We start from the raw sequence: 288,358 nt of genomic DNA, 5'->3' as shown, positions 1-288,358 counted from the left end.
ATCCTTATAATTAATCCGCACTTGTGAAGAATGGCAAACAATTTTGCTTTCACACTCTTACAAATTACCCTTCTCTGGTGGTACTGCCGATGACATCTCACGCATAGCACCTTCAAAACAGCAGACAAACGTACTTGGCATGTGCCACACTGAGACTACCCTTAGATGTATATCCCAGGATTTTAGGCCACTTCGGACCTGATACAACTTCAATTGAACAACAACTTAATCAGCATTAAGTACTAAAACATTACTCTACATTCTCATTAGTAGCACATTTAAACAGAAATATTACACAACCCTATTAATACTTACACCTCTTGTCTCCTCACCTCATCGTCTTCTCTTCAGAACTGGCACTAGGTCAAATGTCACTGAACTTGGGTTTTGGGTAAATCTATAGTGACCTCAATAAGCATCCCCCTTATATCCTAGTCTTGTCAGACAGCTAACCATCCGACATGCTACCAGTAAAACCGTTGTAGCGCTAGCGTGTTGGGCCCATTTAAGTTGAAATTACAATCTGTCTAATTTTCTCCTTTCTCAAATCAACCTTAAATACCACACCACATCTCTGCGGTCCTCCGTTGGCTCTTGTTCTGTGCTGGAAGGGACTGAAATGTGTAGTAGATGAGCAATTATCAAACTAGGACCGGGAATGAGATAATTGCTACCATAAAATATTATGCATATCACTCGGGGTCCCACACTTTGTTTCAAATCAAAATTACTTTAGACACAAACAAATAGTCAGAATCAGCAGCATAATTACTCTTGGTTTTTGTATTTCTATTTAAGTTTCAAATGAATAGCATTCAAATTAGATCAGATTTATTAAAGCATTAGCAAACTTTTCGAGATCCAAATATAAAGAACTTGATCTTCCTCAGCCGAAGGAGATTATTATCTTTGGAAAGTTTGATCAACAGGGGGAATTGTTTGCATTTCATACCAACCCTTTAGCAATGTTCAGTAAGTTCCAAATGATCAGTTCTAGTTAGTTTATGACAGAATATCTGCCTATCTCCAACACTGCAGCGTCAATGTCACAGCTCTTCTGAAGCAAACCCTCAGCCAAAAAGGTTCCACTAGGCTTGCATGCCAGCTATCAGCAGAATGCAGTATTTAGTCACAGTTTGCTTGTTGCTGGGAGTCCAAATTGACAGTCACTATGCCGCAAGATGGTTAACGGTGCCGCCCACATCAGTTCCAAAATATGAGCAATTATACTCCATCTATTCCATGTTTACACTCCTTGACATAACCAAATTTGTCAGACCACTTTGTCCCATTGGTCGCTCTCGATAGGATGAGATGATGTTGTAAGTAAAAAGTATACAGATCCGGAAGAATTAAATAATCCATTACTCGATATTTTCTTAAAACCATTGTAGTTTAGTCATACGATCATCGTAGCATTCATAAAGTAGACAACTTTATGCTCTCATCCTCTGTCTGTCAGTTCTCAAGCCTTTGCTCTAGTATGTAGCACTTTTGTTGCAAGTCTAATCAAGTGTACTACAAATGTCAAAGAAGGCAATAGGAAGTTAGAACACAAGTGTTAACTTTATGAAAAGTTCCCATAGGCTTCAGACTATTCAGTTCATTAAGTTTATATTAGGAAAGAAAGCAGAGTTGAGGGCTTCATGAAAAACAGCTCGTACACAATGAAATTGTGCTAAATTATGAATCTTGCATTACATAAAATAATGTATTAATTGTTCAATTAAACGTATTAATATCACTTCAATAGGATCGCAATTAACTCGTAAGTATAGGGTACTCATAAAACCTTAAATACATCGCTATCACTCACATATACTTCTTTAACAGTATATGTTATTGAAGCATACATGTTTAAAAGCTCATCAAAATAAGATTTACGAAATGCAATTTTAACATAACCTAGTATAGCACTTACTTTTCTTTTGTAATTTTCAGTGCCCCGTTACACATTCTAATATGCTATTCATCCTTAACATGTGAAGCATTAAATTCTCATATAGGAAATTTCAGTGTTGCCGTTATTATTACATTATCTAATCACAAGATCACATGTCATTTAATTTGTTTATTTTCACATCTACTTATTGAATGTTAAGTGTAACACAAAACTACTTCTAACATTCTGCATGCTTTTACGAAGTAGTATCTACATCAGAACCACATTTTGTAGTTGTCTTGAAATGTGGAAGCTAACACATGTTTTAGCATTTCCATGTAAACTAGTGTCCCAAATCATTTCTGTGTAAATTGTTGTCAATTATTGAGAGGTAATACATCTACTCCGTCACCTTCTTGAGGGACAATAAAATAGTTTCCCTTGAGGTTAGGTTAATTTCTTCAGATTTCACGATCACATTACATAAACATGGGGTTCTTTTGCTCTGATTTTCAGACGATGCAGAGCATACAGTCTATATATATTCTTGCCTGTACTAGTTCAATGCTATATCACTTTAGATGGGAGTCTTTCATACAGCATGTTTTCAGCGGTACGTCTTCTTAAGCACACTGGAGAACACACTATTGGTGGTGGAGTTTTGTTCTTTTGAGATTTCGTATTGATGCCAGTCATCCAGAGTCTGATTACACCTTCTAAACTCACTAATTGCTTCAAACCCCGCAGTGCATTACCCCATGTATAGTGACTGGAAGTAAGTAGTTCTTAATTGTATACTTGTCATGAATGAGAGGATGATTATGTGTTAGGCATCACACAGAGAGAATGGTTGTAGATAGTGGAAAATTAAAAAATGTCTCAAAGGTTAATCAGATAGCCACCTAGTGGTTCATGTTTCAACACCTTAGTAAGAGCTTCCGATCTTTTTGGCTCCAGCTTCCAGGTCATCAATGGTCCTGCAAAGAAACAAGAACTTCTCCTGAACACTGTGTATACTAAATGCCGTACGTCTACAATATGCAAAAAGCCATGAATCAGACCAGTATTATTTGTAATTTATTCATCTAATACAAAAATATATTTTAAATTTATGATACAAAGAGATTCCTTTTTTATATGTATATCATTTTTGTATAGAAACAAGGACAATAGTTTATACAATGATGTAGTTGTGAGCCCCCACAAGTACGAACAGTCAGTCCATATTTGAAATGTAATACTGCACAAGCAAGAGGAAAACACACATAATTAATCACAATACAATAATAACAAGGACAACAATTATCAAAAGAAACTATATGAAGCACTGGACCAAACAATCATAACATTACAAACAATGAACAAGTCACAATAAAAAGAGGCTATTGAAGACAAAGATATTGTGTGGACAGAATATCATGTCAAAAATATCAAGGATCGAAATATCGATAAGGTAAGTGCAAATTAGGTAGGTATAGATTTACTATGCTTAACTCCACATCTATGTACCATGAAGATAATTATTGTCAATTTACATATATGTGGAGTTAAATATGGTAAAAGTTTGCTTTACCATTGAAACTTACCAAAACAATATTCTTTTCCTGGATATTCTTTGACTTTTGTCTGCATGATACTTTGGACTTGATATTTTGTCCAAACACCAGAGAATCACTGGATCTGCAAATTTCTACCATCATTTCATACGAAACGTTTTTGATATTATCAGACCCATTGTGAGCCTCAGTCAGAAAGGAACTCTGTTTATATAGGGTAGAGATCAAGAGGTCCTTTTCCTAAACTTAAGGCTAGTTTTACAACAGCTTCTGTATTATGATGTCCAGATACAAATCTACAGTTCATAGTTGAAAGTGATGCATCTGCAGTTGCAGTTCAATCAATACTTTCCCAAATGTATCTGGAAATGGCAGCTTTACACACAGAAGCTTTCTATTCCAGGAACCTCACATATCCAGAGAAGAATGATACTATTTATGATTAGGATCTTCTCACCATTGAGGTATCCTTTGCACATTGGAGGCATTACTTTGAAGGAGAAATGCATACAGTACTTGTTTGGACGTATAATAAGAATCATCACTACCTTAAGTCGATAAAGTGTGACAATCCTCACCATAATCATTATTCATACATTTTTCTTGCTTTCAGTTTATTATTTCCTACCATCCAGGAAATTGACTTGGTAAAGCAGATACACGGTCTTGGCAAGCAAATGAGTTTGCAGAGAAACAACAAGCCCATTCAAACTTGGCTGCATCATCCTCAGGTTCACAGGAAGGGGAGCAAATCCTAAACACAGTTACAAGTTGTAGACATGCAACACATGACTGGCAGTTCATCAAAACATCAGAAAGCATCTGGGTGGCTTTGTTAAACATCTGTTGTCCATTGAAAAGTTGCCTCCAAGGGAAGGGGGATATGAGAAAGGAGGAAGAAATACACTGGATTCATCTCAGCGGGAGGTCAGAAGTCTGTATTGCACGCCTTCTCACACTTGGCTTATGAGCAGAAATCCCTGATTGCTCTTACATTGCCTTTCTTTTGTGGAGAATGAACAAAAAATGGTGCCTATGTTGATAGGTTAGAGGTCTTGTGTTTCAACCCCGTAGTAGGAGTTTCCTATCTCTGTGGTTCCTGCTTCTGAGTCAGTGCTGGCTCAACTGCAGAAGAAGACACGTAATTCATGTGCTCACTGCTTGACAGCGATGTCCTATGCATTGCTCTGGCCATGCACAACCTCCTATATTTGTCACCCAGCCTTTCAGTCCTCCACATTGTTTTATTTACCCTTTATTGGGCTTTCTCTTCCTTGTTTCTTCTCCATAGTTAAGGACTTTTTGTTGTACTGTGCTGTCTCCATTTTTTCCCTCTGTAGGAACTGGCTCTCACAACAATCGTTTTTGCCTGGTTGTTCAAAATATCATCAGGCCCTCATTGGTGTAAGTATTGGTGGAAATTAGGCTTCTACAGCTATGTACTCATATTGCTGTGCATTCATATGAGCTTATTATCTTGATTTGAAGTTATGGTCTTCCATCCAGTATACACGTAAGTAATGGACGTCATCCATCACGAGGAAGATCTGGCTATGCAATCACTCATTATTTGAGATGCTGGAAACTCTATATTTTCTCTCTTTCTCTTCCTCTCTCTCTCTCTCTCTCACTTGACCCTTGCTGCCACCGTCTTTAGCTGTATATTGGCATTACAACAGTGGCACTGGAGCTTCACAGTTTGGACCCTGACAGCTAAAGGAGCTCTAATGTGTATATATATATATATAAATATATATATATATATATATATATATATATTCACTGAAAAAACCATAAGTTTTACACACGTGATAGTTAGGAAATAGCATTTACAAAACCTATGAAATTCACTGAAAAAACCATAGGTTTGACACATGTTATAGTTAGCTGGATATTTTACTCATATAAAACCAATGAAATTCCCCCGTTATAGTAACTTCAGCTAACTATAACTCGCGCGCCCGCAATGCACTGCTGATGACTTCACATATTACATCACTCATGACATGGTCCGTGACATCACTCATGACATCACTGATGACATCATCCAGTGAATGGGTTAGTTCCGAAAATTAAATATATTTTATATATGTATATCTGAAGGTTGATGGAAGAAGAATTGAGTATATAAGTGTATAAATGGCTGCTTTTTAGGTGAAAAAAAGATTGTGTAACTGACTGATTAAGTATATCTTAATGAGTACATGAGTTAGTGAGTAATGTTTAAATATATACATATTTGTATCAGTCTCTCAGTTTCTGTGTAAGTGGCTGCATGTGTTGGTGAGTAGCTATAAGAGTGATACATAATGTCTATATAGGATACTGTTTGTTTGATTATTAGTTGGAGTGTCTGAGTGTCTAAGTGTCAATATGCTTCGTTGGGAGATCTTACGTAGTGCATAGATGCATGAATGAGTGACTTACTGTTTGTATGTGTTGTAGGCAGCATATATGCTGGACTGTATGGGTGAGTGAGTGTGTGTGGTGAGTAGGTATATAGGTTATTATTTTTTTTTTTCTGTATGAGTGTATATATGACTGTCTAAGTGAATGAATAACTGTTTTAATAGTGTATTTCTGAGTAAGTACATATGTTTTAAACTAGTACATATAAGTTATGTGTGAGTAACTCTATGGTTGAGTGTCGGTGTGTAACAGGATGATCAGGATGTATCAGTGTATAAGAACATATGATGACTGAATACATATATGAGTGACTGTATATAACATATGAGTGACTGTATATGTCTGTTGATGAATAAGTGGTTGTGTATATAGATCTTCAAATTACTAAGTAGGTGTGTTCTAAGTGGCATTGATATGGCTATTGTATTGAAAATGTTATTTTCTATTTTTGAGTGTGTGTAATAAAGGTTATATTAGGGTGAGTGAAGGTCTGCCACTCTTCCACAAGGATGATGTCATCAGTGATGTCATTTGAGATGTCATCAGTGATGTCATGAGTGATGTCACTGACCATGTCATGAGTGATGTAATATGTGAAGTCATCAGCAGTGCATTGCGGGCGCGCGAGTTATAGTTAGCTGAAGTAACTATAACGGGGGAATTTCATTGGTTTTATATGAGTAAAATATCCAGCTAACTATAACATGTGTCAAACCTATGGTTTTTTCAGTGAATTTCATAGGTTTTGTAAATGCTACTTCCTAACTATAACGTGTGTAAAACTTATGGTTTTTTCAGTGAATTTCATAGGTTTTTGAAATGCAACTTCCTAACTATAACGTGTTTAAAACCTATGGTTTTTTCAGTGAATTTCATAGGTTTTTTGAATGCTACTTCCTAACTATAACGGGTTTAAAACCTATGGTTTTTTCAGTGAATTTCAAAGGTTTTGTAAATTCTAATTCCTAACTATACCGTGTGTTGTACAATTGTGGTCGAATGTGTGCATGGTTTCATCTCTCTTGATATACAATGGATGTCAGCTGTTTGATGTACAACAATACTTTAACCCCTCCCACGCTTATGACGGAACCGCTCCGTCATAGCCCTCGGGTGGGCTGCGCTGGTGACGGAGTGGTTCCGTAATGGCTCACCCGGCACGCCTGCGCGGCGCTGATTTCGCGCCTATGCTGACGATCAGAAGAACGGGCGGGCCATGACAGAACCAGATGCGTCACGTTGTAAATAGCCTGCACCATGGCGCATCTTTTGCACCACCGCTGGGTCACAAAAGTGACGCAACGGCGGCGCAAAACAGGTGTAAGGGGCTTGTAAATCTGCCCCAAGGTGGCTAAAGGTAGGGTAGTGAGTTAAGGGTAATTAAACATTATGGGAAGAGCAGTATGGAAAAGAAAGTAAAGGAGGAGGAGTGACAGAAGGGGAGTGAGGATGGACATAAGGAAGGAGAGTAAGGGACAAAGAGATTCGCGCCTGCGCTGACGATCTGAAGAACGGGCGGGGCCATGACGGAACCAGATGCGTCACGTTGTAAATAGCCCGCACCATGGCGCATCTTTTGCACCAACGCTGCGTCACAAAAGTGACGCAACGGCGGCGCAAAACAGGTGTAAGGGGCTTGTAAATCTGCCCCAAGGTGTCTAAAGGTAGGGTAGTGAGTTAAGGGAAATTAAAAATTATGGGAAGAGCAGTATGGAAAAGAAAGTAAAGGAGAAGGAGTGACAGAAGGTGAGTGAGGATGGACATGAGGAAGGAGAGTAAGGGACAAAGATTCGCGCCTGCGCTGACGATCTGAAGAACGGGCGTGGCCATGACGGAACCAGATGCGCCACATTGTAAATAGCCTGCACCATGGCGCATCTTAAGTGACGCAACAGCGGCACAAAACAGGTGTAAGGGGCTTGTAAATCTGCCCCAAGGTGTCTAAAGGTAGGGTAGTGAGTTAAGGGAAATTAAAAATATGGGAAGAGCAGTATGGAAAAGAAAGTAAAGGAGGAGGAGTGACAGAAGGGGAGTGAGGATGGACATATGTAAGGAGAGTAAGGGACAAAGAGAGATACATAGAGTAGGGTAAGGGGAATGAAGGTAAAAGAAATGGAAAGATGGTGAGGAAAGGGGATTTGAGGATGATAAAAGGGAGGTACCCCGCAATTTTTCAAAAATTTTTTTTTTTTTTTGTTTGCCTTGGGGGTCCCTGTGGGACCCCCTGAGCAGGCCTAGGGGGTCAGGGTGCTTCTACCCTGCCCCCTTTTCGAGTTCTACACCTTGGTTTTTCTGCTTTCCTGTGCCTCAGTCTACCGAGGCACAAGATGGCTGCCAACAATTTCTGTTTTGGAGTGTTGACAGACAGTGGCAGCCAATCACCATGAAGCTCGTGCACGGCAAGGTGCGCGCACGGTGCGCGCACCCGTGCGCGCTTATAGATATATAATTGATTTCAACTTTAATTTTCTCAGCAACTACTGGAGGGATTTACACCATTTAAACAAAAGCGTGATCTGCATACCAGACTCTACCATTTTCCCAAATTTGGTGTAATTCCGTTCAGCGGTTCGGGCTGTAGCCGTGTCTAAAGGTCCTATGGAAATTAACATGGGGAAAACACGTTTTGGGAGTCCCCTTTTTTCTCGGCCCCTGCTTGACGAATCTTCCCGAGATTTTCAGGGAAGGAGCGTAGCGTAGCGAGCCATCTTCTTTGAGAAATTCGCGGAGATTCATCAACCGGCGCCAAAGTTATTCCCAATAGAATGTTGCAGATTTCCTATGCAAACTAGGTCCTAACTATAACTACCTACTGGCTACCGCCAGTAGGTAATATATATATATATATAGATATATTATCCACCAAAGTTATCCCGTTACAGAAGGCACAGCTTTTCACAGCTGGTGCGAATTGCAGGGACGGGCTTTCCCTGTTCAAAAAACGATCACCAACATAGTGGGTCAAACAAGTCTAACCTGTACAAAAGACTACAGAACATGGACACTTAGTCCTAAATGTAGAATGCATATCGAATCTTTATGAAAATGATGACTTGATAATATATAAAGATGGCGCATGTGATCAGGCATTTAAACTCACTAAGAGATAACTTGTTGATTATAATTACAATATATACATATAATGTATGGCGAAATATGTGCGGCCAAAATGCCAAAGTCAGTAATAATAGTATTCAATATGTTTCAACTCACTTAGAGAATTATAAATACTGTTAATAAGCTTACAAATGGTAAAATTTAGAGAGAGGTATACTGACCAGTACCAGTAAACTAATGCAATGTTTCAACACTGTGAAAATGAAAAGTAATGACATTATTAAAGTCTAAGTAACTACCAGTACCATAATGCATCATTATAATGTGATTATGACTTCCTGGTATATAATGATGAAACTAAGGAGGGACAAATGTTTGTAACCGTGATCAAGATCTAAGGATTGAAACGCGTTGGTTAGAGACAGCGTGTTGTAATGACATGCTGTTGAAAATAAACCTGCTAGAAACATAACCCTGGTGGAGTGCGAGTTTACTTATGTTGGTGATCATATATATATATATATTCACAGAAAAAACCATAGGTTATAGACCATATATAGTTAGGAATTTGCATTTACAAAACCTTGAAAATTCACTGAAAAAACCATAGGTTATAGACCATATATAGTTAGGGATTAGCATTTAAAAAACCTTATTTTATTTGCACAAAACCATTGAAATTCCATATATAGTTAGTTGCACTAACTATATATCGCGGACCCGCAATCCACTGCTAATGATGTCACATATTACATCATTCATGACATGGTCAGTGACATCACTGATGACATCACTGATGACATCTCAAATGACATCACTGATGACATCACTGATGACATCTCAAATGACATCACTGATGACATCACTGATGACAACACCCAGTGACTGTATGTTTCTGTAAAGTTAAAATATGTCTTACATATTGAAGAATGAGTGGATGTATAAGTGTCTGGATGAAGGATTTAGTAGGTGCATGACTGACTGTATGAGAGAATGATTAAATGTGTCTCACTGAGTGCATGGGTTAGTGATTAAAGTGTCTTAATTTGGCAATCATTATTTATGTTCTTCTGTAAACTGCTGCATGTTTAAATCAGTAGCTATATCAGTAACTATATGGGTTATTGAATGGTTGCCCAAGTATTTGTATGGGAGACTGAGTATGTGTGTGGGTGGCTGGGAGGTGTATAACTCTGTGCATAGATGTGTGAGCAGTTGATTCCCTAGGTGTATGGCTTCAAAAGTGCATGTAGAAACAGCTGTATGGACAGTTGACTGTGTGCATGAGTATATTGGTGAGTGAATGGATATCTCAGTTCTACATGTCAAAGTAAGTACATATGTAAAACACACTCCATGTGAGAGTTGACATATATAAATAACTGAACATAAGAGCCAGTGAATGTGAGAGTGGCTGTATGAATCATTGTGAACTTGTATCAGGGATTGTATAAGAGAGTAAATATGTGTTAGTATATGTTTGAATAAGTAAGGTGTGTATAACTGTATAGTTGAGGAAATGGAGGTGTGATTGATTCTTTGCATGACTGACTAGGTGTGTGAGTAACTCCGTGGGTGTGTGACAGTCTGTGAGTGCCTGTTTACACTGAGTGTATCTAAGGTTATATTAGAGTCTGAAGATGTATTATCACATAAATGATATCATCAGTGATGTAATCAGTAATGTCAAATGAGATGTCAGTGATGTCATCAGTGATGTCATTTGAGATGTCATCAGTGATGTCATCAGTGATGTCATTTGAGATGTCATCAGTGATGTCATCAGTGATGTCACTGACCATGTCATGAATGATGTAATATGTGACATCATTAGCAGTGGATTGCGGGTCCGCGATATATAGTTAGTGCAACTAACTATATATGGAATTTCAATGGTTTTGTGCAAATAAAATAAGGTTTTTTAAATGCTAATCCCTAACTATATATGGTCTATAACCTATGGTTTTTTCAGTGAATTTTCAAGGTTTTGTAAATGCAAATTCCTAACTATATATGGTCTATAACCTATGGTTTTTTCTGTGAATTTCATTGGTTTTTTAAAAGCTAATATCTATAGCTGTAAAATATATTCTTTATTAAGTGACGTATCACGTAGCCCGTGAGACGCCTCATGATGCATCGCATAACCGTGACGTATCGTCTCTGCAGCGCAAACCAACCCCAAAACGTAAGCGCGCCAAAACACGCTTAAAGATATATATATATTTTTTAACCTTAATTAGACAAAATCCACACGTGCACATATCACAAACGTTCAAAAAACACAATATGTCGGACTCCCGTTACGCTGCCGGTTAGCTGCCCGGTTAACGTACCAGGAAGCACCTTTACCGCGAAAAATCGCAATTTTTTTTTCACCCCCCAGGGAACTTTAATAGCCCCCTCATCAATCCTAGGGGTTCAGGAGGGGTCTGCCTTACCCCTTTCATTCATTTACACCTTTTTTCCACCTCTTGTCTCTCGATCCCACAGAGAGACAAGATGGCGGCCGCTCCAGACTGTTTACAATGATAACAGCCAATCAGCTTCTCCTCAGACTCCTGTTACACTGCCGGTTAGCTGCCCGGTTCGCGTACCAAGACGCGTCTCTACGGCGAAAAAATCGGAATTTTTTTTCTTGGGCCCAGCGTGGCTCTATAATATCCCCTCATCAATCCTAGGGGGTCAGAAGGGGTCTACCTTGCCCCTTTCCTTCATTTCCCCCTTTGTTTTGGCCTCCTCTTGTCTCTCGATCCTACCGAGAGACAAGATGGCGGCCGCTCCGAACTGTTTACAATGTTGACAGCCAATCAGCTACTCGTCAGACTCCCGTTACACTGCCGGTTAGCTTCCCGGTTAGCTGCCCGGTTCGCGTACCAAGACGCGTCTCTACGGCGAAAAAAACTGAATTTTTTTTTTTTTTTTTTTTGGGCCCAGTGTGGCTCTATAATATCCCCTCATCAATCCTAGGGGGTCAGAAGGGGTCTACCTTGCCCCCTTCCCTTCATTTCCTCCTTTGTTTTGGCCTCCTCTTGTCTCTCGATCCTACCGAGAGACAAGATGGCGGCCGCACCGGACTGTTTAGAATGTTGACAGACACCGGAGAGCCAATCAGCTTCGCTTCGCAAAGTTCCGATAAGCGAAAAGTACGCGAACCGGAGCGCTGCCCGGAGCGCTGTTACAGATATATATCTTGATTTAAACGTTAATTTCTCAAAATCCACTGAAGCACATATATTGAGACCTAGCAAAGGCACATCGGGCTAACAGTCCCTACAATTTTGCCAAGTTTCGTGCAAATCCATTCAGCCGTTCGAGCTAAAAGTGAGTCCAACCGCCCTATGGAAAACTCAATGTTAAAAACGCGTTTTGGGACCCCCCTTTTTTCTCAGCCCCCCCTTGACGAAACCCCCCGAAATTTCCAGGAGCTGCTCAGAAACAAAATGTGCCATTTTCCTGAAAATTTCAGCCGATTCCGTCCACAAACGCCAAAGTTATTAGACATAGAATTTTCAGAAATCCCATAGGGAAAAAATCCTAACTATATATACCTACTGGCGACCGCCAGTAGGTAATATTCACTGAAAAAACCATAGGTTTTAGCCCATATATAGTTAGGGATTAGCATTTACAAAACCGTAATTTACTCGCACAAAACCATAGAAATTCGCATATATAGTTAGATGCAATAACTATATATCGCGCACCCGCAACCCACTGCTGATGATGTCATATATTACATCATTCATGACATGGTCAGTGACATCACTGATGACATCACTGATGACATCTCAAATGACATCACTGATGACATCTCAAATGACATCACTGATGACATCTCAAATGACAACGTCCAGTGACTGTATGTTTCTGTAAAGTTAAAATATGTCTTACATATTGAAGAATGAGTGGATGTATAAGTGTTTGGATGAAGGATTTAGTAGGTGCATGACTGACTGTATGAGAGAATGATTAAATGTGTCTCACTGAGTGCATGGGTTAGTGACTAAACTGTCTTAATTTGTGCATCATTATTACTGTCGTTCTGTAAACTGCTGCATGTGTTGATCAGTAGCTATATGAGTAACTATATGGGTTATTGATTGGTTGCCCAAATATTTGTATGGGAGAGTGAGTGTGTGTGTGGGGGTGGCTGGGAGGTGTGTGACTCTGTGCATAGATGTGTGAGCAGTTGATTCAGTAGATGTATGGGTTCAAAAGTGCATGTGGAAACAGCTGTATGGGCGGTTGACTATCTGCATGAGTACATTGGTGAGTAATTGGATTTCTCAGTGCTACATGTCAAAGTAAGTACATATGTAAAACACAGTACATGTAAGAGTTGACATATATAAATACCTGTGCATAAGAGCCAGTGAATGTGTGAGTGGCTGTATGGATCATTGTGAACTTGTATCAGGGATTGTATAAGAGAGTAAATATGTGTTAGTATATGTTTGATTAAGTAAGGTGTGTATAACTGTATAGTTGAGGAAATGGAGGTGTGATTGATTCTTTGCATGAGTGACTAGGTGTGTGAGTAACTCCATGGATGAGTGACAGTCTGTGAGAGTCTGTTTACACTGATTGTATCTAAGGTTATATTAGAGTCTGAAGAGGTTGATCGTACTATCACATGAATGATATCATCAGTGATGTGATCAGTAATGACAAATTAGATGTTATCAGTGATTTTATCAGTGATGTCATTTGAGATGTCATCAGTGATGTCATTTGAGATGTCATCAGTGATGTCATCAGTGATGTCACTGACCATGTCATGAATGATGTAATATGTGACATCATCAGCAGTGGGTTGCGGGTGCGCGATATATAGTTATTGCATCTAACTATATATGCGAATTTCTATGGTTTTGTGCGAGTAAATTAAGGTTTTGTAAATGCTAATCCCTAACTATATATGGGCTAAAACCTATGTTTTTTTCAGTGAATTTCAATGGTTTTTTAATAGCAAATATCAAAAGCTGTCAAATGTCAAGTACGTGATAGGTAAAAACATTTTCGTGTTTATGCACGCTGATGTGCTTTGAACGCTGCCCCCCCCTCTTTTCTCTTAGTAGTACTCTCTCTTTGCAGATAGTGAAGGGTAGTTAACGCAGGCCTTTGCCCCCGTTGTAATCCGTCGTGCCTGCTTGTCTCTCCATTTGATTGATTGTTATCCAAGCATTTACTGTTTTAGAATTGATTCTCTTTGGTTCATTCTCTATTTACAAACAAGCACAAAGTCGCAATACTCTGTTTAGTCTTTCCAGATAGTGAAAAATCGTGTAAAAAAACAAAAGTAATCGAGCAAAATCAGTAGGCCACTAATGGGATCTCTTTTTGACCTCGCTAAAATAGAAACATTAGGAATAACCCTTCATGAGAAATACGAAACTAGTGAGATGAACTGAGCTCCACACCATGATGGCTGCAAGACAGCTCGGCTCCGCCACCCACCCCGCCCAAAATAACGATAAACTCTATGCAAATATTATAAATATATACAACACACCAGCAAAGTAACAGGGTAAAACATTTTATTAAATAACTATTTACATAACTATTTTATACTTTTTGTTGCCTCATCCGGCTAGCTCAATCGATCGAGCATGAAACTCATGCACTCTGATAGCAAGCGTTGCTGCTGATGCTATGCAGACAAAAACTGGTTTTCAGTTTGTACATCCTTCAAGATTTTTCCATCCAAGGCTGGTTGAGAGTTTGTAGAACGATGGCTTCAGATTTTCAACATACGGTGTGGTGACGCGGACTGGGAGGGGGCGCTTGGCTCCTGCCCCCTCCCCAAGTCGTGTTGCCCTGGTGTGGCCTAAGATCGCCCCCGACATAGGCGGCCGACTCCCGGGGTCCGGCGGAACTTTTTGCCTTTTGATGACTCTTCCATTCTGGACCTTGTCCCACAATCCGTTTGACCTGAAGACACGCTGTAGTAGGGCGCCCCTTTACCGTTTTAGTTGCCATTCCGCCCGCTTTTGCTACACTGTGCCTCTTCCGCCATTCAGCTGTTTACCGCCCGCTCTTGCGACTACAGCGTCTCGCTCACCATGTAGTTGAGTTGCTCCCGCTCTTGCGATGCAGCGATAGGCGGCTGCCACAGGACTCTCAAAATGGCGGCCGGCTCTTCAGATTTGGGCGTGGTCCACTAAAATGGCCGTGGGACACCTTTGAACTCGGACGCTTGTCTGCTAGGGCTTGGGCCCCATTCTCGAAAGCGTCCACTGAGCCTTGAAGATTCTACAAAAGTCTTGGGGGCCCCCGACTCCCGCAGGCTTCTGGTGGGGAGCGGCTGCCATGATTGCTCGTGGAATGGCCACGACTGAGCTACGAGATGGTGGTGCTCTCATGCTGTTTATAATAGCAATTATAACAGTTACAACATGATGACGCCAGCTTCAGTCTGAAACATCCAGAAACACTGTAGACTACCAATTCGATCAGTTCCGGTAGCGCCCCAACGTGACCCGGTAGGGAAGAACTTGCCCTCCCCTCTTTGACTGATGGTTCTTGTTGCCTGTCCCTTCTGTTCTCATTTAACAGAACTTTTTAGACTGCTGAAAGGGGTTGTGTTCCGACCGCTGGTTGGTGGAGACATTTTGACTATATTCTGGACCTACGTTGTCGCGTAATGCGTTATATGACACGCCGCGTTAGCGCACCCGGAAGTGCTCCAAGGCGCGAAGCGCAGCTTCCCGGAAGCGATCCGGGGCGCGGCGCGCAGCGCGTAACGTAAGCATAACAGGTCATGTGACTTGTTAATAAAACTTTTCATTGGTTCATTTTACTTTTGTTATTCTAATGATGAAAGGCTTGGTCATATGACCTAAAAATTACGCTTTTTATTGCTTTCGAACATTATTTTTTCTTAAACATATATGTTATAATGTTCCAGGCTAATGTACTTTCCCGGAAAATTTACAACTGTCCTGCAAGTAAAATATATATTCCTTTTTCTAGCAAAAGGGCGTTTCTTCGTCCCATGACGGAGCCGTTGGGCAAAAGATGCTCGGCCTGCTGTCTTAGTCGCCGATACGCCTGAATATCAGATTCTTATCGATCACTTTATGTAGCAGGAGTAGAAAACACAACAGCCCTTGACCATTTATCTTTACTGCGTTCCTGCGTATTATACCTTTTATCCGTCATGTAATTGGACTGCTTTATTTCACTTGCCTTTTACTGATTCGAAAACAGTGACTAAAATTAAAAACTTTACCAATGTAAATACTACTACCATGTTTTGTTTTAAAAACCTTTATTGTGAAAATGTCAGTATACAAATACGGGCCTATAACCACGTGGGCCGGCCACGGAGCAAACTGGAATCATATATGATGAGGAGACATTTACACTGTAGAGGAACGTAACGAGCGGGCCATTAGGTTGCAAGAACTAAGGTGTCTAACAGTTGCGGAATCGGTGGACGTATATTTTGTAATTAAAATACGACAGGGCCACTTACAATAAAATTTTCTAGATATACATTTGCGGGCAAGTACCATGGGTGACGTTAATTCGAACTTTCAATAGTACAGTAATCAATAACACATCAGAACTTAATATCAATAGGGATGTCGAAATATTCAATTAATTCTCGTCCCCGCCCGCCATGTGCTTCAAAACTGCATACGTATCTCGTGATATCAAGGTTGAGCAACCAGTACACAACAAGGAGTTACGAGTCCCATTTATACCGGCGCCATTTTGGGCGAGGCCGGGCAGGTCCAGGATATAGTCAAAATGTCTCCACCAACCAGCGGTCGGACCAGAACCCCTTTCGGCAGTCAAAAAAGGTTCAGTTAAATGACAACAGAAGAGATAGGCAACAAGAACCATCAGTCAAAAGAGGGTAGGGCAAGATCTGAAGCAATTGTTCTACAAACTCTCAAACAGCCTTGAATGGAAAAATCCTGAAGAATGTACAAACTGAAAACCAGTTTTTGTCTGTATAGCATCAGCAGCAACGCTTGAGTCAGCTTTGTGTGAAGCCGCCATTTTGATTCAATCAATAGCGTCCCCCTGCACACATTCAGGGACCTGGTCGTGTCTTCAGGTCAAACGGATTGTGGGACAAGATGCAGAAAGGAAAAGGAAAAAAGTTACGCCGGACCCCGGGAGCCGGCCGCCTATGTCATGGGCGATCTTTGGCCACACCAGGGCAATAGTGAAGCTGCAGCAGGTGCAAATAATCTTTAGACAGTGTTACAAGCGCTGCTCAGAACTCTCAACTATGACACCACCTCCGTGCCATCCGGATCTTGGCGCCTTGTGCTGGTTCCGGCCTATTCACACATCGGTCCGCTACTGACACCACCTCATAGGCCAACGGGGCACCCCACGCCGACTTTCGGCGCAGCATTGTAGGATGGCCACACCAGTGCGGCAACTTGCTAGACACCACCTTGGTGCCATCCAGATCTCGGCGCGTTGTGCTGCCTTCGGCCTACTGTAGCCGCAAGTGCGGACGCAACTCAGCTGGATAGCGAGTGAAACACCAAGGGGCGCCCCACTGCAGCCGAGGAGCCTCCATCTTGGGGGCGACGCACAGCATCACATTGCTTTCCAATGCAGTCAGATCCTCAAACAGCCGCCACTGACTGACGCGACCTCACAGGCCAACGGGGCGCCCCACGCCGACTTTCGGCGCAGCATTGTAGGATGGCCACACCAGTGCGGCAACTTGCTGAACACCACCTCGGTGCCATCCGGATCTTGGCGCGTTGTGCTGCCTTCGGCCTATTCGCACATCGGTCCGCTACTGACGCCGCCTCACGTGCCAACGGATTTTCTACGCTTTTTATAGCAGCGTGTAACGTAAGCAAACAGGTCATGTGACTTGTTTATAAAACTTTTCATTGGTTCATTTTACTTTTGGTTTCCTAATGATGGAAGGCTTGATCATATGACCTAAAAATAACACTTTTCATTGGATTAAAACATTTTTTTTTTCCCAAACGATGAAAGCCCCACCTTGTTTCGGGATGTTTCAGACTGAAGCTGGCTTCAGCATGAGAGCACCACCATCTCGTGGCCCTGTCGTGGTCATTCCGCGAGCAATCATGGCAGCCGCTTCCCACCGGAAGCCTGCAGGAGTCGGGGGCCCCCAAGACTTTTGTAAAATCTTCAAGGCTCAGGGGACATCCGAGTTCCAAGGTGTCCCAGGGCCATTTTAGTGGACCAGGCCCAAATCCGAAGAGCCGTCTGCCATTTTAAGAGTCCTGTGGCAGCCGCCTATCGCTGCACCGCAAGAGTGGGCGCAACTCAACTACATGGTGAGCGAGACGCTGTAGCCGCAAGAGCGGGCGATAAACAGCTGAATGGAGGATGAGGCACAGTTTAGCAAAAGCGGGCGGAATGGCAACTGAAACGGTAAAGGGGCGCCCCAGTACAGCAGACGAGCCTCCACCTGGGGAGGCCCGTTCACGCCGCCTCCCCCCCCCCCGGGCGCCCCACGCCGTTTTTCGGAGCAGCATTGTAGGATGCCAAAACCAGTGCGGCAACTTACTGGACATCACCTGGGTGCCATCCACATCTCAGCGCGTTCTGCTGCCTTGGGACTATTCGCACAACAGACCGCTACTGACGAGGCCTCCCCCCGCACCACCCGGGACGCCCCACGCCATTTTTCGGAACTGCATTGTAGGATACCAAAAACCAGTGCGGCACCCAGGTAACATCACCAGGGTGCCGTCCAGAACTCAGCACGTTGTGCTGCCTTGGGACTATTCGCACAAAACACAGCTACTGACCATTGTTGCTTCTTTTTTAAAAAAATGTTTAAATGTATTTACTGTTTTCATTGCGTTGTATATATTTATAAGTTATTAAAATGTTATAATCCTACTACTTTGTTGGAGTGCTATATATTTTTAATGTGACACATAATTGTAAAAACTTTGATGTACAAAGAGGCATCCCTGGAATCTTCCGCTTCAGGCTCGGACCCAAACACCCTCACAGTGAGAATCCCCTCCCCAAGCACAATACAGGATGGTTATCAGATAGTAGGAACGCGTGTGGTGTGACGGATGTCATCGGGTAGGGGCCTTGATCTACTGTAACTCCTTTGAAGAGGGGTGATTCTCTACAGCTGGGGCCATAAACTACATCTGCAGGGCTAGGTGATAGCCTGGGACCGGCCTCGACAATCGGACACAGAGGAAGAGGAGTGTCAGAGGGTGCGGTAGTGAATAGGGTGAAAGGGAGGTGTCGGGCGTGCACAGGGTGTGATTCTCAGAGAAGAACAGCGCAGATGGGAGGAGGTTTCTGGCCCATGCATGAGAGAGAGAGCGGGGGTGACCAGTGCTTGGGGGAGATGCTTGCGAGGGTGGGGAGCCATGCTGAGGATCGGCGGCGTGCAGAGAGTGGGTCTGGTCAAGGCATCTAAAATGGCTGCCGTGCTCAACAAAAGTATGGCATTGCAAAAAAGGCAAGATGGCGCAGACAATGTTTATCAATAAGGATTAATTTATAACAATTATTTTTAACAAAATATTTAATCGCAGTGACAAAATGGCGGTCAACAGTTCCTGATTTCCATCGAATCGAACGTTGACAGACGTCACGCAGCAAAAAAAAAAAAAACGCTCACGAGCAGCGCAGATGGGAGGAGGTTTCTGGCCCATGCATGAGAGAGAGAGCGGGGGTGACCAGTGCGTGGGGGAGATGCTTGCGAGGGTGGGGAGCCATGCTGAGGATCGGCGGCGTGCAGAGAGTGGGTCTGGTCAAGGCATCTAAAATGGCTGCCGTGCTCAACAAAAGTGTGGCATTGCAAAAAAGGCAAGATGGCGCAGACAATGTTTATCAATAAGGATTAATTTATAACAATTATTTTTAACAAAATATTTACTCGCAGTGACAAAATGGCGGTCAACAGTTTCTAATTTCCATCGAATCGAACGTTAACAGACGTCACGCAGCAAAAATAAAAAACCGCTCACGCACAGCCGCTGGAAGACATGTATCAACATATATGAGCCTCCTCAGCCACCCTCAGAAAACATAAGTGGTCAGGATACGTCTCCCGTACCCCCTTATACCTAGTCATTTAATTAAATCGAAACACAAAATGGCGAATTCACGTTTTGCTACCAGTTTGCGACCCGGTTCGCGAACCGAGAAGCGCTTCTACCGCGAAAAATCAAATTTTTATTATTTGCCCCACGGGACCCTTTAATAACCCCAAGATCATTCCTAGGGGGTCAAGAGGGGTCTACCTTGCCCCCTTTCATTAAATTCCCCCTTCGTTTTTCTCCTCCTCTTGTCTCTCGATCCTACCGAGAGACAAGATGGCGGCCGCACCGGACTGTTTAGAATGTTGACAGACACCGGAGAGCCAATCAGCTTCGCTACGCAAAGCTCCGTTACGCGAAAAGTACGCGATCTGGAGCGCTATTTAGGACTCTGTCACAGATATATCTGTTTTTTTAAACGTTAATTTCTCAAAATCCACTGGAGCACATATATTGAGACCCAGCAAAGGCACATCGGGCTAACAGTCCCTATAATTTTGCCAAGTTTCGTGTAAATCCATTCAGCCGTTCGAGCTAAAAGTGAGGCCAAAGGCCCTATGGAAAAATGAATGGGAAAAACGCGTTTTGGTACCCCCCTTTTTTCTCGGCCCCCCCTTGGCGGAACCCCCCCAAATTTTCGGGGGCTGCTCAAAAACAAAATGTGCCATTTTCCTGAAAATTTCAGCCGATTCCGTCCACAAACGCCAAAGTTATTAGACATAGAATTTTCAAAAGTTCCATAGAGAAAAAATCCTAACTATATATACCTACTGGCGACCGCCAGTAGGTAATATATATATATACATATATATCATGTGACGTTAAACCATGCATTTTTAATAGTGGAGAAATGCTAATGCTGTGTTGTGTGAGCAAGGCAGGAAGTGCCGAAACAATTGTCTGATCCAGCTCCTGTGTCGGTGTCCCGTTCTTTAATAAAGGAATTGGAGGGGGAGTGGATATGTGATCTGCGCCGTGCTGGTAAGGCGGTATATCTGACACGCCCTCGATTTGGAGCTTTCTTGAAACCAGCGGGAGTGGAGCACATATGGAATGCATAACGAGAAAGCCCCCCGGAGTATTGACTAAGAATACAAAAAATAACTGCTGGGTGACGAGTGACCTGGTGCAGTGGGTTGGAGAAGGCCTGCAAGCTGGGAGCGGCATCACTGGTTAGTGTGTGTTAAAGCAACGTCTACAGGGGGAGAGGAGCCGGGGAGGTTACCCGGCGGAGCTGGACAGTGTTTCTGTGGCTTATTAGCGTGTATACGTTGTGTGATAACACACGTTCCTGGAAGGGAGAGTGCTGGTATGGATACCTGGATTAGGGAAGGAGAAGTAGCAATTGACAATGTGTTCAGTGAAGAGGGTGCAGATTCAACGGCCCGCCCGTGAGGGCCCATTGTTGTGACATATGAGGGCAATATACAGTCTATCATGCGTAAGCTGGAAAAGCTTAAACGCACGGAGGTATCCAAATGGTGGGAGGTGAAGTCCCTAGAAAAGTACCTGGAGGTTGGAAGAGTCCCTTGGGGACTGAGGGTTCTCATAGCACCAACTTTTGAGAACCCAGATCTGGATATGTTGTGTGAATGGGCTACTAACAGTGCAACTTCATCGGAAAATATGATAAAAATATTGAGGAAGTATGCCAAAAGAGATCGAGACAAAATCTTGGAAGAAGTTAAAGAGCTGGAGTCTGAACTGAAAAAGTGTCAAGGAAGATGTCATTCAAAAGTTTGACTCTGACATGTTAATCAGACTTAAGAAACATGAAAAACCCGTAAGAGAACATAAAACCACAACATTCTTGAGAGATAGGGACGACTACAAGCAGGGGCAAATATATACATTTGCACTGCGGTTTTACAACATCCGCAGGCAGAGGCTATCAAACACCACAAACAAAGCTAAAAACAAAATGGAGATGCACTCCAAGGGGGCAGAAGATAGCACAGAAGCGAGTTCAGTGATGTGCTCTGATGTGGATACCGGGTCAGAGGATGGAGGAAGGAATGACAACTGCGGTGGAAACCAGTCCGAGCCCCCCTCTGTAATTGATTAATTTCATTTTTACGGTTAGACAGGACACAAAATGGGGGACTGAACCAACAACGAAAAAAAAAGGAACAGCAAGGATCTGCAAGAGCAGACGAAGCAGGCATGGAACTCCGATCAGGAGCCAGGGTGAAGGAACCGTCCCATCGGAGATAATGGAAGACCCTGCTACGATTATTAATCTGACAGATCTACAACTAACCACTGTAGAGGCACAAATACTATCAGTGGGCTTATCATACTGCACGAAAACCACTTTACACCCAGACCCGCATTGACTTCTTCAAGTTTATACAAAAACTAAAAGTCAAGAAATTCTTTGCTAACAGAAGAGTACAGCTGGGAGAACACAGACAGCAATAGATGTGACGCAAAATCTTGAGGTTGGAGATTTGGAGGTTCTTCATGAACTATATAAGTTGGAAAAGGGAATGAGGGACAATCAATGATTGGACATTAAGTGACACTGCAGGTATGTTTGGCTTTGATATTTTTGGGAGTCTAAATACTGTATTTAAACCGAAATCAACCTTTACCCCCAATACCCCGAAGGACGCTATAGATATCTTTTCAGATTTAGTCATCAAAGATCTTAAAGCACTATCAGTATCATCTAGTAAGAATTTTATTAAGAGTGGTAATCAGCATTACAAAGTGTACTTGGCACTGATGGATAAAATCAAAAATAGAAAAGATATCGTAGTGCGTCAAGCAGACAAAGGGGGCAATGTGGTCCTTTGGCCATTAGACCTCTATAATGAAGAAGCTAGAAAGCAACTGAGAGACCACAAGTGTTATTTAAAAGTACCTCAGAGCAATATCACAGAGGTTAAGAATACATTTCTGAAAGAGCTGGTAAGACGGCGCGTTTGGGCATATTATACCAGGCAGAATACCCATTTTTAAAGGTAGAGGACCCAATAACAACAATCCTCTACATTATCCCAAAGGTCCACAAAAACAAAGAAGTTCCTCCAGCCAACCTCGCGGTATTTAGATAATTTTCGACAAGAATTTGTAAAAGAACTCCCTGCATACATTCAGAACACCAGGAATTTTCTGAATAAAATCAATCATTTGAGATGGAGAGATTCATACCTTCTAATTACACTCGATGTAATGAGCCTTTATACAAGTATAGCTCATGAAGGTCAACTACGGGCGAAATGCCATTTCCTTCACTAACGACCCATATCATTCTATCAGCACTCAGGGATGCTGTTGGAAATGTGCAGACTGTGTCTGACTAATAATTATTTCATGTTTGGAGGAGACACATTCAAACAGCTTCAGGGTACGGCAATGGGCACCTGCTTAGCCCCCAGCTATACTCATTTGCATATGGGCTGGTGGGAGGAGCAGGTGCTCGGAGACAAACATCCAAATGAATGCAAGGGAAACATAGTGTTAGGGCTAAGGTTTATTGATGACCTGTTTATAGTGTGGAACGGTCCATTGGAATCAGCCCAGCACTATATTCAGGAAATCAATGTGAGCTCGTTGAACCTTAGATTCACAGATACCACGAGTGAATCAAAAGTATCTTTTTTGTATTTGGATGTGTATGTGAAGGATAAAGCAGTTCATACTCGCATGCACAGGAAACCTACTGCAGGAAATTCAATCCTGCATGCCAGGAGCTTTCATCCCTGTAGGTTAAAAATTAGCATACCTTATGCAGCGGATCTGAGAATGAAGCGCAACTGTAGTGAGGCCCAAGCATTGATAGAAGCGCAATCAGGTTTGCCGCATACGTTTATCCAAACGGGCTATAGGCCAAGGTATTGGACCAAGCTCTCCACAAAGTAAACAGTATAGAAAGGGAGACCTTAGTAGAACTTAACAAGTCTCATACCACCATAAAGAAAAAAGACACAGGGGAACAAACTAAGATGATTACTGGATACAATGCTTACCATTCTAAAGTGAGAGATAGTCTGTGTAAGCATTGGTATCTAGTTAAAAGGGATCCAATCCTCAATGACATGCTACCCCATTGACTGTTAATAACTTTCAAAAAAAGCAAAATCAATGAGAACAGAATTGGTCAATAGTAGAAGTCCAGGTTTTCACAAGTGCTTCAAATGTAAAGCCTGTAAGATTGCAAGCAATGAGAAACAAGTCTCATCACCATTAATGAGAAGACCCTGGAAGATAAGAACTTCACTAAACTGTAGAAGTGAATATGTAGTTTATGTATTGAAGTGCACATGCCCAAAACTATACGTAGGTAGCACCATTCACATGGTGCACATTTGTATATTATTTATTATTATTATTATTAATGACATTTGTTAAGCGCATGGTTGCACAAGGAACAGTGCGTCCCCGCGCTGAAAATCCCACTAATCATCGTATCAGCTTAGCTCAGGGAGGAGGAGCACTAGGGCCGGGAGGGAAACTAAACTAATTATGCCTTGGGGAAGAGATGGGTTTTCAACCTCTGTCTGAACCTTGCTTCAGACGGTTCCATCCTCCATTCGATGGGCAGGTCATTCCAATCTTTACTGGCCAGGAGTCTAAAGGACCGTCCTCCCATCCTTGCTCTGTGGATCCGAGGAACCACTAATAGCATGCTGCCCATCGACCTGAGAAGGCGCGAAGGACGATAGATTGGAAGCAAATCCTGGAGATATGAAGGTGCCTTTTTGTGAGCTATGCGGTGGGTAATGCACATAGTTTTAAATTTAATGCGTTCCTTAATTGGAAGCCAATGCAGGGAACGCAATGCATGTTTCCCAGAGGCCCTCCTAGGGAAGTTCAGGACAAGCCTGGCAGCTGCGTTCTGGACGCGTTGCAACTGCATTAGGCCTTTTTTACTGAGTCCACATAGGAGGGAGTTCCCATAATCCAAATGGGAGGTGACCAAGGCATGTACCATTGTTTTTCTGGTGCTGGGAGGCAGTAGGTCAAGGATTTTCCTCAGGACCTTCAAAATGCCATAGCATTTGCCGGCAACATTACCAACATGATTAGTGTAGGCTAGGTTAGAATCAAGAAGTATGCCAAGGTTTTTGACAGTGTCCACCGGGGCAGGGACAGAGCCCAGTTCTACGGGCCACCAAGCGGATGTCCAGATGGAAGGACAGGGACCAACGATAAGAACTTCCGTCTTATTACCATTCATGCAGAGATAGTTATGCTTCATCCACCCATCAAGTGCCACCAAGCAGGCCGAGAATTTCTCAGCATCCACAACTGGATCACGGGACAGGTTGATCACCAGTTGTGTATCGTCTGCATAAGAGACAATGGCAACACCATATGACTCCACCAGTTTGGCAAGGGGTTCCATGTACAGATTGAATAACGTGGGCCTCAGAATCGAGCCCTGTGGAACCCCTTGTCTAAGACATCTTATACTGGATTTGCATGGTGGGCAATACACTTGAAATCTCCTGTTCTTGAGGAAGGAGACCAACCACTCATGAGCAGGACCGGTTATTCCCTTCTCACTCAGACGGTCCAGTAATACGGAGTGCGATACGGTGTCGAACGCCGCACTTAAGTCCAATAGGACCAGTGCGGCCGTGTGACCCTCATCAGCCCTACTCCGCAACAGTTCCGTGGATAGAAGAAGGGCGGTCTCAGTCGAATGTTTGGCCCTGAATCCCGACTGAGACGAGTGGAGGAGCTTATTTTCCTCCACAAAGCTCACCAGCTGTCGGTTAACCAATTTCTCTACTACCTTCGCACAATAGGGAAGGAGGGAGATTGGTCTAAGGTTGTCCAGTTGTGTCATGCTAATGTGGGCTTTCTTTTTTATCGGGACAACTTGGGCCAATTTCCAGTTGTCCGGAACTAGACATTCATGGAAGGAAAGTGAGGCCATGTTACCTATGTGCTCCGCTACCTGGGGAAGATGACTGCGAAGAATCCTCGCTGGGACCGCATCCAAGGGGGAGCCAGAGTGAATGTCTAATAAAATGTTAATTAGCTCCTCTGCTCGGGGGACCACAAACTCCCTAACTTTTTTCGTAGCCTGTTTCTCACAGCTAGGATCTGGCGAATTTGTGGGTTCCGAATTTATCTGAAAAGATGCGTAGATCTTTTCTACCTTCCCTACAAAGAAGTCTGCAATCTCATTGCATGACTCTGTCGAGGAGGGGACTTCCCCTGAACTCGCTAGAGGGGCGGAGAGTTCCTTCAAAATCATAAAGAGCTCTTTAGATGTGTTATCTGAACAGTCAATCCTCTTGTTAAAGTAATCTCTTTTAGATTTCCTAATCTGACTGTGATAGGACCTTAATCCACTCTTATAGACTTCACGTAGTGAGGGGGCCTATTCCGCTCTCCATCTACGCTCCAAAGTCTTACATTTAGTTTTGGCGGCGCGCAGCTCGGCGGTAAACCACGGAGCAGATTTCGTGCTCCGTGCCATAGCTTTATGAGTCCAGGGGGCAACTTTATCCAGTGCACCCCCAACCCAATCATCATACATCCTGCATGCCTCAACCAAATTGTCGCTTAGCTTTGGGGGTTCCTGTCCTAGGGCTTGACTGAAGACATCGTGACTGAATTTCCTCCAGTCCCTGTGCCTGATGGCGGGGGGTTTCTGTAAAGGCACCCTTTTGGGCAGTCAACACATGAAGGCTATTAAGAACTGTGACAAGAATTACCCGGTTGCACGACACATAAATGAGGACCATCAGGGAGATGTGAGTAATTTGTCTTATTTTGCAGTAGGTCAGATACCCAGATTGAGGAGAGGTGGTAATCGTGAGACAAAGCTACGCCAGTTGAAGTCCAGATATATATTACTGTTAAATAGTATAATTCCAGCAGGAGATGAAGATTTGCATGTTCATTTAAGCTAATACAGGTATTTGTAATCAGTGATTTTTAATTGATTTTTAATGTCTTGCAGGGTGCTGGCAGTAACAGGAAGCAAAGAGAGTAGATATGGTCAAGAAAGATGAAAGAAACTAAGAGGACTTCGGTCTTAAGGGGAAATTTGTCCTTTGAAAATTGTTTACATAAAGTAATGATCAGTATAGCCTTTTACTATTTTGCCTAATGGGCTCTAGTTCCAAGAACAATCAGGTGATAATGAAGATAGAATTGTCGATATTTCTCCCCATTATAAACATTGAATGAAAACACTAGCACTTTATGTACATTATCATGGATTTATGTAACATTTTTGCACTTTAGTTCTATAAAGCGCTTACACCTTAGAACCGAAATTTGCACATCTGCATCTGCACTTTATTCAGAAATGGATGTTCAGTGTTTTATAATAAACACACTTTTTAGTGCTTGTAACTCTCTGATTTTAAAACAATTGATGGTTTTAGAAGCTATATAGAGTATGTAAGAACGTTTTTAGCACTGAGAGAAATTTGAGTGTATTAGTTATGATGTGCTGGAGCAGCAAATGAAACAATGGGTTTTAAATTTGACCACAATTTTAATACCTGCCGACATCATGGTCTAAATCCACAAATTACATGTTAATCTATATGAAGTATAGACTATCGCTGTAATTGGATCTTGCCATTTGCTGGCAAATATAGGAAATGGAGTGGGCAAATTTGAGCACATAAGGATTTGAACTCTTTGCATGAAATTGAGTGAATTACCTGCTGAGTAGAGAGAATGAATAAGCACATCGCAAAATTCTCGCCCCGTTTATACAAGTATTAACAGGAGGAGAAATTATAAGAGACAGTCCTTTTTGTTTATTTTTCTTAAAAATCGTCTCCGTACTTTTGTGATACATTAGGATTTTAGTGTAAATGGTTAAATTTGTCATTTTTATGCCCCGATGAATTGTATGTATTCAATGGATTGTAATGTCTCAAAGGTCAGGCATCTTTGACATTGTTAAGTCTGTTTACCATATCTATTTCAACTGTGCATCATGTGATGTTAAACCCTGCATTTGTAATGGTAGAGAAATGTTAACTCTGTGTTGTGTGAGCAAGGCAGGAGGTGCTGAAATGGGTAACAGCCAAAAATATAATAAACACGAAACTGATCGTCTGATCCACCTCCCGTGTTGGTGTTCCATTCTTAAATAAAGGTATTGGAGTTGGAGACGCCCATCTGCTATTCTAGCAGATCCTGCGCTTGGCAAACTCCGAGCGAGATGGAGTGAGGAGGTCCGTGTGGGGTGACATAAAATTGGACAGCTTTGGCAGGATGCTTGCCCCTTTCAAGCCCACTTGGGAAACATTTGGATTTTAATTTTGAACTGCACAGCAGCACTCACTTGAGTAAGAACGAAAGGAACTACGAGCACCATCATGCTTTGGCATACGCCCATTGGAGGCGGGGCTTGGGACAGTTATCAGAAGTTCCCCGGGTTGTTGCTGTTTGCACTTCTTCATGCCCGTGAACAAGGACACATCGGTGTCTGAAACGCGTAGGGCGGCTTTATCAATTTGGAGTAATACCGTATGCTGCCTCACTGCAAGTCCTCCATTAAAGGATGTAAACTTCCTCATGAGTTGGCGTCTTCATTCATCCAATCCTTCGGCTTTGAAATTATTTCCTATGCTGACGATACGCAGCTGCTGTTTCCAATTGGTAACAACTTCCTGGATGAGAAACAGCGCTTCACGGACGGTATACTAGCGGTCGCAGATTGGATGAGGGAACAGTGCCTACAATTTAACTCGGGAAAAACAGAGCTAATGCTCTTAGGGAAATCTGCACACCTTAGGACTGCCGATTGGTGGCCTTCCAAACTGGGTGAAGCACCAATACCACCCACCTCTGTAAAAAGCTTGGGAATCCAATTAGATGCCAAGCTAGATATGAGGGACTGTGTTAAGAGTAACAAGGGACCCCAAGTAAGTCAGCATAGGACCTCGGGGAGCATACTTTATAAAACAACAACGGTCCCATGCATTACAAGAATATGCGAAGCAAATGAATATAGACAAAATCAATTCTATATTTGGAGCAACATGTCCAGCCGGACAGAGGTCTTCAATTTTTTACTCAATTGAAAATTTACACAGAAGAATAACCTTCAGCAAATCACCAGTGAGGGGCACAAGCCTGTACCCAAACACAATCCGATCAGAACAGAAGGTAGGAGGACAGAAGACAGAACAGGGCTTTTTAAGGCAAAAGCAGCGATTTCTGTAAAAATGCTAAAGCAAGTGTACAGAAAAATCAGGCAAGCACCATTACATATACATTACATATAGATAAAGTTTTTGTATAAGGTGCACAACAGGTTGACAGCGTTTCGGTCCCACTAATTAATCATGGGGACCATCATCAGGACATTTAATAAATGCCTTAAAGTTGTAAGCCTCTAATGCCGGGGTATGGTAATCCTGATCTAACCGAGCAGCAAGCTGAGCGGAAGGGTGCCAGATAAGGCGGAACAACCCAGGATCTGGTGCTTAAACAAGATACCCGCGTTAGGATAGATTGATTTCTGCGGTGCCAGGAATACCGGGTTAGTCGGTGCTGGGATCTGCTTCCTATCCTAACGCGGGTATCTTGTTTAATGCTGCCAACCAATACACTGCATGTTACATTGTTTTCTTTACCCTTATATTGGCCACCTGGCTAGAGACAGGTATATAAATCCTCCGTTGCATTTAACCCATTGGGCTGCTTGCTATCTAATTCTAAAATGTACCGGGTTTCGAGTAGTCGAAGCCTCGCTTCTCGATCCCCTCCTCTTTTTAAAGGCCACACAGAATCGATAACATAGTAAGACAAGTAAGAAGGATTCGAACCATGCTCCGTTTCAAAATGCCTGGCTACAGGGTAGGCTTGATCTTTAGTGCTAATTGCCCTAATGTGCTGGAGCACATGTTTGTGGGCCGGTAAACGGGTACTACCCACATACCTAAGCCCACACGTGCACTCCAGCACATAAACCGCATAGTCCGTCTTACAAGTAAGTCGCTTAGTGATTTCATGCGATTCTTGTGCAAAGGGGTTAACATACTTGGTCCTATTACTGCCATGCCTGCATGCCTTACATTGAGCGCATTTTTTGAAACCTTTGCCTAGAGCTTGCCAGGTACTGGACATCTGGGGTTCAAAAGTATTCTTGACCAATGATTGGCCATAGAAGTGGGTTTCCTGAATGTGAGTAAAGGTTTGTCTGACACCCTGTGACCAATCGTTGGATCTCCTTGTATGAGATTCCAATTATGGTAGAATATTTTTCTGATGACAGAGTGTTGTCTACTATATGACATAATCATGCGTGGTTTGATCCCATCCCCCGAGGGGGTAGTGGGGACATCCTGTCCTTTGGGTGTTAATGCTGCCTCCCGGGACATTAGCTGCTTCCTTCTTAAAGCAGCCTTAATGATGTTATTGGAGTACCCCCTTGCTAGGAATCTGAGATTACTGGCCTCCTGAGCAATCCTGCATTACTCATCACTGCTGCATATCCGCCTGATGCGCAGCATCTCCCCATAAGGGATGCTGCGAATCAGGTGACGTGAATGGTGACTTGCAGCGTGAAGGATGGTATTGCCCGCTGTCGGCTTTCTGTATAGTTTAGTCTCAATACTGTTGTTATTGATATATATTTCCATATCTAGAAAGCTAACAGAATTAGCATGTATGTACAAAGTAAACTTTAAATTCAAATCGTTGTTATTGAGATTATTGACAAAGTCTGTAGCAGCATTCTCTGTTCCCCTCCACACAAAAAACAAATCATCAATGTAACGGAGGTAGGTGACCACATGTAGCTCCATGACTTCCCGGCGTTCCCCCGCCAGGACCTGTTCCTCCCACAGCCCCATGTGCAAACATGCGTAACTGGGGGAGAAACAGGCCCCCATGGCGACACCCCTCACTTGTTGGTATATTTGGTTATTGAACAAAAAGACATTTTGTTCTAAGCACATTTTTGTCATGGCAAGCAACATCTTATTGTGCACCCCACAATTTATTGGACGTTTATCCAGGAAATACTCAATTGCCTTTAGTCCATCCGGATGTCCGAAAGAAGTATAAAGGGAGGACACATCTAGGGTCATAAGTAATAGATCAGGACCCCACTGTAAGTTATCAATTTTTTGAATGAAGTCTGCGGAGTCTTGCACGTAAGAACTCAGTCCTGTCACACAGTCTTGCAAAAAGTAGTCAATGTATTTGGAAACATTTTCCAAGGAGCTGTCAATGACTGAGATTATGGGGCGACCTGGTGGATTATCACAGCTTTTATGGATCTTCGGGATCAGATAGAAGGAGGTTACTACCGGGTGCTCTTTTTTTAGGAACCAAAATTCTTCCTCAGTAATAATCCCCCCACTCCTCCAAGCCTAGAGTTTTGCATTTTTATCCCCCCACGCTGTTTTCAAAGTGGGCAAGTTGCTCTTTCTATAACAAGAAGTATCCCCAAGCTGTGCTTCAGCCTCCGCCAAATATAGATCACGGGGCCATAGTACCACATTGCCGCCCTTATCTGCTTGCCGCACCAAGATCTTATTGTCCGAGTCCAACTTTTTCATCAGTTGAGCATAGCTCCAATTTTGTTTACTCATGTTTTAACGTTTGTTGTTGGTGGCTACATATAACTTTTTAAGATCTTTGACCACTAAATCATGATAGACGTCAATGTTATCATGTAGCATTGTGAGCTGAAAAGTGGACTTTGGTTTGAATGGAGTTAGGCATGCATTTCTCATTCCCCAACCTGCATTTGCCGCAGGTCCTTGACTTCCATCAGTTTCTTTTTGTAGGGACCAAATTTCATCCAGAGCTCCCTGGTCCCCCACCGTCAATTGCAGGCAGCACGCTTACATCACTGCTGCCTGCAGCGCCGTGTGCTGTAACCCCGAAGTGTGCGGCATCCTCTTGAAGGCAACCTTGGGTTTTGATGTATTTGCCGCCGTGCCCGACCGCGAGGATGCCCTGACGTGAGCGGATCCTGGGAACTTCGTATTCCAGGTTCTGTTGGGACTTCGGAGGCCTGAGCCGCAGGAACATATATTGGCAGCTGGGAGCGGCGCTGCTCAAACCTTTTACCTGACCGGGATTTTTATTTTTTGAGGAGCAGGAGCGGCATCCACTTGGTTAAAAGGAATGCAAGTCCAGAGGCAGCACTTTGAACTACCTTAATCAGCATACCTCAGGCACACATGGGCAGGACTCTAATTGCCAAAAAAGCATTTTCCTACAGTCCGTTGCCTGTTTCCTTCCTGACAGTGATCAAGGGCTCATGGGAGCAAGAAACGCGGATGGCGACAGAAAGGGGGAGACAGCATGCTTACATCACTTCTGCCTGCGGCGCCGTGTGCTGTAACCCCGAAGTGTGTGGCATCCTCTTGAGGGCAACCTTGGGTTTTGAAGTATTTGTGGCCGTGCCCGGCGCGAGGATGCCCTGACGCGAGTGAGCAGGTCCTGGGCACTTGGTATTCCAGGTGCTGTTGGGACTTTGGGGGCCTGAGCCGCTGGAACATATATTGGCAGCTGGGAGCGGTGCTGCTCAAACCTTTTACCTGACCGGGATTTTCATTTTTTAAGGCACAGGAGCAGCATCCACTTGGTTAAAAGGAATGCAAGTGCTGAGGCAGCACTTTGAACTACCTTAACCAGCATACCTCAGGCCCACATGGGCGGGACTCTAATTGCCAATAAAGCATTTTCCTACAGTCTGTTGCCTGTTTCCTTCCTGCCAGTGATCAAGGGCTCATGGGAGCCTGAAACGCGTATGGCGACAGAAAGGGGGAGGCAGCACGCTTACATCACTGCTGCCTGGGGCGCCATGTGCTGTAACCCCGAAGTGTGTGGCATCCTCTTGAGGGTAACCTTGGGGTTTGATATATATATATATATATATATATATAAATTCCAATCCTGAATTCTTGCGTAGACAATAGATATATTGTCGTAGAGATATATATATATATATATATATAGTTTTTGCTGCTCAGTTTGCCTTGAATAAAACTACATCTTGCCTTATTGAGGATTCGTTTGGTCATCTGTTCTGGTTCTTTGGGCCAGGTTGCAGTTCTGGCTGTCTGTGTGTATATATATATATATATATATATATATATATATGTATATATATATATATATATATATATATATATATATATATATATATATATATATATATATATATATATTACCTACTGACGGTCGCCAGTAGGTATATATAGTGAGGATTTTTTCTCTATGGGACTTTTGAAAATTCTATGTCTAATAACTTTGGCGTTTGTGGACGGAATCGGCTGAAATTTTCAGGAAAATGGCACATTTTGTTTCTGAGCAGCCCCTGAAAATTTGGGGGGTTTCGTCAAGGGGGGGCCGAGAAAAAAGGGGGGTCTCAAAACACGTTTTTAACATTGAGTTTTCCATAGGGCCTTTGGCCTCACTTTTAGCTCGAACGGCTGAATGGATTTGCACGAAACTTGGCAAAATTGTAGGGACTGTTAGCCCGATGTGCCTTTGCTGGGTCTCAATATATGTGCTCCAGTGGATTTTGAGAAATTAACGTTTTAAAAAACAGATATATCTGTGACAGCGTCCCGGATAGCGCTCCGGTTCGCGTACTTTTCGCGTAACGGAACTTTGCGTAGCGAAGCTGATTGGCTCTCCGGTGTCTGTCAACATTCTAAACAGTCCGGAGCGGCCGCCATCTTGTCACTCGGTAGGATCGAGAGACAAGAGGAGGAGAAAAACGAAGGGGGAATTTAATGAAAGGGGGCAAGGTAGACCCTTCTTGACCCCTAGGAATGATGTTGGGGTTATTAAAGGGTCCCGTGGGGCAAATAAAAAAATATAGATTTTTTGTGGTAAAAGCGCTTTCCGGTTCGCGAACCGGGTAGAGAACCGGGACGCGAAACGGGAATCCGCCATTTTGTGTTTCGATTTAATTAAATTACAAGATGGAGGAAAAACCATGTGAGAAATGGGTATAAGGGGGTACGGGAGACGTATCCTGACCCCCATTGTTTTCTGAGGGTGGCTGAGGATGCTCATATATGTTGATACTTGTCTTCCAGCGGCTGTGCGTGAGCGTTTTTTTTTTGTTGCTGCGTGACGTCTGTTAACGTTCGATTCAAAGGAAATCAGGAAGTGTTGACCGCCATTTTGACACTGCGAGTAAATATATTGTTAAAAGTAATTGTTATAAATTAATCCGTATTGATAAACATTGTCTGCGCCATCTTGCTTTTTTTCCAATGCCACACTTTTGTCGTGCACAGCAGCCATTTTAGATGCCTTGACCAGACCCACTCTCTGCACGCCGCCGATCGTGACGTCTGTTAACGTTCGATTCGAAGGAAATCAGGAAGTGTTGACCGCCATTTTGACACTTCGAGTAAATATATTGTTAAAAATAATTGTTATAAATTAATTCGTATTGATAAACATTGTCTGCGCCATCTTGCTTTTTTTCCAATGCCACACTTTTGTCGTGCACGGCAGCCATTTTAGATGCCTTGACGAGACCCACTCTCTACACGCCGCCGATCCTCAGCATGGCTCCCCACCCTCGCAAGCATCTCCCCCACGCACTGGTCACCCCCGCTCTCTGTCTTATGCATGGGCCATAAACCTCCCCCCATCTGCGCTGCTCTTCCCGGAGAATCACACCCTGTGCCCGCCCGACACCACCCTTTCCCCCTATTCACTACCGCACCCTCTGACATTCCTCTTCCTTTGTGTCTGATTGTCCAGGCCGGTCCCAGGCTATCACCTAGCCCTGCGGATGTAGTTTATGGCCTCAACTGTAAAGAATCACCCCTCTTCAAAGGAGTTACAGTAGATCAACGCCCCCACCCCGATGAGATCCATCACACCACACGCGTTCCTACTATCTGAAAACGATCCTGTATTGTGATTGGGGAGGGGATTCTCACTGTGAGGGTGTGTGGGACCGAGCCTGAAGCGGAAGATTCCAGGGATGCCTTTTTGTACATCAAAGTCTTCACAATTATGTGTCACATTAAAAATATATAGCACTCCAACAAAGTAGTAGGATTATAACACTTTAATAACTTATAAATATATACAACGCAACAAAAACAGTAAACACGTAAAAAAAATTTTTTTAAACAGAAGCAACAATGGTCAGTAGCGGTCTGTTGTGCGAATAGTCCGAAGGCAGCACAACGTGCTGAGTTCTGGACGGCACCCAGGTGATGTCACCTGGGTGCCGCACTGGTTTTGGCATCCTACAATGCTGCTCCGAAAAACGACGTGGGGCGCCCCGGGGGGGGGGGGGGGGAGGGGGAGGCGGCGTGAACGGGCCTCCCCAGTTGGAGGCTCGTCTGCTGTAGTGGGGCGCCCCTTTAGCGTTTCACTTGCCATTCAGCGGTTTTCTGCCCGCTTTTGCTGCACTGTGCCTCGTCAGTAGCGGTCTGTTGTGCGAATAGTCCGAAGGCAGCACAACGCGCTGAGATCTGGACGGCACCCAGGTGATGTTCTTTACTTGCCGCACTGGTTTTGGCATCCTACAATGCTGCTCCGAAAAACGGCGGAAGTGCTCCGGTGCGCAAGGCGCAGCTTCCCGGAAACGATCCAGAGCGCGGCGCGCAGCGCGTAACGTAAGCATAACAGGTCATGTGACTTGTTAATAAAACTTTTCATTGGTTCATTTTACTTTTATTATTCTAATGATGAAAGGCTTGGTCATATGACCTAAAAATAACGCTTTTCATTGCTTTCGAACATTTTTTTTTCCCAAATGATGAAAGCCCCACCTTTTTTTTTCTCACTCTGACTTGTAAAGCAAAGGACCCAGATGCATTTACAGTTTATCACTAACAATGTTCCAGGCTAATGTATTTTCCCGGGAAATTTACAACTGTCCTGCAAGTAAAATATTCCTTTTTCGAGAAAAAGGGCGTTTCTTCGTCCCATGAGGGAGCCGTTGAGCAAAAGAGGCTCGGCCTGCTGTCTTAGTCGCTGATAGGCATGAATATCAGATTCTTATCGATCACTTTATGTTGCAGGAGTAGAAAACACAACAGCCCTTGACCATTTATCTTTACTGCGTTCCTGCGTATTATACCTTTTAACAGTCATGTAATTGGACTGCTTTATTTCACTTGCCTTTTACTGATTCGAAAACAGTGGCTATTATTCAAAACTTTACCAATGTAGGTACTACTACCATGTTTTTTTTAAAAAACCTTTATTGTGAAAATGTCAGTATACAAATGCGGGCCTATAACCACGTGGGCCGGCCACGGAGCAAATTGGAATTGTATATGATGAGGGCACATTTACACTGTAGAAGAACGTAACGGGCGACCCATTAGATTGCAAGAACTAAGGTGTCTTACATTTGCTTAATCGGTGGACGTACATTTTATAATGAAAGTACGACAGGGCCAGTTACAATAAAATTATCTAGATATACATTTGCGGGCAAGTACCATGGGTGACGTTAATTCGAACTTTCAATAGTACAGTAATCAATAACACATCAGAACTTAATATCAATAGGGATGTCAAAATGTTCAATCAATTCTCGTCCCCGCCCACCATGTGCTTCAAAACTGCATACGTATCTCGTGATATCAAGGTTGGGCAACCAGTACACAACAAGGAGTTACGAGTCCCATTTATACCGGCGCCATTTTGGGCGAGGCCGGGCAGGTCCAGGATATAGTCAAAATGTCTCCACCAACCAGCGGTCGGACCAGAACCATTTTCGGCAGTCCAAAAATGTTCCGTTAAATGACAACAGAAGAAATAGGCAACAAGAACAATCAGTCAAAAGAGGGGACGCTTTCGTGAATGGGGCCCATGCCCTAGCAGGCAAGCGTCCGAGTTCCAAGGTGTCCCAGAGCCATTTTAGTGTACCAGGCACAAATCCAAAGAGCTGGTCGCCATTTTGAGAGTCTTGTTGCAGCCGGCTATTGCTGCACCACAAGAATAGCCGCAATTCAGCTAGATGGCGGGTGAGTCACTGTACCGCAAAAGCGGGCGGAACTCAGCTGAAAGGCGAGTGAAACGCTAGGAGACACCCCACTGCAGATGAGGTGCCTCCACCTGGGGAGGAGGGAGAGACCCGTTTGCGCTGCCTCCCCCCCCCCGGGCACCCCACACCGTCTTTCGGCGCAGCATTGTAGGATGGCCACACCAGTGAAACTTGCTGGACACCACCACGGTGCCATCCGGATCTCGGCGCGTTCGAGTCACTGTACCGCAAGAGCGGGAGAAACTCAGCTGGAAGGCAAGTGAAATGCTAAGAGGCGCCCCACTGCAGATGAGGTGCCTTCACCTGGGGAGGCGGAAGAGGTCCGTTTACGCCGCCTCTCCCCCCCCCCGGACACCCCACGCCGTCTTTCGGCGCAGCATTGTAGGATGGCCACACCAGTGAAACTTGCTGGACACCACCTCGGTGCCATCCGGATCTCGGCGCGTTCGAGTCACTGTACCGCAAGAGCGGGAGAAACTCAGCTGGACACGCCGTCTTTCGGCGCAGCATTGTAGGATGGCCACACCAGTGAAACTTGCTGGACACCACCTCGGTGCCATCCGGATCTCGGCGCGTTGTGCTGCCTTCGGCGTACTGTAGCAGCAAGAGTGTCCGCAACTCAGCTGGACACGCCGTCTTTCGGCGCAGCATTGTAGGATGGCCACACCAGTGTGGCAACTTGCTGGGCACCACCTCGGTGCCATCCGGATCTCGGCGCGTTGTGCTGCCTTCGGCCTATTCGCACATCGGTCCGCTACTGACGCCGCCTCACAGGCCAACGGGTTTTGTAGGCTTTTTATAGCCCAATGCCGCATAACAGGTCATGTGACTTGTTTATAAAACTTTTCATTGGTTCATTTTACTTTTGGTTTCCTAATGATGAAATGCTTGATCATATGACCTAAAAATAACACTTTTCATTGGATTAAAACATTTTTTTTCCCAAACGATGAAAGCCCCACCTTTTTTTTTCTCACTCGGCAATCCAAAAAGGTTCCGTTAGATGACAACAGAGGGGACAGGCAACAAGAACCATTACTCAAAAAAGGGGAGGGCAAGTTCTTCCCTACCGGGTCACGTTGGGGCTCCACCGGAACTCATCAAATTGATAGTCTACAGTGTTTCTGGATGTTTCAGACTGAAGCTGGCGTCAGCATGAGAGCACCACCATCTCGTAGCTCCGTCGTGGCCATTCCGCAAGCAATCATGGCAGCCGTTCCCCACTGGAACCCTGCGGGAGTCGGGGGCCCCGGTGACTTTTGTAAAATCTTCAAGGCTGAGGGGACGCTTTTGGGAATGGGGTCCATGCCCTAGCAGTCAAGCGTCCGAGTTCCAAGGTGTCCCAGGGCCATTTTAGTGGACCAGGCCTAAATCCGAAGAGCCGGCCGCCATTTTGAGAGTCCTGTTGCAGCCGCCTATCGCTGCACCGCAAGAGTGGGCACAATTCAAGTGGATGGTGGGCGAGACGCTGTAGCCGCAAGAGCGGGCGCAACTCAGCTGGTTGCGTGAAGCGCTGGGTGTACCTGAGAAACCTCCACCTGGGGAGGTGGGGGAGGCTCGTTCGCTCCGCCTCTCCCTTCTAGTGCATCCCACGCCGTCTCCTGGCGCAGGAATATGTGATGGCCGGACTAGGGCACCGCAGGACGTGTCTTCAGGTCAAACGGATTGTGGGACAATGTTCAGAATGGAAGAGTCACCAAAAGGCAAAAAGTTCCGCTTGACCCCGGGAGCCGGCCGCCTATGTCGGGGCGATCTCAGGCCACACCAGGGCAACAAGACTTGGGGAGGGGGTCGGCGCCATCACACTGCCCCTCGGGGGCCTCCGTCAAGCGGTTCAGGGAGGCACCGCATCACATTGATTTCCAATGCAGTCAGGTCCACAAACAGCCCCCACTTACTTTGAGAATAGTGAAGCTGCAGCAGGTGCAAATAAACTTCAGACAGTGTTACAAGCGCTGCTTGGAACCCTCAACTATGGCACCCAACATCCAGGACTTATGCCATTTGTGCAAGGCAGTGACAGCGAAGCAACTCAGGGACCAAGGAACATACCATATCCAGAGTCCTTCCCACAGCGTCTGCCTTCCTTCTTACCTAGTTATGGTTCTTTCACTCCCACTCCAGGCTTTTAGTCTGTGGATGGAAAACCATAAACCTACACTCACGTATGAAAATCTTACTATTGATGCTTGACTGAGGCCAAGGAGATCAGAGTGCATGAGTCTCATGCTCGACCGATTGAGCTAGCCGGATCAGGCAACAAAAAGGTGGTGGTGGGGGTGGCGGCATCAGCAAGGCATCCTCACACACAACTTGTCGGACATCAGCTCTGCATGTACTGGGGACGAGTCTTGGCGCATGGTGTCGTCCCCGGGCAATTTGCACAACGGTCCTCCACTCCTAGGCCGCCAGCTATACTACCTCGACAGGAACAGTGATGGATGTTGCAGCAGGCTGCCATGTAAATAGTTATTTAATAAAACGTTTTACCCTGTTACTTTGCTGGTGTGTTGTATATATTTATAATATTTGCATAGGGTTTGTCGTTATTTTGGGCGGGGTGGGCGGCGGAGCCGAGCTGTCTTGCAGCCATCATGGTGTCGAGCTCAGTTCATCTCACTAGTTTCGTATTTCTCATGAGGGGTTGTTCCTAATGTTTCTATTTTAGCGAGGTCAAAAAGAGATCCCATTAGTGGCCTACTGATTTTGCTCGATTCCTTTTGTTTTTTTAAACAATTTTTCACTATCTGCAAAGACTAAACAGAGTATTGCGACTCTGTGCTTGTTTGTAAATAGAGAATGAACCAAAGAGAACCAATTCTAAAACAGTGAATGCTTGGATAACAATCAATCAAATGGAGAGGGAAGCAGGCACGACGGGTTACAACGGTGGCAAAGGCTTACGTTACCTACCCTTCACTATCTGCAAAGAGAGAATACTCCTAAAAGAAAAGAGGAGGGGGGTGGGGAAGGGGGGGGCAGCGTTCAAAGCACATCAGCGTGCATAAATACGAAAATGTTTTTACCTACCACGTACTTGACATTTTACAGCTTTTGATATTTGCTATTAAAAAAACATTGAAATTCACTGAAAAAACCATAGGTTATAGACCATATATAGTTAGGAATTAGCATTTACAAAACCTTGAAAATTCACTGAAAAAACCATAGGTTATAGACCATATATAGTTAGGGATTAGCATTTACAAAACCTTAATTTACTCGCACAAAACCATTGAAATTCGCATATATAGTTAGTTGCAATAACTATATATCGCGCACCCGCAATCCACTGCTGATGATGTCACATATTACATCATTCATGACATGGTCAGTGACATCACTGATGACATCACTGATGACATCTCAAATGACATCACTGATGACATCTCATTTGACATTACTGATCACATCACTGATAATATCATTCATGTGATAATACGATGAACCTCTTCAGACTCTAATATAACCTTAGATACAATCAGTGTAAACAGACACTCACAGATTGTCACTCATCCATGGAGTTACTCATACATCTAGTCAGTCATGAAAAGAATCAATCACTCCTCCATTTCCTCAACTATACAGTTATACACACCTTACTAATTCAAACATTTTCTAACACATATTTACTCTCTTATACAATCCCTGATACAAGTTCACAATGATCCATACAGCCACTCACACATTCACTGGCTCTTATGCACAGTTATTTATATATTCAACTCTCCGTGTACTGTGTTTTACATATGTACTTACTTTGACATGTAGCACTGAGATATCCATTCACTCACCAATACACTCATGCACACAGTCAACTGCCCATGCAGCTGTTTCCACATGCACTTTTGAACCCATACATCTAGTGAATCAACTGCTCACACATCTATGCACAGAGTCATACACCTCCCAGCCACCCACACACATACTCAGTCTCCCATACAAATACTTGGGCAACCAATCAATAACCCATATAGTTACTCATATAGCTACTGATTAACACATGCAGCAGTTTACAGAACAACAGACATAATAATGCACAAATTAAGACAGTTTAGTCACTAACCCATGCACTCAGTGAGACACATTTAATCACTCACTCATACAGTCAGTCATGCACCTACTAAATCCTTCATCCAGACACTTATACATCCACTCATTCTTCAATATGTAAGACATATTTTAACTTTACAGAAACATACAGTCGCTGGGTGTTGTCATCAGTGATGTCATTTGAGATGTCATCAGTGATGTCATCAGTGATGTCACTGACCATGTCATGAATGATGTAATATGTGACATCATCAGCAGTGGATTGCGGGTGCGCGATATATAGTTATTGCAACTAACTATATATGCGAATTTCAATGGTTTTGTGCGAGTAAATTAAGGTTTTGTAAATGCTAATCCCTAACTATATATGGTCTATAACCTATGGTTTTTTCAGTGAATTTTCAAGGTTTTGTAAATGCTAATTCCTAACTATATATGGTCTATAAGAGAAAATGTATTCAATGCGATAGACTTGACGCGTTTCGGCGGCAACACTGCCTTGTTCACAACATCTGTCCACAAAAAGTGAAGTGCATTATATACATGTGATTGGCTTCGCAGCAGCCTACGTGGGTTGTCATGGATACTTTCCTCTCATGAAAGGCATGGAAGAGGTGCACTCCGTGACAGGTGATTAGTCATGGTACGACTTGTAGTATTTCTTTCAACATCATTAAAGTTGAACATTGTACAATGCGTTTTTTACAGTTGCAAGTTTTAAATACATAGTTAAGCAAGTGGTAAAATCATTTACAGATTTGTTGAGTATATTGTCTATATTTGCCATTGAAAAGGATATATATATTAATAGTTACATTTCATGACCATGGTGAAAAGTTTGTGTAATATGTACATTGTGCTTTGCAAATTATATCTTATTGAGTTTAAACCGTGCGTTCTTCCCGTGGTTTGCTGTGACCCAGAAGTTCAGTATTGGTGCAAATACTGCGTTAGTCATGTTCTTGTGGATGTTTGTATTGAGTAAAATACCTCAGATGATCATGGCTTCTGACTACAGTGTTGTATTACCTGTGTCTATACCGTTGTTGTTGTCCCTGTCCCGTTTTTAATGGTACCTAAACTCATGACATGATTTTCTCCCTGTTGTGCATCCTGTGTGTATTTGTATGTTTAGGCCTGTAGCCTGCTGGTTGTACTGTGTGCTAACTTGGCATTATTATCTTGCTAGAGCAATGTCTTCTAGGTACCTGAAGTATGTAGGATTGTCTCGTGGTGCCCAAGTGGGCAGGCGGGACATGAAAGTGCCACGGGGTGGAAACCTTTTTGTTACGAATGCCTTCTGGGTTGATGTGGGGTCGAATGTACTTGTCATGGATGGACACTGCACTGTAAAAGGTCAAGAGACAAGTGGTGTTAGTGGTTCACTTTTTTTTTAATAAAGGTGAAAGAGGAAATAAAAATGTGGTGTCTTTACCTTTGCTGCCAAGCAGAAAAATTAAGAGTGTTAGAAGCACAGGGCTAAATGCTAAGAGGAGTGGATCTAGGAATAGGGGGAGTCAGCTAATGTCTGAGTATTAGTACTTGGTTGTGTTGGGTGCTTGGAGTTTTTAGAGGTGCACACTCATTGCTTCATCTGCATTAAGGCCGTTGGGAGTCTGGGAGTCCAGTAAGATGAAGAATCTAGACTCCAGTCTTCTGAGAGCTAGCTGTCTGTTACCGCCCCAGGCATTCTTCTTCACACTATCTATAACAAAGTACTTCAGGTCCTCCGCCCTCCCGCCATGATGTGTATTTATGTGGCGTGCCACAGGATATGCGGAATTGTCATTACTGATCGCTCATAGGTGTTGCAATATCCTCACATGGACAGGATGTATGGTGCTCCCTACATACTTCTTGTTGCGTGTGCACTGCAAGACATAAATTGCAAATTCTATCTTGCAGGTAAAGTTCTCTCTTATCTCTAGGGGAGTTTTCTTGAGTGGAAGCTGCACTTTGCTTGTATTGATGCCATGCCTACAGGCTTTGCACTTAGTGCATTTGTTAAAGCCTTTTGTGCTCTTGAGCCAAAGGGGGTTCTTCTCTTTGCGGGGTGTATTGAACACCAACTCTTGCTTCATAGATTTTGCCCGTCTAAACGTTAGTTGGGGCAGTTTAGCACAAGAGGTTCCTATGGTGGGGTCGCTACGTACCACTGGCCAGTGTCTGTACATGATTTTGCGTAGCTGTGCGTGGTATGCATTGTAGCCTGTAATCAATCTACGTGTTTCAACTGATTTTCTTGACATGGGTTGCACAGGTTGTTTAAAGATAAGCTCTACTCTACATTTGGTAGAACATTTGTGCTCAGCTTTGCTCAGGGTTTTGTTTTTGTTGCATATGACTCGTAGCCTGTCAAAAAGTTCTTGTTTTGATCTTTCAAAACTTTCTTTAGTGCTGCAATTTCGTTTCATCGTGAGGCATTCTGCATAGGGGATGCTGGAAATAAGGCTAGTGGGCTGAAAACTGTTGGCGTGTAAAATTGTATTGCCAGACGTTGGTTTCCGATAAGTTTTTGATTGTACCATGTTATTGCTAACAAACAGTTCTAGGTCTAGGAAGACAATGGATTCCTTACTGGTCGTGCATGTGAACTGGAGGTTAAGTGTGTTCTGCTTAAGCTCAGCAGAAAACTTTTGTGCACTTTCCTCACTGCCTTTCCATAGCACAAAAATATCATCAATGTAGCGACAATATAGTGCCACATTATCTGACATTTGTGTGTGGTGTGTCTTCATGAGTTCTTGCTCCTCCCACCAGCCCATATGCAAATTAGCATCGGTGGGGGCAAAGCAAGTACCCATGGCTGTCCCCTGTGTTTGTTTGTATAAAATTTTACCAAACATAAATGTGTTGTTTTCTAGACACCACTCAGTCATTTGCAGCAGCATCAATGTGTGTTGGTAGAGCCCAATATCTCTGGTTTCTAGGTAATGTTTGATAGCATTCAATCCATCCCTGTGCCTAATGCTCGTATACAGGCTCTGTACATCAAGAGTAACAAATACATAATCACTGTGCCATCTTAGACATAGATTTTAGCCAGGAAATCCCCACTGTCTTTGGCGTATGCTGGGAGACTTTGCACATGTGGCTGGAGAAAGAAGTCTATGAACTTGTTCATATTTTCGAAAAGTCCGCCAATTGACGATATTATCGGTCTTTCGGGTGGGCATTGTTCATTCTTGTGTATCTTCGGGATTAAGTAGAGTTGTGGTGTCACTGGATAATCGTTTTTCAGAAAATCTATTTCTTGTTTCCCAATGAGACCTGCTATTTTCCAATCATAAAGGCTTTCATGATAGCGTTTGTGGATGTTGGTAATGTTTGTGGTACTGATTCTTACATAGCAGTTCCTGTCTGCTAGCTGGGGCAATGCCTCCTTATTGTACATCTCCAGGGGCCAGTGGACTCCATTTCCCCCTTTATCTGACCAGTGTATCATGATATTGTTCCGGTTTTTGATTTTTGTCATCACAGTTTCATATTCTGTTCTTTGGTTGTGTCGCATTTTGGTGAAGTTATTGCTACTTTCCACAGCTAAATTCTTCAAGTCCTTGATTACTTTATCCGAGAAAATATCAATATTGTCTTTTGGCATGAGTGGGCAAATAACTGATCTTGGCTTGAATGGGGTTTGAGATGTCATTTGAATGTTAATGCCAGAATGGGTAGCCGCTTGTCCAGTGCTCATGATATCTGTTCCCTCACAATTGTCTACTTCAGCCATTTCTCTAATGAATTGCATGTCAGCCACATTCCAAGTACTTGGAAGATAGCCTGTTGTTTCACCATCGTTCGAGTTGCTGGCTTTGTCACGTGTGTTAAAAAAGTACTTACGTAATTTTAGTTTCCGTATAAATTGGTGTAGATCTGTTCGTGTCTGGGTGTTATCAAAGTTAGTCATTTTACAGAAGGATAAGCCTAGTGTAAGTGTTTTTTCTTCACTGGTTGTGACTGCCATATCTGAGAGGTTAATTACTGTGTTTTTCCTTTATGTTGTGTCTTTCATCGTCGTCTGTTGTTTCTGTATGTTTGTTTTCCAGTCTTTTGGTTTGTGTTTGCCCCATCTCCTGTCTTTCTGCCTTCTGCTCTTTGATTTGTAGGCTTGTCTGCATTCCGTTCCTGACGTGGTTGCCTGGGCCTGAGACTCATCAGGCGGTCCTCCCGTAAAAAAGCAAATTCTTCTACGGGTGTCGGCACTTTCCGCACTTGGCCCATGCTTCCCGCATTGCCAGCGTCGGATTCAGCTCCGGAGCTAACATAAGATTCATTCAGCTCTGTTTCTTCCTGTAGTCTGTTACCCGCTGTTGGCAGTTGCTGTCGCCGGATACTGTCAAATTTACGTGCAAACTTATAAATTCTGCCATTAAGATATTCATTTCTATCCCGTTGGAATTTGTGTGCCTTTCGTTCTTTTATGGTTTGCTTGTATTTGAAAATTCTATTTTTTATGTCAGTCATGCCCTTATTGATCTCATCTTTGTTCTCGGATTTGTCTAGTTCTTTGCGGATTTCTTCCAGCGTGGCTAATATTTTCTCACGGTCAGATGTGGCGTATTTAATCAGGATTTGCAACATATTTCTTGACGACTGAGCACTATTGTCGGACCAATCTTGCAGCATTGCTGGATATATATATATATATATATATACCGCACAAACTCCACCTCACTGTGAAGCACTCTTGGGCGGGTGCCTGTATGCGGCCGTGGACTCCGCAATTTTATTCACGCTCTATTTCCTTCATTTACAAAGAAAATCAGCACTCACGGGGGTGCTTGAAAAAACTTTATTCAGCAGCAAGCAACAAACGCGTTTCGGCGAACTGCCTTCCTCGGTCTTACTGACACACCGGAAGAGGCCATATTTAAAAAAAAATTCCATTGGTGCTATATGAAGTTTGAAGTCTGTGGTGATTAAGTATCTAACTTAAAATGAAATGAGCATCATGGTATTAACTGTAAATATTGATGATACTACAAAATGGCGCTCATGTTTGCACTCATGCGCTCATGTCATATTCCGTATGACACTACTCAAACATTGAGGCAGCTCACATCAGTGTTTGCAAGCCTTTCATTTCTCTTGGGCGGCAGGGAAACGGCTTCTAATTGCAGCAATATTTGAATGTCCATACCGGTTTCGGGCTCCCCGAGTCCTTCTCACTGGATTCTGCTGGAGGAATGCTGCATATTTTTCGCGCCATGATAGTTGCGCTTTTGTAGTCAACTTCGCCACAGTGGGTGTGGCCATGTTGCATCCTGGTAATCGTAGTTGGCGCCTCCATGTTTGGGTAGTGTCATATGGAATATATTTATGTAGGCTTGCAAACCACCACTTTACATCCATACGAAATAAGGCAAGTGTAGACCCATATTCGTTGCAGTGATTTTAATCAGCAATCACCATGTCACCATGACGCGTTTTGGCAGAAAAAGAAGGCCATGATCACATGTCAGTGCCTGGGGCGGGATTACCTCCTTTAAAGTGCAAGTACTTAATAATAGCTGCAAGACATAGTAAACATACTGTATAGATCATACAATTTACAGCATAATGTGTAAAATAAATTATATACAATATGTAAAGAAATTCATCCAGAATAATATCTAATCTCAGTAAAAAGCATTATTCATAAGATCAATATTAACAGAAGTAAGGGATAAATACTGGTATAAATTCATCAAATACCCCCTAATTAATGCCTCTATTCTTATCCTTGCTGTAGATCTAGGCCCATCTTACTGCTATATGTGGTTAAAAGTGGCTACGTGCTTTATATGTATCCCCCATCATCCTAATGTGAGAGTCCCTTAAAAGATTCCTAATATGTGCAAAACAGTGCTTTGTATGTGCAAAACGGATCCTATGTGCAAAAGGTTGCTAGCAGCCGAAAATAAAGGCAAATGCCAGTTTTCTAATGTCATGCAAAAAAATGTAAATGGATAACAGACTTCATGCTTACAGCAGAGGAGATGAGGTCAAAATGCTAATAACTGAGAAAATAATAAGGTTGAGTCCCACAAATGAAAATACAATATGTAAAACTTGTAAAATCATTTCAACCTAAAATCCCAATAAATTAGCTAAAACCCTCGATATTGATGATTTGTAAAATGCTTTTTATTTTCAAAAAATCATTGTACTCTTTCACAAGATAGATCACTGATAGATAAGAATTATAAGAATTTTTCCACGCTCCTAGAAATCATCTCACCTCATCAAAAGAATATACGAATTGGCGAAGGACGTATAAAATAGTTAATCAATCAAAATAAAATCTCCTAATAAATAGATACATAAATAGTTAAATATTTAAATAAATATCAATTCTTCATATAAATATTTAGTAAGAGTTATCACAGATAGCTATACATGTCCTCGCTGGTATTTAATCCCCCCGGCTGCTTGGTATACAGTTCAAGAATGTATCTGGTTTCCAAGCGCCAGAGTCTGGCTTCCCTATTTCTACCTCTTTTGTCAACAGGCACTGTATCCAACACATAATGCTTAAGGTGTTCAAGGCTACTTTGATGGTATTCTTTAAAGTGCCTTGCCACAGGGTAGCTAGGGTTATTAATCCCAATAGCCCGTGTATGATGCAAAATTCTTCTGTGCACTGCAAGTTTAGTGCTGCCTATATAAAGTAAATTGCAGCTGCATACTAATACATACACGGTGAACGTCCTCTGGGTTCTTTTTCACTAAAGAATTACCCATACTTGCGGTTTTTCTGAAGGTGATAGCCGTTTTTTTAGGCATAGTTCTACCTATGATGGGTTCCCCCAGTATTATTTGCCAGTTGCGGCGTATGATTACCCTTATCTGCCCTTCCTGAATGGAATACCCTAGTATCAACCTGGTAGATTCAATGGAAGTTGTACCAATTGCATCCTTGGGCGTAGGTTTGTATTGGAGCAAATTCTGCCTGGCCTTACACTTGGATTTAGATATAGCTGACCCAATGGTTTTAGTATTTTACCCTCTCACGAGGAATCTATTTTTACATTCATGTTGTTTGACTTGAGTGTCATGATCCTCACTACATATTCTCCTTATTCTCAGCATCTCCCCATAGGGGATGCTGTGTATAAGGTGAGACGGTGTGCGCTTGTTGCATGCATTATCGAGTTTCCAGTTGTCGGTTTTCTGTAGAGTGAAGTTGCCAGTCCATTGTGGGAAATGTATACCTCTGTGTCTAAAAATGTTATAGTTTCACAACTGATATTGTATGTAAACTTTACATTTAGGTTGTGTACATTGATATCTGCAATAACATCTTGTGCACTTTGTACTGACCCATTCCAGACCACAAATAAATCATCAATGAATCGTTACCAAACAATTATGTTATCAGAGAAAATGTGGGCATATTGTTTCATGTCAGTTACATAGTTTTTGTTAGGTACAGTAGCACACCAGTACAGGAAAATCAAAATCACTTATTTAAAAAATCTAAAATGTACAGAAGACTGACCAACAGGTAAAACCAGCAATTGTGGTATAATTAAAGTTTAGAAGTCAGCTGCAGTTTCTAGCATATTAATGGGTACTCAAATTTCCCTATTATCCAATAGAAGAGAGGTTCACACTCTAGGCTTAATTCTCAATTGGGCCAATTTCATTAAACATTGGGTAACTAATGCGATGCGATATGAGCCGGTATATTCGAAAGGATAAAAGCTAATAAGGATCAACATGGCAATGTGCCAAATAATTCAACTAAATCCTGCAAAGCGGATTAATATAATCATATATCTTCCCTATTCAATCTTAAATATTGGCACACATTCTCGATAATGGAGCAAAATGCCAGTCTAGAAACAGGGCTATGGTGGGCAAACTGGGTGGCAGCTGCTTGAGTTGGTCCAGGAGTTTTCAGACCAGGAATATACATTCTTGGGCAAACAATTAATGAAAAAAATGTCAGTCGCCGCACAACAAAAATGTTAAATGTCCATAATGTATGGGAATAAACTTGGTTTGATATCTTCTTATTTTTGTTCTTAATACCCATAGGATCTGGCAATGTTGATATTTTATACCAGTATAATATTCGTCTGTACACTCAATCCAACATTCAAAAATTGGCTCAAAACAGGCCATTATGGACCTTCAGCCAACACGTTTCGTCTCTAGCACTGGATTTGATAGAGTCTGAAATATATATATATATATATATGTTGCCAGTAGGTAGTTATAGTTAGGTCCTATATATATATATATATATATCTATATCTCTATATATATATATATATCCAATTCAAGCTCCTGCTACGTCTCAATAGAGGAAAAGCATTCCATGAAAAGGGAAAGCCACAGGTACAGACCACTCCACAGCGCTGCCAATGAAATATAAAGATTGTTTATTGACTCCTTGTTGCCAGCATGACGCGTTTCGGCTACGTCACGGTAGCCTTGATCACATGCCCGGCAGAACCAGTAACAGTGTTTAAATAAGGTGCACAATTAACACGCAGGGGGCGTACCCATCCATAAATATCGAAGACACACAATGCTTACAAAATATCCTGTTAGAAAACAGATCCAGATTTAACAAAAACGATAAAAATGACCATTTTCACAAATGCTATATTCAATAAAGCTGACAGCATAACATCTTTAAATAAGATTAATAATCTATGGTTACACGGGATCATAAAAAAGCAAAAACTATTCACATAATAATCTTCATGATCATACCGGTGCCATAATCTGCGTAAAAAGTCTTAAAGGATAAAAACATATTCTGTTGTGCCGGATGGGATTGTCATTGACCTACTGCCCCTAGGTATTATTAAAGAGCAAGTGCTAGAATACATAAACAATTCGTGCAAACACACGTGCAAAGTGCAAAGTGCAATGTCAGCCATGACATAGAGGCAGATCCCTGCCTCAATTATAACTCATTGGTCACTGGCTGATTAATCAAAAGGGGAAGGCAAAAGTGATTTTAAAACATGTTAAGCCTATTAAGAGGTTTACATGTAATAATCAAATAATTAAATCAATCATCTACCAACACAAAACTATAAAGTTAGGAATGTTTAACTCATTGAAATGACAGCTCTAAATCAGAAACAAAAGGGAAAGAAAGACTTGTGGCATAGTGCCCATTTCATCCCAAAATTTCAGTTCTATAATACTGTATATCACTCTTTACTGCTCAAAACTTCAATATCTTCATTGTGCACGATCTTACAGACACACATGTAAAGAAGCAATTCTGTCCATATGATCTAACTTCAGGAGGGGTCAAATGGAACACATTAGATGGAAAAAATTCATACGGTGAATTCCAATTAGTTACACATTTCCATTTGCTTAGAGAGTAGGCTATACTAAGTACTAACAAGAAAACCCAACAAATTTGTTACAGGGAATGCAGGGGGTTCCAACCTGAATAATTAACCGAAGACTGCCACTCTTCTTTTTAACATAAAATCACAAAAAACAGTGCAGATCCTCCCCTGTATTCATTCCATTAGGAATTCTAGTGTCTAAAAGCAGAATGTATTTGCTTTCCAGCTGCCTTAGCAATTTCTCTCTATTCCGCCCCTGATGTTCTTAGGAATTGTGTCAATAATGAAGTATTTTTGATCGTTCACATTTTTCTTGTGGACCAAACGAAAATGGTGTGCAACTGGATAGTTATCATCAGAATTAACAATTGCACTTAGGTGCTGAAGGATGCGATTAAATGCCTGTAGTTTGGTGCTCCCAACATACTTGAGCCCACAAGTACATTGGAGCACAAAGACCACAAAATCAGTGCGGCATGTAAAATGCCCTTTGATTTGAATGGGTATCGGATCAAATGCAGAACAGTACTCCTTGGTGTTAACACTAAATTTGCATACTCTGCATGAGATGCATTTGTAAAATCCCGATTTGTCAGATAACCAATTTTTCTTGATGTTCACCTCAGGACTAGATCTAACTAGGGCATCCCTCATTGAAGGAGCCCTTCTAAAGATTATGGTTGGTTCCTCTGGTAGCAAAGGTGCCACACTGATGTCTGTTTTTAACAAAGGCCAATGTTTTTTTAATATCCCCCTCACCTTCCTTTCCTCACTGTTGAAAGTCGTGATTAGGCTGATCCTGTCAGGGATTTCTATTGTGTACTCTTGCCTAATTCTGATAGCACTCGTGGATTTAAGGTATTCCTCCCGGTTCATGTTATTTGCTCTTTTTAAAGCCTCCTTTAATAAGTATGTCTGGTAGCCTCTAGCACAAAATCTAAGGAACGCCTCATTCTGACATTTCTCCAAATCTTCCTTGGAGCTGCATATTCTACGTTTACGTAGAAATTCCCCATAAGGAATACTTTTCACTAGATAACCAGGATGTGCGCTGTTGGCGTGCAAGATGGAATTGCCCGCCGCGGGCTTTCTGTGGAGTCGGGTATGCAATTTATCATCTTGGACATATAACTCAACGTCCAAAAATTGAATCATGGTCGTGCTAATTTGAGATGTATATATATATATATATATATATATATATATATATATATATATATATATATATATATATATATATATATATATATTTATTTGAGATGTCATCAGTGATGTCATCAGTGATGTCACTGACCATGTCATGAATGATGTAATATGTGACATCATCAGCAGTGGATTGCGGGTGCGTGAAATATAGTTAGTACAACTAACTATATAGGAGCAATTTCAATGGTTTTTTAAATGCTAATTCATAACTATATATGACCTCAAACCTATGTTTTTTTTCAGTGAATTTGCACGTTTTTTTAAATGCTAATACCTAACTATATATGACCTGAAACCTATGTTTTTTTAAGTGAATTTGCAAGGTTTTTTAAATCCTAATTCCTAACTATATATGACCTAAAACCTATGGTTTTTTAAGTGAATTTGCAAGGTTTTTTAAATGCTAATTCTATTAGCGGATAACGTTTAAATATGTGAATATCCTTGTGGGACCACCTGAGCAGCCCTTGGGGGTCAGGGTGTTTCTACCCTGCCCCCTTTTTGCATTCTACACGTTTGTTTTTCTGCTTCTTTTGTGCCTCGGTCTACCTAGCACAAGATGAATGCCAACACTTCCTGGTTAGAAGTGTTGACAGCCAATGAGCATGCTGCTTTCCTGTGAAAGGCATGCTGATTGGCTGCCACTGTCTGTCAACACTCCAAACCAGGAAGTGTCGGCAGCCATCTTGTGCCTCGGTAGAACCAAGGCACAAGAAAGCAGTGAAACAAAGGTGCACAACACGCAAAGGGGGCAGGGTAGAAGCATCCTGGCCCCCTAGGCCTGCTCAGGGGAGCCCACAAGGCCCCCCCAGGCCCCCAAAAAACAAACGTGTAGAACTCAAAAAGGGGGCAGGGTAGAAGCACCCTAACCCCCTAGGCCTGATCAGGGGGTCCTACAAGGCCCCCCAGGCCCAAAAACATAATTATTTTTTGGGAAAATCGCGGGGGTACGCGCACCGTACAAGCACCGTGCACGCACATACGTGTACGGTGTGCGTTCGGTGCGCGTACCCCCGCAATTTTCCGGAAGTTTTTTGAGGGGCCTGGGGGGGCCTTGTGGGACCCCCTGATCAGGCCTAGGGGGTTAGGGTGCTTCTACCCTGCCCCCTTTTTGAGTTCTACACGTTTGTTTTTCTGCTTTCCTGTGCCTCAGTCTACCGAGGCACAAGATGGCTGCCAATAATTTCTGTTTTAGAGTGTTGATAGACAGTGACAACAACAACACACATTTAAAGAGGGTCAAAGGGGATTTTAAAGACCACACTCTGATACGGCCCCAACAATACTAAAAGACAAGAAGTGTCAGAGGGTCTGGGATAACAAGAACAAGAACGCCAGATGAGCGCCTACAGAGGACTCCAATACCATGCTGTGTGTAAACTATAAAGACAGGGGTCACCCTTACACTAAACCCAACAAGTGATCAAATAAGGATGCCCATCAGTCACCTCACGGAACCGCCCTTCATCATTTGGGTTCCTTTTAAGACCACTGATGGTCTTATCTATTGTCTTTCACATGGAGGGCTAAGATTGTTAAAACCCTCACATGGTCAGATAGATTAATGTGGTCTTACTTCTCAACTACGAGGATGTTAAAGAAGGGGACTGATGTCGTAGTGCACAAAATAGTGAAGAAAACAAGAGAAAAATGTGTGTGAGATAAAATTGGATGAGAGGGTGCTGAGCGTAACTTTATTCTGTTGCTACCCACTCTACCAATATTAAAAAGTAGACAGAGACAACCCAATTATTCTTGGATCGTCTAGATGAGTTCTAGGGTCAACATGTTTCAGCAATTCTTGACACGGATTGTCATTGCTTTCATCAGGACCACAATAATCTATTTGCTACTACGAACTAGTGCTCTTAAAGCAAAAAAGGAGTGCTCAAAACTATAAATAAATTTCAAACCCGATACTCAAATCACCTGTATTCACTAGATGTCTGTATCAGTAGCTTCACCTTTCCAAGTTGCAGATTGCCCACTTCGAAGATGTATGGACCTCACCCCACCTGGCCACGGCTCAGGGTAAAGGGGAAGCACCGCTCTCTCCGTCGGTACTTCTTATCGGCGTCTAAAATAACTTTGGCGGCGGTTGAGGAATCTGCCTGAAAATTTCCTCAAATTTGCCTTGCGGCGCTCCGGTCCTTCCCTGAAAGGTTGGCGGGGATTCGTCAAGCGGGGGCCGAGATAAAAGGGGGGTCCCAAAATGTGTTTTCCCCATGTTAATTTCCATAGGGCGGTCGACCTCACTTTTAGCCCGAACGGCTGAATGGATTTCCACCAAACTTGGCAAAATTGTAGGGACTGGTAGCCCGATGTGCCTTTGCTATGTCTCAAGATATGTGCTCCAGTGGATTTTAAGTAATTTAGGTTAAAAAAAATATATATATATATATAAGCGCTCCCCGGTACGCGCACTAGGCGCTAACCAGCGCGCTACGCGAGTTAGCTCGCGGAAAGCTGATTGGCTCTCGGTTGTCTGTCAACATTCCAAACAGTCTGGAGCGGCCGCCATCTTGTGTCTCGGTAGGATCGAGACACAAGAGGTGGCATGAACAAAGGGGAAAATGACCATAAGAGGGCAGAGTAGACCCCCTACCCCCTAGGTTTGATGTGGGGGCTATAAAATTGCCAGTACGCGCACCGCGGAGCGTACCGAGAAGCGTTCCATGGGGAAAAAAGAATGATAGAGTTTTTAAAAAATGTAGCCTTTTTTTATAAATTGGAGGTAGTTCTAAAAAGAAATGTTTTTTTTCTTCTTTTTGTTGTTTTATATCTTTTTAATGTTTTTTGAACATTTTGTACTTTTTTTGGCTTTTATGAATTATTTTGTATTTTTTTTGTTATTTTTATGGGGAGAAACAAAAAACAGGGAATTGAAAATGGCTCAACTGGAGCAAAAAAAAATCAGGAAAAAAATAGGGTTTTTTGGGGCAATTGTGGTTGTCACCAGCAAGGAGGATGAGCTTTATGCTCTGCTCACCATAGGAGATGGTCTTTCCACAAAAAATACATGTGATCCTGAATTCACCAAACCGTGGTTGTATGCAAGGGATCGTCTCCCTTGTCTCTGGTCCCGATGGAGTGGGTTGTTTTCATTTGGAGGTGCTGGGTGTAGATTGGGGATGGTTGCTGGCCAGTTCTCTCACCTCTGCGGCAGCATAGTTGTTCGGATGCTTGCGCTGCATGTATCTAATCATGGTATTATTACCAAAAGAATATTTTTTGCAGGTCACCTTCGGCGCATTGACTTTCTTCTTGCCCTCTGGGATAGAAAAAAACTCCCATACAATGTGCTGCCTTTCTTGTATGGGGTATTGTCTTCTTGCAGCCACCTCCTCCCCTCCTCCTCCTCCTCCTCCTCCTCCTCTTCTTCTTGACCACCAATGTGATGTTGTGGTGGTCCTCTTGGTGGTGGTGGTGGTGGTGCAGATGCTCCAGCTGCTGCCTCTACTGTAGCCATTTTAAAGTACACATTTTTTTTACAAAGATCTCCAAACAGGTCTTCCTCAGTCAAAGGACAAAGTCAGAATAAGGAAAAAAGGTGGGGTCTTTCATCATTTGGAAAATACAACTGTCCTGAACCAATGAAAAGTGTTATTTTCAGGTCACATGACCCAGGCTTTCATCATTTGGAAAACAAAACTGTTCTGCACCAATAAAAAGTGTTATTTTCAGGTCACATGACCCGACGCGCTTACGAGACGCGCCACGGGGCGCGCCACGGGGCGCATCGCGTAAGCGCGTCAGATGCTTACGTTGCGCGATCGTATTCGCTCGAGTACTTCCGGGTGCGCTTACGCCGTGCGTATCACACGGATGCGAATACGCGATACGTCACAATGTTTTCGTTTGCGGCAATAGCGCTAACGGGACGCTCACCGGTGCGCGACCTGGGGCGCTCCCAAAAAAATGCGCTTTCCAATAAAAATTAAAATAAAATAAACACTCTCAATAACCCTTATTTTTTCTCTCCAATGTATTCCACCCACTCGAGTTAAACTATGCTCATTTACCTTGTGAATACCACGTCCAAAATTAAATCCTGCTCGTACTTCCCTTCGTGTTCCAAAAAGACCTCCAACCACTCCTTCCCGTTCAGTCCTTCCTTAAAAACAATGGGCAAGCGCGAGGCCGTTGATGGTATAGGTTTTGTTTGAATCTAGCAATCACGTTACCACATTGGGCACATGTGCTTGAGTTGTTTTTAAGAAAGGACTGAACGGGAGGGAGTGGTTGGAGGTCTTTTCAGAACACGAAGAGAAGTACGAGCAGGATTTAATTTTGGACGTGGTATTCACAAGGTAAATGAGCATAGTTTAACTCGAGTGGGTGGAATACATTGGAGAGAACCAATAAGGGTTATTGAGAGTGTTTATTTTATTTTACTTTTTATTGAATAGCACATGTATTCAGGTGGGTTGAGTGGATACATTTGGGTAGATTCAAGGGGTGTTAGCAGTATTTGGGATATTGCGGGAGTGTTTTTAGAGTGGTTGGCTAAGCCGATGTTTCAATTTTTTTACAGAAGCCCCTGATGAAGAACCAGTTGGTTTGAAATGCATTGGGTTATATAGAGAATCCTGTTGTCAGACATGGTTTACTGCACGTGCTCATGTAAAAGCTTGGATAGGCTACTGAAGGCATTTGAAAATGCGTGAATAAAGAATTCTGCTCAACCGTGCTGTCTCCAGATTGATTCAACAAATATGGAAAGACATGGTTAATATAGTTTCTCTAATTGTTTGGAGTACTATGGATTAATTTGGTTAATACTGTAAGATTGGTTTCAATTTGGAGTATTTCTCTCACTTTCGCAGTGCATCAGCTGGGTTCGCTAATCGTAGCACCCTTTGGCATAATCTTATGATACATTGTGATGGGGCGATTCACAGAGCTGTTTTGAACGCATTAACTTGGCAGTTCAAGCTAAAACTTAAATGCACAAGGGAAGGAGTGCACTCGCTATCTCATGTAAATTTGCAATGATGAAGCTTGACACCTAAAAAGGTGTGTGACGGCACTATTTCCTAATAAGAAAGATCCTCCCCCCAATACCAACTGTCCACCTGTATTACGTCATTCTCTTAGGAATAGCTTCCCCCTTGTGTGCTGTATATTTATACGAGGCTTATGCATTTGGCATAAAACTTAAATCAATTTAATGAAATGTAAGCTACTATTAAATTGCTTTAACAGTTCCCACTGTGTTCTCTAAGAAACCCTATCAAATGCTTTCTCAGCATGTGATAGGATGATATTTAATGGTTCTTGTAAAGTTTCAGCTCCATCTAGTAATGAAATGATGAGATTTGTATATGAGGTAGTATACTGACCAGGAATTAACCCATGGTGGTTAGAATATGTTAGCCAAGAAATAATCCTGTTGATCGGTTAGCTAAAAGCTTAGTAAATATCTTATAATCAGTGATAAGGAGTGATATGGACCGATAGGACCTTCACTCTGCCGGATCTTTATCTTTTTTCAATAATATTGTTATCGTGGATTCATTCCAGGAAGGAGGAGTGCACCCCATGTTAGAAATTTCTCTTAGCACCTCCAGCAGCAGTGGAATAAATATGGATGCCAAAATCCTGTTTATTTGGGATGGAATATAGTCGGGACCAGGGGCTTTTCCTCGCGGTAACTCTTTCGCCAAAAACTCAACACTAAGCATATCATTATCATCAGTATTTAATTTAGAGAGGTCTCAAAAAATCCTGACTGTCTGCAAGACTGCCCCCTATCTCCTCCTGATATAATTTTGAATAATATCTGGATCTGGTAAAGATTGAAAAAATCTCAGAATGCCAAGTGCAGACCTCCCCTGTTGTATTCTTTATCTGGATTATTATGGTTTTGGTGTATCTAAAAAACTGAGGCATTCAAGCGATTTTCCTGACTTTTAACATATTTTACAGACCTGAGCTTGTATTTGAAAGGCTTTTCTGTTACATAGAGCGGTTGATAATGCCGAGATACGGCCCCATAAGCTCATACATTGTAAATGTGGTTCTGCGTCACCTCAGAGCGTGAGATGATTTGTGTGATATGACGTTGCTATAATCTGTCTACTGTTTTCTAGCAGAAGTGTCTTCTTTACTATCTGCTGTGGAGATCTGAGAAATAAAAGATTGTGATGCAAAACTAAGGAAAGGTTTCATAATATCCTAACCACAAATGGATGAACTGACCATTGATTAACTGATATAAATTCCTGAATCTGTGTGCATAGATATTGAACATAACATGATCGGTTCAATACGTACTTAGGAAAAAAGCAGCAATGCAGGTTCATATTAAAGAAACAATTACCTTCCTCTTTCAGCATAAGAGCTGGGTGTTCAGAGTATAAGAGATGTAGACTTTCGGTTTTACAGGAAGATGCAATTAGAATGCTAATCAAACATAGGTTTTACCCAGGATTATTTTCCTTGACGTCTAGAGAAAAAAGTGTATCCCGGAGTTCCCGGATTTTTGTCCCTCCATACATCCACTAAGTTCAAATATTGCATCATATTAATTATGCTTGCCCTAGTTCTATTCATCCATGCTTTTTGAGAAGCGTCTGTAGTATTCAGGGCAGGATTCAAGATGCAATGTTAGTGATACTTTTCAGTGAAGTGCTTCACTTCTGACTCAGCTCCGCTGAAGTAGCTGCTCCACTGATCCTTGCTGGTCAGAGTTCGAGGCCCCCCTCCACCCGCAGGCACCGGCCTGAGCATCATAATTGGTGGCCCGGTGGGGAGCTTCTCTGCTCTGCTGCTGCTCTGACCTCTGTTTCTTTGCCTTCTCATCTCTTTTTTCATTTTTCCATCCCTGTTTCACTTTTTACTTTTTTCACTTTTTCTGCCCTTTTTCTGCTTCTGCTCTGGTGCCTCTATTTCACCTTTTTTTTTACACCCCCCTGCAGCTGCTCGCCCGCCCACCTCCTGGGCCCCTTCCGGCTTTCCACTTTCCCACCTCCCAGCTGTGCATCCCTCCCCCTCACACTGCTTATTGAGGCTGCTGCGCGGGTAAAAGACCGATCTCATTGAACTTGTCAGTGGAGTCCACTTCCTATGCAGCTTAACTGAAGTAGCTGCTGCCCCTGACCCTTGCTGGTTAGTGTTCGAGGTCCTCCTCCACTCATAGGCACTGGCCTGTGCCTCATTCCTGGTGGTCCAGTGGGGGGCTACTCTGTCTGCCTCTTCTCTGCCCTCTGTCTCTCGGCCTTCTAATGTCTTTTTTTCCTTTTCTAATCTCTGTTTCAATTTGTACTTTTTCAGCTTCTGCTCTCTTGCCTCTTTTTCACCTTTTTATCCCCATGCCCATGCTAGCCTCTCATGGCCCCTCCAGCGCTGATTCCCGCTTGTCCTCCTCCCAGCTGTCCAGCCCTCCCCCTCCCACTACTTGTGGTGGCCACTGGTGCGCCAAAGGCGCACCAAAGGCAAGCCCATCAGCATCTGTCCGTGTCCTGGACCGGGCACAGCGGTACGGACGGTGGTTCTCAGACCATCCACTGCTACAACACAAGGACCCTTCACTCTCTCAACACTGGATGCCACACCACCTGCCGCGGGGCATCGACAATGGACAACCAAGGCCCTTTTTCCTGCCGGAACTGCAGCCTCACCTTCACCTGCCACTGCACACCAGCCTCCTCGCCCATTGACCGAGAAAAAACAAACCCGGCCGGCTCAATTACATCCTGCTCAACACATGCTTCCTCCACTAACACAGCGTGGAGATCTGGGACCTGCTCTACTCTGTCATCCCCAACATTGCCTTCATCACAGAAACCTGGAAGAACCCCACATCCACCCGATCATCGCCACCGCAATCCCGGCAGGCTACAAGATCATTCACAAGGACTGCGTGTACAAACTGGGGGAAGGCATCTCCATCGTACTCAAAAGCACCCTCTGCCTCACCACCCACATGGATGACCTCTCAGCCAACTGGGAGCACCTCCACTTCCAGGTCCAGACCAACCCGAATCCCACTCTCTGCGGCACCGTCATCTACAGACCCCTAAAACCCCACCCATCCTTTAGCAATTACATCATCGACTTCGTCACACCCCACGCTCTTACCTCCACTGACTACATCCTCCTCGGTGACCTCAACTTTCCCCTGGACAACTCCAACAACAAAAACCTCTCGTCCCTCACCACCATTAGACTCAAACAACTGGTCACCTCCCCAACCCGCTCAGCTGGACACTCTCTCGACCCCATCTTCTCCGCCAGAGACAGTTTGAACTCACCAACACCACTGAGCTCCAGTGGACCGACCACTGCTGCATCTACTTCGCCTTCACCAAACCCACCGAACACCACCATGCCCTGCGCTGCCCTAGTAGAACCTGGAACAAAGTCACCGAAGAACAGCTCACCCCACCCTCAGATAAACCCCACCACTGACATCCACAGACACCAACACTTCAGCAAGTAACCTCCACAGATGGATCTCCACCTGCACTGACATTATTGTCCCCCTGAAGAAAGGCCCAAGCAAGTGACACTCCCAGAAAGCCAGTTGGTTCTCTCCTGCCCTTCATGAGTCCAGACACACCTGTAGATGGCTCAAGAAAAGATGGAGGAGCAGCAAGACCACAGAAGACCACTCAGCCTTCAAGACTGTTGTCTAAAACATGCTGACTTTTTCCCCAGAATTTAGATGTTTGTTTACTTTCTTCTTAGCTTTGTCCCAATTGGCCCTTGCCCCCACTCTCCTCCCTTAACTCCTCTTCCTCACTCACCTCTGACCTCCTCCCTCCCCTAGACAGCACTGCTAGGGTATGGACATTACCATACTGTTTTGCTGTCACTGCTGACATCCAGTCAATATTGGAGTAGCACCTCCTACTCTAGAAAAGCACCTAAATTGGTGCACCCTCTCCCCTCTCATCTCCCCCCTAATTTCATTAGATCACTCTCTGTTATGCAGCAGTGTCAATGTAATCAATGTTGTGAACATTCGTCCACCCAAAATTGTTTGGCTTTTTCTGGCTCAGAGAAAATAACAGAGGACCCTTTTCCAAGTAATTTCTAGAGAAGAGCCACTTATGAGGTAGATTGGGATTAAAAGAACCTTAAACCTTGGAATGAGGGCCCTCATTTCCCGCATCCTAGAGGCAGTCTCCCAGGCCAAATCCTGAAAAAGAAACAATTGGTAACCTCTTTTTGGAGTAAATCTCCTACTCTCCCTGGCAATGGAGAGTCTTCTTTTAAATGAAAGTCTTGAAAATAGGCAATAATGGTACGCGGTCTGCTTCCTGCTTTGAATGGGCCTGTTTGAACCCTCTATGCTTGTGCAATGGAGAGTAAATCAAGGGCTCCATGATCATTGTCTCTAGCGTTGCCCAGGACGAATAGTGATGAGTTTGGCAAGCAATTTAACCATAGTTGTATCTGCACCATGTGCCCCACCTGCAGTTTCTGCACCTTCTGGTACTCCCATAATACACAAATTGGACCTGCAGGATCGATTCTCCAAGTCCTCACATTTGTGTTTGAGAAATCTGATTTGATCCCCCATAGCTTCTGTTTCCTTTGCACCTGAGATAAGTTTGGATCTTGTTTTCAGTTGTTTCATTGATGTCCACAAATCTGAGGATTTGTTTTGCCTATAGATAGTACTTCTAGTGTCAAGTTTTCAAGCTTACCAGCATCAGAAAATTGATTACTTTTTACCTCGCAAACTTCTATAAGTATGGTCTTGAGCATGGATTTGGTAGATGTCGAAGTTGAGAAGTGAGTAGGGTTCTCCTCAGATTCCTCAGCTTCAGATGTATATGAGGTATGCACATAGTGCCCCAAATCTGAACCCAAGGCAGCCCTTGCTCCCTCTTCAGAAGTTGTGCCATAGGAGTCAGAAATCGAGCAGCTATTTGACTACCCTTTCTCGGGAAGTGCCGAATTTATTACAAGTAGTGTAGCTCACCAAGAGATTGGAGTTCATGCATCCCCCATTATAGTGGTGCCACAGAGCATTCATTTCCTGAGCTCCGGCCTTGTTAGCTCCAGAACCCAGCAGGCTTTGCCCATCTGGACTACCCTGACCTCTAATGACACTCTCAGAATCATGAAGAGCATCCACTCTGGAGCCCCCTCGGATCCCTGCCCTCACCACATCTTCAACAGACCATGCACCTTCATCGCACCCAAACTCTACTGCACCATCAACTGCTCCATTGAGTCCACCACCTTCCCTGAAGGCTGGAAACACACAGAGATCAACCCCCTGCTGAAGAAACCCTCTGCTGACCCGACAGACCCTAAAAAGTACAGGCCCATCACTCTGCTCCCCTTTCCAGCCAAAGTCATTGAGAAAGCCATCAATGCCCAACTTTCTGAGTTCATCCAAATGAACCAAATCCTGGACCTCTCCCAATCGGGCTTCAGGAGCAACCATAGCACTGAGACCACTCTCCACTGCTGCTATAGATGACATCCGCACCCTCCTCAACTGAGGCGAGACTGCTGCCCTAATCTTCCCGGACCGCTCAGCCGCCTTTAACACTGTCTCCCACCACACACTCTGTGCAAGACTCCATGACTCTGGCATCCACGACATAGCCCTTGAAGGGATCCGCTCCTTCCTCACCTGCTTATCACAGAGAGTCAGGCTCCTACCCTCAACTCAGAACCCACAGAGATCAGATGCAGAGTACCTCAGGGATCCTCCATGAGCCCCACTCTCTTCAAAATCTACATGACCCCACTTACAGCCATCGCCAGAAACCACAGACTCAATATTGTCTTCTATTCCGATGACATCTCGCTGATTCTCTCCCTAACAGACGAGCCCAGAGCCACCAAGAGCAACATCCACAACAGGATAAAAGCAGTCATCATATGAATGAAGGATAGCTGTCTCAAGCTCAACTCAGACAAGGCCGAAGTCCTCATCTTGGCTTCCACCCCCTCCACCCGGGATGACTCCGGGTGGCCCACAGTGCTCGCAATCCCAACCATTCCCATGCACCATGCACAAAACCTCAGCATCATTCTGGACTTCTTGCTTTCATTAAAGCACCAAATAAATGCCGCCTTGTACTCCTGCTTCAACATGCTCTGCCTGCTTCGTAAGATGGGTAACCACCGAGTTCAGGAAAATGGTCATCCATACGCTAGTCAGCATCAGACTCGACAACCTCTACACATTCTATGCTGGAACCACCCAGAAACTCCTAAAGAAACTGCAGAACATTATGAAGGCCTCCCCCAGACTCATCCTGAAAATCACACACCGCAGACACATCACCGGCCACCTGAGAGACCTTCACTGGCTTCCTATCAACAAAAGAATTACCTTCAAGCTCCTCATGCATGCCTACAAAGCCCTTCACAACACCAAACACCTCAACCACCGCCTCTCCTTCTACACTTCTACCAGACATCTCCGCTCCACCCAACTGGCCCTGGCCACTATCCCAAAGATCCGCAAGACCACTGCTGGAGGAAGATCCTTCTCTTACCTCGCTGCAAAGACCTGGAACTCCTTGCCTCTGCACCTCAGGCAACCACTATTGCTGCCACAATTCAGAAGGACCTCAAGACCTAACTCTTTGACTGAACCGCAGACCCCCCACTCAGTGCCTTGAGACCCCACCGGGTGAGTAGTAAGTAACGCTTTACAAGAAACTTGCTAGATTGATTGATTTGTAGTGCTCTTTGAGACTTGGATTGCCACTTCTGTCTCCTCAAGAGAGTGGCACATAATATTTGGCAAGCTGTGCCTTGTCAGTAAGGGCTGAGCACGTCTGTTACATCTAGACAGCTGGGAGACCATTGAATTTAACTGAGCTAACCCAGATGGAGAAGATATTTGCCTCTTTTCCATCCCACTCCCAAGTGAGATTGGAAAGTTGAAGCGGCGGCTTCTTCTATGTTGTTGGTGTACCATCTGATTTAGATGTAGATTTTCTGCTGGTTGATGACTCTGATTCAGGACGTTTTGCAGACGGTTCCGACACTTTTATCATATTAGCCATATCAGAGTACTTGAGAGCAGCAGAAACGATTAGGGCTACTTGCTGTCCGTGTTACATAGCTGTGCACCTGCTGCTCCAGCTGGGTTGTTCTTTTGACTATATGGTGGAGATAGTGTCATGGGGGAATTGGCATCCTTAGTTATAAGGATAGTTGAAGTATTTGAAACTGGAATGGGGGCTTGCAGGCTTCGATCATGTTTACTCATCATGGGTATCAACGGTATTAGAACAGGATTTAACAGCTTCAGGAGAGTTAGCCGGAGATAAGGCATTCACGTCAATATCTCCATACAATCTTAAACTTGAGTTATCGCCTCTATCTAAGGGAGTCTGCTCTCCACATCTTATGACTCTTCTCAGAGTTACTGTGACAGCCCTCAAAAGACATGCCAGATCCGACAAGACTGACAGCTATCGTCCAATGTAAGGTTACTGATGCTGCCACTAATCTCCCTGAGCTGACCTTGTTTTTTGTTACGCCCTCTGCCTCTGATATTGTTCAGTTTAAAGAGTTTGGGTGTCTCTCTTTTAAACATCAGGATTTCTTTGGTTATTACCCCTAGATTTAATTCCAGCCATTAAGTTGACCTATTTAGGTGATTCACCAGTGGCAATAGGTTTTTTAAATTACTCACTTCTTGGGGTGGAAGCTAGTAGGCAGTTCAGCAAAGAAATAAAGCAAATAGCGGTGGCAGGAGGTACAGATATATCATATTCTTGTCAAGTATCTCTCAGATGCAGATAAGGCAGATGCAGTCAACGTTCAGGTCGCTGAAAATTGCTGGGCTCAACTGGCCTGAGTCCCACCATGGCAGCAGCTGAAGGAATCAGCAGGGTCTCAGAAGGCTCCTCCTGCCCCTGTGCGCCTTCCAATAGACACGAGAAGCACTCACATTACAATCCGGACAGAGGTCAAGTGCAAAGGTGGCCCTGTAGCTCCCCTCTGAAGCAGTTCCACAAGTGCACACTGGCAGGGTGAAAACCGCTGTCGGCCTCTCACCACGGACAGAAGCCTTCAGTAGGCAGGGAGATCCTCCTTTTCTCTTTGTGTGCTCCCGATCCACCTTTGGCCTATAGCCCTCCACATGCCCACCCATCTCCAAAGAACAGCCTCAACCATGCGGACTCCAAAGAAACAGACCTCTCCAGGCCACACAAATTGAGTCTGCCTGGCAGCTCCACACCACAGATCCTGAGCTGTAGAGAGCCACACAGAAGATACAGGCATCAAAGGCAGCAGCAGGTGTAGAAAAAGGTAGGGCTAAGACCTTTCTCAAGATTTGCCCGGCGCTAACCGCCCTTGTACCATTCAAGTTTACCAAGCAATGAGGCAGGCGCCGGAGACCAGAAGGCAGGAAACAGAAGTTTATTCCGACGGAGCAGAACACATCAGATCAGACAACAAGGTATCGTCTCGAGGTGCTCTAACAAGTGAGCTGAGACTCTGTCTTTTATACTTTGCAGAACACTTGGCACTACAATCATGATATTGTGTAACAAGGAAAATACATCCCCATGATCCTTGTGTCAATCCTACCCCACATGTGTTCACAATAGGGACCCTTGACCTGCTGATAAGAGGGGAGGGTAATCACGCAGCTAAGTGTTCCGTCAACAGTTTAGGATGTGTGCGCCTGATCATAGCCCAGGGGGTGGGGTGGCCAGGATCAATAGTGGATCCTTTGAAGAGGAGTGACTTCATACAATAAGGGCAGTAAATGTTATCTCCCGGCTCAGGCGATGGCCTCGGACATGTGTGGTCAGCCGGACTCGGGGGAAGAGGTCATCAAAGGAGTGGTATTCATGCCGCGTGGACAATCGAGCGCGGAGGGAAGGCTTGTCAACAGAGGGGCATTCATGGAAGGAAAGGAGGTGTTTGGTCAGGCGCGGCCGTGACTCCCAAGGACAGGGTCTTGCAGAGGAGGAAGGTTTATGACTTGTCCATGTGAGGGAGAAGGAGGGGGTCAGGGTGCGCGCAGGGTCAGAGTCGCACAGAGAGAGAGAGAGAGGTCTTATGACCCGTACATGAGAGAACAGGGGCAGTCAGATACAGCTGGGGGGCTATGTCAGCTGAGGCGAAGGATGCTTCTTCAAGAGGGAAATGGGGGGGGGTGCCTGGGTCAAGCAGGAGGGTTGCCTTTCATAGCAGGGTCGCGCAGAGTGCTGAGTTTCATGGTCTATGCATGGGAGAGTGGGAGGGGGGTGCTCAAATGCACGCAGGAGGGAAGCCGGGGATTTTATAAAAACGGACAGAGAGGCCATGGCCTAAAATGGCTGTCATGTACATATGGGCACGGGCTTTCATTGGCAGAATGATGCGGTCAACATTTCAGGGTATACGTGGTGCCTACAGGGAGGGGGACGGGAGAGGGCAAATGAACGCCGCTTAGGTACATTAATTTTGCTAATTTCCACAGTCGCCGCTTTTAACATAAGCGAGTTCATTTTCCTATTCTTCCTAGTTGATGGGCGTACATATAAACAACAACAGTTCATTTTCCTATCCTTCCTAGTTAAGGGGCGTACATATAAACATGTGGTTGATGAAATAGCATTTGTCAATACTAACATATTGCATAAAAATCATGAACAGTTGATGTGATGGGCAGAATGCAGCACATAGGAAATTGCGTTTGTCGAGTTCCTATCATTTCAAAAGCACTACATAGCATAAATGTTTCTGACTTAAAAATGTGACCAATGAACATTTTGACCAAGCAGTTGAGGGCGGAATTCAGTTCAATACACAAGATCTCTTCGTCACAGTGTCTTTTAGCAGTGAGCCATCACTGGTAGGCTCTAGTCCGTGTCCTTTCGTTGGCGCTGTTGAGCACCGGCGGTGGAGCTATAGGTCCAGCTCGGGTCTTATCCTTACGCGTTGCAGGGTGCAGTCAGTCCTCTGCTGTTAGACCACAGTCCTGTTCCCTAACCAATCCGTTTAGTGGTGCCTTATGCTCGGCACCTATATTTCCGTGGCAACACCCTATTCCCACCCGAAGGCTGTTCTTCCTTTTTGGCAAGAAGTCACATGGAAAAGAGGGTGTGTCGTTCAAATAGTCGATGGGAGTGAGAGGGCGGAGTGGGAGCAGATTTCCTGGGACACACCAAAGGGACCAAGGGAGCAATGGATAACAAGCAAGCAGGCCCATCAATCGGGCTTGAAAAGGGGGACGGAGGCTCCAGGCACACGTGGGTTGGCGGACGGCGAGCTTCAGGACAGCCCTTCATCCTTTCTTTTACCGCCTTTGAAAGTGCTGCCTCGTCCCGTTTCTTGTTGTGCTGCGGCTCCATCTTTGGTCGATGTCGCATGTGTCCCATGATCTGCGGCCAGGCTGTGCGTCACGTCCGGCCCTTCTCCTCCGGTGATTGAGTATCTTCAAATGGGTAAAAACAAGTTTTAGAGAACTGGCAGGAGAAGAGATTTTTACATTTGAATTCCACTCGCAATCCTAGCACCTGGCGTTATGCTCATTGGTCATAGTCAGAAGTCTATTACCATGAAGTAAGTAGGTGGGTATTTCTACTGCGTTCGCACCAAGTCTAATCGGCGTTTGTTCATGACATATATGGACAGAGGTCAGACTCTTATCACCTGCGTATTTCAACAAAAACCCCAAGATTGACAACATTCAGGGGAGACTCGTCCTTCTAACCCGAGCCTTAACAGTCTTACATTTCCCTTTAGAGCTGGCTAACTCTTTCAAACAGAGCGGGGGTGCAGTCATTGAAAGACAGGGTCAAACAGGTTTTTCTCGAGGGGCGGCAGTTACTCATGGTCATCAGATATATATATCGGGGACAGTAGCTGGGGTCAATCAAGTGGGGCGGGGACGCTTCGGGCATTCGCGCTTGGGTGCAAAGGGGGTGGGGCAATCTGGGCATTGGGGGGTCAATCTGGACCTTGGCGCTTGTCTCTAACAATAAAAATTAGGATGCCATTGACATATAGTCCCCTTTTTAAGAGGGCCAGATTAGGGGACCTTAGTCGTCTCACCTGTCCTTTCCTTCTCAGCCAATTCGAGTTCATTCATTTTGTAGAAAGGAGAGGTAGTAATATGGCGAGATACAATCATTTTAGTTTCGGTCAATTTCGCTGAACACCTTCGCGTTCAATAAGTATCCAATCAGACTGGTGCCGACGGGGCACAATATTACCATACAAAAAGGATGGGACAGGGGGACTCTCGTAGGGAGTGAGAGTCGTCCGCAACCTAAACGAGCTATTCGGTACACGTATGACATGTAGAGAGAGGGAGAGAGAGAGAGAGAGAGAGAGAGAGAGAGAGAGAGAGAGACGTGTACGAAAATAGGTCATTTAGTGTGCTCACAACACAGAACGACAGAGGTCAGGTAACACGCAAACGCAGACAGAGGGAAGACATAAACCCGTACATTACATACACACAAACTCAGACAAGGGAAGACAGTACATGTGTTACATACAAAAGAGTTCACGACAAAACATAAAACAGTTATTGGCCAAACAGAACTTCTGCATGCTGCGCATCTTTAGTATCCTATTTATCTACGTGCTGAGCTCTTTTTACCTTTTTCCTCCTTTTCCTCTCATTTCCCTTTTCGTTTGTTATTTCTTCGAGCCTTCTCATTTGCCAATACTTACACCTCGATTAGTTGATCAGAAATTAATCTGGTCGCGCTATTTACCCATGGTTGGATCTTAAATCATTTTTCAGTTTCTTCCTTTGGTGGGAAGTTCTCCAGGCTGAGGCAACGGCAAGTATTGATCGGGAGAACAGTCGGACAGCTTGGCTAGATCTATAATGTGAGAAGGGGGGGGGGGGCAGTATTTTTGAACATCAGCAACATTTCTAACTTCCCAGACGGCAGCAGCCTTGGTAACCCTAACTCTTGCATTTTTCTTCTGTCCTTTCCCTACCTAGTCAAACGTCTAGTTACATTCTTTAACGTGTTATCTCAAGTCAATTTTCGTCATACAGTACCCGTCAAGTCTCTATGTCAGTCCATCCTCCCAGCCGTTCTAACGTGCTAATTTCCAGTCAATTTCTGTCATACAGTACCCGTCGAGTTTCTATGTCAGTCCATTTTCTCAGTCGCTATGCTCTAATGGAGGAACAGTCATATTTAAGTCTATGTCTCTAAAAACTTATCGTCATAAGGACTATGCTCATATTCCCTCCTTCCCTTTTTCGTCGGTTGTTCGATCATCGTTCTCCCATACTTCAGCCGATGTTCCAACGCGACCTGCAGAAGGGAGGAGAAAGAAGGGGTGGGGGGCAGCATTCAAACCACATCAGCATGCAGTAATCTGGAAATGTTTTTACCTACCACATACTCGACCTATCTCCACGTAGTGCATTTCTTTACCATCTCGGCGTTTAAGCCCAGAAGGACCAGTAATGTCAGGTATATGATATCTACATAGGTTACTTGGTCGCAACCCCTTTTGTTGGGTGCAAGGGTGGCGGTCAGGTGGCATTGTGGTGTCGTTTTAAGTGTGTCTAAAACATTTTTCCAGCTGCCTGTGACACATAATGTAGCTGCTAAATATCTGGTTCTTTTTAACCTTCAGCTTTCATCATACTTATTATTTTGCTCATAGTAGCAAAACATTCGAAACTCATTAACGCAACCACTACAACTATGCTTTCTTTTTCAAAAATACTTTTAATAAAAAAGTGTTGATGTATAAATACAGGCCTACAACCCAGTGGACCGGCCATGGAGCAGATTGGAACTGTACACAAGAAGAACGAAGTTGGTGGCAGTTCATTGCATAAAGTGCAGCAGTGCAATAAAATCGTATCAAACTTCCCTACAGAGCAAGCATGATGCATGTCAAGAATTCTGTTTTTCAATTAATTCATTAATTCAGTATCCAAATGCTCATTCACTGTCTAAATTACACCAGTTCATTTTCCCAAATCATAATTAGTACCCACCCTAAATCAGTTCATTGTCCAAACACATGATCAATATCTGTCTTACATTGCTTTCTTCTCTAAACACATACTCATTATCCATCCTATCGACTTCCATTGTCCAAAAATGCACACGTATCTCAGAGCATCAAGATTCGAGCAATCCGGGTGAACAGGGCAAAAAGTTTTGTTTCGTGTATCGGCGCCATTTTGGGCAAGGTCAGGCAGGTTCCGGTATAGTCAGAACGTCTTCAATGACTCATGGTTGGACCAGAACCTTCCGTTGGCAGTTCAAAAAGTTTTTTCGCAATGTGGTAACAGTCTAACAATATGGACCATCAGTTTAAAGAGTGGGGAGGGCGGCAACAATTTTCCTACCGGGTCATTCTGGTGTTCCACCGGAACTGAACAAGTCTGTACCTTGGCTGTGCTTTAGCCATTTCCAAACTGAGGCTGGCACCGGCAAGAGTGCGTCGATGTCGCGGTCCCCAGTGAGGGGGACGGGGGCGCCCATGCGGAGGGGTCGGGTAGCCCCCCCGGCTCTCATAGAATCTTCAAAGTTGAGGAGAGAAGGCATGGGACGTGTGCCCGTCCCGGGCAAAGGACCGCTTTTCGATGTGGACCCTCTTTAAGTAAGAGCGTTGGGGCGTCGCTGGAAGCCTCCACCTGGAGGGAGGTGGGGGAGGCTCGTTCGCGCCACCTCCCCCTTCCAGCGACCCCGCGCCGATCCTCGGCTCCGCCGCTTTGATACTGGCCGTGCCGGCTATTGAAGATGGGGGGGGGGGTCGGTGGCTGAGGCAAGACAGCCCCCCCCCTCTTTTGACATGTGGCGGGACTACCTCCAACTCTCCAGGGGTAGACATGTGGCGGGGCTACTTGCGCTTGTCCAGGCGTCGGCATGTGGCGGGACTACCTGTAACTATGCAGGAATTTGACATGTGGCGGGACTACCTGTAAGTGCCGCCGTTCTTGCTTTTGGCTTCGGCCTTCTTTGCGGGTCGGACCAGGTGAGAGACAGAGGGGGGGGGTGGTCGGTGGCTGAGGCAAGACAGCCCCCCCCCCCCGTGGCCTGCAGGGCAGCAGAAGAGGAGAGAAGGAGAGGCCATCACGGTTTTCTGAGCCGTCCGCCCCACAGCCTCCCCTTCCGACTGCGTCCAGGCGAGCCCCGCATGCCTCGAGGCCTCGCCTACCGGATGGGCGTAACCGCGGACCTGTGGCACTTCGGGAGTTTCCGGAATAGGGGTAGGTACCTATTGATTTGTATCTATTTCATGTGGCCGTTATTTGGGCGTGGTGGGCAATGAGGCAGACATGTTTAGGGCAGGAATAGGCAACGGAACCTAGCTACCTCGTGGCTGCCTTGGTGTCAAGCTTGTCTTCCTTCGCCATTTTTATGTTTCTTATTGCGGGCTGTTTCTTAACGTTTCTTATTTTATTTTTAGCGAAGTTGATAACTCCTCAGTGGCCTACTGATTTCGCTCAACTCCTTTTTCTTGTATTTTTCCTTTTTTTATGCCATAACCTATTATAAGCTATAGCGACTAGTCCACACTTAATGAACATGTCCTTATTAGGTGTGCCCTCCAGTGGAGCTGGATGGTTCATCTCTAATAAGCGGTCCGGGCTAAACAGGCTACCAACCAGTGGGGAGAAGACAGGCATGACGGATTACAACGGGGACAAAAGTCTGCACTACCTATCTTATCACGGCGGGCAAAGACTAGACAGAATATTTCTATTCTCCGTTGTTTGCCGGCGGTGAATACCTCAAACGAACCAATACCGAATAATCGGCCAATCAAACAATTCAGTGGGGAGAATAAGTGGGCACGAAAAGTTATCGCTACCCACTCTTTCTCTACCTGCAAAGAGAGACCTTGTTCTTTCCCTGTTTGCAGACAAAGAATCTCCAGACAATAATCCACGAACGACAGTTCGGGAAACAGTGGGGGAGGAAGATAGGCACGACGGATTACAATAGGGACAAAAGTCCGCGTTACCTATCCTTCACTGTTTGCAAAGAGAGAGCCTGTTTGTTTTTCCCCGTTTGCAGACAGCGAATCTCCAGAGGTTTCAACAAAGCGTAATACTAGTATTATCCAAACAAACAATTTTCCTCAATTCGTCGTGTTTACACGACCTTACCCGGACCGCATGGACGGTTTCCTGTCCTCTGGATCCAGCGCCCGATCGTCCTCTCTCCTTCGTGATGTTCGCGGCACTCCTGATGGTTCCCAGTCAGGACCGTAGATCACTCGAGAGAGGTCTGTTCAGAACTAGTGAAGGTCGGATGATCGGCTGTCAGACGAGGGTCTATCGGACATGAGCTCTTCCCGATCGTTGCAGTCGTTCACTCTGTCATCGGGACCTCTCCCACTGGATCCACGTGTCGCTGATGGGCCCCACGCTTTGGGACGCCAATTGTAGAAAAAGGTAGGGCTAAGACCTTTCTCAAGATTTGCCCGGCGCTAACCGCCCTTGTACCATTCAAGTTTACCAAGCAATGAGGCAGGCGCCGGAGACCAGAAGGCAGGAAACAGAAGTTTATTCCGACGGAGCAGAACACATCAGATCAGACAACAAGGTATCGTCTCGAGGTGCTCTAACAAGTGAGCTGAGACTCTGTCTTTTATACTTTGCAGAACACTTGGCACTACAATCATGATATTGTGTAACAAGGAAAATACATCCCCATGATCCTTGTGTCAATCCTACCCCACATGTGTTCACAATAGGGACCCTTGACCTGCTGATAAGAGGGGAGGGTAATCACGCAGCTAAGTGTTCCGTCAACAGTTTAGGATGTGTGCGCCTGATCATAGCCCAGGGGGTGGGGTGGCCAGGATCAATAGTGGATCCTTTGAAGAGGAGTGACTTCATACAATAAGGGCAGTAAATGTTATCTCCCGGCTCAGGCGATGGCCTCGGACATGTGTGGTCAGCCGGACTCGGGGGAAGAGGTCATCAAAGGAGTGGTATTCATGCCGCGTGGACAATCGAGCGCGGAGGGAAGGCTTGTCAACAGAGGGGCATTCATGGAAGGAAAGGAGGTGTTTGGTCAGGCGCGGCCGTGACTCCCAAGGACAGGGTCTTGCAGAGGAGGAAGGTTTATGACTTGTCCATGTGAGGGAGAAGGAGGGGGTCAGGGTGCGCGCAGGGTCAGAGTCGCACAGAGAGAGAGAGAGAGGTCTTATGACCCGTACATGAGAGAACAGGGGCAGTCAGATACAGCTGGGGGGCTATGTCAGCTGAGGCGAAGGATGCTTCTTCAAGAGGGAAATGGGGGGGGTGCCTGGGTCAAGCAGGAGGGTTGCCTTTCATAGCAGGGTCGCGCAGAGTGCTGAGTTTCATGGTCTATGCATGGGAGAGTGGGAGGGGGGTGCTCAAATGCACGCAGGAGGGAAGCCGGGGATTTTATAAAAACGGACAGAGAGGCCATGGCCTAAAATGGCTGTCATGTACATATGGGCACGGGCTTTCATTGGCAGAATGATGCGGTCAACATTTCAGGGTATACGTGGTGCCTACAGGGAGGGGGACGGGAGAGGGCAAATGAACGCCGCTTAGGTACATTAATTTTGCTAATTTCCACACAGGTCCAATGTCGTGGAGAAGGTAAGCCCACTGTGATTGCCTCACATCATTGTGATGGGAAGAGCTTAGTTCTCCCCCCCCCCTCAGAGTGGGAGGTGTAACTCACGTTCTCACAGCCTGCTGCCATATTGCCCTGGCTCAGTGTACTTTTATTCATTTAAGACATTACCTTGAAGGGGAAAACTATTAAGTGATTGTATCACCCAAGCATAAGAATCTCAGATGTCCTGAAATCAAGGCGATGTTTTACGTCTCAGACATGCTAGGTGGTTGCTGTTCCTCTCACGTTTTCATTTTGTGGTAACTCACTGACTTGGAAACAAGTAAGTAATTGATCCTGAGTTTTTAGGATCTCGGGATCAATCTCCAATTACTCCTTATATCCTTGGCACTCATAGCTACAAATCATCTTTTCTTGAAGCGTTACTAAAAGCTACCTAGTAGATAGACTGTGCAGATTGGCTTGCATTATAACCTAATATCTGGCATAAGGTAAATTGTCTTCTCTAAAAAAAAAGCCACTTTTGGACCTACTAATTCATCACAAAAATCAATATTACAGTGGTGCCATGCTGGTCCTCTGGCAGTTCATACAGGGTATACATGAACATTAAATCTCATTACACAGCATTTGTGATGGATTAAGTGTCAAAAAGATGGGAAGATTTGTGTTCATTCTTGTGTCATCTGCTATGAAGCTAATTCGAGAGATACAAAACCAGACGGGTTACTCATGCCATTACTCGCAACATCCTGTCCATTTTCCAGAATTTCAATGCACTTTATTGTTGATTTACCCATCTCTGATTCTTGTATGTTCATCCTGAGAGACATGGATTATTACACAAAAATGGCTCGTGCTATACCCATGGAAATATTACCTTCAGTCCCTGTATTAGCTATTGCATTCTTGAAAAAAGAGTAGTGGGTTTACAGGGACCTCCTAATGTTAGAATTATGAACATTGGTTCTCAATTCATCTCTCAATTTTGAACTCCTCTGAAGGCTCGCTATGCATTTACGACTGTAAAACCAGTAGCTCCCATCCTCAATCAGAAAGCCAAACAGAAAGAGTAAATCAAGCACTTGAGCAATGCTTATGCTGTGACTTGTTCAATACTGAACTGATTGGGTTTGATGGATTCTGGTGGCAACATTAGTTCACAATAATTTGCTCCACAGTTCTCTTCACAGCTTGTCTTTTTTCGGCACCTATTGATCACATCCAAGAATGTTGCCCTTTTGTTCATCAACTTCAGTTCCTGCAGCGACTTATCATCTGATGAAATTATGATCTGTCCATCAAAATGTTATTTTACATCTTGGTGCTGCACACGCTGCCTACAAATGTATGCAGGTAATCGGTGTCATCTTGAGTATAACATTGGGGACATGGTTTGGTTCCTACATGTTACTTACAGCTACCAGACTGTACTCCAAAGTTTGCTCCACATTCTGCAGATGCCTCTTCCATCTCACAAGTTGTTAATCCTGTGGCTGTTTAACTGATTCTTCATCAACGCTGGCGTAGTCATCCTGTTTTCCACATTTCCACATTTCTCTTCTGAAACCAGTTCCTGTGACTCTGTAGGTCAGCTTCCACCTCCTCCTGTGGTAGAGAATGATGAAATTGGATATGAAGTTGATGCCTTCCTGGACTCATGCATCCATTAGAACCAGTTGCAAAATTACTCTTTCTGCAGAAAAATTGTGCGTATGTGGCTTTTCTGACATGTTGTAATGTTTGCACTTGGTCTCACTCCTGTATGCACCTTTACTATTTTTGCCATTTCCCCGGTCCCCTTCACTAGTGGGATAGCTGTTGCTTTGCTTGCTCTCTTTCTTCTCCCCACTTATGTTTTATGCAGCATCCAGTTTAATCTTTGCAGTCCTCTGAGCTCCTCTCAAACTGTGTTTTGAGGGTGAGTTTATTTTTGGTTTCATTTGTGGTTTATTCCTAACCACGAATGTTCAAAATTAGTTACGTGGTCTTTATTTCAATCTTCCCAGTGCTTAGAGTCATCAATGTTGCATCCTATAGACCCAGCTGACCCTCTCATCCTTTGTTTTGTTTTGTCCCCCTGTTTCCCCAAGTGCCCTATGAATTAGCAGAGTATCCAATGGTTTGTTGTCCACTCAGGGCTTGGGGGGACTGTGCAACGAGTAATGGTTCTCGTTTGTAGATACTCCATGCTGTCGTCTTGACAATGCCCTGACCTTGATGGACAGCCCAACCATGTAATGGTAAACCATGAACAACATAGGTGAGCCGGCCATTGAAAGGAGCTGGCCCAGACCCTCTCTCTCTCCCTCTACTACTTGTAGTATCTTTTTGAAGAATTGAAAACATGAGGTGTTCAGGCAACTTACGCAATAAATAGCCGGACCTAAAAATGGCAAGAACTCGAGCAGCAATGTAATAAAACTGGAATGACGATTAGCATTATGTTGACCTTATTACTTGGATTCTCTGGCTTTTATATCCGGAATTGACATGGTTGAGGCTAATGTTGCACCACAACATGATTGCCACAGCTAATTTATTTTCATATCATCTTTAATCGGAAGCAATGGATTTAGACCTAATACTTTTATCCCCCTGAACGTACTCAATACCACTAAGGTGAAAGGCCTGTATTTATCCAGACACTTCTTGACTCCACTGCTTCTCACCCTATATTAGAACATTGGAATGTTGGGAGCTCCATTGAAAACAATGGAGTGCTCTGGGCTTATAATGGATGGTATAAGCCTGGAGCTCCAACATTCCAATGTTTCTTTGTTCACTGCTCAGGCTGTGAACAAAGGCTTCAGGGAGCCTGAGGGGATTCCAATCCCCTCACGCTCCCAAAAGGCTTTGTTTTTTTTGTTAGAACATTCTGTCCTCTAGTGACAGAATGTTCTAATAGCCTTATAGCCCTTCGTAGAGGGCTATACCGCTATTAAAGTCCCTCTCCCTTGTTAAAGGCCCCCGCCTTCGGCTCGGGGCCTTTAATGCTGGAGAGGGCCTTTAATAGCTGGTATAGCCCGGGCTATAAGGCTATAATATCCCACAACCAACGTTCCAAATACCAAGAGGGTACACTGTGTGGAGGCATAACAATTACATGTCTAATGGGGCTTGTTTTCCAAGCAGTTGATTTGCTGCACGAATCCACTCACTCAAAATATGAACTTCTAGAAATCATAATTTTCATGAAGTTCTACAGTGGGGAAAACTACACAACTTTCAATATTACACCTGTCCTTTCTTTATTATTCATTTTTATATATTCCATAGGGTATGTTGAATTTACATCTTACATTTTAATTATTTAAAATTTTAAGTAGCACCAAAAGGAATTGATCAGAAAGAACGAATAGTACTTTTGGACTCGAGATATTTGTATTTCATTTACATTCTTCTTTCACCAGTTTTCTTGTAGGTGTAAATGAATAATTGATTTATCTCTTCCCTGGAGAAAAGCAGTTGTTCTTTGAGTTCAGTGACAAGAGTAATGACATTCAATTTAGGGCTTAAAGAAAAGATTCAGATTACGGTATCAAGAGTCCATAAGTATGTAAAGAAAATCAGGAGGTGTGAAGGCTTTGACAAAAAACAAGTTTATGGATGTCGCTGTCACCCACACCCACTCACTATTTTAAATATAACTTAAAAGTTATGTTACACGGAAAAAGAAATAATCGCAAGTGACAGCCTTTAGCAATAATGCATTTAATGTCGATCTACACGGAGCACACCATAGAGGTTTGTGAACAAAAACAGCTGCTGTTGAAAACTATTCTGCTGACATGACTATTAACTTCATAATTTAGTGTCTTTTTTATGAGAGTAAATAGTGGTTTATTTGTACATTTTATTTAGGCGTGTATTTGTTTGCCAAATAACGATGGGCTTGGAGATCATGCCCCAAAATACATAGAGCAGTAAAATAAATAACATTAGGACAACAATTGCAATATTTATATCGGAAAATTATTGGTACTACTCACATAACTGGATATTTATGGACTTCGGAGGGGCAAGTGTCAACACTTCAACGGCCTTCACTTTGACATATTTTCATATCTACACCCTGATATCGTCCCACCTCTGCCTCAACTACTGAAACTCTTCATTGCAATGCCCTAAAATTGGCATCATTAGCTCAACCATGTCTTTGTCCTTGACATTCTCCTGTGCTGTTCTTATTTTAATTGCCCCCCAACTTCCTCCTCCTCTTTTTTTCAACTTTTTTCTCTTTTCCTCTTTTTTCACCCTTGCTTCTCTCCGTTTAACTTTTTTCTTTTGTTTGTTTTAGCTTAGGAACAAAGTATTTCATCCCTTTTTTTCCTCCCTTCCTTGTGCTGCTGTTCTTCACTACTTGTAGTATTGCGGGAAGCCATGAGTTCCCTTTCAATTTCCCCCTTCCCCTTTTAAATTACAATATGGAACTGCCATGCCTCCTCTACATCACGGGGGTAAAGCAGGCCCCTGAAGCCCCTGGGGTGCAGGGCACCCCATACTTTCAGGGGGCCTCCCAATACTTCAGAAGGGCCCTTTTCAGCCCAAGGTTACTATAAAATATGGGAGACTCAGGTGCCCCACATCACCTTCTGCTAGCTGTCCCCATCATTTTGTTATCTCACTGCTCTACATACCACAGTCTCTCCACCTTTCTACTTTAGCCTTTCTACTTTAGCCTTTACTCTAGTGCCTTGTATTCTCTGTGCTAACTTCTGACCTTCAAGGTCTACCATCAGGGAAAATAGATGTTTGTGTAATGGCAGAAACAATGCACAGTATCGTGTAGCGCCCTGATATTTAAGAGTGTCATGGGGTCCCCTTTAAGCAAGGAATGTGCTCCCGGACTCTTTTAGGTAGTAAAGGACAGTAATCATTGGGTCGCAGTCGACTTCTCAAGCTCCCCGGCTCTGATGCCACTGCACCTGCTGCACTAATGAGAGCAATGACACTTTATTAACATGATTTCTTCAATGTGAGGATGGGCAATTGAAGAATCTGTAGAATGCTGGAAGTAGGACTAAGCCTAGAAATGATTACCCAAAGCGGTAATTGGCAAATCTCCTTTGGAATATGTGTAAGGAGTCTTCTAAGCAAAAGGAGGTTTGGCAGGGACATCCAGTTATGCAGTTATTCTATGGAAAATATGCACCTTCCATATGGGATCTCTTCATTCCTACATATGCCCTGAATTCTAGTTCTAGATCAAGGATCAACTTTACCTTCCAATTTAAAGTGACCAAGACTGTAGATAGTCCTGAAGAATATGTTTAATGGCTTGAACTTTATTTTTATCTGCATAGGGCCAGTAAGGACCAACGAGGAAGGAATGACTATGGTGTAGCTTCATTCACATGTGCTCACTCAAAGGAGACCAAGGTATAATCTATACTTTTTTCTAGCTAGGGATGAAAATGGGGCGGGAGGGAATGGGCAAAGCACTAAACATATTTTGAATGCATGTAGAGTCCAAAAAAGCTATGTTGGTGTTTGAACTGTTGAAAGACACTTCACAATTCATCAACCAGCTCTCTGCCCTCTGTCTGCAGTTTCTACTAGATGTCATGGAGGTTAGTTCCACAGGCGCAGTGCTACCTAACATTCAGCTCCATCAAAGGACTTACTTTCTGCATATTAAGCAGAAAATAGAATTGTTTTCAACTCTATAAACGGTACTCTTTCATCACAATTCTATCACAGCGTCACTAAATAGACTTAAATTCCTCAAGTTTTATATCGTTGCCGCCCGCCCCTTGTGCTCTTCCACTGGAAAGTCCTAGCTTTTGGCGGGGGACAGGGAGTTACCATCAATAATTACAACATTTTAAATATCTGGTAAACAACACTTTCTTGAACTTGTAAAGTCCCTATATCTTCAACCACTCATTTGCATTGCCTGTAGTACACTGTACATCAGGGGCACTACCTGGATGCTGAAGTATCACTTATACTTTAACTTATGTCAATGTCCTTCAGTATTTGATTTGGCACTCTGTGTTCCTAACATGACTTTTTTTTCCATTTAATATTATCCTATTTGGCACCATTTGAAGTAATCTCCGTAAATCGTCTCTGTAAAAGATGACATTTTGAATTAAAAACAAATTGACAAGTCTGAAAATTGCCTTAGACATTAACGTGAAAATATACTGTAAAATGACACATAGTAAAAATGTACAACATGCATCAGGTAGCCATATTCACTGGTAGGCCAATGTTAGATACCCTTTAGCAAATAGGAGCTTCTGAACCATGTACAAGTGAATTTTGAAAGCTTGACCTTAATGTGACTTGCTTGGAAGTTTCGTCATAACTGCAGTATGTTCTGATTTTATAAATAATTATCTTTCTTAAGCAATATGTTCTCATTTGCACTAGGCTTGAACTTCCTATCTATCTTTTGTTCATATAATCCTGAATAGAAAGTCACATAATTTAACAATAACTTTCTCTTATATGACATACGAAAAGCACTACCTAACAATAAATAGACTCTGTATTAAGTTTCCCAAGGAACCAAGATTAACGCTTCCAAAAACACAACAGTTTAGTGATGTCTGCTACATATTTGATTATAGGCTTTCAACTTCATTTGTTTCCATGGGAAAGTAAGAATAAAGCGTGCTCACCATCGAAGCGTTTGTAGGCTGGAAGTGTTCTCACCTTCAACAATGTTATTTACATGTGTTATTGCCTTTTATGTTAGTGCATGTTTCTAGTTCGACTTGAGGGCTCTTCACTGCTTGCCACAGAGATTCTACTGCTACTACTGCGGACGGCTACTCCTGAAGGCTGCTACTGATACTTGCCACTTTGCAGGTAATGTTCCCAGACTGTAAACCTTCCTATTCCTATCCTTGATGGTTGTAGATGTTGCTGCATCTTTTGACCCATATTTCCCTGATTATGCTTTACTTGTACAAATTGCTACTACAACTTTATGCTAATGCTCTCCAAGTATTGAGACTCAGCTGAGTTTCATGAACTGCTCTTTATGAGGAGTTCAACCTCTTAATTTTATTTTGAACCTAATGCTCCTTTGATCACACTTATTTTCCTCTAACTCATTATGGGTTCTATTACCATTTGATTCTGGACATTTATTTAGAACAGGGATTATTCCTTTATGGAACACACTTGCAAATTTTGCATTATTATTTGATTCTAACCATATTTTTCTTGAGATTTTTCTATAAACTGATTTCTCTGACTTACTAATTGAATAGAGACTTGTACTGATCTCTTTATGAGAATAAAGGTTTTTGAAACTATCCAAATCTCTCATTATTGTCTGAACGTAAAGATTGATATTCGTAAAAGTTGATTGATTTGATTTAGCATCCATTGAAAAATGGTGGCAAAAATGTGCCGCCTAGAAAAAGAATTAGGTGCAGAGTTGGAGCCGATTCTTGTAAGTTACAGGTTGAACTGGTACTGGAAATGTAATTTAGGACTCTTTCTGCACTATTCGTTTTCTGGTAGCAGAGAATGGTTCAGACCTTGAATGAAGCTATGAAATCATTTGCCCAGTTAGAATAAATTACCTGAATCCCGAAATCCAAGGCCCAGAACCTGAAGATCTGACAAGGTGGTATTCGGAGGCAGTTTCTGTTTAGAGGTGTGAGTATTAATAGGGTGATGCATCATCTATTGCAATTGTGTTTATGGTCATTTGCGTGGTAATAAGTTGTGATCTGGAATTGAATGAATAGGTTGGATGGAGATGGTATTTGCTTTTATGTAAAGAAGTTGAAGAGCCTCAGTCTCGCTGTAGTCTATCATCATGCGATAGATTGATAAGAATTAAGAGCCATCACCATACGGTATTTCTTGTTCACAGGTTTGAGGTGTAGAGCAAAAGATACCATCACTTATACCATTAAAATAGAGATAATAAAACATTGTTGTAAATGATTAACATTGATCTGAGCTAGCAGAACGTTATCTTGTGAAAGGGTGATGAGGCTAGTCGAGATTTCATTTGCGATTGTATGTGATTGTGGGTTTTCTTGGATGACTGTAATATTGGTGTTTCTTTTAGTGAAGCAAATAAGAACTGTTATATGTTTTTCTGTGTCATTTAAAGTTTTTTTTGCTGAAGTTAGTGCAAGTACGAGGAAATTGTAAAGAAGGTTAAACTGCTGCAAGAAGTGAGGTCATACGTTACAGTGTCCGCACTGGGTTTGGTTGGTTGGGATGCTTTCACGCTGGGATTGGTTGGTGACATCAAGGTGCTTCACTGGGATTCGTCAATGGTTGGGTGAATCTGGAAAATAATAGCTGTGTCAGGATTGGTTTATATAGATTTGACGTATCTGGAACAGAATCAAAATGTTGAATTGAAATTCCTTTTCTCTTTCAATTTATTGCAATCATGAAAAGGTTTAAGGAAATTAAGAATTTGGTGAAGGGAGATGTTACTATTTCTGTACTCAAAGGTGAAGAGGTACTGCCTGAGGGTTCACCTGCATACATTAAGACAATAGAATATGGAATATATACATGTTTTTGGCTTTGTCAATGGTGCAAAATCACAGAAAAAGAGGGTCCATTGAGTTTCCTAAAAAATTGAACTTTTAAAACTCGAATTTTTGAAAATGTAAAAGGAAAATTATGTAAAATGAGACCAGACCCTAGACCTGATCAATATAATGCTGCAATGGCAGCTTTGTAATTGGCTGGGCCCTGACCCCCCAGGAGTTTATGGGGAGGCCATTTTCTCTATGTAAGCTGCATGCCGCTGACATACAGAAAATGCAGAGTGCGTATGACTGGTTTGGTCGGCCATGGGGCCGCCCAAACAGTCAGAGCCCACAACAGTGGGCAAGACACTCCTCCCCTGCCCTCAAACAGGACCGCTCACCCACCCATTCCCAACCAAACCCTGCCTTCTGCTTTGTCACAGATACATAAAATGGCATTTAAAATACCATTTTATGTTTCTGCTTCTCACACTGCGAGAAAGTAGATGGACGACGATCCTCCGCCCACATGGAGGAGCCGCCCCTGAAGTAAATACCTCAAATTATACCACCAGCTGTGACTCGATCACCAGTTACAGTTCCTGCTGAGACTAGCACACCCATTGTGCATAGTACAGCACAAACACCACTAGTAAATGTACAGACATTTTCTAGGCCAGTTACAAATGCCCCACAAAATGTCAACTTTATGCCAAAAGTTCAGAAAGGGTTTATCCCAACTTCACATTTTCACAGATTTTGGTGTGGAGAACACCCCAGACAGTACAAGCACTCATAGATGGAGGAACGCTGGTCTTTACAACACCTGTGAACCCAGGAAAAATTAATTCAACTGAGAATATATGAGGAAACTGCAGGGATGGAAAGCACAGATTTGCAAGTTAATTTGAATTCTGAAAAAGAAAGACCTTTAAATGTTACTATACTGAAAGTGGGTTTGAGGAAAAAGTAAGAGGATATCTAGAAGTAGAACATTTAGAACAATATTAAAAGAAAGAATTAATTTACCTGTATAAAGAAATGACTAAAAGAGCAGCTGCCATACATAATAAATTGACAGTGTTAGCTCTGAAATATAACATTGATCTTTCTAAAAAATGTAATTTGCAGAAACGTTATAGGGTTCAATTGAAATTATGCAGCAGGAATGGGTTTACACATTATGGAATTGGTAAAATGCATTTGCAATGGGGTGAACCTGCAAAATTGGAAATTAAGTGGGCAAAAAAATGTGAAAAGAAGGAAGCTGAAAAGAAAGATAGATGAGGAAAATGAGGGGGAAACCACAGAATATCCCTTAAGAGAAAGCAGGAGGAATGTATGCACATGTACCTTGGAACAGAGGCAGTCCTACAGCTTTTATGAAGAATTTTCTAAAATTGAGGGACAAACTTGTGCAGTGGTACTCACAAGTATAAAGATTTCAAAGGTGATGTGGGCAGATTTTGATACATACTTTAATATTGTGGTGCCTACTGATTTGTGGGCTGAATGTAAGCCTGCTGTGCAATAGCCATGGGAGGAACCAGTGAGGAATGCAAGTACTAATGAACCATCCCCTGTAGTTATGAAGAAATATTAAGCAGTGATTACTTTCCTGAAGGGCCGAGTGCCACCAAAAGATTTGGATTGGGTTAAAATTAATCGAAAGACCCAGGAACCAAAGGAATCAGTTCATGAGTTTTATGAAAGACTTTTACAGGTTTTTTAACTGCATAGTGGATGAGAATATACTGAAGAAAAGGATATGGACAGTTTTGTGTCAGTTTGTCTTAGGTTCGCACATAAAGAAGTGTGATCTGCTAGCAGAACAAATTGATTTGCTCAGCACTACAGATTAAGCAAAGGTTAAATTGCAGTTATAGACCGGAAGCATCTGGAATAGATGAACAGCTCGAGTGAACCATTAAATGTCGATTAGCGAACGTTTGAGCTTCAACATCACTGAAATGGGCAGATGCATTGCCTATGGTACTGAAGAGCATTCAAAGCATCACAGATAGAAAGACTGGTTTATCGTCAAAATGAGATTCTGATGGGCAGAGCAAAGGGGCTGCCTGCTGAAAATTCACTTTTGAACATCACAGATGATATGATACTCAATTACTGCAGAGGATTGGCTGATGTGGTGCCTGCTGTACTTTACAACCCCTCTCCAAAGAAGTTATCCATTTGTGGATGTCATCTCCAATCTGATAGGGAGGGGCAATCTTGTTCAGGTTTCTATGGTCATGAGACCTTTCCCTATCTCCAGGAATTATGCTGCCACCAGTGGGCTCTAGCCCACTCAATTTCTTCTCTCTCTCAAGAGATAGGGTCTCTTTTGCAAGGGCAACTTCTTGCCTCTTGATCCTAAACTTGGCTTCTCTCATCCTAGCTTTATGCTCTTTTTTCTGAGGGGAAGACATCCTCATCAGAGCAGAGGCATTGGACCCTATTGAGGATTCAGAATGATCAGAACCTCTGGATAGTGATCTGTTTATTTATTTATTTATTTTTTGCATTTGTACGGCGCTACAGCTACCCAAAAAGGGTTTCCCGGCGCCTTTGACATTCGATTGGATAGAAGGAAGATAGCTAATTGTGATAAATTACTGCAATTGCTTCTGAAACAGCCAGGTTTTTACGCATTTTCGGAATTTAATATAGCTTTCTTCTTTCCGAATCTGCGGGGGGAGTGAGTTCCATAGAGTGGGCCCTCTCACAGCAAAAGAGCGCCCTCCCGTTTTTTGCAGTTTGAATCTTGGAACAGTGAAATTTGCTGCAGTTTGAGATCGGAGATCCCTTGTTGGGAGATAGGGGGAGGCCAAGGCTTGTAGGTAGCCGGGTGCAGTTTTGGTTTTAATTCTGAACATATATGTCAAGGTTTTGAAACTAATCCGATGTTCTATCCTGAGCCAGTGTAAATCATTTATGTGTTTTGAAATTCTGTCAAACTTTGGGATCTTGCATAGGAGTCGTGCAGCAGAGTTTTGGATCAGTTGCAGTCGTTTAATCACTGCTAGATTTGAGCTCAGGTATAGAATGTTACCGTAGTCAATGCGGGATGTTATTAGTGCATTGACTACGGTTTTTTGGGTATTTTGGGGCAACATCCAGATAATTTTCTTTAACCATTTTATTATGGTGAAACAGAGGCCAGCCACTTTATTTGCATGCTGTTTCATCGACAGAGTATTGTCGATAATGACTCCTAAATTTCTCACTTGTGTGGCTGTAATGGGAAGGTTACCCATCTCTGTTGGCCAATGTGAGGGGCACCAAAGTTATTTTTTTCTTCCCAGAAGGAGGACCTCAGTTTTATCCCCGTTTAACTTCAACTGGTTGATGGTCATCCAGTTGAAGATTTCCTGAAGACCATTTTTCAGAGCAGATGGGGTTGAAGGATTTGACTCAGATAGAGAAAAAATGATCTGAGAGTCATCAGCGTATGACATTAGGGTAAGGCCAACGCAGTCGGCTAGATCGGCCAGTGGTCTCAGGTACAAATTACAAAGCAGCGGGCTCAAGATAGAGCCCTGTGGGACTCCATATGGAGTGGGGAACGTATCTGAGCATGCAATGCTAGATTTGATCTGAAAGGATCTGTCGGTTAGAAAAGACTTTATCCACTGAAGGGCCTCGTTGCGGATGCCGAATCTCTCTAGTGTGGTCAGGAGAATTTTGTGTGATATGGTGTCAAACGCCGCACTCAAATCTAAAAGAATGAGTGTGACAGTCTGACCCTCATCCAGGAGCTTTCGGATTTTTTCTGTTACACCCAAAAGAGCGGTCTCCGTTGAGTGACCTGCACGGAAACCTGACTGCGATGGGTGAAGGAGGTTGTTGTTCAGCGTAAAGGAGGTGAGGGTGGCATGTATGTGTCTTTCCATCAATTTAGAAAAGGCGGGGAGTAAGGATATAGGCCGATAATTCGACAGGACCGCGGGGTCAGCTGAAGGTTTTTTCAATAATGGGGTCACGATAGCGTGCTTCCAGCTTGACGGGACAGTGGAAGTTAGAAGAGAAGTATTTAGCACGTTTGCTATAGTAGTTAAAGGGGAAGTGTCTAATTGTTTTAAAAATCGAACTGGGAGAGGATCACAGGGAGAGCCTGAGGAGATGGACTTCAAAGACGTTTTTAGGGAGTCCAAAGTTATGGGGGGCCATTTCTCAAGAGATTTTCCTTTCTCCAAGGTTTTTTGGATGTACTGCTTTGAAACTCTGTCCTGAGGACTAGTTGGGAAATTTGTGACAATGATTTCAATTTTGTCGTTAAAGAAGGTCGCCAGGTCTTGACATTGTTTTTTTGTTAACGGGTGGGCTGTAGCCGTTGTTTGCGCACCCGCTAGATCCTTTACTATATTAAATAGGGTCTTTGTTTTGTTTGTGGCATTGTTGACGGTGTTTGCTACATAAAGGGCTCGGGCTTTCCTACAAGAGGTATGATACGCATTTCTTGCATTATTGTAAATTATTTTATTTTCATGGATGTAGTTTTTGCGCCATTTCCTTTCTAAAACTTTGCATTTGGATTTTTCATTTTTGAGGGATTCATTGAACCAAGGGGCAGGGGGGCGGTGGAGATTTTTTTTTGCCCCCGTTAACGGAAGGCATTGTGTCCTCTGTTTCCAAGGTTAGGCCTATGTGGAAGGTTAGAGGGGACCTACCATGGCCCTCTCCACCTCCAGATAGTCCTGTGTTGCCCAGGTCAGGTTCATCAACCTCATCCTGGTCAGCATCCACCTCCTCATCAGAGACCACTTGATCTTCCCCAGTATTCTTCTTCTGTGGATAGATGTCCCCCCTCTACTACCTTGGTTACCTGGGTCTGATGCATTCTCTACATCATGAGCCACTAAGATATCTACCAGGTGGTTAAAGGGTGGACTCTGATCTTGTCTCAGTCTTCTTACTGAACACAGACTTCTCAGTTCTTGAAAAGTGAATGTGTCATATTTAGAAGGCAACCTTGAATTGTCTTCTGGCAGAGGCCCGCTAGGCCCTGATTCCAAGGACATTTCTAGTGAGGTGTGGTGTGTGCACCTACCTACACTATTTGGTTTCCTACTAGAACCTCTCTAGGAGTTGTAGTCAGGGTGTGCTAAGCCCTTACCATCTACAACTACTAAGTTCAGTAGAACTTATGTATATAAGACTTGATTTATATGTACCTACAGGTACCTTGATATGATCTTTCACATGATATCTCAAGATTATTTGATAAAACAAATTGCAAGCTCTTATCCCAACCACTGCACACCAATGTGAGAAGTTAGCCTGACATATGATGTCCACTAGTTCTAGTGGGCACCTTGCACCAGTCTAATCAACCTTTATTGATGGTGGTTGTAAAGTCAACCTTATAGAAAGCTATCCTACCAGCAGTCTTCAGGCTAAGACTTCAGTAGGCGAGTTAAGCAAGATGTTTTACCATATATAATCCCTTGAACACCAAATGAAAGGATACCACACAAGGTATGTATCAAATATATATGTATTTAATTTAAACATAACCCCTCTGCACTCTTTATGAGGTCAGAGGTCAAAATACAATACAAGTCAAACAGTTAATATATGATAAGTTGCACAGTATACGTTATGCCCTAGGGGCCTCACAAACCATATACTAAGAAAGTGGTATAAGTAACATGTGAGAGTTAGAAAGCAGGCCTGAGGCCTGTGGAATCACTGGGGCTACACTAAACAACCAAAGGTTAGGAAGTAGGAGGCCCACGGGAGACGCATGCAGTTGCGAGTTACCATTGACTTTCTATGGGAAACGAGAAAGTTACAAATACGCAATTTAAGGACACTTCCGGATGGACTAGGATGCAACCCTTTTAAACTAGGACACTTCGAGAGTCAAGACCCACGGGAGCACCGGAGTACTCCTGTTACTTCACCCAGGGAAGCCAGGTGCATAGGTGACTTTTCGTGTCGGGTCTCGTCGTCGTTTTTTATGGAGAGCTGCAAAGAAGAGCAGCAGGCGACCAGAGGAAAAGGGTCCGGGTGGATACAAGGGTGGATTGGTGATGTGAAGAACCTGAAAGCAGAGGGGACAGAGCCTGGGTCACTAGCCAGTGACCAGGAAGCTACCAGGAAGGAACCAGCGATATCACTTCGATCTCAGGTAAAGAGGTGAAGCTTGTCTCTGCAGCCACGAGGTCCAGGAGGTGTTGACGATGACCAGGAAAGGGATTCGAGCTGCCCCACAAAGGATCTAGTTGACTGCAGTATTGGTATCCGGATTTGACCCAACAAGCCTTGGCAAATGAAATCCACGCAGGAGATGAATATTGGCTTTGGTGCAGACCAGCAAGGTCTGTGGTGCTTCTCCTTCATAGGGAAGCCGGGGCAAGCCTGGAGCAACCAGGAAAGCAAGTTAAATTCAAGATGGTGTCTTCAGGGGGCTCAATAGCCAACAGGCAATGGACTGGGAAGACGCATCGATCTCAAATGCAAAGGCGTGGAGTGTGGGGGCCTGGGCTTCGGTGCAAATAGTGCTCGGGCTGGAGCTTCTTGTACCCCAATGCACAAAATACTGAGGCTTCAGGAAAAGAGTACAGGTAGCAAAATGCAGGATGTCCAAGATGTCCAGTCCCATGTCTCTCGTGTCCACCACGGGTCCCAGCTTTGCTGTGGATGTGGATCGGGGTCAGAGAAGTCTGTCCAGTTTTTGAGTTGCAGAGTCTTCAGGTTCCGACGGGAGCCTTGAAACTGCAGACCGGCAAAGTTGCTATTGGTGCATGTTCGCACAGGGTGGTCACTCCTTGACCACAAGTGAGATGTCTTCCATCTTCCAGTCAGAATGGAATGTCGGAGGTCCAGGATATGTCTTTCAAAGATTCGTCCAGAATAATCTAAAGTCCCAGGGACACAGCTCCTATACTTATACTAAGGATGGGGGCTGGATTACCTGACTAGGTCCCTCCTATGGGTGGACCTGAGAAGGGGGTGGTTATACCCCTTTCCCTTTGTCCAGTTTCACGCCAGAGTAGGGCTGGAGTGCCCCAGCAACTGGTTTGAACCGGGCTATGCATGGAACACCTTGTGTGCCCCAGGCAGTATCTAGATGCATTCACTGAATGCAGCCCTCTCTGCCCCAGTACACAAAACCCTTGTCTGGGGGAAACCTATTGTCCAGGCCTCCCCTGCCGGAGTTTCGTCCAGCAACAGGAGGTCAGACTCATGTCTATAGCAGCACGATCCAATTTGTGATGCTGAGGCTCTGTTTAGCTTTAACCGGGTAAAGCAGTAAGCTACATGTCTTTTCCCTCTAGAAGGGAGGAATGCTACCACCACCACCAGAATTGGCAGGGGGATAGTATTCCAAAGTGTTTGACACCTTACAGGACATGTTTTAATAAAGCCAAACCAAAGTTAGAATTAACAGCGAGGATTATAATGCACTTAAGAGAATATGGTATGGCTATATCATAGAACAGCTATAAAGAGATGGTTCCGAAAGCTGCAGAGGGGCTCAGCTCATGCTAGGGCACCCTCTCACATAAAATCAAGGACTCTGCCTCCTTGATTGTTGAGGCCTACCATAGGAGTGGCTTATAGGTGTATATGTGTCTATATATAAAGGTAGATATAGGTATACTGGGCCTCATTTATGAGGCTGTGCATCACTTTTACGCCGCCGGTGCGTCACTTTTTGTGACGCACCAGTGGCGTAAAAATGCACCTTGTTGCACCATATTTCCAAATTCTAGGTAGATGCGTCACTTTGTAAACCCTTGCGCCACATTATACCTGAGCCAGGTATAATGTATGCAAGGGGGTCGTATTGACGCAAGAAAGGGTCGTAGACACCATTGTGTCAAAATCTTGCGCCTGCCTCACAGCAGGCGTAAGGCTGACGCAGACCCTTACACATGGGGCTTGCCCCATATGAAAGGACACATTGCTGGAGTTGCGTCACTTTTGTGACACACTCCAGCAATGCATCACTTTTGCGCTTACAGATACGTCAGAAATACTGACGTATCTGTAACTCCTTGCGCAATGATATGTCATACTGTAAATATGACACATCATTGGTGTCGCAAGGAGGGCGCAATGAAAAGTGACTCGTCGCTGTTTTCACACAGCGATGCGTCACTTTTCATAAATGAGGCCCATTATATCTAAGTAAGGGGTGATTACACCACCTTACCCAGGCTGTGTGAACAGACCTGTGGTGTCAGTTTGGAAGGCAAACCAGGGTGGCACAATACATGCTGCAGCCCCTGGTAGGCCTAAGGTGCAGCTATGCCCTAGGTACCTATGGTACACTATACAGGGGCTCACAAGAGTGACCCAGTAACCAATCTGGAATGTACCTAAAGTATATGGTATCAATTTAGAGAGAGAACAGCTGGGCTGTGGGTCTGATTAGCAGGCCCACAGCCACACTAAAGTCGAAAAACCACAGAATCACAGCAAAAAGTGGGGGTGACCATAGGAAGCAGACCCTACTCTCCTGTATGTGGTCCGTTCTGTCTCTTACCAGGTTACAGCTGCCACATGGGATCTAAACCAAGAACAGTGCCACAACCTCAATTTTGGTGATTGGGTTTTGATCAAGAAGCACATTCAGAAGACCTGTTTAGAACTGAGATGGAAAGGCCCCTTCCAAATTATGCTGGTGACCAATAGTGCTGTTAAGTGTGCTGGAGTTTCGAACTGAGTTCATGCCTCACACCAAGAAAGTGAGAAACTCAGAAGATGCAACTGTGGCCTTTGATCCTGAACAACAAGCCTTTGTGTCTGCACTCAAATCTGAGAGACCACCAAGTCCACTTGTACCATTTGCACAACAGCAGCCAAAGAAAGAATGGGGTGAAGATTTGCATGTTGCAGAACAATTTCAAGTGCCTAATGTTACACAAAGTGATATTGAAGTCTCTAATGAAAGAGAAGTAGAGACTGACCCTCAAGACAAGAACACTACTTATATTTCATCAGTACAGGTAGATGATTCGGGTAAAGGAGCAAGCACTGGATTAAGGAGGGTCACCCACAGAGCTGAAGGGCCATAGAATTATCAACAGGAAATCTTAATAAAAAGTACATCTGTTGATCTAATACCCGCAGCTATACCTGAAGAGACTGAATTAGGTCATGAAAGTGGTATTGAACAAAACTGTCATGTTCTCCATTTGCAGTACTTGTGGAATGGAGATAAGAATCTTGTAATAGAATGTTCCAGCGGTGGGCTTCTGAGGTTCAGCAGTTGCGCTGAGATCTCCGGAGCTGACAGCTGGTCCCGACCTGTGCTGTGTGCGGAAAGGAGTAAAGAAGAAGACTTCCCACTTCCATTTGACTCCTTTATTATTTCGGAGACACTACACTTGGCGACGACTGGGATTCTCTTTTCAGCACCCTTACTGCACCTCTCGTGATATGAATGGATTTTGAAGTTGATTGCTCCTTATCGGAAAGAGGGGGAAAACTCAGTAATATCATCTCTTCAAGTGGTACTGGTAGCATTGCTTATGGTAGTGCAGCCATTGTCCCTAGAGAGAGCACTAGAACTATTCGTGCTCCTCGCTATTTTATGGATTATTTTTTGCAGTGAATTTATTCCTCTCTCTTCTTGTTTTCTTCTTTCTTTTTTTGGATGCTTTGTTGCATTCTCATCTCTCCTCCTGTTTTAGTATTTTCCTTTTCTGTTTAAAGAGGGAAGATGTGTCATATTCTCCATCTCCATTACTTGTGGAATGGAGATAAGAATCTTGTAATAGAATGTATTGAGGGTTCCAGCGGTGGGCTTCTGAGGTTCGGCAGTTGCGCTGAGACCTCCGGAGCTGACAGCTGGTCCCGTCCTGTGCTGTGTACTGAAAGGAATGAGGAAGAAGACTCCGTTATTATTTCGGAGGCACCACAAAAAAAACAACCATCTCTAGGAATATCTAAGAGAGCAAGAGTTCCTTGTCGAAGGTATTCAGCACCTGAGTAGTCGTATTACTTGGACAGACTGCACAATGTCAAATTAGATGATTTGTGTGATGTGAGATCTGAACTGTATGAACCCTCTATAAAAAGCCTTAGGAAAAAAACTTAAGAAAGTCAAAATTGAAAAACGAAGAACTATTGAAACTTGAAAAACAATAACTGATTGATGAAAAAACAAATTCTCGTTAGATAGTTATTTTTATTTTACTGATAAAGAGTGTGCTATAGAAGAGTAGTGATGGCAAAATGGCAGAGAACGGGGTAAAGATAAGGATTGTCTAGATCTAATACTGCTAAAGCTAATTGTCTTAAAAGCAACTTACAGAAATTATATGTTTGACTGTTGAATATAGTTATACCTAGGCTGATTTGAGAGAAATGTGTTGCTTTAGAAATAAGTTTAAATATATTATGTGCTAAATCTTTTTAAGAACAATTATAATGATTACCATAGTAAAAGTAGGTTTTCATTTATGTAGTGATTGAGCTATTTTATGGATACATGGCTCGATTATGGCCATTGACCACTACAATCTCAGTATATTTTGGCCTAATATAGTGATGTGTAGGCCTGTTTCTGACTTTGTCTTGCTTAACAGGAATGCTGACTATTGCCTTTGACATGCTCTTATGTCATCTTGCTTTGCAATTTATATTGTCACATCACATGGTGATGTGTAGGCCTGCCACACTACAAAGTAAGGTTTGATTATGTACCTTTCTGTTTCTGACTTTATCTTGCTCAATGCTTAAGGCAGGGCTTGCCTATTGGCTTTGGCATAATCTTATGCCATCTTGCATACTAATTTTGGCTCTTTGCAGGAGTAGTGGCCTGTGCTTAAGCGACTCCATTTTCTGAGCTATCTCCGTCTCCTGAGCCTTTCTGGGTGAGAAGTTATGTTTTGCTTTCACTTGTTTTCTGCACTCTTCATGCTAGTAGAAACCGGTTCTTATCGGAGGAATGTACAGGCTCCTTCTCGAAGGCATAGCAAAGGCCTGATCAACCGATGCTGTGTCCTTGGCACGTAGTGGTACGGAATCTGATGAGATAGAGAGGGGGGGCGAGGCTTGCTGCTAACTTCGTCCTATGTTTCCACTTCTACTAAAGGATCTGTCTGAGACCTAATCTCTCTACGCCGGAACCACAGCCAAACTTCAAAAAAGACTCCAACGCATCCATAACGCCTCCGCACGACTCATCCTGAACATCTCCCGACTCAGCCATATCTCTGGCCACCTGAGAGACCTGCACTGGCTCCCCGTCAGCAAGAGAATCACGTTCAGGCTCCTCACCCACGCACACAAAGCTCTCCACGACCTGGGCCCCAAGTACCTCAATGACCGCCTGACCTTCTACATGCCCACCCGCCAGCTACGATCGACGAGCCACGCCCTCACCGCCGTACCACGCATCCGCAGAACCACCGCCGGAGAAAGATCCTTCTCCTACCTGGCAGCCAAGACTTGGAACTCCCTCCCCATCCCCCTTCGGCTGACCCAAGACCATCTCTCCATCAGGAAGCAGCTCAAGACCTGGCTGTTCGAGCAGTGACGTACCCCTCTTCCCCAGCGCCTTGAGATCCTTCCGGGTGAGTAGCGCGCTATACAAATGCTTTGATTGATTGATTGATTGGTTACCCTGTGGCTTTTGGTATTGTGTTGTGTTTTCGTACCCTTGGGTACGTTGTTACCTTGTGGCCCTTGGTTTCTTGCGTTGTTCTACCGAGTGCCACTGTTTTTCCCGGGTTGTTATTGTTTTATCATCACTGGTATTGTTTTTGCGCTGTTGTGGCCAATGGGAGTTGTGTTATTCGCAAGCTCCACAGCAATAGCCATATATCTTTAGTTAGTTGTTAGTATTGTGTCCGGTTGGGTCCCAAGAAGGGATAAGGCTGTATGCCCTGGTGATTAGCAGAATTATCAGGTCATTACAATTTAACACCAGAAGTAGAGCCAAGATCAAAGAATATAACTAAACCACATAGAAACACTAACAACGAAGGCAAACATAAAGCTTCTTTTGTTAGTTACAAGACAGATGATTATCCCACTAATGTTTACTCTAGATTAGTACAAGAACACATTCAAGCTATAGATGCAAAGGACTGATATGTATGCTTTTACTTACCCACATCTGCATCAGATGTCACTTATTATCACACCCCCCTGTCATACGCTATATCTTGTAGTATTCTGCTTTCACTTGTTAATAGACGAAAATAATTGATATTTTTTTTATTAATAATATTAATCTATATTTGTAAAGCATGAACATATCACCACTTAAGGCTTCAAGGTGCGTGGGCCTGTCGGGAAGATTAAGTGAGCTATTGCCCATATTCACATGATGCTGAGCTGAGCTGGTGCCGGTGATTGAACCTTGAACCCTGCATTCTGGAGTCACCTACTCTGGTCGCTGTGCCACACCTCTCCCAGCTTATTCTAGCTCTGATCTTATACTTTCCAAAGTACCTTTAATAGACAGCATGAATTTACACCTACAATCAAATGAAATGGACTCAACTTGGTATTACTTATTTCCCCATAGACCTATAGATAGTGTTAGCGTATACAAATTTTATTTTACCTGCTTGATGAAACCTATAGAGAGGATTTACATAATGGCTTTAATAGAAACATACATAAACGTAACAAGTACTAAAGATAAAGTGTTATTTTGAAGAATGTTTGGAAGAAATAAGAGGATGAGTAACTCACACCTGTCATTTAAGGCTGTAGAGATTTACATTTTTGTTGTGTGTAATCTAAATATTCAGTAGGATATGATTCATCCAATTACACTAACCCCAATCAGCTGCCCCCAGGAATAACATGGGGAACGTGGAATAACCTGGGGACCACAAATATTGAACATGGTTTGGAATTCAGGAAAGAGATAAAGACATAGCTATTACCAAACAGATTATGCAAAATTACACAGAGCGAGAACATTTGGCACATCATATGACTGGGAACTTTATCAATGCATGAACCAGAATCTACACCCCCCTCTACCGCCACCTACACAAGAATGGTAGTGGTTAGCACAACCGCGTGCAACTATCTCTCATCTGCTGCTTTTCTCTCCAGGCATAGAGACATCTACATGTTTGCAGTGACACAGGAAGTGAAATATACTACTCACACATGACACTAAACCAAATCCTGCGTAGGTCACACTCACATCCCAGGCCCTTTTCCACCAGACAGAGCAATAATATGAAGCTCACCATTTCACTGCTCTGCACAACATACTCAGGCTCAGTGAGAGAGGAGAGCCACCTTCAAACTAGCATCCTTTCAGACAAACATGCACCACTGAGTGGCATGGTGCTACCCTTCCACTGATGTGCTACACCTTCTAGTCAGGAGTAAGAAGCACTTTAGAAATTCAACTATAATACCATTTATATGGGGCTGAGAGAATGGTTCTCAAAAACTGCCATTTTCTCCTGGGTACTCAGGAACATTAAATTCTGCCTCCCTGCCCACCTCCATGCCGCTTTTGCTTCCGGTGCTATTTGATTTCACAGCTTCCGGTTTGCATTCATCATATCAATGGGAGACTTCAACCTGCAGCTGGGAGCAGGCGGTTGTCTTTCCTTCATGTGCCGATGGTACCCTATGCCAGGGAAGCCCGCTCTTTTGATTTGTGATGTTATCAGAGCACCTTGATGGGACCGAGCGCTCCCCACGCCCCCAACCATCAGCGCGGCTATTATCCAAGCCACATTTGATATCTTGTCCTTGCATTAGCATTCTTTATGCTCGGCCCAGAGGAGGCTGGATGACTGCCAATTAAAACATCAAGCTCAAAAATGCTTTAATGCGCCTCGATTCAGGCCCTCCGAGCCGGCGGAGTCATGAGTGCTGCCTGTGCGCGCGGAGGCTTGTCACGCGCGCCTGACTCCGAGAAGAATGCAGCGCTGTCTACCTGCTCCCCTCGTCATCCCCTGGCTCTTCCCGCCCCTCCCCCCTCGAGAGACAAGGTGACACTTGCAAGTGCCTGTCCTTCAGCAGCCTCTTCGGGAGCAGCAGAGCAGAAAACCCCAATATCTATTCACTCAGCGTCTGTCATTCTCAAAGTATTAAGGACAATTGACTTCACATGTCTCAGGCAATTAGAAGGCCATCCTTTGCGCCCGCGTTTTCTTTAAGAACCCGGGCCACATTCCCAATCAAGGGATTTATCGATGTCTATCCACGCGCCTCAGCATCTCGGCATCTGTTTGACAGGGAACTAATACTTAGGCATTTGAGTTTTTCCACTGGATTTTTTTGGGGTTAAATGTATGCACTCATGCATTCCAATTAGAACGGCTCTTGTACTCCCTGCTTCGCAGTGTATGGTGCATTGTGAAAAAGGGACATTACTTAATTTATATCTTATTAATGCAATCAATGTTCTGAGAATATTTCTAATAAAGCGATTTTAGCTTACTATACGTGTTATGCTATTTTATGTTATGTCATACATATTAATGTTTGCGTTTTGAGATTACACTGGCCCTGCAACGCTTGCATTGATATTTTTTTTATATGTTATCAAATGTGGTGAGCTAACTCGGTGAGTAAACCTACCCATTGCAGAGATCCTCCCTGTATGGGGAACTTATCCTTGCATCCTTCTGAAGGTCTATATTGACAACCTTTGTGTCGAAGGATGGTTCCAGCCATGCTTTCAGTGCTATTACACAAGATATGGTGTACAGCAAAAAACAATATATCGCAGTTTTTGCTTTTATTTTTGAGCACGTGCTTAATCATTTGCACACCTACCCCAGTTTTTGAGACAACGTGTGGCGCCTTCGTTCCAAATAAGTCTTTGTTTTGTATTAAACATTGCTTTACCAGCCATGTCTTGGCTCACAGACATTTCTGGAGACATAACTCTGTAAACATTTAATTCAATATATTTTATATTTTTTTCTCAGCTATTGATACGTTCTGGTCTTTTTGTGGCCTTATGATTGCTGGGATATTTGGTCTTTGCATTCCTTTGGTTTTCAGTTTCTTTGCCGGCTACATCTCAGTCAGCAATGGCCAGACCCTATTCACCAACAGGCTCTCTCTCATAGACCTGATATCTTGATATTACCACCAGGAAGACAGCTTGAACCTTCCTATTCATCCAGGCTCCTTGACTGACCGTAATTTCGGACAGAAACCACCACATAGGCTCTGATATGGCTGCAAAGAGACCTATTTTAAGGCTGCACAAAACTCTGTAAACAAGTAAGTGACACACATGGGGCTTCTTCACTGCATATTTTTTTAAAAATATTTTATAAAGCGCTTCCTTGTTTCCCGAAGGTAGAGATGGTAAAGAGCAAACATTTTAAACCAAAACCTATGTTTATGATTCGATGACCATGTATAAGGATGTTAACTGACCACATATCTTAGGGTGATTTTTAGCAAGTTTTAATTTTTCAGCCAAAAGCATTCGGCATGTGGTGTATTGTGGGCCTATACTTAAAATGGCAAATGTGTGCTATTAAATGTAAATGTGTATGTATTTATATAGCGCACTTCTACCCTGAGGTCTCGTAGCGCTTTATTCATACCGCTGTGGAACCCTTCCTGGCTTTCCTGTGAGATGCCCACTCCTGGGCACCCCCAAGGTGAAGCCAGGCATCCAAGCGCTGCTCGGGCCGTTGTGGAGATAAAGCAAGCTATTGCCCAGAGTCACAGAGAGGGACCCATGATTAGACTAGGCACCGAGGCGAGAATTATCAGGTCTGGGGAGATTGAGTCCAAGAGCCGCTGAGGCGGGAATTGAACCCTGGTCCTGGGCCAGACCTCTGCATCAGGGTCTGCCGCTCTAACCATTGAGCCTCTCTTATCCACTTAATTAAGGTTATATGTATACCCCCAGCATGATTACTGAAGTTGGTTATAATACACGCCCTCGGCAGCTACCTATTGATAACACGGAGAGAAGAGTGTGCCCATACACTCTACAACGCCATTGCACTCTGCAGCAGGGCAGGCAGAGCTGGAAGAAGAATGCTGAGGGACTAATGGACCAGTTTTTTTTAAGAACAAATTTTTTTTATTGAGAGATTGCAAGAAGGACGCAGCACTCCGAACACCGGAGGAGCTGCGAGCATATAAGCAACATTCGCTGAAAGGCAATCTATACAATAGTTTAAAGGAACACAATTACCTCAGCCCTCCCACTAACTTCCGGCTTCCCGGATCCCACCCTAACCACAGTGCACCACATAACCATACCGTATGCATAAAAGTGCCCACTTCCCGACCACACCTCAGGCATTCAGGGGACGCAATCAGGCCAGCTCGCCATAGCCTCTCCCTAGTATAGTAAGCTCTGTGTAAATATTTGAATTGGATAAATGTAGTAAGTAACCAGAGACCACAGGAGCAGCAATAGAGGTTTATTGCAGGAAAGCAGAGTGAAGTAACCTCAACACAAGCTGGCCAGGCACAAACTGTCACCAGCTAGAACACTAGAAGGAGACAGAGCCATATACATTCTGGAATGGGTGACACAGGTAAGAACTATGGTGGAGTAAAGGAAATAGAAGAAAGATAAATATACAACACATCTCCTCTCGTAGAATAAAACAAAAAGAAGTGAAAGGAAACTTAGCGCAAAAAGGTATGCATGTCATGGAAAGGAAACTTAACACAAGACTAAAGAAGAATTTCTGAAGTAAAGGCAAAATGGAAGACATCATAGAATAATAAGCATTCAAAACATCAAATAATTAATAAGCATTGAAGACATCATATAGTTAATAAGCATTGAAAGGGACACACGTCACCCCTCTAAAAAGACTAATCGCAACAAAAATCATTCAAATAAGCAGGAGGTCTGTGACACCTTTGAGGTCTGGTGGCAGGCAAAGGAGAACTTGAAGTGGCAATGGGGTTGGAATTAGGATCAGTAAAGGAATTGGGAACGAGATCAGCAATGGAATTGGGAACAGACACAACGGGATCAGGAGCATCCCCTCCGCCATCACCCCTAGCCAAGACATTAACAGGAGCAGGAACCACAAGACCCGGATCCTGAGAAGGAACAAGCATGAACCCTGAGGAGGGAAGATCTTGGACAGGAGCAGGAACGGGAGCAGGACCAGGACCAACAACGGGACTAACACTACCTTTCTGATAGAGGGCAACCCTCCTTAAGTTCCATTTCTCCCCATTGGAGAGGACGACATAGTGAGGATAGACCATCTTAACGAGAAATGGGCCACGGAACTTGGACAAGCCGCCAGAAACACGACCAGACTTTACCTTGACAAGGTCACCTTTCGCAATTTTACCAGCAACAACTTTGGCAGAGGACCCATCACCTTCAAGAGATTTGCTAGAGGAGGCTTTAGGAAGCAGACCTACAGAACTACAACGAGAAGCACCCTTACCAGGAGAACACACAGGGCCCTTACGAGAAGGCTTGGGGGCCACTCTAGAAACATCACCCAAAAGGGACTGACAGAACAAGTCCTTGAGCCAAGAGGGAATGAGTTTGGTGCTGGGAACTCTACCCCTCATCATCTCAAAAGGGGATCTGGAGTGGGAACCATGAAGGGTGGTACAATACGCATAAACCATTTCACTAACAAGGGAAGAGACAGAAGAACCACTGGAGAGGGCCATTTGAACGGTGCCTTTCACCAACCTATTAAGGCGTTCACAGAGGCCATTACCCTGAGGGTTGTAGAGGGAGGTCCTATGGTGGGAAATACCGCAATCAGACAAAAAGGCTTGCATCTCATGCGAAACCAACTGTGTGCCATTGTCAGTTATAAGAACATTAGGGAAACCTTCCCTAAAAAACAGAGACTTAAGATGATTAATGGTAGTAGCCATAGTAATGTCCTTGAGAAACTCCACAGACAACCACTTAGAATGGCAGTCGACAATGACAACAGCAAACCTCTGGGAAAGAGGCAGTTCGGCAATGGGACCTATAAAATCTAAGCAGATGGTGTGCCACGGAATTTCGGGGAACTGCAACGCACCCATCTCAGACCCCACTGAAACCTTAAGTCTCTTCTCACCCACCTTGCAGGTGAAACAGTCCTCAACCCATGAGGAGACCATGGAGTCCATACCGGGCCACCAGAAGTTGAGCTTGAGACGCTGTTGCGTCAGGGTCTGGCCAAGGTGACCCTCATGTGCTAAGGAGATGAGCTTTGGTCTCAAGTCAGCAGGAGGTACAAATTTGTCACCACGCATTATGACGTTGTCATTGCAAACAGACAAATCATCAATGACTTTTAGAAAAGGACGGACAGAGACATGGAGACAGCTCTCCCTGTGGGAACCCAACTTGATGAGCTGGATGACTTCCTGTAACACACTATCTCTAGACATGGCATCGACCCACTCAGAACGAGAAAAAGAGCTCTCAGAAAGTAGAAGCACATCGTCGATCCAAGCAACATTCTCATCACATCCCTCCAGACTGAAGCCAACATCAGAACCAGACGGAACAGCCAACCTAGACAGACAGTCGGCCTGGAAGTTCCTCCACCCAGAGATGTGAGAAATGTCAAAGTGGTATTCCTGGAGTTTAGAGGCCAACCTGGCCAACCTTGGAGAACCAAATGCCCCACCCCCAGGAGAAAGAATGCGGATGAGGGGTTTATGGTCAGTCTTAAGGTTGAAGCGGGTGCCCCATAGGTATGGTCGAAAGTGATGAGCACCCCACGCAGAAGCCAAAGCCTCTTTCTCGATAACAGAATAGTTCTGTTCACATCTTGAAAGGGTACGTGAGGCAAAGGCAACTGGTCTGTCACCATCCTTATGGGACTGAAGTAAAACTGCACCGAGGCCACAGGCACTGGCATCCACCAACAAAGTGGAGGGCTTGGCAGTATCAAAGGGTGCCAGAACCTTAGCACTGCAGATGGCCTCCTTAATCTCATTGAAGCAAGCTTCCATTTCAGGACCCCATGAAAACTTGCAACCCTTCTTCAGCAAGGTTCTCAGAGGCAAGGTCTTCTCTGAGAATTTCTCCACAAATTTGGAGTAGTATTCGATCAAACCCATGAATGACTGCAACTGGTCCTTGTCAGACGGGCAAGGGGCTAAGCGTATTGCATCAAGAAGATTCTTCTTGGGTCTGACGCCATTGACTGAAATTTCATGTCCCAAGTACTCAATGTTCTCCACAAGAAAAGAACACTTCTCCCTACGTAGTGTAAGACCAGTGTCCCAGATTCTGTGTAGAACGTTCCTGAGAACAAGGTTGTGATCAGTCACGGACTCTCCAAAGACCAAGATGTCATCTTGAAAGAATACCACATTTTTGAGTCCCTTAAAGATTTCGCTGACCAATCTTTGGAAGACACTCGCCGCCGAAATCAACCCAAAGGGAAGACGAGTAAATTGAAAAATACCCTCTGGAGTGATGAAGGCGGTAAGATGCTTCGAGGACTCATGGAGTTTAACCTGATGGTAGGCGCTCTTCAGGTCGAGTTTTGAGAAATATCTCGCCCCCTGAAGAGTGGAAACCATCTCCGTGATGTTAGGTAAAGGGAAGGTGTCCGCAACGACACACTTGTTTAGGGACCTGAGGTCCACACAGAATCTCAATTTTCCGTCTGATTTTTTAGAAATCACGACAGGCGAAACCCATGCCGATGCTTCTGTAGGCTCAATTACACCAGACTGGAGCATCTCTTCAATTAAGAGTTTTACCTCATTACGGATTGAGATGGGAATCCTCCTTACACGATGTTGCACTGGCAGACTTCCCTTCTTTAACTTAATGAGGTGGGCATACCCCCGAAGTTCACCCAACTCCTCCCTGAACACAGACCCAAATTCAGACAAAATGAACTCAATAGAGTCATCGTCAACAACCATTACTTGGTTCTTTGCCCTAGGATTGATGACGATGTAGAGGTCATATTGATGTACCCACCCTAGGATAGGCGGACCATCAATGGAAACATAAATTTTCCCAAAAATAGACCTTTTCTCAAACGCAATCTCAGATTCAAAGAAACCAAGGATTTCAATTTTCTGGCCATTGAAACCCTTAGGGGAAATATCACTACGTTGTAAATTCACCCCTTCCCAAAAGGCATCGAAAGTAGACTTGGGTATAATGGTATGTCGAGAACCAGTGTCAACCATCAACAACACCTCGTGGGAGTCAATCTTGAAGATGGCTTTGGGTCTGGTCTGTCTCGGATCATCACAGATGACATCAACATCGTCAATGACCAGAAGCCTATCGGGTTCAACTCCAGCATCATCAGCGTAGTAGTCATCAACAATATTCACTCTCTGTCTAGCTTTGGCCTTGCACATCTTGGAGAAATGTCCAACTTTCCCACACTTCAAACACTCTTTGTTTGAGGCAAAGCAAAACCTGGCGTCGGAAGAGTGACTGCTACTGCCACACCTGTTGCAAACTTTGCTTACTGAGGTTTTCTTGACAGTGGGTCTGGGTCTGTTTTTTACTACAGCAACATTGTCTCCAGAACAGTGCTCACACCCCACAACGCCACCTTTGTCAGTAACCACAGAAACTTCTTGATGTGGTGTAGATTTGTGCGAATCAAGGACCTTCATGCACTTACGAGACTCCTCAATTACTTTGGCCAGATCAATTGCGTCTTTCAAGGTAGGATTTTTGGCTGCCCATAGCCTCTCTTGGATTTTCTTACTTGAGCACTGGACGACTAATTGATCTCTTATGAGCTCGTCGTTCATAGAACCGAACTTGCACTTTATAGAAAGCTCTCTGAGTCTGGCCACGAAATCATCTATGGTTTCTGACTCTTTTTGGCGTTGTGTATAGAATTTATAGCGGTTCATAATCAGATTCTCCTCCTTTGCAAATCTGATCTCCAAGCGATCAACCGCTTCCTTAAACTCATCAATGTCATGTCCACTAGCTCCAAGTGTGATAGGTAGAAATCTAAAAACCCTCTGCCCTTCCTTGCCCAGAGTGCTCAAAAGGATAGCTTTTTTCCTTTTGGGTGAGAATTCCTGTCCATCAAGTGCTTCCAGGTAATTGTCAAACATGATATACCAGTCTTCCCAAGGTATTTCAGGGACACCAGGTTCAGGCAAGAACTGAGGAGGCAAAGTTACCACAAATTGTTGTGCCATGTTCACTGATTGTAGAGTGAAAACAAAATACCACAGGTTTTGCACAACAAAGGAAGTTAGAGATTATAGTAACATACCTCTTACCATTTATAAAGTGACCAAAACGATACTATAGCACTGCAACAGGGCCAGGCAGAAGTTTGAGGGCAAAACGAGGAAATTCCGGTTTAAAACCACCAAAAACGGCTGCCAGACGAAGTCGAGACTTGGGATGTAAACACTTGAAGGCAAAGATGGCCGCCGCTGAAAACGAGGCTTGGATTGCGGCTGAAATGAGGCTTGGAGGGCAAACACCTGAAGATAAGATGGCCGCCGCCGAAAACGAGGCTTGGAAGTGTCCTAGAACGAGGCTTGGAATGCACAAGGAGCGTCTCTCCACTGACACCAGGCAAACGCGCTGCGCTCGCCTCCGCTGACTCACGCGCTGACTCTCTGACGTCAGAGCTGGTGCGTCTCCAGGGCAACAGAAAACGGTGTCTCGAGCATGGCTCACACACGCGCTGCGCTCGCTCAGCTGTGACTCACCAGTCAGATACGCGCTGCGCTCGCTCCGCTGCTTGGATGACGTCAGCGCTGATAGAGCTCGAGCTCCGCTCCGCTTTCAATCCAAAAGTCAAATAGTAAAATTACCACAGATGTGCGCCTTCACTGGAAACCAAAGAGGAGGACCAAAAGTACATTGACAAGATCTGCACGCCGTAGATTCGTTTCTTGTTGAGGAAACTCCGCCAAAAACTGCTTTCTGCTGAAAATCTTGAAAACAAGCATCAAGATGAGGTCTTCAGTGATACTGGCCAGCAGGTAACGTCGACAAAATTGTAGTAAGTAACCAGAGACCACAGGAGCAGCAATAGAGGTTTATTGCAGGAAAGCAGAGTGAAGTAACCTCAACACAAGCTGGCCAGGCACAAACTGTCACCAGCTAGAACACTAGAAGGAGACAGAGCCATGTACATTCTGGAATGGGTGACACAGGTAAGAACTATGGTGGAGTAAAGGAAATAGAAGAAAGATAAATATACAACAATAAATCGTAGGCATACAACAATGGCCACTCCCCTATGGTCTGCAAGGGCTTTTCTACAATCCTCCTCTTCCAGCTCACCCACGTCCCCCTCCCACGCGGTCCGCAGCTTATCTAGCGAAGGGGAGCAATGTGTAACTAACGTCTGGTAGATGCGGGATATCTTCTTATTTTCCAATTCTCCCATGAATACCTTAGCCTCCAGGCGACTGAATTCGGGCAAGGAGTTTAGGCCCTCTAGGGCGGGGGAGATGGTATGACGGAACTGTAAATATTTAAAGAACTGGGTTCGTGGCATGTCATAGTCGTCCCTCAGCTCTTGGAACAATTTAAGGGTCGTGCCTTTCATAACATGGCCCAACGCCGATATTCCTATCGCGTCCCAGCCGCGGAACCCCTGCAGGGATGCCAGAGCCAGCAACCGACCATTCTGCCACAATGGGGTTTCCTCCGTCAGTCTGTTCCACCAACCCATGCGGCGTAGCGCCTGTCGCCAAATCTGGAAGACCACCTGAGTAACAACTGGGAGCCTCTTCCTCTTCCCAGCCGAGTACAATATAGTGTGTAGGGTGTCTGGTTCCATTAGATACCTCTCAAGGGCGTACGCTGGGTCTCCCCGGTCCCGAAACCACCACTCGTTCAATATCAATAGGTGAGACGCCTGATAATAGGACAAAACATCTGACAATGCCAATCCACCGCAATATGTGGAGAGGAAACAGGTACGGAGCGCCACTCTCACCGCACCCCCAGCCCAGAGGAATTGGCCTAACGCCGAGTTGACCTGTCGAAACCACTGTGGCGAGATAGGGTAGGGGTGGTTCTGCAGTTGATACAGTAGACGCGGGAGGGCCACCATCTTGAAAATGGCCGAGCGGCCATAAATATTTAGGGGCATACAGGACCATGTTTTCATCTCTGACCGGACCCGGTCCCAGACAGGAACGACATTACGTTACCAAGAGACCCCAGGTAAGTCCGTCAGGAATACTCCAAGATACTTAAGGCCCCCCGCCGCCTCCTGCAATGCCGACGCCCAGGACCCCAGTGCCGTGCGATCTCCTAGTGTCCACAGCGGGGATTTCTGCAAATTTAGATGGAGCACCAACACTTCCCCGAACACCCGCATTATTTCCAGAACCCTCGGCCCTGACCTATTTAGTTTCATGAGGAAGAAGAGAACATCATCAGCATATAGCGCGATTCTGTCTGACGGTCCTGCCACCCATTCAAAGCCTCGCATTTGTGCGTCTATTCATACCCACGCCGCTAACGGCTCCATGGCAAGGGCGAACAGATACGGCGAAAGCTAACAGACCAGTTTTACACAAGAGTCCAAACCAAGACATTTAAATGAAAACGTCATTACTAGGATCACAATAGGGACCTCACATCTCTGTTTAGCGGCAAAAATCTTAGTACACCCAAGTATGCTGCTGCTCCTGATGGCTCAGTGAGCTACTGCATCTACTGCAGGGATCTGTGCTTGACCTCCTGGTCACAGTTTCGAATGATGATGGGTACACTCAGCTTTTCACCCTTCTTAGGTCAATAACGTGAGTTCAATTCAAGGAGGATAACAATAAACATGTGTTATTTGGGTGCCAATATACCCCTAGGGGTGAGCGTGCACGCATGTGCTTTCCTCAGCGAATTAGCTCTAATATGGGATAGTGGCGAGTTTCATAGAAAAAGTGTAGCAAATCTTTTATGCAGTATGTATCTTCCAGTAGGGATGCCCTGACACTTCTTTCGGCTTTCTGCTCTCCATAAATGCAACTTCCACTGAAGCCCATATGATCCAATATTTCAGTACATCGTATCGTGTGCAGTTTTATGATGACCAAAGTTTAAAGCGAAGCTTCTCACCAAAAGCACCTTTTTGTCCCTTTTTGTTTGAATCTTAATTTGACAAAACGAGGATCCTATATCAAGTTTTAAGTTTATTTGTTTTTGCTCAGCTAGTTAAAGCCATTACAAATTGATAAAACATATAAAATAGAGACACAGGTAAGTATGACTCCAAAAACTGTCGTAAAAATATGATTTAGTGCAGTTTTAAAATTGTTGTTATAAATTCATGATACGTAAAAAAATTCAACATATGATAAAAGGAGTTTTATTCAGTGACATTAGACAAGTTATAAAATCAATTATAAAGCTAACAATAACTTGTAAATGAATTAGTAGTAATACATATTTGGTTAAAACCACGATCACTTATATTGCACCTGTTATGATGAAGGTTGAAATATTGATGCGTAAATAAAAGTAAGCACATTCCACAAGGGCACGATTTTGCTCAAGTCCTGCATGAGATAACTGTTCTAATAATCTGATAGACATTTGGTGAGCATTCTTATTTTGTTCCCATGGATCAGTGCTTCATGTATTTATGCAAGAATAAAAGTATAAATCGTAGGCGATGGTTTGCATGCAATGGGACTTTAAGTATAAAAATGCATATGAGAAGAAGATGAAAAATGCAGTTTATGTTACATAAGTGTCCGGCAGAGTAGCAGCTTTTTGCAACTTGTCTGTTTTATTTAAACATTTGATCAAACCGCAACTAGCTTGAGGATGAACATAATTGAGCAAGAAATCTACTGCTGTTTGAATTGTACGAGAACCTATATTTTAAAGCATTTATATAGAAAAGAATCCACTAAACTCTGTAAATGTTTTGGTGTGGAAGAACGAAAGTGAAAAGGTGATGGTTGGAATGCTTGAATTCATCTCAGCCATTGGTGATTACTTTGAATTCTAATGCAATGTTTTTTGCTCACTGTCCCACTACAGAGAGGGACCAACTTCATAAATCAGTGTTGCTCCTGCTCCGGTAGGGACAGCACAGCTGAACGGCCAGTTTTCAGAACGATACCAGATTTCTAGATGGTGCTTTCATGGATGTATTTGAATGCTATGGTGGTGAAAAGGAAGGCGAGTAGAAACAGAACAGTGGTGACAAGCTCAAAGTAGGGCTGTGCATGCTTACACAGGTGTAATCTCACCTCAAGCCTGATTATTGGCCTAAATGTAGTTTCTGTAATGTCATGTTTTACTTTATGCTGACTGCATATATTTCACTTCATGAAGAATTATTTCAAGCAGGAATGGCTTTTGGGAACCCTGACACTTAATATATGCACATGTTTATTCTCCAAACGATTTACAGAAAAAGAAAAGTAGACTGCCTTTTGGAAAAAGTATGCAAGTGACTTCATGCTCATAAACAGATGCTCAAAATATAGGTCTAAAAAAAACATTGGCAAAGCCAGTAAGTCTGACGTTGGCTGCCAGCTTGTTGGGTATCTTAATGTCTGTTTTGTTTTGTTCTGGTTTTTGAAAAATTTAACTTTTGAGGAAGATTTTATGACTGCAGAGACATCAGGCGGAGAACTGCACAGATAAAAAGATAGACCTGTCCTCTCCTTACACAAAAGTGTATGTTTACCTTTGTGAATCAGGTCCAGATATATTGGGAGAGTCTTCAAAACTTCACCCATACCTGCTCCAACATCCTTGTTGTAGGTAGTTTCATCTTCAGACCCACTATATTATTTTCGGATACAACTTCTGCAGAATAATATACATGACAGTGGAAGTTCCCATACAGCAGCGTACACCTCCTAGTTGTGGTTGAGCACAAGCAAGGTGTGACTTGCAACAAGGAATGGTACAGCTCAGATGCACTGCCATCTCTGTTCTGTCTTTGTTTCTTCATTCCAACTAAGCATTCTGGGTTTCTTTCCCCCATCCACTGCATTGAGCAGTGCTTGACTGCCAACAGTGCCCTTTTTTTGAGGGATGTGCTAGCTTATAGGCCCCGATTCTCACCTGCTTGGTTTACTGACACCAAGGTAAGAGGTGCCAGGGAAGCGAGCAATAGTAATCCATCTCTCACACAGTTCAAATGAGTCTGTCTTTCACCTTAGGCCCCCAGTTTAGTACCAATACTCACAGTAAGGTGACAGCAATCTGCTGTGAGGTTCAGTGGTGCAAGAGGTGAGCTGGTAATGCATTGGAGGGCGCAAAACTAAATAGGATCGTGCTAGCGTTTTAAGTGGCTTCAAGGAAAGGCAACATTGGGAATGCAAATAGAAGATGCCTTCAAAGTGCTGAATACCATATCATCCATAGTTACTCTGTTCTTGCTATTTTAATCAGTTATCTCCAAAGAATCCCTAAGTCTTCTATAAACTGACAATGCTAACTACACTGCTCACAAGACTGACAAGGGGAGCAGCCCAATAACAGCCGCAAACATACAAAGCATAATTACAAACACTTGAAATGGAAACATAGATTCAACAAATAAATGCCAGGATAGCTCCAAGCATTGGAAACTGCATTACAAGCAATGATAGTGGTTATAAAGTTATCTACGCCTAAGCATTCATCCCAACCAAAGATTAGTGATATGAGGGAGAGGGCGAAGGTTCGATCCTAGAAGTTAAAGCACACCATGCACTGTGATACCATGGAGAGGGTGAGGGGAGGGACATCTGGAGGGGTCTTTGGTGCATTGACTGACCATCCTTATACCTCAATACTTCAGCACCAAAGGTATTGAGGGGCATATTACCAACAACTAGCGATAATTTTTGTCTCTAACTTGTTTAGAGACAAAAATTATCGCCGCACATCGGCGATTTTTATCGCAGATAAACCTTGCTATTAGCAAGGTTTATCGCAAATGCGATAAAAAACGGCCACAATGCATGAATATCGCTGAAAAGTCAGCGATATTCATGCATTATCGAGCAAATGCTCTTAGCCATGTTATCCACCTCCCATTGGATAACATGGCTAAGAACTGCTCAGGGCAGGTGTTAGCTTTTGGAGATATTCGCGCTTAGCGCGAATATCTCCAAAAGTTGGTAATAGGAGATAGCGATGTTAGGGACTGTTTCCAGTAGCTAACATCTTGGCACGCCCACTTTGCATGTCATTAGTGATAAATATCACTGACATGCAAAGCGGGGCCCAAGATGGTCGCTATCTCCTATTAGCTGTCACTAACTGGTGTTAGCGACAGCTTGGTAATAGGGAGATAATTTTATCTCCGCTTTCTTGGCTTTTAAAGCCAAAAAAGCGGAGATAAACCCCCTTGATAATATGCCCCTGAGTTTTCAACAAAGAAGTGTCTGAATTCAACGAGCTAATTAGAGCCATGACTTTATCAGATAAAGTTAAACAGTCAGCCAAGCTTGATCAATTTAAGAAAGGAGAGAACTCATGCAGATGTTAAGACCAAAGAGGTGCTCAGGAGAGGATTGATGCAGATGTTAAGACCAAATAGCTGCTCAGGAGAGAACTGATGTGGATGTTAAGACCAAATAGTTGCTCAGGAGAGAACTGGTGCACATGTTAAGACCAAAGGGTTGCTTCTTCTCTGCCCAAATTTGCTTGCTTGACTGAGATGAGGATCAGCAGCCACCTGCAAGAGAGTAGAACAGACTCTGCACAAATAAGAGCATCTGTTGCCACAACCATGAATGCAGCTCATTCCCCAAGTAAGGGGGAAGTGGAATCGGAATGCTCTAGCACACCACGCAGTGAAAGCGCTCAAACCAGAGCTAAACAAAGCTGGATTCTCGGTGCTGAACCACTGGGTGAAATTAGCATAGGCTCCTTTTGCAGAAATTAAGCCACATTCCAGAAAAATTACTTTACATTTTAATAAATGCTAGCCCAGCATTTTGTGCTCTATTTTTAGGGAAAATACATCTTTGCGCCAGGATGTATTTCACATTGAAAATAGTGAAAAATCAAGTGCGATGCAAACAACGACCACCAGTGTTTTGTTCATTTGCATTGTTCTCGTGCCACCGTATTAGGATTTTAACTCAAACGTATAGCAATTAGGCAATGTGACGGCATAATCTCAGGCATTTCCCGTAACTCTGGAAATTACGCAGGATTACACCATATTAAACTTCTCCCAGCCCTAAAATATCCATCTACGCAGCTCATGAATCCTGTCGATTCTCCAGTTGCATCAGCAGGAAAGAGTAAAAGATTAAAGTCACATATTGCCAATGGCTTGTAGTATTACCACATTTGAGAGGCCCATCAATTCAAGAAGAATCGACCTGAGTCTGGGACAGCAGCAAATGTTGAGGTCACAGCAGGCAACGCTGGTTGGTAATTCCAATGAAGGAAACCCAGTGCAGTCTGTGACTGAGCTGCTCTGAAAAGTAACTCAGTGCTTAGGTCCTCACCCCTTGAGAAGTTGCTGTGCTTTATCCATGGCAAATGCAATACAGTGTTGGTTAGGAATTGGGCTGATTTGAAGAAAATAGCATCTCCCCATTTGTGGGGAAGATGCCACCTCCCTTGTTAATGTTAATGTTAATATGTATTTGTAAGCGCTCGTACGCCCAGGGGCTTCATGGCGCTGTATGAAGGAACAAGGCCCATAGGTCACAGTAGAGAAAGAGCAGCTCAGCAATACGCCTGAGAAAAAAGCCAGGTTTTCAGTGAGTGTCTAAAACTGAGGATGTTGTCATTCAGTTTCAGATGGAGGGGAAGAGAGTTCCAGAAGGCAGCCGCAAGATGGTCGAAACAGCTGCCTCCAAGACGCTTCCTCTTATAGGGTGGGACGGTCAAAAGGGATTTGTGAATAGACCGGAGATTGCGGGAAGGAATGTATTTTTTAAACATGTCTCTGATGAATAGAGGGCCAGAATCATGCAGAGATTTAAATAAAATGCACCCTGCTTTAAACGCCACGCGCTGCTCCACAGGAAGCCAGTGTAGCTGTTTCAGGCCGAGTCTGACGGACTGCCTCTTAGTGAGGTTCAAGAGGAGTCTAGCTGCCTGATTCTGGACCAGCTGAAGGCGTTTTAGCTCTCCAGTTTGAAGCCCAAAGTAAAGGCTGTTGGAGAAATCTAATCTGGACAGAACCAGGGAGATGACAATCTGAGTAAGGGCAGCTGGAGAGAAGAAGCAGGCGATTTTCTTAATTTTCTTCAGCTGGAAGAAGCTAGCTGAAACCACTGCTCCTACTTGCTTCTTTAGGGAGAGGTCCTCACTGATGTAAATTCCCAGGCTCTTGACCGAGGGAGACTTGGAAGCAGGGGCTCCCATACTGGAAGGCCAAAAGCTGGGATTCCAGCTAAGTGCACTCTGTCCAGGCAAGACCAGTTCGGTCTTGCCTGGGTTGAGTTTCAGATGATTGCAGTTCATCCAGCTCATAATGTGGGACATGGTGTTTTGAAATTCAACTACAGAGTCCTTGGTGTTCAAAGGAAAGATGAGCTGCAAGTCATCTGCATAATTGAAGATGGTCACTTTGGCCTTTCTGAGGGAGTACAGGAGGGGACGGAGGTACAAATTAAAAAGCAAAGGTGATAACGAAGAACCCTGGGGGACTCCGCAGGTGGTGGGTATGGTAGGTATGTGTAAAATCATTCTTACTTAGTGGAAAATACTGAATGCATTAGGCAGAGACCGTTGTATGTAACTGCAATAAAAGAAAGAACATGCTGTTCAGTCTTAACTGGAGGTAAAAGAGTGATGAGTAGACAACATTTCGAATTAGTGGACAGCAGGTCATTAAAATGTTGTGTCTTCACAGACACCATTTTTGCAGAAATGCATCATGGGAGACATGCTTGCTGAATACTGTACTTGCCTCGAACCAAACCCCAGTGATCATCAGTCTTTTTAATTGTTTTTAAAATGTTCCACCCTTTTTCTTTTCATATCTTTTTTAAAGTTATTTTATTCTGGTTGAACGAACAGCCGAGGCATAACGTTATGTATAAAACCTGTACAGCCATGAGTTGTGAATAAAGTGACAAATGTATGTTTGTGTTAAAAAGGTATCCCGCTTTATCTATAGTATAAACCTTACAGTCTGCTGCTGCTTAACCTTTTCCATTCACTAAAATTCAACATAAGCTAGAGTCAGAAAATGTGTCCTTAAATGGAATTTAGCGCCTCCATATCTGACCTTGTTTGCTACGATTTGACATTTCTAGTAGGTATGTTGGGGTGTTTTTAACACTTCTCTTTGATGACTCTCACATAAATTCGAATAGTACCATTAATGCAATGGCGACATTGGCTTTGACAATGAGAATGGCTGGAGGGTTGTTCCTAAGTGCTGTTGTTTGCCTTCATTGTAACTCTCGCGAGAGTGAGAGGCACAGCATAGAGGAGGCAGGGACATTTGGTCCTTTTCTCTGCTCTAAAATGGGTAAAATGTTGGGGAGGGATCTTATCACCTAAGTAATGTCTGTTATTAACATCAGTGCCCACTTTATGAACCCACACCCTCGCTTTGGCCGAGGCGTACCATTGTGGAGTGGGAAATTAACAGTGGTTAATGCTCCAAGCAGAGGCTAATACGGCCTAATCAGTTAGGCAGTTTGCAAGGAGTGTGTTAAATGAGTCTGTTGAAGGACGTAGGAGAAGGTAAGAATAAGAAGATGCTTTCAGAAACTCCAAAGACAGTCATAGAACTGATAATACACAGGATGAAAGCTTGGATGTAGAGAGCGAACCTGAACAGGAGCCTATTGTTCCAGCTGTGACCTGCTGTCTGTGACGTCACTTGAGCCTTACTTGTTCTGGATGACTTGTCAACACTTATGAACATGAACCTACTGTTGAGATCATGGTACAGACTGCAAATAAGTACAGTGACTGATGCCAAACTGTTAATTTTCAGGTATCAGAGCATCCTTTGTTCCGCTTATGATGATCTCAGTTTCGATTTTGCAATGGCCACATTTGTGCTCGGGTAACATAAAAGTGAAACTTAATTCCTGATTTAATTCCCCAAAACATATTAGACTTCCTTAACCTTTATCACTCTCTTTTGATGACGCGTGTTGTAATGTGACCTAATCAAGATTGTACCAACCAATCCATTGATGAGGATGCTGCAGAAAAGGGACATGCTGCATTTCAGGAGGATGCAGAGCTGTTTGTCTTCAGAAAGGACCTCAATTATTGAGAGTAGAATACTTTAATCAAACAGCAATAAACTAGCAGGAAAATTAGTATCTTTAAAGTATATGTTTCGCTAAATTTCTATCAACTTCCTCACCACTAAAACACCAAAAGAACAATCCCTATGGCAACATTCTACTCCTTGCCTGTAACACACCCAGATAACAATTCCCCTGATCAGTTCATCCTAAATTCCAACACACCTATATTTTTCAGCAGTACTGATCTTTAGGAGTGGTTTCACTTTACATCTTCTGGTACTGAGGGTCTAGGCAATGTGGCAGGTTGCCGCCTGGACTGGGGTCTGGACATCTGGGGGAAATGGCATTGTGTCTAGGGTATTACGCTTACAGTTACACAAAAGGGACATCTGTAACAGGATCATGTTCTGCCACTTCAGGGAGGGGGCATTGATGCAAGCAACTTCGCCCAAAATGGTTGTGCAACTTGCCAGCTGATCATGACATGCATTGCTGCCAGATGGTTCATTGAGTCTTAGAGGGCTATTCAAAGCTGCATTGATTCTTCCATCTATGTCCCTTCCAGAGTACGTTGGTGATGGAGCCAGGTTTCATACGTAATGAGAATTGCTCGGACTCAAACCTCTCGAAATAACCTATAATGCACTAATCAATATGTTTCGTCTTACTAACAATTGCGTTACACAACATTTCTAGTATCTAGGGGAAGCTTTTTTATGTGCTTTTACTAACAGTAACCCGAGTGATCTAATATGGCCGCCGAAAACTCAGGAAACATTTGCGCATGCGTTTGCCACACTCGCGTGGTATGACGTCCTTTCGCTTGGTGGGAAATCTTTGCAGCTGCGCACTAGAATGAAGATGGCTGCTTCATGTTTCACATACTAAAGCATCTGCTTCTGCTCTAACTAAACTTTGTTTGGTCTGCTTAACTTTTAATGCTATAGTTAAAATAAAGTAATGCGAATAGAGTAAAGATAAGTGGTATACAGTGCATTCATTTATTCTTTGTTCTAAAAACTGTTTCTTTTTGACTTTGTTACTAGTTCTTATTTGGGCATGGAGAGTGACTGTAGCTCCATATTGAAACCCTCAATGCGCATGTGCCAGAAGTTCAAGAGTTCTCAAGGAGTAGCATTGAATCCATGCCAGTGACAGTCTTGCCTGCGATGCGCCTGGGAATCTCACCCCATGAACTCTCCAGAGGAAGAGAAAAATATAAAATGTTATAAATTATATTTCTTTTGCTATAGTAATGCTGGGTGGAAAAAAATCATGGGAAAATTAATTATGGGCGGGAACGTGATCATTATTAGTGAATGAAATAATACTTGTATGGTGTTATGACCTCTCCTTGCCTTTAGACCAATCAAATCAAGGGAATACACAAATATGCAACACTGGGGGGTGGTACATTGCCCTCCCTGGAAAATGGTATAAATAAGGCAGGCTTAGCTATTTAGGTTGTCCAACTTGTCCGAATAGCTGACCTGTCACTGACCCAACGCACGCTATAGGAGATCAAGAGCAGAGGTGCTGGCGGAGCACTCTGTCAGTAGAATCGGGAGCAGAGGTGCTGGCGAGGCACTCTGTCAGGAGAATCAATAAATTACTGTGGGAGAAGAATCGATAACCCAATCTGGGTCCGACTGTTAGCCGCAGAGACGGGTATGACGCTAGCGTTGCACTTAGCTGAGGGTACCTGTCCTGATCGGCATTGGTACACCTTTCTTGTCCTGATCTGCACCTGCCCTGTCCTGTGGGCACCTGAATTATCAGGAGTCCTGTCCTTTATCCCAGCCCGTGGTCATGGCTGGTCTTCACACCATTCTAGGTTAATATAAATCTGTGTGGGTACGTTATTGTACTATTTCCCTTTTTCCACCCTTCCTATGTTTCAATGCCTAAAAGAAGTTTTGTGATATTTCTACGTATCATTGCTTTAATCCTTATCTTCCTAATTGAAAAGGCTTTAATTGATCTGTATGGACTCTGACATTTAAGACTTTGCATAGATAAAGTGTTTAAACTTTTCCAGAGTCTGTGGTTATGTTATGAAGGTAAATGTTATTTTTCTACCTATTATGCTAACACTCTTGATCCCTTAGGACTTAAATACAGGTGGCAAGGATTGGTAAGTCAAATGTGTATAGGTACAAGTCCTAAAGTAAAATAAAATCCTGATCGGAAAATAGTAAAAGTGTGTATGTTTATGGGCCCAGGTGAGTATGGTAAATTGAGCAGGTAACTCCGCGCGCCATCAGTATTTCTTTGGTAGCAACATGATTGGGCAGGATTTAGTTAAGATAGGTAGTTAGTTGTGTATTGAGTATTGATTATTAATTAATTTTATGTATTAACAAAAACTCTGTTCATATTGTTTTACGCTGCTTGGAAACCCCGGGGGCATGGAATAACGAGTGGTAAATGGAAGCCACACTGCTGTGAGATCACTGGTTTGATGAATAAGGGGGTAAAGTTAGGTAGAACTTGAAGCGCTAATTAGGGATTTCTGTATAAATGCATGAATAAAGTATAGCAAAGGTGTTAGCTGGTAAACCTTTGGCCTTATATCACTTAGAAAGGTTAAGCCTGAAGGAGTAACAGGTTCTTTAACCGCATCGCTGCTGCGGTGATTTTTCCCCTACGCGGCTTTTTTTCAAAAGCTGCGTTAGATGACAAGCTCAGCTCGTCATCCGCACACGCCCCCCGTGGCTGATGACGAGCTGAGCTCGTCATCAGCATCGAAGGGGTTAATGCTTGTGTAAAGTGTAAGCGGAAGGGATTTACTCGGAGTGAGTGAAGGGTAAGTGGAAGGGATTTACTCGCAGTGATAGAAAATTGTCTTTCCTTTGAATTTAGTCAATCAAGCACTGTGGCGAATGTTTTTACGTTGTAATTAATTTAAAAGTGAAAGGAATTAAGTTTTCGTATTACCTTGCAAAGGAGGAGTCAGTCACGGTGCTGCGCTGATGTCACAAAGAGCCGCGCTGGTATTGGTTGAGACAGCGTGTGTGTAGTATAGGTAGTATTATAAAGGAGGGGTGAGTGCAGGAGCGTGAGCACTCATCTCACTAGAAAAGCCACACAACTATTGGTTGAATTTATTTGAATTCTAATTGTTGATTGGTTCTTAAAAATAAGAAACACGCTGGTATTGGAAAGCATTTATCTAAACACATTGAGTATAATTACAAATAAAATTGTCAGTTAAAATTATATGTGGCATCTAGATCCAGCAGTAATAGGGAATCGTCCTGATAGAAAATATTTAGGATTTGCTAGAGAACAACAGATTAGAGGAAGACCTTATATTATGTACGCAGAGAAGAAAAACATTTCACTTTTTAAGAAAATAAAGAATTACTTCAAAAAAGATAAAAACATTAAGACAAGAGAAGGGATTATTATTCCACCACCGAATACGCCCGCATCATACATGATGGTAGAAAGGGGCTACCACACCTGTGTGTGGTTAGAAAACTGGATGGAGTATACTAAGGAAGATGGTATTTTGGCATTGCCAGAAAATGGTACCTTCAATGGTAGAATTTTGCACAATTTAAGAACTCACATGAATAAGTTAGATCCCAGACCTAGATGAACCCAGTGTGAAGAATTAGAGGAATGGGAAACAGAAGCTTTTGATAGAGACAGACCCAGAAGTGACAGGAATTGGAGTAAATTCTATCACAGATTCCCTAGAGAGACAAGGGATAAACAAATGAAGAAATGGAGACAGTCCATGTTAGTAGAAGGATTGTATCCTGTATTAACCCTACAAGTACCATCAGGAAGCAAAAGCACAGAAAAGACTAGAAACTTAATGACTAGTGGTGACTCAGAAGATGATTACCTAGAGGATTTGTTAATGAAAAATCCGCCACCTTATCATGAAGAGACAGTTAGAGTTAACCCTAGTGCCCTGTTCTTGAAACCACCTTTGATTCCGCAAGTTGTACATGAAACCTCATTAGAAAAAGTATTACAGGAAAGGGAAAGAGAAATAATAAATAAACAAAGGAATGAATTAATTCAGAAAATAACCCAGTTGAATAATAGTCCTGAAGCCCTAACGATATCGGTAACCATAGCTACTGTTGTTGCCTTGTATGGAGATAAACAACCCTGTCCTAAAACACCAGTTCTGACTACACCTGTAGTGCATCAAAGAAAAGAACCCTTGTTAATTGATGACCAGGCAAATGAGTGCGAATCAGTGATTTCCCTGATGCACTTCCAGGAACTCTAGAGAAGTAGAGATGGAAACATCTACAGGAACGAGAAGTGCCACTATAGTAACCCCAGAAGAAATAGAGAGGTGGACCCGAGAAGTAGAAAAGCCAAAATCACAGCCAAAGGTATTAGACATTTTAAAATTAAGAGTCGAATTAGAGGAGATGATTGCTGGAAATGTGGGATTGGAAAGGTTGAAAACATTCAATGATGAAGAATTGTTATTTATATGTTAAAGCATTACTCGGAATACAAAAACGTTTCATGAAAAATTAATGAGTTTGGCCTCTGACATGGGAATTGACATAGGTAAATCTAAAGTATTACACAAACCTTACCGAGCTGAGTTATCTTACAAAGATTTAGAAAACATGAATGTGTCAGGACGAAAGTTGCACATAAAAGAATTGTTTTCGTTATTGCAAAAATGGGGTGATTTAGATAGATGGAAAGCTAGATGGACAAAGAAAAAGGAGGAAGCTCAGGCAAATCACACTACATTTGAATATGTACTAAAAGAACCCGAAAAAGTAGAAAGGTTGTGTCCCAGGAGAGAAGTGCCAGGAGGGGGTTATGTACATGTCCCGTGGTCACGACAGGATATTTTGTCATTTACAAATGTTTTCCCAAAACTTCGAGCGAAACCTGTTGAATGGTACAGGAAAGTGGAAAGGTTTGTAAAGGTCTCAAAAGTGTTGTTAAAAGATTTAGATGGGTTATTCAACATTGTTGTTCCTGCAGATTTGTGGACAGAATTTAAAATTACAGTAGATTGGCCCAATAATGAGTACCCCAGAGATCCAAAGACAGGAGCCCTGTCAGATTATGTTAATGAAAAAATACCATCAAGTAATAACATATTTGAAAGGAAAGGAACCCCCAAAAGAGACAGATTGAACACGAATAGACAGAACAACCCAAAACAAGGATGAATCGGTACATGCATATTATGAACCCCTTTTACAGGTATTTAAGCAGTATAGTGGGTTGGAGAACATTGATACGAAAGAGATGACACATTTTATTTATCGTTTTGTGTCAGGGTTAAGGCCTGAAATTTCACAAATGATTAAAGATCATAATAAATGCTGGCAGGCAAAGCCTGTTGATGAAATTCTCAAATATGCAACATATTGTGGGGATGAAATTGACAATAGACGAAAGAATTTAGAAGAAAAGTTAATGTGGGCACAAGTAAAATTAGCAGAGCAATAGGAACTCCAATTGAATCAACGGAAAAATAATCAAAGCCAAGGAGAAGGATGTGGGGGTAAACCAAGGGGAAGAATGAACAGAGAAGAGGCAAAGAAAAAGTTTCTTTGTCATGGGTGCAGAAAATTGGGGCATTGGAAGAACGAATGTAAGGCTGTACAAAGTAATAATGTCCAAAATGAAAATTTAAATCCACAGATGCAGAATGAGGTGTCAAGTAAACAGCAGCAACAGGTAATACAAAACCAGTTACCCCTTGCGCCTATGCCAGATTCTGGGAGTCAAGCAAAATACAGTGTGGATATCACAAATTGGGAGGGAAGTGGTCGGAAAAACGTAGGGACACCACAGTTTCTTTTGCAAGACACATTTTGCGAAGAAGATAGTTTCTGACGGTGCCTGAGAGGGGAGGAAGAGGAATGCGTACGTGTTGCATCCTTGCCGGTAAATCAGACAGGTCCATACATTGAGGAAAAAGTTGAGGGAAACGATGTTATCTTTTTGTTGGACACTGGTCCTACCCGTTCTACTGTGAGAACAGCAGACGTTCCAAACCTACCTCTCTTGGAGAAGCGATACAAGTAGTGGGCATTTCTAATAAACAAATTAGGACCCATGTTACAGAACCCATGGGAGTAAGAATCGGCAACTTTAAAGAAATGCATAAGTTTGTCGTTTGTGACTCTAGTCAAGTAAATCTGTTAGGTAGGGACTTATGTATAAAATGAATTGCACGATCTTTTGCACCCCAAGCGGTGTTGAAATTCAGACCCCAGATAAAGACAGAATCTATAAATTAATGTTAGCCAAGCAGGAAACTGAAATAAAAAGATGACCCTAAAAGATTTACCAGAAGAGCAGCAGAATACCTTAACTCCTGATGTTCGGGATTTTACCGGAAAAGAAGTAGGATTAATGGCAAATGTCGATCCAATAAAAGTGACAGTGAAAGAAGGTGCAGTCTACCCAAATATGCGACAATACAAAATGATCCCAGAAATAAAAGCAGGTGTTACAGCAGAAATAGAAGGTTTGGTTGAGCGAGTCATTTTAAAGGAAATAATGAGGACTCCATGTAATTCACCTATAATTGGCATAAATAAACCGAGTGGAAAGTATAGGGTTGTGCAAGATCTTCGAAAAATAAATAAAATTGTTGTTACATGTTGTCCAGTTGTGCCAAATCTTGCAGTGATTTTGTACCAGATACCGTGGGGAGCCTATGTTTCACTGTAATTGATTTATGCCATGCCTTTTTCTCCATTCCATTGCATCCAGACAGTAAATTTTTATTCTTGTTCAAGTTTGATGAGGATGTCTATGTTTGGACTCATGTTCTTCAAGGGTACACTGAAAGTCCATTGATTTTTAATCAGATTTTGAAAAAATGTCTTGAATCTCTGGTACTGCCGGGGCAGTCTGTCCTGGTGCAGTATATAGACGACCTGTTGGTGGCGTCTAAAACTCGAAATGACTGTGCTGTTGACACAATTGCATTACTGAATCATTTAGTCAAAGGTGGACATACAGTGTCACCTGAGAAGCTACAATATTGTACCACTTCAGTAAAATATCTGGGGCAGCAGATAGAAAGACGGGTAAGAAGAGTAACATCAGTAAGAATCAAAATAATTAGAAACATAAATCTGCCTCAAACACAAAAAGAGATAAGGATGTTTCTCGGAGTGGTAGGTTACTGCAGGCAGTGGATTGTGGGATTTATTATACCAAATTTATTATACAAAATTTATAACGCGCTCAGTTACCCATGAGCATCCCGGCGCGAGACAGACCAAGGAGGAAAGCTGAGTTCACACGCTACACTGGAAACAAGTGAGTCTTCAGAAGTTTCCTAAAGAGTAAGATCCTGGGCTCTGAGCGGATCTTAAGGGGCAGGGAATTCCATAAAGTCGCCACTTGCACTGAGAAACGCCTGCCCCCAGAACGAGCCTTCCTTACTCTGGTTGATTGCAGACGATGTCCTTGATCCGAGCACAGAGGACGTGTGGGCTTATAAGGACGTGCCATAGTGGAGAGAATGGGAGGGCCCTTACCATGCAGAATTTTGTGGGCAGTGCATAACGCCTTAAATTTCACCCGCTCCTTAACAGGGAGCCAGTGCAGCGTTTTCAAAGCTGGGGCAGCTGAATGCCTCCTAGGAACACCCAACAACATAGCTAAACCATTGATACAGATGACAAAGAAATGAGCAAAAGATCCAGTAGATTGGGATGAAGAGAGCATGACTGCTTTCTTAACATTCCAAAACTGTTTGTGTTCAGCTCCAGCATTAGGAATGCCTGATTATTCGAAATAATTTGCACTGTTCTGTGATGCACAAGAACTGGAAAGTAACCATATACACTTATAGCCAGTATGGTTACAAGGTTGTCCATGACTTTAGCCAACTTTGGATGCAAAGGGAGTTCATGCCTTCTTTAGGTACTCCTATTAAAAATGGATATTATGTGAAAGAGTTGCTTGAAGCAATTCAGTTGCCAAAAGCAGTGGCTGTGGTCAAGTGTGCTGCTCACCATTCTGGAAATGACAGAGTGACAGCAGGTAATAGTTATACTGACCAAGTAGCCCAACATTGTGTCAAACACAGAATGGCTATAAACAAGAAAATAGATGCATGTGGAAACATCTGCCAACGTATGTTACTTGAAGGTGTGAGAACGTGGGAGGAAGTGAGACATTTACAAAGTTAAACCGAACAAAAGGAAAAGGAAGAAGGGGAAAGAATAGGCTGTCAGAGCAGGGTTGTAGATGGTGTTATCGTTTTGGATGGTAGACCTGTGTTACCAGACTGTATGCTTGCTCCTATGGCTAGGATGTAAGACGGAGACACCCACATAGGTAGAGATGCAATGATAAGATTGTTCAGGTAAACTTGGTTCAACGCATGGTTCAGGAAAATAGCAGAGAGTCTGTGCCAGAGGTGCTTAATTTGTCAACAAATGAATCCTGTTAGAAAAACTGTAGTTTGCCCTGGGAAAATTGGAAAGGCAGAAGGCCCATTTATAAGACTGCAACTTGATTTCATTCAAATGTTCCTTGTAGAGGACTGAAATATGTCCTTGTCATTGTCTGCCTATTTTCTAAGTGGGTGGAAGCCTACCCTACCTGAAGAAACGATAGCATAACTGTAGCCAAACTGTTATTAAGAGAGCTCATGCCTAGGTTCGGTTTTCCAGTAACGATTGAATCAGACCAAGGGTCTCATTTTAATAATGAAATAATTTGTCTAATCTGTGAAGCATTCAAAATTGAGCAAAAGCTGCACTGTGCATACCACCCAGAGGTTTCTGGAGTGGTAGAACAACTGAATGGCACAATCAAGTCGAGATTGCGAAAGATGTATGAATCTACCTGATTATAGTGGCCTGATGCTTCACCTTTTGTTCTGATGGGACTCAGAAGCATTTCAGACAAGAACACAGGCTTGAGTCCCCATGAGATACTCATGGAAAGAGCAATGAGGCAAGCGTGGGTACCAGGACACAAGCTGATAAATATAACTGATGATTTAGTGCTAGAATACTGCAAAGAACTGGCTGATCAGGTGCGTTCTATCTCTCACCAGGTTGGGGGAGACGCTGTTGCCAGACAATCAACACCAGCACATGATCTGAATCCAGGTGACTGGGTAGTGATAAAGAAACACACCGAGAATCTTGCCTAGCTCTACGGTGGGGAAAACCACATCAAGTAATATTGCTTACCACCACAGCTGTAAAGTGCAAGGGAATTCCAAACTGGATCCATGACAGTCATACTAAAAGAGTGACAGAACCTGATGAAGGAGACGCTGAAGGTTGTACAACTGAGGGGTCCCAAGAAATCGATCCTGAAGTAGCTGATGAGGAACAACCTAGCACCAGTCAGGATGAATGGATTCCAGTAGTCGACATACCTGCAGAAATCATAAGAACCAGAAGTCAAACATATCTAGATAGACAGAGTGATAGTGAGGAGGAGTCTGGAATTGAAGAACACACTCAGAATACAGAAATCAAAGCCAATAGTAAATCTGAGGAGGATCAGATAAGGAAAGATCAATGTACTCAGACATCTGAAACACCAACCCGAACTCCTGAGTCTGAGGAGGGACAGACATGCATTAGGGCGAAAGCTCAGGTGGAAGACAATCAAGAGATCAAAAGAGCTGAGCAGGATCAGACAGGTGTGAAAAAACGTGTTCAGGAAGAAGAAGGTGAACAAAATAAAAGTCAAAGTCAAATTCAGCAAACTCCTGAACAAGATCAGATTAGTCTTGAAGAACGCATCCAGGCAGAACTGACAAAAATAAGCCCTGGACAAAGTCAGGTAGAGAGGAACTCAGAAGACAATATTGAACAAGATGTGCCACAACTGAATGAAAATAAAAGAGCATCTGAAGGAAGTCAAAGCACAGTGCCAGCTAAAAGACTCAGAAAGGGGGATAAGTGGCCTGGCTTTATCAAAAGACTGAAATTTCACCTTAAAACAATAAATGAAGAACCAGAACAAGTACATAAAATATCAAGCCAGGCTGGACCATCCACAGAGAGACCAAGAAGGAGGAGTCCACGATTGAAAAGACTGAATAATAAATTCTAAGGCCCTGAATGGACATATGTTATCCTTGAAGATTTCGAAAACTTAGAAATAAGTGATGACGAATTAATTGTTGATCAGATTGACGAAGAAGTGAGACTGACCTGAAAGAAAATTCACAGGTCCCAGTCTGTGTAAAAGTTACAAAGAGGATTTAAGTCTCAAAATGGCTGATTATAATGCTGTTAGAAAACTAAAAAGAAATTGTGTAAAAACATGCCGTAGAATTTGCACATGTAGTATATTGATAGTACTCATCGCATGGTCAGGACTGACAGTAGCTATACCATATATAATGAGTGAAAATAGACAAAATTACACTAATTTACATGAAAAGGTAGATACACATGAAAAGGTTGATAGCCTTAAACAAAACAGAGTAGATTTAGAAGCACCAGAAGAGGTAGAACTACAATATAGTAGAGCTAAAAACAGAACTGATTTTAATGTATTTGCTAATTTATTAGTGCACTATGTAGAAGCTATGAAAAATCGTGATTGTTATGTGTGCATAAAATTGCCCACATCAGTAGCAGACAGGGTTACATATCATCATTTAACCCTGACATAAGGTATCTTATGTGGTATTTTAGCTAGTTTATTTTACAGAACTGGAAAGTTGCAGTATTACTATTTTAATGTTGATGTAGTTTTCTCTGAAATTTCTTTACGTAGAAATCTAAACCCTGTCCTTAGTATTAGAGACTCAACACATTTTATGGGTAAATATTTTCTAACAATGAAAGCAATAGAAATAGCAGAATCACAAAAAGATAATCTAACATGTACACTACACAAGAAAGAAAAGGTATTTTTGAATTTAGTAATGAAAAGGAGACAGGATTTCCATAGAAAAGCCACTGGACAGGAACGTAAAATTCCCAAATGGGCTGAAAGTAATGAGTTTACCTCAAATGGCAAGACTCAAGCTGCTAAGTTACTGAATTTTGAAAAGAAAGGGAAACTCTGTCTCCATAGTGATAACACAGATTATTATAATAATATATTCATTGGTTCCAGTGAAGGTGAACACAAATACAAAGTAATTGGGGGTTGGGGCTTCAAAGATGGAACTGAACCAGTTTTTCCTGTAAATTATTATATTTGTGGGAACAAGGCATTTTTTAAAGTGCCTGATCATCGGAACGGGAGTTGCTATTTCAGAATTGTATTCCCAAAGGCATATCATGTAAAAAGAATCACTGGACGCAATGAAGATTATAATCTACTAACACAAAATAAAAAAGCTAGTTTGGCTGAAATTGTAGGTGATATATTTAGTGCATTGATACCTTCAGTGGGAGTGGTTCTGAATACTCAAAGAATTTGCAAATTGTCAACAGTGGTGGATCGCTTATCGCCTGACACTGCTGGAGAATTTTTGAAGATCAATACCGAATTAGTTGCGGTAAGATCAATGGTTTACAAAGTTGACTTGCTCTTGCTATATTATTGGCAAAAGAGGGCGGAGTCTGTAGAATGCTGAAAATGCAACATTGTTGCACATACATTCCTGATGAAAGTGTTGAAATTGGGAAGCATGCCAAAAATATTACTCATTTGAAAGAATTGAAACCATTGGAAGTTGAAAGTGCATGGAAGAAGCTAACTAATGGTCTCTCCTCTGTAGGTAGTTGGTTTTGTAACGCAGGAAAGAGTATTGTAGGTAGAATACTGATGCCAATAACTGGAGTAGCCCTACTGATTTTAGGAATAATGATTTGGTGTAAATGCCGCAGAAGCAAAAAGACTTATACAGTAAACAAGAAAGGAAAAGAAAAGGAATTTAGAAGAAACAGTGCTTGAAGACTTAAATGGGAATTTATGTAAGAAAATGAAAAACTTTCAAATGAATAATGAGAAAAAACCAAATAGAGTGTTTGAAGAAATAGAATTGGGAAAATGTTAAAAGTTGTCATCTGGTTCTGTAATTAGTGATGATATAAAATATCATCAAAGAGGGGATAGATGGAGCAAGGTTTCATACGTAAAGAGACTTGCTCGGACTCAAACCTCTCGAAATAACCTATAATGCACTAATCGATATGTTTCGTCTAACTAACAATTGCATTACACTACATTTCTAGTATCTAGGGGAAGCTTTTCTATGTGCTTTTAATAACAGTAATCCGAGTGATCTAAAATGGCTGCTGAAAACTTGGGAAACTTTCTGCGCATGCGTCTGCCACACTCACGTGGTACGACGTCCTTTCGCTTGGTGGGAAATCTTTGCAGCTGCGCACTAGAATTAAGAAGGCTGCTTCATGTTTCACATACTAAAGCATCTGCTTCTGCTCTAACTAAACTTTGTTCGTTCTGCTTAACTATTAATGCTATAGTTAAAATAAAGTAATGTGAATAGAGTAGAGATAAGTGGTAAACAGTGCATTCATTTATTCTTTGTTCTAAAAACTGTTTCTCTTTGACTTTGTTGCTAGTTCGTATTTGGGCCTGGAGAGTGAATGTAACTCCATATTGAAACCCTCAATGCGCATGTGCCAGAAGTTTAAGAGTTCTCAAGCAGTAGCATTGAATCAATGCCAGAGACAGTATTGCCTGCGATTTACTTGGGAATCTCACCCCATAAACTCCCCAGAGGAAGAGAAAAATATAAAATGTTATAAATTGTATATTGTTCGCTACAGTAATGCTGGGTGGAATAAAATCATGGGAAAATAAATTATGTGCGGGAACGTGATCATTATTAGTGAATGACATGATCTCATACTGATATGGTGTGATGAACTTTCCTTGCCTTTTGACCAATCAAACCAAGGGAATACACACATTTGCAACACTGGGGGGTGGTACCTTGCCCTGGAAAATGGTATAACTAAGGCAGGCTTAGCTAGATAGATTGTCCGACTTGTCCGAATAGCTGACCTGTCACTGACCCAACGCACGCTATAGGAGATTGAGAGCAGAGGTGCTGGTGGAGCACTCTGTCAGAAGAATTGATACATTGGGGGCGGACCTTTAGCCGCAGAGAGGGGTGTGACACTGGCTTTATACTTAGCTGAGGGTACCTGTCCTGACCTGCATCTGTTCTGTCCTGATCCGCATTGGTTCACACCTTTCTTCTCCTGATCTGCACCTGTCCTGTCCTGTGGGTACCTGAATTATCGGGAATCCTGTCCTTTATCCCAGCCCGTGGCCAGGGTTGGTCTTCACACCATTCTAGGTAAATATAAATCTGTGTGGGTATGTTATTGTACTGTTTCCCTTATTCCACCCTTCCTATGTTTCAATGCCTAAAAGAAGTTTTGTGATAGTTCTACATATCATTGCTTTAAACTTTATCTTCCTAATTGAAAAGGCTTTAATTGCTTCTGTATGGACTCTGACATTTAAGACTTTGCATAGATAAAGTGTCTAAACTTTTCCAGAGTCTGTGGTTATTTTATGAAAGTAAATGTTATTTTTCTACCTATTACGCTAACACTCTTGATCCCTTTGTACTTAAATACAGGTGACAAGGATTGTCACCTATCTATAGGTATAAGTCCTAAAGTAAAATAAAATCCTGATTGGCAAATGGTAAAGGCCGGAATTCTTGTTAAAAAATGTTTATGGGCCCAGGTGAGTATGGTAAATTGAGCAGGTAACTCCACACGCCATAATTGGCCCCTCAATAAGTGTAATCTTTATCTGGTCAACCACCTGCAAGACAAAAAGAGTGATTTCCACTTCATTTTATGAATCATTGAGGTAGGGCTGCTGACAAACCTCCCTGTATCTTAATGCTTTCCAAGTTCATGGCCAACGCAGTCATCGTTTGTTTATTCACATCTTGCCAAAGGTCAATGATGGCCAGATGATGACTGCCCCTGCTGATTTACGGCTAAGGGCTCGTTTTCACCTATTCTGTCTGTGTCTATTTAGACGTGCATGCCATAGTCACATTGTACTTATCCTCCCCTCTGCATCCTCCATCACCATAATTTTTGAAGGTACTGGAATACACAGTAAATGCTGTAGGTCATTCGCCCATGGGCTATAAGTTGGTAGACAGGGTCAGTTGTTTCTTACTTCTGCTGGCGGCATGTGGGAGGGACACTGTGGTGGCTTCTGTAAGGACACTATAAACTAGGGATGTGTTTTGCGGGTCACCCTCCAAAGAGTTAGTGAGGTTAGAGTGTGCTTTTGGCTTATGGCCATGCTATCTTGCACATGTTTCTGCAGTGGAATATGATGTCCTTTCGCACTTTCCTTCGGAAGCATGTTGGTGTTTGGATAGGGTGATGTGACTTTGTATTTTTGGTGCAGGGCCAGCGTAATATATCATTTCTGCTCCTCTCTCTACCAGAGGGATGAAGCGGAAGGTATTCGAGAAAGTGGGGACAGCAAAAGACTTGTTGAGGATAGCTCTTGGTTTCAAAATGTGCATCTCAGCTGCAGGACATAATAGAACTTTTGATGTGAAAGGGGTGGGTGATCCTCTGTGAAGAGGGTGACTCGATACATGGCGTTGGAGAACCAGGGGAGAAGAGGACAGTTTAATGGAACCAGAAAGCAAAAAGGACAGTAGGCACACAGCACGAGACATTACTTTATTATTTTTTCATAGTCCTCAAGACTGTATATTCTACTACAATACTAGAAATTATGAATGTACAGGTCAGTTTTAAAATGTGGAAAGTCATCTGATTAAGGTGCACCATGGTGAGAAATATTTTAGCACAGGTAACATCCTCAGAGGGGTGTTTAGCATATTCTGAAAGAACTCTACTGGAACAGTTTGGATTTACAGGCTATTGCTTCACCAGCCAAAATACACATACCATGTAATGATAACTTTGAGGTACCTAGAGCTGTGACTGATCCAACAGGGCGCCAGGTAATAGAAAGCCTGCATGCCCAAAGTTTTACAGTTACGCTACTTTCTATCGAAGCACAGAACCGAGGTGCCGACAGTTTTTTGGCAACATTTTTAATTGAATTAACCACCTTTCAAAAGTCTCATGTTCTATACTGTGACTCCAATTACCTTCTCAGTTACGACATGGACCATTCATCTCGCTCCTAGTGTATAACTGTGAATCAGCAATTAATTAAAGTATATTTTATACCTTTGGGGCTCCAGCAGCGTCAGAGCAAGGCATCTGGAAAGGGGCGACCACTCGGTCCCCCCGAACGTATGGCGGAGTACCACGATCCCCCCGGGAAGCCATCTTGGGCGGGAGGCGAGTCTCGGCTGGTATGCCCGAAGCGGCGTAGCCGGGGCGCGCCTTTTCCCGCCCTAGAGTGGGTTGGCCTAGACACTGACGCGGATGGCCACGCCCTTGGGGCAGGCAGGGGCGGGTTTACGCCCGCCCTGAAGACGGATAAAAGGAGAAGCAAGATCAGAAGGCATCCTCTTGTTCCTGTGCTCTGAAGCTGCACCTCCTCGCTGCACGTGAGCTCGAGACGGAACGAAGAGCCAATTTTGAGCGTTGTAATCGTTCTTGTTTGTTTTTCAGATACTCTGTTGGAGAATGCCGAAGAAGGCGGGAAAGCGCATGACTACTGACCAGATGCTGCGCGTTCTCATGAAAGAGATGACCGAACTAAAGAGGCGAATGGATAAAAACGAGGAAGGGGGACCGAAACGTCCTTTGGCGGGAGCAGCCCCGGGAGGGAAAAACAAGAGGCCCAGGAGGGGAGCAGCTGGGGAAGACATCCCGGGTCCCAGTACCCCGCTCGAGGCACCCACTCCCGTGCCGGAGGAAGGGAATCGGATTCCCGTTGTGGTCACCCCCGTGTCCGGGGAAGATATGCCGCCCGAGCTGGCAGCACAATTAGCAGCGTGGTTGGGTAAAGGTAGCGAGGGCGCCACGGCTGTCGACGCACAGGTGCTGATGAAGCAACTGCGTGAGTCACGGGAAGCAGCGAAGGTGTCCACGCCGGCTGCAGCTGTAGAGAAGCCACAGGGGACGGGTTCAGTAGCAGAGGCAGCGTCCGGTTCAGGTAAGCGGCCATTGCCGATTGCGAGGGATGAGTCAGCACCCTCTCATAGGGAAAAGTTGGGTCAGCATGTTCCTTTGGCTATTAAAGAGAAGATATGGGCAGGGGAGTACGTAAACATCTTCTCGTTGCTTACTGATCACTATGAGATGGAGCATGTTAAGGGCCAGAAGGATCTCATGCATCCGAGTGTTTGGCGCGCAAAAATGGCCGCCTTTAAGGTAAATGAAAACATTGGCAATTGGGGCAAAGCGTGGGGGTTTTTTACATCGATCTTGGGGGAACGAAGGCCCGATCTGTTACCCGAATTGCCGATTTATCAGTCACGAATCATGGGGTACTCGGTATCACACGAGGGTAATCATTGGTTCTGCTATGATAATCTGTTTAGAAAGGCTAAAGAACATGATAAAAACTTAACGTGGGACTGTTATGATTCTGTGTCATGGTCCAAAATGGAGGATACTGGTATGTTAAAATTGCCATTAGTAGGGAGTAACGTTGGCGAATCCTCCCGCCAGTATGCGGGGACGCCCTTTCGATCAGGTGCGGGTACCGACAATTACTCGAGGCCTGCCGGCAATACAGGAAAAAGGGGGGTTTGTTGGAACTTCAACAGGGGTAAATGTACTAGGCCCCAGGGATCGTGCAAATTTAGACACGAATGTAGTGGGTGTGGGCAATCATCCCATCCTGAGTCCACGTGCAGAGCCAAAACGGGTGATAACGGGGGTAGAGGAGGCGCCAAACAGGTCTAACATAGTCCGAGGGGCGCCTTTACCTACCCCGATTGATACCTTGGCAATGATTCCCTGGCTCAGTGAATACCCGGATCGTACTTCTGCTGGGGTGTTGCGGAACGGGTTTTCTTATGGTTTCCGCATCCCAGTGGGGGACTTTCAAGGTGTAGAGAAATGTAAAAATCAGCTATCGGTCTTCCAGCATACGACCGTGGTACAGGATAAGATCAGGAAGGAGGTTACTCGGGGTCGAGTCGCCGGTCCGTTTAGTGTACCACCGGTTCTTAACTTTGTTTGTTCCCCGTTAGGTGTGGTCCCAAAGAAGGACCCGGGTGAGTTTCGGCTGATACATAATTTATCAGCCCCACGTGGTCTTTCCGTAAACGAAGCGATAGACCCGGAAGTGTGTTCGGTGCGGTACGCATCCTTCGATGAGGCCGTAGCCATTTTGAATCGCCTGGGGCCCGGGGCGCTGATGGCAAAATCTGATATCGAGTCAGCGTTCCGGTTGCTCCCGGTACATCCAGACGATCAGCGTCTCCTAGGTTTCATGTTTCAGGGTCATTATTACATGGATAGGTGTATGCCGATGGGGTGCTCTATATCTTGTGCCTATTTCGAAAAATTCAGTAGTTTTCTACAATGGGTCTTCACAAGGAAGACGGGTTTCCAGCATGTGATGCATTACCTTGATGATTTTTTGTTCCTGGGGGCAGCCGGGGATCTGGAATGTGGGCAGGCTTTGGCGCAATTTTGTGTCTTGATGAATCAGTTTGGCGTGCCATTGGCACCAGGTAAGACTGTGGGGCCTTCCACTTGCCTCGAGTTTCTGGGGATCGAGTTAGACTCCGGAGAAGGTTGTTTTCGTTTACCAGCTGACAAAGTGTTAAAGTTCAGGACATCCCTGCAAATGTGTATAAGTGGACCTAAGGTTAAGCTGCATCAATTACAGCAGTTAGTTGGCCAGTTGAATTTTGCCCTGAGGGTTATACCAATGGCCCGCCCCTTTTCCCGTTCGATTGCTCAAGCCATGGTCGGCCTGAAGGAGGGCCATCATCGCACAAGGCTCTCGGCAGAGGTCCGCCAGGACATGCGCATTTGGTTGGCATTTCTCGCGGATTTCAATGGTCGAGTCGTCTGGAACAAACCGGCCGTGTCCTCTGAGGAGCTGGGGCTGTGGACAGATTCGGCAGGGAGCATAGGTTTTGGTGCCATCTTCGGCACAAGATGGTCTGCACAAAAGTGGCCGACATGGTGGCATGACAGTGGACAGACAAGTAACATTGCTTTCCTGGAACTTTTCCCCATTTTAGTGGCCCTGAGAACTTGGCCCGAAGGGTTCAAAGATCACTCTGTGGTATTTTGGTCTGACAATATGACCGTGGTCGAGTGTATCAATAGCCAGGCAGCACGATGCAAATGGATTTTGAGACTACTCAAGGAAATTGTTTTACTGTGTATGCAATTGAATGTGCTATTCAGAGCAAGACATGTCCCAGGGGTAATGAACCAGGCGGCTGATGCACTGTCTCGTTTTCGTATGCAAGCTTTCTGGGGTTTTCTTCCCACAGCGGACCCGGAGCCGGCACCCTTTCCCGAAGCTCTCTGGTCTCTCGGTGCCCCGAACTTCGTAACCTCGTGGGAGAGAGTTTAGCACCCAGGACGAGGAAGGCATATGAAGGGGCGTTCCGGTCCTATTTAGCCTTTTTGGGGACTGATAGAGAGGAGCTTTGGGGCCAGGAGGAGTGGGTAGTAAATTTTCTGATGTCCTTACATCTGGTCGGGAAATCGGTGGCCACGGCTCAGAGGCACCGGGCTGCCATTTCCTTTGTTGCTAGGGCTCATGGGATCCATGACCCGACAGCGTCTTTCGTTGTACAGAAAGCGCTACGGGGGTGGCAACGCCTTGAGGGTCGCAGAGTAGACGATAGGCGCCCGATAGGTTTGGATAGGCTGGCCCAGTTATTATCCAGACTCCCTGCTACGTGTTCATCTCAGTTTGAGACAGTGTTATTCCGAGCCGCTTTTACGCTGGCATTCCATGGGGCTATGCGGGTAAGCGAACTAGTGGCGAGGAACAAGCAGGATGTGACAGGAGGATTGTGCCAGGAGCACGTCCAGATCAGAGGGGAGACAATGACGGTCTCATTTGTCAGGTCCAAGACCGATCAAAGTGGGATGGGCGACTGCGTGATCATACGCAGGATTCCCGGGTCCTCCATGTGCCCGGTAAAGTGTTTAGAAGATTATTTAGCACGAAGGGTGGCATCATGGAGGGGGACCTTGTTGAGACACGCTGACGCCACCCCACTGACAAAGTTTCAGTTTCAGCGGGTGCTTGCGATGTCGATTGCCGCTGCGGGCTTGAACCCGGGCGAGTTTGGGACCCATTCCTTTCGGATAGGGGCTGCTACAGAAGCTACAGCCAGGGGTCTGAATGTGGAACAAGTTAAACGGGTGGGGCGTTGGTCCTCCAATTGTTATAAAAGGTATGTGCGGTTGCACATGTTGTGAAGCTGTAACGATGTACTCACGCTTCTTGTTTTTGTTTGGTTTTCAGTTGCGCAAGCCTACGAGGCGGGGCGGACTTTGCAGTCGACCCAACACCGGGCCAGCGGTCAGACATCACCGGCTGTGAAAAAGGAAGTGTGGGTCGTGGGCCACTCATACGTGAGACGTGCCGCAGACGTATTCAAGGCAGGTGACATGATTCACGTAGCTGGGGAATACGGGTACAGTGTGTCCTTCTACGGAAGAGGCGGTCTCTGTATTGACCAGTTTCAATCATTTTTTGAGGGTTTGCTAGGGCGGACGAGGTCACCGCCGTCTGTAGTCATAGTACATCTTGGGGGTAATGATTTGGTCACCACTGGTAGACGACTTCTTCTTGAGGCGATGCTTTCCACTGTAAGTTGGTTAGCGAGGAGAGTTCCAGGGTGCACAATTGTGTGGTCCCATATGATCCCACGAAAAGTGTGGCGGGGGGCTATTTCGGTTCCTGCTTTAAATCATTCTGTTAGAAAGCTTAATAACAAAGTGAGTAGGTTGTTCCGTTCCAAGACACTGCATTCTATTTCGCATGGGTGTATTAATGATGACAGTATGTATTTGGGGGATGGAGTGCATTTGTCTCGGGTGGGGAATGAGTTACTCATAGGAGACTTCTTAGCATGGCTAAAAACGTTATACCATGACCTTTAGGTAGGAGTGTTGTGGGGGGTCCGGATAGCCGGTCAACTATCCGGCCTGTGGCGGTAAGGTCATGATCGGTGAGCACTAATTGGAAGATCCCTATGAGTGGGCGTCACCCAGCACGGATGGGAGCGCTCGGGGGAGGTGGCCATTGGCCCCTCAACGGGGAGGTGGTCCCTTCTAAGGATGGGTCGCCGAAAGAAAAGGAAAGGCGGTCAAGGCCCCTTCCTGGGTAGGAGGGGTTACAGCCCCCTCCTGGGGAATTTCCCGGGGCCAGGACGTCTGCGACGGCAGATGTGGTAAGTTGTGTGGGGTTTGGGGGGGGGTCTACGCTACCTTCTAGATACCTCACACGAGTCCTCGTACGACCTCTAAGTGGCGTCGAGTTTTATTGGGGCCCCCGTCAAGTCAAGGGAAATTGGTAATTGCACTTGAGGTACGGCTCTGGGCCGCCCCTCACAAGTGAGGGCGATATTTCTGAGTTAGGGATCTTGACACCGGTTACGACCTTGCCGTTGGCCCTTAAACGTTAGGATGTACAATTTCAAAATTTCAAGTAAATGTTTTGTAGGATGTTAGTTCGGCTAGGAGAACCTTTGTATTAGAGAATCTGTTAAGGTTAGCCAAACATCGCAATGTGGTAATGAAATTGTACATAATATGAAACTGTTTATTTAATGTTTTAATTTTGTTTCATATTTTAATAAATACGGCCGGGAGGGTCACTCCCTCCCGTCTTCCAAAAACTTCAGAACTGTTTCCGGTTTCCCATCCTTGGGGATTGTGTTGAGAGGGGGTGGCGGGTATCTCAGCCATATGGAAAGGGGCGACCACTCGGTCCCCCCGAACGTATGGCGGAGTACCACGATCCCCCCGGGAAGCCATCTTGGGCGGGAGGCGAGTCTCGGCTGGTATGCCCGAAGCGGCGTAGCCGGGGCGCGCCTTTTCCCGCCCTAGAGTGGGTTGGCCTAGACACTGACGCGGATGGCCACGCCCTTGGGGCAGGCAGGGGCGGGTTTACGCCCGCCCTGAAGACGGATAAAAGGAGAAGCAAGATCAGAAGGCATCCTCTTGTTCCTGTGCTCTGAAGCTGCACCTCCTCGCTGCACGTGAGCTCGAGACGGAACGAAGAGCCAATTTTGACCCACCCACCAGCCCCTGAGGACAGCAAGTGGTTTTTTGAATAAAGTTGATGGATAACTCTGATTTTCGTTTACAGGTTGTGGTATTATCGTGATGATTTTGAGTATGTAATAAAGAATGGTCGATTTGTGTTACGTTTCGCAAATAAAGAAATTCTGCTTTAGTGTTCATTGGTAAGCATGCTTTTAATAAAATTGTAGTTGCTACTGTCTTTTTTAGTTTAGTCATTTAGTTAGCATTGTCGTATTTATTTTGGTCGGGCGGTAAGGTCATGATCGGTGAGCACTAATTGGAAGATCCCTATGAGTGGGCGTCACCCAGCACGGATGGGAGCGCTCGGGGGAGGTGGCCATTGGCCCCTCAACGGGGAGGCGGTCCCTTCTAAGGATGGGTCGCCGAAAGAAAAGGAAAGGCGGTCAAGGCCCCTTCCTGGGTAGGAGGGGTTACAGCCCCCTCCTGGGGAATTTCCTGGGGCCAGGACGTCTGCGACGGCAGATGTGGTAAGTTGTGTGGGGTTTGGGGGGGGTCTACGCTACCTTCTAGATACCTCACACGAGTCCTCGTACGACCTCTAAGTGGCGTCGAGTTTTATTGGGGCCCCCGTCAAGTCAAGGGAAATTGGTAATTGCACTTGAGGTACGCCTCTGGGCCGCCCCTCACAAGTGAGGGCGATATTTCTGGGTTAGGGATCTTGACACCGGTTACGACCTTGCCGTTGGCCCTTAAACGTTAGGATGTACAATTTCAAAATTTCAAGTAAATGTTTTGTAGGATGTTAGTTCGGCTAGGAGAACCTTTGTATTAGAGAATCTGTTAAGGTTAGCCAAACATCGCAATGTGGTAATGAAATTGTACATAATATGAAACTGTTTATTTAATGTTTTAATTTTGTTTCATATTTTAATAAATACGGCCGGGAGGGTCACTCCCTCCCGTCTTCCAAAAACTTCAGAACTGTTTCCGGTTTCCCATCCTTGGGGATTGTGTTGAGAGGGGGTGGCGGGTATCTCAGCCATAATATCGTTGGTTTTCAAATAAATTAAAGAATTTGGCTAATTATGTAGTTACGCAAATTCGACCACCAATTGTATTAAACAGACCATACTGCAATCCAATCACCAAGGTATTTGTTTAATGTGCTCGTCTGTAGTGGCAACATAAGAGACCCTAAAGAGGTCTCTATTCAGGTTTCTATTTTTATAGCATTTACATGTAGTAGGCCCACTGCCGTTTACGTTAATGTTATTATTAATATCATTATCGATATTAATAGTAATTTAAAAATCGATAATAATATGAATAGTACCCATGTACATTGTTTGAAATACTCAGTTCATGGGGCATGCATATGTTACATTGCACAACAAGTTAGAGATAAAAAACATACATTTCTGAAAGTAAATGATGAATGTGGTACTGCGCAGAGATCTCATTGTGCAACTGAGGCAGACAGTACTGCAGAAACAAAAAAAGCTTCTAGACAAATGGCCAAGGCAGTCTTCAAACAAGATCTTTTGAGGATGGCGGAAAAGGAGTTAGACACTTAAAACAAAAGATGCCACCACGAAAGCCGGTTTAGTCAGACAAGGAATGCAATAATGGCTTTTCGAGGGAATTCACTCAGTTTGGTGACTGAGGATGAAATAATCTACTCTGTCTTTTACAGTATTACATGGAGCTCTACCGTGACACAAGCAGGTCCAATATTATTAATACTGAGACATTTACTTACCTTAACGGCAGGTCTCCAAGAGGGAAGCCTCGGAAGTACCAGGAGGGTAGGGACTGCTGCCTACCCGAACGTCAGCCAATAAGGAAAGGCAGTGGTCCCAACCTCGTCACAGAGTGTGATGGGGTCAGTGAGACTGCTGACCCTACCCTCCTCTCTGCCGAGGTGTCAATGATGGTCCCTGGGTAATTCAAGGCTTAAAACTGAAGCTCCAAAGTGCGAGGCAATCAGTGACACTTCCCCTTGCCACGAGAGTTAAAGGCCTTGAGACACTTTTGCAATGCTGACGAGGTCACACCCACAGGGCTGGCAAATCCTCAGCCTGGCAAAGTTCAGCTCAGGCAGCCAGAAGCATGCGCATCCAGCGCATGTCTATCTCCTGGCTGCCTGACCTGAACAAGAAGGGTGTCTGTCAGGCTGACATTTGCTCAGCCTGACAGACACTCTTCTTGCCTGGAAAAAGGTGGGGTGGCCCTTAAGCCCAAATAGGGGGCTATAGTTGCTCCACTGTCTCCTCCCAGAGATTGGAGTATGTTGCTAACCTTCTCCAGGAAAAAGTTAGCAAGCATATTGCACCCTGACTCTAATGGAGGAGGTCCAGATTTATTATTAGCACTGCCAGTCAGTAGAATATTTGCACTGTTAGAATGTTTGATAAGCCCTGTTAGGAAGAATATCATTTGCTTTGTCAACTGTAATTTTGTGTACATTTTCAAAGTTAGGAACCAGTGTATGATATTTGCTTTGTGTGAAAGCATATGCTCAGTACAGTACACCTGAGCTGGTTATGGTGACAAGCCTATAAGAACAGCTATGGGCTTGATTGGTGTGCAGGGCAATGTTATGCCCAATGCCATAGGTGTGTGGCCTGTCTATTAACCGCATCGCTGCTGCGGTGATTTTTGCGCTGTGCTGCTTCCCATCCTTTCCCATTGTTCATGACGAGCTCAGCTCGTCATCAGCACACGCCACCCGTGGCTGATGACGAGCTGAGCTCGTCATCAGCATCGAAAGGGTTAAGAAAAGTTATTACATAGATAGTAGGGTTGGCTTATTTATTGGGAAAAGAATATGGTAAATTCAGGAGGCCCCTAACAGTGATTTTTGTCAGATTAATTTACAGACCACAGGAAGGTTATTATTACACAGTACTAAAGTCTGTAGAAAGGCATTGTATTACACATAATCTTGCAGTTTACTACGGAAAGCAAGAGTTTTGGTGCTGGTGACCAACCTGAATAAACTTTGGGGATAGACAATCTGCACCATGGTAATCCTTATTTGATTTTGTATTGTTTTGACAACTGTATTTTGTGCATATTTGTGATTTTATTTCAGTGTACCTGATTGTTTCCGTGTAGGAAGGCTTATGAACCAACAAAGTTGCATTACGTATGGTGACAAGCAAATAATAATGGTTATAGGCTTGATTGTTTTTAATGAAAAGTTACCATAAAGGAAGTAGACCTGGCATATTGATCACGAAAAGCACATGTTAAAGTCAATAGGCATCTAAAGTTAGATTGTTATTACTCTATTTAAAGCCTGCAGATTAGTATGCAATTTGCTACATGGACTACCACAGATTATCATAGTAGGCAAGCAGTTTGGTACTGTTTCCCCATGTAACAAATCCTGGGCATAAAATCCTGGTTAACTCCTCTTAAGAAAGATTGCATTTTTCTTTGCCTACTGTAATTTTGTACACTATGTGATTTTATCACTGTATGCCTGATAGTTGCCTTGTGGGAAAGCTTATCCTCCGTACAGGAGGCCTCAGTTGGTTATGGTGATAAGCAATTGATAATAGCTACTGGTCCGATTGGTTCACTGGAAAAAATATTTTGGTTGCCATAGGTCTGAAATATTTATTATAACAACTGATGATAAACACTTAAGGTTTAACATTTTGATTGTGAAAAAACATATATTAAAATCAACAGGCATTTAAGGGTGGATTGTTTTTTCTTAATATTAAAGCCTTCGGAGGAGTATTTTGTTACATAGAATGGCAGATTACCTTGGGAGGAATTGATTTTTGTATTTCTTACAACCCCTGACAAATCCTAGTAGAAGAAGATTAGCACTGTAATAATTTTTATTAGAGTTGTTTCTTAGATGTCTGCCAGGATCTTGTAATAAAAAATATTAAATGACACATAAATCCACATATTTATATAAATATATGTCCATATTGATACATAGAGGGCCTTTGGGTCCATTCTGTTTGGTCATTGGCCTGTTGGAGTGTCATTTACACTCTGCTTCTATCCATGACAGCAAACTGCATGTGGTAATAGTTCAGTCTGCATCAGTCATTATCTGTTTTGCCCTGTGAATGACATTGTGGATCATGTTTGTGCATTCGCCTGATGATTAGTGGGTTTCAGCCTCAAAGCTGGTTTGCCAGTAGTTCATTTTTTATTTTCTCTTTTTATAGTTACTCTTTCATATCTTTCCTTCTCCTCTTTTAATTTGAATGCTTCTGAAGAGGATACTACAGCTCTCTAGACAGTGCTTATGGAGTACTTGCTTCTTGCTTGTTTCATCTGCAGTTCCCCCTGTCCAACTCCTGTACACCATGAGATCTTTATGAAGTGTTGTTGTCCATAGTGTATCATTATTTTACAATTCCAAGATGGTGAACAGCTTGCTATTAAATGTGACTGCCAGGCTTGTACTTCAAAACAATTATAGACTATTTACAATACCTTTGCAAGACAGACCCCAGCTGTTATGTTTATATTGCAAACATATGATATGCCCACACTGTTTAGAAGACAGCATGTTTTCTTTTTTATGCTTGTATTCAAATGTATCTCGCATATGTTGTTGAATTTGTGTGTGTTTTATTGCGTTGGTGTCGAATGGTGAATTAAAGGGTCGGAGGGTGACGGAAAGGGTGAGTCAGTGGGTAGATAAATAGATGCATGAGTACAAAGATGAGTGCACTGGCGTAGCTAGGGGGGAACGGGGGGGCGGTCCGCCCCAGGCGGCACTATTTGCAGTGCGGCGGCCGCGCGGCACTGGTGGCCCGTTGCGGCGGCGTTCATAATTTATTTGTGGACACTGACACTACTGTCAGTCACAGTAGTGTCAGTGTCCCCAAATGAATTATAAAGTCCACCGGAACAGGCCACCAGTGCCGCACGCGCGGTCCCATTTAAAAGTGCAACAAGGGGCCAAGCGCGCTTGACTAAGTGTCACCTGCTTTATGTAACTGCTGTGCCTGCAGTGCTGCCAATTGCCGCCCGCATTTTTTACTTGCTTGTTGGTCAGTCAGTCCCAGCCAGGGCCGTCAATCATGTAGTGCGTGAGCGCTACCAATGACTGCCCTGGGCTTCATTTTTGGCCCGCCCTCGCGATGAGCACATAGCAGTGACGCGTCACACGCTTCACCACTAAGAGCTCTCGTGAGGAGTCAGTTCTGGGACAGGGGTAGGGGCAGTGGCAGTGACAGTGCTGTGCTGTGCTGGGCGATTTGGTGGCTAGTGGCTGCTGCAGCAAGTGAACCAACTGCCTACCTTAGAGACCCTGGAATGAAGTAAGAGTTAAACGTTTTTTTTCAGAGGGGTGGCTGACACCGAAGCCTCTAGGGTAGACGCCCTCAAAATCTCTTAAAATGTCAAAACTTGAGGCAGTGCGCAATGATGTTTGCTTTTGAATGAACATGCTAGCATTGCAACTGGAGACATGGCATCTAAGCGTTGCATCTGATACTGCTGTTCGTGCTTTGGGTGGTGGAGGCAAGTCTAATATATGTAAACAAGCCTTTACAAGTCCAAAACACGTGCATTGCCAAAACTCTACCATCCTGGGTTTTGGTCCGGATAGAGGGTATGTAAAGCACCTGTATTAGTGCAAAAGTAACATGTATCTTCACTTGCACCGGTCTCTGTCTTCAATTATTACAGCACTTTATGCTAGACAGTCTCGAAGAAGAGAGGGACAAGTGAATTTGCTGAAAGTTTTCCATAGTGCACATGCATGCTCAACCCTCTTACTAACATGTTGATGGAAAGAATGTTGGCTAAGCATGCTCGTCATTGTGCACTTGTTTATGCAGTTGCTTCTGTCTCGATTCTGTGGGGCATCCTGTGAGACCCATGGAACTGTAAGAGGAGGTATCCTGTGCCTGTGCAACACATATATCACAGTGTACACAGGTACTCAAAATGGTCTCTGAAGCCCCTGAAGGGTGGTTTTGGAAAGAGGAACGGGTAATCATGCCCCAATTACCCCCATCATTCCTTTTGGATGCCCCCTCACCCTTTAATATCTCCCACCTGCAGCCCACCTTACATACGGCCAGATTCCTCAAGCCTTCTCCATCACATTTTATCCGGTGCATAAATCAGGTTCATGCAGCCCCTGTGGTGCAGGGAGGCCACAACCCTTCACGGCCCCCAAACTGTTCATGGGGCCGCATTTCACCCCATAGCTAATGAATATCTGTGAGATATGGGAGACTCGGTTGCCCCTCATCACATTCTGCAAGGAGGCCCCATCATTCTGACCTATTCCACTTTCACTTATGTGTCCTCTAAAGAATGGAAGAGGGTGGGCATTACGCATAGCGTTGACGAATAGCACAACCCGCTAGGGTATATGAGGGCTGGCATCATGGCCGCACAAACGGGGCATGTGCAGTGCAGGAGGTATAGCATCAGGCAGTAAGTGCGGCAAACCAGCTTTGACGCTCTGCCCCAAAAGCGGACCCCAGGAGCCGCCTGGCCTCGGGTGGGGCATCAGAAGTGGGCACGCGTGAGTAAGGGAACCAACTGCAAGACATGGCTCTGTTGCTGAGGAGGGCTATCACTCACAGGCTCGTCAGCCCTGCCCTAGTGCTGCCTCCCAGCCCGTGTCTCTCTCGGGCAGTGACTCCTGGCTCCCTTCCCGTGCCCTGGGTAGACTTGGGGGTATTAGTTACTGGCTCAGCCCACAGGCGGCTCTCAGCTCCCCACCATTGGCTGCACTTCCAGACCATTAGGAAAATGAATGCAGCCCTTTCTGCAGTTTCCCAAGCAGCTAATGCCGTTTTCTGGAAACCCGAGACATCCTGCCGTGGGTCACGGGGGGCACGCAGAAGCACTGTGTGCAGACATTTCTCTCTACTGTACGGACCGCACCCTGCTCTTGGGATGCCTTTCTTCCCCACCCTGTGCTATGCTTACAGTGTCCTATGCTACCTTGTGTTTTATTAGAAAAGCTTTAGTGCTCACAACCAAGAACTGAGTCGCCTCATGGCACTAAATTGTTTTTCTTTTGTAAACATGTCATGCTCACCGCCACCACTCTTCATCCTCTTCCTCACTCCCTGGCCTCTCTTCCTCACACCCTCCTCATTCTTTTTATCACTCCCTGGCATCTCTCCCTCACACTGGCCCTCCTCGTTCTCTTTATCACTCCCTGGCCTCTCTCCCTCACACCCTCCTCATTCTCTTCATCACCCCCTGGCTTCTCTTTCTCATACCGACCCTCCTCATTCTCTTTATCTCTCCATGGCCTCTCTCCATCACACCCTCCTCGTTCTCTTCATCGTTCCCTGGCTTCTCTCCCTCATACCAACCCCCCTCATTCTTGTCATCACTACCTGGTCTCTCTCCCTCACACCGGCCTTCTTCATTCTTTTAATCACTCCCTGGCCTCTCTCCCTCACACCTGAGCCCAATCTTTTCATCACTCCCTGGCCTCTTTCCCTCACACCCTCCTCATTCTTTTCATTACTCCCTGGCCTCTCTCCCTCACATTGGCCCTCCTCATTCTCTGCATCACTCCCTGGCCTCTCTCCCTCACACAAGCCCTCCTCATCACTCCCTGGCCTCTCCCCCTCACAGCGGCCCTCCTCATTCTTTTCATCACTCCCTGGTCTCTCTCCCTCACACGGCCTTCTTCATTCTTTTCATAACTCCCTGGCCTCTCTCCCTCACACTGGCCCTCCTTCCATGAACAGTGTCATGTATGTGCATGTTTGTATTGTGCTGAGGGGATTACAAGGTAATTAATTGTTCACGCAGCTCTCTGATGGATGTCACATGCGTTTTTTCCGAGTCCCCAGATAGATCATGCAGTCCGTGTGCTCTCTTTTGTGTTGCTAGTCACTGGTGTATTCAATTGTGTAGCCTTGGCCCGTGTCATGTATGTGCATGTAACTTGCATGATCGAGGTAACGAATAGCGGCGATACTATGTGTCTCTCTGACCTCTTTTAAGTGCTCGGCATGCCAGCACCCCAATGAACCACCAGGGGCGGCAATCTGAGGGAGAGTTCCGGGCACCACAAGCTCTAGCTACGCCCCTGGCTGAGTGACAGCATGTGTGTATGATGACATACAGAGTGTCTACACTGATCGGTGATGAAAAAGACATTTTTTATCATAGGAAGAAGAAGTAAACCGGGGTTAGGAGGGTCCAGGGACAGTTTAACAACCAGCACAGATATTATCCCTAAGTAGAACTAAAAAATACAGCAATGTATCTGTGGGTCTCATAAATCACCTGGCGCCTAAGCGTCCTGTATACGAGCCTGAATAATAAAGTATATGTTCACAACCGTAACCTCTCAGTGGAAAGCCCTATTTAAAGGACGGACTCCCATCACTCACCCAAGGGTGACATGCTTCATCATCTGGGATCTCTTCTCGGCTGTAAACCTAGTACAGTCGAGGGCTACAACCCCCACAGCAACGAGGGAGGAGCTCAGGGTTGTTTTAATGAATACTACTGGATACACTAAATCCGTCAGATGAAGAGCTAGCTATCATACAAAGTGATGGGTGCAGCGCTTGGTGTAAAAATGTGAAGTGTATTAAACTGGCTACTATGAGGAAACTGCTTTAATATCTATCTCATAGTGTCAGGAATTAAAAACAGTGCTTGTGCAGTTTAAAAAAATAACTGCCACTATCAAGTTTGTGAGGGTCGGTCTACATGTTTCTGCTTCTGTGACCTACAGAGTATCTAGCATTCCTCAGGACCTATGAATTTAAGCTACTGCAAATAGTGAAAAGAAGTGTAACAAAGTGACTACAAAAAAAAATTATATATATAGTTACTGTGCAATGGAAAAGATAAAACCTTGCACAGCAGGTCTACAAATTCTGGACTGTTATGTTTGCCAGACCTGTGTGAGAAAAATGGGAAAAGAAAGGTACAAACATAGAAATTAAAATTCAGTACTCGTGATAAAATGTTTATCATAGGCCAGACCTTTTAGTAGTGGCAATGCTTTTTCCTTTTATAAAACACTTATATTTTGTAAGATTTCAGTGTAGAATTTTTTTTCCACAACACCATTTACAAGAAAACTTTGTCAAATGGTTCTGAAGTATTGAGGTGGCAGCCCTTTCCCCTGTTTATTTAAGACCTGTGACAACCAATTCTCCACAGAACTTTTTTTTTTTTTAAATATTTTTTATTAGCAACACAAGAAATAAAGACAGATTACAGTTTTAACAAAACAAAACATACGTACCAGTATAGGAGAAATACAAAGTTTAGCATAAATGGAAATAATTCCATGACTAATCAATATTATAAGAAATTATAACATAACATAGAACAAAATAGAAAGAAAAAAAAGAGACCATGGAACATTGCGGGATCATGTCTGATAATCAATTGGAGGGTATTTTCCCAATTATACAATATTAGTATGATAACTCAGCCGATATTTATATAAAAGTACCCCAAATTTGATCACAATTCATTAAAGATCGGATACCTCTTGGCTTTGCCATAGCATACTCCATAGAGTGAATATCATTGACCAATGACCACCATTCCATAATGTAAGGGGGCTTCGGGGAAATCCAGGCTCGGGCAATGATTAATTTAGCAGTTGACAATAAAATAGTTACCAAAGCTTGTTGAGGTATAGTGACGGAATGGATATCTAATAATACTGTTAATGCAGAAAGTAGGGGTGGTTTAGTCAATTCTCCACAGAACTTATGCAAAAGTCTGAGAATAACTTCACTGCTTAAAAGAAATTGTTCAGAATCATTTCTTTTAGATTAAAAATTATGGATTAAGCTCAGCAAAATCATTTGCTTCAGGAACAGGCTGCAACCATTGTGATTCTATAGTTTTGTATATGTTTAAACCGAAAGGTCTGTTATGTTTTATCAAGTTGCCAGAAGTTGCATAGCTCCCTCTACCATGGATGTGATACTGTGGCACTGCTTAGGGGGAATGCTGTCAAAGGATCAGGGCCATGACTGCTAATTATTCTGCCCTGTGCTGCCTACAAATGCTTTAAGTGCGTCAATAGAAGGCTGTGTGAATGTATGAGTTCAGTAGGGACAAGATGTGAGCATGGATTGATGGCTGAATGCATGCATAAATGGAAGAGTGAATATATGATAGATTCAGAAATCCATCCACTCAATCACCCACTCGTCCATTTACTGCTTCCTATATCAATTGAGTCTTCCTCACATTCATCCACTCACCCACCTGCACAAAGCACCAGTCAATGAATAAGCAATTTCACTTATTAAAACGCAACTTCAGCTGTGTTGGCTTTGAGAATTCTTACTGTTTTTTTATCAGCACGCTACATCTTCCCGAGTCAGTGCTAGGACATCCTTCAGAAAACATGCCTTTAGAATCATGCATCATGTCTCAGTTATTACTATTTGATTCTGATGTCTTCAGTCATACATCGTGTCTCACTTCTTACTATTTGACTTTTATGGCCTCAGAGTCGTCATCATGTCTCACTTATTACTATTTGACTCTTTTGCATTCAGTCATGCATCATGGCTCACTTTTTACAATCTGACTTTGATGCCTTCGCACTCATGAACCATGTCTCACTTATTACTATTTGACTCTTATGGCTTCAGCATCATGCTTCATGTCTCACTTATCTCTATTCGACTCTTATGCATCATATCGCAGTTCTTACAGTTTGACTTTGATGCCTTCAGAGTCATGCAGCATATCTCATTTATTACTATTTGACTCTTATGGCTTTAGCGTCATGCATCATGTCTCTTTTATTACTGTTTGACTCTGATGCCTTCAGAGAAAGTATCATGTCTCACTTATTATTATTGGACCCTTATGGCTTTAGTATCATGCATCATGTCTCACTTATTACTGTTTGTCTCTGATGTCTTCAGAGCATGCAACGTATCTCACTTATTAGTATTTGACTCTTATGGCTTTGGCGTCATCCACCATGTCTTATTTATGAATATTGGAGTCATACAACTTCAGCGACATGAATTGTGTCTCACTTATTATTATTTTACTCTTATGGCTTCAGCGTCATGCATCATGTCTCAGTTATTACTCTTTGACTCTGATGTTTTCAGAGTGATGCATCATGCCTCACTTACTACTATTTGACTCTGATATTTTCAGCGTCATACATCATGTCTCACTTGTTACTGTTTGACTCTGATGCCCTCAGATTAATTCATTGTGTCCCACTTATTCCTATTTGACTCTTATGCCTTCAAGGTCATGCATCATGCCTCGGTTATTACTATTTGACTCTTATGGCTTTAGCGTCATGCACCATGTCTCACTTATTACTATTTGACTCTTATGGCTTTAGCGTCATGCACCATGTCTCACTTATTACTATTTGACTCTTATGGCTTTAGCGTCATGCACCATGTCTCACTTATTACTATTTGACTCTTATGGCTTCAGCGTCATGCACTATGTCTCACTTATTACTATTTGACTCTTATGGCTTCAGCGTCATGCATCATGTCTCACTTATTACTGTTTGACTCTGATGCCCTCAGATTAATTCATTGTGTCCCACTTATTCCTATTTGACTCTTATGCCTTCAAGGTCATGCATCATGCCTCGGTTATTACTGTTGACTCTTATGGCTTTAGCGTCATGCACCATGCCTCACTTATTACTATTTGACTCTTATGGCTTTAGCGTCATGCACCATGTCTCACTTATTACTATTTGACTCTTATGGCTTTAGCGTCATGCACCATGTCTAACTTATTACTATTTGACTCTTATGGCTTTAGCGTCATGCATCATGTCTCACTTATTACTGTTTGTCTCCTATGTCTTCAGACCATGCAATATGTCTCACTTATTAGTATTTGACTCTTATGGCTTCAGCGTCATGTATCATGTCTAATTTATTAATAGTGGAGTCATACAACTTCAGAGACATCAATCGTGTCTCACTTATTATTATTTTACGCTTATGCCTTCAGAGACATGCATCATGTCTCAGTTATTACTGTTTGACTCTGATGTTTTCAGAGTGATGCATCATGCCTCTCTTACTACTATTTGACTCTTATGGCTTCAGCGTCATGCATCATGTCTCACTTGTTACTGTTTGACTCTGATGCCCTCAGATTAATTCATTGTGTCCCACTTATTCCTATTTGGCTCCTATGCCTTCAAGGTCATGCATCATGCCTCGGTTATTACTATTTTACTCTGTTAATCCAAGAGGATAACATTTTCCGATAAACACTGCAAAGTAGGCCTTGCTTTCCCTAGCATGTTCCATGATAGGCATCAATCAATTGCTGTTGAGTCTTGTATGAAGTAGATAAAGAGAGGCTTTAATAATTGTAGGTAAATGTAATTCACCAAGTTATACATATTTTTTTAATTTAATGTAATTAAAGCTAGAGAACATGCCAGAAACATACCCCAAAAATGTTAAACACTAAATAAACAGTAAAGGCTATTATGGTTGAAGTGCAGAAACTTAGAAAGCCATGCCAGGGATTTCTTTATTTTCATTACATTGTGAGTTATGCAAAATTGTTGAGCACAGCTACGTGCACACGAGCCATAATGATGTCTCGCTGGAGTTGGACTTTCCTATACTTCATTGAAAGTTACTTTTCAAGTTCTGTGAAGTGTGTGCACCCTTTTAGTGTGCTTTTATGTAATACATTTGGCATGCAAGCCCTCTTTTTCATTGTAACAGTTAATATAAAATATAGTGTACATGCAAATAAAGTGTATTTAAAATTTAGAGCCAAGGGCAATTAAATATTTTCGACATCAAAGTTCAAATTAGCTTTGGCACGTGGTGTGTGTAACATTTCCGAAGGACATTGGCAGCAGATACCCTTAAACAAACGGCACTGCTTTGGAGAAGCGTGTTTTCCCTAATATTCTTCAGTTGCCCATTAGCCACACAAGCCATTAAGAGAATAAAAAATAGGTTTCTGTATGAATACACTTTGTATAGGACTGCTACAGCTACCAGTAGTATCGTGAGAATTGTATCTTTGAGGCACATGTAATCAGGTATTCTGTAAGATATTTCGCCCAGCCCATTGCAAGTAGAAACCGAGTGCAGTAATAGTGGAACTGCATAACATACTTTGTTGAACACACATTTTCAATCAAATAAACCATCACAACCCCATTTCCCCTTGCCCTACCCCTCCGGTAGTTTACAGGTATTGAAGCTACTACTTTACAACATGATATATAGACAATGCCATCTATCTATATATATAAAAATGAATGAATGTCTGTCTGTTTGTCCTTTATGCATTACTACACCATTCATCCGATCGGCATGAAACGTACACTCCCGCGAAGGTTTCTGGCAAACAAAAAAAATAAAAAATAAAAATGTTTTAAAAGTTGTTGAGTACACTCCTGCAAAGGTTTCTGGCAAAAAATAAATAAATAAATAAATAACAAAGAAATAAAAAATTGTTAAATATCGGCCCCCCAGGGCCCTCATAATCTTTCCAATACTGAACGTTTACAGTTTCCGGTGCGACTCGCTTTTGCAATAACCATCAACAAAGCACAAGGACAATGGCTGCAAGTGTGTGGACTAGATTTGGAGAATCCGTGCTTCTCACATGGACAACTGTATGTGGCCAGCTCATGCGTCGGAAAACCTTCTGATATATTTGTGTACGCACCAGATGGAAAAACAAAAAATACTGTGTATCCACAAGCACTCGAATAAATAAACAGAATTAAAACAACACTTTAAAACGTTTTCCATATTAAAATGAATACGTTTCAATAAAAATGACACAATGTAAATTGAATGTTATCATAACAAGTTTCCTTAAATTTCCTTTCTTCTGAGATCGCAGCAACGCGTGACGGGTAAGCTAGTATTGAATAATGTTACTAAGTAAATCCTAAATTACTCATTTGCTCTCCTAGTTTATTTGACCACAATCTTTAAGACAGTATGCTTTCAGTTCTTGTAAGACCTCAGGGTGTCAGAAGGTGTGGTGTCTGGACCTTAGCGCCCAGCCTTTTAACCAAATATAGCATATGGTTAGCAGCAGGAGATGTTTTATTTTTTACATACATGAAAACCTACACTGAGGCTGCTCATGTTCAATGTGTTCTGTGTGTTAGAAAGCATATTCTGCAGTTCAGTCACGTCCCGCATGATTTGTGGGGGGGGGGGGGGGGGGGGGGGTTGCGCTGGGATGGGGGTCGTGGGAAAGGTACTGCGTGGGGTGGTTTAATAAAATATATTTTTTTAAAAGAAGCCAGACTCCCTTCCCTAAGCCAATCACAACACTGCAAGATTTGTTGTGATTGGTCGGGACGGCGCCCAGCCAGAGCCTTATGGGGTGGGCATGTTCTCCATGCAGGCTGCAATCCATCTTACATGGAGAAGGGCAGAGTGCACATGACTGGTTTGAGCGGCCGAGAGAGCCGACCAAACAGTGTTTGTGCACTCAAGAGTGGGCATACCACTGCTCCCCTGCCATGCTCGGAGAGCAGAGCAGCCCCGCCCATTTGCCCACCCGCAACGCAAACATAAAATGGTAATTACTAATAACTGCGAAAAAGCAGTGGGACTCCGCTCCTCCGCCATAGCGGAGGGGCCGCCCCTGCTGCAGTCCTGCATTTTATAAATGGCCTTCTTATTAGTCAAAACATGTACTGCCATGCTGTCCTTGTAGTGTATGTTACTAAAGCTTTATGAACAAGCTTTCACTACTAAAAGTCAAAACAATTGACATTATGGATGCTGAAGCGAGCTCAGTAGCGAAGGGAGAAGGAAGTAGAGCATGCAAGATTCGGAGCACAGGATGCCAGAGTAGGTTGCAAGATTTCTTTGTACATGCAAACCATGTACAGCACCGGGAGCAGTGCAAGTTTTCTCCAAAACGCTAATGACAGGTTCCCCATGGGCATCAACAATTTAGAACTAATGGAGGTGTGTGCAGTACATGCTCCTCCCACACCACTATATCGGCTAGTTTGATTTGTAGGTCAATCTACTACTGTGAATCGGTGAGTAAGGCTAGATTTGCTTTCTCCTCTGGGACACAGCTGAAGACGGAGCTGAGATTTCATCCAAAAGGTGATTTACTCTCTTGCAATTCTAGGTTTCGAATGGTTAGGTTCTGCCACCAAAGTTAATTAAACAATATGCCTATTGGATTTGGCCATGTTGTCAGAATTTGCAATATTTCTGAAATTCAAAACTGGTATCCAATTTATAAAGCCTAATTGAGGCTTGTATGTGACTTGTCCTTGGAAATAATCCCAACATGATTATGCTTTGGATTGGTTGAATTCGAATACTCAGAAAAATTTGTGACACCCATCCCACCGTTAGTTACACATTTAATTTTCAACTCAATAGTGAAGGTGTACGTGGTGCATCAAAGGGTCTTATATGTATTAATCATGTTTCAGCATGTAGCTCACTTACTGTAGTGGTGCTCAGAAAAAGTCATGGGCAAAGGACCCTGTAATAAGAGTCTGGACAGTATGGGTCATTTACCTCAGCATCAATGGATGGAGGTTTGGTGGCTGGATCTCCCTGGTCACTGCCAAGGCAGGTGCTGTCCACTGCTTCAGGGTACTTTGTGGATGATTCAGGCTAGTTTCAGCTGGGTTGCTGCTTCTAAAGTAGCCACTTGTGGAGCCACAGAGGAGTTTTATGTGTATATATTTGTATATATATTTTTTGTTGGAGGCATTGTCTTAATATATTTTATATGAGGATATTTTATCCACATGTTTAAAACCTTGCCGATTTCAATAGCAATGTGAATGCCTTGCTCAAGGGAAACTTCTCAAAATGGCTTTCATGTTACTCTATGTATATGCAAATACTTTGAAGTCCTTTCTTTGTGTTATTAAATACAATTGTGTGTAAATATGGGTACAAGCAAGTATTTGCCATACCGTGAAAAAGCTGCAAAGCGAAAGACTTTGGTGAGGCATCACCTAGCCCAATCAATCTTGAATAGGCACTCCTGGGTGTCAGGGACTTCTTTTTGAATAATACGGAGAGTTTGTTGGTGCTATATATATATATATATATATATATATATATATATATATATATATATATATATATATATATATATATATATATATATATATATGTATATATATATATATCTATATATATATTCACTGAAAAAAACCATAGGTTTGACAGCAGTTATAGTTAGCTGGAAATTTTACTGACATAAAACCATTGAAATTCCCACGTTATAGTTAGTTGGACTCACTATAACTTGCGCGCCTGCAATGCACTGCTGATGATGTCACATATTACATCACTCATGACATGGTCAGTGACATCACTCATGACATCACTGATGACACCATCCTTGTTACAGAGTGACAGACCTCCTTTCAGTGTAATGTAACCCTTCAAACACATATTCAAAAATAGAAACTAACATTTACAAAAAAATGGACATACCCATACCAGTTACAACAACCAATTCAGTAATTCCACCATCTATATGCACGTCCACTCATTCACTTCACCAACAGTTCTATATAGTAACTCTTACATATACTCACTCATCATATGTAGTGAAAGACCTATACATCCTGTTACACACCGACAGTCATCCAAAAGTTACTCACACACAAACTCACACATGCAAATAAACTATTGAACATCCATTTATTTCCATATACAGCTATATACACACTACCACCTTACTTCTAAGGAAACTTACACATACTAACTCTATTAAACAATCACTTATAGAAACATATACTTATTTAAACAGGAACTCTTCCAATCTCTCACTCTCACATATACTCAATTATATACATCAATACTCACAAATACTAGATTAAAACATATGTAGTTACTGATAAAGACACTAGTGATACAGTCATTCACTCACTAACACACACATATACACACTCATCCACCTATACAGTCCTGCACGTATGCTGTCTTCAAAACACATACAAACAGTGAGTCAGTCATTGATGCATCTATGTGCTACGTAACACCCCCACCAAACCATACAGACACTCCTACTGATACTAAAAAAACATCTAATAACCCATATACACACACATGTAGCTACTCACCAACCCATGCAGCCACTTATACACAAAGTGAAACACTGATACAAACATTTAAATATTTAAACATTACTCGCTAATATATGTATTCACTAAGATACACTTAATAAGCCAGTTAACCAATCAATTAAAAAAACCATACATTAAGACACTTATTTAAACATTTATTCTTCCATCGACCTTTACATATACATATATAAAACATATTTATTTTTCAGAAAGACACACATTCACTGGATGGTGTCATCAGTGATGTCATGAGTGATGTCACTGATCATGTCATTAGTGATGTAATATGTGACGTCATCAGCAGTGCATTGCAGGCACGCAAGTTATAGTGAGTCCAACTAACTATAACGTGGGAATTTCAATGGTTTTATGTCAGTAAAATTTCCAGCTAACTATAACTGCTGTCAAACCTATAGTTTTTTTCAGTGAATTTAATAGGTTTTTTAAATGCTAATTCCTAACTATAACTGGTGTGAAACCTATGGTTTTTTCAGTGAATGTCATGAGTGATGTAATATGTGACGTCATCAGCAGTGCATTACACGAGCAAGTTATAGTGAGTCCAACTAACTATAACGTGGAATTTCAATGGTTTTATGTCAGTAAAATTTCCAGCTAACTATAACTGATGTGAAACCTATAGTTTTTTTAGTGAATTTAATAGGTTTTTTAAATGCTAATTCCTAACTATAACTGGTGTGAAACCTATAGTTTTTTCAGTGAATTTCATAGGTTTTTTAAATGCTAATTCCTAACTATAACTGGTCTGAAACCTATTTTTTTTTCAGTGAATTTCATAGGTTTTTTTAATGCTAATTCCTAACTATAAGTCTCACTTTATAAGTAAGACTGTTAGCGCTTTAGTTGTTTAGAACACTCTGGTACATTCTGTCATTGGGCTACAGTTGGGCTATATTTGAGCTATATTTTTTTTTGTCTCTGGTGACCATCTTTGGGCTACATTGGGCTACATTGGGCTACATTTGGGCTACATTTTGGCTCTAACATATATATAGCTCAATGTAGCACAATACATATTTTTTCAAAGTTAATTTTCGTAAAAAACACTTAAGAATAGAGCTACCAGTCCCTACAATTTTTCCCATTTTTTTTTTAAATTTTTTAATTTTTGGAGCGCTCCCGGTGCGCGCCCCGGGGAGCGCCCCGAAAAGCGTACTTCTATAAAGCGCCCCGGGGAGCGCTCCGGGGAGCGTCCCGTAAGCGCCAATATCGCGAACAAAAACATGATCGTGACGTATCACGTAGCCGCGTCTGCGTGATACGCACAGCGTAAGCGCACCCGGAAGTACTCGAGCAATATGATCGCGCAACGTAAACATCCAACGCGCTTATGCGATGCGACCCGGGGCGTGCCCCTGGGCGCGCCCGGGGGCGCGTAGCGTATGCGCGTCGGGTCATGTGACCTGAAAATAACACTTTTCATTGGTTCATAACAGTTTTGGTTTCATAATGATGAAGCCCCTGGTCTTGTAACCTGAAAATAACACTTCTCATTGGTTCAGGACAGTTTTTTTTCCCAAATGATGAAAGACCCCACCTTTTTTCCTTATTCTGACTTTGTCCTTTGACTTAGGAAGACCTGGTTGTACCTCTCTGTGCCTTTTTGATCTTTATAATGGCTTCAGTAGCAGCAGCAGCTGGTGCAACTGCCCCACCACCACCACCACCACCACAACAACCAAGAGGACCAGCTCAAGATTACATTGGTGGTCAACAAGAGGAGGAGGAGGAATAGGAAGAGGAGGATGGTGGAAGATGGCTGCCGGAACAAAATACTCCATACAAGCCCAAGTCACACATTGTATAGGAGTTTTTTTCACTCCCAGAGGGCAAGAAAAAAGTGAATGCGGCCAAGGTAACTTGCCTAATCTGTAAGGAAGAACTCTCAAGGGGCAACCCAAACAAAAAATATTCCTTTGGTAACAATACCATGATTCGACATATGACCCGTAAGCACCCTAACAACTATTCTCGTGCAGAGCTCAGGGAACTGGCCAGTAACCTCCCCCAGTCTTCAAGGACCACCTCCCAAAGAAACGAACCCACTTCATCGGGACCAGAAACATCAAAGATGATGCCTTGTATTCAGCCACGATTTGCTGATTTTAAAATCACTTGTACTGCATGTGGCAAGCTTATCGCCTATGGTGAAAAGAGCGTAAAGCTCATCGTCCTTGCAGGTGACAATCACAAGTGCCCCAAAAAGAAGTAATTTTTGGGGTTTTTTGTTTTTTTGCTCCAGTTGAGCCAGTTTCAATTCCCTTTTTTTTGTTTCTCCCCCTAAAAAAATACAAAAAAAATATAAAACTGTATTGAAAAGCCAAAAAAAGTACAAAATGTTCAAAAAACACAAAAAATATAAAACAACAAAAAGAAGAAGAAAAAAAAGTTCTTTTTAGAACTACCTCCAATTTCTAAAAAAAGGCTTCATTTTTTAAAAACTCTGTCATTCTTTTTTCCTCATAGTACGCTCCCCGTTCCGCTCCCCGGTGCGCGTACCGGGCGCTCCCCCCACGCAAAACGAAAAAAATAAAAATATTTTAAATGCCCCGCGGGGCCCTTTTATAGCCCCCACATCAAACCTAGGGGGTCAGAGGGGGTCTATCGCTGACGCCTTATGGTCATTTCCCCCTTTGTTTTAGCCACCTCTTGTGTCTCGATTTTACCGAAACACAAGATTGCGGCCGCTCCGGACTGTTTCGAATGTTTACAGACACCCGAGAGCCAATCAGCTTTCCGTGCGCACCTCGCGTGGCATGCCCGGAGCGCTCCCCGCGGCGCGTACCGGGGCGCTGCCATAGATATATATATTTTTTTTAACCTAAATTACTCAAAATCCACTGGAGCACATATCTTGAGACATAGCAAAGGCACATCGGGCTACCACTCCCTACAATTTTGCCAAATTTGGTGGAAATCCATTCCGCCGTTCGGGCTAAAAGTGAAATCGACCGCCCTATTGAAATTAACATGGGGAAAACGCGTTTTGGGACCCCCCTTTTATCTCGGCCCCCGCTTGACGAATCCCCCCCCCAAACTTTCAGGGAAGGACCGGAACGCCGCAAGGCCATTTTGAGGAAAGTTTCAGTCAGATTCGTCAACCGGCGCCAAAGTTATTCCAAATAGAATTTTGAGATTTAACATTGAAAAAAATCCTAACTATAACTACCAGTAGGTAATATATGTATATATATATATATTCACTGAAAAAACCATAGGTTATAGACCATATATAGTTAGGAATTAGCATTTACAAAACCTTATTTTACTCACACAAAACCATTGAAATTTCATATATAGTTAGTTGCACTAACTATATATCGCGCACCCCCAATCCACTGCTGATCATGTCACATATTACATCATTCATGACATGGTCAGTGACATCACTGATGACATCACTGATGACATCACTGATGACATCTCAAATGACATCACTGATGACATCACTTTTGCCATTACTGATCACATCACTGATGACATCATTCATGTGAAAATACGGTGAACCTCTTCAGACTCTAATATAATCTTAGAAAAACAGAGTAAATAGACGCTCACAGACTGTCACTCATCCATGGAGTTACTCACACACCTAGTCAGTCATGCAAAGAATCAATCACACTTCCATTTCCTCTACTATACAGTTATACACACTTTACTTATTCAAACATATACTAACATATATTTACTCTCTTATACAATCCCTGATACAAGTTCACAATGATCTATACAGCCACTCACACATTCACTGGCTCTTATGCACAGTTATTTATATATGTCAACTCTCACATGTACTGTGTTTTACATATGTACTTATTTTGACATGTAGCACTGAGTTATCCATTCACTCACCAATACACTCATGCACACAGTCAACTGCCCATACAGATGTTTCCACATGCACTTTTGAACCCATACATCTAGTGAATCAACTACTCACACATCTATGCACATAGTCACACACCTCACAGCCACCCACACTCACACTCACTCTCTCATACAAATACTTGGGCAACCTATCATTAACCCATATACTTAATCATAAAGCTACTGATCAACATAAGCAGCAGTTTACAGAACAACTTTTATAATGATTCACAAATTAAGACAGTTTAGTCACTAACCCATGCACTCACTGAGACACTTTTAATCACTCACTCATACAGACAGTCATGCACCTACTAAATCCTTCATCCAGACACTTATACATCCACTCATTCTTCAATATGTAAGACATATTTTGACTTTTCAGAAGCATACAGTCACTGGATGTTGTCATCAGTGATGTCATCAGTGATGTCATTTGAGATGTCATCAGTGATGTCATCAGTGATGTCATCAGTGATGCCACTGACCATGTCATGAATGATGTAATATGTGACATGATCAGCAGTGGATTGCGGGTGCGCGATATATAGTTAGTGCAACTAACTATATATGAAATTTCAATGGTTTTGTGTGAGTAAAATAAGGTTTTGTAAATGCTAATTCCTAACTATATATGGTCTATAACCTATGGTTTTTTTAGTGAATTTTTAAGGTTTTGTAAATGCTAATCCCTAACTATATATGGTCTATAACCTATGGTTTTTTCAGTGAATTTCATGGGTTTTTTAAAAGCTAATATCTGTAGCTGTAAAATGTATTCTTCTTCAAATCTTAAAATATATTTTACATGTTTTTATTACAATTTTTTTTTTTTTTATTGTTTCGCTTCCGGTCCGCGAACTGGTTAGCTTCCCGTTAGCTCAATTTGGAGCCGCGACCCGGTCCGCGAACCGGTAAACGTACCGTTTGCTTAACTGTCGCATTAGAAAACAACATCGTGACGCGTCGCGTCAGCATGACGTTTCGCGTTGTCGCGTAATACGTCATATGACGCGCAAAGTTCGCGTACCCGGAAGCGAACCGGGACGCGGCTCAAAGCGCGTAACGTAAACACATCAGGTCATGTGACTTGGTAATAACACTTTTCATTGGTTCATTTCACTTTTGGTTTCCTAATGATGTAAGACAAGGTCATGTGATCTAAAATTAACACTTTTCATTGGTTTAAAACTATTGCTTTTCTCAAATGATGAAAACCCCTCCTTCTTTCCTCATTCTGACTTTCATCTTTGTGAGAGAAAGACCCTTTGTGAACAGTGAGCAATGGCTTCATTAGTTGCTTCAGCTGGTTCTTCCCCACCACCTCCACCACATCCAAGGAAGAGAGGACCACCTGCTGAAGTTATCATTCAGCAAGAAGAGGAAGAACAGGAAGAGGAGGAAGAGCAGGAAGAGACAAGGTTTTTGCCAGAGGAGCCCAGGAGGGATCATCGAAAGGAAAATTATATTTGGCAATTTTTTTAATTTCCCGAGGGCCAAAAGAAAGTGAATGCACGCTATGTATTTTGCCGTATTTGTGATGATAGACTGTCCAGAGGGACCGAGAAAAAGTATAGTTACGGCAACTATACAATGCATCGGCACATGAGTAGGTGGCATCCAAACAACTGTAGTGCGGCGCAGTTACGTGCCGAACAAGATAATCCCCCTGCCATGGCCAGAAGATCTGTAGTCCAGGAAGTGACGGGACCAGAGGCGAGGGAGATGGTCCCAAATATACAAATGCGGTTCGGGGAAGTCAAGCAAGTGTGCGTGCGCGGCAATCAGTTCATTTGCTACAGAGAAAGTAGCATCACTCTAATTAACAGAGCTATTGAGAATCATGTTTGCCCGAAACGCCCCAGACAATAAATTCTTTTTTTTTTGCTCCTGTTGAGCCCTTTACAATGAATCGTTTTCGTTTCCCCCCCCCAAAAAAACAAAAAATATATAAAAACGTTCAGAAAATACAAAAAAACTAAAAAAATGTTCAAAAAATAATAAAAAAAATATAAAACAACAAAAACAAAAAAAAAGTTCTTTTCAGAACTACCTCCCCATTCTAAAAAAATTGGTAGAATATTTGGAACTCTGCCAACCTCTATTTCTCTTAGTTCGCTTCCCGGTTCGCTCTCCGGTACGCGAACCGGGAGCGAACCCAAAAATTATTTTTTTAAAAAAGAACAGTAAGTATAAGGGAAGGAAACAGACAGTTATGTGAAAAGAAAGACAGCTCTAGGGAGTAAACAAGAGATACTGTTACCCACAATCCACTGCTGATGATCTCACAATAAAAAAAAATAAAAAATAAAAAAAAAATAATCAACAAAACCAACAATCAATTAACATACAGTATTTGAAAACTCTATCATTCTTTTTTCCTTATAGTACGCTCCCCGGGCCGCTTTTTTTTTTTTTTTTGCCCTGCGGGGCCCTTTTAAAACCTCCACATAAAACCTAGGGGGTCAGGGAGGATCTACTATCCCTCCTTATGGTCATTTCCCCCTTTGTTTTGGCCTCCTCTTGTCTCTCAATCCTACCGAGAGACAAGATGGCGGCCGCTCCGGACTGTTTAGAATGTTGACAGACACCGGAAAGCCAATCAGCTTCGCTTCGCAAAGTTCCGATACGCGAAAAGTACGCGAACCGGAGCGCTGCCCGGAGCGCTGTTACAGATATATATCTTTTTTTGAACGTTAATTTCTCAAAAACCACTGGAGCACATATATTGAGACCTAGCAAAGGCACATCGGGCTAATAGACCCTACAATTTTGCAAAGTTTCGTGCAAATCCATTCAGCCGTTCGGGCTAAAAGTGAGGCCAACCGCCCTATGGAAATTAACATTGGAAAAAAGCGTTTTGGGACCCCCTTTTTTCTCGACCCCCCTTGACGAACCCCCCCCAAATTTTCAGGGGCTGCTCAGAAACAAAATGTGCCATTTTCCAGAAAATTTCAGCCCATTCCGTCCACAAATGCCAAAGTTATTAGACATAGAATTTTCAAAAATCCCATAGGGAAAAAATCCTAACTATATATACCTACTGGCGACCACCAGTAGGTAATATATATATATATATATATATATATATATATATATATATATATATATATATATATATATATATATATATATATATATATATATATAATATATATATATATATATATATATATATATATATATATATATATATATATTCACTGAAAAAACCATAGGTTATAAACCATATATAGTTAGGAATTCGCATTTACAAAACCTTATTTTACTCACACAAAACCATTGAAATTCCATATATAGTTAGTTGCACTAACTATATATCGCGCACCCGCAATCCACTGCTGATGATGTCACATATTACATCATTCATGACATGGTCAGTGACATCACTGATGACATCACTGATGACATCTCAAATGACATCACTGATGACATCACTGATGACAACATCCAGTGACTGTATGTTTCTGTAAAGTTAAAATATGTCTTACATATAGAAGAATGAGTGGATGTATAAGTGTCTGGATGAAGGATTTAGTAGGTGCATGACTGACTGTATGAGTGAGTGATTAAATGTGTCTCACTGAGTGCATGGGTTAGTGACTAAACTGTCTTAATTTGTGCATCATTATGTCTGTTGTTCTGTAAACTGTTGCATGTGTTGATAAGTAGCTATATGAGTAACTATATGGGTTATTGATTGGTTGCCCAAGTATTTGTATGGGAGACTGAGTGTGTGTGTGGGTGGCTGGGAGGTGTATGACTCTGTGCATAGATGTGTGAGCAGTTGATTCACTAGATGTATGGTTTCAAAAGTGCATGAGGAAACAGCTGTATGGGCGGTTGACTGTGTGCATGAATGTAATGGTGAGTGAATGGATATCTCAGTGCTACATGTCAAAGTAAGTATATATGTAAAACACAGTACATGTGAGAGTTGACATATATAAATAACTGTGCATAAGAGCCAGTGAATGTGTGAGTGGCTGTATGGATCATTGTGAACTTGTATCAGGGATTGTATAAGAGAGTAAATATGTGTTAGTATATGTTTGAATAAGTAAAGTTTGTATAACTGTATAGTTGAGGAAATGGAGGTGTGATTGATTCTTTGCATGACTGACTAGATGTGTGAGTAACTCCATGGATGAGTGACAGTCTGTGAGTGTCTGTTACACTGATTGTATCTAAGGTTATATTAGAGTCTGAAGAGGTTCATCGTATTATCACATGAATGATATCATCAGTGATGTGATCAGTAATGTCAAATGAGATGTCATCAGTGATGTCATCAGTGATGTCATTTGAGATGTCATCAGTGATGTCATTTGAGATGTCATCAGTGATGTCATCAGTGATGTCACTGACCATGTCATGAATGATGTAATATGTGACATCATCAGCAGTGGATTGCGGGTGCGCGATATATAGTTAGTGCAACTAACTATATATGGAATTTCAATGGTTTTGTGTGAGTAAAATAAGGTTTTGTAAATGCGAATTCCTAACTATATATGGTCTATAACCTATGGTTTTTTCAGTGAATTTTCAAGGTTTTGTAAATGCTAATTCCTAACTATATATGGTCTATAACCTATGGTTTTTTCAGGTGAATTTTCAAGGTTTTGTAAATGCTAATTCCTAACTATATATGGTCTATAGCCTATGTTTTTTTCAGTGAATATATATATACATACATATATAAACATATATCATCTGTATATCTATATAAATACAAACATAAATGCATGCATACATATACTTATATGCATACAGATGCATGGTATTTACATGAAAGTTGAAAAAACACTAATAAAAGCAAAGCTAAAAAGCCACCTCATTACAAACAGAATGGCTTTAACTTAAACGAGGGCGAGATCTATTGCATTTTCAATGCTTGTTTACTTTGGTTCCATCAAGAAGGCATTCAGATGTGTCACACATTTGCCATAAATTCTGAATGTTAGCACTCTAGTTGCACATTAGATCACTGTAGTAAAGCTACTGCTCACCAGGGACGTCTGCTGCTGGTATTCAAAGTACATGTTTCAGTCTGCATGTCAGAATTTTTTTAATGAAATAGAAGAGGATTTGAGAAGTCACTCAAAATGATCCCTAATTTTTCTTTCTGAAGCACTAATCATACTTTCTATGGCAAAAATAACCCCCTCATGTTGTTCCTTTTTAAATTGAGTGTTTTCAGACTTACCACTTCATTCCAATCAAGATGGCTTCTGGTGTGCCATACTTTTGTCATAAGTAAGACTGTTAGCGCTCTAGTTGTTCTTTAGAACACTCTGGGACATTCTGTCATTGGGCTATACTTGGGGTACATCTGGGTGATATTTGGGCTACATTTAGGCTCTTTTGTCTCTGGTGGCCATCTTGGGAGACTGTATGTCAGAATTTTTTAATGAAATTGAAGAGGGTTTGAGAAGTCACTCAAAATGTGCCCTAATTTTTCTTTCTGCAGCACTAATCATAATTCATATGGCAAAATATACCCCCTCATTTTGTTCCTTTTTAAATTAAATGTTTTAAGAGTTACCACTTTATTCCAATCAAGATGGCTTCAGGTGTGCCATACCTTTGTAATAAGTAGGACTGTTAGCGCTCTAGTTGTTCTTTAGAACACTCTGGGACATTCTGTCATTGGGCTATACTTGGGCTACATCTGGGTGATATTTGGGCTACATTTGGGCTCTTTTGTCTCTGGTGGCCATTTTGGGAGACTGCATGTCAGAATTTTTTTAATGAAATAGAAGAGGATTTGAAAAGTCACTCAAAATGTGCCCTAATTTTTCTTTCTGCAGCACTAATAATACCTTCTATTGCATAATATACCCCCTCATTTTGTTCCTTTTTAAATTAAATGTTTTAAGAGTTTCCAATTTATTCCCATCACGATGGCTCCAGGTGTGCTATACCTTTGTAATAAGTAGGACTGTTAGCGCTCTAGTTGTTCTTTAGAACACTCTGGGACATTCTGTCATTGGGCTATACTTGGGCTACATCTGGGTGATATTTGGGCTACATTTGGGCTCTTTTGTCTCTGGTGGCCATTTTGGGAGACTGCATGTCAGAATGTTTTAATGAAATAGAAAAGGATTTGAGAAGTCACTCAAAATGTGCCCTAATTTTTCATTCTGCAGCACTAATCATACTTTCTATGGCAAAATATACCCCTCATGTTGTTTCTTTTTAAATTAAATGTTTTAAGAGTTACCACTTTATTCCAATCAAGATGGCTTCAGGTGTGCCATACCTTTGTAATAAGTAGGACTGTTAGCGCTCTAGTTGTTCTTTAGAACACTCTGGGACATTCTGTCATTGGGCTATACTTGGGCTACATCTGGGTGATATTTGGGCTACATTTGGGCTCTTTAGTCTCTGGTGGCCATTTTGGGAGACTGCATGTCAGAATGTTTTAATGAAATAGAAAAGGATTTGAGAAGTCACTCAAAATGTGCCCTAATTTTTCATTCTGCAGCACTAATCATACTTTCTATGGCAAAATATACCCCCTCATGTTGTTTCTTTTTAAATTAAATGTTTTAAGAGTTACCACTTTATTCCAATCAAGATGGCTTCAGGTGTGCCATACCTTTGTAATAAGTAGGACTGTTAGCGCTCTAGTTGTTCTTTAGAACACTCTAGGAGGCTGCAGTAGAACACAAAGGAATCAACTGACAGTCTCTGTCCTTGTTGGATGTACATGTTTTACTGAGAATGTCAGACTTCATTTTCACATGACTGAGAAAGATAATGTGAATTTACAGAAAATATGCTTTCAGTTTAGCTTAGAGATCCCCTTCCAAACCACTGTGGGAAAATCATGAGATATTAGTTTTCTTTCAAACAATATTCATGATATCACAGCAGAAGGTTTTTTCACATGGTAAAATCACCTTAGAACCCACCACAATTCCTAAAACGAGTATGGTGTCATCAACAAATGATTTATAATGTAACTAAAGTCCTAAAACCCTCTATTAACTACAATGCTTTTTAATGAGGTGCTATCATGTATATTGGTCCCAAGATGGCTGCCAACACTTCTTGGATGAAGTGCTGACAGCCAATCAGATCAGATGTGTGGTTAGGCTCCGCCCAGATATATATCTTTTTTTGAACCTAAATTACTCAAAATCCACTGGAGCACATATATTGAGACCTAGCAAAGGCACATCGGGCTAACAGTCCCTACAATTTTGCCAAGTTTCGTGCAAATCCATTCAGCCGTTCGAGCTAAAAGGGAGGCCAACCGCCCTATGGAAATTAACATGGGAAAAACGCGTTTTGGGACCCCCCTTTTTTCTCGGCCCCCCCTTGATGAAACCCCCCCAAATTGTCAGGTGCTGCTCAGAAACAAAATGTTCCATTTTCCTGAAAATTTTAGCCAATTCCGTCCACAAACGCCAAAGTTATTAGACATAGAATTTTCAAAAATCCCATAGAGAAAAAATCCTAACTATAACTACCTACTGGCGACCGCCAGTAGGTAATATATATATATATATATATATATATATATATATATATATATATATATATATATATATATATATATATATATTACCTACTGGCGGTCGCCAGTAGGTAGTTATAGTTAGGATTTTTTTCAATGTTAAATCTCAAAATTCTATTTGGAATTACTTTGGCGCCGGTTGATGAATCTGCCTCATAATTTTCTCAAAATGGCCTCGCGGCGTTCCGGTCCTTCCCTGAAAGTTTGAGGGGGATTCGTCAAGCGGGGGCCGAGATAAAAGGGGGGTCCCAAAACGCGTTTTCCCCATGTTAATTTCCATAGGGCGGTCGATTTCACTTTTAGCCCGAACGGCTGAATGGATTTCCACCAAACTTGGCAAAATTGTAGGGACTGGTAGCCCGATGTGCCTTTGCTATGTCTCAAGATATGTGCTCCAGAGGATTTTGAGTAATTAAGGTTCAAAAAAATATATATATCTATAGCCGCGCTCCGGTACGCGCACCGGTACGCGCACCGGGCGCGCCACGCGACTTGCGTGCAGAAAGCTGATTGGCTCTGGGGTGTCTGTAAACATTCTAAACAGTCCGGAGCGGCCGCCATCTTGTGTCTCGGTAGGATCGAGACACGAGAGGTGGCCAAAACAAAGAGGGAAATGACCATAAGGGGGCAGAGTAGACCCCCCCCTTGACCCTCTAGGTTTGATGTGGGGGCCATAAAAAGGCCCCGCGGGGCAAAAAAAAAAAAAAATTATTTTCGCGGGGGGAGCGCCCGGTACGCGCGCCGGTACGCGCACCGGTGTGCGTACCGGGGAGCGTACCATGGGGAAAAAGAATGACAGTTTTAAAAGTAGCTGTTTAAAAAAAAAATGTTTTGTTGTTTTTTTTATACATACACATACATATATATAAATGCATATGCATATATATATGCATATATGTGTATATGTGTGCGTGTAGAGAGAGGTAGAGAGGTAGAGGTGTAGGGGTAGAGAGGTAGCGGTAGAGAGGTAGAGATTAGTAGAGAGAGAAGAAGAGAGAGGTAGAGAGGTAGAGAGTAGAGAGTGAGTAATAGAGAGTAGAGAGTGAGTAGTAGAGAGTAGTAGAGAGCAGTAGAGAGAGTAGCAGAGAGTGAGTAGTAGAGAGTAGTAGAGTGAATAGTAGAGTGAGTAGTAGAGAGTAGTAGAGAGTGAGTAGTAGAGAGTGAGTAGTAGAGAGTAGTAGAGAGTAAGTAGTAGAGTGAGTAGTAGAGAGCAGTAGAAAGTGAGTAGTAAAGAGTGAGTAGTAGAGAGTAGTAGAGAATGAGTAGCAGAGAGAATAGTAGTGAGTAGTAGAGAGTGAGTAGTAGAGACTAGTAGAGAGAGAGTAGTAGAGAGTAGTAGAGAGTGAGAAGTAGAGAGTGAGTAGTAGAGAGTAGTAGTGAGTAGTAAAGAGTGAGTAGTAGAGAGAGAGTAGTAGAGAGTAGTAGATAGTGAGTAGTAGGGAGTAGTGAGTAGCGAGTAGTAGGGAGTGAGTAGTAGAGAGAGAGTAGTAGAGAGTAGTAGAGTAGTAGAGAATGAGTAGTAGACAGTGAGTATTTGAGAGTAGTGGAGTAGGAAAGAGTAAGTAGTAGATAGTAGTGGAGAATATTCCAAAGTTTGGCACAGCACCACTTTCACAATGAGTCCAATCAAATCATATCACTTAGAGTCCTTATTGAAGCGCTGAATCTTGGTGCATATTCAAATGCTTTTATTTTCCTTAAGTTTATGTACCACAGCCAGCCGAAACGTTTCGTTCTGTACAACAGAACTTCTTCAGGAAGTTCTTTTTTCCTTCAAGTTATGTCGGTATCCAGTTGTCATATAACTAGATATTTCTTCCAAATGTTAGACGAGACATAAGTATATTCTTATTCAAAGTGACTAGGTATCAATTTTACCCACACAATTTGGGCAGACTTGAGTAATTTATAGCATCCTCAAAGTCAGTCTTTCAAAAATTCCAAAGTATAGGACATGATAATCCAAATCCAAATGTTTCTCAAGAAAAGTCATTTACAATCGTTCGGAATATCGGTGTTTGGGCAGATATGATCCAGGGACCCCCAGTATGCAAGGGGAATTAGTCCCCCCTCTGCAAACGCGCCAGTGGCCTGCATTGCAGAGAGGTGTAACAAGGGTGTGGCCTCATTACACTTCTCTGCAATGTAGCTCCCTCGCGCATACTGGAGGCTCCTGGTGGACTAGTTGACCCCAGGGACCCCCAGTATGCAAGGGGAATTAGTTCCCCCTCTGCAAACGCGACAGTGGGCTGCGTTGCAGAGAGGTGTAACAAGGGGCATAGTCTCATTACATCTCTGCAATGCAGCCCCTGGCGCATACTGGAGGTTCCAAGTGGGCTAATTGGCCCCCAGGGGCCCCCAATATGCAAGGGGAATTAGTTCCCCCTCTTCAAACATGCACAGGGTTGCAGAGAGGTGTAAAAAGAGTTGTGGCTTCATTACACCTCTCTGCAATGCAGTCCCCTGGCGCATACTGGAGATTCCTGGTGGGCTTTCAGGTCTTATATAGTTAGGAATTAGCATTAAAAAAAACCTTTGAAATTCACTGAAAAAACCATAGGTTTCACACAAGTTATAGTTAGGAATTAGCATTTAAAAAACCTTTGAAATTCACTGAAAAAAACCATAGGTTTCACACCAGTTATAGTTAGGAATTAGCATTTAAAAAACCTATTAAATTCACTGACAAAACCATAGGTTTCACACCAGTTATAGTTAGCTGGAAATTTTACTGACATAAAACCATTGAAAGTCCCACGTTATAGTTAGTTGGACTCACTATAACTTGCGCGCCTGCAATGCACTGCTGATGACGTCACATATTACATCACTCATGACATGGTCAGTGACATCACTCATGACATCACTGATGACATGATCCAGTGAATGTGTGTCTTTCTGAAAAATAAATTTGTTTTATATATGTATTTGTAAAGGTCGATGGAGAAATAAATGTTTAAATAAGTGTCTTAATGTATGGTTTTTTTAATTGATTGGTTAACTGGCTTATTAAGTGTATCTTAGTGAATACATATATTAGCGAGTATTGTTTAAATATTTAAATGTTTGTATCAGTGTTTCTCTTTGTGTATAAGTGGCTGCAGGGGTTGGTGACTGACTCACTGTTTGTATGTGTTTTGAAGACAGCATATGTGCAGGACTGTATGGGTGGATGAGTGTGTATATGTGTGTGTTAGTGAGTGAATGACTGTCTCACTAGTGTCTTCATTAGTAACGACATATGTTTTAATCTAGTATATGTGAGTATTGATGTATATAAGTGAGTATAGTATATATAGTGAGAGATTGTAGGAGTTCCTGTTTAAATAAGTATGTGTTTCTATAAGTGATTGTTTAAGAGAGTAAGTATGTGTAAGTTTCCTTAGAAGTAAGGTGGTAGTGTGTGTATAAATGTATATGCAAATAAATGGATGTTCAATAGTTTATTTGCATGTGTGAGTATGTGTGTGAGTAACTTTTGGATGACTGCTGATGTGTAACAGGATGTATAGGTGTATCACTACATATGATGAGTGAGTATATATATGAGTGACTATATAGAACTGTTGGTGAATGAGTGGATGTGTATATAGATGGTGGAATTACTGAATTGGTTGTTGTTACTGGTTTGGGTATCTCCATTTTTTTGAAAATGTTTGTTTCTATTTTTGAATATGTGTTTCAAGCGTTACATTACACTGAAATTAGGTCTGTCACTCTGTCACAAGGATGGTGTCATCAGTGATGTCATGAGTGATGTCACTGACCATGTCATGAGTGATGTAATATGTGACGTCATCAGCAGTGCATTGCAGGCGCGCAAGTTATAGTGAGTCCAACTAACTATAACGTGGGAATTTCAATGGTTTTATGTCAGTAAAATTTCCAGCTAACTATAACTGGTGTGAAACCTATGGTTTTGTCAGTGAATATATATATAGATAGATATATAGATAGATATATACATACATATATATATATTCATAGAGGAATTAAAGAAACTCAATTGGACAATCAACCGCAATAAACATAAGAGGAAACATCAGGAGGTACACTATTTCAACTTGATGAAAAAACTTTGGAATAATAAAGAGATCATTGACAATAAAGCTGACAAGGGAGGAAACATGGTTTTGTGGCCCAAGGATCAATATTTGGAGGAAGCACAGAGACATCTAGATGACATAACCTACGCAAAATAAAGCAAACAGTAAGTAATGAACTGGCACAATGGAGGCGAAAGGGTTTGCTGACCAAGGATGAGGCTAACGTCCTTAAAAATGAGTTCCCAATAACGTAGGTGTTATGTTTTATTCCCAAAGTACATTAGAGTCATGTGCCTTTTCCTGGGTGACCGATCATCTCTGCTAGGAAAAGTCTGTTTGAATCAATCTCCAAATATGTTGATCATTTCCTACAAGACTTTGTATCTGAGTTACCATCTTTAATTAAGGACACAGGGGATTTTTAAAGAAAAATACATAACATGAAGTGGGAAAAGGATTTTTTTTTTATAGTGATGAACATCACATCGTATTACACCAGCATCTTCCACATGTATGAGCATAACAAAATGTTAATTGAAATGATCAGTTTATGTTTGGCAAACAACTACTTTATGTTCAACCAAGAGGTTTACCAACAGATGAGGGGACTAGCCATGGGGGCCTGCTTCTCCCCTAGTTATGCGTGTCTGCATGTGGGTTGGTGGGAAGAGCAGGTCGTCAGAACGCATTTGAGCCAGCTGTGGGAAGTATATGTCATGAGATGGTGGCATTGCTTTGACAATGTTTTTATTGTTTGGAGGGGCACAGAAGAAAGTGATAATGCTTCTGTGGAAGAGATTAATGTAAATGAGTTGAATTTGAAGTTCACCGTCCAGATCAGCAATCAAGCAATTGAATTTCTAGATGTGCGAGTAAACAGAAAATGACTCAGTAGAAACCAACCTACATAGAAAAATCACAGCAGGGAGCTCAATCATCCATGCACCCAAGGCATTTAATTCAGTATCCCTTACGGGAAATCCTTAAGTATATGAAGAATCTGTAGCTCCGAAATTGATCTAGAGCAGTGATCCGAAAGAAGCAACTGATAGATTTATTGAACAATGTTATAACATCAAAGACCTACACAGAGCCATCCTTAAAGCCAATGCCCAACCAAGAGAGGTCAGACTTTTTAACAATGACAGCAAAAGGGAACCTGTTAACACATCATCACTCAGTGCAGGGGAGAAACCACAGGAGATCAGAATGATCACAACTTACAGTAAACAAGAAAGGCAGATAAGAAAAATCATCAATACTCAATGGCCTATAGTATTGATGGCATTACATTAAGTCATATTCTTCCCGATAAACATTCTCTTACATTCAGACATGCACCATCAATGAGAGATTCACTAGTAAAAAGTAGCCCAGAAGTCAGATATGCACAAAACTGGTTCTCATCCAAGATAGGATTTTTTACATGCAGTTCTTGCAGAGCCTGCACATTCGGCGTCCATATGCAATGTTACACAACTGCTTTCTGTGATAAACCATTTAAAATCAAGGGGCACTACACTTGAATTTGCAGTGTATGTACTAGAGTGCCTCTGTGGACTAAAGTACATGGGAAGCACCAAATTCCAGTTTACAATAGAATTCTGCAACACATAAGGGCTATAGTCAACTCCGATCCTAGCTATCCAGTGGCTAGGCATTTTAAGGCAGAAGGGGAGGTGTTGACTCGCGAGGAAGTCTGGCGACTTACAGTGCGGTACTGTATTTCCCCATGTTGGCCTGTATTCTCACTCAGCATGCCGAAGGAGAACTGGTGACCGGGCACCATGAAAGCAGAGGCCTAACGGTGAGGACTGTTAAGTTTTATTAATTTTTATGTGAAGGCTTCCCTTGACCTTGCATGTTTGTTTAATTGGTGCTGCTGAAGGAGTTGCTGGAGGTTTAAAACAAGACGTGTTTGCAACCCACAAATCAATTAACACTTTGGATTAGACTGTTCATTTTAGTGCAAGTCTCAGGACATTGGGCGCACAGGAAATGGATTTAATTTGGGACTGAAGTACAACAAGTTGGGAGAAACCTACGAGACAGCGTGTTCTACCATGTGAACATTTCTGCAGCATGCTCAAGTTGGGAAACTCCTATTGATTTCCCTGTGAGAAATTACGTGACTTATAGTACTTAATGCTTATATGTTAGTGTGACTTGTTTCTGCTCCAGTTGTACGCTGTCGCACTTCTAGTTTTTCACACTGTGAGCAGATGTTTAGACAATCCTGCTGAGTTGTGTCATACTCACAGTAGTTTTAACTATATATTAACTTTCAAATGATCAATTGATGGTAATTAAGATGGTGGTGTGTCCTTTAAAGTTTAGAGTCTGTTATTGCATTCATGTTTTTTTATTTTTTTTATTTTTAGAGTTTTGTAGAGCGCGTAGTCACCACGAGGGTATCCCAGCGCTAGAACCTTGTTACTCAGGAGGGGGAGCGGCTAGGTAAAAGATCGGATTAGGGGAAGAGGAGAGTTTTGAGGGTTTTTCTGAATCGAAGTAGATCGGGCTCTGTTCTGAGGTTCAGAGGGAGTGCGTTCCACTTGAGTCCGGTGTTTACCGAGAAGCGGCGGCCCCCTATCCGGGCCTTTTTCACCATGGGGATCGTGATAAGGTTTCCGTGCTCTGAGCGAAGCGCTCTCGTGGGTTTGTAGGGGGTGATCCAGTTGTTTAGTATGGGGGGGCCGGTGTTATGGAGAGCCTTGTGGGCCAGGCAGAGGGCCTTGAAAGTGACCCTTTCTTTGATCGGGAGCCAGTGTAGCTTCCTAAGAGCGGGTTTGGCCGATGATCTGGCCGGGGTGCTAGTTAGGAGTCTGGCGGCGGCGTTCTGAGCCTTTTGCAGAGTTTGGAAGGTGGATTCCGGGGCGCCCAGGTAGATGGCGTTGCTGTAATCCAACCTGGATAGGATTAAGCCCCGGATCAGCATAAGGCGCGACTGGAAGGGTAGGAGAGGGATTACTTTCCTGCAGGATTTAAGTAACCCGTAGCAGGTTCCGGCCGTCTTTCTGGCCTGGGTCCGGAAGGTAAGGTCGGTCTCCAGCCACACGCCAAGGCTCTTGACCTCCTTTTTGGGAGTGGGAGGATCGCCCATGCAGGCGGGCCAGAAGTTGGAAGGGATGTTAGTGGTTTTTTGTCCGAGGACCAGGATCTCTGTCTTGGAGCCATTAAGCTTCAAGGCGGAGTCGCTCATCCACTGGTATACGCTGGTAAGGCAGTCGTGGAGGTTGGAGGGCTCGAGTTTGGGGTGGGAAAGAGTGACCACCAGTTGCGTGTCGTCAGCGTAACTGACGATGGTGACTCCGAAGGGTGAGACAAGTTCCTCCAGTGGGGCCATATAAACGTTGAATAACGTAGGGCTCAGGGAAGAGCCCTGTGGCACACCGCACTGGAGGGGGATGGAAGAGGAGCGGCTTTCGCCTTCCCATACTTGATAGGAGCGTCGGGAGAGAAAGGACGAGAGCCACTTCAGGGCTTTGCCCTTAACTCCAACAGTCCCGAGGCGGTGGATTAGGACCTGGTGGCTGACCGTATCAAAGGCCGCACTTAGGTCTAGGAGGACCACTGCCACTGATCCTCCTGAGTCGATGATTTCCCTGGTTCTTTCCACTGCCACAAGGAGTGCGGTGTCTGTGCTTTGGCCAGGTCTGAAGCCAGTCTGCGAGTCGTTGAGAAGATGGTTTGACTCGAGATATTGCGACAACTTTTTGTTAACTAATTTTTCAGCGACTTTGCCTATCCAGGGGAGAAGTGAAATGGGTCTGTAGTTGGAGAGGTTAGTGGGGTCAAGCGACGGTTTCTTGAGAAGCGCTTTGACTACGGCTTCCTTCCAGGTGGAAGGGACCACTCCTTGTTCCAGTGAGATATTGATCAGGGCAGTCAGTTGAGGGACTATGGTCTGCATGATAATTTTTGCGAAGCGTATGGGGACCGGGTCGCTAGGGGCTCCGCTCTTGGTTGAGGCCAATGTGGTTCTTACTTCTTCTTCCGAGACCGGGCCGAGCGACTCTAGAAAGGGTTTGTCTACGGGAGGCGTCTGCTCCTTGGCTCTTTCTGGGATGTTGGAGTTGGCAGGTGGGAGGGAGGAGAGTATTTTTTTTATTTTTTCATCAAAGAAGGAGGCCAACATGGCGCATTTATCCTCGGCTACTTTGGGGTCCAAGGGTTTCTGGGGGGGGGCAGGGACGCGGAGGAGTTCTTTAAAAATGGAGAAGGTCTTCTTGGATGAGCAGGCAGAGTTTTTTATCTTTTCCTCGAAATAAGTCCTTTTAGCGTCATGAAGGGCTTGTTTGTAAGCTTTCATGGAGCAGAGGTAGGCGCTTTTCTCTTCAGCTGTTTTGTGTTTTCTCCATAGGCGTTCTGTCTTTTTGCAATGCTTTTTGAGAGAGGCAAGGGCGGGTGTGTACCAGGGGGAGGGACTAATTCTTTTCATGTGTTTTAGCGAGCTCGTCAATGGAATGGAGCTGTCTAGGGGTTGGACTAGCCAATCCATGAGTTCTCTGTCCGCGGTATTAGGGTCCGTGGACAAAGGGGAGATGGTATTGCGTAGTTTGGCTTCCCATTCCTCTGGAACTAATTTATGCCATCGTCTGGTTTGTACCCTAGTTTTATGAGAGGGCCCTGGAGATGTGTCGAGTGACCAGTGCATGGGAATCAGCATGTGGTCTGTCCAAGGCAGTGGGGTGGGGTCCTGGGCGTACAGGTTCGCAATGTTAGAGAAAATGGGGTCTAGGAGTTGGCCCTTCTCGTGGGTGGCTTTAGGATTTTGCAGGAGGAGGTCAGCTGTGGTGAGATCAGCAAGCAGGTTTGCTGCGGTGTTATTCGTGGGGTCCAGGAAATGAATGTTAAAGTCCCCTAAGAGGAGGAAATTGGAGACCGAGATAGACTTGAGTAGGATATGGTCAATCAGAGTGCTAGTAAATTCCCCTAGGGATCCTGGGGGTCGGTACACAAGTATTCCGGAAAGGGAGGTGGAAGGAGAGATCTGGATTGTGAAGTAACAGTTCTCACAGTCTTTAACAGATCCGGTCTCGATTCTGCATTTGAGGTGGTCTTTGAAGAGTATGGCTAGGCCTCCGCCTCTACCGATTGGCCTATTTAGGCAGCATATTTGGTAGCCGGGGGGAGTTGCGTTGGCCACATCGAAGTCGTTGTGCGGGGTTAGCCAAGTTTCTGTCAAAAAGAGCAGATCTAGCCGCGAGTCCTGGACAAGGATGTTGATTTCATGGGCATGCTTTACCAGGGATCTGCAGTTCAGAAGACCGAGCCGGAGACCTGGGTGGCATTCCGTTTCCTCGAGGTTCTTACAGAGGGTGCATCCTACATAGGGTGTGTCCTCCTTGTGGATGTATTTGCACTGGGGGTGTTTTCCACGGTTCCAGGCAAGCAGTGAGTCTCTGGGGTATGAGATGCCATTTTGCCGATTGGGCATAGTGGCTAGGCCTAAGGCCGTCTTGGCCCGGACGGGCCCAGACGGGCTTGCCTTTGGCGCGCCTTCGGCGCGCTGACGGCGCGCCCGCTGCGCCCGTCCGCTGCGCGTCCGGTGATTGCACATCTTTTAGAGGGAGGAAGAGGGGCGTGTGGGCGTGGCCTAAGGGTAGGCGTGGCCTCGTTCCTCACCGTCAATGGCGGCTGAATCGGATTGTTTTGGGGCGTTTGTTGCAGCGAGGAGCTCGCTGTTTCGGCGGTTTTTTATCACACTGTGGAGGTGCCAGCAGGGTGAGTGAAGTTTTAAAAATAAGCAATTCAATTTAGAATTTGACACAGAAATAACAATTTTTAAAAATGGGCAGATGATCTCCCGGCTTCCGCCTCAGGAGTTAGTCAGGTTCTGAGTTGTAGCGCCGTGAGCAGCGTATTTATACTGTTTTTCGTTGGGCGAGTGGGCGTGGCCTAAGGGTAGGCGTGGCCTCGTTCCTCGCCGTCAATGGCGGCTGAATCGGATTGTTTTGGGGCGTTTGTTGCAGCGAGGAGCTCGCTGTTTCGGCGGTTTTTTATCACACTGTGGAGGTGCCAGCAGGGTGAGTGAAGTTTTAAAAATAAGCAATTCAATTTAGAATGTGACACAGAAATAACAATTTTTAAAAATGGGCAGGTGATCTCCCGGCTTCCGCCTCAGGAGTTAGTCAGGTTCTGAGTTGTAGCGCCGTGAGCAGCGTATTTATACTGTTTTTCGTTGGGCGAGTGGGCGTGGCCTAAGGGTAGGCGTGGCCTCGTTCCTCGCCGTCAATGGCGGCTGAATCGGATTGTTTTGGGGCGTTTGTTGCAGCGAGGAGCTCGCTGTTTCGGCGGTTTTTTATCACACTGTGGAGGTGCCAGCAGGGTGAGTGAAGTTTTAAAAATAAGCAATTCAATTGCTGCCTCCCAATTAAACAGCACCAGTAAAACTAAATGTTTATTTTAAGGAGGTTTTCGCTGTTTGTTTTGAAAACACAGCAATAATATGTTTTAAGATATGTGATAATATGTTCTACAATCACCTGCGCAAAGAAACACAGTTATCTGTTAGGCTACCCATATATTGTCAGTAAAATCATATTAGTGCAATATGTAATGTAATGTAATGTAACCATTGCTTGTATAGCGCACTGTGACCCAATGGGTATCCTGGCGCTGTGAGAGGGAGACCTGTGACAAGGGAGAAATTAGCATAAGGCTCTGGGGTAGAGCCATGTCTTTATTTTCCTTCTAAACTGCAGTAGATCTTTCATCTGTCGCAACTCCATGAGTAAGCTGTTCCAAAGCCTTGCTACAGCGACACTGAAGGCTCGCCCCCCCCTGTCTAGCTCTTCGAACTGGGTGTACCTTCAACCAGTTAGCCGAAGATGGCCGAAGACAGCGAGTAGGAGCACACCAGTTGGATTTGTTCTGCAACGGTAAGGGCCCCAGACCATGAAGTGCCTTAATCACGACACAAAAGGATTTCAAATAAATCCTCTGCAAGTCTGGGAGCCAATGAAGCTCCGCCAGGGCCTGGGAAGCAGAAGACTAGGGGGGGTCTCATCAAGGCCAGCTTCACCGTAGCATTCTGGATTCTCTGTAATCTCCCAATTAAATACTTTGGGGATTCCAGCAGCAAAGTATTGCAGTAATCCAGTCTGCTAATAATGATGCTCCTTTCTACCAGTGCACGTGCCTGAATAGGAAGCATGGGAAGAATTTTCCTAAGGGCCCTAATAAGGGAGAAACAGTTCCCAACAGCCTTGTTGACTTGTGTTTTCAAAGTCAATTTCTCATTGAAACTGATCCACAAATTGCGAACCGTCTTGGATGGTACTAAAGGAGGATCAGCAGGAATGGGCAACAAATCCACAGGGAGAGAGTATGGCACTCTCCCACCCTCAATACATAAAATCTATGTTTTATCTGCTTTAAATATGCCCAATATTAACATTTATTTGGGAGTTGCAGTTAGTCCACTTCAGTGATGTGACATGCAATATATATTTTACTTCATTAGTTACAATTGTCTTTTAAAAAAGCTGTATTTTAACTATGTCTATAATTGAGACAGTTTAAATGAACTGAAAAAAACGGTGTTAACAATATTGACAAAGGCAGCTAGGGTAGCCAAAAAACGTCTCTCCTGGTTTCTGGGTCGAGGGAGGCCTAAATCAATAAAAAAAGACATAAACCTGCAGCCCGTGTGCGTGCTCTCTTCTGTTGGGAGTGGCAGTTGTTCGGATAAATGTATTAAAAAAAAAATAAAAAAATAAAAAAAATATATATATATATATATATATATATATATATATATATATATATATATATATATTCAAGCTTCAAAAGGATGTCCTTGTCAATTTCACACCAAAGACACACAGCACTCGCGGGGTCGTAGAAGCATTTGAACGCTAAACTTTATTTCAACAGACGCGTTTCGGGAAAACTCCCTTCGTCAGTGTCATAAAGAAAACATTTCGCGGCTCCATTTTTAAAGTGCAAGGGTTGTCGGGAATGACATAAACAACGGACTTTGCCTCAAATTTTCATATGGGCGCCATCTTAAAGAGTGTCAATCTCAAGACAGTTTACACACTGTTCAAACAATTCAAAGGGGATTAAGTTACTATATGCAACAAAATGATACCCAAAACAAATATTATCGCCGTGGATCGGCAATTGCAGCATATTTATGCTGCCAATAGTCCAATTTTCTATAAATGTGTTCACCCAATCTCAATAATGTAGCACTAAGATAGCGAGATTGTCATTACACAAACATATTATTCATGAATTGTGTGCAAATTATTACAAGATGATCTCGGGTGTTCTAAAACCATTTTTACATGTTTTATAACCAATCATCCTTATATTTCAAATTCATGTACAAATCCAGCCATGGATCGGCAATGGCAACCATCTGGTTGCCTATTTTTAAACAAACTCACTCTTATATGCTACATAGTTCAATTCTCCTTGCACCTTAAAATAACAGAACACATTTCATTAATGGTCACCTGTTCATCATTAGTTGATTACAAATTCACGGAACGAATATTGTAAAAAGAGAAGGAAAGTGGAAAAGTACGCATTGCACTCATTTTTTACCAAAACCACAGTTTTCAAGATTCAAACAGTTACATATTTGCAGACCTACGCTGTATCTTTTCACAGTTTACCCCAATTTTACCCCAAATGAGCAGACAGCTCCTCTCCAATGTTAAAACCTCCTGGAGCTTTAGTTTCTAGGTCAACGATATACTGTGACTCTAGTCTCCTAAGTTTAAGGAGACGATTGCCCCCCCCCCCTGATGTGCTCGGGGACATGGTCCAGACAGAAGTATTGCAAAAGGTCTCTGTTGCTCTGATGTTTTATGGCAAAATGCCGGGCAACACGGTAAGAGAAATCTTTCTTTGCAATTGCCCTCATATATTCTAAGATCCGTAACTTTACAGGGTTGATGGTACTGCCCACATATCGGATCTTACACTGGCAACTCAAGCAGTAAACTGCATATCCTGTATTACAGGACATAAATTTGGTTAGTTTGTTCCCTCCCTTTTCCCCTCGAACCTCATACGACAAGACGCGTTTACTAAAGGCACAAGCCCTGCAGCGTCCACAGGGAAAAAATCCCTTTGCATCTTTAAAGGTACCTTTTAGTTTGTTTGCTGGGTCTAGATGGCTATGAACCAACTGATCCTTTAAAGACCTGGCTTTCCTAAATGTTATCATAGGGGCCCTGGGGATGTCCATTCAAATTATGTTGTCTGTTTTTAGGATATGCCAATGTTTTTGTAAGATAGATCTCAGTTTATTAGAATTAGAGGAGTATGGGGTGATCATCCAAAACTTTCCTCCCTCTTGTTCAGTTCTGATCTTCTTTTCAAAGAGTACATCCCTTGATAGACGGCTAACTCGATTTCGTGCATCCTTAAGAAGATCAGGTTTATAGCCTCTTTCAATGAATCTTACTGTACAGGCATCCGCTGCTTTTTCAAAATCACTGTTAAGTGAACAATTACGGCGAATTCGTAAGAATTCCCCGTAAGGAATGCTGTTAACTAACCTTCTAGGATGTCCACTTAAAGCGTGTAAAACGCTGTTATCGGCAGTTGGTTTTCTATAGAGAGAAGTGACTATTTTGTCACCTTTTACCTCCACCTTCGAATCAAGATAGTTCACAGATACTTTGCTGATATCTCCACTAAATCTCAGATTGCAGTTGTCATTTAGCAATCTTAGTTAATGATTTGTACAGGGGTTTAGCCCATCCAGGGCTTTAATAGAGTATTGTAAATATTGTAAATATTGTACATGCTTCGATTAAGTGAATTACATTCGCTTTCTCTACCCCAGCTTAAACTATCATGATTATTGAAATGTATTTCCTTTCTTTTCATGTCAAAATTGTACATTTAAAGATGGCGATATATTTGCTATCTTTTTGTCCTTTTTTTATGTTCATGCCCAACATGCTGTGATTGAAGTAATGTGGTTTAAAAAGAATGGCGGTGCGTTCACATTCGCAATTGACAAAGGCTAAGCGCCGAAACGTGTCTTGTCCATGCTGGTTTGCCAAATAAAGAACTATTGGCTTGGATAACCCCCCTGAGAGTGCTGTTTCTGATTCACATAAGAACGTGAATGAAATGTGGTAGCAGCGATTTGTTCGGCGGGTACACCCCCACCTCGAAGAGCACCCGCTCGAGAGTGCAGCAGGCTGGTGTTTGTTTGGAGCAATAAAAAAATAATAATAAAAAAAAATGTATATATATATATATATATATATATATATATATATATATATATATATTTCAACCAGCCGTGGAGTCGACGCACCACCTTGAAATGAAGGGGCCCGGATTTGGAGAGACTCCAGATCGACGAAAGCAAATGCAGGTACCTTCAATTGATGAAAGCAGGACTTTCAGTACAAAGAGCCCACTGGAGGGCGGCTCTCGTTTGTAAATAAAAATGAAGCTCACACACGGACCCAATGGAGGGGAACCAAAGTCTTAAAAAACAACATATACCGCAATGCCTTGCACGAAAATACCAGTGCCTAATTAACTAATTAAAAAAAAGGCGTGCTTGAGCGCCCAGCAGGCTGAAAAACCAAAGAGTGAAGGCGGAAATGTTGGCTGGAGGAATGAAGTGAACTTCACATCGCCTTTGAGAAAGGAGAATGTTTCTCTGAAACGCGTCAGGCAGTTGAAATAAGGGAGTAACTTGAACTAAAATGCCCGCTTCATCTGGAATAAAAGTTGTTGTGCAACCTACCTGATTTTGAGTGCGGACTCATGCAAGGGCAACCTTTTGGAATATATATATATATATATATATATATATATATATATATATATATATATATATATATATATATATATATATATATATATATATATATTCACAGAAAAAACCATAGGTTATAGACCATATATAGTTAGGAATATGCATTTACAAAACCTTGAAAATTCACTGAAAAAACCATAGGTTATAGACCATATATAGTTAGGGATTAGCATTTAAAAACCTTATTTTATTTGCACAAAACCATTGAAATTCCATATATAGTTAGTTGCACTAACTATATATCGCGGACCCGCAATCCACTGCTAATGATGTCACATATTACATCATTCATGACATGGTCAGTGACATCACTGATGACATCACTGATGACATCTCAAATGACATCACTGATGACAACACCCAGTGACTGTATGTTTCTGTAAAGTTAAAATATGTCTTACATATTGAAGAATGAGTGGATGTATAAGTGTCTGGATGAAGGATTTAGTAGGTGCATGACTGACTGTATGAGAGAATGATTAAATGTGTCTCACTGAGTGCATGGGTTAGTGATTAAAGTGTCTTAATTTGGCAATCATTATTTATGTTCTTCTGTAAACTGCTGCATGTTTAAATCAGTAGCTATATCAGTAACTATATGGGTTATTGAATGGTTGCCCAAGTATTTGTATGGGAGACTGAGTATGTGTGTGGGTGGCTGGGAGGTGTATAACTCTGTGCATAGATGTGTGAGCAGTTGATTCCCTAGGTGTATGGGTTCAAAAGTGCATGTAGAAACAGCTGTATGGACAGTTGACTGTGCATGAGTATATTGGTGAGTGAATGGATATCTCAGTTCTACATGTCAAAGTAAGTACATATGTAAAACACACTCCATGTGAGAGTTGACATATATAAATAACTGAACATAAGAGCCAGTGAATGTGAGAGTGGCTGTATGAATCATTGTGAACTTGTATCAAGGATTGTATAAGAGAGTAAATATGTGTTAGTATATGTTTGAATAAGTAAGGTGTGTATAACTGTATAGTTGAGGAAATGGAGGTGTGATTGATTCTATGCATGACTGACTAGGTGTGTGAGTAACTCCATGGATGTGTGACAGTCTGTGAGTGCCTGTTTACACTGAGTGTATCTAAGGTTATATTAGAGTCTGAAGATGTATTATCACATAAATGATATCATCAGTGATGTAATCAGTAATGTCAAATGAGATGTCAGTGATGTCATCAGTGATGTCATTTGAGATGTCATCAGTGATGTCATCAGTGATGTCATTTGAGATGTCATCAGTGATGTCATCAGTGATGTCACTGACCATGTCATGAATGATGTAATATGTGACATCATTAGCAGTGGATTGCGGGTCCGCGATATATAGTTAGTGCAACTAACTATATATGGAATTTCAATGGTTTTGTGCAAATAAAATAAGGTTTTTTAAATGCTAATCCCTAACTATATATGGTCTATAACCTATGTTTTTTTCAGTGAATTTTCAAGGTTTTGTAAATGCAAATTCCTAACTATATATGGTCTTTAACCTATGGTTTTTTCTGTGAATTTCATTGGTTTTTTAAAAGCTAATATCTATAGCTGTAAAATATATTCTTTATTAAGTGACGTATCACGTAGCCCGTGAGACGCCTCATGATGCATCGCATAACCGTGACGTATCGTCTCTGCAGCGCAAACCAAACCCAAAACATAAGCGCGCCAGAACACGCTTAAAGATATATATATATATTTTTAACCTTAATTAGACAAAATCCACACGTGCACATATCACAAACGTTCAAAAAACACAATATGTCGGACTCCCGTTACGCTGCCGGTTAGCTGCCCGGTTAACGTACCAAGAAGCACCTTTACCGCGAAAAATCGCAATTTTTTTTTTCACCCCCCAGGGAACTTTAATAGCCCCCTCATCAATCCTAGGGGTTCAGGAGGGGTCTGCCTTACCCCTTTCATTCATTTACACCTTTTTTTTCCACCTCTTGTCTCTCGATCCCACAGAGAGACAAGATGGCGGCCGCTCCAGACTGTTTACAATGATAACAGCCAATCAGCTTCTCCTCAGACTCCCGTTACACTGCCGGTTAGCTTCCCGGTTAGCTGCCTGGTTAGCTGCCCGGTTCGCGTACCAAGACGCGTCTCTACGGCGAAAAAATCGGATTTTTTTTTTTTTTAGTTGGCCCCGCGTGGCTTTATAATATCCCCCTCATCAATCCTAGGGGGTCAGAAGGGGTCTACCTTGCCCTCTTTCCTTCATTTCCCCCTTTATTTTGGCCTCCTCTTGTCTCTCGATCCTACCGAGAGACAAGATGGCGGCCGCTCCGGACTGTTTACAATGTTGACAGCCAATCAGCTACTCCTCAGACTCCCGTTACACTGCCGGTTAGCTTCCCGGTTAGCTGCCCGGTTAGCTGCCCGGTTCGCGTACCAAGACGCGTCTCTACGGCGAAAAAATCGGAATTTTTTTTGTTTTTGTTTTTGGGCCCGGCGTGGCTCTATAATATCCCCCTCATCAATCCTAGGGGGTCAGAAGGGGTCTACCTTGCCCCCTTACCTTCATTTCCCCCTTTGTTTTGGCCTCCTCTTGTCTCTCGATCCTACCGAGAGACAAGATGGCGGCCGCTCCGGACTGTTTAGAATGTTGACAGACACCGGAGAGCCAATCAGCTTCGCTTCGCAAAGTTCCGATACGCGAAAAGTTCGCGAACCGGAGCGCTGCCCGGAGCGCTGTTACAGATATATATCTTGTTTTAAACGTTAATTTCTCAAAATTCACTGAAGCACATATATTGAGACCTAGCAAAGGCACATCGGGCTAACAGTCCCTACAATTTTGCCAAGTTTCGTGGAAATCCATTCAGCCGTTCGGGCTAAAAGTGAGGCCAACCGCCCTATGGAAATTAACATGGGAAAAACGCGTTTTGGGACCCCCCTTTTTTCTCGGCCCCCCCCTTGACGAACCCCCCCCAAATTTCCAGGAGCTGCTCAGAAACAAAATGTGCCATTTTCCTGAAAATTTCAGCCAATTCCGTCCACAAACGCCAAAGTTATTAGGCATAGAATTTTCAAAAGTTCCATAGAGAAAAAATCCTAACTATATATACCTACTGGCTATCGCCAGTAGGTAATATATATATATACATATATATATATATGTATATATATATATATATATATATATATATATATATATATATATATATATATATATATATATATATATATATGTATATGTATATATATATATATATATATATATATATGTGTATATATATATATATATATATATATATATATATATATATATATATATATATATATATATATATATGCACTTCACAGTCCTGTTCCGCTGCCTCAAACCAGGACCAAGACCCAATCTGCCACAACGGATACAACAGGTACAGACCACTCCACAGCGCAAGGGTGAAATTCAAATGGTTTATTCACACGAATTCGCCAGCATGACACGTTTCGGTCACTACACGGTGACCTTGATCACACATATATATAAAAACATATATATACAATATTCCCCAAGTCGTCTCTCGCACACCAGCCAGCAATGCTTCAGAGGAAGGGAAACGGACACCGAATTATGTGGTTTGACAGGTCCTAATTAATTGAAGCCTCGTCAGACGCGTTTCGGATAACAAGGTATCCTTGATTACTGGCGGAAACGCAGTACGCTTACTGTATTTATGTCGTTTTTTTGTGATTCTTACACCCCTGTCATGTGATACCATAGACATAGAAAATATACTAGCTGCACTTTCTTGTTTGTATTACACATAATAGATGCAAAAAGTGTATGTTGATCATCCCAAATAGATCGAGTTATGGGGGGAACATGATAACATTGTTTGCCTGCGTAAATGCAGGAATCCGTACAGTACGTTGTTGTTGCGAATTTAAAATCATGCATATAAATAAATAATTGATGATGAATGATAAAAATAGAATGTCACATTTCATCATAACATTTTTTGAATTGTGAATATATACCATATATTGATAAATACATAAATATAAATACCATATTTATAAAAAATCATTTTTACAAATATAAAAAAATTTAAAAATTTGCTACTGTACTGGGATCAAAAATTGATAGCTGAATAAATTCAATGCGTGCAAAATATTGCTTTGTGCAAACAGTTGGTTGGCTGAATATGTATCAAGTAGTGCCCATTCAGAAAGTGCTTTAGTAGTGCAAAAATGTGATTGTGCAAATGCGCAGATATTTTATAAATGTGGAGGTGTTTTTTATTTTTTATTTTAAAAGATATATATATTAAAAAGTCAATATATACATTACAAACAGGAAAGGGAGGATAAGAAGATAGTTGTTACAGTAGATGTGGAATCAAGCCTACAGAATTAAAATTCATATGTTTACACTTGATGATGGCTTTATGAAAAGTTGTGAAGGGTCTCTGTGTTATTGAGCCCTTTTCGATGCTTACTGTCCAGTTCTAGAATATTTTTGGACTCTAGTTGTCTTAAAGCTTTTTTCCTATTGCCTCCTCTAGGGCTTTCTGGGATACCTGAAATCACAAAATACTGGTGACATTTGAGATCATTGCCATGCACTGCTTTAAAGTGTCTGGCAACCTGGTACGCTGTATCTTTGTTAACTATTGCCCTTAGATGTTGGAGGATTCTGACATGCACCTGTAGTTTTGTACTGCCTACATATCTGAGGCCACAGATGCATGTCAGAACATATACAGCGTACTTGGTTTTGCAATGAAAATTGCCTTGAATTTTGATCTCATTAGGGCTGAAGGGGGTTTTGTATTTGGTGGTGGAAATGCCAAATTTACAAGCCCTGCATGGTGAGCATTTGTAGTAACCTTGTCTGGGTTGTAGCCAAGTGTTTTTTTTTGCTTTTTAAGGTTTCTGGATTGCTGCGCACAATTTGAGATCTCATTGAAATCCCTCTACGGAATGTAATGGTAGGGATGTTCGGTAAGTCAGGGGCTAGGACTGCATCCATCAGCACTATCGGCCAATTACGAGTATTAATAGATCGAATTTGGCATTGCTGTTTGTTAAAAGTAAGAATAAGCCTGGGTGTATTGGTTTCATCAATGATTTCTGCGGTGGTATTGGTAGATTCTAAAAGTGTTTCTCTTGGCCTCATATTGACCTTAGTCAGGGCTTGGTTGAGGGTAGATGTGCTATGACCTCTCTTTCGGAATCTTTTGAGAGCCTCCCTTGTGCATACCTCCTGTTGGTCTGTGGTGCTACATATTCGCTTGATTCTCAGTATTTCACAATACAGTACGCTTTTGATAAGGTGTTGGGAGTGGGCACTCGACGTATGTAGGGTTGAGTTGCCCACTGTGGCTTTTCTATGGAGCGTGGTATTAATTTTCACTGCCTCTACATAGACTTTCACATCTAAGAAATCCACCTCCTCGTCACTAATGTGTGAAGTGAATTTGAGATTGACTATATTGTCATTGAGATTGTTGATAAAAACATTAGCACTCTCTTCATTACCATACCATACAATAAAAACATCATTAATGCACCTAAGCCAATGCCTGACCTGTTTTGTATTGTTCATAATGTACCTATTTGAGGATCTGCTCCTCCCACCAGCCTACCGTTAAACAGGCATAGCTGGGGGAGAAGCAGAATCCCAATGCTACTTCCTGCAGCTGTTTATATATCTGTGAGCGAAACATGAAAAAATTGTTATTTAGACACCATTCAATGCATTTTAGTATGACCTTGTGGTGCTTATAACATTCTGCTGGTTTACATCCTAAGAAATGTTTGATTGCCTTGAGCCCCACCTCATGGTCAATGCATGTATATAGCGATTCGATGTCAATACTTATAAGTCTCATGTTAGCGTCCCACTTGATTTCCTTGATTTTGTTAAGGAAATCCCCTGTGTCTTTGACATAGTTCGAAAGATCTTTGACCAGATCCTGTAGATAGTAGTCGACATACTGTCAACACTGTTGATGGCAGATATGATGGGACGACCGGGAATGGGACTGATGTTTTTGTGGGTCTTTGGTACAAAATAAATGGAGGGAGTTGTTGGATGTTCACTCCATAAAGATTGGAACTCCTCAATGGAAATCATGCCAATTGGTATATATATATATATATATATATATATATATATATATATATATATATATATATATATATATATATATATATATATATATATATATATATATATATATATATATATATATATATATATATATATATATATTACCTACTGGCGGTCGCCAGTAGGTAGTTATATTTAGGATTATTTTCATTAGAAAATCTCAACATTCTATTGTGAATAACTTTGGCGCCGGTTGAGGAATCTGCCTGAAAATTTGCCCGATGTGCCTTTGCTATGTCTCAAGATATGTGCTCCAGTGGCTTTTGAGTAATTTAGGTTACAAAAAATATACATATCTATAAGCGCTCCCCGGTACGCGCACCGGGGCGCCAACCAGCGCGCTACGCGAGTTCACGCGCAGAAAGCTGATTGGCTCTCGGGTGTCTGTCAACATTCCAAACAGTCCGGAGCGGCCGCCATCTTGTGTCTCGGTAGGCTCGAGACACAAGAGGTGGCAAAAATAAAGGGGAAATGACCATAAGGGGGCAGAGTAGACCCCCCTTGAACCCCTAGGTTTGATGTGGGGGCTATAAAAGGGCCCCGTGGGACAAAAAAAAATATTATTTTTTTTTATTTGCGCGGGGGGCGCCCGGTACGCGCACCGCTGAGCGTACCGGGGAGCGTACAATGGGGAAAAAAGAATGATAGAGTTTTTAAAAAATGTAGCCTTTTTTTATAAATTGAAGGTAGTTCTAAAAAGAACCGGTTTTTTTCTTCTTTTTGTTGTTTTATATTTTTTTAAATGTTTTTTTGAACATTTTGTACTTTTTTTGGCTTTTATGAACTATTTTATATTTTTTTTGTTATTTTTATGGGGGGAAACAAAAAACAGGAAATTGAAAACGGCTCAACTGGAGCAAAAAAAAAACATGAAAAAATTATGGATTTTTGGGGCATTTGTGGTTGTCACCAGCACGGTTGATGAGCGTTATGCTTTGCTCACCATAGGTGATGGTCTTACCACAAAAAATACAAGAGATCTTGTATTGCCCAAACTTTTGTTGAATGTATGGGACCATCTCCCTTGTTTCTGGTCCCGATGGAGTGGGTTGCTTTCGTTTGGAGGTGCTGGGTGAAGTTTGGGGAGGGTTGCTGGCCAGTTCTCTCGCCTCTGCCACAGCATAGTTGTTGGGATGCTTGCGCTGCATGTGTCGAATCATGGTGTTATTACCAAATGAATATTTCGTATTAGGGTTCCCCCTTTAAAGTTCAATGCCACAGATTTGGCAAGTCACCTTTGGCGCATTCACTTTCTTCTTTCCCTCTGGGATGGAAAAAAACTCCCATACAATGTGCTGCTTTGGCCTGTATGGGGTATTGTCTTCTGGCAGCCACCTCCTCCTCTCCTCCTCCTCCTCCTCCTCCTCCTCCTCCTCTTCTTCTTGACCACCAATGTGTTGTTGTGGTGGTCCTCTTGGTGATGGTGGTGGTGGTGGTGCAGATGCTCCAGCTGCTGCTGCTACTGTAGCTATTTTAAAGTACAAAATATTACTCAAATATCTCCAAACAGGTCTTCCTCAGTCAAAGGACAAAGTCACAATAAGGAAAAAAGGGGGGGGCTTTCATTATTTGAAAAAAAAACTGTCCTGAACCAATGAAAAGTGTTATTTTCAGGTCACATGACCTGGGCTTTCATCATTTGGAAAGCAAAACTGTTCTGCACCAATAAAAAGTGTTATTTTGAGGTCAAATGTCCCGACACGCTTACGTGACGCGCCCCCGGGTGCGTCGCATAAGCACGTCAGATGCTTACGTTGCGCGATCGTATTCGCTCAAGTGCTTCCGGGTGCGCTTACGCCGTGCGTATCACGCGGACGCGGCTACGCAATACGTCACGATGATGTTTTCTTCGCGGCAATAGTGCTAACGGGACGCTCACCAGTGTGCGCCCTGGGGCGCGCCGTAAAACTGCGCTTTCCGGTGCGCACACCGGGGCGCGCACCGGGAGCGCTACAGGGCAAAAAAAATAAAAAAATAAAAAATAAAAATAGAATTATATAAATATACAATATAGGATTCATTATAAAAAATATTACATTTCATAGGTTTGAGGCCCTATATATAGTTAGGAATTAGCATTTCAATAACCTATGAAATTCACTGAAAAAAACATAGGTTTCACACCAGTTATAGTTAGCTGGAAATTTTACTGACATAAAACCATAGAAATTCCAACGTTATAGTTAGTTGGACTCACTATAACATGCGCGCCTGCAATGCACTGCTGATGACGTCACATATTACATCACTCATGACATCGTCAGTGACATCAATCATGACATCACTTATGACACCATCTTTGTGACAGAGTGACAGACCTCCTTTTAGTGTAATGTAACCCTTGAAACACATATTCAAAAATAGAAACTAACATTTTCAAAAAAATGGAGATACCCATACCAGTTACAACAACCAATTCAGTAGTTCCACCATCTATATACACATCCACTCATTTACCAAGAGTTCTATATAGTCACTCATACATATACTCACTCATCATATGTGGTGATACATCTATACATCCTGTTATACACCAACAGTCATCCAAAAGTTACTCACACATGCAAATAAATTATTGAACACCCATTTATTTGCATATAAAACTATACACACACTACCTCCTTACTTCTAAGGAAACTTATACATACTTACTCTCTTAAACAATCACTTATATAAACACATACTTATTTAAACAGGAACTCTTACAATCTCTTAATCTCACATATACTCACTTATATACATCAAAACTCACATACACTAGATTAAAATATATGTCGTTACTAAAAAAGACAATAGTGAGACAGTCATTCACTCACTAACATACACATATACACACTCATCCACCCATACAATCCTGCACATATGCTGTCTTCAAAACACATACAAACAGTGAGTCAGTCACCAACCCATGCAGCTACTTTTACACAAAGTGAAACACTGATACATATATTTCAATATTTAAAAGTTAATCGCTAATATATGTATTCAATAAAATACACTTAATAAGGCAGTTAACCAATCATTCTTTTTTAAAACATCCATTTACACACTTATTTAACCATTTATTCTTCCATCAACCTTTACAAATACAAATATTAAACATATTAATTTTTCAGAAAGACATACATTCACTGGCTGGTGTCATCAGTGATGTCATGAGTGATGTCACTGACGATGTCATGAGTGATGTAATATGTGACGTCATCAGCAGTGCATTGCAGGCGCGCAAGTTATAGTGAGTCCAACTAACTATAACGTTGGAATTTCTATGGTTTTATGTCAGTAAAATTTGCAGCTAACTATAACTGATGTGAACCCTATGGTTTTTTCAGTGAATATATATATATATATATATATATATATATATATATATATATATATATATATATATATATATATATATATATATATATATATACTGTCCAATTTTAGGTTTAACCCTATAATAACTGATAGAACCCCACTGAAAGAGAAATGGCCCTCACCAGTGAAAACATATAAATACTGAAAAAGCACCTGCACAACCACAAACTAAATGCCATTCAAAGAACGAAAAAAGAGAGTGAAAGAGTAATTTGTTTCTTCCAGAATACCAATACAATGTAACCTTGTTATACAAGCTAGCAGTACAAAAGACTGGGTTAACATTATTCTGCTTGAGTTTTGTTGTTTAGGAATGCCACTAAAATATTGTTTCTTCTTCCCTTTGCTTTTTTCAGTTGTGTGGTCTTTGGTCTAAAGATGCAGGGTTTAGAAGCATGTTTTAGGTCTTCTTTAATTATTTTATAAACTGTAGAGAATCAGGAAATATCATAATCATAATTGATATTTTGGTTGCGTTTGATTCGTTCATTGATTGGTAAAATAGCTGCTTTCGTTAGAATCTTTCCTAATATGTGTCATCACATTTACCCACAGAGAATGGGTAAAAACTCTTAATACATCAGGCCCCAGTTTCTACTGAGTCAGTATTGATAGTAGGTGAATAGCCAACACCCCAGGTTTTAAATATTCAATGCAAGGTATAGTGACAAGTATATGTGAAAAGAGTGCTATCACCAAGCATCTTGGATAGTGGTGAACACATGACACCAGACGTTTGGAAAACATGGAACGCAGTGTCACTTGGAATGCTCAACATAAAAGGTTTTTTCCAAGTTCAACATAGATTGGAGTGATATTGTTTGTATTTGCAGTGATTCAGCTATGTGTATGAAAATGTTGTGTGATGACCTGTCAAAATTTATACCTGAGCTGAAGTATTTCCCTGTAAGAGATCATTGCCACTTGTTAGATGGTATGCTAAAAGCATTTTTACAATCTTCAGCGTTAATGAGGAATGCTATTGACATTTCAGTCCATTGTGGTGCAGTGTTTTCTTATGCACAGGAACTAAAACACACATATTTATCATTTAATGCTTTGTGTGGCATCAAAGAGTCATTCCAATTGTGTCCCTTAGCTGATGGTCCTCAGTCCAAGGAGCTATGAATGCTATAATATCCAGGTGGCAGCTATTTACAGACTTTTTTCTGAGTGATGATGCCAAAGGCAAGAAATGTGAGGATCTTTGGACGCATATTGATAGTGACATAAAAAAGTGCACTCTACTGCATTCTTAGATTTTTACAGGACAACATAACTGCTGTAGTGGACATAATAAAGAAAGTAGAGTCTGAAAACACTCTTTTCTACCAAGTGTTCAGCATAATTGGTGTAGATGTGAAACATCTCCTAGAGAGTAGGCTGGGCGACACCTTTAGTGACTTTGGCACAGCAACATGTTCCATGTTAGAGTGCTTGCCACTTGGTAAGCAAAGCAATGTTGAAGAGCAATTCAGGAACTTTTATTTTACAATGTATGAGAAATGGCTTGCAATGAGGCATAGAAATGTCCCTTCACAACCAATGGAATTTGAAGTCAATGAAACTTCACTGTGGTACTGTGTAAACGTTCTAGGGCCAGATGTAGGTAATTCCTATTTACCGACTCCAAAGTACCGAATTTTACCGGATCGGTATTTAAGAGTCGGTAAATAGGAAGGGGGAGATGAGGTAATTCGAATTTAAGAATTACTGAATCGGTAGGATTCAGTATTTACCGATTCGGTAAATACCGAATCGGTATTGCCCATTGATTCCTATGGGCCATGAAGCCCATAGGAATCAATGGGCAATACCGATTCGGTATTTACCGAATCAGTAAATACCGAATCCTGCAAGGGTGCAGGGGGTGTCACTTTGACACCCTCTAGCACCCCAATTCCGGACTTGTGTGTCACATTGCACAGGTGTGCCTGCACAGATGTGCATGCACACCTGAATTCGGTATTTTACCACCCAATAGGATTGGGTGGTAAAATACTGCTTCTTAAGGGCCTGTGGCACTGTTAGGAGTGCCACCTACATGTGGATTTACCGAAACGGTAAATATACTGATTCGGTATTTTACCGATTCTGTAAATTTACTGAATCGGTAAAATATAGGTCCCCTACATCTGAAAACCCTAATACCGGTCGGTAACGGCCAAATTCGGCCGTTACCGACCGATATTAGGGCTCCTACATTGGGCTCCCAGATTCCTTCCGTAAAGGGAAATTTCCACCATAGTTTCAAAAGTGCTGCTTCATTTTTGACTGCTTCAATAACTGATGGTATAAGCGCCCAGCTCAATGCAATTGCTGCAGAACCTGCCCTGAGAACCGCAATCTTCAAGTGCACTAGTATTGGCATGGAACGGTATGTCAGTGGCCAGAGTTAGCAAATTGTGTACTGGATCTTTTGGCATTGCCCGTCTCAAGTGCCAAAGTTGAGAGGGCCTTTTCACAGAAGTTTACATGGGAAGGAAAGAGTGAGCGCACATGACCAAAGACTGACTGAAGAAGTATTGTGTGGTGTACTACAATAAGTTTAATTTGCAAAAATGTATTTGAACCTAATATACACTATATGTACACTGTCTATATACCATGTATTATCAGTGCTGAAAACAAGCCATAATAAAAGCAAAATGTTCCATAAACAGCGGAAAAACCCTGTGTCTGTTGTTTTTAATGGCGCAAAAATGTGTAACCACTGATAACCACAATTTTTTTAAGGTATTGAAATCACTTGAAAACACGGCACACACCCCACCAGAATTTACCAGAAATTGAAACGGAAAACAGGAAAGCCTGTATTAAAAAGCAGTTTTTCAGTTGCTTATATCTTTGTCGTCGGTTAACAAATCTTCGCTAAATTTTCCAAAGGAATTCGACACTCATTTCAGCGTGTGCCTGGAAAGTTTCAGGGTGGCCTGCCAAGAGGGGGCCGAGAAAAAGATGGGTTCCCAAAATTTGTTTTCTCCATGTTTACTGCCATAAGACCATTTGATGTAAATCCATTTAGTAGTTTTAGAGGTATTAACCAGGAATACAATTATTTTAAATTGGGATGCGGATCCTCCATGGATTCATACACTACAGCAAAGTCCTGATTGGCTGACAGCACCTTAACCGCCATCTTGTTTGTCAAGGAAATGGTCCTCAGGCTGAAAAGTTTATTGTAAATTGAATGAAGGGGTCAGGTGAGAGGTTGTACATATTACAAAAGAGGGATGAGCATGTGTCCTGGGGTCATAAATGTGAAAAAAGACACGTGCAAAATCCGTGGTTCCCTCGCGGTGCTCAGCGTGATCCCCCATATAACTCCAAGGGGGATCCAAAAATTTAGCGTGACTGAAAAAAACCTACATATATATTTTTTATACTCTCTCTTCCATCTCGCAGCTACTCACATACCATACAGATACTGCCATACCGACAGACTATCAGACTCATTGACAAACACATATAGACTCTTACACCCACAATTACACCTATATATACACTATTACACCCACTCACATACCCATACAAATACTGCCACACCCATTCAGATATCATACAGACATTGTTGCACCCATTCACAAGACCATACAGACACTCTCACATGCACAATTACGGCCATACAGAGACTCACACCCTCTCACATACCCATACCGACCCTCTCACACCCACTCTTACAGCTATGCAGACTCTGTAACACCCATTCACAAACTTATACAGAGACTCTCACACCCACATTTACATCCATACAGAGACTTTCACACTCACTCATATACTCATACAGACCTTCTTACATCCACTCTTACACCCATATAGACCGTCACACCCATTTACAAACCCACACAGAGACTTTCAGACCCACACTCACACCTATATAAACATTTTACACCCACTCGCATACCAATACAGACTGTCGCATTTATTCAGATATCCTACATAAACTGTTACACCAATTCAGAAACCTATAAAGACACTCTCACACCCGGAGTTAGACCTATATAGACACTTTGGGATCACGTGATGGGAGTAGAAAACCATAGAGTTCAGAACTAAAAAACAATTAAAAAATACACTGACATACTTTTAATAACAAAAAACTACCAATAGTTTTTATTTTTAAAAATAGGTTAGAAATGTATTATAAGATATAAAACAATCTTTTAATTTAAAGAAAATATATACAAAAAAATCAAACAAAAAAAGTATTTTAAATTTATAAGAAAAAATTATGACATTATGTTATATATTTTACAATTAAGCTATAAACAATAGAAGTATTTGGAGGAAAAAAACAGTAAAAAAACACCTTTAAAATATTGAAGGATTGTTAAACCAACTACTAGTTAAATAGTACATTTTTTTTAATTCACAACATATTTTACAAACTTTTCTAAAAAAAAGAAATGTTCTACTGAGAAATGAAAAATTCAAAGACCGTAGAAGTTCATGGAAAAAACCAAAGGTTACAGGGACGTTATAGTTAGGCTGAAATGTTACTCATAAAACACCAGAGAAATTCAGCACTTATAGTTAGCTGACCTATCTTTAACTTACTCCACCCCAATGCATAGCTTATGACCTCATATATTACTTCACTCATATCATGATCAGTGACATCACTGATGACATCTCAAATGACATCATCAATGGACCACTCATACCCATTTCACCCGATACAACATCTCATACACCCATTACCACACAACCACTGACAAACCCATTCACAGACCCATACAAACACTCACACAGCTACTCACTGATCCATACAGATACTCACACATCAACTCACCCATACGCCAATAAAATTCATCTACAGCCACCATGCACCTACTCACTGACCAATATAGCCACTCACACATCCCGTCATTCAGACATACAGATGCTTACATACCTACTTATACACCCATACAGCCACTCACACACTGAGCCATTCACCTATACAGCTACTCACACATCTACACACTCAACCATACAGTCACTCACTCACCCAGCCAGTCACTCACTCACCAATACGGTTACTCACACACCTGCCCACTTACTCATACATATACTAACACATGTACTCACTTACCTATACAGTCACAGAGACAAGCACATGCTCTCCCATATAGCCTCTCTTACACTCACTTACTCACCCATACAGCCTCTCACACACCCATTCACTCACTCACCAATACACCCAGTTACTCATACATTTGCATACTTATGTACTTGCTTAGTCACTCATGCAGGCACTCATGTATCTTTTCATTCAGTATTTACAGCCACTGAAACACTGGCACACTCACCCACACAGTCACGCATTCACCCTCTCAATCAATATTACAGTCCCCTCCACACCCACTCACTCAACCATACAGATATTCACACAGCCACTAGCTTACTCATACACCCTCTAATACACTGATTCACTCACCCATGGAAACACCCACCCACTCACTTATATGTACAGTCTCTCACAGACCCACTCACTCTTCTATATACCACTTATCCACCCACTCACTCACCCATACAGGCACTCCCACTGCTACTTACCTTAGTATATATGTTTAACTCTCAGTAACTTTTAGGAAACACCCAGAATCACTGGATGATGTTGTCAGTGATGTCATTTGAGATGTAATGAGTTATGTCATCACTGTCTATGTCATGAGTGATGCAATATGTGAAATCATAATCAGTGCATTGCTGGGGCATAAGTTAACGGCTGAATTTCTCTGGTTTTGTACATGTGAAATGTCAGCCTAACTATAAAGTCCCTGTAACCTTTGATATTTTCAGTGAAACAAATATACATACACACACACATTTATACATATATAAATGTGATACATACGTGATAAAACGACAAACTATTGTTTCAAACCCCCAAAACACCTTTACTAAAAAATACTATTAACGATAAAATACATTTAAAAATAGAAACAAATAATATAAGATATAAAAAACAAAACAATTCATGATATACAATCTATCTAACCCATATTATGAAAACTGTTGGAGTCTAAGAATATTAAATATGCTATTTCCACTGTAGTTTTTGCAACAGTAGGAAAAGTGTTGGACTTCAGAAGGGTTAGATTTACTATTCCTACTCCAGTCACCGCAATATAGTGATGAAAGTGTTGGATTTTGTAGGAGTTAGAACTACTATACCCAATCCAGTCAGTTCAACAGTAGGTAAAGCAATGAACTTTGGAGGGGTTACATATACTATTATGACTTCAATCTAAGCAACAGTAGGGAAAGTGTTGAATTTTGGAGGGGTAACATTTATTGTTACCATTACAAACCGTGCAACAGTAGGGAAAGTAGTGTACTTCGGAGTGGTCACATTTAATATTTCCACTCTAGACACACAGTAGGGAATGTTTTCAACTGCAAAGAGGTTGTTTTTTCTATTCCTACTGCAGTCTAAGCAAGAGTAAGGCAAGTACTTCATTTCAAACACAGTACATACATGAGAAACCCAATTAATGTAGAAAAAAATATTACATTCTTAATATATAATTCATTAAATACGTTGAAAATATATATGTATTTAAAAATGAGAAACAATACATTTATATAATTACTATTCAATAAAATAATTAAATGTCAATTAATAAATATTTGTTATTCAATTATTTAACTTCCCAACTTCCCAGCTTATTCCCCTACAAACCTAGCTGCCAGCACCAAAAGTATAAAAAAATAACTTTTCAAGTAGAATACTTGGAGGTGCATCACACACTATTTTATATTCCTGTCTTTAGAAAGACCGAACTGTAGCAGGTCAAAACACATGTACCAGTTATGATACAATATATTTGTATGAAATTGCAAGTGGTGGAGTGCTGGTGTTACTTTCACAGGGTGAAACAAAAGGTTGACAAAAAGGTTGATATATCATGTGTCTAGAAAAGAACAATATGTATAATAGGGAGGCAAGAGTTAGATTAATGTGAAAAGAAGAAAAGGAGAAACAATTCAGAGGGATACAGTGATATATACAGATAATAACGTTTAATAATTTAGGTTATACAGAAATATAAAACGGACACAAAATAATAAAACTATTATAATTATTAAAGGCTACAAAATATAAACAAAATACATAACAAGGGTGAATCAAAATATATTTTTGCAGTTAAATATACTCATTACATAAAAAGTTTGAAACCTTGACCAAGTTGCATTACTTATTTTAATATATAATGAGTCCATTATTAATCCATGTCAATGGATATTTGATCAGGAAGTAAGTTTGAAATCAATAAGAAACCTAAAAGAGTATTGTGGAAAGTAAATGTTGGGTTCAGGTAAAAAAGCAAAAGCCTCTAGGACAGCTATTGAAGAATTGTTAGAGGAAACCTTGACACAGATAATAGGATACACTATTTTGTTATCTGTAGCAAACATGCCTTTCACAAAACCAAATTGGTCAGCTTTGAACATATGGAGTGTGTATGATTCTAATTTGGCATCTTATTATATAATGCAATATGTTTTAATGTACCAACAAACCTTGTCCTGATAATGTACCTTTGTAATTAGTACTTCCAGAAAGTTTCCTTCAAATCAACCAACTAAACAATAAACACTGTTAATACCTTGAGAGTCAATGTATTCTGGACAGGAGCCATGGCATTTTTCAAGGAACAAATAGACAAAACTCTTTCATTCACTGATATTTATTTTTCTAATACTACAAAGTTCAAGTGTTCATCGGAAAATGTATGACTAATACAAAAGTATTCATCAAAATAATTCTGAACAGGTTTACATTTTTCAGAATATAGAGCTTTATGATAGTTCTCAAATGAACTGGAAATGTCTTTGTCCGCCAATGAAACAGAGCTATTATTATCATCAATAAAATGTTTATTCATTTCTGATGATTCATAATTTTCAAGCAGTTCGCCAAAATTTTCTAGCTTTGTTAATTCCAAGTGGGAACTCTTCTTTCATGTCATTGCTTGAGTTTCTCAATTAGGTCTTTAATGAACTGCTGCAGTGCCCAAACTACATCCACAATTGTATTCAGAATACTTTTAGCCAAAGAAGGAATTAGAGATGTAGAATATTTTTTAATCGTTGTGGCCTAACACCACTAGAGCCTGCACCAGCCTTTATAGGCTTTATGGCTGCAATTTCGGTGAAAGTGTCCACATATGCAAATCAACTAGACATATTACAATATGAATTTGTACTATAAATAGTAATTCCTAGAACATGCACCAATACTGCAAATTAAAGATTGCATAATGCTGCCTAACATCTGCAATAGTATTCATTTACTCTTCAGGTTTTTCAGTAAATTTGAAAAAGCCACGTGTTAGATATTTCATAATTTCAACAAGTAAGCACAAGCTATGTTATGTTCAAATCGGAAATGAATTCCTTCCCTTTGGTCCCATGACCCGAGAGAGTCATCACTTATCACAGAGGACGATTTCATCCAGAGATCCTCCATGCACCATGAACTGCCAGAGAAGTTTGCCTTGGCCTCACACCTTGTTAGTGCACACTTGGTATTCAGGCTGAAGGCCACATCTGGAACCAATTGATTGACATTTAATTGGCCTCCAGAGTAAGATGCCAGCAATATTTCAACTCAATGCGCATTTCACTAACTTTAGGAAAATGTTTCTCCATTGAATCGAGGGTGCCTGTAGTTGTACAGATTAGAAACGATTTAGTTACTTCCAAAATGGCAATCTAATATTAGCATGTGTGCACTTTCCTTAAAGAATGTGGACAGAAGAATTAGCATTTTGCAATGTATTTCATGTGCCACAGGAAGTACCTTCTTGAACTTCCAGTTCACCAGCTGCCAGTGACCGGCACTGGAATTCATTTGCGTCGTTTGGGCATATGACTATATCAGTCGAACATTAAATATAAACAAGGTTACCTAAAAAGGTACCATCTGAAACCAATAGACGCCCGGTATACCAGCAACCAGTGAATGAAATCAATGGTGTAAAATAAAATTCGTTACATAGAAATTTTATAGATGACCAAAAACCAAGATGCCAGAATGAATTCAGACCTGTTGAAACAATTTGTAAATGTTGAATTTGTACCTGAGTGAATACAATATCGACGAACACAAGCAAGACAAAGTGTAACATGACTCTAGAAGGGGGGTAAAAGTAATAGGATCAGACATGACTTTCACACTCCTACAGGTGTTTCAGAGATATTGTTGTGACATAAGCACCGCGTGATGCGGCAGGAGCTATGGTTAGTTTACCTTAATGTAATAGATGGCTTTTAAATTTAATGCTTTTATTGTGATTTGTAACCTACACTACTTTTAACTATATTTTTGTAAGTGAGTTCCAAAAGTTTTTAAGACAAATGTTAAGATTTTATAAACAAGCTAACCATAACTGTACTTTAACCTTACTTTTGTGAATATACACATATATTGCATTCTTACTTGGGTGTTTTAACCCCTTCTCTGCGGCGGCTATTCCGCCGCAGTGCTAAGGGGGTGGGTCGGCCGTGCGGCGACCGCATGCTGGTGACGGAACCGCTCTGTCACCAGCGTCAGTGGCGCTGTGCTTATGACGGATCGGTTCCGTCATGGCCCGCCCCGCTTAATGGAACGCTCAGCACAGGCGCTCCGAGCGGGCCATGACCGAACCGCTCCGTCATCAGCACAGCGCCACCGCAGCTGATGACGGAGCGGTTCCGTCATCAGCAGGCAAGGGGTTAAAACAATTCAACGTTGCAATGCTGATCCTCGAATTGCCATTTTCTGCTCTGCTAGCTACTCCTAACTTGGTGCAGACAGTACTGTGGTAATTCAGTGATTAAAAATTCTACCAGAAAAAAACAGACATTCGAGATGAACAGATGTAGGGTATCCTTTGTGGTTAGATGTGCGCCATCAAAAGGAGCAGCTCTCTACCAACAAAAAAAGTGTACTACCCAGAGTTACTGGCTGTAGTGATATGGTAGGATTGTTGTTTTTACTACTATCGCAACAGTTTTTCTCACTTTTCACCTTCAATTCACTGATACTTGTATGAACATAGATGACAGATTGTTGGTCAGCGATTTGAGCAAGGTTCCTTTTGTGAACTGAAATGCATCAACTATGTCCGGTTAAAAAAATCAGCACCAGCCACTTTTAGTCCACAAATCTGGAACATTGCTGGCAAACTAAGAAGGGGGGATCTTACATGCTTTTCTAGTTTGCATACTCAGGGCTGGATCCATGCACTATGAAGAATGAAACATTTTTTTTAAAAGTTAAAAGGTTGGGAAGACTCTTTTGTGGGCACAACCCGGGGGGCATAACATAATCCCCCTGCACTGCAGGGTGGCCCCCAATCCTTCATTGGCCCTCAGGCCCTTCAGAGGGTGCCCATTCCAAGGCCAGTGAACACCTGTGAGACATAGGAGACCTGGGGGACCCTCATAACATTCTGCTTGAGGGCCCCAGCGTTTTACATTACGCCACTGCCCATGGAAGTTTGCTCACCCTTCCCATTATCTACATTTTTTTTTTCAGCACACAGGGACCAAGCCATGAATCCTCTAGTGGTGGCCACAAGATAACATTTTCTCTTCTGTTTAGCCATGCAAATGGTTTCAGGTCACTAGATCTGAAATGCATGATGAGAAAAAAATGAACTCACCTACTCTGATTTCCTAATCTTTTAAATTTAGGATTTATAAAAACAAACAGACCAATGAAATTCGCAAGATATCATTTACTGAGTTTACTATAGCTTGCACCACCCCCATGTATTGCTTATGGTCTCACATATCACTACACTAAACATGTTAAATGTCATAATTAGTGGCATAATTTGACTGTGCACAGTGGTGGGTTGGCTGAATGACCTGGTCAGGCCCTGCCCCCAACCTAGCGCCATGAAACCGCCTGGTGTTAGTGCGCTCAATAAATACTTTTAACTTCAACTTCAACTTATGGGTTACCAACCACTAGATGCACATAGTTGAGGACCATGCACACCAGAGGTTAGTTAGCTGTAGGGCCTAGCCTCTAGCCTGGCACTGCGACCACCCCCGAGGATGACAACACATCGCCCACATGTCCTTTGGTCATGCAGCGAGTCCCTGTAGCTAACTTTACTGCGAGCAGCCAACATCCTGCTACATGCAGGCAAAGGACATACACGGAATGGGGTTGGCCCCATGGCCTCATATACTGCCAGGCCCTGCGTCCAACCCAGCACAAGTCACAAACTCCCGGCTGCATTCAGCCTTTGGCCCGTGGTGGCTGGCATGTACCAAGGATAGTGGGGAGGTGGAGCACAAAAAATAGACTTACCTTCTTGGCTTGCTGCACAACATCCTCCTTGCTCCAGTCTTCTCTCCTCAAGGCAGGATCCAACGCGTGACTCAGTCAGCTCCCATAACCAATCAGGGTGCTGCTCTCATGCTGTTAAACAGCATGAGAGAAGCACCAGGATTGGAGGGAGTGGCCTCACTCAGTGCTCTCAAGAGAACTGGGGGACTGTGCTTTCTGTAACCTAGCTGTCTAAGACAGGTGGGTTTGGGAGGTTTAAAATGCACATGTCTGGATGGCCATCGCAAGACAGCCGGCCAAAAAGACATGCGCATTTCAGCATTTAGCACACAGCTCCTTGCTGCCACTCACCAGCAATAGCTCCACCCTGTCATGAAACTCAGTTCGGGCGGGACAGGTTGCTGAAAAATAAAATGGTAAGAAATACATTTTATTACCATTTTATTTTTCAGCTCTGGGGCTTTTGGGGCGACGCTTATCCACTCAAATCGAAGAGCCGCCCTGCCTTTGCCTATTTGCAGCAATATGTTGGGTGCAGAGCTTGACCTCCGGTTTTAGTGACATTATAGTTAGGTGTTGGAATGCGACATGGCCAGTGCATTATGGGGGTGCAAGTTATAGTTTTTTGACTGAACTATAACTTGTGTATTTTACTGTTTTCTTAGTTGTTAATTACTCTGCTCCCCACTCTACCGTGTATAGTGGGGATCAGCCACCTGTGGAGGACAAGCAACCCAACCTTCCCGTACACAGCCAATGCCTTGTGCAGCTTTGGTTGGATACTCATGGCGTATGGGGTGTAGAACCAGACCAGAGGCTAGGCCCTTCGCCACACCACCACTTTAAACGGCCAAAGGTTGTGCACAGTGAGAGCAGTCACCCACAGAAAGGGGTATGCAGGGCCTGACATCCGGCCACGCCCTGTGCCCCACACCTGCTAGGGGTTGGTTGACAGGTCCTACAGTCAACTCCACAGTACAATGACTCTTTTTATTTGCACAATTGGTAAATGTATGCAAAATGTTTGTAATTGCGCGAAATGCGAAGCTACCATTTGCAGTTATATTTTAGCTAGGCGTGGGTGAGATGACATTTCACTAGAGTAATTGACGTTATTTTGCGTAATACATTTTACATGGAATTACAGAGCTTATGCAATTACACCACATCATGTCATTTCAGTGATAAATTTGAACATGAGATGCACCATTCGGGGAATTTTTTTTGCGCAAGGGCCGTTTCAGGTAGATTTTTTTACCTGAGCATTCGGAAAATTTTGGGCTACTTTAATTCTGAACATGAATGCCATTGTTTTGGATGTGACCAACTGGAAATCAAATCAAAATTAGATTTTGAGTGCAAGATGAATTTTGGGAAAGTATGCATAATTTTGCATAGTTTTGCTGTCATTTTGTGTAATTACGCTGCATGAAATTATGATAGTTACACACAAACCCTACGTTTTAACACAAAATGCATCTTTCCATCCACTTTGAACAGAAGGATGCATTTTGCAATAAAACATTGTGCCAAAAAAGTCACTGCAGACATTACCTGCTTAGGCTGTCATTCGCGTTGCTCCCATGTGCCCAGCATATAACACATGATTTGGCATAATAGCGTAATTTTGAGAATTTTGCATAGCAAGAGTAACACAAAATTACCAAAATTGTGTTCATTATGCTGAAGCACATTTTACCCAGCCTACTAAACGTCAAATGCAGTAACTTTGATTTGGACTTGCAAAACAAACTGCATACTTTTTTATTAATTTTTGAACTCTAAAAGTTGGATCTAAAAAGATAAATTTTCAGAAATCTTTTAATTTTTATGTTTTTAGTCTTTAGGTAATAAAATAGAAAAATACGACTGGAATAACAGAACAAGAACTTTAATTATAAGGACAAGAATATATTTCTTTGCCCATCTGCTGATGTGTAGAGCTTAAGTCATGTGTGCTCACGGACAACATAGAACACTGTCCCACAGACATGGCAGTGTAAACCAATAGTGGTGAATCATGCATCTCTTTAATCTCTCTTTCATTGCAGGACATTGCAGGACATACTGTAGTAATTTGTTTCCAGGGTTTGGCATGTTGTGAACCAGCAGCACAAATGTATGCTGCCTATTCGGAGTCCCTCTTTCTTTTGGCCCCATTAGATTGCTTCTGTTGCCAAGTATTAAGATGCTTGTGCACCAATAACGTTTCAAAAGAATATTTTACCATACTTTTTTTCAGCTGAGTGTCTTGTCACATAGCGGCCTATTCACAAAAGTAAATTTACACATGAGTTAATCTACATGTGCAAATTTACTCTTATACTTTGCAGTAAATGTACTGCGTTTGGCTGTTCACCATGTACAAATGTATATTTATTACAAAGTGTAGACTTACATGTCTGCACCCCCTGAATTTAGTGGGTGGAGCAAAACTTACGAGTATATAGTTAGTTCTGGTAATGTTTCACACGTTGGCTGAGACCTCTGCGACCGGGGTGCATATTCCCTGTGGTAAAGTACAAGGAAAAGTAAAACAGTTTACTATACTTTAAAAAAGTGAAACTAATTTAATGTTATATATTTATTTAATTCATGTTATAGTTTTATTTTAAATTTAAAGCACAATGAAAAAATGCTACGGCATCAGTAACTCAAGTTTGAAATAGTTACTTTAAAATAAAAAATATTTAGCAAAAGAATCATTTTAAAAACCCATCTAAAGTAAAATATTTATATTTATTTATTATGAATTCTGCATTACTAGAAATTATGTAGAAAATTTATTTAAATTAAGTTCATTATAAAATGAAGTCATATTTACTTTTAAATTGAAAAGGTTATTAAAATATTTGATATGAAATTAATATTTTTATTTACATATATATTTTTATAATTACATTCATTTTATATATATTCTAGAAAAGTTAAAATAAATTAATGTATTATAATATTATTTTCTATGGTTTGTTAATTGACTACCTCCATTATTTTCTATAGAAGGGTGTGGCAGTACCAGTAGTTTGCCATGTGTGGTCCAGTACTTGGTCCAGGTCTGAGCTGGATTGAAATTTACGACTGTTGTGGGTCCCTTTTCGGTGTAGTAACTTTAGAAGTGCAGTTTATGAATATCAGTGTGCTTACTCTTATGTAGGATGGTGCATGTCCCTCCCTGAACTCCTACTTAGACCTTCTTTAACCCCTCTTTACTCTGCCCAAACCCCCTACCATTTAATAATAAGTATTCCGCTGTTTCCAGCCACTCCCCTGTCCCACCTCATTTACTAGTAAAAGTAAGTGTAAATGTGCAGAGATCATCTCTGCAGTCGGGGTGGAGATCTCCAAAAAGGAAAGATAGGAGAGGCATAGACTTCTTAATGTAGGTTAATGAATAGCATTTTGCAGTATGTGCGTAGTACTATTGTAGCACTACTCACATACTACATAATGCAGTTTGTGGGCATATAAAAAATATCATCTGCAACTTTACTCCACAAGGGATAGAAACAATTGCCACATGATCGACTAGGGGCTCTTCAGACTGATCTTCACTGCTAATCTGAGCAGCTTGCTTTGCATTTCCCACTTGGTGGTCACCCTGGTCAGAAGGCATAATTCTGTATCTCTTGCAGCACTATGTGTAGTGATATGTATAATAAGGACGCATACTATTTATATGGGGACAACAACTAAGGGCCCGATTCCGAACTCGCTAGGAAAGCCCTCTGTACGACTCGGATCTGGAGGGTTTTCCGAGCGAAACGTACCCTGGGGGTCCGAATGAGTGAGTACGATGCAGCTGTATGTTTACGGACTTGTTTCGCTCGGAATCCTATTGAACTCTATGGGAGCCTGTGTACAGACGCATACACAGGTTCCCATAGCAAAAAGGGTTGGGTGGGGAAAAGCGTACACCCTGTGGTGGGCACCCCATGGTGCCCGCCACACTGTGCATGCTTAGATCAGGGAGAACCATGGGCACACCCCAGTGACAGATTCGCAGTGCCCCGGGAGAAGGGGGGCCTGCGACGGCCCCCCAAAGTGCACGTCTGACAGCCATTTTGCCTCACTGAGACCGAGGTGAAGCGGCTGTCCAAATCGTGCATTGTACTCACTCGGTCAGAATTTGGTTTCATAGCGCGGCAGGAGTCAGCTCCGAACGAGTCATACGGACAGGTTTGGCTCCCGAAAAAGGATTCGGTAGAAGCGTATGCAATCTTCGCATCATACTTGGTTCTTCTGACCTGTGTACAATTCGGTTGGAAACAAGGGCTATGAATCGGATCCGAGAAAGCCAAATCCGATTTGAAGGCCTTCTGAACAACATCAGAATCAGGCCCTAAATCTTTAAGGTGGTGTGCAAGGATTCCTGAATCCTCTGCAACACCAAGAAAACTCCCTGGTGTCTCAGTACCAGGACTCAGTACTGCGACTACAGAAAGGCATACATTGTGCACATTTTGAAATGTACAACTAGAGATATGAGTTTCAACTTCCTGTTAGCAAACCCATAGGCTCAAAACATAAAAGTGAGTTTGTTTTGCTATCAAAAGTACTTTATAAAAGTTATAGGATGCACAACTCCAAAGTTTGGAGTCATGAGCCCTGAGGGCAGACCTTCTGCCTTTGCGATCATGTGAGACTACTTCAACAACATAGCTTTGTTTCAATAGGAGTCATAGAGAATCTTTGAACCCAAAAACACACCAACAATATGAAAGGAGACATCTAATTGCCTAAATAATCCACACTATTTGAAAAGCTAGCCCACAGGCCCTAGTAAGACGGAGCTAAGCTTACGAAAGACTCCATTTTTCATGTGTCTTTTGAGACAGGTGGACTTACATTTTGAATCTAGTACTATCATGGTGTGAACATTAAAACTTTTAGACAACATTTAACCTTACATGAATACTAAAATGTGCCTTGACAATAACAAAGGAATATTTGACAAAGGCAAACACTCGAGAAATGGGCTTTTCTTAAACTTGTTAAAATAAAAGTGCAGCTTATTATTCGGCAGAAGCCTCCCATATCCACTGCACAAACATGAATATTCCTAAAAAAAAATAAAAATTCCTTTCCCTTTAATAAAATAATGCCTTTTAGAAATGCTGATGTCATCTTACTATTACATTGTAGAATGTGTCATCACCAGAAAATGTGCAGCTACAAGAAAATTTCTTTCTTTCCTCATACCATATGATTTATCTGTATTAGATTAAGTCATGTGCTATCTACACGCTATGTGTAATTATGGCCAAAATGTTTAATTAAATTAATGCTTGACGAAAAGAAAGTGTTTTCACATGATCTAACCAGGATATTGTGAATAGAAAATGTTTTATTTATTAGACTAGTCCATTTGGACAATGGGACATTGAACAGCTAATAGAGTAGGCTTACTAAAGGTTCTCATGAGAACCTCCGGCATTGTATCGAATGTGCAAAGTTTTAGCAACCTCCAGAAAACTTTACGTCAACTCGTATTCTTCTGTGAGAACCGAGAGCTTAGGCTAAGGACCATTAAATGATCCATCTTCGTAGGCTGCATGTGATGCATGCACTTGATTTTGCAACATAATGTTTATATAGTAAGTGTTCCTAGTTAGAGAGTTAATGCATTCTATGCACACCTACCCTGCCATGCCCCTTAGCTCTTTGCTGTGCCTGCCCGAATTACTGTAAGCTACTGCTGATCGTGATTTCCCTCCATTTCCTTACATTTTTGTGAGGAGATTTCTCTTTCTCTTATGCTAATTCATTGTTACTGCTTTGATTGTTTTCTTCTATTCTAGAATTAGGGTCGCTACAGTGACTGTTGGGGAATTCGGCTGAGTTTCTGTAACTTCTCTTAATGAGTGGTTCACTCTTTAGAACAAACTTCTTAATGCTTCGAAATCTTGCTCTTTTCCAAAAGGAACTCTTCATGGGTTTTGTGATAGCTTATGACAGGTCCTTTTAGATTACAACAGGGACTACTTCCTTTATGGAACACGCTGTTATTTCCGTGCTGCTTCTAACCAAATGTTCTTGATATTTCTGTAACTGGATATATCCGCCTACTCTTAATAAAAAGACCAAAAACAATTACTAATCACTTAATGAGAAATAACGTTTTAAAAACCTCTCATCATTGACTGCACATTAAATAACCATAAGTTGATGATTTATTTCAAGATGCCTTGTGAATTGACTTGTGCTCCATTCTAATACGTGGCAAAGATCCCTTGACCGGGAGACAGAATTGGCACAGAGCTGGAGACCTTGGTCGTAAGTGAAGGGTTCAAATTAGTGGGAACAATGGCATCCCAGCTTAGTGAAGCAAACCAGGATCTATCTAAGTAGGGTATTGGAAGGATATGAATCCATTCTAATACAGTGGCAAAGATACCTCGACCGGCAGACAGAATTGGAGCAGAGTTCGAGATCTCATCAATAAGTAAAGGTTTCCAATTAATGGTAATTGCACCACAAATTTCTGCAATAACATCTGGTAGCAGAGGAAGGGTTCAAACCCCGATTGGAGCTATAAAATAGGTACCCAGAATTTACTTAAAAATTCCCAATTCCTGATTCCAATGACCAGCACTTGAGGATCCAACTAGGCGGAATTCAAAGGTGATTGCTTTTTGATGGTGTGAGTATTATTAGGGCAAATGTTTTGTGTTATGATTGTGTTCTTTCATTTGGAATACATGTTTAGGTTGAGTGAGTGAGTGGAAGAAGTATTGAAAGTTGTTAAAAAAAGAGATTGAAGATTTTTGGGCTTGTTGTAGTCGAAAGATCCTGGAATAGTACAAATTAAATGTGAAATCTACTTTGCAGATTTAAAGGTGTGGTGTGTGGAGTGCCATCACCCACACCATTAACGCAAGATTATAAAGATTTGTGGTGGCTGATAAACATTGATCAGTGTTAGTTCAACATAATTGTGCAAAAGGAGGAAACTGCATTGATTTTAGTCATTTCATTCTGGTCAAGATTTCACTTGCGAATGTGAAGTGTATTCTTGGGTGAATGTATTACTTTTTCCTTAGTAGAGCAAACAATAAGATGTTTTAAAAGTTGATAATTATAGTTGGGCGAGTATGAAGAAAATTGTAAAGGAGGGTGAACTGCTGCCAGGAGTGAGGTTGTACATCATAGGGTTTCGCCCTGGCATTGAATCCTTGGTGTGCTTTCGCGCTGTAATTGATGCCACACTGGGAATGGATAACACCTGGAATTTACTTGGCTGAATAAGAAATTGACGTATACAGAGCAAAATCATGACATTTGGTGCGATTGTATTGTTTTAAATTGACTTTTCAGCATGAAAATGTTTAGGGAAATTAAAAATGTGGTGCGAGCGGATGTTACAATTCTGGTACACAAAGGGGAAGAGGCAACTCCTGAGGGTACACCTGCCTATATTCTGAATACTGAGCATGGTTTGAATACATGTGCCTGGTTTCGCCAGTGCAGTAGAATCATAGAGAAGGAGCGTTCATTGAGTTTACTTAGATACTCGACCTTTAATACCAGAATTCTTGACCATTTAAAGGGAAAATTGTATGAAAGTAAGCCGCCACCTAGACCCCTCAGTATGAAGCATTTAATGCGTGGGAATGAGTTTCAAGGGAAAAAGAGAAGGACTAATAGAGCAGTGAAAAATCGTGCAAATGCTAGATGGAATGAAGAATAGTGGAGGTGAAAAAAAGGCTATTATATAAGGGACCAGAATATATCCAGCACTTACCTCAGAAGCTGCTAAAAAAGGAAGGACTAGGATCCCTATAAAGTAGAAAGGTATGAGTCAAATACTGATTCAGGAGATGGTATATTAGAACAAATGTTGACATTGAGACCTCCGCCACCTGGGATCTCAGTTGAGCAAAGTGAATAAGGCGCTCGTACCAGTGCGACAGTGCTTCCTGCCTCTGTACATATGGATACCGCTCCAATTAAACGACTCTTACACATATTATAGATTGGTTCACCCATAATAGCTCGACCACCGGTTACAGTTACAACTGTGGCCCATATAGCTGGAGTGACTAGCATAGCACCAGTACCTGTTGTTAATGCTCATTCTGTAACCAGGGTAGTAGCAAGTGCTCTTGTATTTGTGGAGAGGAGACCTGGAACTCAACTAGTTCCTGGAAGTCTACCCACTTTGGGTTTCATCCTGACTTCCCAGAACTCCCAGTGTTGTGTGGCGTTTTCAGATCCAAGTGAATTTTCCATATTCATGACTTTATATAGGTACAATTCACATTGCCTTTATATAGGCATAGAAATCAAGGCATAGCCCATGCTACCCAAATACAGGCATGGCTACTTCCACTCATACCAAACGTCACAACGATTTCTTGGAAAACCAGCTTAAGCAGTTAGGGAACTTCCCCTTGCTTGAATATTGATTTGTCCAAGAACTCAGTTGCTTTGCAAAGAACAACTATTCCCTAGGGGTTCTTTCCTGATGTTCATATGCCTGACTTTACATCAAACTATGGCATTCCTAAACACCTTCAAGGTATAAAAATACCAACACTTGCTCTAGAAAGATACAATTGTTCGGAGCAGTTAGAAGACCTACTTGCCCGATGCAGCTTGCTACAGCAAGTGCCCAAGGAAGCCGACTCTCCAGCTGACGCACTGATCAGGAAGCTTCCTTTCTCCTGCTGAGAATCCAGCTCCAGCGTTTCTGGCTCTCCTTGCGGGGTGTTGGGAAATCGAGTCCCGAGACAGAGATACCAGACCTCCTTCATTCTAACCAAGGTATGGAGCTGATTAGAACCTAGAGAAACCTTTGGTAGATTCTTGGCAAAAACTAAACCTATGCTACACAATACTTACTTCTTCCCATGTACTAGACTTAGGTTAGGTACATTGGGGTAGGCGTATTTTAGAAGCACCAGTTGAGTATTTTAGTCAATGTTATTTGTGTATGTATTTTTATATGGCTTAGAAAACAATCAATGCTCTTACAGTATTATTTCATATTACTGTTTACGCTATACACATTATACTTTGCAGTCTGCATAACGATTGTAGCAGTTCACTTCTCTTGCATGGGAAAGAAGACTGTTCAATAAACCCTTTTTATTGAAAATGCCTGTCTCACTATTTCTCTGCAACTCTGTAGAAACGAAGCATGCACGATTGACTGAGTGAAATACTTATCTATTGTTTCTGCGACTCTGAGAAATATATTCTTACTCTTGGTAAACAAAGTTGTCATGTTTATGCGGTTGTCCGAAACTAATCCCTTCTTGTGTATTCAAGAAAGTTTCTAGTGACCTCTGATTTAGTTGGCACACTCAGTATTAAGTTTAGTATATTCGATAAAGACCTAGCTGACCTCAGACCTACGTCTAATCTATAGGATATATTATTCCAATGCGCAGAGCCTATTGGGAATATAGGAACTACACTACACTAGATACTTGCCTGGAAGCTGACACAAACTATGCAATACTAATAGATGGAGAGAGATTTTTACTTACACCCTGAATGTTACCCGAGGAAATAGGTACAACTGAGGAAGGATATATTCCAGCCTGGTTGGAAGAAATGGCAGGACCTAGTAAAGCAGAGGGTACTCTACCACTTGAGAAACAAGAAGCTGAGGAAATAGAAATTTTTAGGTAATCAATGTGTCCCCCACTCGCACCCTATCCATGAACCCATGTTCCATGTATGTCGTGTAATTCCTTTCCCGTGTCTGCCATGAAGACGCATATGCATTTGCGTCCAACGTTAACATGTCAGTTATTCAGTCCTCCATGAAAACCACGTTAATTTGGCTTTTAGGCCTATGGTGCCAACGTCTTTACATGGTGCATTTTTAAATAACGCGAAGCACACGTTTTCCACGTTTTTCTGGCTTAGTCGAGCCAGGCCCTTAATTGAGGCTCCGAGTCTTTTCTGTCTCTGAAAGCTGCAGTTTAGGTATGCATCCCTGACCCCTGCCTTACTTCCTGCCCAGTGCAGCGGTGCCCGGCTCGGCCTGGCCTGCCTGCCAAGACAGTATTTTGCCTACAGTTATCTGCTCAGCCTCCTCGAAAACTCATTCCAGTCTAGTGAAATAGGTAAACATATTCCCGGCTGCAGAGCAAAGGGCCCGGCCCTCCTGTCTCCATTCAAGTAATTTACTGAACCCGTTACCATGGTAGGTCCATGGCCCCCACGCATTGCTCCAAGACACGTATGCACCCACTAGCATTCAGTATTGAACGGCCTCTGCCCAAGAGACCTTTTACTTCAGACAACACATACTCCAAACATAAGATACCAGATATGCTATAGGTGCAGGTCGTTCTGACATCCCAGACACCATGACTCCTCTACTAGTGCTAAAGTCAAGCCCCCCAGCTCTCTCGAGTTACACGTCATGCTCAGTTGCGCACGCACCCATGCTAAAGGTTTCTGCTGACCCTGCAGAATCTCTCCATGCATCCACCCACTTATGACACTTCTGTGACGTTTCCAGTACACACCTCCGTGTACGCCCCTGTACACGCCTTCTTTTACGCCCATGTGTTCTTATCTTTCTCTTTTCACTTGTTACGCCTACTGTATTCATTTCAATTATACTGTTTTACTATATATAATGTGTGATGTTAATAAAATGTTGAATATCCCTTCCTGAACCTTAGTGGTGATGGAACTCGATATCCCGGTTCTCGAGAATCATAATTAAAGCCCGTATGACTCAGATACCACGGACTCTGCCTCTCATTTTATTGAGCTATCCTTATTGTCATTTAATGTATAGAAAAATAGTCCTGGTAATTTTATTTACCACATAAATCTGGCGCCCGAACAGGGACCCCTCCCCTTCATCACGCGCCGGTGATGTACGCAGGCCCCTGACCCCTTCTACAGCCGTGACGGAATCCTGTGCACACCTGCGGGTTTTCCCGCTATCTCCCTCAGGCCCACGGAGGAGACGGAGACTGCGGTCCGGCATCCAGACGAGGCGGTGAGAAATGCGGAGAGTCCCGACCAGAGCCCAAGCCGAGAGAGCAAGGTCCGAGGTATCCGGAGGCCCATCTGTTCCGAAGCGCATGCGTAGACGTCGTAGCAGTCCAGTCCAGTCCAGTCCAGTTTCCGAGGCCTTCAGTTTTGCTTCCTGGTGAGTACCGTTGTTGGGAACGCATCTAGACGGGTTCATTAATTTGTGCCCGGTCAAGACGGGTCTGGGTACACAGACCCGGTCCAGTCCAGACGTGTTCACTTAGGTGAATACGGTATGACGTGTCTCTTTATGGGACCGGTATGTCTGTACTGTTCTAGCAGTGCATCTAGTGATTCAGTATTCTAGTATTGTTTATTGTTTTCTATGTACCAGGTAGTATCAGTCTGAAAATGTTTTAATGTGTTTAATGTCGTGGTATGAATGACTGTTTGCTATTCATTACTGTGTTTATTGTGTTCACGTTCAAGTAAGTTAAAAAATGCCGCTGTTCTCGAAATTACGTCAGATAGGAACTAGGAAAGGGATACTCGAAGAAGCAGTTCCCGTCCCGCCTAGGGACACTCCAGGACATTTTATGTACCATAAGCATGGCTTAGATGCCATACTGTACTTAGACTTGTGGGTTGATTATACGAAGGATCTGGAAGAGAAATATAGATGGCCTGTCTCAGGGACATGGGATGCTGATTGCATCATGAGAGTAGAAGAAGCACTATGGAAAAAGAAAGCCAGACAATCCCAGAAAGATGCCATAGAATTGTGGCGTAAAGAAGCGCATAGAAGAACAGAGAAAGAAATCAGGAAAGCAGAGAAAAGTAGAGAAGAATCTGAAAAAGCTAAAGAAAGAGAGCTACAAGAAGAAGGTGAACAAGTTAGAGCAGAACAATTAGACAGACAAAGAAATGCCCTTATGAAAGGCATGTATCCTGCGGAGGAAGAAGTCTCAGAGGACGACGATATAGAACCAGAAGCCCAAGGTAGAATAGCGTATGTAGGTAGGGCGAGACCTTTTGACAGACCCATACGTCTAGAAAACCAGAAACGTTTTCTTTCTCCCATACCAGAACAATGTTCTCTTGAACATTTATTCCAAGCCACTGATAAAGTACTGAAAGAACGAATAGGTTACAGTGAACTTAGTACCATGCATGAACAGGAACTGGCCCGGTCAGCAGTACAATGGGCTGGCAATACTAGCGTATATAAAGATGATTCAGTAGCGCAAACATTTTTGAATCTTTCTCCAGACGAACAGCGACTAGCTGGTATGTACATGATCCAACACCTCATTACACTGTATGAGAGTCAACATTCTGATCCAGGTCCCCTATATAATATATTGGAAGAATTACTCCTAAAGAGATGGAGAGGCCTAGGTACCGATTTAATTAATATCATTCTAGAACAACGCCACAAATACAGAACTTTCCTGACTCCACATTTCGTTCCTGTTCCACCTCTAGTAAGGAAACCGTTTTACATAGACAGACAGAATCCTTTACGAGAAGTTCATCCCGTCCGGACAGAAGGAGGTGAGCTTCAGCGAGTATTCGTATACACACCCTTGACCACAATGGAATTATTGGAAATGAAAAAATTAGTGCCCTGTCATGATAAAGATCCAGCAGGATTCCACCGTGAATTAAAAGATATGCTCCTCATGTGGGAGTATACGTATCCCGATATCCTTAAAATGTTAAAGGTACTGTTGCCAGTCGGCATTTACGAAAAACTTAAAGAAAAAGAATGGGAAGTGGGAGAGAAAAAGATTGAGTGGGGAGTATTAGAAAATGAAGAAAATACACGAGTCCCTGGTACTGGTCTTGGGGAAAAAGCCAAAGCATTACCCGAGTAGTTAATACAAGTTTTACCAAGATTACTAACTACGAAAAAGGAAGACTGGGATGCTATCTCAGCCTGCAAACAAAAACAAGACAAAGACACTAGTGATTTTTATTCCAGATTCGAGAAATGTTTCATTATTAATAGCGGCCTGAAAACAAGTAGTGAATCTTATCCACATCTTTTTGTGACCAAATTAGTCGAGAATTCCTTACCACAGGTTAAAAATAGAGTACTGAAAGTTGAGAGTACATGGCAAGCTAATACGCCTTCCCAAATGTTACAAATGTTACAGTACCACCAGAACCGAATCAGAGAGGAACACGAACATGAACAGAGACGTATTAAAGACACGAAAATGAAAGTATTGGTTGCTCAGTCTGTCCCAGCTGACGGTCAGAAGAAGGGTATGGCACCGTCCAGTCATTCTGCAGCTCCCGTTAAAGGGAACTGCAACTATTGTAAGCAGCCAGGTCACTTTATAAACGAATGTGCCGTTCTAAAATACAATATTGCTACAGGCAGGACGAAAGAAAGACCGCGTCCACCTAGACCAGAACATGTTCCACAGAATATTCCGCAGAACACGCAACCTCCACAGAATGCACAACAGACAATGGCTGTACCCCAACCCCAACCCATTGCTGCAACACAACGTGTCACGCAACAAATCTACCAGTATGCACAGTCAGATTACCCTGATTATCAGCAGTACTCATGAAACAGCCTAGAGAGGGAGGTTGGCTTGCCCCTTATCGAGGTTCCTGTAGATCAAGAGGGTCCCTATGTACATAGTCAGGTATTAGGGAAAGACAGAAAATTTTTGATTGACACAGGGGCGAGTAGAACTACCATCAGTCATGACGAGGTTCCAGGGGCACCCCTCTCAGGCTCACAGAATGTTTCCCTTGGATTTTCAGGAAAGCCTATTGTTAACGAAGTGTCAAAACCAGTTTCCCTAGATTTTGGTCCATTGTCTCGTACTACAGACTTGTTACTTACGAAATCATGTCCTGAAAACTTGCTTGGTATTAAGACATTGAAAGCATTAGGAGCTGTAATTTGTTGTTCTCCGGAAGGAGTGAGATTGTTTTTACGTGATTTTAAAGGACATTATGTGTTGAGAGATTTTGATCTAAGATTACAGAATGTACCACAGCACTTATGGGCGCAAGGTCCAACAGATGTAGGTTGCATGCATATTACACCATATCGTGTTACTCTGAAACAAGGTGTTGTATAAGCATGGGCGAATTTTGCGGATCTCGCGTTCGCGAATTTTGCGGATTTGCGAACTCGCAATCCGCAAAATCCGCGAATTCCCGCGAATTTGCGGATTTTTTTTTTTTGTGTTCGCCCGTGTTTCTGCCAGTTCGCGAGGGTTTTTACAATTTCGCAATTTGCGAACTTACCTGTCGGGTCGCAAGTTTTGCGAACTTGTTGTTTCTACGTGTCCAGCCTGTTTGGGACACTCTTCTTCATCACTGCCACTCTCTGTCACCACTGCCACTCTCTGACTACTCATGCCACCCTCTGGCCCACCCATGCCACCCTCTGTTTCATCACCACACCCTCTGGTTGTCCAGTGTACATTATTTTCGGCAAAGCAAAGCACACCTTCCCTGCCTCAAGTGACCTGAATTAATTTGGGGCTGATTAATGTGTCACAGAATATTTTTTTAGCTGGCACCTGCTTCCTTAGTGCGCCCTGATTAGTGATCTTTTGCACTTGCTAAGTGCTTTCATTGTTGCAAAATTAGTTACAACACCTGCCCTGCCCCAACTGACAATAATGAATTAGGGGCTGATTAATGGATTTTAACTTCCAGCCTGGCTCCTGCTTGTCTCCCTTAGCTGTAATTCAGGACCTTTGTGGCATATGTGTAACTATTCTGAGGTTCAGAGCAGGGTCACATAATAGTTGCAACTGGCAACTGAACTCTGGAGGGGCCCCTCAGGAAGCACTACAGGAAATGGCTACTAATGATGAGCCTGAACTTTTGAACCTGGCAAGTAGTTTCAGTTTTGCTAAGATCGTATTTCTGCAATTTAGCACTTATTCGCGGGGCGCGAAGTTGTACTGGGAAGCCGCGAACTCACGCGAACAGTGCGAGCAGTGCGAGCAAAATCCGCTGCTCGCGGATTTGCGGATTTTGTGGGAGATTCGCGAATCTCGCGGATTGCGAATTTCCCGAAAATCCGCAAAATCCGCGAGCGAAACGGATTTTCCGCCCATACCTAGTGTTGTACTACCCCGAATCCGACAATACAAGTTGCCACCTGAGGCTGTAGCAGCCTTACTGAAAATTATTGACAAGCTCATTGCTCAAGGAGTGGTTGTAGAAACTGACTCCAATGTATGTAATTCTCCAATCATTCCGATTCTTAAACGAACTGACCCAAATGCACCACCGGTCTACAGACTGGTGATCGACCTTCGAGAATTAAATAAATGCATAATACCCCAGTACCCAGTGGTCCCAGATATTTCTTCTCTATTGACTGCCATTGATTCTGAAGCAGCGTTCTTTACTGTAATCGATCTCAAGAACGCCTTCTTTAGTGTCCCCATTCATCCAGAAAGCCAGTACCTTTTCGGATTCTGTTTAAATGGCAGAAGCTTCAAATTTGCACGTGCTCCTCAAGGGTTCACAGAAAGTCCTAGTATTTACAGCCAAGCACTGAAACGACAACTAGACAGTATTCACATGCCTACTGACACTGCCCTACTCCAATATGTTGATGATCTGTTAATCACAGCACGGACCGAACGTGACTGCGAACGCACATCACTGACTGTCTTGTATTTTCTGGCCGAAAAGGGGCATAAAGTGTTCCCTTCGAAGCTACAATTCTGTGCCCAGCTAGTGGTATACCTTGGACACTTGCTGTCCAAGAGGGGTAGACAGTTGACACCAGACCGCATTCAGTTAATTGCACATCTGCCACAACCCAAGACACAAAAGGAAGTACGGGCCTTCATTGGCCTCACTTCGTATTGCAGACAATGGATTCCTCAGTACGCATATCTAGCCAAACCACTCATACAGTTGACAACACAGGAGGCAGCGACTTCGACTGTCCTCCCTTGGACTCAGGAACATACACAATCTTTTGATGAACTGAAGAAAGCCTTATGTCAAGCACCTGTTTTAGCGACACCATGTTACAGCAAACCATTTACACTTTTTGTCACTGAACGCGATGGCACAGCATTATCTGTTCTCACACAAGATCAAGCAGGAAAACACAAGCCTTGTGCTTATTTTTCTAGTACATTGGATCCAGTAGCCCAGGCTCTGCCTGCGTGCCTAAAATCAGTTGCAGCAACAGCCCTAGCTATCAGACTAAGCGATTCAATAGTGTTAGGACATCCCCTGACAGTACAAGTTCCACACTCCGTGGAAGTTCTCCTGAACCGAACCCAAACTCAACACTTGACCATAGCACGACTGACAGGATATGAACTGACACTGTTCCAACCACACATAGAAATCAGACGTTGCAACATACTAAACCCTGCTACACTGTTACCCTCAATCACAGCAGACCCTACACCACATGACTGCGTGGAAGTCATTAATACCGTGACCAAGCCCAGACAAGACTTGACAGACATTGCATTGCCCGACCCAGACCTGACACTTTATGTGGATGGTTCATGTATGAGAACAAGCACAGGAGAGTTAGTGGCCGCATATGCAGTGACCACTGAAACTGAAGTCATAGAAACACGTTGTATTGACACATTGTCTGCCCAAGCAGCAGAGCTCATCGCTCTGACCCAAGCCTGCATACGAGCCAAGAACCTGAAAGTAAACATATACACAGATTCACAGTACGCATTCGGAGTCGTTCACGACTTCGGTATCCTATGGCAAGAAAGAGGTTTTTTAACTTCTCACGGCGCCAAGATACAACACGGTCCCCTCATTCAAGCTCTGTTAGAGGCAATACATCTGCCTGCATCCATTTCCATCATGAAGTGCAAAGCACATACGAAAGTCACCGACACCATTTCCCAGGGTAACGACCTGGCAGATCGAACAGCTAAACTCACAGCTCAGACTCAAACAGACATTCCGACTGACACGACAAAGACTGAAGTAACTCCACTGACACATTGTATGACAGTTAAGGATCCCACACTAGATGTACTCGACATACAGACACATGCAACTTCAGACGAAATCAAGAAATGGACTGAACAAGGAGGGGTCCAGACAGACCAGGGATGGATGACGAAGGGAAAAGCAACATGGTTTCTCCCCGACTCCATGGTTCAAGTTATCATTAACACAGCACATAGTCCAGCACACTTAGGAGAGAAAGCCATGCTAGACAGCATCCAGAATCTCTGGTTCAACAAGCATTTACGCGCAGCAGCAAAACAGAAAGTGCGTACCTGCATGATCTGTTGTCAGTTCAATCCAGGCAAAGGTATCCCCGTGGAACAAGGTGGATTTCATCCTCCTGACCATCCTTTCGAAGTCCTCCAGATGGATTATATTCAGATGGACAGATGCCGAGGATGCAAGTATGTCCTCGTAGTTGTATGTGTCCTTTCCCGATGGACAAAAGCGTACCCAGTCCCAGATTACACTACTGTAACCACTGCCAAACAGTTGGTCCGTGAATTCTTCCCGCGATACGGCTTGCCCCGTGTCGTGTACTCTGATAATGGACAGCCCTTCTTGTCTGAGCTCATGAAACAGGTATCACTCCTGTTAGGATACCAGTGGAAATTTCACTGTGTACGACACCCCGAGGCCGCCGGTCTCGTTGAGAGACATAATCAAACTCTGAAAACACGGTTAGCGAAGGTCTGTGCAGAAAAAGGAGTAAATTAGATGGTTGCCCTCTTTTACATGCGTATGGTAGCTCATTCCAGAACCGGACTGTCCCCGTATGCAGTAGTCTTCGGACGTCCCCCAAATATGTGGGGTACGCCTATGCCTCGTAAGATTACTGATGTTGATAGTAACATGCTGACAGATTACCTGGCTTCCTTGATGTCTGCACTACTCTCTTGTCGTTCACAGGTCGCGGCTGCCTTCCCGGACAACACCCAGGTGAAACCGCATGAAATTGTTCCCGGAGACCTGGTGTTGGTCCGCAACTTTGACCGCTCAAGCCCTCTGGAGCCCAGGTGGAAGGAACCAAAACTGGTGTTGATGACCACGAGGACTGCTGTGAAGATTGAAGGCAGAAAAGGGTGGCTCCACTCCAGCCACATTAAACGATTTCATGGACTGAGTCCAAAGACTTTTCCCAAGGACTGCCCCGCTACAGACTCTAAACTCCCCCTGTTAGAGAAAACTCCACAACAGGAGTACCGAGCAAAGTTGAGGTCTAGTAAGTCAGACAGCGTTTAATTGTTTAAGTCCCCCTGGGGTGAAGCGGTTAGACAGGTTTCTGACATGTATAAGATAGACCCAAATAGTCAGAGAGATAGGCGAATTGAAAAGAGAGAAAAATATTGCAAAAACCTGCACAGCAGATGCGTCATTACTTTAATTTTTATGTTTCTTCTGAGTCTTACGATCATATGCATAAGTTTAATGCTACATGTTTTCTTTCCTCTTGGTTCCCATATACATACTTCCTCTAATGACACCGTAGAGCACTCTTTCAGTGACCTGCCCCCTCACGAGCTGTCTTACCGACTTGCAATGCGCAACAATACTTTCATTCGTATGTTACACCATACTCACCAGACCAGCAATGCTACGAATTGCTGGCTATGTGGCCGACTCCCACCCTATCAGAAATACAAGGGAGCTCTGCCCCTTTTTCCCTACCCGTTTACACATAATGGTTCGTGTGGAGCATGGTTTACTTTAATGTCCTCCCTAGACAGTAAGTCCACAGTTTCCCAAGGCGATTGGATATGGGGGAACCTGAATACAGTTATGAATAAAATATGTTTTCCAGACGCAGACGGTCTTCCCCAAAGGACAGGGACCGATCTAGAAAATGAAGTGTATGGATTAGGTCATTTTACACTTAACCTCATGATTCTGAATGTCCAGTCCGAGACTAATTCGGACTTGCCGTTTATAACAGTTTTGCCAGTGAAAGGCGAATTATGCGTTAGAAAGAATGGATCAGTACATCTGGGACACAGTGATTGTAATACTGTGGTCGAATTTAGTGATAAAGGAAAGTCTACTTTCAGAGCTTCCCGCCATTCCTATTTTATTTGTGGTCAGACAGCCTATGTACATCTGCCCTTGGATTGGGATGGAACGTGTTATATCGCGTTTCTATTGCCACCTGTTTTTCTAGCTCCGCCTGATTATCATCGAAATTCACATCTTGTGCATATAAGACATGGAAGGGAGATCAAGACCCCGATTGTCGACCAGACTGAGACAACATGGGAGCAATATGCAGATTTCAATAAAGGATTCTTTTTCTTTGTGGGTCCTGTCCAAAACAGTAAACTGATACGTAAATTAACTAGAACTCTTGAAGCAGTAGTGAATGAGACTACTTCTGCTTTAGGTAACCTGACCGAAGAGCAGTCTGCTATGAGACTTGTTGTTCTTCAAAACCGCCTTGTACTTGACGTCATCCTGGCCGATAGGGGCGGGCTTGTAGAGTGATCGGATCCAGTTGTTGTATTTTCATTCCTAATAACTCACCATCAGTATATAAAGCAATAACAAGGCTTCATGAGATAGCTCACCAGATACACCAGAATCCTGGCACCTGGACTTGGACTTGGTTGGCTCTGGAGTGTGATATCCGCCTGGGGATGGAAAGTACTGTAATTCCTAGGAATAATACTGCTTATAGTATTCAGTTGTTGTCTCTGTCTGCAATGTGGGCCAGCGATTTGCGGCTTGTGCGCCACAGCTTGTATTCCCCGTCCAAGTTCACGTTCCCGTTCCAGAATGAAAAAAGATGAACAAATGATGCTATACGAACAGATAGATGGTCTCATGAAAATAGACATATCCTAAAGGGTGAAGTAGGGGCCAAGGAGGGAATGAGGAAATAGAAATTTTTAGGTAATCAATGTGTCCCCCACTCGCACCCTATCCATGAACCCATGTTCCATGTATGTCGTGTAATTCCTTTCCCGTGTCTGCCATGAAGACGCATATGCATTTGCGTCCAACGTTAACATGTCAGTTATTCAGTCCTCCATGAAAACCACGTTAATTTGGCTTTTAGGCCTATGGTGCCAACGTCTTTACATGGTGCATTTTTAAATAACGCGAAGCACACGTTTTCCACGTTTTTCTGGCTTAGTCGAGCCAGGCCCTTAATTGAGGCTCCGAGTCTTTTCTGTCTCTGAAAGCTGCAGTTTAGGTATGCATCCCTGACCCCTGCCTTACTTCCTGCCCAGTGCAGCGGTGCCCGGCTCGGCCTGGCCTGCCTGCCAAGATAGTATTTTGCCTACAGTTATCTGCTCAGCCTCCTCGAAAACACATTCCAGTCTAGTGAAATAGGTAAACATATTCCCGGCTGCAGAGCAAAGGGCCCGGCCCTCCTGTCTCCATGCAAGTAATTTACTGAACCCGTTACCATGGTAGGTCCATGGCCCCCACGCATTGCTCCAAGACACGTATGCACCCACTAGCATTCAGTATTGAACGGCCTCTGCCCGAGAGACCTTTTACTTCAGACAACACATACTCCAAACATAAGATACCAGATATGCTATAGGTGCAGGTCGTTCTGACATCCCAGACACTATGACTCCTCTACTAGTGCTAAAGTCAAGCCCCCCAGCTCTCTCGAGTTACACGTCATGCTCAGTTGCGCACGCACCCATGCTAAAGGTTTCTGCTGACCCTGCAGAATCTCTCTATGCATCCACCCACTTATGACACTTCTGTGACGTTTCCAGTACACACCTCCGTGTACGCCCCTGTACACTCCTTCTTTTACGCCCATGTGTTCTTATCTTTCTCTTTTCACTTGTTACGCCTACTGTATTCATTTCAATTATACTGTTTTACTATATATAATGTGTGATGTTAATAAAATGTTGAATATCCCTTCCTGAACCTTAGTGGTGATGGAACTCGATGTCCCGGTTCTCGAGAATCATAATTAAAGCCCGTATGACTCAGATACCACGGACTCTGCCTCTCATTTTATTGAGCTATCCTTATTGTCATTTAATGTATAGAAAAATAGTCCCGGTAATTTTATTTACCACAAAGCAGAAAAGGAAAAGCCATTAAATGTCTCTAAATTAAAAGTGGATTTGGAGAAAATGATATGGGGATGTTTGAAATTTGACCACATGGAGCAATATCAAAGGATAGAATTATTGTACTTGCGCAAAGAGGTTACGAGAAGGGCAGCCTTAGTTCATAACAAATTAACTGAATTAGCTCAAAACTATGAAATTTTGTTTACAAAAACTGTGCACACAGAAGCTACAGGGTTGAATTGGATGGTCTGGCATTGAAATATATGAGTGTTACAGGACTGCATTTGCACATAATAGAATTAGCTAAGTGCATACGCTGATGGAATGAGACTGAATAATTTGAAATCAATGGGCTAAGAAAAAGAGGGAAGCGGCTATTACAGGATAGCAGGACGAAGGACGTGGGGGAGAAGTAACGGTTTACTCACTTAGAGAAATAGCGGGACGAACGCATGTACATGTTCCTTGGAATCAAGGTGATTTGGCAGCATTCACAATCAATTTTCCAAAATTTAGGGATAAGCCAGTGCAGTGGTATGCCCAAGTTGAAAAGTTTAAAAAAATGCCAAAGGTGTTGTGGACAGATTTGAATACATTATTGTCTTTGCGTTAAAGCCAGAGATCTGTTCGCACATAACTCAAAACGTGATCTGGTGGCAAAATAAGCCGCTCATCGAAATCCATAGATATGTGAAATATTGTAGCAATGAGTTGGACATGTAGCAGAAAAGGGTAAAGGAAATATTTATGTTAGCACAAACAAAGGTGGCTCAGAAAGGTTTTCAAAACCCCTAATTTGTAGGAAATCAGGGAAACATGTAAGGACTTGTTGTGCCACAGCCTGGTTTTTGGGAAACCAAGGAGTTCTGAATATGTCACAGGGAAGATGTAGAGGTGTTCCTGTGGGCACAGGAGCTGGATCATGGATTACTGCTATGAAAAAGGCTACTGCTTGTCACATCTGTCATAGAATTGGACATTGGAAGAGGGAATGTTGATATAATCTTGATATTACAGGGGGAAATGTACAAATACAGCAAGGTATGCACACTCAAAAATGTGCCCACTCAGCAGATTCAGATACCGATGCAGGGACAGGCTTCAATAAAAGACATGTATTGCACCAGCACAAATGGGTAATCCTCAATTTATTCTAAATAGAATGCTGAAAATGAAAACCAACTCAGTTCAAAACGCCTTGCCATAATTCCAACATCCAAACTTGAATGCATTACAGCAATTCCCTTTATTCGAAAATGATGGTTCAGGTTCAAATAATTCCTAATGATGGTGCCTGAGGGAGGATGAAGATTGCATAATTACTTTGCACAGTCTTAGAGGTAGACCCGAGTGGCTCCTATGTAGATGCTGAAGTCTATGGTGGAGAAGTGTGGCTCAGGGGTTAGAGGCGGCAGACCCGGAAGCTGAGATCGGCCCTGGACCAGGGTTCAATTCCCTGCCTCGGTGGGTCTTGGGCAAAAAATTCCACGGACTCGATAATTCTTGCTCCGGTGCCTTCTCGACTCACGGGTTCACATTCTGCGACTCTGGGCAAACTTGCTTAATCTCCACAATGGCCCCTCGCGGCGGGATGTCTGGCTTTCACCTTGTGGATACCCTGCCGGGGCTATCTCACAGGGGAATACCAGGACGGGTTCCCTAAGCAAGCGCCGAGAAACCCACTGCGGGTAGCTGTGCGCTATATAAGCTCAAATACATTTACATTTACATATGGCCACCCTGTATCACATAGCAAATCCAGTTTCAGAGAAAGTCTCAGTACAGGTAGGCTAATTTAGGGAAAAGCACTAATTTGTTGTTTGCGACACAAGCCCTGTGAATTTGTTAGGGAGAGACTTACTGGTGCAAGTTAAATTGCACCATTTATTGCACACCAGACGGTGTGGCTTTACTAACTCATGATGAGAGTGTGGATTTTCCTTTTAATAACAATTGCGGAATTGGCAGAGGACCTGAGGGAAACAATGAATCCTGAAGTTTGGGATTTTGCAGGGAAATACATTGGACTTATCAAATGTGTAGAAGCAGTCACAGTGAAGGCAAACACTGTTTATCATCATCATCATCAAAATAATGTAATCGATATTTTACATCCATAAAAGTAAACAACAAATAAGACAAATATACATACAAAATTGAATACAGGTAGCACCCTGGAACATATCACAATTTTTAAGCAGACAATGGCTTATAGAAAGAGTAAAACATCCATCACTTAAAAGTATTTAAAAAGGGAAACATATTTTGGAAGAACAGTAGCCTTAAGAAATTCAATCATATTATCTTCTATAAAAAAAAATGAAATTTAAAAGAGACAGATAAAATTCTTCACATTAACAGCTTAAAAGACTGGCCTCTGCACTATCCAAAACTATTCAAACCAGCTTTTTCATTCTAATGCACCAGCTCAAATATAAATACTTAGACACTGCACAAAAAGTAACCTGACTGGAGTCGGTGCTGTTTATCCCCGAGCACCACCATACCATTTCACACCTGAAACCATTGTTGGAATAAACCCAAAAATAGACAATATGTTACCTAAAGGGATCTTTAGGGAATTGATTGGGAGTCCATTACATTTTCCAATCATGGACTTGAAAAATCCAAATGGCACATTTGGGGGAGAACAAGATTTGATGAAGGTAAATAAAATAGTAGTGCCCTGTTGTTCCCTGGTACTGAATCCGCTACCATACTGTTTCAAATCCTATGCGCTGCCGAATGGTTTACAGTCATTGACCTATGTCAGGCTTTGTTCTCAGTACCATTACATGAAGAAAGAAAGTTTATTTTTTCCATTGTGTTCCAGCAAAGAATATTAACATGGTGTTGTGTCCCACAAGCATATGTAGAGAGTCAATCTATCATTAACCAGATTGTGGAAAGAAATCTGGAGACCATGCAAATGCCATGCAAATCCACCCTTATACGACTCGATTGTAGCAACAGAAACTTGAGATGTATGTAAGCACGACACCATTGCACTCTTGAATCACCTGGCTGAAAATGGACACAAAGTGCAGAGTTACTCCAAAATTGGTAACCCTGCATTCTGACATTTTTTTAACGCAGGGATGCACAGTACTTACAAAAATTCCTGTTTCTATGTGTGCTGCAGAATTGGGAGTATCTCAGACAGGAAGACAGGGTTATCCCGGCATAAAATACTCATGGGGAGAGCAATGAGGTTGCCTGCGGTTCCTGCAAATGCCATCCTGAATATCACAGATGATATAATTCTGGACTATTGCAAATAATTGGCTGACGAGGTCCGTTCTGTGTCTCATTAGGTTTCAGCTTCTACTCCAGACCCACACCAACCGGATCTGGAGACCTGCCACAACCTCAGTCCTGGCGATTGGTTCATGATCAAGAAGCACGTTCTGAAGACTTGTCTCGAGACTTGATGGAAAGACCCCTTTCAGGTGATCCTGACAATAAACACTGCTGTTATGCATATTGGAATTCCAAACTGGATTCATACCTCTCACACCAAAAGAGTGAGCAATCCAGAAGAAGTGCCTTTGGTCTATGATCCCGAACGAAGAGCCTTGGTGGTTGCACCTCCAGTAGAGTGACCATCCAGATCAGCAGCATCACTGCCAGTCCAGTCGCAGGAGGAAGAAAGGGGTGAAGATCAGCAAGCGGACAGACAAGTGCAGGTCCCTGAATTGACTCAGAGTGGCATTATGATCTCTAATGAATAAGAATCAGAGATCGAATCACAGTGTGAGAGTACCGTTGAAGTGGCATGAAGACGAGAAGAAGATACACGTGAAGGAACGAGCACTGGAATGAGGATAACAGACCAATATAGTGGCCACATAACTGTGGGCATAAGAATTTCAGGAGGACTTCTATAGCCTAAATCCCAGAAACCATACCTATAGAAACTGACTCCAGTGATGAAAGTGGTATAGATCTGAATCAACAAATTCTGAAGAGATCAGAAAGAACACAGGTGCCTTGTCACATTTACTCAGCGCCTGATTCATTATACTACATGAACAATGCATTGAATGTCAATTATGCAGTGTGAGTTCTGAACTATTTGATTCTACCTGAGAATAAACATTCAACACTCTTGGTAAAAATGTTATGAAAATCAACAGAAGCTCAGGAAAACTTGAAGAAAGAAAAATAAGGCCAGTTAGACATTTATTATTTTAGCTCTTTGTTTTACAGAAGACTAGCCTAGGCCTGAGTGCAAGTTACAGAAGAATAGGGACAACATTTTGGAAGAACACAGAGTAGTACCTTTTAGCAACATGTCTGCTGAAAGAGAAGAACAAGTTGCACCAAAAGATAGCTGCTTATTGCATTCCTCTACCAGCTAACAAACATAAGACTCTGGTACTGATTTAAGAGAATGTGTGGCATTAGAAATAAATGTCAATGTATTATGAGTTAAATGTTCACAATAACAATGATAATGATCATTATAGTACTGATAGGATTCTATCTAATGCCCAAGTCAAAGCCTAAAACGAAGAACATTACTAACTCTCACACGAGGGGGCGATCCATTTAGTTATTCATCTGTGAGTTATAAGAAAAATGATTATTCAACAAACGTTTACTCTAGATTAATTTAAGAATACACTAATTCTATGGACGCCAATGAATGATATATATGTGCAAACTTACCCACTTCAGTTTCTGACGAGATTAACTTTTATCACAAACGTTTGTCTTATGCTATCTCTTGCAGCATTCTGCTGTCATTAGTTTATAAGAGAGAAAATGTTGAGTATTTCTATTCTAATCATGATCTAATACTTTTTCAATGCCTCTGATAGAAAGATTGAACTTGCACTCACAAGCAAAAGAAATGGACACAGCCTGGTATAATTTCACAAAGGCTTACAAGAACAATCTAACCTGTTTGATGCAGCAGAAAAGACTTACATAATTGGTTTTGGAAGAGAGATACACTAACATAGCACGAACCTCTGACAAAAAGACTGATGTTTTAGAAAATGCTTGGAAGAAAGAGGAAAATAAATTCAGAAAGGAAAATGGTTTACCCTGAATTAACAATAGACAGCCAACAAAGGGAAGATTTGCCTATATAGAAGACGTACACCTAAATGTACAAGACAAGTAGGGAATAGTAATTGTGAACAAACATTCAAATTAACTGGAGGATCTTGCCAAATTTTGCAGTGGGAGGAAAATGAAATTCCTGGGGTTTACTACATTTGTGAATAAAACCTTGATTTTTATGGGGGGCGCTTGAGAGCGCACAGCAAGATGGCCACACTTGAGTGAGGCGGGTGCTGGGGCTTCGTCTGTGTAGGCAGGGGAAGCGCTGGTGCGCGGACCGGAGACTGTGGAAGCTGTCTAGGCCGCACGGCCTGTGTGCGAGGCCTAAAATGCCGATTTGAGCCTAAGTGGAGAGTTCACTGGCTGTTTATTGAGACTGATATCCTCGGGGTAGCAGCCATCTGGGCCTTGGGACCCCTTGGGGCGGCGGGAGCTGCCGGTATATAGTGCTCCATTAACCCTGGAATGCTGGCAGGCCACTGTGACCCCCTGAGGTGCTGGCTTGGACAGTACAGTCGCCGCATGTCGAGGTGCGGGACGCCACTGTATTTGGACTGTGTTGTGGTTTTTGGGCCTCAGAGGACTGGGACTGTGTGCTTTCTGACTCTGGGCCTGGTGGTGTGACGCTGCAGGGGGGGCTTTGGGAACCACATAATATGAAGGAGTGCCTACTTGCTTAATTAATTTGCTGTGCTGTTGGTTGCCCACTCCCATCTGCCCTGGACTACAGTTCACACGGGGTGCGTCATCTGGCTGCCCACGCCTCGGTGTGGATGGTGGAGCTCCTGGCTGCTGGGCGAGGTGCGCAGACCAGAAGACTACGCCCATAACTGTCTGATCTTAGCTGCCCCCTCTACTACCAGATTCTATTGCCCCATTCATCCTGGAATGCTAACGGTGCTACTGTGACCCACTAGAATTCTTGCTTGGATAGTGCTGTCGCCACGTGCTGTGGTGGGGGACTCCTCTGCATGTGAACTGTGCTGTGGTCTTGGGCATTGGAGGACTGGGACTGTGTGCTTTCTAACTCTGGATCTGGGGGTGTGATGCTGAAGAGGGCGCCTTAGGGCCTGCATACTACGAGGAAGTGCCCGGCTGTTTAACTGTTTTACTGTGCTGTTCTTTGCCTCCTCCCATTTGCCCTGGATTACAACTCACACGGAAGTGCGACATTTGGCCGCCCATGCCTTGGTGTGGACGGGGGGGTTTCAGGTTGCTGGGCGGGGTGCGCAGATCCAGATTTAAGCCCATAACTCTCTGATCTTAGTGGCCCCCTTTGCTGTATACAAAGAGTACAGTGTTTTGGTTGTGTGAGGACACTCACGTGGGCGTCATCATGGGAAGAACGGAAAAAACACAAACGCGTCTCCTGTATGAGGCGAGTAAAACACCAAAGCCCTCCCAAAAAGTGGCCTCGGAGGCTAATGCCCCTGTGACAGAGCAGTCCAGCCTGGAGACCACGCTCCTTGCTATGCAGCGTAGCCTCCAGTACATAGAAGGCGCAATTACTGCGGTGAACCATCGGCTAGACCATATGTCCTCCCAGCTTGAGAAGCAAAGTGCCCGCATGGGAGAAGTAGAACAAAGGGTGTCCGCCGCTGAAGATGGTCTAAGTGAAGTTGCGGGGAAAGCTCTGAACATGGAGAATGTCCTCTCCCTCATTCAAGCGAAGAATGAGGATTTGGATGCCCGCTCCCGGCGGAACAATATACACATTATTGGTTTGCCGGAGTCCACAAATGTGGGTAATATGTAGACCTTCATTGAACGGCTGATCACTGAGATCTTTGGGACCACTCATTTGTCGCCCATGTTTGTTATAGAACGCGCTCACCGCTCCCTAGCGTCTAAACCGATCCCGGGTGCGGCTCTGCGCCCTGTGATTGCTAGGGTGCTTAATTATAGGGACCGTGATTCCATACTGAGACTGGCCAGGAAGAATGGAACTATTGAACACCAAGGCAACATGCTCACTTTTTTTCCAGACTTCACTGTGGCCTTGCAGTCGGCTCGCAGAGAGTTTGGGGCAGTCAAAAAATTTCTTCAGGCGGAAGGGGTTCCTTATGCTATGCTGTACCCAGCCCACTTGCGGATTGGGTCTGACAATAAATCAAAAATGTTCACCCACCCTTAAAGCAGCCATGGAACAGGCAAAGAAGTTGAAAAAATGGCGGCGTGAATCTCAAGCAACCTTCGAGACTGAGGACTGACGTGATTGTCATTGCCATCAGCTAGTTCTGGATTGGGTTGTTCTGCTTATGTAGGGTGGTGTGGAACAGGAACCCATATTACCATCGATGCCCAGGCTGCTGGCGCAAGACGCCTCTTAGTTCCCATTCTGAATAATTACCAAAAAAAGAGACGGGCGCTGGAAGCAGGAGTCAAGAACAGAGTTTAATTCTCATGAGGAGAGCCAGTCATTTCGGACACGAAACACAGTGTCTTTCGGGAGGTGCTCTAACAAGTGAGCTGAGACTCTTGCTTTTATACCTTACAAAACACTTGATAGTACAATCAGGACAGTATGACGCAAAAGAAAGACATCCCTATAATCCTCGTGTCAATCCTACCCCACATATATTCACAATGGGGACCCTTGACCTGCTGATAAGAGGGGAGGGCAATCACGCAGCTGAGTGTTCCGTAGGATGTGTACGCCTGATCATAGCCCCGGGGGTGGGGTGGCTAAGATCAATAGTGGATCCTTTGAAGAGGAGTGACTTCATACAATAAGGGCAGTAAATGGTATCTCCTGGCTTAGGCGATGGCCTCGGATATGTGTGGTCAGCCGGACTCGGGGGAAGGGGTCATCAAAGGAGTGGTATTCATGCCGCGTGGACAATCGAGCGCGGAGGGAAGGTTCGTCAACAGAGGGGTATTCATGGAAGGAAAGGAGGTGTTGGTCAGGCGCGGCCGTGACTCTCAAGGACAGGGCCTTGCAGAAGAAGAAGGGTTAAGATTTGCCCATGTGAGGAGAAGGGAGGGGTAGCCAGGGTGGACACAGGGACAGAGTCACAGAGAGAGAGAGAGAGATCTGATGACCCGTACATGAGAGAGCGGGGGCAGTCAGGTGCAGCTGGGGAGGGCTACGTCAGCCAAGGCGAAGGATGCCTCTTCAAGAGGGAATGGGGGGGGGGGGGTTTGTGCGAGTCAAGCAGGAGAGTTGCCTTTCACAGCATGGTCGCGCAGAGGGAGAGGGTTTCATGGTTTATGCATGAGAGAGGGGGTGTAAGATACGCGCAGGAGGGAAGCTGGGGATTTCAATGGGTAAAAAGGCCATGGTGCCTAGAATGGCTGTACATATGCATAGGGGTATGGGCTTTCATTGGCAGAATGATGCAGTCAACATTTCAGGGTATACGTGGTGCCTACAGGGAGGGGGACGGGAGAGGGCAAATGAACGCCGCTTAGGTACATTAATTTTGCTAATTTCCACAGTGGGCACTGGTTTCCTTGAATAATATCTCTGTTCATGATATGGTATGGAGGTAACGCCTCATATAGTAGGCACTATATGTTTATCAAGAAATTAGTGGCCCCTCCTGGGGCGGCAGGCTTTATTGTGTAACCTCATGGCCACAGGTTCAAATGCTGTTTGCTTAGCCACCTCCTATACTATAGGAGGACAGAAGTTCTCAACGCCCCCCAATGGGTGTAGCCCATATCTACAAGTTGTTGTGTGTGTTGGGTTGGGGTGGGGATGTTCAGGTTTGGGATGGCTTTGGCGAGTTGGGGGTAATGAAGTGGGAGGGGGGATGTGGGTTTGGGGGGTTGGAAGGTGCTGCAGGGGTGAGGGAGCATCTGAGAGGGAAATGCGCTGAGAGATTGGTCCTTTGGTCATATACTTGCGATGGTTTAGTTATATTTGCTTGGTCTGGAGTGTACAATGTTGCTGTGGAGCAACTGGCTATTTTGTTGACCACTGATGATTGTGCATAATATAGTTCGTTTTCTCACCTGGAACGTGCAGGAGCTGAACTCCCCAAAAATGATTAGATCGCTCTTTGCCTATTTAGATCGTATGTGAGTGCAGGTGGCTCTGCTGCAGGAGACTCATCTTACTGCAGACTCCGTCAGAAATTTGGGCTCGAGATGGGCGGGCATTCGGGTGTCATCTTCCTACTCCTCTTATTCTAGGGGGTATTGGTGCTCGTTAAAAAAGGTGTCCCCTTCACCGTGCTTTGTGAGGAGACAGATGACCTAGGGAGGGTGGTGCTCATTCACGGCCGCTTAAGTGGTATGAGTGTGTTGCTTGTGAATGTCTATGGTCCGAATACGGACGATCCCGCATTCTACTCGGATGTGTGGCATAGGATCTCTGAGTTTCCTCCTGCGGAGATCATTTGGGGAGGCGACTTTAATGTATGTCTGGATTCAAGGTTAGATAGAACAGGTAATGCTGAGGCTCACCCTAAGCAAGCTTCTGAAGCATTGCGGGGAATCTGTGATGCACGGAATCTAAATGATGTGTGGAGATGTCGACTTCCTGACAGTAGGGAAAGCATGTTCATATCCATGGTGCATGGGTCCTGGTCTCGATTGGACTTTTTGCTGCTTTCTGAGAAGGCCTGCTCATGGGCGACAGGGGTGAGGCATGAGGCGCGTACACTGTCGGACCACTTGCCGGTAACTTTAGATCTGCAAGTCCCCATGTACGAACGGCCGCCTTATTTGTGGCGATTACAGCCCACGGAGCTGGCTGATCCGGACTTTAAATAGACTGTTACGGAGGCGATCAGCAACTTTTTCTTTGAGAACGAGGACGAGAGCACGGTTGCCAGTGCGGGAGTACTCTGGGAGGCCTTTAAAGTGACTATCAGAGGGGTGTGCATTGGAGCACAAGCGTGAGTGTTACGGGATATCCGGCGCCGGATTAAAAAGCTGGCATCCGATATCTCTGCACTCAAACTGGAGTACGGGGTCAACCCATCCAGACACTTCTGGCGGATATAAGGTCCCTCGTCACTGAACATAACGAAGCGGTAGATCAAGAGCTGCTTCATTGTGCCCGTCGTAAGATAGCTCGCTACTATGGGGAAGGAGGGCGTCCAAGTAGATCTTTGGCGCAGAAACTGGCTGCCCCTAAGACACAGGAACACATTGCAGAAATGCTCGACCATGACGGCGTACATCATTACTCTACTCCCGAAATTAGCGAAACAATTGTACAATTTCATACCCGGCTATATGCCGCCAAACATATCTCCCCTGAGAAAATTGGCGCATACCTAGATGACGTTGCGTTGGGCTGGCTCTCAAACACTCACAGGGAATACTTAGTGCTGCTGTTTGATGAAGAGGACGTCAAAATGGCTATCATGTCGCTTCCCACATGTAAGGCAGCGGAATGGACGGACTGCCTAGCGAATTCTATAAGGCTTATGCGTCTGAACTCGCCCCACGCTTATTGGCAGTCTTTGGGGAAGCGTATGACACTGGGAAACTGCCCGACCCTTCGGGAGGCATGAATAGTGACACTGTTGAAACCTGACAATCCTCCGAATACCAGCGACTCTTACCGACCGCTCTCAATCATAAATATTGACGCTAAAATCCTTGCTAAAATGATCGCAACTCGGTTGCAACCACTGGTTACCCTGCTGGTCCTACCCTACCAGTCTGGATTTGTCATAGCATGCTCCACAACACATAATCTTCGCACAATTTCTTCTACTTTACATTATTTTTATCCGGACTTCCAGGCTGTCACTGTACTTTTGGACGCGGCGAAAGCCTTCGATTCCTTACAATGGCCCTACATGTTTACAGTTCTGCTCCGGATGGGCTTCCCTCCAATTTTCCTGAAATGGATCAGAGTATTCTATGATGACCCTGTTGCGAGGGTGCGTGTGAATGGGTGGGTATCGTCGCAGATCCCAATCAGGGGTGGAACCCGTCAGGGATACCCACTATCGCCCATACTTTTTTCGCTCGCTCTTCAGCCTCTTGCCTGCAAACTTAGACAGTTACATGGTGCGGCAGTGTTGAGGTTCCGACAACATCCACTGGTGGTGTCCTTCTACGCAGACGATATGTTACTCTACGTACGTGACCCCGAAATACACCTGCCCGAGCTGCTTCAAGAATACATCAAATTTGAATGCTTCTCTGGTCTGGGGATTAATTGGACGAAATTGATGGTCTTCCCTCTTACGGCGCGTACGAAGGAAATTGCGCTAGATTTCCCACTGACTTGGACCTCACACCCTGTGAAGTATCTGGGTGTCTGGATCCACAGGGACCCGGAGGTGGTGATTTTGGAGAACTATGGGAGGGCGGTCACGAGTATCACAGAGAGGGCCGAGAGGTGGGCACATCTGCCCCTTTCACTGGTGGACAGACTAGCGGTCGTTAAGATGACTTTTCTCCCCAAATTATTATATTTCTTCATTAATATCCCTATTAAATTGAATGTGGCATTTTATAAAACTCTCCAGTCAGTACTGTCGACCTTCGTCTGGGGTGGGAAGAAGTTGAGATGTACATGGGACCTTCTGGTGCAGCCGTTTGAAAGGGGGGGAATTAAAGCTCCAGATTTCAGACTGTATTATCTATTTGCTCAGGCTCAGTTTGTTCAATATTGGCATTATCCGCAGTGTTTTCAGCCCCACGTAGCCATAGAGGCGGATGCAGTGATTCCAATGGCGGTTCAGATGGCGACTCTGTCGGGCGGCACAGGTGGCCCCCGGACTGAGATTAACTCTGTGCACTGCACGGCTTGGGCTTGGCGACACCTGGCAGACAGAGCTCAACTGCCATTTTTATATGCCCCGCTATTGCCTCTGGCATACCATCCGGATATATCAGCTGCATGTGAGCAGTGTGCTCTTTGCGAATTGGCCAAGGTGGGAGTTAAGCGGATAGGTGATCTCTATGAAAAAGGTCGTTTTAAAACTCTGCAGGAGGTGCAACAAGGGACAGATAAGGGTTTTATGGTGGGTTTCATGTTTGTGCGGGTGAGGCAGGCCATCAGGAATGCGCACCTGGACTTCCCGGCAGAGCCCACCACTCTTCGTGCCTTGCAGGCGATGCTGACGAGTGGAGATCAGCAGGGCCTAATTACAAAATTGTATACTGCATCACTGCGCGAGCGTGAACTGCCTGAGAGCCCCTCCTTTGTAAAGTGGCGGGCAGTGCTCGGAGATGCATTCACTCATAATATGTGGATAGCATGCTGTACACTCACTGGCTATCTGACGGCTAACTGCAACTTGAGAATCATCCACTTTTAATTCCTGCACCAATTATATTATACTCCGAAGCAGCTTTTTAAATATGGGTTACGGGAGAATGCTAACTGTGTGCGGTGTGGGGGTGCGGACGCAAACTTTGTGCATGTGGAATGGCAATGTGGACGTGTGCTGGCATTTTGGGAGGATGTGGCAAAGATGCTAGCAGATATCACACAGGAACCGGTACACTGCACCCCGATCTCTGCTTACTATGGTATGTCAAATGTTACAAGCCTTGTAATAGGCGAATAATTGCTATATCTACCCTGTTTGCTAAGAGGGCTATTGGGAAATGCTGGGGGGCGAAGGCGACACCGACTAAGAAACAATGGCTCCGAGATTTGCTTTATTGTAAAGCCCAGCTACAAACTTAGGAGGAAGAACATCCTGAGGACTCGTGTCCGAAGGACTTCTGGGCCCCACTGACAGCATATCTGCTCAATTGTTCTGATTTAGAGTGATCGACTGTATGTGGGACTGAGATGGCTACCTGCTCGGGCTCATGCATTGCTCTTTAACATAACTCCATGGTGGGAACGCAGAGTGTGATATTACATTTAATGATGGTCTGTTCACTTGTGCGATATGACTGCCTCCAGGTCATTACACTCCCTGATGCTAAATCTTTGCTGATACTTACCCACGGGTAAGTATGGCCAACTTGGACATATATTGGTACCAGTCTAGGGTCAGGTTGGAGGGTAGGGTTGGGGGTTTGTTTACCTTTGCTCTGTTGATGACATAGATTATAATGCAATGTCATACATGTTTGACAGCTGTTTTTTACCTGATGAAAATCAATAAACATATACATATTTTTTTAAACCTTGATTTTTATTGACAGCTGATTGGGAAGGTATTTGCTGTTTAGGCATACTAATTCCAAAGATTTATCCTGTAAAACATTTAGATGCACTAACAATAACACCAGTACAACGACAGAAACATAGTACAAAGTCAGCAGCTGGAATCGAGGGAGATATATTTGAAGCAATCATTCTACCAGTAGGCATCATCTTAAATGAAGAAAACATTAGGAAGCTGGAAACAGTTGTCGACAAAATGGCATCTAGCACATCGGGAGCTCTGATTATTATTAATACAGAATTAATTGCCATACAGTTAATGGATGTGCAAGACCTATTGTCATTAGACATCCTACTTGCAGAAAAGGGCGGAGTCAACTGAATTAAATTAATTCACTGCTGCACATACATACCTGACGAGAGTAGGAATTAGAAAGCATTGCAAAGAACATTTCAGGCCTAGTACCTGAATCAAATGACTTGGAAAAATCAAGTTTGTTTGAAGGTTTAGGGAAAGAGATTGCCACAATTTGGAACTCGTTTTCAACTGCAGGGAAGGGTATTTTGAAGGCTATTTTAATGCCAATGCTAATAGCAGGACTTTGTCTAATATTTTTCTATGCTTTATTCTTAAGCTGGATATACCCTTCGGAAAAGAAGGGAAAAGTTGCAAGAAATATTATATGAGAAAGATCAGGGACTGAGGGGCATAGTGAATTATGATTACATGAATTCTCTGAAATTTAGAGGCCAGAAAGGGAAAAGACTGGAATTAACTGATGATAAAAGTGGCCTCTAAAACTAATTTACAAGTGAAAAACAATGTGTGATGTTCTAGAAAAATTATCAGAGGGACAGATTGTGAAAGTTAAAATTTTTGGATGACATTTAAAATTACATAAATACTAAAATATAACTTAACAATAACGTAGATATGTTTGACAAAGATGAACAGTCAAGGAATGTGCTTTTCTTAAACGTGCTAAAATAAACAATCAGTTGATTAATTGGTAGAAGGCTTCCATTTCCACAGTGCATACATGACTAGGCTGCAAAAATGTTTCTCTTCCTTCCTTCCCCTTCAACAAAATAATGCCTTTTAGAAATGCTGATTTCATCTTAATATTAAATCTTAAAATGTGTCATCACCAGAAAATGTGTAGCTACAAGAACATGGATTTCTTTCTTTCCTCATCCCATATCTTTTAATTGTATTCGTTTAATTCACCTGCTATTTGTTATAATCAATAAAATGTTTAATTTAATTAATGCTTGCTGAAGGCAAAACATTTTCACATGATCATACCAGGACATTAGTCGGATCTGGTGGTGTAGTGGGCTAATGCGTCCACTGTAGGTGCCTGTGTTCGACCTCATGGCCACAGGTTCAAATGCTGGTGGTCCACACAGCCTTTCATCTTTCTAAGGTTGATAAATTGAGTATCATTAAATTAGGTAACAATAAACATCAGTTATTCAGGGCCAAGATGCCCTTCTGGGTGAAGGTGTGCTTTACAAAAACACATGTTATTTTATGTTGGATTGTGAATTGAAAATGTTTCATTTATTAGACTAGTCCATTTGGACAATGGTACGTTGAGCAGCTAATAGGAGAAGTGTGGCTCAATGGTTGGAGCGGCAGACCCTGATGCAGAGGTCTAGCCCAGGACCAGGGTTCAATTCCCCACCTCGGCGGGTCTTGGGCTCAAAAATTCCACGGACCTGATAATTCTCGCCTCGGTGCCTATTCCAATCATGGAGTCCCACTCTGCAACTCTGGGCAATAGCTTGCTTAATCTCTACAACGGCCCCCACAACGCTAAGGATGCCTGGCCTCCACCTTGGGGGTGCCCAGGAGTGGACGCCTCACAGGGAAAGCCAGGATGGGTTCCAGAGCGGAGTACAAGCGCCTTGAGAGTCTTGCGGGTGAGTAGTGCGCTATACAAGTATCAATTTACATTTACAATAGAGTAGGCTTACAGAAGGTTCTTGAGAAAAACCTTCTGCGGCGTATCGAATGTTCAAAGTTTTAGCAGGTCTCCAGATAACTTTATGTCAACTCGTATGCTTCAGTGAGAACCAAGGGGAGAGGCGATGGACCATCAGATGACCCTTCTTCACTGGCTGAAAGTGATGCATGCTCATGTTTTTGCAACATAATGTTTATGCATTTCTATGTAGTACGTGTTCCTAGTTAGAGAGTTAATGCATTATACGCACAACTACCCTACCATGCCCCTTAGCACTTTGCTGTGCTTGCCCAAATAACTGTGAGCTGCTGCTGACGGTGATTTCCCTTCATTTCCTCACAATTTTGTGAGGAAACTTCTCTTTCACCAAGTCATAGCTTCAGCTTTAATTGCTTTCTTTTCTTCTAGAATTACGGTGGAACTTAATATGAGGTTCACTCTTTTAAAACGAATAGCTTAATGCTTCGAAATCTTGCTCTTTTCCAAAAGTAACTCTTCATGGGTTTCTTGATAGGTTGGGGCAGGCCCTTTTAGATTAAGACATGGACTACTTCCTTTATGGAACACACTGTTATGTCTATGCTGCTTCTCATCAAAATATTTCTTTATATTTATGTAACTGGATATAGCTACCTAATCTGAATAAAAAGACAAAAAACAATTACTAATCTCTTAATGAGAAAAAAAGCTTTTAAAATCCTACCAAACCTCTCATCATTGACTGTACATTAAATAACCAAATAATCATAGGTCGATGATTTTTTTAAATATGCCTTGTGAATTGACCTGTGCTCTATTCTAATGGGGTGGCAAAGATCCATAAACTGGGAAACAGAATTGGCATGGAATTGGAGACCTTGGTCGTAAGTGAAGGGTTCAAATTAATGGTAACAATGGCATCCCAGCTTATTGCAGCAAATCAGGATCTAACTAGGGTATTGGAAGGATTTGTATCTTCACTGCAGGATAAATATGATGCTGTATTTGGTGCCTTTCACATCATAGGCTGCAGCTGCATCACAACTGAAAAGAGAAAGTCTGGAGTGGAATTTTTGACATGCATCCAGTTGGAAAAAGAAGGTTAATACCCACTGTGCCACATGTACTCTGATCAAGTGCTACAGCATGGGTATCTTCTCATGTTCTCATTCAGGACAAGTGGCCAGGGGCAGCTCATCCATTAGAGAGTGGGGGTGTTGACCCCCTACTCTGAACCACTACACCCCAGATATACTCCGGATACCCTTTGTTCATTTCTGTAGGGTGGGGGCAGGGCTGAGGAGTGCTCTGACTCCTGGCGACGATAGAATGGGAGGCTGTGTCCAGTGAACTGCGCATGTGAGATTGTCTGGTGTTTTTCATATGAACAATCTCACATGCACAGTTTAGGCTTCCATAATGAACACTGCTGGAAGCTGGAAGAGCAGAGACACAGCGTGTGCGGTCTCTGATGGAGCTTTGTCCCTCCCTGACCCAGCCAATCCTGGCACTGCTTTTATGCTGTTTGTTATTAAAAGCAGCAAGACAGCAGTGCATGGGTTGGCTGGGATGCCATTTCCCAACATGCCTATCCTTTCCAGGCTTCGCGAAGCGGGAGGATCACGTTTACTGAAGGTAAGAGTGTGCAATATTAAATTTGTATTGCAGATGTGATCGAGGCACATTCTATTTGAATAGAATGTACCTTTGAATAGAATGTGCCCCGATCACCTCTGTAATACAAATTTAAGAATTCCATTGTTTGTAAAATAGTATTAGTAGCCCCACCACTTTGGAAAGTCGCCAGCCACCGCTGAAAGTGACATGATCAAACATATGAGGACCAGGCATCCAAGTGAGTAACTAAGTGCAGAAATGCGGATGCAGCAGTGTGAGGAGGGAGAATAAGAAACCATGGCACAAGAAGTGCAGCAACAGAAAGAGGATCACAAGTTGCAGTATTTTCCAATCTACAGTAATTAGTGCATAAAAGTGATATGTTCAGGGAGATGAACAAGTCTGTCATCTCTTGAGCAATGCATTCCCACCTCAAGAAGAAATATAAAAAATTGTATCAATCTTTGAAAAAAAAGTAATATTATAAAAGCTGAAATCTAGAACTTCAAAAATACAAAACACCTAAACAAATTCAAAAACATTTTTTAAAAATCGAAATACTTCATAATAACAACTTAAATCAAGCAAATAGAAAAAAATCTAAATGGCAGCTTGTACTGGGTTGTCTGCATGCCAAACCCATTGCTTAGCCTCAGCGGTACCCAGTGGTGGATGCCTGCACAGTGCCCGGATGAAGGTCTGGCCCTACACTCCCCTGCTGTGTGCAGTGAATGTATGTGTACATCAAAGGTCAGTCACCTAGAATGTGGTACAGGTCCTGCCCCTCACTCATCCCTTCACAAACCTACAACCCACATTCTTATCCATTTCTTAAAATGTTTGCTTTTCCTAAGTAATGTATTATGTAAGGTCATAAGCATTATAAAACAATCGTTTCCACAGGCACGGGACCTTAAAAGGTCCCGTGCCTGTGGAAACGATTGGCATTGCAATTGCTGCAGGTTTTTATGGTAAATACCTATGTTTATAACTTTCACACATAAAAAGCAGTGAGACATAAAGCTGATATGGAGATGCTCAGAGGGCAACATGCAATGTATTACCATTGTTGAAGGGATAAAGGGACATTAGGACCCATTGGAGACCTGGCCGGCAGTGTGTCAGGGCAGGCCTTCCTTTCTGTGCAGCATCTCCTCTTCCCTGTTCACCTGCAACCAGCCTGGTCGCTGATCAGTAACACTTGAGCACCATTCTAAATGGGTTCTATTGCTTTCTCGGCGGGGGGCAACACTTTCCTCAAGTTTGTGCGCCGTTTTTCGTGCGGCAAACTCCGGCTCCAATTACTCTGGGTAATGTGCTTGGCCAGTCGCGGCACTCGTTTCAGAGTGAAGATCCAGGTGCTTCAGCGTGTTTATGGTTTCACTGACGTTTATCCCCCCGACGTGCCCCCCTGACCCGGCTCAACTTGAGCTTAACGCAGGTGCAGGCGCCGGATGAGCATACGGGAGCAATTTTCTGAATCATCCACGTAACTCCTCAGAGATAGATGGAACCGGGTGTTTTTGGCTGTAGCGCAGCATTGTTTCTTTTTCACAGCTCTGTTTCCATGTTGATTTCTGTGATCGGTGAAGAAAAAGGCCTTTAGCCCTCTGATCAGCACAAACACCTCCGCGTTCCCATGCCTGCTCTGTTGCTGACTCCATTTCAGACCAGTTGAACATTTTTAAACACCAAGGGGCAGATTTACAATTACTGGCGCATCCCTGCATATCGGCAGGGATGCGCCAGTTATTGTGTGCCGCATTTACAATGCGGCTCACCATGGGGCAAAACGGCACAGCTGCGTCACGCATCTGTGCCGTAAAAGCGGCGCATTGCTGGAGGTTGCGTCGCAAGCGCGACGCAGCTCCCGCAAGGCTTCGGGGGATCTATCTCCGCAATGCTGCGTCAATCCTTACGCCTGCTTCAAGCAGGCGCAGGGTTTTGACGCAGCATGGGCCCAAAAGTGACTGAGTGAAATCTTGTAGATTTCACTCAGCCACTTTTGGGAGGCGTTCCTGCGCCGGAACGCCCCCCCCCCCCTCCCTGCGATGGAACTCCTCCTTCTGGCGCAGGGCTTTACAAAGTGACGCATCTGGGAGATGCGTCACATTGTAAATACCCCGCACCATGGGGCATCTTTTGCGCCGCCGCTGTGTCACAAAAGTGACGCAACGGCGGCGTAAAAGAGGCGCAAGGGGCTTGTAAATCTGCCCCTAACTTGCTGCCTTTGATTCTTAAAAGAGAAATATACTGCCGTCTGATCACAGGAAGCAGCCACAGAAACGCACAACTGGCCAATGCACAAATGTGTTTTTTCCCCCAAAATGTTTACTATGGAGGATATTAATTGGCAGCTTTGTGTTCCTTATTTTTAGGTTGATCAGCCTGTAACGTTTTTTGTACCTATTATGTTTGTCACTGGCGTAATGCCAAATTCAGATTTGTAGGAGGGGCCGTGACGTGTCCCATAACGTGCAGGTATTAATTGGTTTTTGGTCGATTAGGGGCTCCCCCTGAAGGGATGGGGTTCGCCCCAAAAGGGACGCCCCCGCCCCCGCGCCGTAGGGGCTGCTGTGGCCTGTGTTATGCCGTCTGAAGTAATTTTTGTTCTCTTTGTGTACCATTCACTTTTTATGGGCCATACTTCACATTTGTATTCCTTCTGCTTCATAGTAGTTTTCTGTGTTTGTCGGTTTAGTCAAACATTTAATTAAACATCTTGAAAAATAGAAATGTGCACAGGATGTTTGCAGGTCTATAATGCCATTCTTCAAACCATACTGGATGTGCTCACTGCTCTGTAATATGCTGCAATTTTGCAGACGCACAAAACAGACAGAATCCGATCTTTGCAATATTGTTGTCTCTCTCTTCATTTTGTTAATTATAGCACGAAGAGAAATATGTAGAAAATGGGTTTCTAATATATCACCTTCTGGTTTGGACTGGGTGCGCTATGCCAACCCCATTGGTAGGCTGGACTGTTTAAATGCTTCAGCGAAGAGAAGGAACATCTGGGAACCCCTTTTTTTGCCCTGGGGTTGAAAGTGTCAACAGTAGGGAAGGGTTGGATCGCCTCTAGTAGGGAAGGGTGCAAATTTCTCAATTATGACAGTCCAATGATTAAAGACAAACTTCAACAGTGGAGCAGTATAGTGGTGGCTTCAGCAAAACCCCTCTAAAATTGATTGAGGAGGCTGGATAAAGAAGGTTAAACCCTCAGTGGTTTTACTGCATTCCCAGGTCGCTCCAGGTTTATAACTCCCACTTTTGTCACATATGATGGCTAAAAATAAAATAAAAAATTAAGTTGTCTCTGTAACACTGTAAAGGCAAGCATGCCATTTGTATACCATTGTGACTCCTTCGAGCTCCCGGGAATCCCTCCGTGGCAGACACAAGATGGAATTACTAAGAAAGGATTCCAAGCAAGCTCTTGATGCTGTCTTTTCAGTGCAGGACCTGCCCTAAATCGGATTGACCGGGACAGCGCCCAGGGCAGAAAGAAAATGTGCTTTTTTCTTTGGGGCGGGATGTCGTTGCGGTGTGACGAAAGGAGGTGTGAGGAAGATGGGAGGAAGGCAGAGGGCTGATGGGGTGCTAACAATTATGATGAGGTACATATAGGGCTGATTACAAAGTCTTTAACAGGACCCGATTGAGACCAAGTTCGATGGATGAGTTGCTATTTGCATGATATTAAGTCAGGCATCTCTCAGCTGCGCCCCTTTGGAATATTGGCGCCACGGGCCTGGACTTAGCTCGCCCCTGCCCAAGGCCGGCCCTGATTGAGGGTATACAACTTTACCTATCAAGCAGGTAGGTACCACATTGGCCATTTTCAAGTACCTTACAAGTCAGCACTTTACCATGCAGTTATTACTTTTTTTAAATGGCATAATCTATCTATCTATCTATCTATCTATCTATCTATCTATCTATCTATCTATCTATCTATCTATCTATCTATCTATCTATCTATCTATCTATCTATCTATCTATCTATCTATCTATCTATCTATCTATCTATCTATCTGTCTATCTATCTATCAATCTATCTGTACATACTTATAGATAGATAGATATTCATTGACAAAGACATAGCTTAAAGAGATGTGGTAGTTAATTGAAAATATCAGTTAAAACATACCATTTTGAACAAGCAAAAACACTGAAATTCACAAGTTATAGTTAGCTAAGGTAATTATAACTTATGCCCTAAAGTAACAATGACTTGCCCTTGCAATGCACAGTGTTGTTATCAACGATGTAGTGAGGGTGAGAGTTATAGATACTTTAGGGCACAAATTATAGTAAGATCTTATTACCATACTTAACTATAGTGTCACTTAAAAATGTGGGTTTTTTGGGTGAATTCCTGGGGGGTTCGATCATATTTACCCAACTCCCTCACTGAGCATACCTTTTGACTCAGTGCAGCGGTGAGTTGTATGCAGGGCTTAGCCTGCCGTCAAACGCCAATATTTGGCCAACCCCTGCAATACATGGCTAAAGGCCAAGCGCAGTGTGGGTTTGGCCGCAGGGCACGGTCAACCACCAAGAGCGACATGCCCCCAATCGCACACGTAGTTGGCTGGAGGGCTTTGCCTTAAGCCATACCCTGCACCAAACAGCCCTCGGGAAGGCCAGACTCCCTTTGCTGGCCAATACCCCTTTGCTGAACAACCACTCATGGTTGCACAACCTCCCCCACGGACATACGCCTCAGATTTCAGTTATTTTCCTTAACGGCACTACCAAGGTACAGCGGGACAGTGCAAGCTTCCCCTTTCAATGGGGGATCCCTGCTGGTCCTCACTAGAGGGCTTGCCAGGTCCTGCAAGAGTACATGGAATTCTTTCATTTTATCTCTGGGGGGGTCTTTCCGGGGCCCACCCATGTCCTAACAAGGCAGTCGCAACATTTCTGTTGATATTGCGGTCAGCTAGTTAGGTACCAAATGAGCTGATGGTAATACAAGCTGCTTTATTTTCAAATTCTTAGAAACAATACACATTTTTCTAAAAATAACAATATAATACACAACAATAACCATAGAAAACATTACCCGTACAAAATGGAAAATTAAAATCCACTTGCTGTTCTGTATCTCATGATAATTCTCCAATTCACAAAAACAAACAAATCCACAAAAAAAGAGAAAAAGTAACTAAAAAAACACATGAATGAATTAATCAAAAAGGAAATTCACAAAATTAATCCAGATTCCTAGGAAACCATGAGAATAAACCCAAAAATTAAAATAAAAAACACTCCTGGAAAACCGAAACTTTAAAAGAAATTAAAAGGTAATCTGGGTTAAAATATAACCAAAATAATTTCCTTTAACAAAAATTCACCCAAACATAATGAAAGAATTCCACTCTGACTAACAATTATGTAAAAGCACAACATACATGTCCTCACATTACATATACTCATAAAAAACCATAACAAACAATACAAAACACATTCACAAGCTATTGTCTCATCATAAAAATGAATAACTAAAGTAACTAAACTGCACATACCATGCAAAAACCTACCCCACTTAAGACTAGCTACCCCTATCCTCTTCTCCTAACCCCCAAAACCTAATAGCTTAAAAGCATTCTTACTTATCTGTAGGTAAGCAAGCGTTAGGAACCAAAATCACCTAACAATAATATTAGTCAAATTAAAAATATAGGTAAAACAAAATGGCTGTGAAAGGAAAATAAAAAAACTATGTTATAATTGACTAAAATGAAAACTTTAATAAAAATATACAATGCTTGTGTTTAAGTAATTATTGTAAAATATTTAAAAATCTGTAGAAATTTAATAAACATTTTACAAATGATTAGTAAAATATATATTAAAGAGAACTATAAATAATATACATTGTAAACATTTGCATATTATTACAAAAACTTGTATATACTGGTGACAAACGTAGATGTAAAAAACATTTACATTATATCAAAATACTGATAACAATTTGAACTGTATATATGTCTCCATGACATTACAAATTACATTACATCTATTAAGATAAAAAAATATATCAAATGTAAAATGTACAAAAAAAGTATGTGAAATAATGTTTTTTCCTATTATTTGTAAACAAAAATATCATATAAAAAATATATATGTATGTGTGTTAGGCGATTTTAAAATGTATAATAAAATGCACACCATTCCTCTCCAATGTAAAGCATTTTTGATGAAGATGTTGGATACTGACATGGCCAAAATTACTACTCCCACTCTGCTCTAAATCATTTTGGGGAAGGTGTTAGACAATGAAGGGGTCAGATTTACTATTGCCAGTCTGATCTAAACACCTTTGGGGAATGTTTGGACAGAAAAGTTCTCTGCATGGTAATGGCAGTGCAGCCCTGCCCTGGGTGCCCTAACTATACTGATATCTAGATCTCTAATGCTGAGTTTTGTTTCCATAGGCACACATGGATCATGTGTGTGCGCCATGACACAGGCCTGTCTCATGGACTGTGCTCTGGTTGTACTGCGAGGAGTGCCCATCACTCTATCCTCTTATTGGTGAAAGGCTTGTGGATGACCAAGAGTTAAACAATACTAAACATTGATTTCCTCGAAGAGAGCTTTATGCCTAGGCTCCCCAGCCAAACATGTTAAAACTCTTGCAATGGTTGTTCTTACCTCTTTTCCACTTTATGGCACAAAATCAAGACCTAGTAATAGGTGAGGCTAAGAAAGAAAAGTAATTGTTAAATCTTCTATAGGAGTTAGCGTAGCCAAGAAAGCTCTATACTTCCTTAAAGTCTGAGGGACTTCCACTGTGTGAGTGCCATCACCTTCTATGGATCCATACCAATCCCTTGTACATAGCCCAGAAAGGAAACTGCAGTAACATTGAATTCACATTTCTTTGGCGTAACAAACAAGCTGTGGTCCTTCAGTTTCTGTAATACAGCTCTAAGGTGCTTTTTGAGTTTTTGCAGGGAGGCAGAATGGGGAACATCCTTTACAATACAACTTTTACCACACAGTGCCTTTACGATGCAACTTTTACAACGCAAACCATTACAACGCATTGCGCTGGGGGGCGCTCTAGGATAGGGAATAGGTTTAATGGACTATCCAACACCTTCCCTACTATCCACGGGGACTGGAGTTGGATTAGTAAATTAAACTATTCACTATCCAGTGCCCCAAAGCACTATGCGTTGTAAAAGCATGCGTTGTAAAAACCGCGTTGTAAAGGCATGCGTGGTAAAAGCATGTGTTGTAACGTCATACATCCAGGCAGAATATATCAGAATGTCATCTATATAGGCTACAGCAAATATATCTAAATATTCCTGTAATGCCTTGGTAATAAAAAAATTGGAAAGCTGCTCTGGCATTGCAGAGGCTGAAGTGTTTGGCCAACTAGTTGCTTTAACCAAATTTAGTTTGAAAGGCAGTTTTACATTTGTCTTCTTTTCTGACACATATCAAATGTACACCCTTCTTAAATTCAGTTTGTAAAAGACCATAGCATTCTTGACTTGAGGTAGTGAAAATTGTATCAAAGGTAAGGGGTAGCGGTTTGTTATGGTCATAACATAGAGGGCTCAGTAGTAAATGCAATTTCGGAGCTCTCCTCCCTTCTTGGGCACAAAGAATAAAGCCCAGGCGTTAGGAGAGCGGAAAGGTAATATGAACCCAATCTGAAGGCTCTCATCTATGTATTCATGTAGATAGAAGGGTATATCCTGCAACAAGATATCTGAGCCCCAGGTTGAAGGCCGATCCGGTAGTCGCAGGGATGGTAAGGTGGTACAACCATAGCCTTTCCTTTACCAAACACCTTTGCAAGAGCCTGGTAGCATGAAGGCATACTAGGAGTATAAATCTCCATGGTTACCCTACCTCCTTCTGGGAACTAAACATAGGAATACCAGACAAATAAAACTTGATATGAAATCTAAACAGGAATGTCATTGTATGCTTAGTTCAATCAATGTCAGGGTTATGTTTCTCTAGCCATGGTAAACTGAGTATGGCTTGGAATTGGAGGGGCCTAGATCAAATGAAAACACACCACTTCTTTGTGGTTATCCTGCACATGCAACAACAGTTCCTCAGTGGAATGAGTGATGGGCCCTGATTTAAAGGCACAGCTGTCTATAGTCTTAACTTCGCCGACCATCTCCTTGGATAATATGGATATACCAAATTGCTTGGCTAAGGTTCTGACCATAACATTTCCAGTTGCAATGAAACCAATTAGTATATGCAGATGTGTGGAGTGTTCCCCCCAAATAGCTTGACTATGAACAAAGAAGAGTTGCTATGTCTGCAAAGAAATGACTTGAGTTAATGTGTTTGAAACTGAAAGACTAATACCACCCAAAACACTGTAGATGTTGTCTTTGAATAGAGGCTGATTGTCTTTGTTGAACATTGTATCACTGATAACAATCACTCTATGACATGCTGGCGAAAGGGAATTATTACGTACCCTAGCTATTTTTGAGCTTTTATTCTTCTTGAAAATACTAGAAAATATAATTTTTTAGATCCATGCCGACCGTATTTGGAACCAGAGAGATGTTGTTGTAGTGATTGCTGGTAGGGCCTCGGTATGTATGTGGAGGTCTGGGCTTGATAAGGTGTTAGGGTAATGTGGATAGTGGTTCATGGGCTGCACAATGTCTTGTGGTTTATTTACTAAGCAAATGGATGGGCCCTGGCATGATGTGACCTTGTAATACATAACGGGCATGTGTGAACAATGAAGTGTTCCAAAGCATGAGGATTCACTGGGTATACACAAAAAAGATTTTATACTTAATTGGAATGGTGAAGTGTAAAATGTAGGTTTCTTTTGAGGGTGTGTGTCGTAAAACCTTTTATATATGTGTCAGGATGTAATTTATTAACGTTAGTTCACAGAGGTTCACAGAAGCATATGGCAGTTCACTTTTGTGTGGATGGCCGAGTGACATAGAGGTTGTAGCAAGGAAAGTTCAGAGGTCAGCTGATATCCTGTGCACAAGAATAGTGGAACCGATGAACATTGACTAGCATTGAAACAGGATATCTCTGATTGATAGGTTTTGTTAGAAAAACTGGAGAGTAAATATTTTGTAAGAAAAGAGATGCCAGTGGAATAGATACTTATGGGGAGATTGTATTTTATCAATATTCTCTGACAGTCGAGTCGTGGAGAAAAGGACAATAGGGTTCTGTGTACGCCTTTGGGCTCGCAGTTATGAAGCTTGTGATTAGCAGAAAGCTAGATGGACTAGAGATGAAGATTTCCATGGTGAAAGGTTTGATTCCGGGTACTTCAATATGAGGCCACTCATTGGTTGGCCTATCTGATGAACAGGTAAAGAGGATCACCATAGGGAAGAGAATACCGTTACCTATCAGTAGACATGGGGGGCGTGGCTAACCACCCAGCATGGCGGACGTGTCCTAGCCGAGCTCTGGGTCGGGCGTTGAATACTGACAGCAACTGCGCCATTGCTGGCCTTCCGACCCTGTGCGCTGCCTGGCAGACCTCCGACAACACTGTATGACTCTATTGGGGCAGGAAAGGTGCGAGACCGGCACGGAACCTGAGTCTGAATGAGGAATCACTGGCACTGCAGCCTTGATTACGGAGACAGCTGAAGCTGCACTACGCAGCTCTCTGACTGGCACAGCTGAGAAGAGATGGGCATACAGAGGAGCGGCGACGGACCGGAATATAATTAATAACCCCCGCTGAGGTCGCAGGAGCCGCCGATCTGAAAGGAGGGGGCTGAGGACAAAGATCGGCACAGACAGAGGGGCTCTGCCGGTCAATACTGAGTGAGGAGAGGTAGGGAGTCCTTGAGGCCGGCCGCCCCTGCTGAGGTGAAAGGATGATATCTGCAGTCGCTGCTGACTGATCTGGAGGTAGCAATTGTCCCTGGGGGCTAGCAACCATCACTGTGTAATAACACCTCCCACAGGCACTGATGCTTGTCACTTTGAGCTGGGCCTGCAAGAAACAACTGCAGAGGAGTGGAGCGGCCCTGCCTGCACCCGGAAGACAAGCGGAGCAGCTGGACAAGCAAATAAGATCGGAGTGACTATGGCCCCAGGGAAAATAAAGTGGGATGACGAAACGTGACCCGGAACCAGCACCGGCCCCCTATCCAGAAAGGATACTGCTGGCTCTCGGCCTCTTCTTCTTTTTTGGGACACAGCGAACCGTGAGTACTGCACCCAGCTGGGCAGAGCAAGGCCTCCACTCTGAGCTGATAGAATGGAACACCCGTTGGCTGCTGCCTGGTCCAATTCCCCGTGGCTCACCAAACTCATAAGGGCCTTAGTATCCCGAGCGGAGTGCCAGGGATTGTGTATGCGGCAGGGAGCCAGCTTGCCAGCGTGAACTCTGATTAAATGACTGGCTGAGCCTAGAACTGGCGAGGTGAAACGGGATGAATTACACACAGTGGGGGCTGCACATTTTGGAGAGAGAACATACATACTGCAATCCAAACACTGTGCAGCACCCGCTGTTCAATATGGGACGCAACATGGGTAAGCAAACTGAGCCCCTGGCCTCCGGGGGCCTGGCAAAAAGACTAGGATGATACAAACAGCGCCCCTGACCCAGACTGAATACTCCTGACAGCTATAGGAGATCAAGTAGATAAGCTGGACTTAATATTACAGAAGGTGCTTGACTCCAGAAAGGCAAATGAACAGCAAGTGAGTGCTCTCACTACAGGTTTCATGCCTCTAAAAGCAGACTATAACAAGCTAGCTGATACGGTACGAACCAACAAAATGCACATTGCAAAGATAATGCCACAGCACAAAGCACATTCAGAGCAACTTGAACACTTGCGGCAGCAGCTCTCAAGGATGCAGGACAGGATGGATGATGCAGAGGGAAGGGCTCATTACAACAACGGGTGTATTGTGGGATTACCGGAACACAGTGAGGGGTCGAACCCCACCCAATTCATAGAGCATTGGTTACGAGACACGACTGCGCCGGCAGGCCTCACAGAATTTTTTTGTGTGGAGAGAGAGCACAGGATACCAGTGTGACCCCCATCCCCTGGTGCCCTGCCGAGGCCCGTACTTGAAAGACTGGGACACCCCGTTCTGCGCAGCACATGAAAAAGCCAATACAATTTGAGAACAAGCAAATATCTCTATACCCAGATTTTACACTAGCAGTACAAAGAATGAGAGAATTGTTCCAGGAAGTTAAAAAGCAGCTCAGAGACCATAATCTGAAATATGATCTCCTCATCCGAGCCAGGCTAAAAGTGATACGCGAACAGAAATCCCACTTATTTGATAGCCCAGAAGAAGCAGCGGAATGGATGGAAGTTACTTTGCAGCCATGCCCGTCACAAAGCTCATTCCAGAATACGAGGCCGAAAACACACAAATCTCTGAAGGCTGGACATAATAAAACAGACCCCAAGAAAAAGCCTTGCCTGGATGCCATGGCAAGGAGCAAATAATTGAAGGTCAGAAATCGGCGATACTAGCGGCTGCCTCGCTGGATGAACAGGATGCAAACTTGACGGCTGGATTGCAAGACTCATCAGAGGACAATACTGTACATTCTGAGTCCAAAAGCAGTCTAGCCCTCTTCCCTTCTGTCACCCCACAGACAGTGAATGATCACTTGGGCTGATATACTTGGTTTGTAAGTACGGGAGTCGGGGAGACTGGCTGAAGGTAGTTAAATTGTTATATATTGCATATATAGACATGGTAATGCTCGCTTATATGTTGTGTTACATCCCTATACTTACTGCTGACTATGGTTTCCACCTTGCCCATTGCAACTTCAATTTTGTCTCAATTGTTAGACTTTACAGCTGTTCTTACTATCATAGTTTGGTCCTCTGCTGTTCTGTGGAGGAACCTAATATTGGGGATTGTTATTGGTTCGGACTGACTAACCCGCTACAGCTTCAGTATCTGCCACCCATAGCCACATGGGGGAATGTATGACACAGCAACACAAATCACTTTATGGCTACACAGGGGGAACTACAAGGTCTTGACCTGGAATGTTAGGGGGATGGGGTCTGTCCATAAGAGGCATCGAATGTATGCCTAGCTGAACAGAAGGAAGGTTCACATTGTGCTAATGCAGGAAACGCACCTTACTCACACCGAGGCTGCTAAATTAAGGAAAAAATGGCAGGGGCAACTGTTCTGTATTCTTATTCTGCATTTGCGAGGGGGGGCAGCCATGTGGATTAGGAGTGGCACCCCGTTTGTAGTCCTGGAACAGAGGATAGATGTGAATGGCAGGTATGTGCTGCTCCGTGGTACACTGGATGGGAAACACCTGGTACTTGGTAGTGTATACACACCCAACGCAGACCAGGATAAATTCTTGGGGTCAATAAATAGGGTATTGGTTGACTGGGAGGGATATTCTTGGGTTGTGGGAGGGGATTTTAAAGCAGTACTGAATATAGACCTTGATCATATTGTTGCAACATTCCTCCATCTTCTTGTGTGTTTTCCTGTTCACCCTATGTGGGAAGGGTATGCCTAGACGTGGATCCCGTGCTCACTAAGCCACTGGAGTCAAGCTATCCTGGCTGATGAAGGCTGATAGCCAGAAACCAATCCTCGGATGCTTGATTCCGGTCCAGGGAAGACATGGCTTGGCAGTTCGGTCGGGACTGTTCCCATGAGGCACAGGGTCAAGACTGATTTGCATATGGCCATGTGTTAACTGGGGTGGCTTGGTGAGCAAAATAACGATGGATTAAACCCTTATCTGTGACTGGGGGTGAATGTTTTGCCATTGTGCAACATTCCATCCATCATCTTGTGTTTTTGATGTAGCTGATTAGAACCTAGAGAACCTTTGGTAGATTCTTGGCAAAAACAACTAAACCTACACTACAAAATACTTACTTCTTCCCACGTACTAGACTTGGGTTAGGTACATTGGAGTAGGCATATTTAGAAGCACCAGTTGAGTATTTTTAATCAATGTTATTTATGTATGTATTTTTATATGGCTTAGAAACCATACAATGCTTTTACAGTATTATTTTATAATACTATTCTCGCTGTACGCATCATTCTTTGCAGTCTGCTTAACAATTGTAGCAATTCACTTCTCTTGCATGAGAAAGAAGACTTTTCAATAAACCTTTTTATTGAAACCGCCTGTCTCTATTTCTCTGCAACTCTGGTGAAACGAAGCATGCACGATTGACTGAGTGAAATAAATATCTATTGTGTCCGCGACTTTAGAGATATATTTCTTATTCTTGGGAAACAAAGTTGTCATGTTTATGCGGTTGTTAGAAACAAATCCCTTCTTGTAAATTCGAGAACGTTTCTAGTGACCTGTGAGCTAGCTGGCACTCACTATTAAATTTATTATGTTCGATAGAGACCTAATCGACCTCAGTCCTACGTCTAATCTATAGGATATATTATTCCAATGCGCAGAGCCTATTGGGAATGTAGGAACTACACTATAGGACGGGGAGAGATACTATGGAATACTGCATACTGGTATTGTGCAAAAAGCATAGGTCACTTGGAACGCAAACTAGGTTTGTCAATCTGGTACTAATATTGGCAAAATTATCAATTACAATGCAATGGAAGTCTTCACAGCCTCCGGCAACGTTAACATGGCATGGTGAGTTTGTCCGATGGGGTAGGGCTGAAAGTATGGTGATTAGAAGAGAAGAAAATAAAGGACTGAGGAAAAATCCGATTTCCTAGGAGTGGGATGCACTATTGGTATTGTTTGCCTCCGCTCAGCCTTCACTGCAGTGAAATACTATGCTGTTCTGGGGCTTTATAAATTTGCTTTTGATCCTATAAGTAACAGACCCCACATGAATCCTACTAGAATGTCATATGTAAGATTGTAATTTGTGTCCTCGGGACCATGTGCCACACTGGGACTTGTTCGCCATCAATAGGCTATGTTAACACAGTAGTGAGTTTGGGGAGGGAGGGTGGGAGGAACATTCGATAGTTAACTCTAATTGGGAGGGAGGATGGTCATTGCTTGCTGGATTGAACTTTCCAACTGTATACGCAGTAATGTTATCTGGCTGATACTAATAAAAAATAATAATAATATACAATAATGCTGCAATGTTGACACTGTACCAATAATGCCATATTGGAATGTTCTTTTTTTGAAAATCCAATAAAATATGTTTAAAAAAATCTATCAGTAGACTCTGATCTGGGACAGAAAGGCCAAACTAATCTATGCACACCATCGGGCTTGCGGATGCGATGCTTTTTGATTGGCGGAATGATAGACGGACTGGAGATGCAGCTGTCGGTGAAGCAATGTCTGTCTTTGGAATTGATGCTTCGCTTAGGTGTGCCTTTGGCTGTGTAGGTTGTATATGCACCCAGCATTTTATTTTATTGGTGGATTCAAATATGATTAGGTTAGGAGGATGGGTGGCTGTGTAAGACATGATTTGATTTGGTGACGAAGATTGCAGTATAGGCACATTTCCCGTGGCATTCAGATATCGGAGAACAAAAGAGAATGATCAGTACAGAACATGGATTTGGAACTCAAGCGACACTAAGGTTAGGTGATTAGGAATACGCTGTTTGAGTCATGCTATTTTTATGAAGGCATTTAGTTCAGGGAAGGTGTATGAATTTTTCAATCACCAGGATTTGTGTTTTGCTTTTGTTTGGTTAATTTCCCCTGTTCACATTTAATTATTAAAGATGGGATTATGAACAGAGTAAATAGATATTGAAGGATGCTAGCACTTGACATATGTAAAGGATTTGACAGCAGGTGATTGCTTATTACATGAGATAAATGTAGTTAAGTTCTTTGGCACTGAATACTTGTTTCTAAATTGTAGAAAGAACATGGGGTATTTTACCAACCACAGGCATGACTGGTTCTTGATGAAGATACTGGATTTGGGAGAAGATTATATACCATTAAGAAATTTAATATTCTTAGAATGTACAAGTAAGTGGAAAATATTTTAAGGATTGTTTTTAATGGAATCAACTAGAGAGGCCATTTGATGGAACTCACAAGGGAGTGGACATTTTAGATGAATTATTTGGCAAGGCCTTTTTAGATGGTAACCACAATATTGTGGCAATGTAAGGACCCAATGAATCAAACCCAATGAATCATAAAAAATATTTGTTGAGACATTGTGTTTATTTTTATTAGGGAGTGAAAAATGTATATCAATTGCATAGTGGAAATGCACAAATTTCGAATTAATGTAACGGATGAGCACATTGAGTTATAAACATCAATTTAAGAAATACTACTTGAATTCGTATATATCAATGAAGTTGAACAGAGACGTTTTTTAATGGGAGAGAAGGTCTTCTTGAGACTGAATATAGGTAGGGAGTCTTGTGTCGTTTATTTTGTAAATAATTATGTAAATACTGTATTTCTGTAAATCATGTATGGATAAATAAATAAATATATATATATATATATATATATATATATATATATATATATATATATATATATATATATGTATATATATATATATATATATATATATATATATATATATATATATATATATATATATATATATATATATATTTATATTTATATATCTTGGCAAACAACTGTTCCCACCGTAAGAAACAGATTCCAGCACGCTTTGAATAGTTAAATAGGGATTTATTTTCGAACCACGTTCAACCAAGTAACTCATTTATATATGTGACATTGGTGATGCAGGTTTTTTAATTTACAGCCCTGATAAAGTCCTCAGGGATCAACATGCATTGGCTGGGCTGAATGGAAAAAGTGTTTTGAAATAATAAATAAAGTTGGAATCGGAACGCACATGCAAGACTCCTGAATAATTGAATTTAATCGAACTATCGATACTGGATATGTTTTGGACAGTACAATGTTTGACTTATATTAAGAAATACAAACTAAAGTTACATTATTATAGCTAACGTTCCTTTTCAGTTGCTAAGTTTGTTGTTTATGGATCATGGCTTCCAAGCAGTGGGGTCACGAAAAGTAGAGCGAATTGGAATTAAAGATAGTAATAACAATACACTAGTGCATCAGTAAGGCCCACACTGCTGGTGCTTACATTTAATTTTTGTATATGAAACGTGCCAATCAGGGTTCGGCTAATTTTAAAATGTTCTAGGAGTGAACAAAAAACACTTTAGCGCTAGTTAGCACTGGTAAACTGCACAGAGTCCCAAGGCCAACAAAAATGAATTCCAGGAAACAGGAGGGTAGAAGGCAAAAGGTTTTGGGGGGGAAGACCTCACCAGGCTTTGAGGTCTAACACCCGCACATTCAGTGTTACAATGTTGCTCACTTGTACAATTGGATCTAGTTGATTGCTAATGTATTTATCTCTGATATATTGTCAATCACCTAACACTTTGCAGTATCGCTCATACTGTTTGGAAATGGCTTTCAGAGAGGCCCTCTCATGGCTGTGATGCTATCCAAGGAACACCTAATTATCTGCATCAGCAATGTTGTCTCTCCTTGAAGGTGACATTTCCGTCAAAGGTTTTTCCTAAAGTTGAAACTAGGGCTGTGTCAAATGACATGAGCACAGAAAGTGGTAATTTAAAGCGTGGTCTCGGCCACAATTTTGAGCTGACTGGTGTCTTAATTAGTTAAAGAGCTCAAGCAGCAGTATTATACCACCTTGGTGGTAAAAGTTGTTTGCTGCTGATACTTAAAACGACGGTGGTGTTTTTGTTTGCAAATGCTGCAGCACGTGTTGCCATTTATAAAGTAAACAGCAGGAGATAGCACAAGGCAAAATAACAACACAGTAGAAACATAAAAGGACATGACATAACTAATGAGTAAAAATGAAATGCAACACAATAACCACAGTTGGCACAAAACAATATAATGCAATAACACAGCACAAAAACCCAGCAGCATAAAACAGCATTACACATCACAACCGCAACATAATTCATCCTGGACAAACATTGTAGTCACAAATTACCAGCTCTGCTTTCATAATTAGGTGGCAAAAGGTGTTTGCACCAAGAATTAGGCACAGTCTTTAGAGCCAGTCAAAATATTTAGCAAATACAGCTTTTACCTTCTAGGAAAACATCAAGATTTGCACTTTCTAGAGAACCTTAAATGACGGTCTACTACTAGCGCTTTAAACCTGAGGTCAACTAGCGCTATATAAATTTATAATGATAATGAATATTTGTGACATCTGCTCATGTTATGCATGCACACAGTTTGGGAAGATTCCAGTGTTTATGCACCAAACATAGCCTAATTGTGGGCACAGCTGAACTTAGGTAGCAAAAGGTTGATTTGCCAAAAACTGTTCACACATTACACTGTGCTGACGTCTTTTACACCCTGCCTTACTGACATCTCTTATCAGACAGGGAAGTACAGCCTATTGTCTTCAATCTATTGGTGCTACATACCATTAATGCTCAAACTGATCAAATCTAGGAGCTTTATAAGATTTGAAATCCATTATCATTATTCACCTGACCATTGTTGACACCTCATATAATACGTTAATCTTTATGAATATGTTCAAACAATACATACTTTATCCTGTCAACTGCAAACCATAACAGCAATTAAAGGATTTAACCTTGTGGTTAAGGCCCGAGGCACCATCCTTTTTAGATGACGCGTGTCTCAGCCTTGTGCTACTGCAACACACAACACTTATGCCTAAAATGCAGATAATGCTAGCATTGCAATGAGCAAATTAGGTGAATATTTTTCAGTGAAAAAAGAAACTTAATGTATACTTTTGTAGCATAACCTTTATGGCGCTTTCTATGGACTGTAAACGACTTACAATTGAATTATATTTGCCAACCTCACGATTAAGAATATTACTTGATTATAAGCTAACTTGTTTTGATAGAGCTTTTTGTTCTTCACTTCTTTAATATCTAAGCGGTGTAAGTAACAGGTTTCACTGTTACCTAATTGTAAAATAATTAGTTTAGTGACCTCATAAGAATGGAAGGCTCTTAGGGCCATATGTATAGAATTTAGAAGTTGCGAGTTCCTAACTGCAATTGTTTGCAAATCACAATTGGGAAATCTCAATTCCTAATGCACAACAATGTATAAGTTAGTAATAACAATTTCTAATGGGGTTGCAATAGAATTACCTCATGAATATTAAGGAGGTTGGTATCAATTTTTGGCCCATTAGGAATTGTAGCGATCCCAGGGATGGTGGCCTACTGGGGCCAGCAGACCACCATGTCAGTGATTGCTTTTTAATAATGCAATCTTTTTTGTTTTAAATTAAGGACATTTTCCATAAAAGAAAATGGGATGTGTTTAAAAAGAAAATCTGAAACGTCTACATTTCATTTTTAAGTGTAGACAGTGATCTCTGGGACCACTGCCTGCTCTCAAAAATATATTTGTATCAACATTCACAATGGGGAAGGGGTCCCATGGGGACCCTTTACCATTTGCGCATGTTTACCACCACCACCTCATTAGGTGTCAGTAAAAATTGAATGCTTTGAGACCATAATGTGGTCACAAAACATTCATACATACCACTGGAAATTGTTATTAAGAAGGGATGCCCTAAACACGCCCTTCCCAAAAATGGATTCACAAACCTAAATTGCGATTCGGTAACAGGTTACCAAATCGTAATTAGGCTTTTGTACATTTTCAAAATCTTTTTTGCAGTCACTGAGCCATCTTGCCTGAAAATAGGAACTGAATAGAGGCAACACTATGCTTTTTAATATTACTACTTTTTTAAAATTACAAATACCAATTGCACTGTTCGCACTGTTGATGCTAGCATTTGAAGGTGCATATGTGTACAATGAATAATCTATTTGATTCCCTCTCTCTCTTTGGACGATTAAACTTCAAACATATAACTGTATATGGTTTTGTAGAAATATATAGACCAGCTATGATCTCACAATACTTTTTATGTTCTCCAAGCACTTTGCAATTTGATCACATACAGACAGAGGCTTCAGAGGCGACGCATTGCAGCTGCATGCGTTTTTCTCCCGATTAATTCAGAAGATATTACACCGACAATTCTCAACGGTAAATTTTCTCTGACATCGCATCACGAACGGCCGCCATTTTGTTTGCCGCCGACGTGAATGTTTCTCTTCGCATCTTCTTTAATCCTCCTTCCGTTCCGGCATTAGCTTGTTCTGGACACAACATTATGGTACTGCTCTCTTTACTGACTGCTCAGAGTTTCTTTCTACTTTGTGTACTTTGCCTTTTTGAGTCTAATGCGCAACAGCTCCTCTGAGGTAAAACGGCCGCCATTTTGAGTCTCCTGACTGCGATGTTTTCTACTCCTACATAAGGGCAATATGGTGACTCCCTCACTGTCTTTTCAGAACACTTGCTCTCCTGGCTCCCCATGATCATCCGCCTCCTGCATTTTCTCATTACTCTGTTTATACCAGCCTTATTGTGTTTCGGCTTTTATTCCTCTAGCCTGGCACTTTATATTAGCGCTGTGTTATACCATCCTGTCCATGTTCTGCTCTTGGTTGATGCCTCCTCTACGGTGCTGTCTGGCCTTTTGTTGTCTTCGCACTGACAAATAGTGCGTTACTTGGCGATTCCTTTTTTCATCGCCCTATATGTGCCACATTGTGTGCCCCTATCATCTTTGTGCATCTCCAATCTGGTTCATACTCTACAAGTTTATTGGACATATCTCCTTCTGGTATCCTGCACCATGGCGAATGTCTCTACTTCGCCGAAGCTGTCGCAGACCGGAACTAAGCCCAAAAGGCCTAAAAATGACCCGCCCTCCCCCATTAACTCTTCGACTAATCCTGTACTGGACTCCATCCTTGAAGAGGTGCGTGGTCTTCAACCTTTTATGTCTGCTACCAATGCTAAACTTCAGCAGATTGAGGAGCGCTGGGTGGTTATGGAAAATAAAGTTTTGAATCTAGAACAACGAGTCAGCGATGTCCAGGACCTCTCAACTAGGATTCCATTATTGGAACAAGAGATCCACAAGCTCAAACTTCACACCGAGGATTTGGAAAATCGCAATAGACGAAATAACCTACGTGTTTATGGTGTTCCGGAAAATTTGGAAGGGGCTGACATGGTCTCTTTTATTCGGAAATTTCTCCAGGAACTTTTGGAACTCCAACCATCGTCTCACCCTCTCAACATCCAACGAGCACACCGTCTTGGCCGCCTCAACTCCAATGCCTCCAAACCACGTGGCATCATCATGTTATTCTTGGAGTTCACAGAGTTAATGGCCGTATTGAAGGCTGCCAGGGCCAAACGGCGTCTCCAGTGGTCTGGTCATAACATTTTCATTTCCCAGGATCTCTCTTCTGCTACAAATGCTCGACGTAAGGAATTCCTGAACCTTCGTCCCATGATGAGACAACTCAGCATTCAGTATGGAATTCTACATCCCTGCTTCTGCAAGATCACGCATAATGGTCGTACCAGGTCCTATGATGATCCACAGAAACTTCGCGACTATCTGCTAAGTGTCTCGCCTTCCACCATGGACACTGCTAGCTAATGCTTTTATGTTTTTCTTTGTTTTCTCTTTTTACAACCATTATTCTATTCTATCTAACTTCTCTTAATTTATCTTCCTTCTCTCTCTTCGTCTGATACTTACCTCACATCCTTGTGTTTTTCCTTTTCCTAATGTCCGTATCCTGTGTGCTCGTGGGACATGTCCTCTCTCTGATGTACCCTCGTCTCACATGTTTTGGTTACTCTCTTTTTCTCAGATCAAGCCTTTGTGCCTTGATCTGTTCCCTTTTTCTCTTTCTCTATTTACGTATCTTTCTTATCTTTCTCTTTTTTCTCTTTCTCTTTGCTTTCTTCTTCCTAAGTGGTCTCTACTGTTTTCTCAATTTGTCCGATTATTGTTTCCTCATTTTTTGACTCCTGTTCGCTTTCTTAAGGTGAGCGTCCTACGAATCCACTGTTTAACTGTTATTTTTTGTCTCCCCTTCTGTAGTGATCTCCTTGCCATGTGTCGCCTCCATTTGTCGCCCATCCTCCCTTCCTTCCAACATGTGTAATTTTGTCTCTTGGAATGTTCGAGGTCTTGGTCACCCTGTCAAGCGTCAGAAGGTATTGTCACACTTAACCAAATTTCATTCGCAGGTTGTTTTCCTTCAGGAAACGCATTGCTCTGACATTGAATCGCTTAAGCTTAAGAGACATTGGGTGGGTCAGGTTGTGTTTTCTCCTGCCGTTAACAAAAAAGGAGGGGTAGCTATATTATTCCATAACATAAAGCTTTAAATGTTCAAATTATTTCCTCCCAAAATGATGATGAAAGTCGTTGGGCAATGGCAAAGGTTGTTATACACAACAAGATGATGGTTTTATTGAATATATATGGCCCTGTTCGCCAAGATCCCAAATTTTGGAAAGATATCAAACTGCTCATTGCATCTATAGATTGCCCTTATTTTATAGTAGCTGGTGATTTTAACCAATGGTTAGACCCTTTTTCAGATCGGTTGTCTTCGAGTAAATTTCAGCCTGACAAATCTCATAAGAGTTTTCAATCTGCCATTGCCTCGCGTCCTTTATATGATTCGTGGAAAACGTGTAACCCTGATTTATTGGAATATACTTTTTTTTCTAATGTTCATCACACACGTTCAAGAATTGATTATATTATGATTAGTAAGTCTCTTCTCCCCTCCATTCAAAAATCTGTTATTGGTTCTATTTTTATCTCCGACCATGCTCCTGTATATACTACCCTTGATCTTTCCCTCAGCCCCTCTAAATTTAGTCGTTGGAAATTTAATTCTTTTCTTTTATCTGATGCCACTTTCATGAAAAAATGTACTGAGTTTTTCAACGAATACTTTTCCTTTAATAACCCCGCTGACACCTCCATTCCTAACACCTGGGATGCTTTTAAAGCTTCTTTTCGAGCTTTTACGATTTCCTATGTTTCTACAAAAAAGAAGCTCAATAAGCAACAGTATGAGGATCAACTTAAACAGATTAAAACTCTCGAACACATATATTTCACCTCCAAATCCTCTTCTGCCCTTCAGGACTTGATTCTTGCCAAAACAGCACTTAATAAAATTTTCACTAATGAAGCCTGTCACACCCTCCTTAAAATGAAATCTAAATTTCATGGTGGCCAGAACAAAGCAGGGAAAATGTTGGCCAATTATTTGAAAATCAAGTCTGAACACAAAGCTGTCGGCCCAATTTTTAATGATTCTCTCAATAAACTGGTTACCTCCGATGAAGACATTGCTGAAGTCTTTCACAACTATTACCAAGCCCTATATACAGATGACACACACCCCTCTGATGCAAACTTAACAACATTTTCTGAAGGCCTTCCTTCCCCTCCTTCCCTCCCCGTTGACTTTTCTCACTTGGAACGTGAAATTACTCTCCAGGAAAACACCACGGCCATTCATTCTCTCAAAAAATCAAAAGCCCATGGCCCTGATGGTCTGCCTGTTGAATTTTATTCCTCCTTCCATTCCTTTTTTGCCCCTAAACTCCTTCAGTTATTTAATTCTTTTATTTTGGAGGCTAAAGCCTCTGGGTCCTTTTTGGATGCTCTCATTGTAATTATCCCCAAACCTGATAAGGATCATTCCCAATGTAAAAATTACCGCCCCATATCCTTAATTAATTATGATTGTAAAATTTTTGCTAAAATCCTTGCCTCTCGCCTTGACTCCATTATCCCTCGCTTAATCAACACAGACCAGGTGGGTTTTGTTAAGGGTAGACTCGCTGCCGATAATGCTCGTCTTTTTTCCAATGTTCTTGCTCACAGTAAAAATGTCAAAACCCCGTTGGCAGCCCTTTCTCTGGATGCTGAAAAAGCTTTCGACCGTATTAATTGGCAATATATGTTCCGTACCCTTAATTGGTTTGGTTTTGGCCCAAATTTTATATCCTTGGTTAAGCTCCTTTATTCATCCCCTCGTGCCAGTATTTTTGTTAACAACCAATTTTCCAGATTCTTTTCTTTGACCAGAGGCACGAGACAAGGTTGTCCCCTTTCCCCTTTATTATTTATTTTATGTCTTGAGCCCTTTCTGCAGCGCATTCGTTCCAACCCTGATATTACTGGTATAAAATTTTCCTCTGTCGAAACTAAATTGTCAGCGTATGCTGATGATGTCCTCATTTACATGTCTAATCCCAAATCCTCCCTTCCACCTTTTTTAAATGAAGTTCAGTTGTATTCCTCCATATCGGGTTATAAACTTAATTTATCCAAAACGGAAGTTCTACCTCTTAACTCACTGTGTTTTCAATACATGTTTAATAATACTGATTTTGCATGGTGCCCATCTAAAATTAAGTACCTTGGTATATGGTTCTCCTCCTCTCTAAAAGATACCCTTAAATTAACCTTTGATTCGTTGACTAGTAAAATTCAATCCCTTCTGCAAATTTGGTCCCCCTTATTTCTATCCTGGTGGGGTAGACTGGACACCATCAAAATGATGATTACCCCACATGTGTTGTATACTGTTTCTATGCTCCCTTTCAAAATTCCCAAATCCTATTTTTCTTGTATTAATTCTGTATGTACAAAATTTTTGTGGAATAATAAACATCCCCGCATTGGTTTACATAAGTTGATCAGACCTAAAAATGAAGGTGGTGTTCGGTTTCCTGATTTTGGCTCATACCACTCTGCCTTTTTGATCAAACAATCCTTCTCTTGGCTTACAACTTCCTTGATACTCCTGTCCCTAAGTGGGTCCTTCTGGAACGCTCTCTTTTAAGCGATTTCTCCTTTCAGCATATTACTTTTATGTCAAATTGTACCTTAATATCCAAATACCCCATTTTGAAGTATTCCCAATCTCTGTTGCAAAATGTTTTTTCCTCTACTCTCTCCCCTCTGCAATGTTTTTTATCCTCTATAGTTTGGTATAACAAATTTCTTAGATATAAAGGTAAATCGTTCTATTTTATACACTGGAAAGAAAAGGATATACTGTTTATACATCAATTTTTCCTTGATTCCTCTCTTATTTCTTTTCCAGTATTACAAAACATGTTTAATTTACCTTCCTCGTTTCTCTCTGAATATTCTATTATAACATCTGCTATTCAATCTCACTTATCCTCTTTACCTTCTTCCTCCGAATCTTTTTCTTCCTTCACTCCTGTCACTCCACTTTATCCTCTTTTTTCTACTCAACTCCCTAAAGCTGCTCTTGTATATTCACTTTTACTGTCCAATTCTTCTGTTCGCTCTAAATCTAAAGTAGAGACTGCTTGGGAGACAGATCTTGATGTCTCCCTTGACATTGCAATGTGGAATCGTTTATGGTCCAGGATTTTCAAAGTCTCCGTTGCTGCACGCATTACTCAATCCTTACTTTTTTTATACCATAGAGTTGTTATTACCCCGGTTACTATTCATAAATTTTCTCCAACCTCTTCTCCTTTATGTTGTTCTTGTTCCAAAGTTACAGGTACTCTACAACACCAACTGTACGAATGTTCCCCTGTTTTATCTTTTTGGACTGATGTTTGGACTATATGTATGAAAATGTTATCTCTTTCCTCCCAATTATCTTTTTTACGAATATTTTTAGGTTCTTTATCTGAAGATATTAATATTGTTACACCCTCTTCTGCTAAATTGTTAGACCTATTTATTGCTCTTGCATTTAAAGTTATTTTATCGTGTTGGAAAGACAATTCAAAACTCTCGGTCCACACATGGTGGAATTATATTTGTGATGAACACAGAATTTCTATTGCTTCCTCCACCTCTGTTCCTCTGAAAATTAAATCCGATCTGTTATGGCTTCCCTTCACTTCCTATCTTTCCTCTAATCCTTCTCCCTTACTGCGTGCTCCTCATCCCTCATGATCCCTCTGGTTACCTACCCTTTCTCCTCTTTCTCCCCTCTACTCTTTCCTTCTCTTCTGCTTTCCTCTTTCTCTCTCTTTCCCTCTTTCCTTTCTCTATTTTTTTCTACCCTTCTTTTCCATATATAAATTCCTCTGGATTAATGTAATTTATTAATATATTCATATGTACTTTTTCTAATTTTTCATGACATGCTTTTTGTATTACTTTTCAATGCTTAATAAAAATTTCTTAAACAAAAAAAAAAATTCTGAAGATATCCCAGGACGGAACGTATCCAGTTACCGCACCCATTTCATTGCTACCTGTGACTTGGCCTCCCTTAATGGAGGCCGAAACGGATAATGCCTCTCAGGATCTGATCCATAGACAGCCTCATCTGCCCTGTCTCATCGTCCACCTCCAGCCTTCCTTCTGCTCCTTCCTTTCTACCCCACCCTCACACTTAGTACCCGGCTGGGTCCAGTGTGAGTATATCTCCATTTCCTTTTACTTGACTGGTGTTCCTCACTTCAAACACATGGCAGGGCCAATTTTTACTATTTCTCCAGATGTCCCTATATTATTAGGTCCTGAAGAGACATTGCATCATTGAAAGGGTCTAAACGCCGCTGACATATAAGAAAACAAATCCTCGTATCAGCAATGGCCATCCAATACAGTGTCTGAGTATACCCAAGAACTGTAAATGGTCGTTTTATGAATACTGGAAACCAATCTGTAAATGTCACAACTTTCAAAAATTTGTCTTTTGGTTCCATTACACACTGGGGAAACTAAGCACTATTTATTTATATTTGTAAAGTTTCTTTAAAATTGATATAAAACTGTGAATAATCAATCACACTGTACTTGGCCACCTCTCTTTCTGAGATCTGTGTGACCCATTACTATTGCCATTGTGCTTTTCATTATTAACATAGTTCAATATAGTTGCCACAAGAACCCCTGATCCTTGACATACCCTCGTTCGTTGTGAGGAGGGTTTCCCTTGCGTTTTTTATTACATTTGATCACCAAAGGCAGTGGTGGCTCCTCGAGGAAGTGCTGCGGGCGGTGGGGCAGGGCGGAGGAGGGGCAGGGTGTGGCGTAGTAAACTCCGGCATATTGTACGAACTGAGTTAAGTAAATAAATAAATACCTAAATAAATAAATAAAACAAATTACATTGTGCACGCTGCATCGCAATTTGGCCTTGCAGCGTGCGCAATGTTATTCGCTTTATTTACTTAAATACTTTCGGGCGTATTCCAGAGTTTACTACCCCCACCCTGCCCGTCCCCTCCCCCACCCCACCTCACCGCCCCGCAGCACTCCCTCGAGGAGCCACCACTGACCAAAGGTACACTGGTCTTGAATCCTAGATTATTTCACCTGGTGTGTAACAGAGAATTCAGCAGAAGCTGAAATCAGCATTCAGTATTCCTGAAGATTTTATTATCAAAAATGCAGGCCATTTACATTTTTTCTAAACAGAGATTGCTTTTTGAAAATAAGAAATTATATCAATTTTTTTAAAGCAATTCCCTGTGGTATAATAAGTAGTCTTAAACATTCAGTTCCAGCACGTTGTACTAATAAAATATAGAGTACACAAAAACAGTCACTTTATTTTTGTAAAACTGACATCGTAGATTGGGTACCATATTTGAAGATAAATTATATGAAGGAAATTACAGTCTAGTAAGAGTACAGCTCTGCATAGCAATCAAATGTAGCCTTTTTTGTGACTTTGTTTTTACATCGCTTAAGAGAAGAATACTTGTCCCAGGCATATTTTTTAAACAGTATACTAAATTAATGAATGTGCAATTAGATATTTATGTAGCAATACCTTTAGCTGGAGTTTTTGTATGGGTATGCTGAAGGAGTAAGGAGGGTCTCCTCCACACTGTATGCGTATGAATATATATGGTATTTCTATAGCCAAAAATGTAGTGGTACGTTATAGATGGTCAATGGCAAGCTTAAAGTCGGTGAGTAATAGGAGATGAATATGAGTTGTGGACGGTTAATGACTTGTGATGTAATGTTCTTTAAAGCAGCACATTCAACTCTCCTAAATTGGAGCAGTGTTGGGGAAGTCCGAATGAGTATAGGGATGTTGTTACAGATCCTCAGTGCATAGATTAAAAAAGTCTGTTGTCTTCTTTCTTTCTTTTCTTTACTTCAGTTTCAATACTTGCTGGCTGCTGGTATGCCGAGAACCCCCAGAGATTGTGAACTAGTCTGCAAGATAAGCGGGTGATGGCTGTGATGGCTTTGTATATGAGCAAAAGACTGCAAAAGACACACAGTTGATGATGCAGCTAGTTTTTAAAATGTGCTGACTGGCAAGGGAAGCCATTGAAATTTCATCTGACTGAGGGTGATGTGATCATATTCCTCCAGGCCCTGGATGAGACATGCTGCAGCATATAGGATGCCCTTAAGTCGTGGCAGTGTGGAGTCGTGGAGGCCATGGTTAGGGCACTATCACTATACAGGTGTGAGAGTACAAGGGTTTGAACAGCAACTCTGAAGTCACTTTCTGGAAGAAATTGCTTGACTTTATTTAGAAGAGAGAGCTGGTACTAAGCCATCTTTGTCCTTTTTTGGCAATGTGTTCCTAGAGGAAGAGGTTGGTGTCCAGGGTGAATTCAAGTGATTTGTTATTGGTGAGAAGTGGGGTACAGAGCCGTTCACATGCATGTCATCGAGCCAGGTTTGTTCTGTATCTCAGTAGTTCTTATTAGCAAATTATAGGGATTATGTCTTGGTTGGTTTGAGCTTCAGGTAGGTGATGGACTTCGATGTCTGTATGATGTGCAAGCATGCAAGCATTGTTTGATCAATTGGCTGTCTGAAGCAGAGGAGACTTTCAAGAATAATTGTGTATCATTAACATTTTGGTGAATTTTGATGATGTTATCTGTGAGTAGGGCACCAAGCAACTCCACGTAAAGGTTGAAGATGAAAAGAGACAGTATGTAACTCTATGCGATTCCATATTTGATAGGGATCTTTTGTGACTTGGAGGTGCCCATGTGACAAACTGCTGTCTTTTATGAAGGTAGAAGGAGAACCAGTGAAGAACATTGCCAGGGAATCCCATTCGTGATTTCAGGATGTGTATAAGTGTGGGGTGTCTCACTTACCTCCTGGAGGGAATTGCCTCTGCTAGGCTGCAAGTTACAGCACAGACACGATCACCTGTTTCACCTTAAATTCAATCCTCAAGGCATCTATTGTTTATAATGTTATCTAGTCAATGTACATATTTGCCCTGCATCATAATATGGCTTGATCTGCAATTCCTTTGCCATTAAGCTTGTAGAGATTGAAAATATGTGACATTTTTAGGTTTGGTTTGACAACATAGCTGTTTGCCAGAGCTGTTATCACTACTCATTTAAAAAATATTCATACAGTTAGTTTCAAAGGAGCATAATTCTCCCATCACATGGTGTCCTTTGTTTGGCGTATGACTTCACCTCCTGTGAAGAGCTTCCATTGCAATGCATGAGGGACTATTTTACATATTAAATCTCTGAATAATTTTCAAACTATTTATCACCTGCAATCCTTTCACCTTCAATCCTGTATCTCATCCAACCATTGAAAACAGAAAGAAATCTTTTAAACTGTTTAAAAAAACCATAATGTTTTTAATTGAATAAAGATACAAGTACCGCAGGTACAATAACATAAGGAAGAGAAACAAGACGTGCAAAGAGAAACACAACAAGGACATATGACCTTATGTAAAAAGCTAAATGGAACAGTTAGGTACTATATTAATAAATATTCACATATATATATATATATATATATATATATATATATATATATATATATATATATATATATATATATATATATATATATATATATATATATATATATATATATATATATATATATATATATATATATATATATTCACTGAAAAAACCATAGGTTATAGACCATATATAGTTAGGGATTAGCATTTAAAAAACCTTATTTTATTTGCACAAAACCATTGAAATTCCATATATAGTTAGTTGCACTAACTATATATCGCGGACCCGCAATCCACTGCTAATGATGTCACATATTACATCATTCATGACATGGTCAGTGACATCACTGATGACATCACTGATGACATCTCAAATGACATCACTGATGACATCACTGATGACATCACTGATGACAACACCCAGTGACTGTATGTTTCTGTAAAGTTAAAATATGTCTTACATATTGAAGAATGAGTGGATGTATAAGTGTCTGGATGAAGGATTTAGTAGGTGCATGACTGACTGTATGAGAGAATGATTAAATGTGTCTCACTGAGTGTATGGGTTAGTGATTAAAGTGTCTTAATTTGGCAATCATTATTTATGTTGTTCTGTAAACTGCTGCATGTTTAAATCAGTAGCTATATCAGTAACTATATGGGTTATTGAATGGTTGCCCAAGTATTTGTATGGGAGACTGAGTATGTGTGTGGGTGGCTGGGAGGTGTATAACTCTGTGCATAGATGTGTGAGCAGTTGATTCCCTAGGTGTATGGGTTCAAAAGTGCATGTAGAAACAGCTGTATGGACAGTTGACTGTGTGCATGAGTATATTGGTGAGTGAATGGATATCTCAGTGCTACATGTCAAAGTAAGTACATATGTAAAACACACTCCATGTGAGAGTTGACATATGTATATATAACTGAACATAAGAGCCAGTGAATGTGTGAGTGGCTGTATGAATCATTGTGAACTTGTATCAAGGATTGTATAAGAGAGTAAATATGTGTTACTATATGTTTGAATAAGTAAGGTGTGTATAACTGTATAGTTGAGGAAATGGAGATGTGATTGATTCTTTGCATGACTGACTAGGTGTGTGAGTAACTCCATGGATGTGTGACAGTCTGTGAGTGCCTGTTTACACTGAGTGTATCTAAGGTTATATTAGAGTCTGAAGATGTATTATCACATAAATGATATCATCAGTGGTGTAATCAGTAATGTCAAATGAGATGTCAGTGATGTCATCAGTGATGTCATTTGAGATGTCATCAGTGATGTCATCAGTGATGTCATTTGAGATGTCATCAGTGATGTCATCAGTGATGTCACTGACCATGTCATGAATGATGTAATATGTGACATCATTAGCAGTGGATTGCGGGTCCGCGATATATAGTTAGTGCAACTAACTATATATGGAATTTCAATGGTTTTGTGCAAATAAAATAAGGTTTTTTAAATGCTAATCCCTAACTATATATGGTCTATAACCTATGGTTTTTTCAGTGAATTTTCAAGGTTTTGTAAATGCAAATTCCTAACTATATATGGTCTATAACCTATGGTTTTTTCTGTGAATTTCATTGGTTTTTTAAAAGCTAATATCTATAGCTGTAAAATATATTCTTTATTAAGTGATGTATCACGTAGCCCGTGAGACGCCTCATGATGCATCGCATAACCGTGACGTATCGTCTCTGCAGCGCAAACCAAACCCAAAACGTAAGCGCGCCAGAACACGCTTAAAGATATATATATATTTTTTTAACCTTAATTAGACAAAATCCACACGTGCACATATCACAAACGTTCAAAAAACACAATATGTCGGACTCCCGTTACGCTGCCGGTTAGCTGCCCGGTTAACGTACAAGGAAGCACCTTTACCGCGAAAAATCGCAATTTTTTTTTCTTTTGCCCCGCAGGGAACTTTAATAGCCCCCTCATCAATCCTAGGAGTTCAGGAGGGGTCTGCCTTACCCCTTTCATTCATTTACACCTTTTTTTTTCCACCTCTTGTCTCTCGATCCTACCGAGAGACAAGATGGCGGCCGCTCTGGACTGTTTACAATGTTGACAGCCAATCAGCTACTCCTCAGGATTTTTTTTTTTTTGGGCCCCGCGTGGTTTTATAATATCCCCCTCATCAATCCTATGGGGTCAGAAGGGGTCTACCTTGCCCTCTTTCCTTCATTTCCCCCTTTGTTTTGGTCTCCTCTTGTCTCTTGATCCTACCGAGAGACAAGATGGCGGCCGCTCCGGACTGTTTACAATGTTGACAGCCAATCAGCTACTCCTCAGACTCCCGTTACACTGCCGGTTAGCTTCCCGGTTAGCTGCCCAGTTAGCTGCCCGGTTCGCTTACCAAGACGCGTCTCTACGGCGAAAAAATCGGATTATTTTTTTTTTTTTTTTGGGCCCGGCGTGGCTCTATAATATCCCCCTCATCAATCCTAGGGGGTCAGGAGGGGTCTACCTTGCCCCCTTTCCTTCATTTCCCCCTTTGTTTTGGCCTCCTCTTGTCTCTCGATCCTACCGAGAGACAAGATGGCGGCCGCACCGGACTGTTTAGAATGTTGACAGACACCGGAGAGCCAATCAGCTTCGCTTTGCAAAGTTCCGATACGCGAAAGGTTCGCTAACCGGATAGCTGCCCGGAGCGCTGTTACAGATATATATCTTGATTTAAACGTTAATTTCTCAAAATCCACTGAAGCACATATATTGAGACCTAGCAAAGGCACATCGGGCTAACAGTCCCTACAATTTTGCCAAGTTTCGTGGAAATCCATTCAGCCGTTCGGGCTAAAAGTGAGTCCAACCGCCCTATGGAAATTAACATGGGAAAAACGCGTTTTGGGACCCCCCTTTTTTCTCGGCCCCCCCTTGACGAACCCCCCCCAAATTTTCAGGAGCTGCTCAGAAACAAAATGTGCCATTTTCCTGAAAATTTCAGCCGATTCCGTCCACAAACGCCAAAGTTATTAGACATAGAATTTTCAAAAGTCCCATAGGAAAAAAATCCTAACTATATATACCTACTGGCTATCGCCAGTAGGTAATATATATATATATATATATATATATATATATATATATATATATATATATATATATATATATATATATATATATTGCGCTCAACAATTCCAAACAATCCAAGAAATGAAAAAGACAGCACTCGGGAGGTTCCATATTCCACGAAGTAGTTTATTAACTACAAGCTAGCCCACAGACGCGTTTCGGCAGTTTGCCTTCGTCAGTGTGTGTATTCACACATACAAACCGGTGCATTTATCAGCATTCACAGTGTACAAGGGTTACACCTCTTAGTCGACATCGACAGAGGACAAGAAACCTCCCAACTATTGCGGGCTCCATCTTGTAACGGTAAAATACACCATGTACATTACTCATTGCTCACATTATACAATAAGCATTATAGAACCTACAGATAGGTAGAGTAGCTTAGTGGGAGGTATACAGAAATAATATATATATATATATATATATATATATATGTATATATATATATGTATATATATATATAGAGAAAGAGAGAGAGAGAGAGAGAGAGAGAGAGAGAGAGAGTATTTGTTTTAAACTGTTTTGACTAATGAAATTGATAGGACTTGAGTGTGATTCTGACCGTATCAGTGCTGTCTTGTTGTTTCTTATTCTGTCACATCTGACGGCCTGATCCCATAATGACTGCCCCAAGAAAGTTTCATAATATGAATAGTAAAAGCAGGGATCATGCATGCCTTTGGAGCAGCCATCTTTAGGGCAGGCCATCCTGACTGCAACCCACCTCCAGCCACACCATCAATGACATGCATTCCTTTCTGGCTCTTTTATTTCTCCCCTCCTCTTTTCTCATTCTTTTTCTCTGTCTCATCCACCTTTCCCACTTCTCTATCCCCTCTTCCCTCAATCCAGGAGACAACAGCTAATGGCAGTCCCGTCTCTCTGGCCTTTGTGTCAGCTTGCATGGCCACTCAGCTTCCGGTTCCATCCAGTCACTTTTGTTGTGGCTATTATATCACCAAGAGTAACAATATCTCCTCCTGCAGCCACTGCTGCAGCTCAGATACAACGTATGTGGTAGTTTTATTAATTGTGCAATGAAATCATAAATAAATATAATACATTTAAGTAATACCTTCATTAAAGCTAGCACAGGGGGGCTGCGGGGAGTTGGCAACATTTTCATATGCCATGTACTATTATATTTATAATGCTATGTAAGTGTGGAAACACTGAAGTCATGATGCAGTGTTCTGATTCTATGAAAATCAATAAAGAATATTTTTATGAAACATAATTAGAGATGTGGTTTTGGTATTAAAGAAATTGATAAAAACACAGAAGTAAATTATTCACGTGTCATCGTATTTACTTAAGTTTGTAAACTTCATAGTGTGTTCATGCAGTTAATTATTATCTGTTTTCAATGTCTCTAGTCGTTCACCCACTTTCAGAAAGTGGTAATTACTTAGATCTGCTGTGGCCAATGTGTCTTTTGGTTTTTGTTCTACTGTTGACAGTGCTAAAATATCCACTTTTATCAATACCCAGAGATGAAGATTTTTTTTTTATTTTGACCCCCATTTTAATGCAAGAAAGAGTTTGTCACATCTTCATGAAGTTGTCATATATGTTTCGTTCAGGGAATTTCTAGTAGGATGGGCTCCTTGTGCGGAATATCAGTAAATTATTAGCACTTCATTTCTAAAATATTTTGCTCACAATTTTCTAATACTGCTGTTCCTTGTCCATGTTTTTCTTAGGGGTTCTCTGCAGCAATGAATGAACACTGCAAGTGTGAGCAAAGACCCACTGCATCAGGAATGTTGAGCAGCAAAATATAGGGCTCACTCTCCGCCTGATTAGTAGGAACACTTCTCTCCAGTCCGCCATGGGGCCTCTCTGCGTGTCGGGGTGTTGAAACCTATGAGACTGGACGGCCTCTTTAAGTATGCAGGCCTTTCCCCCTCGTGTGATGCGAGTGAGCCTTTTGTTAATAAAAAAGTGAGCAAAATTAGCACATGACATCTTCATTCAGTTCTGACTTTTAGTTAACATGGCGTAGGCAGCACACAATGTGCTATTGGCTGGAACAACAGGACTAGCTCCCCTTCGTTTTTAAACAAGCATTGTCAAAGCCACTAGGTCGTCCACTGGCTGCCAGCCGTTTGGCTTTATCAGTTCTTGTTTGTTTTACCATAGTTTTTACAAAACTTTATTGATGAGCAAGTTGCTGGGCCCTTGTCATTCTAGAAAACTGAAGGGAGCTGCTTTGTGTGTGGATGTGCTTCTTGTGAAAGGGAAAAATGCCATGCAGTGAAGGTAGCCAACTTCTAAAGTGAGCTGACCTGTTGCCCCATGTAGTAGCAGGAGGAAGAAAATGTGAATGATACTATCACAGAACTATGGAATGAGAGGTCTGGCTGAAAGTCCATAAAAGTGAGTATATTACAGAAATCCTTTTAGTGAAATCAAGGGTCTGAGGAAATGTTAGACCTAAAAAAAGTTCATTAGGTGCAGCTGAAATACAAACCTTACAAACTAAATACATGTTTGCAATTGAAAATGCCTGATGCCCTCAGTCAGCAAAGAAAGCTTGCGCTGTTGCTTCCTCAGCTGTGATGCTTAGTAGCAGAAATCTCTGCCACTGCAGTGGCTAATCTAGTGGATCTTTTTGGTAGCAATGCAGAGACTGAGGCTAATCCTGGAGACATTGCTTGCAGACCCACTTCTTCTGTGCCCCACACTTTGATGTTATTCAGCATTTATATGAACACTCACCTCAGATGTCATGTATTTATGCTATTTCTTCCATGTCCACTTGTAAAACAAAATCAATGTCTTCACTCCTACTTAAACTGTAAAATATATTTATTAAAGCACAAATAACAAAAAGAATTCCTCATTAATACGATGCCTCAACTTCCCAAGTATTTTGCATAGAATGCTGATCCCTCCCACAATACGTCACCTTTTTTTGATAGGTTTTTCGCCAACACCCAATTATAGAAGAAATGCATTTGATCAAAACCAGAAATCAAGACAGCGGGAGTTTCAGCAGATGCAGTGCTTTTTCACGAGAAGGATCAAGAAGACCTTAAAAAGACAAGATAATAAAAAAATGTCACATGCTGAGTTAGTCATTCTTGAATGCTTGCTGACAAGTGTCAATTTACAATGGAGGCTGAATATGTCAGAGGAGTGAGTGAAAACAGTGTAGACCTAAGTAATAGAGGCATTTAAAATGTCTGCGATTAAACTACATGATCTCATTAAAAGCAATATAGAACAATATAAATAATGGAAATAGACAAAACATGTTCTCTACACATCCTGTTCTTTGCCTTCTAGCTGTCCAATAATCAGGCTTCACCCACCACTCACCCACATGCAGGTCTTCATTCATCTATCCTTTCAGCTAGATCCAGTCTTGCATCTATCCAGCTACATACCCACACCCAATGATCTGCCCAACTCCCCTCTGATGCAGTCACAGCCATCTATCCACCCAGACATTCTCCCATGTATACACCTACAAAATCATAAATCAATCCAGTTATACATTCACGATCGACCTGTGTAAGCATGCTATTGTTAGTCTACACTTGCATGCAGGGCCAGGCAGGGACCCACACGGAACCTGGCTAAAATGTTGAAACCAGTCCCAGTGCTAGGCTTCAGTTCCCATTAGGCGCTTAGCCTACTCGCCCTTCCGCCCTTCCTCAGCTCGACCGAGCAACACGGGTGCATTTTCCTGTTCTTCCTCTACCGAGATGCGATGCAGGCAGAACATCGAGTCGCGTGGGAATTAGAGGAATGTACCGTGGGAACAGGCATGCTTCATGTCTAGTTCACCAAGGACTTTTCCTCTACTGCATCAACCTTTAGCATAAGCCTCACGATTGTCAGTTGACTATCAGCTGTTCACATTACAAAAGCGAATCATTATTTCATAACCGAGCCTGGGGCATTTATGTTTTCTGAATATATATATATATATTGAGAATGCCTTGAATATTACTGATGATCAGACCCTTTTCTTAATTCAAACCCCTATATATATATATATATATATATATATATATATATATATATATATATATATATATATATATATATATATAGGTAAGCTCAAAAAGTACTGCACCAATCACTACACCCAATACACCATTTGAAAGGGGAGATGTAGCAGAAGGACATATGCTATAGATGTGGACACCATATACATTAAAAAAGCAAAAACGCCAAAAGTGGGAAAGTAGTCCCTTGTGGGCGTTAACGTGGGCGTGTCAAAGAAAAGATGTGGCCGTTTAGAGGGGCATGTCAAACAAAAGATGTGGACGTTTACAGGGGCATGGCCCAAAGTACAAACAATAAACATATGCCAAACGATTTCACTGATTTCACTGTGCAAGGCACACACTTCACCACACACTTCAATGTGCATAGCGCAAATGCATTTTCAATGATTTCACTGTGCCAGGCACACACTTAACTGTGCATCCCGCGCATTTGCAAAGGGCCGCCTATCATTCATTTCGACATTCACGCATTCGTCGGCGTTACCCTTCAAACATTAACGCCTTCGTGGGATGACATCCAAAAAGGGGCGCGCCTTCCATAATAATACAGTGCCACAGGGGGCAGGCTTAAGAAAAGGGCCGCCTATCATTCGCGTTGCTTCGCACAGCCCACCAATCACGACACACAATGATTAACACACACACGAGTTGCGATACAAAAATATAACAAATGTTTAACCATTTGACAAACGACAACGTTGTCACAGGGGGAGGAATGTAAACAAATAGGCGCCCATTTCTTAGACAAGAAAGCCAATCGACGGAACATGAACGAGACTTTACTCACAAGGCTCCGAATAGTTACGTATGCTGCAGACAAAATGTAAAAATTACACAAACAATTCCAAATTTCAAACACTCTGCGTTATCAGTGGAACACTGCCAGTCCTTGCGCCGATAAAAACAAAAAAAAAGCCATTAGTAAAGTGATCGAAAACGTAAACAAGGAAAGCCCCTTTCACAAACAAGCAATTTCAGGCCAAAACATCTGAGCGACCACTGTAACACTTGCGGTGCAAATTACAACATTTGGGAAACAACAACATTCGCACACAGGGGGAACACTCTCAACAAGAACAGCAAAACAAAATTAGGTGTGGCTCAATGAAAACCTGCGGATGAATTAAACACACATTACTACGCAAACAAAAAGTAAAGGCAACACTGAACATCGGCCATCCCCGAACAACGTCGGGACGGGCTGCTAGTATATATATATATAAAGGGGTTTAAATTAAGAAAAGGGTCTGATCATCAGTAATATTCAAGGCATTCTCAATATATATATATATTCAGAAAACATAAATGCCCCAGGTTCGGTTATGAAATAATGAAATATATATATATATATAAAGGGGTTTAAATTAAGAAAAGGGTCTGATCATCAGTAATATTCAAGGCATTCTCAATTTCTTGTGATTATATATCTAAATAATAAAAAAAAAGTCTGACTCTGATTCAGAGCAGGCTAGTGCCTCTTTTCCCTAGCGGCACAACATCGATGGGTGCCCATCGCGGCACAAATAACTCGGGTGTCCGTAGCGGCACAATATCTCATACGGCTCAACATAACATAGGAGATGACCCCTCTAACATCAAGGATGAATTGTCTGATGTACCTGACAAGTACATCTTGGAGTTAGACGAAGAAGACAATGATTTCTTCAACACAGAGGATGAGGCCCCTACATCCTCTAAAGACAACATTCTTGACCCCTTAGGGTAAGAAATGTTTTCTCCCTTAAACCTAAAGCACCCTAGATCTTCAGAATGGTTCCACAGGACCACGTTTCAAAATGTATTAAAAAATGGCTTCGCAATCTCCTACAAAGAGAAACTAGGAATATTCTTAGAGCAGAATGCTCACGACCTTCCATCGAAGATAAGACCTGTCTGAGTCCCAATCTAGACCCGAGCTTATAAAATGTCTTTTTAAGCTCGGTTTTGACCCTAGAAAAGGGATATAAAAATCACTTAAGGGTTGCCAACACCTTGTTCTTGATGTGCTAAGCCCCCTTGCAAGAATTTTTGACTCAGCTGAAGAGAGCCATATCCATGTCACACCTTTTAATACTGAACTTATCAGAGGTTGGAGCCAAAGAGCCCTAATACTCTTGGGCAATGCTAACGCAAGCATTAACGCCGAAAGGCATAGACTAATTCTCTACAAGATTGATCCCAAGCTCTCCGATATGGCCGACAAAGAACCATCCTCAAATCCAAAAGGCCATTATTTTGGTGAGGAGCTCATCAAGTCCCTTGGGAAATATGTCTCAACATTTACAGCCCTAGACAAGGCACAACAAAATATGAAAAGGGTTTTTAACAATAACCTTTTTGGAAGGGCCGAAAGGAAGGGCCTTTCTTCCAGCCAGTTTAACCAGAGCCCCTATCAAAGATCCTGTGGCTTTGGACGGGGATACCAGCAATTCAAGACTCATACCTTCTACCCCCAGAGTGGGAGAGAAACTCATTCAAGAGGATATAGATCCCGTGGTTCATTCAACTCCAATCCACCAAGTAAGCCTTCCTCTCCTCCCTCCTCCACCTTCTGTCCACTTAACTGCTTCGATGCTGATGACGGAACCGCTCCGTCATCAGCTGCGGTAGTGCTGTGCTGATGACGGAGCGGTTCCGTCATGGCCCGCTTGCCATTCCGCGCCTGCGCTGGGCGTTCCATTGAGCGGACAGGACCATGACGGAACCGCTCCGTCATGAGCACAGCTCAACCGATGCTGGTGATGGAACTGCTCCATCACCAGCCTCGGTTGAGCTGTGCTCCTGACGGAGCCCCGCCCCCTTAGCGCTGCGGCGGAATAGCCGCTGCAGCGAAGGTGTTAAAGGTGGGAGGCAGACTCCATTTTTTTTTCTCCAGAATTGGAAGTTAATAACTCAAGATTCATGGGTCCTGAACACCGTCAAGGGCTTTATGATAGCTTTCATTCAGGTTCCCTTTCAAACCTCTTTCCCAAGAGACATACCTCACTCCTTGGAGAAACAGAAAATAGTAGAAGAGGAGATATCCTCTTTGCTCCAGAAAGGTGCAATAATAGAGATTCCCTTGGATACTTTAACATTTATAAGTACATTATTTCTCATTAAGAAAAAAGGGAAAGGTTGGAGACCTGTAATAAATTTGAAAAATCTCAACAAATTTCTAGTTTACAGGCATTTCAAGATGGAGGGTACCCACCTCCTGAGAGTCCTCCTCTTGAAAGAAGACTGGTTGGTCAAACTAGATTTTAAGGACGCGTATTTCACCATTCCTATGGCCGTAGTCCACCAACCTTTTCTCCAATTAATGTGGAAAAATCATCTTTATCAGTTTCAGGCCCTTCCTTTTGGACTTTCTTCTGCCCCATGGTGTTTTAGCATGGCCATGAGGACGGTCGCCTCTTTCCTGAGCGAAAAAGGTATTTGCCTTATCATTTATCTCGACGAGATTCTGATAATGTCTTAAGACCTTCAACAAATTCTCCAAGATCTGAAAACTGTAATGAATCTTCTAGAAAGTCCAGGATTCATTATAAACAAAGAAAAATCTATCCTGACCACCTCAAAATCACTGGAGTTCCTTGTGTTCACTCTGGAAACCTCCAAGTGTCTCCTTATTCTACCTTCCACCAGAATAACAAAGATCAAGAAAGAAATAAGACATGTTTGAGGGAACTAGCCAGACTTTTAGGTCTTCTCTCTTCTTCTTCTATTTAGGCGATTTTTCCAGGCCCTCTGAATTATCAGGCCCACCAAATGATAAAAGGGAGAGCCCTAAGATCCGGTCTCTGGTACGAAGATTGAATTACCCTGGATCAGGATGCCAAATCAGAACTAATCTGGTGGCTGGACAACCTAGAAGCTTGGAATGGCAAAGCAATCTTTAGTTCAGAACCAGATTTTGTTTTGGAATCAGATGTTTCCCCCCACGGTTAGGATGCATGCCTTTTGGATCAGAACACAGGAGGGATCTGGTCTCAAGAAGAATCATCTCATCACATACATTTTCTGGAACTTACAGCTGCCCTTTATGCTCTTATGAGCTTCAAACATTCCCTCCTAGGGGGGTCGGTCATTTTAAAGATGGACAATATGTCTGCGGTAGCTTACATCAATCGTTTGGGAGGTACCAAATCTGCCGATCTCTCCAATCTAGCCAGGAGACTCTGGATGTTCTGTCTGGAGCATAAAACTGCCCTCAAAGTGGAATACTTTCCTGGGAAGTCGAACATCTCTGCCGATTAGAATTCCAGATTCCTATGACATCACAGCGACTGGAAGCTCAACGTCTTTGTTTTCAGTTCCCTGAACAAGATCTGGGGCCCTTTTGAGATAGACCTTTTTGCGATCTGTCTCCCGTCACAACTAGAAAATGATTTCAGCTGGAGGCCCGACCCCGGTGCTCTAGCAGTGAATGCCTTTCTTTCACCTTGGTCAGGGATCAAGGCATATGCTTTTCCTCCCTTTGCCGTGATCCAAAGAGTTTTACAGAAACTGAGACAAGACCAGTGCTCCCTTCTACTGATAACTCCGTTCTGGCCATCTCAGGCATGGGTCCCCACCACTCTGGAACTTGCATACGATCTTCCCTTCCTAATTCCTTCTCTAGAGAATCTCCTTACAGACATAAACGGAGATTCTCATCTCCTAACCCAAACAGGGAGTTTGAACCTCCTTGCTTGGAGAGTGTCAGGAGACCCAACAAAATCTCAGGACTTTCGTCATCAGCTGCGACTCTCCTCAGAGAGTCTTAGGCACCAGGCACTCACGGGCACCTGCGCATGCGCATTCCTCGCAAGAAATGCGTAAGCGCCGGCGCCCGTGCATGCACATTCCTCTAAAGAAGTCGGCGTGTCAACAGGAAGAGGGAGCCCCGGGACGCCGCTTCCAGGTAAGTGCTTTTTTCTTGCATTTTACTGTGTTTAATAGTAAAAATACGGGTGTAGAAGAGGGCCCGAGGGAGGCGGCCGGCACGTAGTGGGGCTACGCGAAGTGTGTGGGTGGGCAAAGCGCCCACCCCACTTTGCGGAGCTTCGCATATCCCTGCTACGCGCACTACGCCCACCCTTAGTTTCGATCCTTGCCCAAAACTTTGTGTGGTTGAGTGCATTAGAGTATACGATCAGAGAATGTCTAGTATACGTCCTGTTGATGAGAAACAACTTCTCATTTCCTTTGTAAAACCTCATAAAGCTATAACCTCTACTTCCATTGCTAGATGGGTTAAGACCGCCAAGACCTTAGCAGGTATTGATTTAACAAAATTTCAAGCTCATTCTGTTAGAGGTGCTGTAGCCAGTAAATCTCTATGGTCTGTAGGTAAGTTGGATGACATTCTTAAAGCGGCCGACTGGTCGAAAGCTAGCACCTTTGCTCGACATTATTGTAAGCCTATCGAACATATGGCTAATGTTGTGTTACAAAGCTACCAACATGCATAATGTAGCCTCCGTTCTTGTAATGAAATTGTGATTCTCCTATTACCATGACTAGAGAATGTGGATTTCATTAAAGACACGGAGGCTGACATTATCCCACCCATCCCATTCCCTAGTGTTTAGTGATTTCTTCAACAACGATTATTTGTTTACATTTATACCTATATAATGCTTTGAAATAACTCTTATTTCCTTTTTATCTTGTCTTTCATATGGTTTGTTTTGTTCTAGAGACATTCATTGCTTTCTTTCTTTTCAGGTAACCCTTCTTCATAACCTACGGTCTTTATGGCTGAATCCTTGTTGGGTTACTTCCTTCTTCATGTCTCCATTTGTATCCTTTAGAAGCCTTCAAGTCTTCAATCCGAGTTCTCTGAAGTTTATCATACCATTGAACTTTCTTATTTTTCTTCACTTCATTTAAAAGAGGCAGATTGTTGTCAGCTCATGCAATTTACATTATTTCAATGTTCTTTTCTGGAACCTTTGTATTATGACATATGCGGCTGCATGGAGACTGCATTAAAATATATTGCATAATGTCAGCCTCCGTGTCTTTATTGAAATCCAGATTCTCTAGTCATGGTAATAGGAGAATCCCAATTTGTATTGAAGAAAAATGTTTTGCCTATTAAGCAAAAGTAAGGAGGATCTTGGTACTGGTTAGAGAAGAGGCTAAAGATATGTTTTGCTGGAATGTGAGTGATGGAGTAGTTGAACTGATAGAGGTCTCCGATTGACTTTCTCTTTTTGAAATGTCCAAAAAGCTAATGGAAACTTGCAATTTTGCATAGACCTGAGGTTGTTTAATCAAAACATGAGAGACTATTTCTCTCACATCAATGAAATTGTGCTCATGCTGAAAGGAGAGACATATTTTTCAAAGTTGGAACTTAAAAGTGCCTGTCATCGAGTCCAACTGCGTTTCAACTCAAAATCACTTACAACATTTATAACACCAGAAGACATCTTTCAATTTTCCAGGCTTCCCTTTGAGTTGGCATCCTCTGCAAGTATGTTTCAGTGCATAATGTCTGGCAGTTTGAAAGATGTCCAAATGTTGCATTTTTTCAAGACAGCATTTTTGGCATAGGTATCACGGTGATTAAGCACAATATGATTTCGGAAGGAGTACTGATCAGAATATCAGACGTGGGTATGAATCTGCAGAAGGCAACATGTTGATTCTTGCATCCATATTTAGTGACTGATTTGTTGCGTGTTTATCTAGGTTCCTGATCGATACTGCGACCTTATGCCCCTATTCGGCTATAAATCCATTTATTCCCTATATTGGCATAACCGTTCAAGTGCGATATTCAGAAAGTCATCTCTGGCCTCACACGAACAGAGAGTATTGCTGGGATAGATGCACAGCAGGTTAATTGAATTTTGAGAGGTTTAGCTAGGTTTAGGTGCTACTCAAGTGACGTCAAGTGCCCGTGACGTTGAACTATAACCATAAGCAGTGGGATCAGTGAGTCACTGGTCCCATCCTTGGGTGCACACTATAGTTCCTCTGTGATTCACAAAGGTTCCAAACTTGGTTGGTTGTGAATTATTCATATTTATTATATTCATAAACATGTACGTTATTCCATTTTCAACATCTTGACTCAGTGTTTAGCGTCAATCCAATGCATTTCGGGGCTATACGCTGCCCCTTCATCTGGGAGTCCAAACATTAACGTGGCAAACTCTGGTTATTCCAGTGCTAAAGCAGACCTTATGTCTGTGCTGGTCCCGCTCTCCTGTTTCCCTGAAACAGGAGAGCGGGACCAGCACAGACATAAGGTCTGCTTTAGCACTGGAATAACCAGAGTTTGCCACGTTAATGTTTGGACTCCCAGATGAAGGGGCAGCGTATAGCCCAGAAATGCATTGGATTGACGCTAAACACTGAGTCAAGATGTTGAAAATGGAATAACGTACATGTTTATGAATATAATAAATATGAATAATTCACAACCAACCAAGTTTGGAACCTTTGTGAATCACAGAGGAACTATAGTGTGCACCCAAGGATGGGACCAGTGACTCACTGATCCCACTGCTTATGCTCACACGAACAGAGCCACATTCCAGAATAGTGTTCTGCCACTTCCTTTGCAACCAATTAGTGCAATGACAGAGCAGAAGTCACTATCTGATATTCCTAGATTAACACTACGAGTTCTTCAACAAGATAAAAACTCAGCAAACCTGGAAATCCCCGCTTGCTGTGTTTTGATTAGTAATGGAACTCTAATGAGCAACTGATAGCTATCACTTCCTAGTGACATCTTTAATTGACGTCTTATGTCCAGCAAACTTGCATCAAACCAGGCACCTGTCAGGTATAAATATTACCAATGTTGCCTTAAGCAATAGCCTGTTGCTGCAGCCTGCTACCCTGTTGCTAGCTGTTGTATGCTGTATGCACCCTGCTGCTGCAGCCTGCTGCCCCGCTGCTGTTGGTGAAGCTACTGATACCATTATCGCTGCTAAAGCGTGAACGATGCTGTGGTAAGCTTAGGAGCTGAACAGCCATCCCTCTGCGAAGAGCCCAGCAGATGCCAAGCTGCCCGCGGACGCTGTCTCCCCTCCTCCTCCTCGACACGCTGAACAGAGAAATCCAGCTCCAGCGCTTCCAGTCTGCCCTCGCGGGTGACTGGGATACCGAGTTCCCCCTCAAGGAAATACCAGACTTCCATCATTCTATTCAGAGGTATGGTGTTGACTAAACCCTTTGAAGAGAATTCTTGAAGCAAACCTTGGCAAAACCAACTTAACTTAAAGCTACTTACTTACTCCCCTTCCACGTGTTAGGCTTAGGTCTGGCACACTGGGGTAGGCGTAGTTAGAAGCACCAGTTGAGTATTTTAGCCTAATGTATATATGACTGTATATATGTTTTATTACTTTTAAACCATTGTATGGCTAAGAAACCATATCAATGCTTTTACAGTATTATCTTGCAATACTTATCTTACTGTACGAACTTTTTATAATAACAAGTCTTGCAATTGTGGCAATACATTTCTCTTGTACGAGAAGAAAGACTGTTCAATAAATGTTAACCCTTTATTGACAAACGCCCGTCTCTCTATTCTCTACATATTGTGAAAGTAAACTGCACTAATCTGACTGAGTGAAATACATGTCTATTGTTTCACACGACCCTAGAGATTGACTCTTGATCTGAGGAGCAAAGTTGTCATGTTGCACGGTTGTTGGAAAGCTGAATCCCTTCTTATCTGTGCCAGGGAAGCTGATTACTTCCCATGCAGAGAAGAAAGTTTCCAGTGACCTCTGAGCTAGTCGGTAACACACCCAATTAAGTTTAGCATAGTCAGTGGAGGCCTGGAAGATCCGCACTTCTACGTCGATACTACTGTTTATGTTATTCCAATGCGCAGGGCCTAGTGGGAAACTAGGAACTACACTACATGGCGCCCAACGTTTGGTAAGGCGATAAACTAACGCAAGACGTTAGAGTAACTCAGTCGTGCATATTTCACACAGACCCCTTTCTCCCGTAAATACTCCAATAGACGTCTGGAGTGGGTGAAAGGTTAAAATCCGCCCGACCTTAGTAGGAAGAGATTCCTATGTAAAGCTCTGGTTTATTCAACGTTGAAGGATACAGTGTTCCAAAATATTGTGCACCTAATCTTTGTCTCCTTGGAGACCAACTCTGCAAACCTTGTATTTTAAATGCCAGGAGAAAACGGAACCACTGGGGCCGCAGCAGATGCGACTCAGCAGGGTCCCGAACACACAGACCCGGATGCAATTATCATCCCGGTCCACTTAAGAAAATCTATAACTTTAAAACTTATAGAGAACGGACTGACACCTCAAGGTGGTACAGTAATTTTCGTGATAGAGGCTCACGAATATCGGCAGACAGAGGTATTCTATTCATGGATAAACTTTCCAGCGGCAAACGCTACAACAAAAGAGTTTCACTATTACAAAATATAGGAACCTCCGGAAGAGTACGCTCCTTTCGCGGAGATTGAAATTCCACTTAAATTTCAAGAGCACCTGCTCTGGTTTAATGGCGCCCTAAAACATAATGATCACATTACCAGGCTCGGTCCACTAGGTAGACCAGGAGCAACGTGGCCGGTTCTAGCCAGCTACACACCACATCCGGACATTGTAAAAATGTCAAAGGAAGAGCAGTTAGTACAGCTAAAAACATTCATAAAAATACATAGGCAATTAGTCCAATATGTAATGCGGACTGCAACAGTCCCGCCAGCTGTTAATGTACCACAGCTGACCCCCCATCAGGGGAACACTAATAAATTTACACCACAGAACATACAGTCATGTCTTGGTAAAACACCCGTAAAACGGGAACAAATTCCTTTCTGGTTAGCACAGAAAATCACCCAAATAGAGGCAGTATTTCCTGATACTACCCCTATAGAGAAACACAGAATCTTGACCATCTGCCTTCCTATGGGAATCGCACCACACGTGGAGGACTGTGACACTTGGGGTACAGTCTTTGCTTCCATTTACACAAAAACACACGGTGTTCCGTCTATGGCGGTGATACCAGAAGTGCTAAAACAGATTCAAAATGAATACGGTCCAGAGCCCGCTTTAAATCTAGGTATGAAATTACTGAAAGACTTCAAGCAGGTCTCGGCTATATTATTAGCCAATATAAAAGGAAAAGCAGCATCTGTGGCGATCCGCCAGAAGTTGAAGGAAACAGATATAAAAGATCCTGTTGAGCTTGCCAAAATCATAGAAAAATGCTATGAAGAATTAGGTAGAGACAGCTTGGGTGGGAAACCGGTAAAGCCCCAACTGCTCGAAAATCCTGAAAAATTATTTATTAAAAATAATTTAAACACTCCTAAAAAGAGCTGGGATGGAAATAAACAATCCACTCCCAAGTAAAAAGTTTTCCAGTCCAGAGGAAGGTCTCCTCGACGGAGGGAAAGAACTCCGACTCGAGAACGCCAGTCTCCCCAGAGGGAGCCCTCTGAGAAAAGATATAACCTTAGAAATAGGGATAATCTGAAAAAACCTGATAGATATTAAAGTATTGATACACGTCCCTCTCGATCTTTTCCACAGAATTCGGAAAGAAGAGGACGGTCAGACCCAGGAGAGCACACCAAGTCCAAAGACAAGGAACCTGCTCAGAGTAAAAAATCTCAATTTCAGAAAAAGAAGGTAGCCAGTATTAGAGTAATCAACCATGCCGAGAATACTGAGGACACAGTTGAAAAACGGGGAGTGGGCATTGACAATGTTGGACAGTGCAGCAGAAATCAGTATAGTGCGCAAGGTCTTGATGAGTGATCTGGAGACAGTGGACACGAATGAATACATTCAGGTTGAAACTGCCGACACCAGACTTAGCGAGCCCCATAAAATATACGAAATAACATTGCGTATAGAGGGTGATAAGACTAGGAAAATAAGAGGTCTATTTTGGGATAAGCTCTCAAAAGGCTATGATATTCTGTTAGCTGAAAAAGATTGCCCCCCAGAGTTTGTCAGGGAGTGCCCTCGTGGCAAAGAAATGATTATGCCTGCCTTCTCGAATCACATTCCGATTCACAAAAAATATACATATGCAAGGAAATGGGCAGTAGCCCAGGCACCTGCATTATATAAAAATCATGTTGGATGGGATGAGGACTCAACTCCTCACAAAATCCAATTAAAAAGTGAACCAACTGCCCAACGGCAGTATCCCATTAAGCAAGAAGCTGAAAAACAAGTCAGGGAGATCTTAGATCAACTTGAATACCAGGGGGTGATTGAAACATGCACCTCTCAAATGAACAATCCTTTGTTTCCTGTCTCCAAGCCAGACAATTCATATCGTCTAGTTTTGGACTACAGACACCTTAATACATGTTGCAAAACTTTTGCAGTACAAAACTCGCATAGTGCAGCCCTAATGAATAACATAGTTAGGAAAAAATATAAAACGACATTAGACATATCTAATGGTTTCTTTTGTCAAAACATTGCACCAGAAAGCAGATATTTGACCGCTTTCTCTGCATTTGGGTCGCAGTAAAGTTCTGTCGACTCCCACAGGGGTTCAAGAACAGCCCAGGACTATTCTCAGCTAGAGTAACAGAGTTACTACAAATATATGATGATGTCTGATACGATGTTCTCACCCGTACAGAAACAATAACTTTGGAGAAGCTTTCCGACACACAGCGTTCCCATGAACTCTGAATTCGACCTTCAGTTTTGATCAACAAAAACTGCTAAAAGCGTTGGAACTCTATTTCCCCGTTCAAGCATTAATTCTTTTGAATTGGACATTTTTTAATATTGACCTTTTTTGGCACGAACAATTCTTTGCTTAAGGTAAAAACTATTCTTAGAGAACAGAAGCTTCAAACTTCTATTTCTAAACACATCTAGAGACATAACAAACTTACATCAGCCTCTAGCACATTTATTGCAATGCATTTATATGTGATGATTTATCTCACCCATCTTCTGTTTCAGAGATACTTCATGTGTAATTCTTTTTGCATAATCGTTCATTGATTTCATATGCAATAATTTTTGAATGATTTCTATGCTTCAAAAAACGTACAGTACCTAAATTTCACGTGTTACAATATACGCCTATTTCGAATGCATTTATGTATTTTGGGGTGGGCAATGTTACACATGCATCTTATTGCTCTAGTTTTAGTAATTTGATGGACATGAAAACGTGGAGTGGGTGTTGCGTGTTTATCTAGGTTCCTGATCGATACTGCAACCTTATGCCCCTATTCGGCTATAAATCCATTTATTCCCTATATTGGCATAACCGTTCGAGTGCGATATTCAGAAAGTCATCTCTGGCCTCACACGAACAGAGCCACATTCCAGAATAGTTTTCTGCCACTTCCTTTGCAACCAATTAGTGCAATGACAGAGCAGAAGTCACTATCTGATATTCCTAGATTAACACTCCGAGTTCTTCAACAAGATAAAAACTCAGCAAACCTGGAAATCCCCGCTTGCTGTGTTTTGATTAGTAATGGAACTCTAATGAGCAACTGATAGCTATCACTTCCTAGTGACATCTTTAATTGACGTCTTATGTCCAGCAAACTTGCGTCAAACCAGGCACCTGTCAGGTATAAATATTACCAACGTTGCCTTAAGCAATAGCCTGTTGCTGCAGCCTGCTACCCTGTTGCTAGCTGTTGTATGCTGTATGCACCCTGCTGCTGCAGCCTGCTGCCCCGCTGCTGTTGGTGAAGCTACTGATACCATTATCGCTGCTAAAGCGCGAACGATGGTGTGGTAAGCTTAGGAGCTGAACAGCCGTCCCTCTGCGAAGAGCCCAGCAGATGCCAAGCTGCCCAAGGACGCTGTCCCCCCTCCTCCTCCTCGACGCGCTGAACAGAGAAATCCAGCTCCAGCGCTTCTAGTCTGCCCTCGCGGGTGACTGGGATACCGAGTTCCCCCTGAAGGAAATACCAGACTTCCATCATTCTATTCAGAGGTATGGTGTTGACTAAACCCTTAGAAGAGAATTCTTGAAGCAAACCTTGGCAAAACCAACTTAACTTAAAGCTACTTACTTACTCCCCTTCCACGTGTTAGGCTTAGGTCAGGCACACTGGGGTAGGCGTAGTTAGAAGCACCAGTTGAGTATTTTAGCCTAATGTATATATGACTGTATATATGTTTTATTACTTGTAAACCATTGTATGGCTAAGAAACCATATCAATGCTTTTACAGTATTATCTTGCAATACTTATCTTACTGTACGTACTTTTTATAATAACAAGTCTTGCAATTGTGGCAATACATTTCTCCTGTACGAGAAGAAAGACTGTTCAATAAATGTTAACCCTTTATTGACAAACGCCCGTCTCTCTATTCTCTACATATTGTGAAAGTAAACTGCACTAATCTGACTGAGTGAAATACATGTCTATTGTTTCACACGACCCTAGAGATTGACTCTTGATCTGAGGAGCAAAGTTGTCATGTTGCACGGTTGTTGGAAAGCTGAATCCCTTCTTATCTGTGCCAGGGAAGCTGATCACTTCCCAAGCAGAGAAGAAAGTTTCCAGTGACCTCTGAGCTAGTTGGTAACACACCCAATTAAGTTTAGCATAGTCAGTGGAGGCCTGGAAGATCCGCACTTCTACGTCGATACTACTGTTTATGTTATTCCAATGCGCAGGGCCTAGTGGGAAACTAGGAACTACACTACAGATTTGTTTTTAAGAAAAATGGAATTGAACATGTGAACTTCACTTTACAACCCTCCGTCAAATGGTTTGTTGAACAAGTTATTGTTGACGGACAATTGTGAATGAAGTGAGGTTAAAGATGAGGTATGTTTTAGGTTCATTGAGCTGGAAATTGGGTTCAGATCAAGTATACGAGAAGTTCTAATATGTTGTTCAACTTCAGGAGGTCCATGCAAAGTAATGATATCGATAGATGGGTGGCCTCTGATAGATAGGTGGCACTTGACAATAGGCAGAGATGGAATATGAGACAAGTAGCCTTGTACGGAAAGAAAGGTGTGGTAAATGAAAAACAAGTGGCAGATGATAATCACAAATGTGATGGTTAGATGTTTAGAGGAGAAGATGAGGAGATGGGAGGAGTATGCAATGCAGGAAATAATGATTGAGTTGATGGTTATAGAGGTGTGCCAATTTATGGTGCTAGAGATGCGCAGATATCAGACCATTATGAGGGCGGTGAACGTACACTACATGGAGATGGCGTTGTGAGTTTCATAAGTCAAGAAGGTTCCCTGTTTGGTTGTGGGAAGAATTGTCAACTAAAGTATTTGTGCATATTTTTCTGTTTTAACCATTTGAAGTTTTATGTAGTGTTTATGTTGTGAGTTATAGTTACTTTTCATCTTCTTTTCTTGTAGTTTCACATTTTCTCATGTTTAAGGATGGGAGATGAGTTATGGCTTTAAAATTGTGCAGAATGTTGATGGGAAATAATTTCCTTTGTTTTCCTCACATGATATTCCTAGGGGGGCAATTTATTCTGCTGGCCTTCAGGCAGCATCACAGAGATCCTCTTGCAAATAAACCTTTTAAAACCTTTTAAAAGAAGACACCATTTTACCTTGATTATCACTATACCCATCCTTGAGGGCAAGAAGTTAGCACAGCTGGCACTTGCAATACCCAGGAGAGGCAGCAATATGGAAGACCCCTCTTTGGATTACCTGTCCCTGAACAAGCCATTGGTGGATCCGGAGCCTCCACTCCAGCTCATGGGGCATAAGGTTTCCAGATTATCAGTGTGTCCCTGGTGCAGTCCTTGGTGAGCCTGTTCTCCAAAAACAGTATTGACGAGAAATAGGGTACGGGTTCCCGAATTTGCCAGAATGGTCCCATCTGTCCTGGGGCACTTCAAAAAATTTGGCAGCTGTCCAGTTTTTTAGAATGAGTTTACAAAGCATACAGGGAGGCAAGTTTGAATGTGTTTTAGTGCAAAATTAGTTAGTAGCCCCCAGTAAAAAGCAGTTTCGTTTCTGCAGATGATACTTTGTTGAAAAGCAGCACTTAATTTCCCAGTAGCGCGTCATTGTCTCTCTTTTCTATGTTGGTGAGCGCTGTCAATCAAGATATTCTATGCCCCTTGGTGCATGCTGCTAATTTGTAGTCATACTTATATATTTGTGAAATGTCTGTGTTTTTGGTTTTCAACATCTGGTAACCCTCAGCTACAGCTACCTGGATGAATTAGTGAGGGGAGTGCCTGTCAAAATGCAAAGTTAATGGTATGCCTGTGTGACTACAGGGGAAAGGGTGTAGCACTGTGAGTGTAGAGAGGGTTCTACATGTGTGAATGTGTCGTAAGCAGTGTGCCTGGGTCTTGGGAATGAGGGTGTGCCTGTTTGAGTGCAGTTTTAGCAGTGTGCCTGTGTTACAGCAGGGTGGGTCTGGGTGAGTGCAGGGTAAGTTGTGTATTTGTATGACTGCTGGGTGTGCCTGTGTGACTGCAGGATGTGCCTCTGTGTGCGCATAGTGGGCGGTGCGCCTGTGTACATGCAGGCTGAGCGATATATTCTCTGTGAATGCATGTTAATGGAGGTTCCGGTGGGGTTATATGGTGTGCCTGTGTAGGTGCCGGGGTAGTCTGCTGTTGGTGTGCCTGTGTGAGTGCAGGGTGTGTCTCTGAGTGCAGGGTGAGTGGTGTGCATGAGTGAGCATGTTGTAGCAAAATGTAGCTAGATCTATTGTCATGGCCAAATGCTTGTTTTTAATGGAACACACTACAAATAGCCAGTAAGATAATCTGGACAAGTGAGCTTCTGACTGCTGAGCCAAACACTTGTGAGCTCTGCACTTGTTTAGTTAAGGGCCCTAGGCTTGACCCCCATCTTTAAACTCTACTACTTTATTAATCACGAGTTTCCTGAATCAAAGGGTATATTTTTAGAAAACGAAAATTGTTCTGGGACAGCAGGAGTGTTATATGCCAAACAAACATGCCCAGATGACAAATAACCCTTATGCGGCAGCCAGCTTTCACCCAGCTGGTCTGCCCCATATTACGTGATTGATGGTGTTGCTGCTCTAAAGAGGTCTGAGACATGCCAAGTGCAAGAACTATAACAAAACCCCTCAGATGTGCACTGTAGATAGAAGGCGGAAGCGCGAGGGCGAGCTCCCAACATGTGGCAATGAGAAGAGCGGTGTCACCATTATGGGTAACCTTGCAGTGCTCGTCTGGTTTCTTTCAAGCCCAGACAAAAAGCATGTCTTGTTCAGAAATCAATGACACTGCACAGTGCCTCGAGAAAAGCAATGGTGCTGGCTGGCAGCTTGTGATTATAGCAGCTTTTAGTCCATTGGCCTTGATCAATACATTCTGTCTTCTGCTTGTCACCTAATTTTTAGAGAACTAACTCGCTTGCTTTCAGAACTGCCGTGATTTTTTTTGTTTGCTTTTGCTGCAGTGCCCTGAAGTGGCATAGGTGACATGTAGCGCCTTATGAAATTCTTGATAAATAAATTAATATATACATAAATACTGGATAGTTTCACGGATCATGGATGCCTTATGTCCACACATCATCAACATTTCACACGGGCAGAAAGCAACAATTGAAGAATCACTCCGCCCCCTTCAGGAAGCCAGGCCAGGCATTCATTTGTGAGGTTGGAGCGTTGGTTAATTTGTGTGGCGTTTTTGCCCAAGTTGATTGCACCATTTTCTAACATTACGGATGAATATAAATCTATAAATCTAGACAGAGAGACGCACTAAACGTAAACTGATTGCGTTGTGATCATTATTTATAAATAAAGGCAAACACTAAAGGTAGGCGCATGCCATACCCGAGATTTAGGGCCGATATTTTGGAATTGGTGTACTCTTAAGAGAAGAGATAACAGCACCGTTATTAATGTAAATATAACATTATCATGAGACGGCCTGCATCAAGGTGCAACATATTTTCTTTGGAAATAGAGGACGAATGTATCAGAGAAACAAGCATTCTTCCAAAGATGAACTCAGTGTAGGAGCAGGCGCCTAAAACGGGCATTTATTTATATTTTCTATGTCTTTATGTGCTACTTCCTCTGATGATCTCAGATCTCTGGATCAAATTTTAGGCAGCTCTCCGTGCTCCAATGAATAGGTCCTAAATGAATGGACTGTTGCAATCATCCCTATTACTAAGCGAATTATTTTATCACTGAATTATAGCTAATATTCTTTTTCTTCTTATTATTACCATTACATTATATAATAATATTTATTATAATAATATTGTATTGTTATCACTTTATTAATTTTAATATAGCATTGTTCTTATTTATATACTCTCATAGCATTGATTAAAATAATGCTAATAATAATTTATCATCAAAGTTTTAATTCATATTAGTAGCAGTAGTTTAATAGTAAGATTTGTTATTATCATTATTCTATTAGCAGTGGTATTATTGATATTAGGATGTGTGTTATTATTGCAATAATTAATTGTAATATTCCTATTTCTACCGTTTTTATTATTATTATTATTATTA

Source organism: Lissotriton vulgaris, chromosome 10, assembly GCF_964263255.1.
Source record: "Lissotriton vulgaris chromosome 10, aLisVul1.2, whole genome shotgun sequence".
In the NCBI taxonomy this organism is placed as follows: Eukaryota; Metazoa; Chordata; class Amphibia; order Caudata; family Salamandridae; genus Lissotriton; species Lissotriton vulgaris.
This window is presented reverse-complemented; position numbering follows the sequence as displayed.